This window comes from Colletotrichum siamense (assembly GCF_013390195.1).
Source record: "Colletotrichum siamense strain Cg363 chromosome Unknown KSG_Cg363_contig01, whole genome shotgun sequence".
NCBI lineage: Eukaryota > Fungi > Ascomycota > Sordariomycetes > Glomerellales > Glomerellaceae > Colletotrichum > Colletotrichum siamense.
The window spans coordinates 758704-1031203 of NW_023501014.1; the positions used below are offsets into that span (position 1 = coordinate 758704).

The 272500-nt window shown below is 52.8% G+C and overlaps 75 protein-coding genes across 75 annotated transcripts; 36 read left to right on the forward strand and 39 right to left on the reverse strand.

Annotated features, from left to right (window-relative positions):
• Nucleotides 1–393: 393 nt before the first annotated feature.
• On the forward strand, nucleotides 394–2434 carry vpl1-0 (Versatile peroxidase VPL1; the record flags this gene model as incomplete). Its single annotated transcript, XM_036632040.1, has 2 exons — nucleotides 394–1749; nucleotides 1802–2434. The coding sequence occupies 2 exons, from the start codon at nucleotides 394–396 to the stop codon at nucleotides 2432–2434; spliced, it is 1989 nt and encodes a 662-aa protein (XP_036502350.1).
• Nucleotides 2435–4305: 1871 nt separating this feature from the next.
• On the forward strand, nucleotides 4306–5745 carry CGCS363_v000192 (uncharacterized protein; the record flags this gene model as incomplete). The annotated part of the gene is made up of 1 exon (XM_036632041.1): nucleotides 4306–5745. The coding sequence occupies one exon, from the start codon at nucleotides 4306–4308 to the stop codon at nucleotides 5743–5745; it is 1440 nt and encodes a 479-aa protein (XP_036502351.1).
• A 2136-nt stretch (nucleotides 5746–7881) lies between these two features.
• Nucleotides 7882–9545, reverse strand: CGCS363_v000193 (Transcriptional regulatory protein moc3; the record flags this gene model as incomplete). Its single annotated transcript, XM_036632042.1, has 2 exons — nucleotides 7882–8799; nucleotides 8856–9545. The coding sequence occupies 2 exons, from the start codon at nucleotides 9543–9545 to the stop codon at nucleotides 7882–7884; spliced, it is 1608 nt and encodes a 535-aa protein (XP_036502352.1).
• A 4485-nt stretch (nucleotides 9546–14030) lies between these two features.
• Nucleotides 14031–14753, forward strand: P4H3 (putative prolyl 4-hydroxylase 3; the record flags this gene model as incomplete). Its single annotated transcript, XM_036632043.1, has 2 exons — nucleotides 14031–14161; nucleotides 14213–14753. The coding sequence occupies 2 exons, from the start codon at nucleotides 14031–14033 to the stop codon at nucleotides 14751–14753; spliced, it is 672 nt and encodes a 223-aa protein (XP_036502345.1).
• A 7809-nt stretch (nucleotides 14754–22562) lies between these two features.
• CGCS363_v000195 (uncharacterized protein) lies at nucleotides 22563–24597 on the forward strand (the record flags this gene model as incomplete). The annotated part of the gene is made up of 2 exons (XM_036632044.1): nucleotides 22563–22634; nucleotides 22696–24597. The coding sequence occupies 2 exons, from the start codon at nucleotides 22563–22565 to the stop codon at nucleotides 24595–24597; spliced, it is 1974 nt and encodes a 657-aa protein (XP_036502346.1).
• A 1505-nt stretch (nucleotides 24598–26102) lies between these two features.
• CGCS363_v000196 (uncharacterized protein) lies at nucleotides 26103–26730 on the forward strand (the record flags this gene model as incomplete). Its single annotated transcript, XM_036632045.1, has 3 exons — nucleotides 26103–26217; nucleotides 26434–26496; nucleotides 26564–26730. The coding sequence occupies 3 exons, from the start codon at nucleotides 26103–26105 to the stop codon at nucleotides 26728–26730; spliced, it is 345 nt and encodes a 114-aa protein (XP_036502347.1).
• A 2846-nt stretch (nucleotides 26731–29576) lies between these two features.
• Nucleotides 29577–30901, reverse strand: metE-0 (Methionine synthase; the record flags this gene model as incomplete). The annotated part of the gene is made up of 4 exons (XM_036632046.1): nucleotides 29577–29935; nucleotides 29996–30211; nucleotides 30264–30587; nucleotides 30652–30901. 4 exons carry the CDS (start codon nucleotides 30899–30901, stop codon nucleotides 29577–29579), a joined length of 1149 nt encoding a protein of 382 aa, XP_036502348.1.
• A 3281-nt stretch (nucleotides 30902–34182) lies between these two features.
• On the reverse strand, nucleotides 34183–35616 carry SRT1 (NAD-dependent protein deacetylase SRT1; the record flags this gene model as incomplete). Its single annotated transcript, XM_036632047.1, has 4 exons — nucleotides 34183–35003; nucleotides 35057–35129; nucleotides 35192–35394; nucleotides 35469–35616. The coding sequence occupies 4 exons, from the start codon at nucleotides 35614–35616 to the stop codon at nucleotides 34183–34185; spliced, it is 1245 nt and encodes a 414-aa protein (XP_036502353.1).
• A 533-nt stretch (nucleotides 35617–36149) lies between these two features.
• Nucleotides 36150–37202, reverse strand: PRR1-0 (Pinoresinol reductase 1; the record flags this gene model as incomplete). Its single annotated transcript, XM_036632048.1, has 3 exons — nucleotides 36150–36602; nucleotides 36676–37104; nucleotides 37173–37202. 3 exons carry the CDS (start codon nucleotides 37200–37202, stop codon nucleotides 36150–36152), a joined length of 912 nt encoding a protein of 303 aa, XP_036502354.1.
• Nucleotides 37203–38282: 1080 nt separating this feature from the next.
• Nucleotides 38283–39812, reverse strand: apdF-5 (Aspyridones efflux protein apdF; the record flags this gene model as incomplete). The annotated part of the gene is made up of 3 exons (XM_036632049.1): nucleotides 38283–39036; nucleotides 39090–39465; nucleotides 39566–39812. The coding sequence occupies 3 exons, from the start codon at nucleotides 39810–39812 to the stop codon at nucleotides 38283–38285; spliced, it is 1377 nt and encodes a 458-aa protein (XP_036502425.1).
• A 1448-nt stretch (nucleotides 39813–41260) lies between these two features.
• On the reverse strand, nucleotides 41261–43479 carry CGCS363_v000201 (uncharacterized protein; the record flags this gene model as incomplete). The annotated part of the gene is made up of 2 exons (XM_036632050.1): nucleotides 41261–42019; nucleotides 42067–43479. 2 exons carry the CDS (start codon nucleotides 43477–43479, stop codon nucleotides 41261–41263), a joined length of 2172 nt encoding a protein of 723 aa, XP_036502426.1.
• A 3855-nt stretch (nucleotides 43480–47334) lies between these two features.
• CGCS363_v000202 (WSC domain-containing protein) lies at nucleotides 47335–52344 on the forward strand (the record flags this gene model as incomplete). Its single annotated transcript, XM_036632051.1, has 5 exons — nucleotides 47335–47415; nucleotides 47507–48856; nucleotides 48906–51402; nucleotides 51453–51532; nucleotides 51580–52344. The coding sequence occupies 5 exons, from the start codon at nucleotides 47335–47337 to the stop codon at nucleotides 52342–52344; spliced, it is 4773 nt and encodes a 1590-aa protein (XP_036502427.1).
• Nucleotides 52345–53233: 889 nt separating this feature from the next.
• On the forward strand, nucleotides 53234–55029 carry CGCS363_v000203 (putative carboxypeptidase; the record flags this gene model as incomplete). The annotated part of the gene is made up of 2 exons (XM_036632052.1): nucleotides 53234–54770; nucleotides 54875–55029. The coding sequence occupies 2 exons, from the start codon at nucleotides 53234–53236 to the stop codon at nucleotides 55027–55029; spliced, it is 1692 nt and encodes a 563-aa protein (XP_036502428.1).
• Nucleotides 55030–56881: 1852 nt separating this feature from the next.
• CGCS363_v000204 (uncharacterized protein) lies at nucleotides 56882–57739 on the forward strand (the record flags this gene model as incomplete). Its single annotated transcript, XM_036632053.1, has 2 exons — nucleotides 56882–56972; nucleotides 57027–57739. 2 exons carry the CDS (start codon nucleotides 56882–56884, stop codon nucleotides 57737–57739), a joined length of 804 nt encoding a protein of 267 aa, XP_036502421.1.
• Nucleotides 57740–60107: 2368 nt separating this feature from the next.
• GIT2 (Glycerophosphodiester transporter GIT2) lies at nucleotides 60108–61966 on the forward strand (the record flags this gene model as incomplete). Its single annotated transcript, XM_036632054.1, has 6 exons — nucleotides 60108–60263; nucleotides 60349–60618; nucleotides 60690–61073; nucleotides 61130–61490; nucleotides 61554–61613; nucleotides 61671–61966. 6 exons carry the CDS (start codon nucleotides 60108–60110, stop codon nucleotides 61964–61966), a joined length of 1527 nt encoding a protein of 508 aa, XP_036502422.1.
• Nucleotides 61967–62228: 262 nt separating this feature from the next.
• CGCS363_v000206 (putative amino-acid permease) lies at nucleotides 62229–64043 on the reverse strand (the record flags this gene model as incomplete). The annotated part of the gene is made up of 4 exons (XM_036632055.1): nucleotides 62229–62458; nucleotides 62515–63412; nucleotides 63465–63615; nucleotides 63679–64043. 4 exons carry the CDS (start codon nucleotides 64041–64043, stop codon nucleotides 62229–62231), a joined length of 1644 nt encoding a protein of 547 aa, XP_036502423.1.
• Nucleotides 64044–64874: 831 nt separating this feature from the next.
• On the forward strand, nucleotides 64875–66140 carry CGCS363_v000207 (putative aminotransferase; the record flags this gene model as incomplete). Its single annotated transcript, XM_036632056.1, has 1 exon — nucleotides 64875–66140. One exon carries the CDS (start codon nucleotides 64875–64877, stop codon nucleotides 66138–66140), a length of 1266 nt encoding a protein of 421 aa, XP_036502424.1.
• A 99-nt stretch (nucleotides 66141–66239) lies between these two features.
• On the reverse strand, nucleotides 66240–68239 carry CGCS363_v000208 (putative transcriptional regulatory protein; the record flags this gene model as incomplete). Its single annotated transcript, XM_036632057.1, has 6 exons — nucleotides 66240–66558; nucleotides 66622–66930; nucleotides 66981–67197; nucleotides 67252–68077; nucleotides 68133–68157; nucleotides 68211–68239. The coding sequence occupies 6 exons, from the start codon at nucleotides 68237–68239 to the stop codon at nucleotides 66240–66242; spliced, it is 1725 nt and encodes a 574-aa protein (XP_036502429.1).
• Nucleotides 68240–70202: 1963 nt separating this feature from the next.
• Nucleotides 70203–71204, reverse strand: CGCS363_v000209 (putative 4-hydroxy-2-oxoglutarate aldolase; the record flags this gene model as incomplete). The annotated part of the gene is made up of 1 exon (XM_036632058.1): nucleotides 70203–71204. One exon carries the CDS (start codon nucleotides 71202–71204, stop codon nucleotides 70203–70205), a length of 1002 nt encoding a protein of 333 aa, XP_036502430.1.
• A 1890-nt stretch (nucleotides 71205–73094) lies between these two features.
• On the reverse strand, nucleotides 73095–73503 carry CGCS363_v000210 (uncharacterized protein; the record flags this gene model as incomplete). Its single annotated transcript, XM_036632059.1, has 3 exons — nucleotides 73095–73217; nucleotides 73274–73409; nucleotides 73469–73503. 3 exons carry the CDS (start codon nucleotides 73501–73503, stop codon nucleotides 73095–73097), a joined length of 294 nt encoding a protein of 97 aa, XP_036501410.1.
• A 1264-nt stretch (nucleotides 73504–74767) lies between these two features.
• On the forward strand, nucleotides 74768–75463 carry CGCS363_v000211 (uncharacterized protein; the record flags this gene model as incomplete). Its single annotated transcript, XM_036632060.1, has 4 exons — nucleotides 74768–74885; nucleotides 74939–75004; nucleotides 75057–75257; nucleotides 75312–75463. The coding sequence occupies 4 exons, from the start codon at nucleotides 74768–74770 to the stop codon at nucleotides 75461–75463; spliced, it is 537 nt and encodes a 178-aa protein (XP_036501409.1).
• A 2519-nt stretch (nucleotides 75464–77982) lies between these two features.
• CGCS363_v000212 (Protein CAP22) lies at nucleotides 77983–78661 on the forward strand (the record flags this gene model as incomplete). The annotated part of the gene is made up of 2 exons (XM_036632061.1): nucleotides 77983–78271; nucleotides 78330–78661. The coding sequence occupies 2 exons, from the start codon at nucleotides 77983–77985 to the stop codon at nucleotides 78659–78661; spliced, it is 621 nt and encodes a 206-aa protein (XP_036501408.1).
• Nucleotides 78662–79597: 936 nt separating this feature from the next.
• Nucleotides 79598–82012, reverse strand: CGCS363_v000213 (uncharacterized protein; the record flags this gene model as incomplete). Its single annotated transcript, XM_036632062.1, has 1 exon — nucleotides 79598–82012. The coding sequence occupies one exon, from the start codon at nucleotides 82010–82012 to the stop codon at nucleotides 79598–79600; it is 2415 nt and encodes an 804-aa protein (XP_036501407.1).
• Nucleotides 82013–85305: 3293 nt separating this feature from the next.
• CGCS363_v000214 (uncharacterized protein) lies at nucleotides 85306–86298 on the forward strand (the record flags this gene model as incomplete). The annotated part of the gene is made up of 2 exons (XM_036632063.1): nucleotides 85306–85772; nucleotides 85824–86298. 2 exons carry the CDS (start codon nucleotides 85306–85308, stop codon nucleotides 86296–86298), a joined length of 942 nt encoding a protein of 313 aa, XP_036501406.1.
• Nucleotides 86299–86557: 259 nt separating this feature from the next.
• Nucleotides 86558–87133, reverse strand: CGCS363_v000215 (uncharacterized protein; the record flags this gene model as incomplete). The annotated part of the gene is made up of 1 exon (XM_036632064.1): nucleotides 86558–87133. The coding sequence occupies one exon, from the start codon at nucleotides 87131–87133 to the stop codon at nucleotides 86558–86560; it is 576 nt and encodes a 191-aa protein (XP_036501405.1).
• Nucleotides 87134–88360: 1227 nt separating this feature from the next.
• CGCS363_v000216 (uncharacterized protein) lies at nucleotides 88361–89708 on the reverse strand (the record flags this gene model as incomplete). Its single annotated transcript, XM_036632065.1, has 2 exons — nucleotides 88361–89461; nucleotides 89520–89708. The coding sequence occupies 2 exons, from the start codon at nucleotides 89706–89708 to the stop codon at nucleotides 88361–88363; spliced, it is 1290 nt and encodes a 429-aa protein (XP_036501404.1).
• A 916-nt stretch (nucleotides 89709–90624) lies between these two features.
• Nucleotides 90625–91601, forward strand: tcpN-2 (N-methyltransferase tcpN; the record flags this gene model as incomplete). The annotated part of the gene is made up of 2 exons (XM_036632066.1): nucleotides 90625–91238; nucleotides 91313–91601. 2 exons carry the CDS (start codon nucleotides 90625–90627, stop codon nucleotides 91599–91601), a joined length of 903 nt encoding a protein of 300 aa, XP_036501403.1.
• Nucleotides 91602–100530: 8929 nt separating this feature from the next.
• Nucleotides 100531–101445, reverse strand: CGCS363_v000218 (uncharacterized protein; the record flags this gene model as incomplete). Its single annotated transcript, XM_036632067.1, has 2 exons — nucleotides 100531–100584; nucleotides 100708–101445. The coding sequence occupies 2 exons, from the start codon at nucleotides 101443–101445 to the stop codon at nucleotides 100531–100533; spliced, it is 792 nt and encodes a 263-aa protein (XP_036501412.1).
• A 6966-nt stretch (nucleotides 101446–108411) lies between these two features.
• Nucleotides 108412–109793, forward strand: apdF-11 (Aspyridones efflux protein apdF; the record flags this gene model as incomplete). Its single annotated transcript, XM_036632068.1, has 2 exons — nucleotides 108412–109227; nucleotides 109278–109793. The coding sequence occupies 2 exons, from the start codon at nucleotides 108412–108414 to the stop codon at nucleotides 109791–109793; spliced, it is 1332 nt and encodes a 443-aa protein (XP_036501411.1).
• Nucleotides 109794–110739: 946 nt separating this feature from the next.
• On the forward strand, nucleotides 110740–111234 carry CGCS363_v000220 (uncharacterized protein; the record flags this gene model as incomplete). Its single annotated transcript, XM_036632069.1, has 4 exons — nucleotides 110740–110943; nucleotides 110968–111014; nucleotides 111092–111158; nucleotides 111205–111234. 4 exons carry the CDS (start codon nucleotides 110740–110742, stop codon nucleotides 111232–111234), a joined length of 348 nt encoding a protein of 115 aa, XP_036502510.1.
• Nucleotides 111235–112988: 1754 nt separating this feature from the next.
• Nucleotides 112989–113680, forward strand: gloE-1 (2-oxoglutarate-dependent dioxygenase gloE; the record flags this gene model as incomplete). The annotated part of the gene is made up of 3 exons (XM_036632070.1): nucleotides 112989–113176; nucleotides 113310–113376; nucleotides 113429–113680. The coding sequence occupies 3 exons, from the start codon at nucleotides 112989–112991 to the stop codon at nucleotides 113678–113680; spliced, it is 507 nt and encodes a 168-aa protein (XP_036502511.1).
• A 7258-nt stretch (nucleotides 113681–120938) lies between these two features.
• CGCS363_v000222 (uncharacterized protein) lies at nucleotides 120939–121208 on the forward strand (the record flags this gene model as incomplete). The annotated part of the gene is made up of 1 exon (XM_036632071.1): nucleotides 120939–121208. One exon carries the CDS (start codon nucleotides 120939–120941, stop codon nucleotides 121206–121208), a length of 270 nt encoding a protein of 89 aa, XP_036502508.1.
• A 460-nt stretch (nucleotides 121209–121668) lies between these two features.
• On the reverse strand, nucleotides 121669–123648 carry freB-3 (Ferric/cupric reductase transmembrane component B; the record flags this gene model as incomplete). Its single annotated transcript, XM_036632072.1, has 2 exons — nucleotides 121669–123235; nucleotides 123287–123648. 2 exons carry the CDS (start codon nucleotides 123646–123648, stop codon nucleotides 121669–121671), a joined length of 1929 nt encoding a protein of 642 aa, XP_036502509.1.
• A 1690-nt stretch (nucleotides 123649–125338) lies between these two features.
• yxjH (Uncharacterized protein) lies at nucleotides 125339–126669 on the reverse strand (the record flags this gene model as incomplete). Its single annotated transcript, XM_036632073.1, has 3 exons — nucleotides 125339–125765; nucleotides 125818–125959; nucleotides 126009–126669. The coding sequence occupies 3 exons, from the start codon at nucleotides 126667–126669 to the stop codon at nucleotides 125339–125341; spliced, it is 1230 nt and encodes a 409-aa protein (XP_036502506.1).
• A 1399-nt stretch (nucleotides 126670–128068) lies between these two features.
• Nucleotides 128069–129325, reverse strand: CGCS363_v000225 (uncharacterized protein; the record flags this gene model as incomplete). Its single annotated transcript, XM_036632074.1, has 4 exons — nucleotides 128069–128193; nucleotides 128260–128715; nucleotides 128783–128976; nucleotides 129039–129325. The coding sequence occupies 4 exons, from the start codon at nucleotides 129323–129325 to the stop codon at nucleotides 128069–128071; spliced, it is 1062 nt and encodes a 353-aa protein (XP_036502507.1).
• Nucleotides 129326–132317: 2992 nt separating this feature from the next.
• On the reverse strand, nucleotides 132318–132571 carry CGCS363_v000226 (uncharacterized protein; the record flags this gene model as incomplete). The annotated part of the gene is made up of 2 exons (XM_036632075.1): nucleotides 132318–132495; nucleotides 132549–132571. 2 exons carry the CDS (start codon nucleotides 132569–132571, stop codon nucleotides 132318–132320), a joined length of 201 nt encoding a protein of 66 aa, XP_036502504.1.
• Nucleotides 132572–133874: 1303 nt separating this feature from the next.
• CGCS363_v000227 (putative oligopeptide transporter) lies at nucleotides 133875–136372 on the forward strand (the record flags this gene model as incomplete). Its single annotated transcript, XM_036632076.1, has 5 exons — nucleotides 133875–134208; nucleotides 134268–134579; nucleotides 134634–135818; nucleotides 135871–136191; nucleotides 136260–136372. 5 exons carry the CDS (start codon nucleotides 133875–133877, stop codon nucleotides 136370–136372), a joined length of 2265 nt encoding a protein of 754 aa, XP_036502505.1.
• Nucleotides 136373–137706: 1334 nt separating this feature from the next.
• CGCS363_v000228 (uncharacterized protein) lies at nucleotides 137707–137931 on the forward strand (the record flags this gene model as incomplete). The annotated part of the gene is made up of 1 exon (XM_036632077.1): nucleotides 137707–137931. One exon carries the CDS (start codon nucleotides 137707–137709, stop codon nucleotides 137929–137931), a length of 225 nt encoding a protein of 74 aa, XP_036502502.1.
• Nucleotides 137932–139412: 1481 nt separating this feature from the next.
• Nucleotides 139413–141163, forward strand: CGCS363_v000229 (putative transporter; the record flags this gene model as incomplete). Its single annotated transcript, XM_036632078.1, has 5 exons — nucleotides 139413–139693; nucleotides 139746–139832; nucleotides 139883–140066; nucleotides 140122–140511; nucleotides 140567–141163. 5 exons carry the CDS (start codon nucleotides 139413–139415, stop codon nucleotides 141161–141163), a joined length of 1539 nt encoding a protein of 512 aa, XP_036502503.1.
• Nucleotides 141164–141763: 600 nt separating this feature from the next.
• Nucleotides 141764–143710, forward strand: CGCS363_v000230 (1-phosphatidylinositol 4,5-bisphosphate phosphodiesterase 1; the record flags this gene model as incomplete). Its single annotated transcript, XM_036632079.1, has 1 exon — nucleotides 141764–143710. One exon carries the CDS (start codon nucleotides 141764–141766, stop codon nucleotides 143708–143710), a length of 1947 nt encoding a protein of 648 aa, XP_036501471.1.
• Nucleotides 143711–145377: 1667 nt separating this feature from the next.
• CGCS363_v000231 (Isocitrate dehydrogenase [NAD] subunit 1) lies at nucleotides 145378–146884 on the forward strand (the record flags this gene model as incomplete). Its single annotated transcript, XM_036632080.1, has 3 exons — nucleotides 145378–145410; nucleotides 145738–146747; nucleotides 146800–146884. 3 exons carry the CDS (start codon nucleotides 145378–145380, stop codon nucleotides 146882–146884), a joined length of 1128 nt encoding a protein of 375 aa, XP_036501470.1.
• A 3885-nt stretch (nucleotides 146885–150769) lies between these two features.
• On the reverse strand, nucleotides 150770–152457 carry CGCS363_v000232 (Bifunctional solanapyrone synthase; the record flags this gene model as incomplete). The annotated part of the gene is made up of 3 exons (XM_036632081.1): nucleotides 150770–151944; nucleotides 151995–152259; nucleotides 152362–152457. 3 exons carry the CDS (start codon nucleotides 152455–152457, stop codon nucleotides 150770–150772), a joined length of 1536 nt encoding a protein of 511 aa, XP_036501473.1.
• A 1903-nt stretch (nucleotides 152458–154360) lies between these two features.
• Nucleotides 154361–156016, forward strand: CGCS363_v000233 (Satratoxin biosynthesis SC1 cluster protein 4; the record flags this gene model as incomplete). The annotated part of the gene is made up of 8 exons (XM_036632082.1): nucleotides 154361–154462; nucleotides 154508–154556; nucleotides 154648–154667; nucleotides 154782–154815; nucleotides 154871–154944; nucleotides 155001–155377; nucleotides 155447–155542; nucleotides 155614–156016. The coding sequence occupies 8 exons, from the start codon at nucleotides 154361–154363 to the stop codon at nucleotides 156014–156016; spliced, it is 1155 nt and encodes a 384-aa protein (XP_036501472.1).
• A 273-nt stretch (nucleotides 156017–156289) lies between these two features.
• On the reverse strand, nucleotides 156290–158566 carry CGCS363_v000234 (WSC domain-containing protein; the record flags this gene model as incomplete). Its single annotated transcript, XM_036632083.1, has 1 exon — nucleotides 156290–158566. One exon carries the CDS (start codon nucleotides 158564–158566, stop codon nucleotides 156290–156292), a length of 2277 nt encoding a protein of 758 aa, XP_036501475.1.
• Nucleotides 158567–161329: 2763 nt separating this feature from the next.
• atnG-8 (ABC transporter atnG) lies at nucleotides 161330–166167 on the reverse strand (the record flags this gene model as incomplete). Its single annotated transcript, XM_036632084.1, has 11 exons — nucleotides 161330–162606; nucleotides 162655–162719; nucleotides 162770–162820; nucleotides 162873–162944; nucleotides 162996–163119; nucleotides 163169–163513; nucleotides 163569–163731; nucleotides 163786–164522; nucleotides 164575–164808; nucleotides 164859–165141; nucleotides 165199–166167. The coding sequence occupies 11 exons, from the start codon at nucleotides 166165–166167 to the stop codon at nucleotides 161330–161332; spliced, it is 4320 nt and encodes a 1439-aa protein (XP_036501474.1).
• A 2504-nt stretch (nucleotides 166168–168671) lies between these two features.
• Nucleotides 168672–169278, forward strand: CGCS363_v000236 (uncharacterized protein; the record flags this gene model as incomplete). The annotated part of the gene is made up of 2 exons (XM_036632085.1): nucleotides 168672–168954; nucleotides 169013–169278. 2 exons carry the CDS (start codon nucleotides 168672–168674, stop codon nucleotides 169276–169278), a joined length of 549 nt encoding a protein of 182 aa, XP_036501477.1.
• A 225-nt stretch (nucleotides 169279–169503) lies between these two features.
• Nucleotides 169504–171447, reverse strand: ausC-4 (FAD-binding monooxygenase ausC; the record flags this gene model as incomplete). The annotated part of the gene is made up of 1 exon (XM_036632086.1): nucleotides 169504–171447. The coding sequence occupies one exon, from the start codon at nucleotides 171445–171447 to the stop codon at nucleotides 169504–169506; it is 1944 nt and encodes a 647-aa protein (XP_036501476.1).
• Nucleotides 171448–173391: 1944 nt separating this feature from the next.
• Nucleotides 173392–174526, forward strand: CGCS363_v000238 (uncharacterized protein; the record flags this gene model as incomplete). Its single annotated transcript, XM_036632087.1, has 3 exons — nucleotides 173392–173582; nucleotides 173637–174295; nucleotides 174351–174526. 3 exons carry the CDS (start codon nucleotides 173392–173394, stop codon nucleotides 174524–174526), a joined length of 1026 nt encoding a protein of 341 aa, XP_036501479.1.
• Nucleotides 174527–178194: 3668 nt separating this feature from the next.
• Nucleotides 178195–179859, reverse strand: pvaA (Polyvinylalcohol dehydrogenase; the record flags this gene model as incomplete). Its single annotated transcript, XM_036632088.1, has 1 exon — nucleotides 178195–179859. One exon carries the CDS (start codon nucleotides 179857–179859, stop codon nucleotides 178195–178197), a length of 1665 nt encoding a protein of 554 aa, XP_036501478.1.
• Nucleotides 179860–180639: 780 nt separating this feature from the next.
• CGCS363_v000240 (uncharacterized protein) lies at nucleotides 180640–181668 on the forward strand (the record flags this gene model as incomplete). The annotated part of the gene is made up of 2 exons (XM_036632089.1): nucleotides 180640–181016; nucleotides 181122–181668. 2 exons carry the CDS (start codon nucleotides 180640–180642, stop codon nucleotides 181666–181668), a joined length of 924 nt encoding a protein of 307 aa, XP_036502593.1.
• A 321-nt stretch (nucleotides 181669–181989) lies between these two features.
• Nucleotides 181990–186409, reverse strand: CGCS363_v000241 (ABC transporter 1; the record flags this gene model as incomplete). The annotated part of the gene is made up of 3 exons (XM_036632090.1): nucleotides 181990–185036; nucleotides 185133–186060; nucleotides 186302–186409. The coding sequence occupies 3 exons, from the start codon at nucleotides 186407–186409 to the stop codon at nucleotides 181990–181992; spliced, it is 4083 nt and encodes a 1360-aa protein (XP_036502594.1).
• A 3547-nt stretch (nucleotides 186410–189956) lies between these two features.
• On the reverse strand, nucleotides 189957–191156 carry ERG6-1 (Sterol 24-C-methyltransferase; the record flags this gene model as incomplete). The annotated part of the gene is made up of 1 exon (XM_036632091.1): nucleotides 189957–191156. One exon carries the CDS (start codon nucleotides 191154–191156, stop codon nucleotides 189957–189959), a length of 1200 nt encoding a protein of 399 aa, XP_036502595.1.
• A 2363-nt stretch (nucleotides 191157–193519) lies between these two features.
• Nucleotides 193520–195019, reverse strand: CGCS363_v000243 (uncharacterized protein; the record flags this gene model as incomplete). Its single annotated transcript, XM_036632092.1, has 1 exon — nucleotides 193520–195019. One exon carries the CDS (start codon nucleotides 195017–195019, stop codon nucleotides 193520–193522), a length of 1500 nt encoding a protein of 499 aa, XP_036502596.1.
• Nucleotides 195020–200931: 5912 nt separating this feature from the next.
• Nucleotides 200932–201981, reverse strand: RED1-0 (NADP-dependent oxidoreductase RED1; the record flags this gene model as incomplete). The annotated part of the gene is made up of 1 exon (XM_036632093.1): nucleotides 200932–201981. The coding sequence occupies one exon, from the start codon at nucleotides 201979–201981 to the stop codon at nucleotides 200932–200934; it is 1050 nt and encodes a 349-aa protein (XP_036502597.1).
• Nucleotides 201982–203398: 1417 nt separating this feature from the next.
• CGCS363_v000245 (uncharacterized protein) lies at nucleotides 203399–204165 on the reverse strand (the record flags this gene model as incomplete). The annotated part of the gene is made up of 2 exons (XM_036632094.1): nucleotides 203399–203625; nucleotides 203682–204165. The coding sequence occupies 2 exons, from the start codon at nucleotides 204163–204165 to the stop codon at nucleotides 203399–203401; spliced, it is 711 nt and encodes a 236-aa protein (XP_036502598.1).
• Nucleotides 204166–204732: 567 nt separating this feature from the next.
• Nucleotides 204733–206494, reverse strand: CGCS363_v000246 (alcohol dehydrogenase; the record flags this gene model as incomplete). The annotated part of the gene is made up of 3 exons (XM_036632095.1): nucleotides 204733–204919; nucleotides 204984–206157; nucleotides 206227–206494. The coding sequence occupies 3 exons, from the start codon at nucleotides 206492–206494 to the stop codon at nucleotides 204733–204735; spliced, it is 1629 nt and encodes a 542-aa protein (XP_036502599.1).
• Nucleotides 206495–207592: 1098 nt separating this feature from the next.
• On the reverse strand, nucleotides 207593–209055 carry CGCS363_v000247 (uncharacterized protein; the record flags this gene model as incomplete). Its single annotated transcript, XM_036632096.1, has 3 exons — nucleotides 207593–208345; nucleotides 208413–208541; nucleotides 208642–209055. 3 exons carry the CDS (start codon nucleotides 209053–209055, stop codon nucleotides 207593–207595), a joined length of 1296 nt encoding a protein of 431 aa, XP_036502600.1.
• Nucleotides 209056–210759: 1704 nt separating this feature from the next.
• CGCS363_v000248 (Cytochrome P450 monooxygenase FUM15) lies at nucleotides 210760–212731 on the reverse strand (the record flags this gene model as incomplete). Its single annotated transcript, XM_036632097.1, has 6 exons — nucleotides 210760–211160; nucleotides 211221–211421; nucleotides 211484–211909; nucleotides 211967–212083; nucleotides 212140–212437; nucleotides 212537–212731. The coding sequence occupies 6 exons, from the start codon at nucleotides 212729–212731 to the stop codon at nucleotides 210760–210762; spliced, it is 1638 nt and encodes a 545-aa protein (XP_036502591.1).
• Nucleotides 212732–215956: 3225 nt separating this feature from the next.
• Nucleotides 215957–217301, forward strand: xlnD-2 (3-hydroxybenzoate 6-hydroxylase 1; the record flags this gene model as incomplete). Its single annotated transcript, XM_036632098.1, has 3 exons — nucleotides 215957–216446; nucleotides 216499–216874; nucleotides 216929–217301. 3 exons carry the CDS (start codon nucleotides 215957–215959, stop codon nucleotides 217299–217301), a joined length of 1239 nt encoding a protein of 412 aa, XP_036502592.1.
• A 386-nt stretch (nucleotides 217302–217687) lies between these two features.
• Nucleotides 217688–222191, reverse strand: CGCS363_v000250 (ABC transporter FUM19; the record flags this gene model as incomplete). Its single annotated transcript, XM_036632099.1, has 3 exons — nucleotides 217688–218333; nucleotides 218384–218911; nucleotides 218974–222191. 3 exons carry the CDS (start codon nucleotides 222189–222191, stop codon nucleotides 217688–217690), a joined length of 4392 nt encoding a protein of 1463 aa, XP_036501569.1.
• Nucleotides 222192–223861: 1670 nt separating this feature from the next.
• On the forward strand, nucleotides 223862–225043 carry CGCS363_v000251 (Sterol uptake control protein 2; the record flags this gene model as incomplete). Its single annotated transcript, XM_036632100.1, has 1 exon — nucleotides 223862–225043. The coding sequence occupies one exon, from the start codon at nucleotides 223862–223864 to the stop codon at nucleotides 225041–225043; it is 1182 nt and encodes a 393-aa protein (XP_036501568.1).
• A 2486-nt stretch (nucleotides 225044–227529) lies between these two features.
• CGCS363_v000252 (uncharacterized protein) lies at nucleotides 227530–229065 on the forward strand (the record flags this gene model as incomplete). The annotated part of the gene is made up of 3 exons (XM_036632101.1): nucleotides 227530–227894; nucleotides 227952–228232; nucleotides 228287–229065. 3 exons carry the CDS (start codon nucleotides 227530–227532, stop codon nucleotides 229063–229065), a joined length of 1425 nt encoding a protein of 474 aa, XP_036501567.1.
• Nucleotides 229066–229295: 230 nt separating this feature from the next.
• On the reverse strand, nucleotides 229296–230817 carry DCW1-6 (Mannan endo-1,6-alpha-mannosidase DCW1; the record flags this gene model as incomplete). Its single annotated transcript, XM_036632102.1, has 3 exons — nucleotides 229296–229892; nucleotides 229942–230186; nucleotides 230241–230817. 3 exons carry the CDS (start codon nucleotides 230815–230817, stop codon nucleotides 229296–229298), a joined length of 1419 nt encoding a protein of 472 aa, XP_036501566.1.
• Nucleotides 230818–231480: 663 nt separating this feature from the next.
• On the reverse strand, nucleotides 231481–233334 carry bcs1l (Mitochondrial chaperone BCS1; the record flags this gene model as incomplete). The annotated part of the gene is made up of 1 exon (XM_036632103.1): nucleotides 231481–233334. One exon carries the CDS (start codon nucleotides 233332–233334, stop codon nucleotides 231481–231483), a length of 1854 nt encoding a protein of 617 aa, XP_036501573.1.
• Nucleotides 233335–239682: 6348 nt separating this feature from the next.
• On the reverse strand, nucleotides 239683–240513 carry CGCS363_v000255 (uncharacterized protein; the record flags this gene model as incomplete). Its single annotated transcript, XM_036632104.1, has 1 exon — nucleotides 239683–240513. One exon carries the CDS (start codon nucleotides 240511–240513, stop codon nucleotides 239683–239685), a length of 831 nt encoding a protein of 276 aa, XP_036501572.1.
• A 903-nt stretch (nucleotides 240514–241416) lies between these two features.
• CGCS363_v000256 (uncharacterized protein) lies at nucleotides 241417–242227 on the forward strand (the record flags this gene model as incomplete). Its single annotated transcript, XM_036632105.1, has 2 exons — nucleotides 241417–241830; nucleotides 241883–242227. The coding sequence occupies 2 exons, from the start codon at nucleotides 241417–241419 to the stop codon at nucleotides 242225–242227; spliced, it is 759 nt and encodes a 252-aa protein (XP_036501571.1).
• A 776-nt stretch (nucleotides 242228–243003) lies between these two features.
• CGCS363_v000257 (uncharacterized protein) lies at nucleotides 243004–244010 on the reverse strand (the record flags this gene model as incomplete). Its single annotated transcript, XM_036632106.1, has 3 exons — nucleotides 243004–243007; nucleotides 243094–243580; nucleotides 243650–244010. 3 exons carry the CDS (start codon nucleotides 244008–244010, stop codon nucleotides 243004–243006), a joined length of 852 nt encoding a protein of 283 aa, XP_036501570.1.
• Nucleotides 244011–253791: 9781 nt separating this feature from the next.
• BUD23 (18S rRNA (guanine(1575)-N(7))-methyltransferase) lies at nucleotides 253792–254689 on the reverse strand (the record flags this gene model as incomplete). Its single annotated transcript, XM_036632107.1, has 2 exons — nucleotides 253792–254617; nucleotides 254667–254689. 2 exons carry the CDS (start codon nucleotides 254687–254689, stop codon nucleotides 253792–253794), a joined length of 849 nt encoding a protein of 282 aa, XP_036501565.1.
• Nucleotides 254690–255206: 517 nt separating this feature from the next.
• Nucleotides 255207–255982, forward strand: SVP26 (the record flags this gene model as incomplete). Its single annotated transcript, XM_036632108.1, has 3 exons — nucleotides 255207–255276; nucleotides 255356–255589; nucleotides 255648–255982. 3 exons carry the CDS (start codon nucleotides 255207–255209, stop codon nucleotides 255980–255982), a joined length of 639 nt encoding a protein of 212 aa, XP_036501564.1.
• A 5752-nt stretch (nucleotides 255983–261734) lies between these two features.
• On the reverse strand, nucleotides 261735–262547 carry CGCS363_v000260 (uncharacterized protein; the record flags this gene model as incomplete). Its single annotated transcript, XM_036632109.1, has 2 exons — nucleotides 261735–262297; nucleotides 262508–262547. 2 exons carry the CDS (start codon nucleotides 262545–262547, stop codon nucleotides 261735–261737), a joined length of 603 nt encoding a protein of 200 aa, XP_036502681.1.
• A 1651-nt stretch (nucleotides 262548–264198) lies between these two features.
• On the forward strand, nucleotides 264199–264624 carry CGCS363_v000261 (uncharacterized protein; the record flags this gene model as incomplete). The annotated part of the gene is made up of 1 exon (XM_036632110.1): nucleotides 264199–264624. The coding sequence occupies one exon, from the start codon at nucleotides 264199–264201 to the stop codon at nucleotides 264622–264624; it is 426 nt and encodes a 141-aa protein (XP_036502682.1).
• A 639-nt stretch (nucleotides 264625–265263) lies between these two features.
• tpcG (Monoogygenase tpcG) lies at nucleotides 265264–266070 on the reverse strand (the record flags this gene model as incomplete). The annotated part of the gene is made up of 1 exon (XM_036632111.1): nucleotides 265264–266070. The coding sequence occupies one exon, from the start codon at nucleotides 266068–266070 to the stop codon at nucleotides 265264–265266; it is 807 nt and encodes a 268-aa protein (XP_036502679.1).
• Nucleotides 266071–266717: 647 nt separating this feature from the next.
• On the forward strand, nucleotides 266718–268376 carry CGCS363_v000263 (putative FAD-linked oxidoreductase; the record flags this gene model as incomplete). The annotated part of the gene is made up of 2 exons (XM_036632112.1): nucleotides 266718–267392; nucleotides 267447–268376. 2 exons carry the CDS (start codon nucleotides 266718–266720, stop codon nucleotides 268374–268376), a joined length of 1605 nt encoding a protein of 534 aa, XP_036502680.1.
• A 1003-nt stretch (nucleotides 268377–269379) lies between these two features.
• On the forward strand, nucleotides 269380–269652 carry CGCS363_v000264 (uncharacterized protein; the record flags this gene model as incomplete). The annotated part of the gene is made up of 1 exon (XM_036632113.1): nucleotides 269380–269652. The coding sequence occupies one exon, from the start codon at nucleotides 269380–269382 to the stop codon at nucleotides 269650–269652; it is 273 nt and encodes a 90-aa protein (XP_036502685.1).
• A 664-nt stretch (nucleotides 269653–270316) lies between these two features.
• Nucleotides 270317–271324, forward strand: CGCS363_v000265 (Short-chain dehydrogenase TIC 32; the record flags this gene model as incomplete). The annotated part of the gene is made up of 1 exon (XM_036632114.1): nucleotides 270317–271324. One exon carries the CDS (start codon nucleotides 270317–270319, stop codon nucleotides 271322–271324), a length of 1008 nt encoding a protein of 335 aa, XP_036502686.1.
• Nucleotides 271325–272500: the final 1176 nt, after the last annotated feature.

Consider the following 272500-nt stretch of genomic DNA (forward strand, 5'->3'; position numbering starts at 1 on the left):
CGTCCGGCTCAATGTAGCCGTAGTGCAACTAGTCGACCACCACACCGGCGCCATGGTTAAGGCCGGCGTCAACGTGCTTCAGGACCTTTTGAAGTAATCCGATGTTAGCACCAGTTCACGGCTCTCCTCCGCCTGACTTTGGAAAGACGGAGTGGTTTCGCATGGTGCGATCGGGGTACAGAAGGTGAAGTCCTTCAAGCTGCAATTCAGCATATAAGGGACCAGAAACTCCCGCAATCATGAGTCTTCGTTCTCTTCAGATCACATCGGCTTCGAGCTCGCGTCTCTCTACATTCGTTCATAATACCCTAGAGAAGTTCTCTCTCTTACACTTTCGCTTTTAATCACACGTTCGTTTCTTAATAATCCGCCAGCTGGTCTCGCTGTCTCATCATGCGCGTTTCCATCCTCACCGCTGCCCTCGTGGCGGCCCCCGTCTTGGGCTACCCCGGCATGAAGAATACCTTCGCCGAGATCGCGGCCCGCCAGGGCAGTTCCAACGGCGGCAAGTCGACCGAGATCATTGGCGATCTCGCGACGCTTGACGACTCGAAGCTCACTCCCGTTGGCAAGAATATCAAGCAGCTCCTTTCTGGTGCCGGCAATGCCGAGAGCGACGAGGCTTACCCTTCCGGCAAGAAGAGATCCGCCCCTATCCATCCCAGAGACTACGGTTACGGGGGTGGCGGCGGCGGCGGAGGTGGTGCGCCTTCTGGAGGAGGTGGTGGAGGCGGCGCTCCTCCTTCTGGTGGCGGCGGTTCCCCTCCAGCTTCCGGAGGTCGCGCTCCTCCAGCTCCTGGCGGTGGCAAGCCTCCAGCTCCCGGTGGTGCCCCACCTTCGGTCCCGGGAGGTGGGTCATATGGCGGCGCTCCTCCGGCCCCTGTAGGAAGCAAGCCGCCTGCTCCAGGCGGTGGCCCTTCTGCTCCCGGTGGCTCTTCTCCTCCGGCCCCAGCGGGAGGCAAGCCGTCAGCTCCAGGAGCCGGTAGTCCTCCTGCTCCCAACAATGGCGCGCTCCCAGCCAAAGACACACCGGCTTGCGCTGCCGACACCTGTTGCATCTGGAAGTACATCGCTGACGACCTCGCAACCACGTTCAGAGGTGAATCTGGCCGTTGCACCGACTTCGCTCGCGCTGCCATTCGCCTCGGTTTCCACGATGCTGCTGGTTGGTCTAAGGGAACCGGCAACCTCGGTGGCGCTGACGGCTCGATTGTGCTGTCCTCTTCTGAAGCCTCCCGTGTCGAGAACAAGGGTTTGGAAGAAATCATCGAGCAAACTAAGACATGGTACAACAAGTACAAGCAATACGGAATCAGCATGGCGGACCTCATCCAGTTCTCCGCAAACGCTGCTACCGTTGTGTGCCCCCTGGGTCCCCGCGTCAGGACCTTCATTGGAAGAAAGGATTCATCAGTTGCTGCTCCTCCCAACCTCCTTCCCGACGTCAACAGCCCAGCTGATGCCCTGATCGATCTTTTCAACAACAAAACCATCAGTTCGTACGGCCTCATTTCGCTCATCGGTGCGCACACCACCAGTCAACAACGCTTTGTCGACCCTTCGCGTTCTGGAGACCCTCAGGACAGCACCCCTGGTGTGTGGGATGTCAAGTTCTACTCCGAAACCATCGGCAACGCTCCCCCGCGCGTGTTCAAGTTCAACAGCGACGTTGCACTATCCAAGTACCCTAGCACAAGCGCCCAGTTTGCTGCTTTCGCCGGTCCTGGTGGCCAAGCTGCGTGGAACGCGGTAAGTTCAGCTGCTGATACTTCTCTCATGAACAATCCTAACTCTGCATCAGGCCTACGCTCACGAATACGTCCGTCTTTCTCTTCTGGGCGTTTACAACATCAACGACTTGACGGAATGCACAAAGTCACTTCCCGCACGCTGGGCTCCGTCTGGTTTCACCGCCTCCGACCAGGGCAACGTCGATACTTGGGTCGCCAGCAAGGGTCCCGTTCCCAATATTCCCGATGAGATTAGAGGAGGCAAGCCCATCGGGCCTCCCCCGCGTCCTTCAGGCCCCGGAGCATCAGGCAACAGTCCTGCTCCTCCTACGCCGAAGGGTGGTGCTCCTGGCGGGCAGTACGGAAACGGTCCGTCTTCCCCGCCTAAAGGCAATGCTCCTACTGCGCCGAACAGCAACGGTCCGGCCGTCCCGCCCAAGGGCAATGCACCCGGTGGACAGTACGGTGGGGGAGGTGCGCCTCCTAAGGACAACTCTCCCCCGGCAGGCAACGGCCCATCTGCTCCTCCGAAGGGCAACTCTCCCCCGGCCGGCAACGGTCCATCTGCTCCTCCCAAGGGTAACTCACCCGGTGGACAGTATGGCGGCGGCGGCGGCGGTGGTGGCGCACCTCCCAAAGGCAACTCTTCTCCCCCGTCCACCGGTGGTGGTGGCGGTGGTGGCGGTGGTGGCTACGGTTACTAGATAAAATGCTCCAGGAAGAAGGAGAGACGTGGGAAAGGGACGAAATGCAGCGCATTTATGCCTACAATCAAAACCTGGGAGGAAAGTCCATTCATGAGAACAGAAAACAATGTCGCGAAGTTGTCAGGATTAGTGGTGCTGCTTGTAGAAAAGGTGACTTGACCGCGATGGGCGCTAATCAATATAATACCTCCATAATAGAAGATGACGTAACTGGGGTCTCTATTTCTACTATGAGGTTGACATGACTGCATTCAAACATGAGAATCTGGGTCAAATTTCGGTGGTAAAGTACAGTGAAGCATAGGCCCCAGATGTGTAGACACTTCGCTGGTGCTTACTGTCTTGAGCATGGTGCCTTCAAAAAAACGTGATAATGTGAATGACCCTTGCATAGCATCGGTTCAGTTGGTGGGCTATGCTAGGGCGCTACACAACGTAAGCGGAACCACCAACCATCTGGATGCCTAATTCTCAGTTGCTCGAAATGCTGGAGCCTGAAGCTCGTACTGCAAGAAAAACCATGAAGTGGTGCTGCTTTCCACATCGGGATTGTAACCAGTCCATTCAAATGTGTCCGAAACAGCGCAAAGGGTTTACATCATCATCATGGATATCTTACCCATTATTGAAAAGTCGCATATGCGACTCTTCTGCGAAAGGCCTTTGAAACAGCTCGACGACATCCCCAACGGGATGACGAACCCAGTCTATCAACTCACAAATGGCCTCGAGGATCGCCTCGTTCAAGATCTGTTGCGACACGACGACGCCTGCTGTGACAATCCAACGTGTCCCGCCGCAGACACCGAGGACGACAGAATTTCTGGATCTAGATACTCTTGCCTGGACTGTGTCCCGGAACAAATCGACTTCTGCTCAAAATGTGTCCTGCTCCCGGGTCAGGGAATCGAACACAGCCAAAGCCATCGATTGGTTCAACTCTTGCCGACAATCTGTGCGGTCTGTGAAGGGGTGGTATCACTAAACATCCATCCGGGCGACAACTTCCGGGGTCCATACAGAGAGTATTCGGCACCGGGCGCGACTCTCAAGCGGGTGGCGGAAGCTAGGGCCTGCGGGTTCTGCTCGTTTGTGTGGACTGCCCTGCTACAACATCCCCTGGACGACATTCAGTGGCCTCCGGATGAAGATAAAAGAGTGACCATTCGGGTGAGACAGCCGTGGTCAAGTTGGCTGGAAATCGCGGTCGTTGCGGACGTTGGTGCAGAGGAAAGCGACTTTGAGCTTCAAGGTGAACAGTTTACCAGAAAAAGCCAGAATGTTGGCAGCATGGAACGAGAGCTGCAAGTCGGACCACCGATGGGTAAGTCTCCTTGCTTGACATTAGAAGCGCTTGCTACCGAGTTGGCTGACAACCCCGTCAAGAATGGTCTCATGAGATGAGCATCAACCCCCTCACTTCAGATGAGCAGAGATTCAAACCCGCCAGCCTGGCAAAGGTCCAGTCTAGTTCAGGTTCAGATGAGGCGCTGCTCCTAGCAAACAAGTGGCTAGACAACTGCCGCGAACGGCATACGACCTGCAATATGCCCCAGCCAGCTCTCTTACCCACGCGAGTACTCGAGCTTGACGGGGATGATCGGAACCGAGTTTGTCTTCGAGAATCTCATGGTGGGAGCGGTGACTACGCGGCTCTCAGCTATTGCTGGGGTTCCGGGGCGCCTGGACTCATTACCACGACAAAGAATTACCACTCCCATCTTGATGGCATCGAAATCCAAAGCCTGCCGAAAACCATTAGAGATGCCATCCATGCGGCCAAAAAGCTCGATCTGCAATATCTTTGGGTAGACCGCCTATGCATCATACAGGACTCTGCGGAAGACTGGACCCATGAAGCGGCGCTCATGTGTGAGGTCTACTCTGGTGCCACCCTCACTCTTAGTGCCGACGGGAGCAACTCTGCAACCCAGGGTCTCTTCCAAACCGACCAAACCCTCTCGAAGCTTGAGTATCGTACCTACACCAACCCCGACGGAGATGTCACTCCGATGGTGCTCATCAAGCCGCAACCTCACCCAACGGTGTCGGGTCGCGCGTTGGATTTGAGCCAGCCCATTGATTCAAGAGGGTGGACGATGCAGGAAAGACTGATGAGCCGACGCGTGCTGCATTTCACGAGTGACGAGATGGCATGGGAGTGCGATACCCTCACGGAGTGTGAGTGCCGTCAGGAATCTGGCCCATCCAACCGGGAACTGTCCTTGGGCCGTAAACACGACATGCAAAGCATTTACGATACTTGGCGTCTGATTGTCCGGGCATACGCAAAGCGATCGTTGGCGCACGAGTCGGATAAAATGCCAGCTCTTCGAGGTCTCGTGGATAGATTCCACCGTTTGATGGCTCAAGCTTCAGACGCTGATCCGGACGAGTACCTCGCCGGACTCTGGAGAGGAGACTTGGTGGCTCAGCTGGCGTGGAAGCCCCCATCACCATCAGATCTGGAAGCTTTCATGAAATCTACTAATCGAAGAAACGTTGACAACATAGGAGATACAAGCACGGAAGACATGGAGGCCTGGATGGCCGTGCTGAAGGAGCGCAACAGGCAAGGAGACTGGCATGAGTCCGGGGGATATGTCGCTCCGACTTGGAGTTGGGCACACTTGAGAGGACCGATTTCCTACCTCACCTGTCTTCCGAGCACACCATTCGTATCTTATGCCAACGTCATCGAAGCTCAAACGGTGCCTGCCATCCCAGACGAACCGACTGGTCAACTGTTGTCTGGATCTATCACCTTACATGGTCACATGGTGGGCGGACTAGACTTCGACTCTGCGCAAGGCATATACGAAGATGGAACGGTCCAGGATATCTGCTTTTTATCTTTAGAGAAGCATGGCTATCGCTGGTCTATCGAGTTTGAGCCTGACGACGTTGCCGGACTGACTAGGAGGCGCGGATGCAATTTGACTGACGTCGTGGTGTTTCTTCTTGGAACAAAGGACTTCAAACTGGATGATGGAGAGGAAGGTGTTGTCATTGGCGTGAGCAAGCCCACGGAAATATCCAGACGCAAGCAAGAAGCCGAGGTAGACATGTTGGAAGCCGGGGTTCAAGCTTTGAATATCGCGAGGTCAATTCCTAATGAGCTCTCCGATGTGTTCTGCCAAGATCTAGACTTTGCAAGGTGGTCCTCGTATCTAGTCTTGGTTGAGTCGCTGGAGGGAAAGGGCAAATATGAGCGGGTTGCGTGTTTTGATGTATGGGGCCGGAAAGACAAAGAAGTTCTTGAGTCACTCTTCGCTGATTCAACGATGGGTCAAATAACAATCGTCTGACTTTACTTGAACTCAAGAAATGTCTCGAATGCACAGGATATCTCATAGAAGATGACATAGGGAAGCATTGCCTCGAGTAAGCGTAGATAATCGCATCTTGGGTGCAAGCCGTCGAGAATGTCGCAGTGAACTTCGTCTGCTACTTCCTCAGTGCGACTTCTCGAATTTCCCTGAAATCCACAGCGAATGGTCAGTATTATAATATACCATCATGAAGGTAAAGGCGAATGATAGAGGCTAAAGCTGAAAAATGCACAACAAGCGCTGGCAGCTAGATGTAATTCCAAGACTGCGTCAAACTCGATCTCAACAACCAGGGCTTGATAAATAAAAAGCATTCGACTTCTGCATATGATTCCTCCAGAATCATGGTACGAAGCATGTTAAAATCTTATAATATCATCTCCAAACGAACACGACAAATGTTACCATGGCAAAGCCCTGTGTACCGTAATGAAAGCACTCGTGTATGACTCTGAGGGATATAATGTGATTCAATTTTCGGAGAATATTTCAAATAAACTGTTTGTGAGAATCTCGGGATTCTTCTTCGAACGCGAACGACATCCGAGCATGTTTCGGTGGATCGGAGCAAGCAATGCTCATCGCAACTCTTTGGCGCAAACGAAGGCCCTTGGCAAAATGCTAGAAACCATCTGTGCATATCCCGCCGGCTGCGCCTTGAGCGCGGGTTCCAAGACGTCGGGTAAAATACTTCTTCGTGCATCTCAATGACGATGTCACCGAGTTGAAAGCATCGAGAATGTTGATATTCGCTCCTGGGGTGCTCCTCGCTATCGCGTTCGCTCCACGTCCTGACCGACGTTCGGACCAGATCACGTCACAATTTCAAGCCAGGCTGCCATTTGTGGGTGATATACATCAGATCGCATATAGGTTGAATTAGCATTATCTCGCTTAGTATCCCTGGCAAACCATGCGACTTCCCAAGAGCCTCTTCCCTACCGAGCAGGCCCGATCTCGTCATCTTCGAATAGCTGAAGACCGGAGACGAGACCACGGATGAATTTTCCGATTTCCCAGGTCACATAGATCTTGCTGCCGCACGGATTTTGCGGGATGAATAGACCCGCCGACGAGCTCGAACGGCGATGTGCCGCCCTTCCAACGGCCCGTGCTGGGAGAGTGGTCTGACGATGAGGTGTGCTTTGGTTCGTCTGGAATGGAAGTGCAGACACAACTGTAGAAGCAGCTCACTTAAGCATTCTATCGGCGCCCACTGGAAGCATCTTTGAACGATAATGCAGCTTCACTGTCCGAAGCTATTGCTTCGCAAAACCGAGACCGGAGGTGGCTCGTATCCGTTTACCTTTTGGCACATTGTAAAATCCAGAATTTCTAAAGCAGCAACGCTACACATGCATCCAAATAGCTGTTCGAAACCGATTGAATATCACCATTTGTCCGTGGTAAGAAAATGAACACGTTAATCGCATCCGGAAAACCAAGTTACCCTCTTCCCGCCGCCGTAATGCTGCCAGCAGCATCGTTGCACAGCCACAACTCACGAGCTGCCGACCCCTTTCAGTCAGATTCTAATCACAGTTTGGACAGCCTCGGAGCCCTGCAGCTAATGAACGGCCGAAACGCAAGCTGGTTCGGTGGGTGATGGGATGAAACTATCGACCAAGCCGGCTAGCCCAACGTGGACTAGGTATTGCAGGACGTCCTATCGCCGACGGCGAAAGCCTGAACATTGCAGAATGCAGACTTCGTCGTTCTGGGTGAAGATGCTAAATTTATGTCTTGATGCAGCTGTCAGAAACTGCATGGTGTATTAAAAGCCCAGCCAATGCGAGTGCGAATGTCGGAATATGTGGACGTCACATTTGGAATCGCCTGCGTGGTGATTGCGCTGAAACCACTGTCGATTTGGCGATGTCTTCACGGATGAGTAGGCACGTTTGATGGTTTGCGCTCGTCAATCGTATCAATTATCCTAACCGCAAAGTGGTACATTAAATCATGTAACAATCGTGACTGTCGAACTCGAGATCGTAAGCTCACATTAGCCGTCACCCCAGCGCCGTTTGCTGAGTGGTATCTCGTCTAGCGCCCGTGAATATCAACCCAAATGCCAGCCCAAATGATGCACCCCGGCCAAAAGAAAACTGATTAAACTTCGTTGACAAAGAACCGCGCCTGGTTGATGCCGGATACGTCTGCGATGTACCGGAGCCTTCCTCTGAGGTATCGTCTCTGCCGTGCTGTTGCCCATTCGCTCTTCATGGCCATGGCCACCGGCCACATAACGATGAGCCCAGCCTCTCCCTTGAGAGGATCGTCAGGCTTGGTGGTACCACAAGGAAACTGTGAAACGATCACTCCGTACCCGTTCCAACTGCAGAAGTACGGAACTGCCCCGACAATATCCTCAACACGGGTGGTGGCTATCCGGTTTAGCTCATCATACTCGTCATCATCCTCGAACATTTCCTTCCCAGCCGAGGCGAGCCATGAAGAAGCTCGCATCATGGTCGTGATCAAGTTGAGATGAGTACACCAAGTGACCAAGTGCAATACGGCCATCGGAAGGTTGAAGAACTTGTACACCTGCCCCTCGAAAGTCGGCTCCGTATCGAGCTCTTCGTCGGTTCGATCGAAAACGTATTCCGCCGTCTCGACCTTCCACGTAGGACTCGGGTTGTTGTCGTTGATTTTGCGAAACTCTGCCTCCAATCGTCGTGCCTTTACAACCAGCTCCATCATTTTCTCAATCGCTTCGGGACTCGGTGAGCTGGCCTTGGCAATGATGCCGTCGACAGCCTGCTGAATCTGACTGGCCATGAGACTGATGTCAACAGTCGGCTTGTTGCTCTGCTGAATGGCTTCGTTGTAAAGAAGCCACGAGTAACTGGACATCTCGGCTTCTTTGAATATGTTCGACACGGAGAGGCATTGATTCCTCGTCATTGCAAAGAGTTCTTTCCCTTCAACTGTTTCCAGGCACTGCTGCCCGCGCATCTGCACAATACGTGCGGCGCCCTTGAGATGACTGATGTACTCTTTCATAGAGTCTTGGGACATCAATGTCTATTAAGATTGAGAAGTTAGTGACGTTCAACTTAGAGACACGGACAGTCGGTTACCTCATAGAATGCCAGCATAATTACGGCGCCCAACGTCTGGTCGCTTCTCATCTCCTTGGGATCTGCGATGGCCTGACCGACCGCCCTCAATGCCTTGATGTGATGCTCCTGAGCGCGCAGCAGTGCTGTACCTCTCATACCCTTCGACTGCCTCATAGCTAATGCCGCCATGGATGTGGCCTTGAAAGCCTGCGAAAGGCATACCGATACCGTTCCGCTCCCTAAGAATCGTGGTAAGAAGGCGTAGTACCCGCGTGCAGTCGGTGTTAAGGGCACATTGACGAATTCAGACAAGAAAAGACATGAAGCTTGTTCATCCAACGAGTCCATCAACCCTCCTGGTACCTTCTCAAACACACTCATCAGGTCGCCTTGCTTGTCGCCCAATCTGAAGTTTGGTGTAGAACCTCTCCTTGTGGTAATGGCCGTCGTATCCAAGTACCAGTCATCCACTTCAACGCTCTTGATCGGTATTGATGGGTCGATAGTACTGTTGCTGTCGGAGCTTCCGGATCTCATCTTCTTGAGCTTGTCGGCCGACTTGCTCTGGTCGCGGACAACGGCGCCGTAGCCGGGACAGTGGCGTTTCGACTTGGTGCATCTTTGGCAAAATGGCTTCGCCTCGTCGCATTTCACCTTCCTTATCCTGCACAGCTTACACCCTCCGGAAGGCTTCCCTGTATAAACCATTATTGTCAAGATGCCGTCGTAGTATTGTGAGCCGTGGTCTGGTAATAAGCAGAAGAAGTGTTGTTGTGTTTGGCAGAAACGAAACGAGAACGACGGGTTCCAGCGGGATGGTTAGTACTGGAATATGGGCTGAACACTCAAGATATTTGAAGGGCAGTCCCTGCCATTCAGTAGCTGACTCGAGCAAGCTTTCGAGCTTGTCGACCTCGAGGGGAGGGGTTATTAAGAGCCGGTGAAGGTCGAGAGGGCCTTGGCGAAAATCTAACATGACATGTAATGACACGGACCAAATCTGGGATCGAGTGCCCGTCATGCCATGCATGCCATACGTACGGGGGCTAAATTAGCAGGTAGGCAGTTTGTCTCCCTAATAGCTGTGCTCTTCTGTCGCAGGTAGGCCAGTACGTGACGGGTAGTGTCCGTCCCGTCGGCTCGAGCACACGCGTCCGAGGACGACTAGATGCGCATGAGAATGTCGGTGCGGTCGATCTTCCTCCGCAAGGACGGAGTAGTCTTGACGTGATTCATGATTTTATTGCTTCCCTTTGTAGTCTCTTTCTAAATTTGGTCGAAACAGGAAAGAAATAATCGCGCAAAACTCTCATGTACGATTGATGGCAGGCCTGCAGCGGAGATGTTGGGGTTCGGATCCGGGCGGACAGGCCAGCCAGGCACGACATCCAAGACATCAGTTCTTCAGACTGGAAATATCATGACACACGCTGCAGATTGCTGATCCATCCGTGCACCCTGTCATCGTGTGACAGGACTAAGTCTATCTTGGGCCGCATGTGTTCTCGGACCTGTCCATTTGGTCGGTTTTCTCGCTAGAATAATGTTTCAAGGATTGAAAGACGCGGCTGGACCTCAGGCCGTCTTGGTGTCGACCTCCTCACCCCCGCTCGGCCGAGCGCCCACCGGGAAGTGGTCTGGTAGGTGTTTCGTTTCACCAAGGCAAGATGCGGATCCGAAAAATGCCCAAAGCTCAAGCGAACTGTCATCCGTTTGAGGCAAACCTCATTTTCTTCTGCCTTTCTCGCTTATTGGAAAAGACGAACGTTGCTTGACCACAGAAGAGAAATCCGGTGCAGTCAAGCGAAAGGTTGATGAGCCTTCTTGATGCATTTGCTGATGCATGTGAAAGAGATGGGAAGCCCGTGCAGACTACTGCACCCGTGGCGCTGTGGCGTCTTCGTTGGAAACGGTTCCATGTCGTCTGATCTGGCTCGGAGAAGGGGGGTTTAATTCAACCTGAGCGGATAAACCAGTCGGAATTCATCTGGCGGACTCTGAGCTGTGAGTACGACCTCCGAACGCGCCTTGCGGCAACACTCTAGAGTTCAACCCAATGGAGATCAACGTGAACACCGGGGTATGAAGTACATCAAACATTTTTTTAAATAGGCTCTAGTGATAGAGCGCCGTCGTCTTCTAAAATGTGCTTTTGAAGGTGTACTTTCTCACTGGTTTCCAAGCAAATTTTGACACTTCTGGCTGAAGGTGTAAAATAGGATCCGAGGTGACGGGTTTATCTAGACTGCCGAGCGTTATATGCAATCATCGCAGCTAATAAAAATGGAGATAGTTTCCATTTACTTTTTAGTGCACTTTTATCGTCTGACTGTGTCGGGAGAAGGGCTCCCTCGCACGCAGATTAAGCAGTCAACTTTGAGCCCAAAAGAATGATGTGAAGCCCAAGCTCATTTTTTCGAGAACGACAGTGATAAAATCAAGTCTCATCAGCAGTATCCACCTCCTTAGGTGGAGGAAGTTTACGCTGATGAGACAGACACTGCCGCAGCTCTCTTCCAACCCCATCCCCATCGACAAAAGTCCGAGAACTCTTCTTCATTGTTCCGCCTTTTGTTTTGGCCAACGAGAAACAAGGCCAAAGTATGGAGGTCCGGTAATGTCTGAGGTTCGGAGTTGGAGAAAGAAGGTGACGGCTTTGTTTGGCGATTCTCTGTCGATAAATGTTGATTCCGGTGCTCAAATGAATGTTCAGTAGCATTAGAGTCCTTGGTGGCAGGTCTCCCGCTACGTTGAATAAGAAACCTAGCCGAAGCCTGCTACTAAGGAACCTCAGTAAATATCGAGAGACCGGTCGTTATAATATTCACTTACCTCAATTGCCCTTCCTACTAGGGCCGGATGGAGGTATCTTCTGACCTTTAGGTCGAGCAACCCATTCAGGGGCTGAGCCACCCGTACCAGCGGCAATTTCGTTCTTTAGCTGGAGTTTATGACAAGAATTATTATGCTCTCACAAATACGTGTAATAAGAAGGACATGATCGATCTTACCTCAAGGTCCCGTAAATAGGTGTTGCCCTCACTAACCACCATCGCCCGAGGGACCGCTTGGGCGATGGTACCTAGGAACAAGACGACGGCAACTTCAAATTTCATTTTGATATATTGTTAATAGTAAGTATCATATAAAACGTGATCGAAACTGGAAAAATGGGGATGGGATCTCTGAGGGACTACCGGGGAGATCACGGAGACTTAAATGACACTAGCTGAATATTCTTATCATCAGGTGTACTTCGGACCGATCCAGCCTCGCATATGAACGCCTCCGACGACATCAGATCCATCAGGCGGGACTATTTGAGTATGCAGGCAAGGATAAGCTTAAAAGCTGTGCGTAAAGGTGCCTATGAGCGTTCTAGGCCGCACACCAAAGGAACTACCGTCCACGAGTATCGCATCCTACACTCCTATCGGTAGCCGGCAACTGGTCATAGTTTAGAGCCAACCTGTCAGACGAAGCCAAGTCGGATTGCCCCGAGACCCAAGCTTCTTGGAGGAGCTCGAAAGTTGATAAAACGCGCAATCCGCAGACCCAGACCGTCCTCAATTCGTCCAGGCGATGGGATGCTTGAATCTTGAGTCATCTTTTGCTGGAAATACCGAGACCTAGCTTGTCAACCAAATAAGCCGTCATGAAAATTGGCAAGGCCTGCCGATGATGTTTCACGTTGTTGTTCACCGCTTGGAACACCTGGACAACATGCAATCGGTTATCACGATCACGATATCCTCATTTGAATTTGGACTCTTTCGCCGAGAATGTGGTCGTCAACAGTCTTACACTTGAAGAATAAGAATTATACCGACTATCTAGTCTGGCAGTCCATGCGTAGTATAAACATCGGATATGATGCAGAAAAACTCCCACCTCGTGCAACATCCCGCGGAGGTGCCAAGGATTCACCCAGGGGTCACGACACCAAGATCTAGCTGCCGGCAATAATTTCCATCACAGGTCCTATGGGGAGTTGTCTCCAAGGCTATCCTTTCGTGAGAGGAGCCCGGCCCGTCACCCAACAAAGTTCAGAGATGAATCGCCAGGGGTATCTCCAGACAGCCGTCGCCAACTTTAACCTGATAATGGCATGGATCCAACCTAGGCAATCAGTAATCTCGAAGCATAACTTCTTGTTGATTTTCAGGGTCTCGACGAAGATCCCTCACCCGAGTATGTTTCTGGGAGACGCTCCCGTTGAAGCTTTCCAACAAGTTTGGGACGGTCCGGGTCGTGTTGGGGCGATCCTCATAGCCGTGGCAGCCTCCACATTCATCTAGCCCCAACTCCATCGCAATATCATGCCGACACATCGAATGTGGCAATTAACGCGCCAGTGTCCACGGCTTCCGCGCGTGTGGCATCAAGCCTCGTTTTTCTCAAAATCCTGATATCCCACCGGAAGTAAATGCAGGTCCGAACATGTCCTGTATGAACCCCAGACGCACAGACGCCAGGTCAGAAGTTTGCAGCTTCTAGTCGGCGCATAAGGTTTCCCGGGACCTGGGCTGGCCAAGGGGGAGTGGCGCGATGAGGCCAAACGAGATGGATATCCGCACTGACATAATACGTATCGGAAAGATCAGCCGTGCAACGCTGTTCGCCTGAGATGAGTGCTGCTCAGCCATCTGGAGATGATCTTCATGGTTGTTTCGTCGATCAGCCGTGATATAGCAGGAGATCTGCTTTGCTCTTGCCCCGGGTGCGACTTCTAATGAGTTGGGGCAATAGCATTGCCGCACCGTGACGGCATGGGTATTTATCAAGATTCGTCTGATCCTGGGGGCCAAGAAGGCAGCGCTAACGTAACTGAATGGAGAAAGCCGACACTGTTAATCAGCAGATCCCGCCGACCAATATCTTTTGTTTTCCCCCTCAAACTTTGACTTTCGGTGTTTACCCACCCCAACGGTCGGTCTCCGCTGTTAAAATGGGCTACCGGACCGAAAGTCAGCACCATCAGCCTGTGATATCCTTGAAGAACCCCCGCAAAGTACCTGCATTGTCAGTGTCCCTCGGGCTTTCATTCCTTTGTCAGGACGTGGTGTCGCTGGTTAAGCCTTTTTGGCCCATAAGACGTACAACATGGTGAATCTCTTTTTTTGGAACCGTCTGCTATTCTTTGGGACACTGATCCCAGCGATTGTCCTTTTATGGCCGCGGGTGTCTCCTCATATGTCGTCGGTACTGGCTATCCAGCCGCTGCCGAAGACGTACTCCATCCGGATCCTGAGTTATGACCCTCTGATCATATACGTCGTGGGGTTCCTCTCGTGGGCCGAGAGGAACCATTTGCTGCAACTGGGGTAGGTGGCGTCCGTATCAGTCGCCGGGCAAATATCTGATCACGTATACAGACAGCCTCTATTTGAACGGTCGGCGGTTTACGTAGACGCGGAGAACTCGAACCTATACGACTCGGACCGAACCAGCAGCACCGCATTCCTCCCGGACGAGGACCCCATCGTCCGGCGGATAATCAAGCGCGCGTCGGAAATCCAGGGGTACACGCCTGAGAACATGCATGAGTCTCTTCAGCTGACTCGATACAGCGCTGGTCAGCGCTTCAACCCTCACCTGGATCCCCTTGATGACTACCACAATGGCTCAACGACACATCGTTTGACGACCATCTTTGCTATCGTAGAGGCGACCTGCGAGAAGTGCGGCACACAGTTCCCGAACCTCAACATCAACTGGACTCTGGAGGATAAAAGCTGGTGTAATTACGTCGAGTGCGACAATACCGAAGCCTTGACTGTGAAGGCTGTGGCGGGGAACGCACTGTTTTGGAAGAGCTGGGACAACTCTGGGAAGCTTGATGATAGAACTACTCATGCGGGACTGCCTCCAGAAGGAGGCATCAAGACGGGATTGAACATCTGGACCAATGGCTAAGGCTAATGCTTGGTTCATCCCAGCTAAGAAACATCATGAAGGAACATGAAGCCGCCAATTTTACATATCAGTTGTAGTTATGATAGTTGGTCTGTTCACGAGAAATCGGGTTCAAAAACTGACGCCGCAAGTCAAGCTTCAGCACAAGCAGACTAAACCAGTTATTGTCAATGAGATATGGGGTCTTACTACCGCCGTCAACTAGGGAATGTAGGATCGCGTATAGTGAACAACTTTGTTGACATAGCACCTTCCGATGAGAATACATTGCCTGCGGTGAGATGATCCCAAGTGAAGCTTGCCGCGGGTGAAAGAGAGACAGAATAGCTAACCAGACTCAGATGCTGTGCCATTAAAGAAAGGAATATATGACCCAGCATACACCTCTTAAATCACCCTGCACTCAGGACAATGGATTTCATTTAGAAGAGCCTGCAGTCCGTAATTGGCATTGTATATGGAAATGATGTTACACGCTGAAGCTCTAGAGGTTGACCCTCAACAACGGAACATGTCTCTCGAATGCTTCCAGTCATATTGGAGTTTCGGTTCCATAAGTAATACGCTGAAGATGATCAAACGATTGCAGTGAAGACCTTGGGAGTGAGTCACGCCCTGCTCCTTTCGCGATACCGGCTTCTTGAATGACAGTCATGATTTTCATAGGTATTCTACCCATCCTACGTCGATTAAAGAGCAAGCTTACCATAGACGGCTTATTGGTTCTTTACAATTTTGTCCTTTCTGATGTTGCTAATGTTATACCTGTAGCTTACGCTCCGTGACGTTGAAGACGGGACCTCTCAAGCTGCGAGAACCACGACCAGATATGTCATGGAAATTGAACATGTTGATAAGGTCTTGATAAGGTCTGAAACACGCAGCTATTGATACAAATTAGCAGTTCGTAGGTGACCTTTGACGGGGGGCCAATCTTGTTTGCAGGTGAATCGAGAAACAATGATCGCTCACCTTCCTTTGTACACGGTCGCAGAGAAAGGGTGGCATAAAGCCTCGACGACGAGGCAATACGCACATCAATTACAGCCATGAGAGCTTTATCTTCGTCGCCGTCAGAGTATTTGGTAGCTCCATGGGCAGGACGAAGGCTACCGGCGTCATGGTGTGCAGCATTCAATTCAAGGAGGTACAAGCTGGAGGGTGCAGCTGCAGGTGGAAGCAAGTCGAAGTTCAGAGCAGACTGCACAGCTTAAGGTAAGAGAATGTTCTACGCAACGATGCATTGCTGTTGGACTTTGCAAGCACACACAAGCACACCACGCCAATATATAAGAAATGGACTCAGCTCAATCTTTGATGATGGATAGCGGGAAACGGTGCAACCTCATGAGATGCTTTGGCCTACCCAGTATATAATATGCCGGCGTGATCGTGTTTCTTTTGCCTTCCATGAGAATGAAAGCCTGAAAGGTCTGAAATATTAAGTTCTTTGGGGTTCTGTATCAACTTTGCCATCCCAGCCGAGTGCTGGTCAGCTCAGACATAGACTCAACCTGGTATGTCCAGTAAGTCTCGATGCCTCCCGGTTCGCCCTCCGTTGTCCGGGGAGAATCATGCGTATTGCCCTATGCAATAAGTTAGAGAATACGGGGAGCACTGTCACTCTGGGCCCAGCGAGCCTTCATATTCTCGATTCGCACTTTGAGGTCCTTGACCACATTGTCGCAGCAGTGCCTGGATCGTTTCAAAAGACGCCATCACTTTCACATACAATTGTAGACCCTTGCACATTTTCATTCATCCAATAGCGTTATATTCACAGGTTGGTGCACGCTGAACTCTTCAAGATGTGTCCATGGTGCTTCCAGTAGGATTGCATAGAATGTGGGCGGCCAAGGAACATGAAAGATGTGATGGAGAATTGTGCTTTTGATCAAACGAATCACCTGGGGTTCTTTGCCTGCGTACAACAACAAGACGGGATTGAGTCAAGTTCATAACGAACCAGGCGATTCCGCGCTGGCCTCATCTAGAAAACATACGCTGTCGGCCCTGCGAAGAATCTTTTCCATTCGGTGCGTATTCGCTCAGGATTATCCGGGGATCCTGGTGACAGACAACAGCCAAAGACCCTCAGTTGAATGTGCCTGGCTTTATAGAAACCTGTTATTCGAATCCGTGCCAAATTTCACAGATCAACCCTTCATAGTCTTCACTTTTGAACCAATGAATCTAGACCCTCTATTTTGCGCTGGTTTCTTTTCTACTATTGAACGGATCTCTGTCTGCTTAAATAGACGGTCTTCCTGTACTGCTGAGATGACGTTAGAAGAGACTTGGTGACTTGAATGACGGCGATTGAGATAGAACGGACCACCATATGTCGAATTCGATGACGCACATAATCGCTAGTATAAAGAAGTGAGATGCCGATATGACCTTGTGGCAAACAGCAATGTGAGATGGGCATATCGTTTCTTCAATCGGATGATGCTTCTAGCAAGTTTATGCGTAGAGGAGGAGCGCACAGCAACAACAGGAGATACTACTTAAACGCACAAAATAGAAACGTAGCCATTATCTACCCCCCGTGGGTATCACAGGCGTAAAGGTTAGGGATGACGACGGACTGGGGCGATGGGAAGGTTCTGTGTCACCATGCCGTGTGGCCCACCTGCATCGTGATCCATACTAACGCAATCTTTGGGTCTAATATGCAAGTGATCACCGACCATCATCCAACTGAAATACTGTTCTCGACCCCAGCATTCGTTGTCTCGTAGCAAAGCGAAGGCAGCGCAGCTGTCTAAATACTATCTACATAACATAGCAGTCGTCAGGTTTAAGTTTCCGAACCACTGCATCGCACCAAATATCCTCCGCTCGCAACGTGGTCCCTGTAAAAGCATTCGGGAACTGTTGAAGCCGACTGGAAAGTATATAAACTCCTTTAAGCACTGAACATCATCGACCTCATCAAATAAATCCATTTCTGGTATTGACGTCGCTTCACAGAGGATTCAAACCGGCCTCAACCGAAAGAACAGACTGACCTAATTTGTTTCAGGCGTTTTGAAGGGTATGTGAACGCGGTCCAGGGCTCCAGATCCATTAATGTGAATACACTCGAGGTGGTGGCCCTGACGGACACCGCCACCAGATATGTCGACTCACAGCTGTATCTCAGTCACGGCTTCCAGGAATCATTGGTTCCCTCGCCGTGTCTCCTTTGGATATTTGGTTCAAAGAAAACACCCGTTGTGAAGAGAACAAACTGGAGTCGCTGTTTGAAGTTCCAGAACAGGCAGAGCATGCCATATATAGTAGAACCACTCAAAAGACCAAGGACCTTACTAAAGGGGGGAAGCAAAAGCAATTAAGCTCGGGCACGAAGAATTTTGTGTAAATACAACCCAGGTGGCGCATGGTTTCAAGTGCAGGGGCGGCGCCGACATGATGAGACTTGTCATCTTCAGTACCAATTCAAAAGCCTTCAGATCATTAGCTGGTTGTCAACGAGACTATCGAGATATCTTTAACATTCATGGGCCTTCAGCTGATAAGTATTGCCAATGGCAGCTTTAGGGTATTCAGAAAGATCAGGAAGGAGAAGACAAGGGCCACGAATGAAGGCTTGTGAACATGGCGGCAAGACCTTTCGAAGCCACCAGCATCCGGCAGTGTGATGCTGCGTGACTGGGCATCGGTACCAACCGCTACAACTTCTTCGGCAGATTCATTCGTCGGCTTCTTATCGTTCTCGGTATATTTTGATAGCAAAGATATGAATCACGAAAGCTTCGGCGTTGCAAAGTGTGGGCGATGGAACAATTCATCCGAAACCACAACCCAAGACCCTTCTCCTGGGGCCCAGGCTTGGAGTATCGTATTGCACAACGCCTAGACAACGAGCAAAATTTGACTAGCTCAACACGAATCAGATAAGAAAATCGCCGATGAAGGCGAACAAAGAAAGGCGGTTGACTAGCCATGTGGAGCCCAAACAGTCGGGTCGTGCTAAGAAACGCACCGGCTGTTTGTTTTTTTTCCCTCACCAGCGTGCCTTGGAAAGATTCCACGCTGGAAAGGTTCTGTGATCCTTGGCCGGCTTGGCTCAGGCACAACAGGTCCCGGAACCCGAGCCGACCTAGCGAAAAGACCGCAGTGAAGCGGGGACGGGGAAGCGGATAAGTGGTTTTGACGTCATGTGCTAATCCCAAGCGCGTGGTCTGATTTGGACGGCGCTGTCCTGGTCGCCAATTGAAAAGTCAATCCCAAGGAAGAAGATCCTCGGCGCGAGTTAGCCGTGATGGCCGGTTTGTCGACCAATGGCTGTCGTGAAGGAGTCGCTTCCCAGCTGCGCCTCGTATTTGCCGGCGGGCCCGGGTTGGTGGTGTAGAGGAAGGAAGCCAAGACCTCCAGAAGAGACGGCGGGATGAACTGGATGGGGGACTAAGAAGATCAGAGCTTGAATATGCTTGATGTCGTAGTAGAAGCTTGCGGGAAGCCAGCTTCTGGCAGAAGCTTCTTGCGATGAGATGGTGGTTGACAGCGATGGTTGTTGTCTTGGACTGAGGATGCCCCCATCGCATCACTGTGATCGGGCGCGAGAAGCAACGTTACGAGGGGTGGCGGCGCGTGGGAGTGGCTTGTTCGCCCAGCTGCCACTGAAGCTGACCACTCGGGTAATCAGGTCAGACTCTGCAGGCGATAGCTAGCAAGGGTTGTGTTGACGGATAAAATGAGGGTTTCTCACGTGCATCTTTGAGCTCGTAAAGCATTTGATGAAAATCCTCGATGCTAGATACGCTCAGATCAGAGTGTTATTGCTGAAAACACCAGACGCGAGCCGTTTCTCTCCAAACTGGATGGATACCCGTGGCATGGGTAAGATCGGACAACGATCTGACGTAAAAGGTCAAAATCACCCAGTGCTGTGCAGAATTCTGTAGTCAGAGTCGGTGACGATTGTCTCGGTTGATCTGCGTGGGACAGTGTGTCTAAGGTCAAGAAGCTTGTTTTCGCGCCCACAATAATAAGGTCAGCGCCAATGCGACGTGAGGCCCTGCGATGGAGCGGAAACCCCGCGGCCGCAGCCCCCGGCGGGGGGCGTAGCGGTGCTCGTATCCATCGTGAGATTTAGATCAAGCGACGATGTGACGATGCGGCCATGTCGCGTTGTGCGTTGGCCTCATGAGTCAGCGTGGCAGACTAGCAGCAAAAGTGGCCGACGATGTGTGTCTGATGGAATCCGGGCGTAGGAAGCCAGCGAAAGCCAACTGTGTGGTGAAGTACTCTGGTGGTTGGTGAGGAATCGAGAGGGTGTGCGGAAATCCGCAGGCATTACCTCATTGGTGTAAGTCATCATTTCCCTGTACAAAGGGATCTTTTTCTCGCGCAAGCTTGCTGGCTTGCTGGGATGAGGCGGGCAGCAACAGCATCATGCATCGTGAGGGGAAGAGAAGCTAAGCGGCGGCGAGCTGCAGGTTGGAGTAGAACAGGAAAAGCAGGCGACGGGAAGATGGGTTGACAGGGGTGCCAAAAAGCCTCAAGCTTTGTTTCTTTTCTTAGGCAGGCGAGTGTGTCTTTGTCGTGTCCAGTTTGGTGTTAGCGGCGGAGGTGAAGGCCGTCTGCCACCTGATGTCTTGATGGGACGCTGAAGGATGGATTGACTGCAAACACTTGCTGACCGGGCGAGCCGTTGGTGCTGGCAGTGGTCATTGACCGTTCGTCAGCACCGTTCTGCGAAACGGGAAGGATGACTTGGCATTGAAGCAGGCGTTCCTTGGAGACGGGACGTTAATTTTGTCAGTCTTGGTGGTCGTGCAAAGTCAGATTGCAGGAAAGTCGTCAGCAGAGAAAAGTCGGACTCGCAGGTGGAAGCTCGACAGAAGACGTACGAAGGCTGGGGAGGAACCTTCAAAGGAGCGCCTGCCTCTCGCCTAGTCCAATGAGCGGCAATTCCTGCGCCTTCCATTGGAGGAAGACGAAAATTTGACGATACGTATCTACCTTATGTCTGCATGTACTGGAACGGGGTTTAGTGGGCCCACTGGATTTTTCGGCGTTTTCGGCGTTTAGAGGCCAGATTACCAGCCCCCCTCAAGGGGCGAGAAGTTAGCTCAGACATCATCATCCTCACAGAGAGGAGAGGCTTAATTCACTCGTTTTTTAGCGGATTTTCGAGCTTTTTATCTCGTTCTTTTTATTTTAGATCTGTAAAGAACGTAAAGAGTCTTTTCCTTTTTCTTTTAAGATCGTAGGCCTTAAAACCGTAGAGTTACGTAGTTAAGGCGGCTCTACGTGCCTTCGGGCGCGTACGCGCTGCTGTGCTGCATAGCTCTCGGCCGCCTGGCCTACGACCATTTCAGTACGTACCCTTTCATACACGGCAAGAGACAGCCAGCTGGCAATAGAATGAAAGGCAGAGGGAAGGCAAGAGGTTCCTTCCTCAAGTGCGGAGAGATAGAGGATAGCGATGGCTGTCAGGAAGGACCGTCACCCCGTCACCCCGTCACCTCGTTCGTCCCTTCCGCCTTAGCCGAATGTTCCAACTCTCCACCGCGGAAGAAGGTGCAGGGCAGTTGCAGTTGCAGTTGCAGTAGCAGTTGCCCAGCGAGGCAGCAACTGCCCGCCCACATCCACCTGCCTAAATCTGGTTCTGGCTGCCGCTGATTGGCTCTGCTGGACCGTCACTGTCATTCGACGGCTGGGCAACCCCTGGCTAAACCACGCTAAGGGACGCCTAAAGGCAGGGGGAAGGAGGCATCTGGTCTTCTAGGCTCTTTCTGATTTTTTTCTCAACGTGCAAACCCATTTATTCATGCAGAGGGAAGAAGCCCGGCGAAAAGAAAGAAACGGCCGGACACATTGAAAGAAACTTAGACTCATCCTTACGGGCCCGCATCGGTGGGACTTCTACGGATCCAGCAACACCCCGGCGCCACCATCCGTCAAGAAACGTCCAGACATCATCAGTCCAATCATCGCAGCAACACGAGAAAAACCACCTGGGCCACCTTCAATAGACTTGGGAAAAGAGGACCCTAACTCCTCACTTGAAGATCCTCCGCACTTCTAGCGTCAACCCGTCGTTACAATCCAAGGTACGGCCTCTCTCCCCCTTCATGTCTGTTTCCACCGGTGAGATCACTGACAGCAACCAGCCCATCCCAACCCGTCTTCCGCCGTCTGTCCCGTCTCCATGGAGGCCATGACAGCCCATCACGCTAGCACTCGGTACGAGCTGACGGAGGGCGCCATCGCCGACTCACCATGTACTCCAAGGGCCGACTGCTGCCCGTCGACTGGCCGATGAGGTGCCGCCGTTGTGGTGTGAGTGGTCCGAAGCTAAGCAACATCACCACACCCACCATCGCCTACCTCCACCACCAATGCCATGATGCAGCGGCCCAGCCTGCAACCCAAGGTGCCCTACCCTAATTCTGCATGCATGTACATCAATGGATGGCTGGGTTAGGCTGCACAGCTGGCTGGGTCCATGGGCAACGGGACATCAACCACGAGGCGACTGCGGCTCCAGCACCAAGCTCGTATTCTTAGCCTCTCCGTCACCGTGGATGGAGCGGATGAAGGGGCCATGGGTGCATCAAGCATGGGATCGCTTCCGCCCGCCGCAACCCCGACTTGGCCCATCCCATCCACCTCACCCCGGAGTCATGGCTTCTCATAAAGGTCGCATCGCTGCTCCGGCACTCTGGTTCTTGCCCCCTTTCCTCCTCACCCACGGTCGCTTCAAGCCTTTTGGCAATACTACTTTCGCTTTCAACTGGTAGACTTTCAAAGTCACCGTCATTCGCTTTCAACAACACACGAAACCAACTCAAGATGCGCGGCCTCTACATGGGACTGGGCGCCATGGCCCTGGCGTCCGTCAACGCTTGGGAGTACCCCTTCTGCGTATGTCTCCCCCGTCACGTGAGGGCCTCCATGTCCAGTGACACTCACTAACACAAACCAGGAGCACGATGGCTGCTACCGCAATCTGATCGACCAGCGCTTCGAGGAGGAGGCCAAGACCTTCTGCGTCGAGTTCCTCCACGGCACCACCACTGCCCCGTCAGCCATCCCAACTGACTTCAACAACTGTGGCGGTGACATCAAGGCTGTCTCCTCGGCGTGCTCTTGCATTACCTACAGCATCACCAACACCGTCCCAGCCACTACCTCTTCCGCTCCCGCGACCTCCAGCACTCCCGTCATCACCACCTCAACCAGCGTCTATGTCACCCCCACGCCTACTCCTACTCCTACTCCGAGCAGCACCAAGGAGCACTCCACCAGCACTTCCTCTGAGGACTGCACCACCTCCACGACGCCGGTCAGCAGCACCTACGTCCACAGCTCGTCCTCCACCTCGGACTGTGATACCACTTCTTCGACCGCTGTTAGCAGCAGCAAGCCCGTTCACACTCCCACCACTTCTTCCGAGGTGAGCAGCTCGAAGCCCGTCCACACCCCGACCACTTCCAGCGAGGACTGCACGACTTCGACGACCGCCGTCAGCAGCACCAAGCCTGTTCACACTCCTACCACCACTTCGACTGAGGACTGCACTACCTCCACTGAGGTCAGCTCCACAAAGCCCGTCCATACTCCCACGACTTCTTCCGAGGATTGTGACACCACTTCCACCTTCGTGAGCAGCACCAAGCCGGTCCACACCCCGACGACAACCTCAACTGAGGACTGCACCACCTCCACCGAGGTGAGCAGCACCAAGGGTCACAGCACTTGGACTACCAAGACCTGGAGCACCAGCAAGTCTTACAACTCCACGACCGTCTCCACGGAGGACTGCACGACCACGACCACCTCCACTGAGAGTTGCACCACCACAACCTTCATCACCAGCACGAAGCCCGTCCATACTCCAACCACCACCTCCACTGAGGACTGCGACACTACTTCGACTGCCGTAAGCAGCTCGAAGCCCGTCTACACCCCCTCTACCTCTACCGATTGCGAGTCCTCCACCGAGGTCAGCAGCACCAAGGGACACACCACCAAGAGCCACCACTCTCACACCGTCCCTACCTACACTCCTCCCACGACCACCCCTTGGGCCAACACCACGAGCAAGCCCCACCACACAAAAACTACCGACAAGTTGACCACCTCGACCATCTACACCACCCACGTCGAGACCATCACCAAGTGCCCGCCTCACGTTCCCCACTGCCCCGGCACTATCACGACGGTCACCGTTCCCGTCTCGACCACCATCTGCCCCGTGACTGAGACTTCCACTCCTGCTCCCCCTCCCCCTCCCCCGGCAACTTGGACCACATCCACCGTCTACACTACCCAGGTCCACACCATCACCAAGTGCCCTCCTGGAACTCCCAACTGCCCTGGCGAGACTCACGTCACCACCGAGACGATCCCTGTATCAACCACCATCTGCCCGGTCACGGAGAGCGTTCCTCCTCACACCTTCAGCACCGTCAAGCCCGCTCCGAGCAGCCAGCCTCCTGCTCCTCCTGCTCCGCCTGCCAGCTCTCCTGCGCCCCCTCCCGCGGGTACTCCTCCTGCCGGCACTCCTCCCCCTCCTCCTGCTGGTACTCCTCCTCCCGCCGGAACTCCCCCTCCTCCTCCTCCTGCCGGCACTCCCCCTCCTCCCGCTGGTACGCCTGCTCCCCCCGCCAGCAGCCCCGCACCCCCTGCTAGCAACCCCGCTCCTCCTGCTAGCAACCCTCCCGCCCCTCCTCCGGCCGTCACCACTCCCCCGGCTCAGACCACACCCGCTCCTAGCCCTAGCAAGACCACCACCCCTCCGGTCCAGGTCACCAACGCCGCCGGCCGTCTCGGCTCCGGTGTGGTCGCCGCCGCCGCCGGTGTCGTCATTGCTGCCCTTCTTTGATGCGAGTAATGTTTATGGATGTATGGATGGAAAAAGGACACCCGGGCCACCTCGCCCATATCATGACCGATATTCAGCGTTGTATTTAATGTATAATTCTATGAAAATAATGTTCAGACGACAAGATGTGGATATGGGATATGGAGCAAATGTTCATATCATGTCGCATCATATTATTCAATAAAACGAAGTAGCTTAGACAACACCCATTGCTCCTGACCCAGAGCTCATGTGATGTAGTCAAATGATGATAAACTATCCAACCTTTGATGATGTAAGAGCGTCTGTACTCCAAAGGTATCATGCTCAACAGCAGTATTCGATTCGGAAGTCTGAAACTCTACTATATCATATCGTTGTGGCGTAGAAGCTTATTAAGGAGGCATACCCAAGGCCGATTACCTTCCTTTGTCGAAATTACGCTGTAGCGTTGTACTTGAATGGGTAGCTCCCAGCCCGGAGGTCCGGGTCAGGGACCGGCATCGGCACCGGAGTGGGGCCAAGGCCGACTCCACGGCTCCGAGACTTGCCTGTTCCAGCACCACCAACTCAGGGCAAGAAATTCAAAGATCCTGGTGAGTACTAAATCGCCATGCCAACTTTTCAGTGATCATTCTTTCAACTGCTTTGTTTACATTTGGCCAGCTCCTTCCAGCAGATGCTACTGCTTCCTTCTACGGCCCCCTTTGACTGCGAGCTCAAATATATCAAGTGGCCAGCAACGAAACGAAACAACCAGCATTACACACTTTTCCATCACCCTCCAAGTTCTCGCAAAAGCATCTCCCCCAGCTGCTCCTCCATCACATGGTCCTCGACAACCTGCCCTCCACGTGACCAGCTGGATCGCAACCCGTCGCACCTTGTCAATGTCCCTCCTCGACGTCTTCCTCCCCACTCCCCAGGCCTCCCCCAGGTCTCTAACCTCCCACCTCTCCCTCGCCAACGCAGGCCTGTTCAAGCACCTCCCCACAGATACAACACGCCCGGAAAGCGGTCTCGCCCTGCTCGACTGCTTTTTCCCTCCCACCGTTCGTCTGGCTCCACAGCGCCGCTCAGAAAGTGGCCCGTTCTACGCAGAAAGCGCGTCGTGGGTTTTGCCAGTTGTCGTTCTTTTTCACTGCCTGGGTGTGGAGGATAGCTTTTTGGCATCTCGACCGCACGAATCGCAGCTTCACCAAACCACATCGACGTCTTGGCTTTCCCGATCTTGACTGTTGCCCGTCACGCGCGTTTTGAGATTATTCCCGTTCAGGTACGTCTGGCTACATTTTCCATTCGTCTCCGTCGCCATGCGGACGCATTGAGTCGATTGCGTTGCTCGTGGGGCTTTACTTGCACAGCAAGACTGCTCGTCCCTGAGTGAAAGAGACGAACCTAAAATTCTGAAGACTTTTCTTTCTTTTACTCTCCCCGTCATTTATATCCCCTTGATAGCTAAGCCGTTGACCATTTCATCTTCGCAGTCCACCCACCCTCTCCAAGTCACCGCATCAAGCTCCAAAATGGCCGACATCTTCCCGTTCATCGACGAGACTCTCGACTGGTGCACTCACTACGTCAACCGCATCGAGACGCTCCGGCTGATGGAGGCTGCCGCTCCTCCTGGCGACCAGCAGCGTGAGTGCAGCCTCATTTTCGAGAACCTCCGTGCTTTCTTCCCTGGTCGAATGGTACATGATGAGATACACAAGAGATAGAAGAGATCTGATAAGTTGTTGCCTCGGCTCCACTCACATGATCTACAAAGTTACTCTGATACCTTACCCCTATACACTGCATTTTGAGAATGAACGTTTAAGTTGGAAGCACGGCTAATACTTTTGGATATTACAGTGATTGAGAAGATAGCTACCACCAAGAAGCAGTACATGGATCACCTCGCTGCTCTGGTCGCTGGTACGTCGTCGCCGTTCTGAACTTAGATGGCATTGAGGTGATGATGCTGACAAGTGTATGGATGTAGCGACCCAGATGGTCCTCAAGACTTACACCGCCCACCAGCGCACCGTGCCCGCCCCCCGCAGCGTTTTCACTGATACGGCCTTCTACACCGACACCAACGATGACGACAACGGCAGCACCAGTGCTCCGAGTGAGTCGGAGTACTTCTCCGCCACGGAGGAGGTTTGAGTTTCGGCGCGGGCCAAGGGCTGGGGGTCTCTTGTTCGTGAGTTGATTTCTGTTTGCACTTTTGGACGGAGGGGCATTTTGCGTCATGACTTGGTGCGTTTTAGGTGTGATCTCATGCTAACGACCTACGTTCACAGATAAACCTCCATTGATGAAGAGGACTCCCTCTTCTTTGCTTGACTACACGGCAATGCCGCTATTCCGCTCCGTCGTTGGGAAGTGATGAGGCATAGGGTATACAGATGAATACATTGCTGCGTTGGAAGCATCTTTGACTTTTAGGCTTTGCTAATGGTGACCTATCGCCGCCTGGCCTTCGTGAAAAGTTGTCCATTGAACTCATTGGTGATGACACGAGGAATCATGGAGTAACATTGTGCGCTTGCAATTGGACTACCTTCCCAGGCTCTTATGTACTTGCCGAGGCCCAAATTACTCAGGCTGGTATGCTCACTCATGTGGCAGTCCAACGGTGTTCAGCAACTGGATTTCTTGTCGCCATACAACGTAAGCCAAGGAGATTTCACAGTTTATACTCCGCTATTGTCCCTGCTCTCTTGCGCAGAATACGGGGGAGTTGGAGAGAGACACAGAACTTACGCAATCGTGAGGCTTGCCCAGGAGCGTTGAACTAGCATTTAGCCGACATGGAAGTAGTCCAAAATTCTCTGTGTAAGTACGTCGGACCCTTACTAGATAGCATTTCCGTCAAATGAGACACCATTGCGGCGTTGAAAAGATTGTCTTACAGCCCAACCCTTATAAAAAGCAACATCGGCTTTCATGTCGCGAGCGCAGATGCGCCGCTTAGTAGTCCTTTCCACCCCGTTCTTGATGTGTGACCGGAAAATCACGCTTTTGAGACGCACTGAAAATTTGGTGATTTACTAAGGTACTGCTACTTAAAAAGCCCCCCATGAATCTGAGACCTTCAGACCTGTATGCCCAATGTGATTTCTGGGGTGGTTGTTGGCAAGGGCAGGGCCCGGGAAGCAAATACCTCCCTCCGAATGACCGGATGTAACTTTCTCGCGTTTTATGATGTGAGCCCCTACAGAAGGCCTATGCTGTCTTTTACCTCTGTTCTGCCTTGACCTTTGGAGTGTATTCGTTCCAACGCATTCAGGGCAAGGGATGCCGGCCCAAGGTCACACAGCTGCGTTTTAAGCTGCAGACACGTCACTGACTTGGCTTCTAGCTGTCGTTGTAAATCTAAGCTGAAATGCGCCTCGTGGGTGGCCATTCCGTTTGTGTTAAGATACGAGCATGCTCATGGGAGGTCATTTATGCGGATGAATGAGTGAATTACTTTCTTAGAAAGCCTTTTGGCCTGATCGCAACCATCCACCTAAATGTTGGCTTCATGAAACAGCGCACAACCTCTATAAAACTTCGTCGTTTCCAGTATCAGACAGGTTAATACAACACAATTCATGCACCACATCTCGGATGGTAATGCGCAACCTACCTTTAGTGTTTCTCTTGAAGTCTCCGGATTCCTCGCCTCTGGGTTGGGCCAGAAAAACCTCCCAATGTAATCATACCAAAAATCTGGTGTTTAGTAACCATGTCGTTTCAACAGTATTCCTCCTCATCTCAAGTTACCTCGGTGTCCCTTCACAGCAGGGTTTGCCTTCAAAGATTTAGCGGCATGCAGGATTTCCAGATGTTGTCACATCAGGTAATTGAGGTAGCAGATTACACGGAATGCAAAACGCCGAACGATTCGTGACGAGCAAAAGTATACTCAACACGTCGGCTATAATTAAGGTAGTTATAGACCAGCAATGCCAACTTGGATCATTCAAATAGATAGAAGAGCTGATCTATGGTAGGATCTCAAATCTAAATATAAGTATAGGCCATGGAAACCCCGCTCTGGTGGAGCATCAGTGCGACTCAAGTTCTCAACCATTATTCATCGTCAGAGGTTCTGGTTTACCAAACCATCTTGATTTAGACACCAACATGCTCGCATCTCTGCTCCTGAAGTCTTCCACGGTATTGACTTATAATACTACGAGGATCGTGAGAAAGAGGTCTAAGATTATGTGATCTGAGTTTGTCGGGAGGGCTGCGACGCACACATGTAATCGAAGGTTGCAGTTTCCCTCTCCTCCTTGCTTCGTTATGCGGATCTCACACAACTTTGATCTTGGGCTTGGTTTCTAGTGAATTACTTCCGATTGACTAAATATGCATGAGTTTTGTTTGGTGCTCTGGGATGTCGGTTCTCGGAGCTGCACTTCCCCTGGGCTCTGTAGGAGATTCCTGCTTGAAGAATTTTGTGCTCTATTCAACCTGCTTTGCTTGCCATTCTGCATGGAGTGTTCATTGAAGGCCACATATAAGCTTGGATTATTTGAAGCTTCTCATACATCTCGCAATTGCAATCCAACGCTTTTCGTGACACCATGGGTGTCCAAATGGTATTCATGCCTAGAGTATCTCCGCGGCTACACAGCTTTGTACGTACGGATATTCAAGACACATTTGTCGGAGATGTCGTCTTAAATATCTAGCATCCGACATTGTTGTGGTCTAAAGGCTATTTGGGTGTTTCCTGCGCCATCAGAACCCCCCGTATATTACTCAGGTATATTACGACAGTGACGAGCAACGTTTAGTTTCTTGTCGGGGTCAGGACTTGAGGAACAGGCGTCTGAGTGAGAGGGTTGTGATCCAATTGATGCAGGATTCATAGTTTTATGTGCTAAAGCTTACCATGCCACTCGATTGGCATGTTCCTACGTTGTTGACAACAGGTACGTTATATAAAGACCCCTTCAGCGACAAGAGGTATTCTCGTTAGTGTACAGACAACACGTTCCTTGTACAATACTTATCTATACACCAAGTCTCTCAGAGGCAATCTTCGCCCCCTTGACCCGATTCGCAATCTTCTCGAAGGCAATATCCCTCGCAAAGTCCGGGCCCTTGACGTACTTTGGCTTAAGGTCGATACTGAACGGACTGAAGCCACAATCATCAGTGGCACCAAGCTGGTCAACCGGGATGTACTTCGCTGCTTCGCACAAGTCATCCGCAATTTCCTCCGCAGTCTCAACTCGAGGGTCTAGCGGGTTTGTGACGCCGATGAAGGCAACCTGTTTCACGCCGTCGGCATCCTTGCGAATATTCTGCCCAATTTCCTTCCAAACTGTTGGCTTGTCCTTCTCAGTGGATAGTTGTATCAGGAAGTATCCTTTGTTTGTCAGTATGAAGTATGATGATGCTCGAGTACTCGAGGCATGAAGTCACAAACCTGCGTTGATCTTGAAAAGTGAGGGAAGAAGTGAATGATACGGCACGTCAGCAGAGTGGACAGAGTCGCAGTCACCACCGGGGCAAGTGTGAAGCCCGATGTTTGCCCGCTCTTTGGCAGTAAAATTGGCGAGGACTTGATTGATAAGGTCCACGAACGTTTGAAGCAGATCCTCATTCGTCCAGGGGTTTCTAGGGTCTTTCTTCGCCGCCAATCCTGAGCCGTTGTTAGCGCCTGCTTCCAAAAAACCAGTATTCAATTCACTTACGGCCCTCGGTAAAGTCGATTGAGACTCTCTTCGCCCCAGCTGCAAAACATCCCCGGATGTCCTTCTCACACTCCTTGACCAGATCATGAGTGAACTGCTCCCTGTTGTACCCCTCAATGTCGCCTTTTAGAGGATACAAGAGGTAAAGCATGCTCGGGGCAATGACAGCGGTCTTCATCTCATGACCACCAGAAAATGCCTGTGACTTTCTGAAGTTTTCGTACGCATAAGTCTTGTACCTAAACGGGCCCTGTGTGAGGCGGGGAAGCTGGCGGTGGTGGCCGTCGTCAAAGTAGGCGAACAATTGGCCATCTCCAGCAAGTCCTAACGGGCTTCAGCTATAAAGTATTTTCGTGATGGTTGTGAGAGAAGTGAGTGAGTTTCTGACCTTCGGCAAGACCTGTTCCGTTCAACGTATCCGTGATCGGATACGTCGCGAAAGAGCTTGCTCGCTGTTCACCATCGCTGACGAAGGTCTCGCCGGTTTGTTTCAACCGATCGATCGAGTCTTTCACCGCTGCATCTTGAGCCTTCTCAAGTTGACCTTTGAAGATTTTGCCAGCGTCGTAGTCTGCGTATGTCTTTTGCAACGCCTCCGGTCGGGGGAGACTGCCAACTAGTTCCGTAGGGATACCCATGACCTCGACTCAACGACAATGCTTTCGATAGCGCTTTTCCAAAACGATTCTCATTCGATGTTGAGAGTTCACCGGCGTGCAGCTTTATGTTACTGAAAATCTGGCGTCGTCGGAGATGGCCTCCGTGGCTTACTCGTCCGACGCCCCGCTCTAGCCACGTATCTTCAGCGGCAGTGGTGCCGGGATGAGGGGCCGAAAGCTAAAATGTAACGGCTCTGGCGACTTGAATTTGACTGATAATTACCCTCATTGGTCATGATCGTCGTCTGATGATCGCTGTCAGTTTGGGGTATCCGCAAAGGACCGGGCCTTTTTCGGAATTGATTGCGACGAAGCTATCAGACTTGATAGCATGATCAACTTTGCTCACGCACAAATTGGTCTCATTACTTGGTGATTGAGCTGCTATGCATGACCTTCACTCGAGGGGTGAGTTTTTTGTCCAAGCCAGGCATGCCCCCAATGATTTTGACCATTACGTCAATATGATGGATTTGATAGGCAGGCGGTGAGATGTATTTTTGTATGTTCCCAGTCTCCGATCCAGCCGGCAAAAATCATGAGTCTTCCCCTCATCAACTTGAAGCGACGACTTGGCAATCAGAGACGACGGGAAACCAGGCGCTGATTGACCAGCTCATTAGAAGCTTCTGAAAGTTGCTTCGATGCACAATCTATGCGTTTGTTGTGGAGATATACCCTTGGACCCCGCAATTCTTGGGCAGGATGCTCTCCACAACACATGGTTCGACTTGGGCGATCTTGACAGAGTCATCAACAGCAAATGCCCCTTCTGTCAGCTGGTGGCGCAGGCAATTCATCAAGATCATGTTGTTACGGCGGATGATGGAGTGGCCACCAGCAGGCGGAACCCTGTGAATGTGGTTTGGTCCAAGAACATCGGGCCAGAGGGCGGAGGGGCTTTCTACATCTATGGCATTCGAAGATGCGTTATTTGCTTCACGGGGGACTCAAGAGAATTGGGAGTTATCGGCAAGCCACGCTTCCTTCGATCTACAGTTGACCCATGCATCGACTACGAGAGAATTAGACGATGGATCTACACCTGCGAGACAAAACACACGGAGGGGTGTGGCATGGAGAACGTCCCATTTTCGAAAGCATACCCTGGATTGGCGGTTCTACGTCTTATTGACATCACGGAATGCCGCCTTGTGGAAGTCACAGAGGTCCCTCCTTACATCGGTTTGAGCTATGTGTGGGGTGGGGCTAGGAGCATCCGATTAACGAAGTCCATCTTTGAACAAATGCGACTGCCAAATGGACTCCGCGCCGCCTGGTCGAGCCTCCCGAAGACAGTCACCGACACCTTTGAGCTTGCTAAAAAGCTCGGAGTGAATCATGTCTGGGTGGATGCTCTTTGTCTCGTCCAAGATGATCCTGGTGATCTTCGTCGCGGAATTGACACGATGGATAACATCTTTGAGCGATCTTGGTTGACAGTAGTTGCTGCCTGCGGGCGCAACGCTAATTCCGGTCTTCCCGGAGTGCAGAAGAACAGTCGAACCCTAAACGAGTCTGTCGAGGTCAAGCCTGGCGTTCAGATGATGATCAAGGTGGACTTGGACAGAATGCTTCAGTTCACGATCTATCATACTAGAGGATGGACGTGAGTAGATATGAGCTTTTGTGCAGCTCGAACTTCATGAACGAGAAACGTACGTTCTTATGTGTAGATTTCAGGAGCACGCTTTGAGTCGTCGAGCGCTGTACTTTTTCGAAGACGAAACGTTTTTCCGCTGTCGGCATCTTGACATCTCTGAGAGGTGCATTGGTGATGAGCACCATCCAGTTGTCAATATCGAGAATGAGGAGTGGTATCAACCCCGAGAATTGAAGCAAGTACTCAAGCTAGCGAATCCACTTCGAGATTATTCCCGACTTTTGGAAATTTACACGGCTCGCGTGTTTACAAATCCGCAAGACGCAGTTTGGGCTCTGGCAGGTACAATTCGACGAGTCGGAGAGACTTTGAGACAGGACATGGTGCAAGGGATTCCAGCAGGTGCGCTAGGTCACTTCATACTCTTCAGGAGCGCTTCCGGGGGCGGTTTCTTGAGACGCCGTAGGGGATTTCCTAGCTGGTCTCGGGCAGGGTGGGACGAGCAAATCACGTTTGAGTACGACAATCTATTCAACAATTGGAACGATACACGACACTGGATCGTGTGGTTCAAGAGGACTGTATTGGATGGGGTCCATCTACTGCCCAATCATTACGACGCGGGCGGTCGGTACGCGCTAACAACGGCTCAATCAGACTCTTCCTACCAAGGCAGATTCTGCTCTCGCTATAATCTAGATGTCAGTAAAACCAACCCAACGCACGATCTGTTCCAGTCAGCTGGACCAATTTCATATCCAATTCTGCAGTTCTGGACTGTTGCGGTGTATTTCCGAATATCCATTGGGGATGCAATTGGTGGGATTGGCTCGTTCTTTGGAAAGGATGGGCGCAGTTACGGTAGTGTTAGGGTTGATGGTTTGGAGTCAGTAGCCTTCAATGATTCCAACGATCCCGTTGAGGTCATTCTACTATCGGAGCATACGGAAGAGGATTCTTCAGATGGCCTGTCCATATTTTACAATGTTATGCTTTTGGACCAGAGCAAAAAAGTAGCGGAACGGAAGGGATTGGGTCATCTCTCGCTTTCACACATCGACCACAGCTATTCGCCAGGTCCAATATGGAAAGAGGTTTTGCTGGGATAAGGTAAATTTGATTGTCAATGAGTAACATACGTTGGTGCTCGAGGGAGACAAACGTGCTTCTCAATACACTCGCTGCGAATTTAAGCAAATCCAAGGACCCTGAAACAAATTGCAACGATGCGTCCCCCGCTGACCCTCCATGTTCCAAGGCCAAGCAACTTGCCGTTCGTGACATGATGGGTTCCGACTGCAGTGACGGGGCCAGACGTTCAGCTCTCTGTGGCATTCACGACGTTAAGTTCTGGACTTTAAGCGACGGGCCGTGATGGCTCACCTTTGCCTTAATATATTGAAGCGGCAAGAAGTTTTGGACAAGATAGAACACTCCAACGAATTTTATTTGGAATTCAGGGTGCTTGGTTGTCAGTCAGATAGCAACAAAGATGCCGTCACCAACCGCCCAAGGGACTATTCTTCTCGTGCACACTGGCAACGAGAGGTAGTTTTAAATCAGTTTCGAGTGGGATATTTGTTGCCCAAGAGGCCAAGATACACATGAGTTTACTTTTAAATGCAGCCCACCTTTTCTTACTCACTACAAAACATGCTCAATCTGACGTAAGATCAATAATTGAGTGATCTTCATGCGCTTCGACATCACCAGCACCCTCTTGCTGAACATCAGCTGCCGCGTCCTCAACCAGCCTACTCGTCTTCCACTCTCCGGTAGCCGGATTGTACTCAAGTAAATGCAGGACCTTTTCATCCATCTTGCCCGTGTAGTGGTACGTAACCATCAAGTTCGGCTCTGCATAGTGGCCCATGAACTCAAGCTCGAGCTCAAACTGCGCCCCTACTTCGATATCGCCGCGGAAGTTGATGACGAAGGGCTCAGATCGCGCAACGCGCCTGTTGTACGCAAGCTTGACCGACTGAACAAATGTCACCGGTGTCCCGTCAACATCAACACCGCAGGCGGTAATTTGGTGCCTTCCGTCCCCGGTCGTCTGAAACTCTATCAACAGCCGGCGACGGAGTATGAACACCGGGATCGGTATGTCGAGATTCTTCATGACTTGTATCATGAGGTCGTCCGTGGTGGACCATACCCGTAGCTGCGCCAGCTCGTCTATCGGCGTGCTCTGGAGGTTGCAGATTGCAAGCTGCCCACCGGCAGCAGTCCGGCCGCGCTTCTTCCTCCCGACCGTTTCTGGGATCTCATTTGCAGGGCTGACGGTCAGTGAGGAACCCAAAGCAAGACATAGGTCTGCCTTGCTTGCATTCTCGCGCGCGCGTGAGAGAGGCTCCTCCCAGAGATTTTCACCAAAGTTGATGATGGTGTCGAGGAGGACGCCGCCGCACCTCGCGCACTTGCGTCCGGTGCGGTGGTCATGAATGGACTTTTCAAATGTCGACACAGCTCGGAAATCTGAGAGTATTCAGTTATGCAACCAACACAACATGGAAGGAGAATATAAATACCGCGAAGGTATTCCTTATCGCAATCTTTGCAGTACTCCCTGTTGCTGTTTCCATGCAGCTCTGAAATTCGCTCCTGCCATGATTATAGCTTAGCTGCCCACAAATGTTTTCATCGACGCTACCAATTCAACTTACCGGCAACATGCCACTTCTTCTATGCAGCCCATCGCAATTCTGGCTGACTAGGTATTTCAACAGCCCGCGGTTCTGCAGCTCAACCAGGGCCATATGAGTGGGCGTCGGGATAGCTTGTAGTGTGCTCGTCGTCTTCCCGACCCGCTGTCTCCCTTGAGCTCTGAGCGTCCATGCACCCTCTGGGCCTCTGAAGTCCGGTATTCCTAGATCGCTCTCTCGTTAGAAGACGTTTGTAGGATTTCGTCCCACCATAGAATCATCTCAGCCGTGGACTGACCAGCAGACGTGGAGATGCCGGCTCCTGTAAACGCAATGAAGTGCTTGCTCATCCTGATTCTCTCCGCCAGCAGTCTCGCCTTTGTTTCGACGGACTCCGGCGCCTCACGGCGTTCCTTTTCGGCAACTTTGGGAGCGGTGTCCGCCATGACAGGATCGAGCTCAACAGAGAGCGCGATGAACAAGTTGCTGAACGATGGAAGATGTAGAGAGGCCCTCCAAAGAAGGTATGAGATAACGTGAGAGTGTGAGCGAATGAGATGCTAGATCTGTGTCAGCCACTGATGCGCGACGGCACTACTTATGTCGTTGGAGAACATACACATTTGGTAGATGACAAGACCAATACCCCACGTGATTTGTTTCTAAAGAGGAAACTAAATCGCGGTTAGGCAGCAGCCGCAGCCTGCTCACGCCAATTCACACCATGGACTCAAACTGCTCGATGGATTGGGCTTGGTGCGATAAATCGTTGTGAATAGCGCCCCACTCGACGATAACGGTCTGTTAGTGCTCAACAATCATACATGTACTGCCCATACCCACACCTTGAAGCCCGTTTTGAATCGTGAAGTAGATTTTAACTTGCACTCAATTATCACCAATGTATTCGATGCTTGACTAACTTTTAACTTATTGATATTTTGCTAAACCACTCTTTCTTCATTTTAACTAGTTATTTTTACTTGCTGTTCTCCTTGATGTACCCCTTCACGAATTCCCTGAGATCGCTCTGCGGCAGCTCCAGCACCTTATTCGCCTTGCCCTCTTCCGGAATAGAGTGACCAGGGACGTCGGCGAAGTGGTACTTGATCAAGAACTCCTCAAACGGGAACCGTCCGCCGGCCGCCAGCTTCTTCTTGCCCTCCTCATTGACCTCGTCGGCGGTCTTGTGGTTCACCGTCCACTTGGCGCCGGTCTCCTCCTCAAACAGCTTGAGCAGCTGGTTCTGCGTCACGTCGAACTCGATGATGTTGATGTACTGGTTGGCCGTCTCGTCGGGGTGCTTCAGCACGGCCGCGATGCCCTCGGCCAGGAAGACCAGCGACGTCGTCGACACCTTCTGGTTGCCCGAGTCGAAGATGTCAATGCTCTTGCTCGCGAGGTCGATGCCGTAGATGCCGCGCGTGATGCTCTGCCCGTCGATCGTCAGTAAATCCCATCCCGCCCAGCTCGTCCCTCAAAGACAGCAAAAGAGGATAACTCACCCAGTCAAAGAACAGACTCGTGCCAATCCCAGTCCACGTGAACCCCTCATGCGCCTTCGCCTTCTCAATCAGGTAGTCCACCGCCTCGGTCTTGGCAATCAGCCAGTCGCCGAGGATCTCGCCCTTGAGGTTGCGCGTGTTGAGGCCGTACTCGGAGGGGATGAAGCGCTTCACGCCGGCCGCGACAGCGGCGTCGACGAGCGGGTCCTGCGCGCCCTTGACGACGGCTGCGACGGTCGAGATGGCCGAGACGACGGCGTCCTGGCCTGCGAGGGCGGCGGTCAGCGACTCGACCGAGGAGAGGTCGGCTTTGCGGACGGCGACGCCTGCGGGGAACGTCGCTGTTGAGGAGGTGCGCGAGATGGCTGTGACGGTGAAGCCGTGGTCCTGGAGGGACTTTACGACGCGTAGGCCGACGAGGCCTGAAGCCTGTGGGAGGCGGGTGTGAGCGCGTTGAAGCGGAGGGGGAGAGGGGGGAGGGGGAGGGTTTAGCTTACACCAACGACGGCGACTGTCTTGATCGACATCTTTCACAAGAATGATAGTACTGGCTTAAATTTCACCTTAAAGATTCCAAGTTCACCACAATCAAAAGACCTCTTCAATAGATATTCAGATCTTGTAAGTCGCAGCAAGCTTCCCGAGAACGCGACCTCCTTGCACTTTGCGTTCCTCGACTGGTCGCCTTATATACTCCCTTCCCGGCAGTCGACGACGACAAGGAAAGGGGAGGGGCAGGAACATACCTACACAGCACATCCCTCCCACCATCCCCCGCCATATTCTAGAAACTTTGCGCCATCACCCATCAAGCTTGACGGGCAGCCCTGCCAGTGCAACCTTACACGGCCGTTACAAGCTTCATTCTGCGTACCCAGGCAAAAACCTGGCTCCATGCAGCGCGGGTACGGATGCCTCCCCCGGCAAAAGATCAGCCAGAACTCAGAGCGGGATATCGAAGCTGCTGAAGAAACAACGGCCGGGTTGCACCTTGCGGAGCCTTGGGACGAGTCAGTGTAGCGGCGGCTCCCACCGAACGACGTACCCGCCCCCTTCAATGCCCTCTGATAAGATGCTATGCATGGCCCGCGCCCCCACAGGCACCATCAGAGGCAGGTCTGTCGTCACATCCCAAATCGAATCGAACGGTGTTGTTCCGAGCCTGTTCCGGGCTGTGTTGTTGGCGTGCCTTGCTTGGTAAAAACTGCCGGGCTGCGGCAGGGGCCCTGGTCACGGCCCGAAAGCAGATCGATCTCCGGGTAGTCACGGATATGACCAGGTAGCCTTCGGTAGGTAGCTTCGGTGTTTGGTATTGGTACAGCCTCCTTCCTACATTGTGGCCTTATGCGTCTCTATCTCTGGGCGTGGGCGAGGCTGGTGATGGATGGATCTCGGGCAACTCGACTTTTTGGAAGGTGTGCTCGGTTTCGTTTGCGGCAGTTTGTTCATCCACGAAGGCAGAGACAAACATGGCTGAAGGATTTGGACTGTTCATCTTTGTAGGTTTAGTTGAATCCATTCTCGAACCGTCATAAGTTACGCATAGAATTAAATCAATATCCGCCAAGAATTTGATGTTATACTACAATAAACGGACAGAAGCTACCTCAAACCACCTTATTCACCTTCCACCCACCCGAAACCCCCCTCGCAACAAATATCGTGACCCCGCTCGCCGCCAGACAGCACCCGCTCCAGATCCACCCGCTCAGATACCCATGCGACCTCGACAGCGCGCCCGCAATGGGCGACCCGAACAAGATGGCCACCGACATGACCGTGAAGGCCATACCGAACCGCGTGCCCATGTAGCTCTTGTCGGCCGTGAGCCGCACAAACGTGGTCGGCTGCAGCGCGAAGAACGTGCCCGCGAAGAAGCCGTACACGACCGTGACCGCGATCAAGCTGCCCTGGCTGTCTGTCGCGGCGAAGCAGAACGCGGCGATGGACATGACGAAGACGGCGGCGCAGATCATGTTGAGGATGCCGGTGTAGGGCACGATGAAATTCGGCACGATGCGGCCGACGATGGAGGCGCCGTTGAGGATGGAGAGGAGGTAGAGGGCGACGTCCGGGGAGGAGAGGGCGTTGTCGAGGGCGTAGGACTGCACGTAGACGTAGGGGGTGTACATGCCGAGGAAGAGGAGGCAGCAGGCGCCGAGGAAGAGGAGGAAGGGCGCGTCGCGGAAGACGGAGCGGTCGATCCAGGGGCGGCGGGCGGGCGGCGTCTTGAGGGAGGAGGTCTTGATGACGAGGAGGGAGACGCCGAGGGTCACGAGGGAGATGAGGGCGAAGACGAGGACGGTCCAGCGGAAGCCTATCTTGGGCTGCATCGCGCGGAAGAGGGCGGGCAGGACGAGGCTGGGAGGTTTGTTAGCTGAGGTGACGGATAGGAAGTCGGGGATGATGCTTACCCTCCAACGCCGCTACCGTTGGCCGCGATGCCGTTGGCGAGGGGCAGTCTTGTCGAGAACCATTGCGAGGGGAGGGCGACGCCGAGGGTGGAAAGGCAGCCTGTCCCGATGCCGATGATGAGGCCCTGGCAGAGGAGGAACTGCCACAGGTTCTGGCAGAAGGCTTGCAGAATGAGTCCGACGAGAACGAGCAGCGAGCCGATGATGAGCAGGTAGCGCGAGTAGCCGAGGTCGAAGATGGGTCCGATGATGAAGCCCAGAAACACCATGAGGAAGTTCTGCAGAGAGCCAATGGTCGAGATCTGGAACGCGGTGTTGTCGCGCAAGATATCAGACGCGTAGTACGCCTGAAAGGCGCCGAAGCTGGATATCAGACCTGGGAAGTTGTGTTAGCCAGGGCTCATTCGTTGTGAAGGCGGACATGCGCCCGCCGGCTCACGATGGTGTTGCATCGCGGCCGTCCATCCCAGACTTACCCCATGTGTTGAAGTACAACAGAAACGACCCGAGAATGTGGAGCCATGCCTGCAGACCACCGTTTGGCGGCCCAGCAGGGGCCGCGGGCTTTTCTGCCGGTGGTGATGTTTGTGAAGACGACGTTGGCGGGCTGTCGTTGGTGCTGCCGTTGTCAGCGACGACAACGGAGGCATCTTGTGCGGCGGCGGCGGCGGCGGCGTCTTTCTCATTCTGCCCCTTTGGGCTCTCATTCGGCGCCGAAGACATTGCCGGGCCAGGTCATCCGAGCCGGGTCTGACTTAGAGCAACAAGCGCCGAAACCTTGTTTATGTGTGCTGCTGCTGGTTCCGACGAGTCGCAGTCGCAATAGCCGCGATAAAAGCGCCAAAAAGAGGGTGCTGAGACACAAGGGACGCGCGAAGGATCAGAGTGAAAGGTGAAAAAAGTTTAAGTGATTGAAAGGGGAGCCAGTGTTGAGGATTAGGTAGGATTGGCATGCATGGAGTGGAACAGAGAGACACAAGAGAGATCGGAAAACGCGTTCGGCATTGGCAAAATACTTCCGAGAGCGATCGCTGTTGCTTCGGTTTCTGCGCTCACTTAAGCAGAAATGGCGTTGTCGAAAGATTTCCAGTGGTCCCTGGCCTGGCCCCCTTTCACACCAACAAAACATCAACGGGTTGTGGGGAAACGGAATTGGGCCCCAGCCAAGTTCTGGCTTTGCTGTGAATTTTTTTCAGTCGATGGGCAATGGGCTGATGAGATGGGGATTGGGTGAGCCGATTCTCTTATGGGCGATTCCCTGTCGACGGGAGGGTCGTCGCAACCTTCCATGTTGATTGCTCAGATCGGAACCCCCGATGGAATCCGCAAGCCGCGGCAGATCTGATCTGGGTTGGCTCGATGTTGGAAGCGATGAAAAGAGTCCAAAGGGTCCATTATACTTCGTTGAGAGAGGTCGAAGTCATCCTAAAAATTAAGAATCCAAAGTTCAGCACGTCAACGTTCTCAGCACAGCCCAAAGATGTTCAGAGACTCATCTTAATCGCCTACTCTCATCAGCAAATGCGTTCCGGCATCATTCCGCACTGCATCTCCATCTCAGGACAGCCGCGGGAAGGATCATCAAAAGCAATGGGACCCCCGTCGCCGGGGACCGCGCCTGTTTAGGCAGTCCACATCCATGCTGATCTGCCGCGCGCGCGCCGGTCGCCACTGAGATGGAGCCCCAGGATGCCATGGCCACAGCTGCTTGACAACCTGCCAAAAATGGGCTGACACGACATCATGGCCCCAGCTGGATATTTTATCCCAAATTGGGTTAGAACGATTGAGGTGATGGGACGAAGTTCGATTGACAAGACGTGCATGTAAGTTCAGCTCATCCATCAGTAGTGATGTTGTTGAATTCGCATCTTGCTCCCAGCAAGTCAAGCACTGCCTAGCAGCCATAGATAACCTTGGATTGAGACGTGCAGATCCTCACGGATGCGCAAGTACGTAAATTGAGTGACGACGGTTGAAGTAAATGGGAATGCAGACGCCTGATTAATATGTTTATCGGCTGGATTTTAAATATGTACTGAATTTCATCTGGAGCTATTCTGCTCTGTTGCGCCCCTTCCGATGCATTGTCCCAGGATATTAGGAAACTGACGTCACGTCAACCGTCTGTGTAAACAACGATTCTCGTGTGCCGCCTCATATGATTAACATCATCTCGTCTCTCCATCGCTCGAGCTTGAGCCACTGCTGAGGTTGCTTGGCCTGTTAGGTCTGACAACAACAAAGCCCTGCTCAGGTCGAGGTGGTCTCACGACCTGAAATCCGTGCTCTATACTTGGCTGGCCAGTGAACTTGGCCCAAATACCAGAAGTAGATCGAAGTGATGGCTTGGGAGCAGGAGGGCGGGGAATTTCTTCAGATGCTCGTGTGGCGGGCGCCGGTCTAGGGGCGCCGTAGTATAGGTCGGCTTCGCGGAATGAGTAGTCGCTCCATCGTGGACCAAGTGGCCTTCCATCGGCCTTGGTCGATGATGTTTGAGGCTCATGGGCTGAATCCTCTTCCTCTATTGATTCCTCTGATAGCCTACCCGGCGACATGATGGACTCGGAACGCTGGATGGATCGCTTCTCTGCCAGGGTGGTGGATGCGGATGTGCTTCTCGATGGTGGGTAAGCAGACGAAGCTGGCGACGCAATGCTTTCGGATCTTCGATAGTAATCGGAAGAAGAGATGGACGTCCCACGCGATGGTGAGCGAGGAGGGCGATAGTATCGACTTGATGTAGTTGATGAATTCAGACGCAATGTGCTGGGACTATCAGGGCGGTACGTTGGGTGAAGGTAGCCAGCAGCAGGTTCCCCGAATGCGTCGTGCTCAGAGGGCAACCCGTAGGAGCTGTCGGCGTCGTACATTGTAGAAAGGTTTGTTCTCGATACCTGACGACGTCTAAGCTGTCGGAGTCCATATACCTATATATTGTCAGATGATAGATTGCAAAAGTAGACAGGCAACGTACGTCAGGCCTTGGAGCTTTCCACCACGTCTGGCACAGCGCAACAAGGTCGCAGACCGCCGGGACAAAGAAGCCCAATAGAAGCATGCCGGTGTGCAGTGCCAGAAGCAAGTAGCCGATGGCGCTTTTCGTCTCGTGTCCCGCAAGGTCCGGCAGGAACGACACCATGAATATTAAGCTGCAGAGGCGCATGGTCGCCGCAATCGCGCCAATGGAAAAAGTAGAATAGGCCTGGAACCCGGCAATACTCGCTAAGAGCAGAAGTTCGCATGATCCAAGGACGGCCAGCTGCGCCGGGCCCGAGATCTGCAACCCGCCGATGGCCGCGCCACGAACGAAAACCAAAACGAATAGGATGAGAATGAAGGTCTGGTCATGTCGTCGGAAGTCCTCAGTAGGCGCGATCCGTCTATACCGCTTCGTGCTGTCGAAAATCAAGACGCCAAGACTGTGCGTAGGAATTTGACGGAGAAGCCAAATGAACGCGCCCATCATGGCAACAATGAGCGCCACTGCGAGGGACGTATGGTATGCTGGCAAGAACGAGGCGTGGTCCAGCTGATAAAAGGAGAGGGCCGCCAAGGGCAACATGAAGTAGGACAGTATGATTCGAAGGACACGGCTGAAAGTGTGTCGCAAGCCGACAGTTGATTCAGAAACCTCGCCATCGGAATTTCGGTGACGGTTCACGAGCCACACGACCTCGATCACCACGGCGCAGCCGAGAGCAACAATCACCATGAGAACAACCATATTGACCCAGGTATCCATCGTCATGGGAGCACCTGCAATTTGGGTCATCAACTCCAGACCAAATGTACCGCCATACGTGCCATTCATGACGTAGATTCCATCCTGGGCTTTGTCATAAGTCACCCCGTGTGTAACAGGCCCAACCACGAAAAGCGAGAACCAATTCAAGTTGCTGACCATAGGCTGGTAGAAGCCGGGATACCTGAGGCTGAGCCCACCAGTCAAAAAGACAAATTGGATGTACTGCAAGCAATCGCCGACGTTCGGAAGGACCGTCCGTATGGAACGCTGTTCCTCGTCGAGCGTCACTGGGGCACTGTAGACGGAGCGCAAGACGCCGACAAGAAACACGAAGAAGAAGACGCCCCATGTCGTGTAGCCAATTGCAGATATCGTGGTCGGATCGAGCGTAGGAGTTATGTTTGCTTGTCGGCAGCTGATCTCTTCGGAGTCGTTGCTCTGCAGATGCAGCGTCGCATGGAATGTCGACAATGGAGGCAGGCGGCCAATATCGGTATCGAAGTTGACGTACAGACTCGCCGGGTTTCGCATGGTCGACTTCCAGCCTTTGGCAAAGTTGAGCTTCGCGCATGTCGTATTAGTCTTTGCGCTGAAGGCCGATGATCGTCCCAGCATCTGGATTTCTAGAGCCGCTGCGGGCATCATTCGGGCGATTTCCTCGCATTCTTCTTCTTCGATCCATCGCCCTACCCGAAATGATAGTCGCTCATCTCCGTCATCTAGTTGTCTTAACTTCGCATCGAGGCTCGTAGGGGCGAAAGGATCGTTTCTGGATGAGACTTCGTCGCACGTTTGCCATTGGACATAGGCACCAGAGGCGCAGCTGGCCAGCAGCCCTACGAGGCCAAGGCGTGCCAGCATCACCGCACCTTCCTGACCTCGTTTGCGATTCCCGAGACAGGCAACAAAGGTGAGCGACAGCGCTTCTTCTTCAGCGCATCAGTGACAGTCGCTGCAAGCCCCTCAATGATGTGGTCGTTGAAGATGATGGGGGCAAGACTGATCGTAACCAACGCAGCAGACGAAGAACTTCCATCTTTTTTCTGAACATGACCAGTGGATCCAAGGCATTGACTGCATTGCCGAGGACGCTAGTCCTCAGCCTGCTCGTATTCTACTGCAAAAAGGGGTCTTTTCTATGCGGATCCCCCTGACTCGCGGGTCCGCCGAACGTCTTTTTGCGGGGATAGGCTGGCGTTGCAGATGCTCACGAGGCTCTATTGACTGGCGCTGTGAGAGCACACAGGTGGTTTGATCCACTGACAGTCTCCTAGAGAAATCTGCAACGCCTGAAGAGTGTAGACGGCGACGAACCAGGGTCCTGATAATTCCCGATGGCCCCCGCGTCTCACACGGAGCTGGTTCTCGGTGATGGACGTGTCGGCGGTTCGACAGGTGGATGTGGTGCGAAGCTGATCCTGTGTTAGCCATCGAAGAACCAAATCGGAACTGGCAAAATCGCAGCCATAGGGGACAAGGGCTAACGTTGTATGTCATGGAACCATAGCCGACAAAACAATGATGAAAAGGGCAGAGACGCCGCTGAATCGATGGCAACCGGCGCATTGCGCTAGACTGGTAGACCTGAAGACCGACGGGAAGAGTTTTTTTTAGGGTACCGGCAGATGGAACGTTTCCCGTCATCTCCTATTTTTAGGCGCTTAGCTAGCGTTTCCGAGTAGAAAATTTTCCCTTCTTTCGCAAACCAACAGCAGCTTACTGACGGATGTTTGTCGATGCAAAAAGCCTCCAATGGACAGGAACGTTGGTCAGGTCAATCCCCACCAAAACGGACTTCGAGACCGGCAAGGGCGGAGCTGTGGATCTTGGGGGCTGAAGCAAAGCATGCCACTCAACGTCTTCCTCGTTGAGTGCACGTGGGGTGCAATCAAGGGAAACAGAGAATTCGGCCAGGTTTAATCATGACGCAGTCCATCTCTCGATGATGAGGCAAGCTCAGGTTTTGTCTATGGTGCTCAGACTCCAGAGAGAGATGGTCTAGAATCGGCATCGCGACCGCCGTCAAGTGTGATAGTGGCGGCTACCCAGGCGAGCCGTGCCCAACATGCCGCATCGTTGGTCCGTGGCCTGAGTTTGATTGCCGATCTGTTTTTTCATCGTGGGGGCCAACCAACAGTTGGTAGTTCTCGAGGCTCTTGAAGATGAATACGGGCAAGACGAACAAAGAAGACGTGTGAGGAAACCGCGGGCGGTGATGGTGGTGGACGATTGCCAAGGGAAGACTGAAGAGATGGGATGACAGGAGACCCGACGAGCTGGTTTGGACGAAGCGATGGGATGACCGGTGTCTGGTGCAGGATGTCCTTGCACTGCAGCAGCTCAGGCACCAGACGCAGGGAGAGAATCGGCCGTGCCGTGCCTTGGGCTCAAATGCCCAAATCGACTTTGGAGACAGGGAAGTGTGGTGCGTTGAGGCGGAGGACGCGAGAGCCAAGTAAGCAGTCGTACGAGAGCAGGTTATCGCAATTCGGCCATGCGGCGTGGTGAGTCCAATGTTTGGGATCTATCGCGATCCTTGTGTCGTGGTGGAGCATGTTCAAAAGCAAGCGTCCCTCAGCTTGGCGTCGAGCAGAGGGAGCATCGGTAATATCGGCATCGAATATAAGTAGGGGTGGTGAGGATGATCATCATCTGGAGACGGAAGGATGCGGTTTGTTCTCGTCGACTGCGGCGAGATGCATGTTGGAGGAGAGGCATGCCAAAGGAGAAGGAGACGGAGGGAGGCTGTCATCACCCAATTCAGCAAGAGGGAGGGGAAAGAGGAAATCGACAGACACTTGCCTCTGCAGTCGCGACGCAGGTACGGCCGCCACCCCGCCCCTTCTGCATATGGAAGGGCTACCTACAGAACGACGAAAGGGACGCCCCAGACTCAGCGAGGATGGAAAGAGCACACTTCGAACATGGCAGTGGCGAGCTGAAGGTGCTTGCCCTCCTGCCTTCTTGCTTAGCCAGATCACGATGGCACCTGACCTCAGTCGCAGAATGCAATAGTCGGGTTTGCAAGCATCGATGGCATCGACAGTCCACAGCTTACACCCCTGTCTTTTCAACGTCATCATTCTCTGATTTGGATTAATGCTAGGAGGACCCGGTGCAGCGAACGACCACTAACACAACCATATTTTCAACCGTATTTCTTGCGTGCTTTAGCGGCGAGCTGCCTCCGGTCGAGCCCACCTTCCGTGTGCCTTCCGCCCTTGCATCGTGCTGCAGGAAGGTGCAGGTGCACCCGAGTGCTGGAGCGCTCCTTCCGTGCAGAGTGCAGACGGGCTTGCCTGCAGGTGATGCTGCTCGCTTAAGTAAACACCTTACTCCATCAAGACTAGCGCCCGACGCCCCCAATCTCTTCCCCAAGCTGCATTCCCTGCGCATCGGAGCTTGTTCCACCCTCCCGTCCGTACCTTAGTGTTGGCTTCGTTTTTCGGAGCCCCTTCAATCGACTTTGTTTCTTCTGCATGTCTTCGACGTGCCCACCCCACGGCAGATCTCGTCCTGGCCAGATCCAACATGCCTTGCAAACAATGTCAACCCAATCTACTCGTGGCGACTAGTCGCCGGGCGTCGGAAAGATACCTGACCAGCAAAGACAACAAAGCAATTGAATCACATCCATCGTGGCCTCCGGCCCCGGCTCCGTGCAGCCACGCATTCCAGGCATTCCATCCATGAGATGCGTCTTGTGATGGACCACTGGGCTAATTATTGGGCAGCCTGCCAGCTTCGCCTTGCTTGTTGAAGCACACCACCATCGCATCATCCCTGGCTCGTCGCATGGCTTCCATCCGCCAGCCTGGATGCCCCATGTCTCGCCAACTCCCAAGGGCACAGTCCCTCCCTTGCTACGGATGCACAACACTCGGCTCCCGGTTCTTGACTTCGCTCCACTGGGCTCTGGGCTTGCGCCTGTGCTCGTTGCTGTTTTGGACGATTCTCTCCGACCCTGACCTGTGGTCTACATGCTGTGCCAGAGCTGAGAGAAGCAGCTCTCCCCTGCTTCCACGCTCGGCATGCCTTTCCCGCCTTCCCTGGATTGTCTCGGGCGTCTTCAATATCTCGCCCTAATCAAACAAGCCTAGGCGTGCGCACCATCCCTTCACAACCTTCCTCCACACGCACGACTGCCAGCTCGCCAAACCATGCGAGCAAACACTTTGGTCGTGCATGAAGCGCATGTTCTGCGCCTACGCCTAGCTTCGATGGAGAAGCTCTAGTTCGACCCATGGGCTAGGTCGATGTCGGCCGCGACGGAAGGGCCGCGGCTGTGCCCCATCTGGCGTGTTGAGGGGTGCCATGCTCTTGGCTCACAATCTTGGCCATCATGGGTTTTGTTTATTATCTCGCGCAACCCCAGATCCTCATCATGTCCTTCTCAAGTGCCACGCTCTCTTTACTTCCTCAAGGCACCTCTTGGGTTTTCTTCTGTGTCCAGGCAGACATTTCGTCCCTCTTTCTTTCCCTTCTCAGTCTGCCAGGATGAGGTTGTCCATCGGAGTGCTGGCTTCATTGCCAGCACTGGTTGCTTCGCTGGCTTCCACCGATTCATACCGTGATGCTGTAAGTCCTGGTCCCTCCTCCAAAGTCACTGGTTCTATGTTTGAATTGTACCGACTACGATGGGATGTGGACTGACGACGTACTGTTGTAGGATTTGCCTCAATCGGGCTATCTCCCTAACCACAACCTTGACCCAAACATTGCCGGTTCTTCAAGCTTCAGAAACTTATGGACTTTCACTTCCCCCGACAGCAAGGAGTTCTGGTTGGCCAAGCCCTTGGTCTACACACCTGAGGGGGGCACCGAGCTTGTCATCACCGCCTCTGAGATGAACATCATTCGTATCTTCGACAGTAAGACCGGAAACATCCTGAAGCAGAGAACCCTCCAGGCCCCCTTCTCCGCTGCCGACAGCAACTGCGGCGACATCCCGAACTGGGTTGGCATCACCGGTACCCCCATCATCGATCCCGCGACAAGCATCATGTACGTTTTCTCCAAGGGCTACCGAGACGGGACCACTTCCGGCACAGCCAACGGTGTCTACAAGATGTACGCGATTCGTATTCCCTCGCTCGAAGATGTCGACAAATTCCCCGTCCTGATTGACGGCATCAATGCCGATAACGACCCAGCCAAGTACTTCGTCGGTGGTGTGGCCCTGCAGCGACCCTCTCTGGCCGAGCTCAACGGCCACATCGTCGCCGCGTTCGGCTCTCACTGCGGTCGCTGGAACTACACTGGTTACCTCGTGTCCGTCAGTAAGACACCCGGCGTGGGCCCAGTGAGCATGTGGGCCACGGAAGCCGCTCCTGGAGCTCCCAAGCCGCAGCCACTTGATCTCGAAGCCGAAACGGGAGGCAAGGCAGGAATTTGGCAGAGTGGCATGGGTTTGCCCGTCATCGGCAACAACGTCTACTTCGTGGCAGGCAACGGTCAGGGACACGCCAACGGAAATGTCCCCGCCAGTGGCAGAATCTACATGTCCACCCTCGACGAGTGCACGGTAAAGATGGAGGTAGCGTCGACTGGAAAGTTGAGCCTGATCGATTACTTTCAGCCATATGACTACATTGGACTGGATGCTGGTGACCGCGATGTCGGTTCTTCGGGACTCGCCGTCCTGGACCCAACCGTTTTCAAGGGCACTGGCGTCAACCGAATGTGCGTCACGGCTGGAAAGAAGGGCAGAGCCTACGTCATGAACGCTGACAACCTCGGCGGTTTTCGACAGGCGGCTGACGGCGGCGATGGCATCATCCAGACAATTGAGCTTGGATTCTCACTGTACGGCGGATTCGGCAGCTACCCCGGCGAGGGCGGTTACATCTACGCGACCACTGTCGGTGGCCCGCTTGTTGCGTACAAGCTTGGCTTCGACGCGAAAGGTGCGCCCCAATTCACCCTTGCCGGCAAATCAGCCTCCTTCGTCGGAGCTGGTCGCGTTGGTGTTGGCCAAATGACTATCACATCTGACAACGGCAAGCCTGGTACTGGCATTGTAATGTTCCCCTCACCCTTTGAGATATCCATTGACTAACACCCGACAGGTCTGGGTTGCGGATGTCAACGTCGGTCTCCAAGCTTTCCGTGCCGTTCCTCAGGACGGCGTTATGATTCCCATCACCTTGCCCTCCACCCAAGGTAGCAACAAGTTCCAGCGTCCGGTCTTTGGGGATGGTCGTGTCTTCATGAACGTCAACAACAACAGGCTTGTGGCTCTGGGATCTCCCGTCAACCCTGCTGTCAACTGCACCAGCCCAGTGGACTTTGGCTCTCTTGAAGCTGGTTCCACCGCCAGCGTGACTGTCAACTGCAAGGCCAACGTCGCCCTTACCAAGGTCAATGGCTGCACTTCTGCGGATCCTACTTTCACTTGCTCCAACTCAACTCTGCCCCAGGGCGCTGTCGCTGCAGGGGCTTCTTTCTCCTTGAACGTCACTTTCGACCTCTCCAACCCAGCCGTATCGATTGTGCCTGGAGTCCTTTCTAGCGCTGTCACGCTCTCCATCAGCCCTCCTGCAGAGTACGCAACTAGCGTGCTGGTGTCCGTCCAAGGCACTGTCGTCAGGCAGGGCGCCTTTTTGAGTGCTACCCCGTCGGACATTGCTTTTGGTAGATTAGTCCTACGTGATGCCCCTGACGGTCTCACGGGGTCTGCTCTCATTCAAAATGTTGGCAACGGCACCTTGACATTCACCGGTTTTGCCTGGCAGACGAACACTAGCGCCTACGCCAACTTTACCGGTGATGGCGGGCTTGGCTCTGGTTTCTCATCGACAAACTTCCCGACCGTTGGCTCCACTCTTGAAGCCGGAAAGAGTCTGACAGTCGCCCTCCGCTTCTTGAGGGAGACACCTGGATCATACTTGTCAAAGATCACCATCTGGTCTAACGGAGGAACTGCTGTGCTCACTTTGAGTGCTTCCGTCAACGACCCGCCTGCTGTTTCGTTCGAAGTCTCCAATGGCTCCGGTGGCTGGACTGTGCTCTCAAACTACACCGTCTCGTATGGCAATGTGGTTGCAGGAGGCCTTGTTGACAAGCAAATCAGGGTCTGCAACAAGGGCGATGCCCCTCTGACGATCACCATTTCCAAGCCCCCCGCCACCTCGCAGCTCTTCGCTTTGAACCCTAACAACGAGCTCACCGAGGGAACGCAAGTTGTCGGCGGTAGCTGCTCCATCGGAAGCGTTGGGATTCATGCCGCACCGGTTCAACCGAACCATCCTGCCCAGGCCTTGCGGGCCACGTGGACTCTCAGCACCGACGGTCTTAACTCAACCACCGGCGAAGTTTCGGGTCGTCACGACATTGTCTTCGAAGGGACCGTCGTCAGCAAGCAAGTCGGGCCTCTTCTTACCAACGGTACCGCCAAATACCAGTATGTTGGATGCTTCAAGGATACTACCAATCTGGGCCGCAATCTTCAGAGCTCTGTCAACACTGCTGCTCAACAGAAGACGAACACGCTGCAGCAGTGCCAGGGCATTTGCAACGACAGAGGTTTTGCCCTATCTGGTGTCCAGTACCACCAAGAATGCTGGTGCGGTTCGAGCATCAAGAATCCGTCTACGTACGAGGACGAGTCCCTCAATCTCTGCACTTTCGATTGCACGGGAGATGACACTCAGGCATGTGGTGGTGATAACGGTCACATGAGCTTGTACGCCGATATTACATCATTCGACATTGCTGGGTTTTACGAGTCTCTCAAGAACCCCAGCTCTAGCTCATCTCTGCCAGCATCAACGAGGTCCTCCACCAGAGCATCGTCCGCTAGCAGCGTCCCTCCAGCCTCCTCTGTAGCATCTTCCTCGGCTATTACCAGCTCTGCGACATCCTCGGGCAGCGGTGTCTCAAGTGCATCTGTGACTTCGTCGTCATTAGCGTCCAGTGCTTCGTCTGGTCCCCCAAGCTCAAGCCTCAGCACCGCTTTCGTCTCGACAATTACCCCCACTTCCACGACTTCCAGCAGCGCGACTCCATCTGCAACATTTGTCGTGTCGCCCCTCAATCCTCAGATGCCAGCTATCATCGGCGGGCAGTGGCAGTACGCTGGGTGCTTCAAGGACCTTGTGGACGGTGAGAGACTCTTCCAGGGGGCGTCGTCCGCCTCGGACGACATGAGCTTGGCCAAGTGCGCTGCATTTTGCAGTACTGGCGCGCCAGGTGGTGGAGCTTTCAACTACTTCGGTGTCGAGTATGGCCGCGAATGTTACTGCGGTTGGGATGCGCAAGCCGCCAAGATGTCAACCTCAGAAGCCGAATGTTCTTCGCCTTGTGCGGGTTCCTCCGTCGGTCTGTGTGGTGCCGGCTTCCGCCTTTCGGTTTATAACAACACAATCCCCAACCAAGCACCGTCTCAGCCCCAGCACGCTGCACGAGCAGGCGACTACGAGTTCCTGGGATGCCAGACCGAAGGCGTCAACGGACGCGCTTTGTCGGGGGCTTCCTTCGGCTCGGCAGATATGACAACCAAGGCTTGCGCGGCCTTCTGCGCCAAGGGCAACTTCCAGTACATGGGTGTTGAGTACGCCCAAGAGTGTAGGTTTCGTGTCTCGTGCTTACTAGACGTTTTCTAACAATGATATCAGGCTGGTGCGGAAGTGCAACCAACGCGGGATCTGTCCCGGCTCCGCTGAAGGAGTGCGATATGCTCTGTCGCGGCAACCAGGTTAGCCTACTTTCCTCCGTTGCAAGATGTTTTCTAACGGTGAATAGTCCGAGTACTGCGGAGGAACCAGCCGCCTTGATCTTTTCAAGCTTTCTGCTGCTAGTGGACAGTCATCGTCGGCGTCCAGTACCCCGACAATTCAATCATCATCAGTCGGTTCCAGCTCTGCCTCTGTTGGCGCCAGCTCAAGTGTCGCCTCTTCAAGCTCCGCAGTTCTCAGCTCCCGATCGTCCACCGCGAATCCCAGCCCGTCATCAAGCAGCTCGGTGATCTCATCATCATCTGTAGCGCCATCTAGCTCCCTCGTGCCATCTGTGCCGGCATCAACAACCACAAGTAGTTCCCCTTCGTCAAGTGACAGCTCGTCGTCCTCGGCCTCAGCCACGGCAACCGACGGGTACTACTATGTTGGCTGCTACAGGGACCGGCCTACCGGACACGCACTTCCTCTGCTGTTTGCCAATCAGAGCGTCACGCCTGAGCTTTGCATTGCTCACGCCAACTCGGTGTACAGCAAGGCCCCAACACCGACAACCAAGCTGCCGTACTTGTTCTTGGAGTACCACCACGAGTGCTACGGCGGCTCGAGTCTCGACTTCCAGGGCGGCGTTGTCACCTCCCTTGTCGGGACCAAGGCCTGCAAGAACTACTGCTATGGCAGTGTTAGTACCTTCACCACCGACGGCACCGTCACGACCACAACAAACACTGCCAATTACTGCGGCGGGGCTAAGATGTTTGACCTGTACGCTCTTTCAACGCCGGTTGCACTCCCGACAACCGGCGGCCCCGTGGTTACCCAGACTGCCTAAACGTTGGCATAATCTCATTCAATCTTAATGGAGTAATAGTGGCATGGAAACGCCTTGGATAATCTCAGAAAATCTCACTTAGCACATACCCAGAGCATACCGATAAGCGGGTGCCATGTAGTCATTGCATATTTACATCTTCATTTCTTATTTAATCTGTCTTTCAAATGCTGCGTGAACCATACCCCGGTCCCGTGTCATGGCTTGACTCCGATGCCTGCTGCACGTGCCGCATCCGGTCCACGGAACGGCCCCGGGTTCAATTAACTTTGTCCAGACCTCTAAGCGAGTCAATGAACAAGAGCCAAACACCGTCGACATCTTCTCATGTGTTAGCACAGCAATTCACCGACTGACCTGCGTGTAGCATTCGATCCTACAGAATTCATGATGACAGAATTGCCGATAGATTCGTGAACCCCCACCTCAAATACCCGACACCCAATGGCAGCCTCCGCTCTCTGATTAGGCAGGTCGCAAGTTGCCCGCGGCGTTGACTCGCCCACATGTCCGTATCGGCACCGGTCGGGTGGACTCCGACTCCGAAACATGGATATCGGCAAATACTGGGGTTCTATGCCGTTATCTGTTGAAACCCCACAATGATTGCACGTTGGTGAAAGAGCTCCTATCTCGGCGAGCGGGGGATGGGGAAGCTCTCGAGACATTGACTGGTCAATGGTGAAGGATGCATGGAGGTGGCTATCACGCAACACAGGGATCTGTGTGTGTGACTGCTTACAAAATGACGTCTCTACACTTCTTCCCGCGAGCCTTTGCGTTCTCTTTCTTCAATTCTGTGATTTGGGCCGAAGAAAGGTGACAATTTCAAAGCCGGAGTTGAGTGCATTGGGTTGGAGCACCTTCGGTCGACAACAACAGCTTCACGATGCGTTCCAACACCCTCATCAGCATCTTATCTGCGGCAGCGGCCGTCGTCGCCTCCTCTGACCAACATCCTCTCACCAACCCCTCAGCTTCCTCCTTCACTTGCGATCTTCCGCCCCCAATCTCCCCCTCCGACGGTCTTCCTTCCGCAAAGGAGCTCTTCACCTCCGAAGCCGCCATCCTCAAGCAAGTCTCCCGCCATGCAGCCCTCGTGCGCGTCCCGTCAATCTGCTACGACGATCTCGGCGACTTTGACACCGACCCGCGCTGGAAAGTGTTCTACGAACTCCACGATGTCATGCGCAAGACCTACCCCGCGGTCCACGCGCGATCCGAACTCGTCAAAGTAAACACCTTCGGCCTCGTCTACACCATCCCGGGCTCCTCTCCTGGCCTCAAGCCTCTCCTGCTCGCCGCCCACCAGGACGTCGTCCCCGTCGCCGACGCCTCGACGTGGACCTATCCCCCGTTCGCCGCACACTTTGACGGTGAGTGGATGTGGGGCCGCGGCGTCTCAGACGACAAGAACTCCTTCACGGCCCTCCTCTCGGCGCTCGAAACCCTCCTTGCGAACCCGAACTGGATCCCCAAGCGCACCATCATCCTCGCCTCGGGCTTCGACGAGGAGTGCTCCGGCCGGCGCGGCGCAGGTCACATCGCCAAGCACCTCGAGCAAAAATGGGGCAACAACAGCATGGCGCTGATCCTCGACGAGGGCGGCATGGGCCTGCAGCAGCTCGACTCCAAGACGCTCTACGCCCTCCCCGCCGTGATGGAGAAGGGCCACGTCGACATCTGGCTCGAGCTGCACGTCACCGGCGGCCACTCCTCGGTCCCCTTCCCGCACACGGGCATCGGCATCGTCTCGGAGATGGTCGTCGCGCTCGAGGCGCACCCGTACTCGCCGCAGCTGACGACGAAGTCGCCGCTGTACGAGCACATGGTCTGCCAGGCGCGGTACTCCCCCGACGCGCAGCCCGAGATCACGAAGCTTCTGCTAGACGGCGATCTGCAGGCGCTCGCGGAGACGTTGGTCGAGATTGACCGCCCGACGCACTACCGCCTGCAGACCTCGCAGAGCGTGGACTACTTCCAGGCCGGGCAGAAGATCAACGCCATGCCCGAGGTCGTCAAGGTCGGCGTGAACTACCGCGTCGCGCCGCAGAACAGCATCCCCGAGATCCAGCACAACGTCGTCTCGTACATTTCTGGCATTGCGGAGAAGTACGGGGTCAAGATCGTGGCGTTCGAGGGTGATGAGGGGTATGAAAAGTACGCTGCTGCACAGAAAAGAGATCTCGCGGGCTCTGTCGGTCTGGAGAATGGTGGTGTGGAGGTTAAGTACGAGGTTGACTACAACGGCACCTTGATCCTGAGCTCGTCGCAGAAGACGCTCGTGGCGCCGGTGTCGCCGGCCAAGGGCCCGATTTGGGATTTGTTCTCGGGCACGCTGCAGAGCTCGTTTGCGTTTGATGGCGGCAAGGTTGTGCCTGTTGGGGAGCTGATGACTGGTAATACTGATACGAGACATTATCTGAGTAAGTACTCTCCCTATTCTTTTGGCAGAGTTGTAAATCTTGTCTTGTGATGTGCAGTGTTTTCGATCAAAAGGGCGAAATTTGCTGACGACTTCGGTCTCTAGACCTCACCCCTAATGTGTACCGCTTCGTGCCCATCCGCAACGGGGCCACGGTGAACGCGCATACGATTGATGAGAGGATCCAGATTTCTGCGCACATGGAGATTCTGAGGTTCTACTATGATTTGATTCGCAACTTTGATGCTGCGGATATCTAAATCTACTACCGTGGTAAACGTTTTAGGTAAATCTGATTCAGACAACCAGGGGAGTTTCTGAGGTTTTAGCCAATCGAGGATGTATGAGATGTGTTGGTGGCAGGTGCTTGTGATTGAGCTCCAGCTGGGGTAGAGTAAATGACGATGGTGGGTTAAAGATTATGATAATGAAGTAACTTGGTGTTCAGGTCTAGTAACAATGATAACGTGCATGGAGGTGAATATCTGAATTCCAAATCAGAAAAGTGCATACTCCTCATAGTGTTGGTTTAGGAAAGACTCTTAGACTCATAATGATATAGGTGAACTATTAGCCTCGCTTGGGTCTTCAGTCATCATACTTCCATGAAGTCGGTTTTATGCATCAAAAGCATCACTTAGATAGATACCCTAAGTGTATCTATTGAAATGTGGATCATACTATCAGACATGGTTGCCGATGCAGGCATTCGGAATGTTAGACAAGCGTCAGGAGGCTTTCACACCCGCGGCACAACTCTTGTCTTGGCGGTGGTGATAATGACCACAGGTATTGATCCCCTTAGTGGGGGTTGAGATTGCTGTGAAGGTCTCCACGACGTAACAACAGGTGGATGCTATCAGGTCGTTGAAGCCAATAGGATACCATCGCTTTACTAACAATACATATCTTGGCGCACTACTGCATGGGGTCAAAGAGATGTGTATTGAATCCCTTTGGAGTGGTTAAAATTGCAGTGAAGTATGTGATGTGTGTGAGCCCCCGGTTTTCGTCGACGCTAACAGGATGCTGTTCCTGGCAGTGCATATCTTGGCGTACACGCGACTCTCAATAGATGGGAAACAGCCCGACACAAGATCATACTGCATGGCTGGGACTAGGCGCCTCGCCAAGTGCTGGGAGGCCTACTTTGATTAGAGTCCAGCAAGCAATTGTTAGTGTGTTTTGAATCAGTCTTGATTCTCTCATGGAATAGCTAAAGAGAAATCTTGACTGAAAACGAATTTAGCATGGTCATCTCAATACGTAGTAGTTGTATGTCACTATCTTTCAGTGTGCATGCTGAGCAATCGTCCTCAAGGGTTTGGTTGTCACCGTGGTCCTAGAAAACTGCCTAGATGGAGTCTCCGGACGCCTCCGATCCATTACATCTTCCACATATCATTAAGATGTCATCTTTATGCTTAAAGTGCGTCTCTTGACATCCCAGTGTGCGATGCCACGTGGCCAGGCGTATGTACTCATTGCCTCTGGGGTGGTTAAAATCGCAGTGAAACCTTTTTCAACTCGAAATGACAGGCGCTAATGCAGCCCCTTCGGGACTTCCTTCAACACCCATCTAGTCAAAAGCGCATATTTAAATCCAAGTCGTCACGATGCAGGGTGCTCCATCTCGGACCAAGGATCGGCTGAATTTTCCCTCAGAAAAAGATGTCGGCATCAAATTATCAGTGTTGACGGTGAAGTTGTGAGTTGCCACACACGATTATGCCGTTCAGAGGAACCTGACATGTCTGCCTGCGGTAAGTGGAGTCACTAGGAACTAGAACAGACACCACCAACCTGATCGTTTGAACACGAACAACGACCAACAGGACATTTGCAGTCTATTGGTTTGCTCCTTATGTTTTAATCACGATAACCGTTTTATGCAAGAAACAGGAAAGGAGACCATTTTGTACCTAGGGTGATTCATTGTCGCTAATCTCGACTCATTGCGCTCCCCTCATCAGACCAACCCGTGTCTTACTTCGCCTGAACCAATCTTACTTTGCCTGAACCCGCTGCGTCAACATCGGCCAATTCTAGTTCTTTGGAAATTTTCGTGCCCCTTTACTAGTGTATACTGCTTTCAACCACGTTGTCGCGAAAATGTACTCAACGCGCGACGAGATTAAGGCTGCTGTTGAAGTGTATCGTGCCCACATAGGTGAACGCAATCGCCGTGCCCTTGAAGTCTACGGTGAGTAGGCATCAAGGATAGTCTTCGTGAAGTCAGACTGACCCAAATATCTAGTGCAAGTTGTCACGCAAGCTGAGCTGGACCCGGAAGATTGGGGAGATGTAGTTGAAGACATGAGGATAGACTGTTTTGGCAGCGTCCTTGCTCGGAACGATGCCCGGACCTTGATATCAAGTCCAGAAGATATACTCACGAAGTTCGATGAGCTCGCACCGCTTTGCGATCTCGATGGTTGCGGGTGGTCTCTTCCGACCAGCGATGAGCGAGAGTTGTATTTCTCCTGTTTAGAGCGCGCTCTGAGGGCAAAATGTCTCGACGAAGTTCGCGATAGTATCACAGCTCCTGCTGACCTTCGAATTCTTGCGGAGTACGTGGGTGCATTGACTGGACCCGGAATGGGAGAGACCAAGTGGACGTATCAGGCCATGTTCTGGACCGGGGCGGGCGCTGAGACGGATCTTACGATCGATGCTATGGTCAAGAAACCTCACGAGCTGACAGTCGACGGCTGTTGGGAAGTTGCTGCTGGATGGGAATCTGGGCACGGCGTTGAGAGCTTCTTCTACATAGTTTACTGCCGAAGAAACCGGCCCGACGGGGATGTTGAGCCATGGGTCTGGCGGTACATGGCTTATGGCCCGGACGACTGCAAAACTTTTGATACGATCCCGGAGTTGCTAGAGTGGTATTGTCGATATCGGGAAAGAGAGGTGCCTAACATTGAGGACTTGGACGTGGACGAGGTATTGGAAGGGAACATGTATTAGGTGGAGTAGCACTCTATCGAATATTGCTGTGTAAATAGAAGCTCATCGCTAAGCATTCAAATTGAAGAATGATTTTGCCTTCACAAATAAACAAACGTCATGTCCAGCAGCACGTTCAAGCGAGATCGTATGTATTAGAGCCGCCCTCTGAGAGGTATCCAATTCATACCTCGCGTTGCCAGTACTTCTCTGACGTCTGTTCTTCACCGGTACGTCAACTTCAACATCAGATAAGCTAGTTCAGTGGGCATTTGTATGATGTATCCAATGTTTGAAATAAACCCGTACTACACTCACATGCCGCTCATACCACCGGCCTGCTCCAATTTAAACACATCAACAATTCTTACAAAGCCAAGGCATCGAGAATGGTATCAAAGAAAGTAGTTCGCTCATCCACGCTCAATCTCATAGCTCCAAGCCCATCGCTCGGGTTCACTCTGGGCGTCTATCACCGAAGATGTTCGGCAAAAGACGACGTAGAATGGATTATGAACCCCCGCTCCTTGTGGCTGCAGCAGTACGGCACGCTGTATGTGTTCTCATGAATATATATTCCAGTCGTAAGTCAATCTTCTACCTTTGAGCCCAACCAACTCCAATTTGTGGAGGTTCACGCCACAGCATGAAATCTTGCCATGGCATCTGCTAGCAAGCTGCGAGCCGGAAGCGAAGGCCGAATTTCTCGGGCCAACGAGTCCACTCCGGCGCCCACGTGGGCTGCGGACGGCCGCTCATTGGCCCCGACAACCCCGGCCCGGTGATGCAAACTCATGGAAGAACACGCAGCTCACGCAATCCATTCTACTCAATATGGCACATCTCAATTCATTCCCACGTGCTCCCATGCAGGATTTTGAGCCGCAAGACCTGATGAAACCCGCCCGGGTGCGCCTCCCCGGCGATCTAGCTCGTTCGGCTGCTCCACAGGTCGACGTGGGTGAACCAGGTCATCGGACGACATGAACATGGATGATCGGATTGTCTAGCATTGTGAAGTTTTCAAAAACTTTCATTGGTCCTATAATCTCACAGAGACTGTGAGTTGAAAAACTCAGAATGCCGTCCCTGCCGATCCTGCAGGGTAGGTTACACTTGAGCCGCTGCCTTGCGTCTGTCGCGGTCGCTGGGTTAGGCAAGGGAATGCGTGACTTGCGCATGATGGTTCATCCAGGTACTTGTGGTTGTTTGTGGCTCCCGGTTCAAAACATTGTTTCTCTCCCTCAACATTACGACCAAACAGAACTCGACACAATCCTTCTGTCCACATCGCCGAGGTCAGATAACACTTGAGCAATCGCCGAGAAAGTTCGATGTGACGGGAATCTTCCATGAGCTTCAGGCCCCCGCACTCGACTTATCCTGGGTTGAGTGGTGTTTGTACCTTGTACACCAGCCCTGCACGACTCGAAGCCCGTGCCGAGCAAAGGCTCCCGGCGCGGCGCGCCCTGCCCAGAAATGCACTAAAAAGCTTAGCCTGGTTCTCAGGGATGCTTCGAACGTCATTTGTTTTCAGAAGAGCTGTGTCTATTGGAGAAACATTCTCCATTGGACACCACTCAGAGCAAGTATCTAAAGTCAGCTCCAAATGAGAGAGACCATTGAACTACTGCACAATCAGGTCGCATGACAGAGAAGGACTAACGTTCTACACGTGTACCCGCACCAAACTTGATCCTATCGCATCCTGCCCCCGTCTTTCTGTCTGCCCAGGAATCGACCAAGACCGGAACACCACCCCCCTCATGCCGCATTTCCGGGCTTATCACCAACCGGCGCAGAAGCACCAACACGACTCGAACAGAACCCAGCTGTGGAGTCCCCATTTCGCAAAGCGAACCACTCGCAAGGCCCCGTGGTATCGGTGTAAGCCACCCGTTCGGTGACCCCATCGATAATGTTGCAGCGGGGGAACAAGGGCCACGCGCGGCTTTCCCGCTTCTCATAGGGCCGCCGGCCGCGAGCGGCCCCGTCTCGTCGGGGGAAACACCCTTCGCCTTTCGGGATGGAGCTCTTTTGGATGGTGAAGGATACCTCGTTGGTGGGGGGAGGGAGGCAGCATGCACGTTGGCTCTAGCGTCGCACCCGACAGCTGCGCAGATCGAACTTTTTGGCTGTGTTTCTTCCAATGGGCTTGTGATCGTCCGATATATAAGGTATTTGGGAGTCCCGCTTCGTATCTGGCGCCTCTCCCTCTCCCTCTCCCTTTCTGCCTCGCCCCAGGCGACTTCGTCATCCTGTCTCTGCCCCAAACTGCTGCTTGTCTTGCCTTGATCGCCGGTGATCTCGCCAGCGACGAACAGAGACCTGCTTCACTGCCGACCTTTCTCGAAACGCCAATCGCGACGAGATTCGTCCAGTCGACACAATGCTGGGTTTCCTCAAGAAGGAGCCCTCCGAGTCCGAGCTCAGGGCGCAAGAGGTTGTCGACCAGGACACCACCCCGCGCAAGCCATTCCGCGAGGCGATCGTCCCCGTCATCGCATGCGGCGCCGGTCTGTTTTCCGACGGCTACATTAACAACGTGAGCACTCACCCCGTCGCATATGTGTCGCGCGCACTTATTGAGCGATTGGGACAATGAAATTGACGCTGTTCGGATGCGATAGGTCATTGGCTCCGTGACGACGATTCTCGCGCTCCAGTATGGCGACCTGTACAAGAACTCGAACGCGAAGAAGTACGTCGGTGACATTGCTTTCGCCGGTACAGTCGTCGGGCAGCTTGCATTCGGCTGGCTAGCTGACCACTGGTCACGCACGAACTCGCTGCTCGTGTCTACCATCATCCTCGTCGTCTTCACTGCTCTCGCTGCCGGCTCCTATTACAGGGGCGACGACATAGGCATGTTCAACATCCTGGCAGCGTGGCGATTCTTCGTAAGTACTTTCGCATTGCCATTACGATCCTCGTCGACTTTCGCAAACCCCGTCTAACATGCGCCCGGCAGGTCGGAATCGGAATTGGAGGCGAGTACCCGGCTGGCAGTGTCGGCGCCGCTGAGTCGACCGGAGAGCTCAAGTCCGGCAAGCGCAACATGTTCTTCATCCTCTTCACGAACTCGATGATTGACTGGGGCTTCGTCATTGGCGCATTCGTCCCGTACGTCGTCGCGGCTGCGTGCCACAACGGCCACTACAGCACCATCTGGCGCACCAGCTTGGGCATCGGTGTGGTTTTCCCCATCTTCCTTTTCGTTCTCCGTATTTTTGTCAAGGAGAACGAGGAGTTCCAGAAAAACTCGATGCGCCACGCCAAGACGCCGTACCTCCTCTCCCTCCGCTTCTACGGCTGGCGCCTGTTTGTTGTTAGCTTGATCTGGTTCATCTACGATGTGAGTGCACAAATGAGCATGAGGAGATAGGCTGAAGCTGACGTGACGCAATGTAGTTCTCCGCCTACTCTTTCGGCATCTACTCTTCCACCATCCTGAGCAACATCTACGGCGACACGGCCCCGCTCACGACCGTCTTCGGCTGGAACACTGTAATCAACCTGTTCTATATCCCCGGCACGATGCTCGGTGCCCCTGCCTCAGACTGGCTCGGCCCCCGATACGCCCTCGCTTTGGGCGTCTTCCTCCAGGCTATCGTCGGTTTCATCATGGCTGGTGACTACTTCAACCTGTCCCAGCCCGGCATGGTCGGTGGATTCGTCGTCGTCTACGGTGTTTTCCTGGCTCTTGGAGAGTTCGGCCCTGGTAACAACATTGGTCTCCTGGCGGCCAAGACCTGTGCAACTGGCATTCGCGGTAAGAGATCCCGAAGCAAAGGCGGCGCAAATACTTGATCAAGACATACTGACAGCTAAACAGGCAAGTACTACGGTATCGCCGCTGCTATTGGCAAGATCGGAGCCTTCGTGGGCACCTGGGGTGAGTGATATCTTTCGCCAGCATCGTCTCAGATATGTGTACTGACTCAAACGACAGTCTTCCCCTACATCCAAGCCGCCGCCGGCGACAACGCGGTCGCGACTGCGCAGTACCCCTTCTGGGTCTCTTCGTCTCTTTGTGTCCTGTCCGCTGCCCTTGCCCTCTTTTGCTTGCCTCACATCGGCCAAGACACCATTGCCCTCGAGGACGCCCGCTTCCGCGCCTACCTGGAGGCGAACGGCTACGACACGCGCCAGCTCGGTCTCAAGAAGGGCGAGAGTGTTGAAAACGCCCACGACAGCGATATCCCGTCGGAGGGTGTTGCCGTGAAGGGCGAGAAGACGGTTGCCTAGACATGAACCTATGAAAAGTTTGGAGACTGGGGATGGATGCAAGCAAAAGAGCCGGACATCAACTCGATTATTGAGCCGAGGCACATGTCCGCGTTATGGATACCCGAGAGCCTCGGTCTCAGGCTTGAATCGTCATTTTTAAGTAAGGGAAGCGTGCATTCAGAAGCGCATAATGATACCACTCGATGCGATGATTCCCGATGTAATTGACAGAAAAGTCCTTTAATATCACAATATTTACATATAGTTCCTTCATATTGCGTTACCGCTTTGTGACTTGCATCACCCACGAAGCAGCCTTTTCTAATGTGCTCGGATACTTGGCCCCGTCATCCTCAAGCCTGTTGCTGTGCAGGTCCATTGTGCCGAGACCGACCCTTTGGGTTTTCGCATACAGCTTGTAGCTGATGATGTTCACAACGTATATGGCGATTCCGATGTAAGACGTCATGAAGGTGGACACAGTAAACTTCGGAATGAAGGCATTGTATCCTGGCAGGTTCGCGTCAGCTTGATACACATTTCGCGGGTCGAGAGAGCTCACTTACCATTGAAGAAGACAACGAGGACCGTTATGAGGAGAGCAGCATAAGAACCATAGGGCTGCAGCGGTCCTCGGTAAGGCATGATGCTTCGAGGAATGCCCTGGGCCTGCATGCCCCTCGTAAACTGGATGTAGCTGATAAGAACGCTGACCCAGTTCAAAGTGCCGAAGACAGTCACCAAGCTGACGAGATATCCGAATACCTGGGACGAGCTCTTGGCCGCGTTCATGTACGCAAGCGCGGCAAAGACGCTCGTGGCCGCCACACCGATGATGGGAACTCCCGCTCCCGTCGTCTTGGTGAAGATTCTAGGCGCCTGGCCGTCGCGAGCAAGTCCGTACAGGGTGCGGGATCCGATGTAGATATCCGAATTGGCCGCACTGATGACGAAGATGAGCAGACACCCATTGACGACGTGAGGAAAGACGGGAATGTTGGCGAGCTGCACCGCGATTACGAAAGGACTCGCAGCCGCACCGGTGCTCTTCTTCGTGCCGCCGATGAGCAGGTCGTTGGTATACGGGACAGACATGCCCAGCACGAGGGCGCCGATGATGTAGAAGAAGACGATGCGCCAGAGGGTCTGGCGGACGGCCTTGCGGATGGTCTTTCGCGGGTTAGGAGCCTCGCCGAAAGCGACGCCGACTACTTCGGTGCCAGTGTACGCGAAGCAGGCCTGGACTATGGCCGCCCAGAAGCCGAGGAAGCGACCCGTGGGACCGTCGACGAGGTAAGATCCGAAGGCGCCCGGGTTGTGCCAGTATTTGAAGCCGATTACTTCGCCGGAAGGCTGGCCGCCCATTGAGATGATGAAGCAGGTGAGGACGAGCATGATTATGACGAGTAGTTTGACTGTTGACATCCAGAATTCCGCTTCGCCGAAGAAGGACACATGTAGGACCTAAAGCTCATGTCAGATTGGCCGTGAAGAGTTGAGAACAGGAAGCACCTACATTGACCGCAATGATCGCGACTGTGAAAGTCGTGACGAAAATTGCAACGTTGAGATCAGGTCGCCAGTATTGGATGATGATGCCAGCCGCTGTGAGGTTGTTCGGTAGGACGATGGCGTATTTCAGAAAGTAGTTCCATCCCGTTGCGTACCTAAGGTATCACACGTCAAAATCAGTTCATAATGCATGTAGATATTACAACGAGATGACTTACCCTAGAGCCGGGTCAACAAACCGGGTAGCGTACCCAGCAAATCCCTTGTCAGATGGCAGCATCGTCGCCATCTCGCCAACGGCCGTCATGATGAAGAAGACCACGGCCCCGATGATGGTGTACGCAATCAGCAGACTTGCGGGCCCGCCCCTGACGAGACCGGTTCCAGAGCCAATGATGAGGCCGGTGCCGATGGCGCCAGCGACCGCAATCATGGAGACATGCCGCTCTTTGAATTCCCTTTTCAGTTGGCCGGTCTCCGCCGAGGAGCCTTCCGCATTGGACATTGTCGTCTCCAGGTTCGATGGGTCTCGCTCAGCATCATTGACGCTTTTACCGAACTTGGCGACGTTGTCTGAGCTCATGATGAAGATGCCAAAAAGAAGATAGAAAAAGAACGTGACATGGAAAAGACAGTGTCTGAAGACTTGGACGCTGTCATGCCCTGGCCGTGGTTCTTATACACAATCCATGCAGAGTCGAGTCGATGCGAACTTTCATACTATCTGGCTTATCTCGTTCTGAGGTCCAAAGACGTCGATAGCTAGGAAATGATCAATGGCCCAACGCGTCGGAGACAAAATCCGGGGAAGTCTCGGTCTCCACCGTGAAGATAGGCCACGAGACTAAGACTCAGCCATGATGGGACAGGTTGCGCGCCAACATGCGGGGCAGCGAGTTCTTATCAACCCCGGACCCGCAAATGGAGGTCGAACTCCGTCTCTAGTATCGCAGTTGATCTGGATATCCTTGTCACAATATCAGATGAATTTAGTTGAATGCAGTGACAGCCGGGAAATATCCAAAGCTAGTCTGATCATCCTGCACGTATCAAGTCATTTCTCTTAGATAAAAGTGCCTAAAACAGCGTCTATCAACCCAGATACTTTGCCGGTCCGACCCACATCTGACTTGAGAGCGCCCTGGATGATACGACATCACCAACAACGGACTTGAGCCTCCATTGCCTGCGTAAGCCAGAACGGCGAAACATCACGCGCGGGGTATCTGCATGATGATGCTTCGTGATTTCCGAAGTAGTGCGTGTAGTTTCGCCGATATAGGAGGACACGAAATTGATAAAGGAGAGATGAAGCCGACTTTGAAGCCCAGGGTAGGAGACCAACTGAGCAGAAGACACCAGATCCCGAAACATCGCAGAGAACCCCCTTCATCTCTCTTCTATTTTCCTCAACATGTCTCCAAGTGCAGTTGACAACCACACGGATGATGTTCCGGTGTTGGCCAAGTCACTCCAAGCCCCCTCAACGGAGGCCGACTTCTCCACCTTTCGGTCCCTCGTGCCGTTGGTAGCAGACGACAAGATCACATACCTCAACGCTTCCTACCAACCCCCCTCAAACCTCATCATCCACGGCGCCATCACCAAATTCTCTTCTGAGGGCCTCTACTCCGCCCACCCCAAGCCCCAATGGCAATCTGCCGTCGAGGAGACCCGCGAATTGGTCGGCCGCTACATCAATGCCGACCCCTCCTCCATCGCCTTCACCCGCGACACCACCGAGGGCCTGAACTCCTTCGCCCGCAGTCTCAAGTTCACACCCGGCGACAACGTCGTCGTGCTCGACTCGGAACATCCGAACCATGTGTACGGCTGGATGGCCCTGCGCACCGCCGGCCTTGAAGTCAGACAGGTGCCCACGATACCCGAGGCAGAGAAGAGTGGCAAAGTCACTGCAGCCAACACGGCGACATTCGCGCCGTACGTGGACGAGCGCACTCGCGCTATTGGAATCAGCTCCATCATGTTCCACAGCGGCCAGTGGAACGACGTCGCTGACATCTGCAAGGCCTACAGGCCCCGCGGCATCCACGTCCTCGCCGATCTGACGCAGCAGGTTGGCTTCGCTGAAGTCGACGTTAAAGCTTTGGGCGTTTCCGCAGCGGCGTTTAGTCTGCACAAGGGCCTTAACAACCCCACTGGCTTTGCGGCGTTCTACGTGGATCCAGCGGTGATCACAGAGATGGATCCGACGCCGCCGATTGTCGGATACGGGGCCGTCAGCAACGTTCGCGCTGACTTGCTGGTTCCCAGCGAGTCTTTGGTGTATCACCCCACGGCCCGTCGGTATGAGCACTTGAACTTGAGCTTGGTTGCCGCGGCATCTGCCAAGGCGTTCCTGACGTTTTACCTCGACTCCATGGGCCCGAGGCGCGTTCAAGAACATCTCTACAGCCTCGGGGATGTTTTGCGTGAAGGATGCAAGGATATTGGCATCAAGATTGTCGGGCCTACCAGCCGGAAGGAGCACGCGCCTCACCTCTACATTCTCGATCTGCATGACCCGCGGTGGATGGAGCTGCTGAAGGATCATGGAGTACTTGTTACACCGTACCGTCTGGGTATTAGAGTGTCATTTGGCTTCTACAATAACTCATCAGATGTTAAGAAGCTTATTAGCATACTAAAGACCGGCGTAGAGTCAGGCCTTCCTATTTAAGAAACGTCTAGATAGATTGGGATTGGTTTAGATAGCAATATCTTTCTTTGACGATAACAAAGTTCTCTGTGTCGGTGAGCCAATAGCAACCTATCAGTCTTACATCTGTGTCAACTTATTCCTAGCCTGCTCGGCCAAGTCCCAAGCAGCACAGCATTCATCCAAGGAATGAACCAGGTACTGTGCCTCCTCAGTCGTACCAAACAATGTCAGAGTCCTAGCCGCTTGCATGACCGCATAGATCATGATCAGCGGGCTGTGTAGCAGTCCGTATTGGCTCCGATATTTCCGTGAAATATGTGTGATATCCTGCGCGGAAGAGACGCAGTCTTTGCGTGCGTTGTCGATCATGGCTCCGCTGTGACCCGACGCCGCGTGATCAAAGTTGAGAGCAATCCGTACACTGTGAAACAGCAAACTGAAGCGGATTGCGTGAGTGATCGATACAATTGGATAGCTATTGGAAAGCAGGGGAACTCACTGGAGGGCAGCTACACTGGGAATCAAAGGAGTGCTTGGAGGTTCCCACTTGTTCCATTTCGCGCACTCTGGCAAGGCTTCATACCAGCTGCACAGCTCAAAGTTGAGGCTGTCGAGACATGCCTGCCTCCCAAGACCTTCTAAGTTTGATTTCGTTGAGAACAGCTTCGACAACATCTTCTCAATGATCTTGGAAAGGCGGATTTGTTCCTTGAAGCAGGGCACAAGCGGTAGTGGGTTAATATCAGCGAAGCGGCCGTCGTAGGCGGCAACGCCGGCGGGAAGCCACGGCGCCATTTCTGGAAAGTCTCTAAACGATGTCAGTATTTCAGTATTCACCCCTCTATTGTTATGTTTTACGGAAGTCTCTCGGTCGTTTCGACCTCAGCATCGTCGTAGAAGAGGTACACCGGCCTCCCGAGAATCAAGCTGATGAGTTTGTCGGACGTGTAACATCCCCAGAATATGCGTCGGCGAATCTCCATGTCTTCCTCCGTAACTAGTGAAGAATCATGAGAGATCCAGTGCTTTGGGTCTCTCTGGAAGCCGAGGTCTTGCGCCATCCGGAAAGCAATTCCTACATGACGTCAACTCACCAGTGGTCGGGCTGATGCGGCATACCTGGGCTCACCTGAGAAACCCCACCCCTTGGAGAGGTTCCCTCTTCCTATCTCATAAAACGCTAGACATAGAAAGCCTTGTACCGTGACGATTGATGGTTTCGTGAAGCCGGAAACGATAAGGATGCTCTCGGCCGCTGAAAAGAATTGCTCGCTTGCTTGACGGTGTCGTTTATCTGGTGACATCAACGTTCCCAGCGCACATATAGACAAAAGCAGTGCCGAGGACCAGTATTTGCAGTTGGATCTCTCGCCGAAATGATCCCTGAGGAATGCCTCGCGGTAGATGAACATGAAATGAGGGTACTGCCACTTGAAGAACTGGAGCAATGCGTCTGAAACTAGTTCGTCTTGAAGACTGATGCCGAAGTGCTCTGCGACATGTTCGAAAGTCGATTCGGATACAAGGTTCGGTGACGACTGTGATGAAAAAGCACCAAGTGTATTGCTGGTCGTTGGGCGATACGCGTTGGCTCGATAGATGCTTGTCGCCCCGTGATAGATCAGCGAGCCCTCAAGGTCGACCTGGAGGTGTGCGGTGCTGCGCCGGCCTTCATCTTCTGGTGTACGTTGAGCTGGCTGTCTATTTTCGAATGTGCGAGAGCCGCCAGCCTGCAAGTGATCCCCAAACGAGACTGTCCGCAACATCTCGTCGCGCTCCTTGTCCGGCGCTGTCTGGAGGCTGCGGATGAATGATTCCAGTGAAGCGACTCGATTCTCCAAACTAACAACGTACTCATGCGTAGCGGGCCGTCTTTTACGGTCGACCTCGCGGTATTCGCATGTTTGCTTTGCCGTGGCGCAATTCTGGCACGGCTCAGTGCGGGAGCATTTTAACTAGCAGAAGTCAGCGAGATCGGCCCCTGGAAGCAATCCCAGGATCTTCGGGCACCTTTCGGTACTGGCATCTCTTGCAACTGAAGTTGTGTCAGCGATTCATTCCAATGATATTAGCAGGAGTTCAACCCACGATATTCTCTTTGCGGGCTCGGATGGCATCTCAACACAGCTGGCATCGTGTGCATGGAAACTAGTCTGTAGGTGAGGAATTTGTCGGCATGAATTTGTTAGGGACTCATTGACAGCGCTTAGTCACCCTTGTTAGGCGCTGGAAGTTTTCATAGCAGAAATCGCAAAAGAGCGCTACTAATAGGCGAACGCTCGTGTATGCTCTACCCTTCAACATCTGCTTTACCCGGGCAAGATAACAACAGACTGGTCTTAGCTTTTATTTGGGTAAGAATTGGTTACATTCGGTGAATCCGACTTTTTAATGCTCTAATGTCCGAGTTTCGTGCAGCATGGCTTTGAGTCCGTAACAAAACTATCTGAACTGTAGACAGCTCGGTGAACAGCGCACAATGCTGTTCGCTAGACTGCGCAAATTGTTCGACTACTATGAAGGCTTCACATTCTCCTGATTGGCCGCTGGCAAGAACATGAATCCAATAGTCATTTCAATGACTTTTCTTGCAGGACTTTCACATGCTGTCGCTTCCGACCAAGAACCACATTATTCTAGGGCCCTGTTGGAAAACGGCAAAATCCTCCGGGCAGTGAATGCGGGGTGCATTTGGGGGATCACAATCCCCCACAGCCGTTGATCTTTACGTCTTGATCCCCAAGCTGCAGGGCTCATAGGTGCGCCTACCGCAAAGCCCATACCACGTCAACGGATCAGCTTGTAGTGGTGTGGTCTCCATCACGTAAAGCAAAGCCTGAGATTGGTACGAATAGTCTCCTACACTTTCCTCACTGCATGAGCGAGCCCTGCATCCAGTATGCCATATTTCAGGCCTCCGGCCGCCGGGGTTTGACTTTAGTGATCGTCATCTGGGGTCCGGGGTTTGGCAGTGTGCCACGACGCCCATTGCTGCTGATCTTCTGTGGATAAACGTGCCCTGTTGAGCCTATCTATGTCTGTCATCTTCTAGAAAGATCCCACTGGTGATCATCCCTCCTCGGATCCTGACGTGGTACTTCATCTAGACAAAGTGGCAATTCAACCCCAATGCCAGGGGGCAGGCATCTCCCTCTTCACGCATGTAGAGATGTATTCACAGTGGCCAGATCTGTCCAGCTTTTCTCTTTTGGCCATCCGAGCTGCTGATCGGCCCAGGCAGGCAACATTCAACAGGTCTGCGCGGGATGTACTTTGACCTCGGAGCCAGCACACTACAACTGGCGATTATGGTATTACAGACTACCTAATGATCACATATGTGAGTACAAGGCAACACTGATGCCGCATCAGTTCGTCGGCGAGACCGGCGACGTGGGGGGCTTGGTGGCTGTTTCTCAAGAACTTCCATTCGCACTCAAGAGCTTCAACAAGGCTACCGAGCCATCCACGAGTGCTTGGGTGGGCATGGCCGACGGATGGCGGTCATCCATTCACAGGTTTGAAGGTATGCTTGGCGTTGGTCCAATGTAATGAGAAGATAGATGCGTTTTCCGCACTACTTTCACAACCTTCAGCCAGCCTGAATATGAAGCTGATGGTCGGACTCAGCTCTCTACCCATCATGAAAGCTCATACCTAAGCCAATCGTAGGAATCGCCAGCCAGCCCAGCTGGTCTTGGGTTTTTTTCCCGTGAAGATGCATAGAATCCGCGCCGTCCATTCAACGGCCCCTCCATTTTGCCTTGCCGTCACGTCCGGTATGACGACCTTGGCCACATCGTTGCCCGATGCCCAAGCACCCCTCCTTCATGTCGCAATCAAGCAGTTCTCCCTTCAATCCGGATTCCCCCTCCTCTCCAATGGCCCATCAAATCCATCAACCCATCTCCACACCATGCAACCATTCCCATGAAAGACAACCTTTCATCTACCACATCTCAGCTGTCACTTTTCGCCTCCCTTCCTCTCACAGCCCTCGCTCGTCATGCCATCCCGCGCGCGGCAATCCCTAAACCTGACGCTATGAGATACGTCAGCCGTGGAAACTCAACCCATCAATCACCGCGCAGCATCCGCTCTCGCCGCCTCCTCCTCCAGTTCCGCCTCAACCCTTCGCAGCTCGCTCAGCCCCTCCGCAATCCCCTTCACCTCCTCAGCCGAGGGCCTGACGCAGGGCTTCCGCGGCGCGCCCCCGTACTGCTCAAAGTGCCCGATCGCCGCCTTGACACCCACAAACCCCGTCTGGATGGCCACCCAGTCCCCCTTCGCCATGACTGCCTGCAGCCGCCGCGCCTCGGCGAGCCGGCCGTCCGCCGCGAGCTCCATGACGCGCGCGCACGCTCGCGGCGCGATGTTGGCCAGCCCCGCGATCGTCCCGTTGGCGCCCACGACCTGGCCCTGCAGGATGAAGTCCGCGCTGCCGCCCGCGACGAAGAACCCCTCCGGCGCGTCGTCCGCCACGCGCGCGAGCTTGCCCGTGTTGCCGCAGGTGAGCTTGACGCCGACCACGTTGGGGTGCTGCGCGATGCGAACGATGGCGTCTGAGGACAGGTCGCGGCCGGAGGCGGCGGCGGGGAAGTTGTAGATGAGCAGCGGGATCGGCGACGCATCTGCGACCTCGTAAAAGTGCTGGACGATCTTGTCGTCGTCGAGGAGGGTGCCGTAGTAGCTGGGCGGCAGCGCGAGCGCGTGGGTGGCGCCGCTTTTGTGGGCGTCTTTGCAGAGCTGGAGGGTCTCGCGGGTAGATTGGGCGCCGCAGCCGGCGATGAGCGGGATCTTGACGTCGTGGCCTTCTTGGTGGATGGTGTCGGCGGCGCAGCGGATCATGGAGCTGCGCTCCTCGCGTGTGAGGTGGACGGCTTCGCCGTTGGAGCCGTGGACCACGATGCCTGCCACACCGGCGTTGATGAGCCGGACGAGGTGGCGCTCGAGGGTGTTGGTGTCGACCTCCTCGGTGTCAGTAAAGAATGCCAGGGTTGGCACGTAGACGCCGTCGGGAAGCCTGGCGCTCAACGCCTTGGGCGCCCCGTAGGATGATTTTGTTGTTGGGGGCGTGGTCATTGTTTCTGTTGACATTCTCGTGATAAGTATGATGTGAGCTTGATGATGAGACAGTATCTCTCTATGTGGACGAGCTTCGTGGGCGGACAAGACTTTGAGGTTGCTGACCACAGTTCAACCAGGCAGACACAACAAGCCTGGGGGATTCGGCCTTTATGGTCGAGAAATCTGTCTAAGATGAGTCTTCAAGGGGGAAGCAAGCGGACATAGGGTGATGTGCGGCAAGTGAAGCGTGTCGTTAGTTGAGGTACGTCTTCAACCAGCACCTAGGGACAGCCAGCGACGAATCAAGACTCAGAGCCGGGGTCACAAGAATCGTGTTTAAGGAATAAACACAATGGTGCAAGCCATGGCCAGGGATCCCATGATGTTCGACATGCGGCTTTGCCAAACTTGGCGCAACGCACGGCTGGGCGGCAGCGCCGCGGCGTGGGGGTGGCTACTCATCCACGCCTTGTCCTGCCGCATTCGACCAAGTGGTTGGATGCGTGGATCATGGATGCACAAGCGGGATGGTGTGGAAGGGTACCAGGCGTGCAGTGAGCTGATTGCATGGCGATTTGCGCATGGTACGACATCACGAGGGGGAGAGATCGTCTTTGAGAGAACTGGTTTGTGGTACTCTCGGGGATACTTGTCCCAGGCGTCAATTAAACTAGTCCGATGTAAGTGGTGCTTGTCGAGCGCCAATCTTACCAAATGGCTTCTCCAAGAGACATAGGACAACTTGTTTCCAGCTGGGCTTTCCATGTCAGCGCCCGAGACGCTCAATCCTCTCCAAACTCTGGTAGCTGAGAACACGAATAGATGACCGGGTTGACCGCCGGCCGGGAAAGACATTTCGGAGCCGCGGGATTCATCCAACGCTCAGGCTCGTCAGCAAGACAAGACAAGCCACCAAACGGAGCTTGTTTGGATCAAATGATTGGCACAAACAATGCCACTCCGACGTTATTTGGTAAATTTTAGTTTCAGTAGTCTTGAGCCTAGCACGACTGTGCTTTGTTCAATACGGTGAGCGGCCAACAATAGCCTAACTTCCCCGGACTGCGACCCCCACGCTTTTTCCAGCGCCCGGGCTCCAAGGGAGATTTTGATTTACCACTCCACAAGATCAGCCAGCGAATCATTGAATTTGGGTTGTCATCTGTTCCTCTGTGCGTCTTTGTTCTCTCCAAATCCGAGAAGCATCATACACGCTCAAGGAGCAGGTTCTCGCGACCTGCCGTAGTACAGGCACCGAACAGGGGTACACATGGGCTGTTGAAGGTGCCGAAACCCGCAAATCATGGCCCAGAAGGCCGGGCTCGGCGTCCCACCCCCGGCCACTGCATCCCGCGCCATCCTGTACGTGTCCGTCGCCACCGGCCGACGCAAACACCCCTCCTCCCACCACATGACCTTTGCCCGTCTGCTGATTGACCTATAGAATATGTAGGCGACCCTCCTAGTCAGACAAGCCATCTTCCTTGCTGCTGCCTGGGAAGTCAGGAACAAGGCACTGCGCAGCGGTTCTCGGGGTTCATCGGTGGCCGAGACGGTCCTCGGCCGCAGGAAACTTTGCTCACGTGAACATGCGTGGGGGTTTCCCTTCATAGACATAGTCGTCGAGGTCACGCCCAATCTTTGGCATACATGAGGCGGTGTAGCATCAAACGTCTATTCTTTGTCTATACTCGTGGAAGACTACTTCATCTCATTCACGGTGATCCGCGATCATAATGGCTGTCACATTTCTACAGACTGAAGTCCGCAGTCGACGAAGAAGTATCAATCTTTATTTGCCAATGTTCAAACAGGTAATGAGCACAGTCCCTAGCAACTCAATCTCTACCTTCTCACCTCCTATGATGCTTATTCAGAGATGTTGAAAGTCATCAATGAGGCATCTCACATCTGGGTCATGCCCTTAGGGCAGCCACCAGTCCAGTGCTGGCAACTGGCAATCCAATCTCCTTTGGGAGAGTAATGGGCGTCGCAGTCCGCCTGGGTGATGGGCTTGTTCAAGATACACTACTCAAGACGTCAGAGTTTGGCCATTTCAAGGTGCCTGCATGGTTGTCACTTACCGCCTGGCTATTGGTAGCCTTGTCCCAGCAGCGAGTCGTGCCAGAGCCCGGCTCGCAGAATTGCAGAGCGACCTGAATGTTGGGTCTCTCTCTGTTGAAGCAGTTGCACATGTAAGCCGAGACAGCGCTGGGAGCCCTTTGAGAACATAAACGGTTAGCGATTGTTTAGACTTTATTGCGACGATGTGGTCTTACAAAATGGCGAGAGTGATTGATGTAATGAGCTTCATGGTTGAGATTGTAAATGATGAACGATGGTTATTCAGTGGCGAGAAGAATATGAAGTGCTCTGTATTCAGTGGTTCATAACAAGAAGGCTCAATGGTCGTCTTGGCTTTATAGAAAAACCAGGTGTGTTCATCATGTTTGATAAAAACTGATGACTTTCCTATTTCATCACCGCTAGCCTTCATCTCGGACCAACATCTTCGGACAAGTCCTTCTTTCAAATCCGTCTTGATATTGCTGTTGAGCAGCAAATAGTTGATGCTTTCCCACTAGTAACGAGGCCGAGATGAGATACCCGCGATGATTGAGGCTGATTCTACGTCGTCAAAATAGGAAGTTTCCTAGTCTGGACGAACTTCACACAGACGTTCCAGAAAGATTGGCGGAATTCAGGAAAGCTTAAAATCGGGTTGCCTAAAGCAAGATAAATAACGACAGAAAGCTTGACTTTGCGACTAGCGACTCAGGTGTTCGCCGGCCGATCGAGCCGGTGGTCAAGGTGCCCATGTGCTACTTTTCGTCGGGCTGATTGCCTCCACCAGTTGCGGAACTCATATTCCGCCCAATCGACTCACTTACATGCCTCAGAAATATGGGATTTCTGACTCTTGTGGGCAGAATGATGAAATACGATTGAGTTTGGTATCAGATTGTGAGCGCCCGCCTTGCGGCATAACATTGGGATGAACTAAGTGGACTCTCCAGCACTGACGGTCCCTTTGCCAAAGGATATTTCTTCACCGATATTGCGAAAATCTCATTAGTTCAAAATCTCCCTGAGTTCAAATCTCGAACTACTGCAAAGCTTGAAGTATTATCCCATCCTTGAACTAGTTAGCCGCAAAACTCACCGGCCACCTTCTGGCACTGCACAAGACTACGTCCGCCACTTCCGCAGAGTCTCGAACGACATCTCCGTATCACGCGGAGAATGGCCGTTCTGAATAGCATCGCAAACTCAAACCTAACGGCCCGAGTTGGAAACTGTCGCCTGGAGAAATGAGGCAGAATGCCAACACGAGATTTTGGGGATATTGCCTTCATCTTCATGAAGCCCAAAGGCAGAATTTCGAATCTAGCTGTTGGAGATGCGGAAGAACTTCGCTCAATATTGCGAAAAGTATGGTTAGAATGGTTGAAGATTTGGAACTATAAAGCTGCGATGAACCTACGACACTGAGCATTTCTTTCTTCATCCATAGCATACCAACAGACCAACAGCTTGAGTCAATCTTTTCCTACTCAAAGTCACTCTTTCCGACCACCATGAAGCCTACTTCAGCCCTCGTCACTATCGTGGCTCTCCTCGGAGGCCACGCCGCTGCCCTCCCAACGGAGCCCGGCAGCCAGAACAACGCCAGAGAGATCACCGATGTCCAGTCCCGTAAGTTGGATCTGCAATATCCTGTAGAGATGAACAGAGCTGAGAATCAGTAGTTCCTGCCCGCGAGTACGCCGTCGAGGAGTCTGTTGGCACTACCATTCACTTCGATGACAACGCCGGTAAGCTCAACCCTGTCCTTCTACACAGCAACGTCGCTAACACATCTGAAAGCCGTTGACAAGCGCGACTCTGAGCTTGAGACCCGTGGCCTCACCCCCAACGCGCGCTTCAGCGCCAACTTCTACCCCAAGTTCCACACCGCCGCGCGCCCCTTTGCGCAGGCCATCACCATCGCTGGGCACGCCTACATTATGCAGGCCTGGGTAGACCTCCAGAATCGCATCAACATCATGGTCGATGCCGCTTTCCCCGGTATGTCCACGTTCTAATGGCTCGATTATAACTACTTGACTAACAATATGTTAGGTGTTCCTGCGCCGACTGCTGGAGTTTCCAACAAGCACGCGGCCTTTGCGGTCCTCCCCCACTTGTGGACGCTTGGAACGACCTACTTTGCCCAGGATACCGGCGGCGAGTTCGAGCCCGGTGATGCCTGGGCTTTCTTCTGGTACCCTTAAACTGGTCGTACCTGCTGGGTTCGTGGGTGCCTGGAGACAGTAGCTCAACATCTTTTTGTATCCATAGCAACTCACACGCTCGGTCCGACGTACCTCAGCATAAGATACACTGCTTTGAAGTCACTCATTTGAGTTGGTACATGTAAACGAGGGCTCTTGGTAGTTCAAGTTGATTCAAGGAAGTCGTTTGCGCCAATAATAGTTATTGGATGGTACTTCACATATGGGAGCAATACAGGTGACCTCCACAAGTGCATGAGTCAAATGTCAAAGCAGATTCCTAGTTCTGGCTTTCTCTGTGTCATAGCCAATAAATCTTCCATCAGTAAAAGCTCCAAAGATCCATTTATCGAGGGGAAAGATATCACAGCCACGTTCGCGAGGCTGAAAGTAATGTCAAACAGCCAAATAGCGGTCAATTTGCTAAGAATAGTTCACTCAAAATCTGAACCAACGATCTAGATCATAGACCGCAGGTCACATTGCGCGTACAACGAAAAGGCTTCTGGCGAGGCGATGATTAGCATCTTGGCGCGTTGCGTGGACTGGCGGGGAAGATCAGCAGACCTGCAGCACCACGATCGACGAATCTCACGAGGTTCTTTGGAACTTGGAGAAGTTTCCACGCGCCTCTCACTCTCCACTAGATGACAAGACAAAACAAATAAAAAACATAAAGAAATGTCGCAGCTTCTTCATTGCCTGCCGAAAGTCAATTCATTGACTGTTATTTGCAGTGGAATCCACATGTTGGTGCAAATTTCAGCGTGCCAAGACATGAAGTGCATGTTGAAAGTCCTAAATTTAGCATCCGCACCTCCTGTCAAGCTTCACATACCCGGTCCAGCTGAGGAGAGAGGCACAACAAAAAGGTCCGCCTGCCCGCCCCGCTGCGACGCTGTTCTCCAGCCTCCATAGGCTGTGGGTGATTTGGGGAGGGGCAACAGGAGAATCCAGTCAATTGCAACGCCTGGAAAGAACATTCTCTATCCGCTGCAACAAGCCGCTGCGTTGATTTGCCAAAAGCCCCCGGGGACAGGACGCGGTGTCGATCATCCGTAGGCCGGCGTCATCCGGTGGCACACGGTACAACCCCCTCGCGCAGGGAAGCACCCTACCCAAGCTTTCCGCAGCACAGCGAACGAGAGTTGAGAGAATGCTGGGGCTTGCTCCATCTCCGCGGCCATGCGCCAAGAGGACAGTGTGAAACATGGACAGCTCACAATCAGATCTTTTTTTCCGGGCGGTGCGTGGCGGACACTGAGGCCGCTGTGAGATTGGGCCACGGCGAGAGAGATGCGTGTCCGCCGTGGCTCTGCTGGTCTTGGCGGGGATATGCCGGCGGCGAGTGGTTGTCGTCTCAAGTGATGGGCCGAACCTAAGTTTTTTGGGTTGGATGACAAGCGCAAAACATGTTTCTTCATGAAGGGTTGCTGGAGCTGCTCTGCTGTCTTCCGTTCGTTTACGGCGATGCGATTGTCGCGGACGCGTGTTCCTGCATCTGGGCAATTGCCGTCTACCAAGTGACAGCGAGGAACGATTCTATTTTTCGACCATCTTGTATCGTTGTAATAGAGAGTATGTAAAATGTCTTGGCGCCTCCTGTCAGCCCTCCGGGGTCCTGTCCGGCACCCAGCCGGCATTACCCAGCCATGAGCGCTCAGGTTCCGGTCATCTCCGCGAAAACAATGCTGCCGACTGTGGCACGCGACACATTCCCTCTTTGGGCCTCCGCAGAGTGCTGCACTGTAAACACGGGTGCTACACTGTAGAGACAGTATCCGTAGTCTTCTACCGATCACTCTGTATCAGTAATGTCTATCGCTGCCGCAAGGGGACAACAGGGGGTCCAGTGTATCGCATTAAGCTTTCCTGGGGATTCGGGGCTCTCGGGTGGGCAGCAACAAGCTTGAAAAGAAACGCGAAATTCGGGGCATCCGCAACATGGCCCAACAAGGTTGACGGGAACACATAGGCAGTGTTTATCTTAGGTAATTGTACTCTCTACTGAATAACAATACTCTCTACAGTGGGTTTCACTTTCACGCAGCGAGAACTACCGGTACAACAGAATCATTGCCTAGTATACCACAGCCGGGATGCTGAGTCGTCGATTGAGGCTGGGGCATCTGTGAGCGTTTCTTGGCTTTGCTCATCGGAACTCCACTTTTGAATAGCTGCAATTTTGAGTGGGAGGGCGCTGGATGGGCCAAGATGGAGACCGTCGACGCCAAGAAACCAACCAAGACCCAAGCCTCCAAGTGACGATGAGCGGCGGTCGCTGCCCGAGACATTGCTCTGCCGCCTGTGTTGTTTGATTTTCTTCTTTCCCCCCTGTGTTTGTGTTTCGAGAAGGCTTCCTAGGAGAATTTGGATAAGGTTATATATCAAGCATCATCCCGCCCCTTGCTGGTCGGTTTTCCCTCATCATCATCAGTCTCATAGTCTCAAGCAAGCCTCACTTACACACATCCACACACCAAAGGTCTCACCCAGCACCACCAACAAACACCGCCAAGATGCATTTCTCCCACGTCGCCCTCTCGCTCGTCGCCGCCGCCTTCGTCCAGGCCGACCTCCAGCTCGACAGCGATGACATCCCCAGCCAGTGCCGCGCCGTCTGCAACCCTATCTACGAGCTCGGCCGCACCTGCGAGGTCGATGACGACCAGGTCACCGACGACCTGACCGAGGACCGCCTCGAGGCGCAGTGCGTGTGCACCAACTCCAGCATCAACGTCTCGTCGTACGCCGCCCTCTGCGCAAGCTGCATGGACCAGAACGTCACCGACCGCGACGACCTCGATGGTAAGTTTCTTCACTGTCTTTGAACCTTAGAGGGTCGCTGCTCACACGAACAACGTAGACATCAACGACATCCTGAGGACCTGCGGCTTCGCCAGCACGACGTACACCTCCACCGCGTCCTACGCCTCAACCACCCCCTCCGTCACGGCCACTCGGCCCACTGCTTCTTCGCAGCTGACGACCACTATCACGCCCGGCGCCGCCGGCGGCAGTGGATCCTCGCCGACGTCGTCCGGCAGCGGCAGCGGCAGCGGCAACAGCAACAGCAGCCCCACCACCACCAACGGCGGTTCCAGCAGCGCCACGCAGACCCCGAACGCCGCGGGCGTTGTCTCGCCCAAGGGCCTTGGTCTGATTGGTGCCGCTGCCGTTGGTGCCCTGCTTTTGTAAATGGGGGGTTTTGGTATGAGTTACTTGTTCTTCACGATGATATCTATTTGAAAGATTCTTTCTTTTTCTGGGGGCTTTTAGGGTTGTGGCGCTATGATGATACCTTAGCACTTACTGTCGCTTCTGATGATTTTACATGGTTTCGGTGATTCACTGGGGTTTGTTCCCCGGTTCACTGAGGAATAATAACGAATTTTTGAATCCATTTTTGAGTGTGTCTCGGGTGAATCGGTGTCTCTTCTCGTCCGTGTCCAACGTCCGAAGGTCTCGGTGCTGTCTTTCGGGCTGAGTCAATGCCGACATTTGATCCATCATTCACTCACCGAGCGGAAACCTCATGATTGATGTCTCGGTCCACTTGCGGTGAATCGCGAGATGATGTTCAAAATCATATAAAATAACTCATCCAACTGTCGAGCGAGTCTTGATTGTCAACAACGCCCAGCCACAAATCATCACCCACAAAGCTCGTCAGTTTTCTCTCATGCGCCCCAACCCCAGCGCCAACTTACCACGCTCGCGAACGCTCTCAGGCCGCGAACTCAACGACATGAAATCTCAAGTAGGCACCACATCCAAGCTTTGCGGCTGCTTCTGCGGGTGCACAGCAAAGGTCTTCTTTGGCGAGGACAGATGCAATGGGTGCGCCAGGGGGTTCCACGACGATGGGAAGACGCCGCCTGGTGTACCGAAGGTTGAAAAATGAGGTTCACGACGGCATCGAGGATAGTCGGTAGTTGCCAAAAACACACTTCTGCAGCGTACACGCATTGATCATAACCCACATTCCTCACAATCCTGAATTATGATATCGCAAGATGAGACAAGCCAAATGCTAAGTGAAGTTTTGTTCTATTTAAAAGTATAATGTTCGGAAAGTGGTATCTCTGCAAACACAAGCTACAAATGAAAAACAGTAACAGTCCTACCAACGCCTCATTCAACCTCTCTCCATCTCTTCTTCAGCTTTTCAATCACAAGCGCCTTCGACCCAGAAACCAACCCAGCCGCAATCGACGCAGGCTGCTGACTCGCACCTGAAAACGCACCCTTGATCGAGATATCATGCACACTACCCGTCGGCGAGCCAGCAACATTCGACAACCGCCGTCTCCCCAGCGCCATCTGCGCCTCGTCGATCGCCTCCCGAATCACAGGCACCGTCTCAACATACACCTCCCTCCTCTTCCTGGACGCCTTCAACAACTCCGCCGTGTCCCCCTTGGCACACGCCTCCACGTACAGCGCGCGCATGCGCGGGGAGTACATCTCGCACATCAAACTCACGGGCGCGGTCTCGCCCTTCAGCTGCATGCGCGGCGCAAGTGCGGTCCCGCGCGCGAACTCGTGGTAGCACGCCGGGCAGATGGTGCACTCCTTCCAGCCGTACCAGCGCCGGTTCTGGGCGTCCTCGTCGCGCGGGCAGAGCGGCAGGCTCGCGAACTCGAGGGCGTACGTCTCGAGCGGGCGTGTGTCGGCGATGAAGAAGCCCTCGAGGAGCTTGGCGAGGTAGGCGGCGAAGCGCGGGGAGGCGGCCGGGTTGAGGGCGCAGAGGTGCGTGGTGCCCGGGGCGACGCCGCACGTGGGCACGAGGGAGGCGGCGAGGCCGAGGGGCTCGGCGACGGTGGCCACGCAGGCGGCGCAGATGGAGAAGGACGGCGGGTGCGAGGGGAAGGTGTACCAGGTCCCGTCGCGGATGCCGGCCGGGGAGCAGAAGTCGGCGTGGACGGCGGTGTCGAGGGCTTTCCAGAAGATGGCGAAGTCGCGGGTCTCCTGGGCGCGGGACATGGCGATGCCGATGTTGAAGTGGCCGAGGGTGCAGTGGACCATGCTGCCGAAGCGGGAGGCGAGGTTGTCGCCGGCGGGCCGCCAGCGGTGTTCTTCGCCGGAGAGCAGGACGTGGTCGTGGTAGCAGGCGGAGCAGATGAGGACGCCCTTCATGCTGCCGGTGGAGGGGGTGAACCACTCGCGGGAGCCGACGGCGACCTTCTGGCGCTTGGCGCAGGGGATGATGGCCATGCGGGACGCGGCGGCGGCGGTGAAGCCCTTCCAGTCGTGGGCGTCTGCGGCTTTGGTCTTGTAGATGTTGCGGATGTAGGGGATGGCGAGGTCGCACGCCCAAACGTCGGAGGCGGGCTGGGACGAGGCGGGTTCGAAGTTGGCGGCGCAGCGGAAGGGCTGGATGTGGTCCTCGTAGCAGGCGCGGCAGACGACCATGTTGGGGACGGCGTTATTCTTGGGGCGGAGCCACTTGGTGCCCTCGGAGCCGGGGACGCCGGCGGTGCCGCGGCAGTCGGGGACGGCGCTGCGGAGGCGGAGGTAGGCTGTAAGGTCGTCGATGCGGCCGGTGATGAGGGACTGCTGGAGGAGGTGGTCCTTGACGCGGGGCTTGCTGAAGCGGCACGCGCGGGGCTTCTTGTCCTCGCAGAGCTTGCCGCGGAAGTCGTTCTCGAAGCGGGTGCCGAGGAGATGGTCCTCGTAGCAGCGGGAGCAGATGGGGAAGTCGGGGGCGGTCGGGTGGGTGTACCAGGTGGAGGGGAAGGTGACGGGGGTGTCGATGCAGGCGACGACGCCGCGGCCGCGCTTCCGGCTGGGAGGAGTGGCTCTGCGAGAGTTTGCGCGCGGACGGGTTGGCGAGGTGAGCGGTTCCTGTGGAGGGAGTGCGCGGGGAGTGAGGACGACTGGTTCCGGGGTTGGGTTGGTTGAGGGAGGGGTGAAGCAGGACGTGGTGCTGGCGGTGAAGTCGGGGGTGGAGATCTCCTCTCGGGGGGTGGACGGGACGGAGTAGATGGTGGAGAGCATGGGCGAGGGTGCGAAGCGGAGGTTTTGGAGGGTTTCTTCGAGGTTGTCGATGTCGAAGTGGCCTGGACGCAGCTCTGTCTGGGACACGGTGGCCTGGCTCTTGGTCTTTGATGTAGTCGAGGTAGCAGAGGCGGAAGTAGACTTCTTCAGCTGGCTGGATGGGGCCGGTGCAACGGCGCCCTTAGGAAAGTAGCTCGGTTCATCGGTCTGCGGCGGTGTCGGGGGCGGCGGAGGGAAGCTCGTCAACGCGTTCGGCCCCGGGCTGCGGAGGTTTGAGCGGGTGCCGTTGTTTCCTGCAGAAGACCCTGTGGCTGATCCCCGCGGCGCTGGTGAGCCTCCCTTAGCGGAGGCCGGTGCCGGGCTCGGTGGTGGCGGAAAGCTGGTGTAGCCGGGCGGGCTCGGCCGGTCGGTCCACTGTGGTGTCGGCGCCTGCAGCAGGCTCTTTGCAGGGCGGACGGGCTTCGGCGCGGCGAAGGTCGGCTCCGAGGGCGGGGCCTTTTTGTCGGCGCCCTTCGGCGGGTGGGGCCGTGAGCTCCGGGTGGAGGACATGTTGCAGTGCAGCGCGGCTCAGAGTCGCAGCAGTCGCAGATTCAGGTCGAGTAACACTTTGATTCCCTTCGCAACCCCACAACGGACTTCTTCTTTGGGAGCTGCAAAGTGACGATGGCTTCAAACACTTCTTCTTTTTCTGGATGGGTGGGTGGGTGGTGCAGTGTGGGACGAGGTGAATGAAGACGGTAAGGACAGGCCATTTAATCAATCAATCAATCAACAATAAAAGAAAACCGCCGAAAAATGCAATCCAATGCCAAACCACAACAACAAAGCAAGGAAAGGTCTTGCGGGAGTGCATGCCACCTCCATCCGCATCCGGGACGTCGGTCATGTTTAAAGGCAAGACGTCAATCCCCAAGGGATGCGCAGAAAGGCGAGCAGACTGGCCTCGAGCTGGCTTAATTGGTGCCCGATGGGCGGAATGCCGGGTCATCCGTGGAGACGATCCACACCACTTTACGCCCGACTTGCAGCGATCAGCCTGGAACCGGTGGCGGGCCGCGGGAAGGGAAGAGGGCAAGCATGGGCAGCACGAACTTGATGGCCTTTTGCAGAGATGTTCCCTGGATGCGACGACACGAGTAAACGATGCACCCCCGTCCGTCCAGCTTCTTTCATTTCCCGTGGGAAAAAAGACCTGCTTGTTTCTCTTGTTTATGCCCGGCAGATGATGTTTTCCTTCTGGAAGGTTGTACCGTGTTTTGCGCGCCGCCCGCGTTGGCATGTTTCTTCCTTTCCTGCAGCCTGCCGTGGCCTGCGTCGGGGAATTCTTTTCTGCCCTCCGCTGGCCTGGGCTTTTTTCTTCTCTCCCAATTGACAAGGGCTCTAGCCTTGGAATGCAATGCCAAATGAGAGAGAATGGCTGCTTTGGGCTTTGACAGTTTGATTATCGGGCGCCAATACGGAAGGTGATGTTGTTGTTTTTCCTTGTTTTTCCCTTCCCGTGTTCTAGCCTTGAGCAGGGCCAGAATTTTCAAATTTCTCTGCCTCTCTTAGCTCGAACGCACACAGACAGACAGCCTCGAGGACGCGGGAATCCCGCCAGGCCTCAGGACAGCTCCAGGAACGTGTGGCAGGTTGGGCTGCTCATCTCTTTCGCGCACTTCGTTCGCAGGGACACCGTTGGGACGAAAAGTTGAGATGAACGTTCCCACTCACTGAGTCGTAAACTCGCGGCGCTGGCCTGGTTTGACCATCTTTTCTTAGCCACAAACATAAACACCCACGCCGCAGCGTAATTCCCTACGTCCCTCACTTAAAAAGTACTCGCTCCCCCAAAACCCTGCTCCTCCCATACTGACTCAATTGTTTGGTTCCTTGGTCGCTGCTCCTTTCTCACCTTACCCTGCCGCAGCCTGGATCAAGTGACTCGGCCAACCAATATCTGTGAGGCTCTTGCTTGCAACGCCACCCTTTCCAGCGCCCAGTGTGCGTTGCATTTCGTTGCGTTGCGCGGCGGGCGCGGGATCTGTGTGCGACGTGTAGCGCTGCAGCCGTTGGTGGGAAGGCGGAAGCGATCGAAGCGCATCATTCACACTCACACTTCCACTCGCTCATTCACATGCACACAGACACAGCAATCGCACAGTTGCAAGGCCAAGGAGAGCAGATGTTCGAGCTACTGGGGTCTGGACCGGATGCACAGCAAGGCCCATCCCGTGCGACGACGGGAAAGGGAAATGGACTCGCCAATTCTTCGGGGGTCTGCATCCGTAAGAAGATTCTCCGTAAAGAAGGCCAGGATGAAGGGGGAGCAGATGGCAAAACCTCCGGCGCCAACAGAACCCCAAACCCTCGCCTGCGCGAAAGGGCGATTCCTTCGCGTCGCGCTCCAGCGTCACCTTTCTCAATCTCGGAGGCGTCCCCCCCAAATCCAATGGCTGGGTGGCTTGCCGCACATGCGCCGTCGTTGTGTTGACTGCAACGGGCTGCTGCTCTAGTTTCTCAACCCTTGCGCTAAGACCCTTTTTTCCGTCAGCGGGAGATGGGACCTTTCTTATCGTGGAAAACATCCCGCCGAGCGTATCGTTCCAGGGGGAGTTCTTCCTCTTCGGTAGCGAATTGGTCGGTTGGGTGGTTTTCGTTTGGTCGAGTGACATCGCATTTCTTCAGGTGAGCCGCGCTTGTTTAAGCCCAGATCTGTCTTGTCAGTTGAGGAGGGCGGGAAGAAATATGGCAAACAGACAATCAGATCTTCAATGTCTTGGGTCATCAGTGTCGATCCCCGTTGAACATCAATTGGAGAAAGAAACATCCAACCAACTGTCTTTTTCTGCTCCAACCGCTCCATCCTGAACGCCAGCACAGCAAAACCAACCGAAGGATGCTGCACCCAGAGTTTTCCCTTCAGGCTTCGAAAAGTCGCATTGCTGATATGATCCCTGCAGAACCCCCCAACGCCGTTCCATGGTGCCGATTGCTTGGACGTGCCAAAGCGGCTTAGTCCGTCACATCATCCCCCAGGCGCGGGAAATTATCACAACAGGGGCACCACCACTTTCAGCACTCTACGAGTCTTAAAACCCTCTGTTATGACACAAGAAGGGCCCCAGGGGACGAGGGGGGGAGACGGCCACGCCAGGAAGAGAGTTCCGAACGGAGAAGGGATCATGGGTTGCGATTGAAACTCTCTCTCTCAGTGCTCCCTCTCTGTCCGAGTCGCTGTCCACTCTTTTCGTTTGCTTTACTGCCTCCCACACCCCGCAATCCCATCCATTCATTCATTCCCCTTCCATTCGTTCACTCATTCAGTCGTTCGTTTCCCATCACCGGCGTCACTCGTTTCGCTCCGGGGACAGGTTTTCTGAACGTTGAACGGGACAGCACACTGTTGGTTTGTGAAGGTATCGCGGCAGAGTCCCAGCGAACGCGCGCAATCGCATTGCTGCGCCTGGCCCCAAACACCATCTGTCCATCTGTCTCCCGCCCCCAAATTACGATTTCGCAACAACGATCGGCACTCGCTTGGTAGCAACGCGAACAACCACGTCGCACTCACACAACACACGCTCGCTTATTTTTCACAAAATCAACTGTCTTACACGCTTTGGTTAGGCATCAACGAAGAGACAGAGGCTTAACGAAGAAAGGAAGGAGGGATTGCTTTCCGTGTTATCCCGGGAGGACCGAGATGATGGTGGCGCTGGAACGTTTGGCATAGCGAAAGAAGAAACCCAAGATTTCCCAGCCAGCTGGGACGCCAGCAAACACACGCCCCAAAAAAGAGTTTGAAGGATTTTTCGATTGCTGCCCAAGTGCTGGAACAGAATCAACCAACAAAAGAAAAGATGAACGGGTTCAATTTCCCTCCGCCGCCCGACGAGCCCGTCCCCGTCGTCCCCCGCGACATCAAGGCCAAGCGCATCGTCCCGTCGCCCCGCAAGGCGCCCACCGTCCGGAGCGGCAAGGGCTCCATCTTCGGCAAGGCCTCGATCCCCTCCGTGTACTGGGCCGGCGACGACCCGACGCCGGGAGGCAACGAGGAGTACACCTTCTACCGCGAGGGCACCCCGCCGCCGAGCGAGAAAGGCGGCGGCCGCCAGCGCGGGCTGAGCCTGTACGACCAGGAGAGGCGGGCGGCGCGCGGGCAGGACAGGAGGAACCGCAAATGCTGCGGGCTGAGGATGTGGGTGTTCTGGCTGCTTGTGTGCCTGATTATCCTCGTGGTGCTCGGTGTGGGTGTTGGAGTCGGTGTTGGCGTGGGGTTGGGTGCGTCGAAGGCGAATCAGTCGGATGAGAGCGCGGCGCGGACGAGGTATGACCTTTTTGATGGATGATGAAGATGAATGTACTGACTGCGTATTAGTTCCGCGACACCTACACCAACGACTGGCGTCGCCGCCGCTTCCCCGACGACACCCCTGTCCAGCCCAACAGCATCATACCCCTCCGCGGCGTCAAGCGTATCAACGACGCCCGCCACTTCCACCAAGACGTCCTCTACTTCATCGTCATCACCGACCGCAACCTCCGGCCCCAACGCCCTGTGCCCCGATGCCGCCAACACGTTCTACAGCCCCGTCGGCTCGGACAAGCGGTTCCTGCGCGTCTGCGGCGTGGACTACTCGGGCGACAACGAGGCCATCGACATGTCTAACATGTTGGCCAGCAGCATGGGCGAGTGCATGGATATTTGCTCCAAGACGGCGCAGTGCACCGGCGCCGGCTGGGGGAATGTGACGACGGGCGAGGGCACGATGGAGCTGAGGTGTTGGTTGAAGCGGAATTTGCAGAGTTCGCATAGCGCGAAGGAGGGGTGGAATTTTGCCATCTTACAGTGAGGGTGGAGGAGGTGTTTTTGTAGATATTTGGGAATAATGATAATGTGTTGGCCATGTCAGGCTAACTTTGATGCCATCTCTAAACATAACATGGGACCATGACCGTACAACTTTCATTGAGGCAGTGTAAATGAGACAACATGTATTCAGAAACGAGTAGCCGTATTAGTCCATAATAATTATTCATAACGCCTGTGCTGGTATAATGTCGTCCATGCGATGTCCATCATGTATCCATACCTAACCCTACATCTCTCCTTTAGTTGATAGCAGCAACAACAAAGCCAGCCACAGCCGCGGCAGCCATAACAGCACCAGTCTCCCTCGGCCCGGCCGCATTACCAGACCGTCCGCCTCCATTTCCATTACCATTACCAAGTCCACCTCCACTGCCGCCGCCAGGGTTCACCGGGCCGGCGCTGGTAATCTCGGCAACCAGCGAGCTGCACTGACCCGTACCCAGCGGCAGCACGGTCGCGACGCCCTGAACGTCGCTGCAGGCCTGCCAGACGGCGCGGAAGTCGCTCATGTGCGCGTCCTTCCACGAGGTGAAAGACTTGGCGTAAGTCGAGTAGGCGGAGCCGATGGAGCCCGTGATGGTCGGGTCGGAGCAGGGATCCGTCACGGAGGCCGACAAGGCGAGGTAGTTGGCAACGTCGACGGGGAGGGTGGGGGCCGCGTCGGTAATGCGCGGGAGGACGGCCGTGGCGACGGAGTTGCAGGAGGCGAGGTCGCGGCGGACCGGCGAGCCGATGTGCTCGGCGTTGGGGGCCGTCATAATCTCCAGCGATGCGGCTGAGGCGCCGGCGGCAGCGAACAGGATTGAGTAGCGCATTATGGGTGGTTGAAGAGGGGGTAGGTTGAGTGTGATGTGGTGTGGTTTGGCTTGTGTGAGATGAGTATCTCTTGTGTTGATGGAGAGCGGAGATGATGACAGGGGCAGTGGGATAGGTTGAGCCTGGCTTATTATGTTCCGGGCGGGTGTCCTGTGCAAGCACGGGTGAAGGCGTTGATGACGACGGGTCGCTCGATGATGGAGGAATGCGTCCTCAGTGCGGCGAGGTCTGAGAGTGCAGAATGCAGCATGCACCCGTGTTGTTGGGACCTCGGGAGTTTTCTCACCATCCTATGTCGAGGGGAGAAACATGGGTGCCAAACAAGCTCGTGGGCTTACATCGTGGGGCGAGCTCCATGTTTCTCGTTTGTCTTTCCCCGGCTTGCCGCCCCCTGGCTTCGCTTAATGTGGCTGCCTAACAAGCCCGCATGATGTTGTTCCAGATGGTGAAGAGAATCATCCTGCTATTCCACTTGAATTGTTCATGGCGGTGGCTCACCACCCGTTGGCATCGTTTCAAAATCACCTCACTCAAATCACCCGCAGAGCTATTCGATATCTCACGGGAGAGCGCCCCCTCGCTCAGCCACCGCTATGCCGAGAGCGTGATGACGGGGGTACTAGCGGCAAAGGCTAAGAGAGTTAACTGACTGACTGAGCCTGTTCATTGGGCTCCCGCAAATGTCTTGCGTTAGGGGGGAAGGGGTTCAGACACTCCCGCATGTCAACGGGCCAAGGAGGGCTCAAATGGCAGCAATCCGAGCCCTGTAGGAGCGGCTTGACAGGCCTTCTCTTGGCGTTGGGCTACCGATCATTGGCAGATCCAGGTCATCGTTGGGGAATGTCTGTGGCCGCGGGTCTTTCCTTTTGACGATGCATGCATGAGGGTCTTTGATGGCGGTCGATGTGTCAAATGTTTCGACAGGCCCATCAGCTCGGGAAGAGGCAACCCATTATTCTTCGTTTGCGTCTTTCGTCATCATCCCTGCACTACAAGGGGACTCGCGATGAACCGAATCGCGCCTTGCGCCGCACTCGCATTGTTGAGCGAAGCACATGCTTCCATGTCGCCCAACTCAAAACTGTCTTTCTCATCCGATGTTCGGCTTAAATGTGTAATGCCCTTTCCATTTCTTTGCCGGTATCTTGAGAGTTTCTGCACCCGAAATTGCTTTTGTTCATACGTCATTCTTGCTGCCCCCCATCCAAACAACCCGTGCCCCCATGTCAAAGTCCGTCCGACGCACCAAGCTCGTCCAGCTCTTTCGACCGCCGTTCCCTGTCCGCCACCGAGTGTCGCGCGTACGACTCAAACAGCCCCATGAAGGGGATGATTAGCAGGAAGATGGGCACCAGCTGGCTGAACATCAGGCTGTTCTCCTCGTCCTTCTCGTCCTGCTCCATCTCCGAGTGCCCGATGCGCCGGTCGTCGACCACGGCCTGGATCCCGAAGCTGAAGTACGCCATCAGCCCGACGATCGTCTCGACCTCGGACGCGAAGAAGTACCACACCCCGCGGAACGCCGCCTTGCACCACCGCCACGCCGTGTTCTCTGTCCACCGCGCGACGAAGACCGCCTCGGGCTGCAGCACGTTGAACTGCTGGGTCTGATTGTCGATGAACCGGCTCCGCACGTGGTCCATCCAGAATATCCGCCCCGTGCGCGAGCTCATGAAGATCCTGACGCCGTAAAAGTACCCCATCATCACCATGTTGACGATCATGAGGTTCGCCGGGTCGCCGCCCTTGGGTAGCCCCAGCGAGCACTTCATGGGACAGCGGAACTGGCCGGGCTCGTATATCTCGGCGTACCCGCCAACATACAGCGCGTAGAGCAGCAGCACGACTGTGGTGGCCATGAAGAAAATCCGTAACGCCCTCGCCATCCGCCGCGGCAGGACCATGTTCTGCTCGTTGTAGCGCTCCGGGTGCGTGCGCTTGACGCTGTCGCGCATGCTCGTGATGACCAGCAATGAGAAGAGGTGCGTATTCGAGCAGAACCACGCGAGGTCGGTGACGATCATGAAGTGGTACGTGGATATCGTCCCCTCGAAGAGCTGCTTCATCCCCGCCACGAGGATGGCCATGCCGGTGACGAGCTGCAGGTCGCTCAACGTGTTGACGAGGTCGTACGCGACGAGGGCTTGCAGGTCTGGGTTCATGTGCAGCCGGTGCATGAGGTTGCGCGCGGGGGCGGAGACGTGTTTTCGGAAGAAGCGGTCGAGCGGGTTCATGGTCTGGCGCTCCTCGTTCGTTCGGCCGATTACGAGGCAGAATATTGTTGTTAAGAGGGTCACGAAGGCTGTGAAGACGAAGGCGAAGATGACCTGGTGCGCGATTGGGGTCAGTGGAGAATAGATGCGTGTAAGAGATCTGAGGACTTACACCCCGACCGGCAATGTCTGGCTCAGCAGTCATCCGTGGACAGCTGCAGAAGCCAAAGTAGCTGCAGTCGAAGTCATTGGCGTCGATGTTGTAGGTCACATTGTCTCCCTGGTTGATGCAGTCGATCAAGGCCTCGGGGTAGGCGTAGTTCTTGGCCCGTGAAAATGCATGTTCTCCGACGATGGGCATGGTCAATCTCTGATGAAGACCTCAACGCCGAATGATTCGCTTCGTGCCAATAGTCGACGGGAAGCTGATCGTGCTGATGTCGACAAGGCTACGTTGGATGAGACAAGGGGCTCTGTATTTATTTGGTCACCATCGCCCGATAAGCTGGTCTGGAACCAGAGACATATCTCAAAGAACTTGGGAACCGAATCTGGCATGGAGCCGGCTTCGGAATGATTTGCCCAAGCCACCGCCAACCTGATTACGAGCTTGACGACACAAAGAAACAGCTTCCCAAATATCAGGCCCAATGATTCGCCCACTTTAAATTATCATCTGGCTTAGGTCCTTGGCAGACGATGACAGTCCCGCCGTTTTCACGAGAACCCAGACACCATCCACGTGAAAGACTCCGAGGCACATCAAGCTCCGGCTGACTTCCGGGACCATCAAGCTCCGGTCGTCTTCCGGACCCCACCGGGCCGCATTAGACCGCGCCGACCGGGCGCCCACGCCCCGGAACCCCACCTTAGGTAGCTCCGGACGTTTCCCGCGTCGCAAAACTCAATCAAAATCAGAGTTCCAGCCCGCCAGACTGTCGGATCCGTCGGGCTCACGAGCCATATGAAGCGGGTTTGAGCTGAACTCTCCTAAATCTAGATCCCATCTTGGCGGACAGCTCCCGCCAATGGTGAGCTTGGGGAGAGAATGCCGAAAGGCAAAGGAGCTGTTGAAGCTCGGAATTGATAAGTGATCCTGGGTGAGATTGGGCGAGACTTCATCAGCTTTCAACTCAATCTCGCCGAGAGGTGACAGGTTCGGGGCGAGCCCGGCAGAGTGAGCGATTATAAGTTCAGTCTAGAGGCAAGCTTACTCCCCAGGCGAAGGTGCGCAGACGTGACATTAGCCATTACATAGAAACAAAACCAAAGCAAACATGGCCGCTGTTTCCCGCCCACACTTCGACTCCGGCCTCAAGCGCTGGAACCCCGACGACGACAGCATCTACGTCCTCAACCGCGGCGACGTCGCCAAGGAACGCGCGCGCCTCGAGTACAACCACCACAAGATCTGGCTGCCCCTCTGCGGCGGCCTTTGCCCGCCCCAGATCCTCGCACACCTGCGCCAGCTCCCGGCGCCGCGGGTCGCCGAGCTCGCGACCGGCACGGGTATCTGGCTGCGCGACATGGCGGCGCAGCTGCCCTCGACGGCGGAGCTGCGCGGCATCGACATGGACACGACTAAGTTCCCCCCCGCGTCGGAGCTGCCGAGGAACATGTCTATGATGCAGCACAACGCGCTGAAGCCGTTTCCGCAGGAGATGCACGGGACGTTTGATATGGTGCACGTGAGGCTGATATCGCTGGGGATGAAGAAGGATGATTGGGCGGTTGTGGCGAAGCATTTGTATGCGCTGCTGCGGCCGGGTGGCTTTTTGCACTGGGAGGAGGTGGGGGATTCTGTGTGGAGGGTTATTCCGCCCAGCAAGGCTTTTGACGAGTGGATGAGGATTGGGACGTTGTGGTCCATGAAGGTCGGACGAGATCCTTTGTAAGTTGTCCTCTGAACATCTCCCTCGGTTCTGGGATGCCATAATTCTGTCGGTTTGACTAACTATCATGCAGCATGCCCGCCCGTCTGCCGCTCGTCGTCCAAGACGCGGGGTTTGTGGACGTGGACGAGAAGATTTTCAACTCCTTCGGCACCAGGGACATGCTGCGCGAGCCGATGCTCAAGATCTCCAAAGAGCTGGTCCGGCCGGTGATGCTCTGCGTGCTCGAGGACGGCGGGCTGGAGACGATGCAGTCTGAGAAGGACATTGACAGGCTGCAAGAGGAGATCCGTCGTGATGTTGAGGAGAATGGGGTCAAGTTTGGGTTTTACTACAGTTGGGTCTGGGCGCGGCATCCCTGAACTAGACGATGGACAGAGATGCTGGTGCATGTCGAGCCTTGCTCGAGACGAGTCGGAGAGGAGACGCTGACAAGTAGGACGTAGCTTGTAAACACAGGTCTAGAACATTTGATCACGGCGTGCTTGCCAGGATATTGTCCATCTGTGTTGGCTGTGCATTGCGGAGCCATCTAACAGCACTGTGTTCATGACTGGATCATGACAAGAACGGCTCCTGGGCACCAGATACTGCTGCGTCACGCAGACCTGTCGAGAACGGAGAGACTATCCACAGCTCACGCGGGCGTTTCGGTCTCGACTGCGTCGCTCGCGATCGCCTACCCCGCGGGGGATGGTTCAGCGGAGGTGGGGACCGTGGGGTTGATGACGGCAAGAATGTGGTCCCATGTGGATGCTGACGAACAAGACTCGACCCCGCGCCGTCACCGCAGGTCTCGACTTGGCGATGTATCAGTGCACGCCGTCATCTGATGTTGAAGGTAAGATGGCCCAGTCGCGGATGGCGCGGTGCTCCGTTCGGGGAAATGGATCGCGGGGTAGTCCCTGGCGGAGAGATGGGGTGGACAGAGGACCTGTTCGAAGATGTTGTTAGCTTCGATTGTGATACAGGGGAGGCGGGGACGTAGAACAGCAGATGATGAAGTCGAAGAATCCAGCGAACGGCTATCAAGGCGAAACCAAGGGTCCATCGCTCAAGTCGAGAGACCACAGGGCTCATGCCAGAAGCCAAAGCTCGAGACGCACCGTGGGTCCCTCAACAGCCTCTGCAGGGACACCTCGACAAAGGATCGTCCTCTTCATGTGGAACTTCGACTCCTACAGGATCCAGACTTTCTCGACGTTGCAGTGAAGTGGCAAGCATTTCCAAGATGCGTGTGCTTCGGTCATTGACGGCGTGATTCACATCTGTGCAACGTGGACGTAGATGAGATTGGCATTAGTTAATGGACCATCTCGTGCATAACACTCATTTCGCAACACCATGGAGCACAAGCGAAGAAAATCGGGTTGATAATTGAAGTCAATTGATCTGTTCTGCTTCGAAGTATCCTCCGCACCCGCAGTCCGGCTGCCCACTGCCTGATCGAGCCCATGAGAATGGCGGTCCTGTGACTGGTCATGTCAGTTTGGATTCGACATGAGTACGACAATTCATTCAAATGAGAGTTGAGGCCAGGTGTCAGGCTCTAGGTTTTGATCTCAAAGATCCAGATGTAGGCTGGATCTCGACGTCTAATTAAATTTGAGAAAACATCACGCGAGGCAGGAAGGTGAAGTGAGACATGGAGAGGGGAGTTGGCTTACCTGTTCCGCGATGCTATCGCGTCAAACCGCCGAGACTGGATGGCGACGCGTTCTGTTCCTTCCACTTGGTTGATGCCAGAGATGCTGCAGTTAGTATGACGGCGCATCTCAAACGAGAAGACGCATCGCTCCGGGGTGAACACCAAGCTTGCCGGCCGCTCCTCAGGTATTTCGCTGAGAGAGCCTCATGACAGCTCTCGACCAAATTTTGGTGGTGATGCAGGTTGCCGAAAATTTTCGAGGCTCAATCCGGCTAGGCGCGTCTTATATACCGCGCACGTGCTGAGGGCACGATTGGCCAAGCCCGCAAGCCACCCATGATATCCTTCTATCCATGGCCCCACATCGCGACTTTCCAAGTGTCTAAGCGGTAGAGTGTTGTAAAGGTATTACTCAACCCCGAAGGTGGTGCAGACGAACTTGAAATCGAGACCTGCAAGAGTGGACGTTAGTTCAATATTCTTGGGAGTTGGAAGTGAAAATCTGGCGTGGAGATGTAGAATTTTCAGAACAATTTTAACAAGAAATCATGGTCGCTTCGCACCAGCGATCAGCATCGCGAGAAGTTTGTCATCATAACAGAGGCGTGGCAGGAATGGAAACGATGAGAAACGGGTACTTGCCTGTTGCAAACTCGGCAACTTGTGCTTTGTTGAGTGCAACATTGCGCTTCTGGAGTTCGCTTCACCATGGCAGCTGGGTCACGGCGCGACGCGTGATGGGATGGAGCCCTCGAATTCGCCTGAGACGTCGCGGTATCAAGGGCTCATCGGCGAAACGGCAGCCTTCGACGATGAGGATCAGCCCCGATGGCATCCAGAAGACTTGCTCTGTGACAATGGTCAGACGCTGCAGAGATCCAGACGGTGGGACTGTTGTTCGGGGCAAGCGTGACTGCTCAGACACCGAAAAATGCAATCATTCTGTCCACCAAGCAGGTTTCAGGGCACCACTGCCGGGTTGTCATCATGGCAGAATCATCGTGGCAGAATCTCAAGAAGAACAAGCGTGCTTACGGTGCAAATAGCTATCGGGAGGTAGCATTTCTCGCATCTGAGCCGGGGTGGTACTAGTTGGCAGGAGCGACCAGAGGACCTGCCACAGGCGGTAGGTGATGGTAAGAATCTGTGGCACGACACATCGTGGTTAGCCGGAGTTCGAGAGAATTATTCATGTGAGCTGTGTGGAAGGGGAAAACGCTGTTCAGACACGTGAGGGATCAATCATCCTGCCCTCCCAAGCATGGATCAGACCACCAGCACTCGACGATGTCATCACCACAGCAATCGGCGACCAACGTATTGAACATGAGAAAGAACATACCATAGCAATCGTACCGGCAATTTACGCCGAGCTGCTTTGCGATGCTGCGATAGGCGGCGGTGAACAGGTCAGGAGTTCGGAGCGCGGTTGCCGAAAGGTTTGTCGAAGAGGCAGGAACGTTCGATCGACGCGGGTGAGGACGAGATCGATCCTAAAAATCTCAAGGTCGTCAGTGGAAAGACCTCTTTTGGGATGAAAATCAGATCGTGGGGGAGAAAGCGCAAGGTCAGTTGTATGATGGAAGGTCCGCACCGACCGCTGACGCAGCCTCGGATTTGGAATGAGAAAATATCATCATCGCGCGAGGGAAGATTCGGGAAGGAAATTGCCGGGCTACTTACGCAGTTGACGACAGCGTGGTTCCGTTGGTGACGCTGCATGTGAGCTCTGATGAGTTGAAGGCTGGTGATGCAAAGTTGAGTGGAAGATGGAATACGGAGGTGAGGGGGAAAGGGAGATTTGTAGTTGCAAGAGAGTGGAAGTGGAAGAAAAGGATGTAGTCGGGCCTTGGTATAAATGCTCAGGGACACAAAAGATGAACCTTCAAGCGTGGTATAAAGAATTAGGGCGAGGGCTCAGTTTTCTCAGAAGGCAAGAGAGACTCCCAGAGCACTGACACGACAGCTCCATGCCACCGTGAAGACTATCATGGGAGTATGGGGTAAAGAATATAACGTTGGCGATGTTCACAACAACATTTGGGCATTGCAAGCGCGTAGAGATGGTTGAGCGCACCTGCATCTCATGCAAGTCTGACAGAACAATGTATCAAGTGTATTCAGTAGGGACTAAATGAAGTCTAGCTTGAAAAATCGCAAAGACATGGTCAAAAAGATTCAGAAGGGCTCTTTTACCTAAGAACTTGCATTCTCCCATTCTATTTTCAATCACAGACAGGAAAGAAGGGAAGCTAAATAACTTCACAAAGTAAACGTACAAAGCCCATACAATTTATTCTTTCGAAGATATCAGATAGGAGCAAGTGTCAGCCTTTTTTCTTTCGGCGCTTTTCTTTAGAATTCCGTCCCATGTCGGACTTTTTGGCCTCCTGTTCTACATATCTCTGTGTATTTTACATTTGTTTTGTGAGACTCATTCATCAAGGGAGCAACTTGAATCCAGTGACACAGTAGCATACGTTATACGTGGTTTCCAAACAACAGAGAACGAGGATTAATAAACGTTATTACAGCCCTGTTGTAGTTATCTGACTGGCTTTGGATGATAGCTACTCAAAGGGCCAACGTCTCTCTCCGTGAATCACCCTTCATTATGCAACATCGTGTCTAGCCTTACCAGCTTTTCCAGCCAATGTATCTGGCGCGGAGATGAACAGTCAGCTGCCCATGGACGCCCCGATCCTTCGGTGGTCACTGTTGTATCCCGAAAGCCTCCCCTGCCCGGAAATCAAGTACAATCAACGCCAGAATATGGCGCTAGTGTAAACTCAACTTGCGTGGCGGTGAAGACTCGGCTAGCGATGGCCATTCGAATCGTACCATTGGCATCCGTTGTGATATAGAAGAACCTGGTGTATATTGCGGCATTCTGCCCATCATTGCCGGTTGCTGAGCAGGCAAGCGTTGCACCAGAAACAAGGCCGGAAGAGCTCGTTTGGCAAGTTAGAGGAGCCAACGTAAGTGCAGCGACCTGAGCTGGCGAAAACCCATTCAGGGGCCTTGTATCCATGGCGAAAGGCGCAGCTAGAGCAACTGTTTGGCCGGTACTCTCGAAGACCTGGCCGGTGGTGAGGTTTATGTCGAACAATGCAGCTGGTGTGGCGTCATTCCCGGCTTTCAGAACAAAGCGATTCGTGCCAAGAGTCACTTCGTAACCCTGTAGAGACGCTGGGCTCGTCACTTTGAGGCATACGTTTTGGGCGGGTATTATAGTGGAAGTAGGAGCTGTGCGTGTTAGCTTGTCTTCAACCTGAAAGGCGTGCTTTGGAGAAGGACATACCCGTGGTCGAACTAGAGGTTGTAGTACTTGACTGTGTCGATGTGGTACTGGTTCCAGAGCTGCTTGATATGCTGCTGGTGCTCGTTGACATGCCGCTAGTGCTGGAGGATGGTGTACTCTGGGTGCTTGATGTGGACGAGACAACGCTGGTAGCCGTAGTGGGCGAGGCAGTACTGGTACTGGTTGAGGACAGACCACTGTTGGTTCTGGTGGAAGTTGAAGAAGAGCCGCTCGCACTACTGCTAGTGACCGTACTAGGCTCACTTGTGGAGCTATCAGCTGGCGAAGCGGCCAGGGAGGATCCTACCGTGGAAGATGTTGATGGATTTGCTGTGGGAAGTGATGTTGAACTAGTCATGGATGTCTGTGTTGACGATGTTCTCGTAGCGATATTCAAACTGGTGGACTCTGTAGTAATGCCTGTGTTACTTCCTGTTTCACTGCCTGTATTTGTGCTTTGTGAAGTTCTTGTAGTAAATGAAGTACCGGAAGATTCAGAAGGAAATGCCGTCGAGCTGGTGATCGGTGTTTTAGCAGACGATGGCGCAGTAGAACTGGTGATTGTGAATGTATTCACCGAGTTCTGCGTAGTCGGGGTTGTGCTCAAGCTCAGGGATCCAATGCCCAACGTGGAGGTTGATGTGAAGCTTTGAGGCTGAGCACTTGTTTGTGAGTCTACAATCCTTGTAGAAGCAGCTGTCGAGGTGTTCGAAAACAACGGACATGATTATCTGGAGCTCGTTACGACCGGGAATGGTGTGCTTGGATTAGATGAGGGCTGCGTCGAAGATATCGATGCCACAGGGGTCTGTGAGTTGGCGTTGGATGTCTGAAATGATGGCTGTCCTGGGTTGCTCGTTGTAGAACTGGGGGTTTGAGGAGATGCAGTGGCTACACCGGTTTCCGGAATCAGCTGAGATGAACGAATAGTAGCCGCTGAAGATATTGATGAAGTGACAGCATTGCTGCTCGAAACCATCGGTGAAGGTATTCCTGAACCGGTGGTTGGAGAAGCCACTGATGAGGAGTTTGGCGAAGAGATAATCGTGTTGCGCGAAGACACCGATGGAAATGTTTCCGAAATAGTGGCTGGAGGAACGGAGCTAGTGAAGTCCATGATGGTCAAGACGAATTGCAAGACGGGCACAGGAGATTCGACACCGGCCGTAGCTTGACGCTTGAACATAGGCACATGGCTTGAGCGGAGGCCATTACCGTGCTGCTTGAGCCCATTGTCTTTGTGGAAACAGGATCAATAATTCAAGTTTACTAGTACACACTCCCTCAAAACCCGGACTGAACGTACCTTGATATACACCGTCGTTGGTGGCTTGCGCGAATTGAAGACTAAGAATGCATGCTGCAAAAGCCACGGCTGATATCATCGCGTGTAATGCAACGAGCTGAAGCATGCGCTAAGGAAACTTTGATCTTCAACAACACAGATTCGCGAACCAAGCTAGTGGGGATACTACGGGCTTAAATCTTAGTCTGTCCGTATTTGAGAGACATTGTGTTGGCAAGTTGCCGTGTTGTGGCAGGCTCAGGAATTTACAATCACCCTTCTGACTTGAAGACAAGCCATGTCTCAGTCAATTAAACTAACAACCAGTAAATGCCATCAGAAGTACAGCCTCTCCGTAAAACATATCCCACCGAAGGAATGAATATTCGGTAAGTTAACTGGCCAATTCTTCCAAAGTCACGACGAAATGCGGGCTTACAGCGAAGGTGCCGGCCGTCACTGAAGAATTCCTTCCTTAGAGGAACTCAGATTTTCATACATAGAGACAGGCACCTACGTTCGGCTTTTCAATCCGTCTAGAATCTTGAAACTTGAGGGACGATTGGGGTGCAAAAAATCATTACAAAAAGTATCCTTGCCACAAATTCAGTTGCTCTTCGACGAAGCTGCAAAAATAATTCGACGTTGGCCTGATTCGAACAGACGCTCCCGAAGGAACAAGATTTCTAGTCTTGCGCATTAGACCACTCTGCCACAACGCCGGAAGATCCCTGATGTTTAATGCTTCCAGGGGTGGAGATGGTGAACAACTGGCCAGATTGCCTTGAAGATCCATAGAGCGGGGGCCCTCCGACTCGCCGCTACCAGTTTTCGCCATTCTGCCCGACGGAAACCGGCGAACGATGAGGCAAACCTGTGAGACACACAGCCGGAATTCGTTTTCCTGTTGATGATTGGTAACCCGGGCCGGTCAAACGATCTCGAAATGTCAAGAGAATAGTAGGAAGGGAATTGAACATGTTCCTTATCCTGGCTTCACCAAGTTACCTTTCGCAGAGATGGGCTTGAAAGTAAGACGTAGCAAATCAATCTTGGTATAGCACGTCAACGGCCCTCATCAATGCTCTCGTATGCTGTAACAACTTCTGCGGCAGACGAAGGATAAACGCAATTCGTAGCGTCGAGGGCCCACGTACCCGCATGAACTCCTTTCCTGCTGGTAACAAACGAGCGGCCAGGGCGCGTCTGCATGTTTTTCAAGATGACTTGACCGCATAGGTCACAGAATGTCATCGTTAACACGGGAGTACAAGCAGTAATGCCGGTTGATCCATGTCGTGATTGATCGACGTCCGGGTTTCTTGTCCAGACTCTCGGGTTTTTGATCCGATCCATGGTTCAGACTCGCGACACACCTTTTTCAGGTACCGTGAATACAGCTTGTTCAAGATCGTCACAATGAAGAGGGCAGACTTTGCCGACAACCGCGTATTCGTTCTTCCAGGCTGGGAAGTTTGCCCCTGTCGCTAGAGATTTGGTGCCAATTATTAGGCGGGCGAGTTGCTCGGCGTTGAGTTCAGAAGGGGCAACGATGGCGCTCACAGCGTCAAGCTGGTGTTTCTTGTGGCAAACTTTGTCATCGCTGTTCGGTGATATTGACTCATGCTCTATCCCGCCGGCGATATGAGCAAGGGCGTCTTAAAGGCATGTTTCTGTTTCGTTTCTTGAGAAAGGCGCCGACTTCTGGTTCAAATGGAGTTGCCAGGTCTCAACAGCCTCCCGGCTGAAACGGATGGCGAATAATTGCGATCTTAATCCGTCGTCCGCAGCTTCCGATCTACCGTCCGATGTTATCGCGGCGTTGCCTCCAGACGAAGTAAGCTCGCCCGTGTGCGCCGCCCAGGCGGGTGTCGGCTGATCCGGTTGCAAAAAAAACGTCCGTCAGCCCAAAGTCCATGTTGTAGGGCTGGACCAGCTGACTCGGCGCGACGGGCAGATGAAGGGACGACGACCGGACGCCGATGGGCGAGTCCATTCAGATCCCGCGGCGTTTGCGAAGGACGCCGCTGTTGGCTGTCCTGATTATCCTGCGGCATCGGCGGCCGCTGCTGTGCCTGGATGTGGAGCGAGGGGATGCCTGCCGTCCGGTCTTTGGAGGGTTGCGTCGCCGCAGTCTCCGATGTTGTTTCGTTTCGGACGACGCAGTGACGGGCTCAAGGTGCGCGCACCGGAGACAGCAATTGCTTCCGTTCCCGCCGTGTCCGCCGCCACCGCTATGAGCCGCCATCAATCGCCATGAACTTTTGGTGGACTCGGATTGACGAATGCGACGCAGTTGGTGAACGTAGCACTGGGCGCTGGCGGATCGCTACAGGGGTGGAGGGGTCTGCTTGGGCTCTGAGGTTGCAACTGGCGAAGACATTTGCAGCCCTTGTGGATAAGTGATCGTTCGCTTCACGGGTGGATGAGCCGATCCTAGGATCTTAGCCGAACATCATAAGAGATAGACTCTTCTGGCTTAGCTGCCGTTGACGACGTCGTTCAGAAAAAGAGACGACGACTAGAGCAGTTCGTACTTGGTGTCGTGCATTGGACAATCTGATGAGTTGCTAAGGTTCAGTTCCTACACGTGCAGTGAACGAGTGGTGGTGGGATGGAAGATGGGATGTTGATTCTCGACCAGGCACATTGCGTGATGATTATCTTCAGCTGACAAATTGCGCAATAGACCGCCTACTAAGGCTCGCCTTCAGACGAAGGATACGAGCATTTACGAGGCTGTTGGACTGCTCGCATAGTGCCTTTCGTCCAAAATTCCCCGCATAAGCCAAGATTTTCATGTATCGGAACATCACGTTTCACGTCACGACGCAGACCGTTACAGTGCGTAGACAACAGGTGGCAGTCAAGTGTTGGGCGAAGAATAAGTATTGAACATTGAATGGTATGAACTTTGTACAAGAACATTGCAAATCCCAGATTGCGGGGGTCAAGCCCTTTTTGAAACTTTCAGGTCTGGTTTCCAAGTCATCTCGTCTCAAGGCTGACCGGGTATCAGATGCGACTCCGACGTCTCTCTAAACTCTATTTTCCTGTTTAGAAGCGCTTGCGAAGAGCCCGCTTCGAGCTGCGGCGCTTGTTGCAGGAGGACTGTTTGTCAAGGTTTCGTGGTCAGCAAAATGAACTCTTTCGAACTTTTCGCAACGGTTTCAATCCGAACTCTAAGAGCGGAGCCTCGGACATATGGGACGTTTAAGGAGTGAAATGACTTACGGCAGGGGCGGAAGGAGTGGCGCTGGGGGTGGCAGCAGACTCGTCAGAGGCACCAGAGTTGCCAGAGGCCGGAGTGGAGGGGGTGGCGCTGGGAGTAGCAACGGTGGCGAGGGTGGTGGGAGCCGCGGAAGCAGCGGGGGTGGTAGAGCCAGAGCCAGAGCCGGAGCCGGAACCGGAGCCGGAGGTGAAGTCGACGCAAGACATGTAGGTCTGGCCGGCCTCAGCAGAGTCCCACCACCACTGGAGAACGCAGTTGCCGGCGGTGCCGCAGTTGGAGGGGAGGGAGTCGGGGAGAGTGACGGAGAAGGCGGTGTTGTTGGCGGCGACACCGGTCTTGGTGGAGGCGTAGTTGGTGAAGGAGATCAGGGGCTCGCCAATGACGGAGTTGGAGGTGGTGTCGACGACGGAGACGTTGGCAACACCGGTGTGGGGAGCGCGGATCTCAACCTTGAAGTCGACGGTCTCACCAGGGGAGTAGCTCTGGACGTTGGTGTTGTCGGCGAACTTGTAACCCTTGCAGAGGGCGAGCTCGCACTTGGAGGCGTCGAGGCTGCTGCCGGCCTGCTGGGCGAGGCCCTGGATGTTGCCGTACGGGTCGGACTGCTCGGTGTTCCACATGGTGGTGCCGCAAGCCTCCTTGAAGGCATCACCGGCGACACGGGGAGTGGGCGAGGTGACCTTGCCGTGGGCCGAGACAGCGGCGACGAAAGAGAGAACGGTGACGATCTTGGACTGCATCTTGAAAGATTCCGGTGTTGATAAACTCGACGAAAGCGAAGGTTGTTGTTTTAAAAAGGGAGTGAGAGACTGGGATTTGTCTTGCGATGTTGTAAAAAGCTCAAAAAGAGTGGCTTGTGGCTAGCACAGCTGTAAAGAGAGTGTGAAAGAATGAACGTGAATGAAATTTGACCGGATGGAATGAGACGCAGAGTTCAGATAGAAAGACGAGCAGAAAACTGGTGTGGCATGAGTAGGATCTTATACGGATGGATGGTGAGCAAACCCATCGCACCCCTATGCGAGCGGTCGTCGTCACTGCGCTGGTGTCATGGGCGGCCCAGTCCGGACCCAGCCAGGGATCGGGATCCAATCTATTCGTGACGGCCTGTAGCGATAAAAGCTTTCAGGGGATAGGAACTCATAGAGAGGAGCGGACGAGGGACGGAAAGCCCAGGCCAGCGCTTGACCAGGCACGAAAGAAGAAAGACAGGCACGCACCCTCGAGGGGCTGCTCACCGCGTGGTCCAACAGCCTTCCAAGAAGTTCTGGAGACTCAGACGCCCCAATTGCTCCCAGACTCGCGCAGATGCGATCCATCCGTGGTCCTGGAACATTGGACATGGCAGACCAACAACCCCGGACACAATCCGACCGAGGGAATACCAGCGATTGGCCCAGGCGCGGACAGGGCTCCCGTCTTTGGCTGTAGTCGCCCAGTTGTTTAATTTGAGTGAGGCTAGGTGGGCTCCTGTTGGACCGAGTCTTGCCCTTCTTTGGTCGGTGTCCCTGCGCAGACGCCCACGAGGCGTCCGTCATGATATGATCCCTGTCCGTCCTGCTCCTGACTGGGGTCGCTGAAACGGTACCATCACGCATCTTTCAGGCGGCTCCGCCGAGTGACCCCCACCAACACATCCTTTTCGCGCTGCCTCGTCCGTCTCCAAGTCCCCATCGTGCCGGCTGAGCCTACTTCTTACTCCATCCCATCGTCGGTCCTCGGCTTTCTCATCTTCGATGACCTTGCGATGGAGATTTGACGCCTGGGAACTCCTTGACGGAAGTAAATGGTCGGTCGGACGTTGAAGGGAAGATGCTGCCAGTGCGGGTGACAGATCATGTTTGTTGCATCCACGTTCATCATCTGGAAATTTGGGTTGCCGTAATCGTCTGTTTCAAGAAGTTTCTCCCTTGGGACGCACATTCAGGAGTGACGTGAGTCGCTTATTCGTACCCGCTGGCTTGCCCAGGCACCGTTTGCTGTGACCAGTCGACTGCAACGGGCGACCACATCGTATGCGGCTTCCAGACCGGGCGCCGTCCTGGTTACCGGCGATACAAATTCACCCGTACTGCCGAATGAGTAATCTACCCGGTTCCAAAGACGCGCATGTACAAGCCGGACGGCATCTCAGATAGAACGAGATCCTTCCGTGCTGCAACCTCGTTCCATCTGTGATCGACTCCCACAATTGCGCCTCTTCAGCCTCTCGACGAATCTGCCGACGCTCAGCGCACCATCAATCATCAATTTCAGACCGGACTTCGCCTGGGGCATACTCCGCTGGCTTCCGTTTCGTTGGCTGTTGACCAGGAATACCGCGCGTCATAAAAACGCACATCTCCAGCGGTTCTCGACTTTTTCGTCCCAGTTATGGCATGCAGGTTGGGAACATGGCCTTCCAGGTCCAGGCCCGATCGTGTCGGTGAGCTCCTCGCTGGCTGCTGGTTGGACAAGGTGAGTGAGTGAGTGCGCAAGCAGCCTCTCAAATTCTCGTTTGTTCATTCTTCCAAGTTCCCCTTTTCGTCCGATCATCAACTGAACACATTGAAACTCACCCCCGTGCCCACAACGTGGATCCTCGGCAGGGTCAAGGGCGCTAAACCCTGCGACCGTAGCGCGGCCCCCCAGTGGTCCTAGTCAGCCTCCCTCCTGAGCCGTAAGATTGGGCCTCTTTAATCTTTTACCTTCAGGTGAGAAGGGGGAAGCGAGGAAAATCGGGAAGGAGGGGGAGGGATGAATCATGGGGAGGAGGGCAGGCTCCAGCGGTTTATGCGACGGAGAGTGTGGGAGATGAAAGGCTTTTAAAATTCATGGGATGAAGATGGATCCTTCTTGAACAAATAGATGGAAATGCTCGCCGCCCCCGGTAAAAGATTTTCTGATCCGCGCAAATCGGCTGCCGGCCGATCATATCGGCCGAGTACTAAGGGGTGAATGACGCCATGGGGATTTCCATTATTTTTCGGCGGTCGGCAATGAGTAGCCGGAATATACAACCAGCAGACATTCGGCGATATGGCAAGTTTGGTCTTCGGGCAGGCCGAGAGAACGGAAGACGTGGAAAAAAGAGAATATTAAGAAAATAACAAATTCGAATTCGATATGTTGTCCCAACTGGAGATGGATTAGTTGATAGTGGGCGTGTGCAGATGAACCAGTGCGTAGCGTTCACTTAGGCCAATCATGACCAATGTCTGAGAAAGACAGTACCTTTCTTTTTTCCTTCAGATCGGCACCTTTTCTTATCATCAATACATGTTTTTATGAGACTCACTGACGGGATCAGAGTTATTGGGTGAAGTTGTCGTTGTTGAGATCCTCTCGCCAAGACGGCCAAGGCCAAGCCATCTTTATTAACTGTCAAGGAAGAGCACTGACTGCCAAAAGCTTAGCTCCAAAGAAGCTTTTTCTGCCCATCGCGTCGCTCATTGCACATCTTCATGTTTTTAAGAGATATTCAACCCGCAAACTGATAATAAGATTTCTGAGATCTCAGTTTTCGTGTCCGGCATTGAGCAGGTGTCACGACATGTTGCTGGACACCAGCCACACAACGCCTCAGCGGATCCGTACTCACCCTGCCGCAGACCATCGTCTCATCTGCAGCCCCTACTATATCCAAACCGCTCAACGCCGCAGACACCGAATGACATGCGGGGTTCGGGACCGTGTCTCTCTCACTAGCTGCAAGTTCGGCCCCGTCTTGTAGCCGCCGCGTCACCCGAACCAAACACCATCTCTCTGACATCGCTTCTGCAGCTGCCACCCCACCAAGGGGAAGGCTGAGTGGCTTCGGCCGTAAGCCAATCCTTTCGGCGGCAACTGCTGTGCGTGTTACGGGCTTTCACATCGATGTTCTGACCAGGAATATGGAGACCTTAATTGCCGGGCGACTTATCCAGAGAGCCAAGGAAGGGAGTATTTAACTGAAGCTATCTCAACCTTCTCAAAGGGTAAGGTACTTTGCTAGATGATTTTAAGGGTGCAAATCGACCATTTTTGTTAGTCTCAGGTACATCTCTCAATATGAATCTCCATAGTCACCTCCCTGCCTAGTTGCGAACTCCGCGGTGTGAAGTTGGAATTGAGGTGGAGTACCTTATGTGTTTAATGACCGTGTTAGGCTTATATCCTTACACAAACGTACAGCGCATTCTTTGCGTGTACATGGAGTCATTTTTGGTGAGATCAACCCCGTTCCTGGAGAGTTTTGCTATTCGGGCGGGTAAAAGGCATGAATGACAAATGGGATGATGATGGGGTTACGGGGTCAATATGAGGGGTGACTAAACTAACGGGGACGACGAAGACGGCGATGATGACAGTACAAATTATCTCCACCATAGATATTGGGGAAGAAATCATAATATCAACAGAAGATTGTATTAACCGTTAGGCCAGGAGTTCTCTTCCCGGTTAGCTAGAAGAATCATCAAAGGATTCCCTTTCTGGTCTTATCGCAACGTCTGGATTCATGAATATAACATGAATAATGAGCGAAGCTAACTAGAATCAAAGCATCATACCTCTGATTCATCGTATATTCCTACGAATAGATATTGCACTGCATCCGTCGGCCGTGCTTCGTTGTTGATAGCTCCAATCCCAGGTAAAAGTACTCCTCCAAGAGAAAAGCTATCGCTCATACTGCATAGTAGACTAGCCTCTTGGTAATAATATCGGAGGAAGTCGATAACCTTAACTTGACTACTACTTCCTACCTATGTTCAATTAGAAAGGCTCTTCGATTTAACTTTCGGAGTCATCCGTGGTTTCTGCGGGTGACTCCATCATGGCGGAACTGCCCACTCAAGCCGTCTTGGCAGATGCCCCCATCATCACGGCCCGCGTGGGATGTTTTACAAGCCCTACCCAAACTCTAAGATATTGCCTAGACTTAAGAACAGATCGGAGAATATGTCGATCTGTTTGCACAATCTATTTTACTTTTCGGCCGCCCAGACGCTACTTTGAGGTCCAACACACAAGTTGACGATACCCAACCTCAATAGGGCTCGCAGGTTTTCATCTCAAGCGTGGCGCTATTCACCAAGGGGAGAATTTGCCAAGTAAGAGAATTGCTCGAATGATGAACAGGTTAAATTAACATGTATTCTGAATAGGTCGGTCAGCCATTAAAGCAGCGGTCTTGGCGCTTTTGCCAATTTATTTCCCCGAAACTTTGAGTTTCAACGGGCAGAATTTAGGCCCCTACTAGGATGAGACTATAGAACAGACTAATAAAACTTGGAAGCTCAGAATTGCAAGCATTTAAATCATTGCACGATGTTCTAATTTGCTATCCTGTCATCTCTAAGTGAATGCAAGTCTTTGATCTATCTAGACTCATTTTCCGGATTCTTCCGATCTAGGAGCAAGATGGTCGATGGACCCAAACGGATCATCCAGAGTCTGATCAGAAAGTGCGCGGAAGATTCTGTTATACACCTCAACCTTCCCATCCAGCCCCCCAAACAAAGCGTCCAGGCCACCCTGCATACCACCTCCGACATGAATACCGATCTTCTTGCGCCAAGCAGCAGTCTTTGGTATGAACTGTTCCATCGCAGCTCTGAAGAACGCCTTCTCACGACCACCATGAACCTTGCAAGACGGGTGAATATCCAAGGCTGTTTGAACAACATCTGGATGCCAGTACACGTGAGAGAGCTTCTTTCCCCACGTTCCGGCGACAAAGTCCTGGAAATCGCCGCTGTGACGCGCAAGGTCAACCTCGGTGATGATGTCTCGGATCAACACGTCGGCGTCGGTAGAGTCGGGTGGCAAACCAATCAGCATGAGATCGTTGCCGTAGCCTGTGAGGATATGCTTCTCCTTGATGAGACCGCTGCGCATCAAGGCCGTCAGAGTGATCTGGATGTCCACTCGCTCTCTCTCTCTGCGGTACCCAAGGCTCGCATGGTGTCGGGAACCGCGTCAAGGAGATCCTTTGCTGAAAGCTCAAGACGGACGAGGGCAATACCCAGATAGTCCGCGAGCTCTTGAGCCTCTTCATGCTCATTTCCCCATGGCGAGCCGGCACTATAGGCCGTCACCTTCAGGCCGGCACGAACAACAAAGGTAGTGACAGCACCTGAGTCAATACCTCCCGAGAGGAGAGAGGCAATCTCCTTGTCGGACTTGGTGATCTCAGAGACTGCCTTCTGCACGGCGGAGACAAAAGCGGAACCTGCTTCGTCGTAGTCCGTGATTCTGGGGCTCAAGGCAGAGAACAGAGGGTCTCTGCGCTCTTGCGTGCTCAAAAGCCAGCCACTTTCATCTTTCTTGAGTTCGAAATAGGTATGCGGAGGCAGTTGAGATACTCCTTGAAAACTCGTAGTGCTGTCGCGGTTGATCACAGTGGGATCGACGAAGCCAATGGGCATCCCCCACTGCGAACGCGCAACATTCAAGATGAAAGGGTTGCTGCCAACAGCCCATGCCCGGGTGGTTGTGTTTTGTACGGCGTTCAGAGGTGGGTTGTTCATGGCTGCCGTTTGAAACCGAACGAGATCGCCTTTGACTTCTATGGAAGTGGCCCACTCGTGAAAGGGTCTGGGGGAAGCATCGCCATCCAGCCAGGTGTATGCGCCGGAACCCAGAGCTGTGCCCTGCCCGTAGACTCGTACTCCTGAATGAGTGGTATGCTGATGTGACTTTTCGAGAGATGCAACCGCCAGGTTGCTCAGCAAGATCCAAGATGGAACGGGCTGTGCATCTGAGCTTGAGGCACCATTGGAAGATGCGACAGCCATCTTCAATCTGGGGAGTTGGTATGAAGGCTTGACAAGTAGGAAAAAATAATAAGACTTAGAATGCGTGTGACAACTACGTTCTGCTTTGTGGTGTTGAACTTCAACTGATGATTGAGTCAAATACATATACTCGATTTCAAGTAGAATGTCATAGAGAAGCAGACTTCATGGACCCAAACATTTCGGACAGGAGCAGTTGCATCATTCAGCAGCGTCGACGGAGTGAATATGCCAAGCAACAGAGTGTATTTCGGCGCTTCTTGTCACAGTAGAGATCCAGTAGGGTTACAGCGCAGCCAAGACTTAGTCTTGTGCAGTAAGCACAACTCGCAACATGCCCCTTGTAAGAGTGTGACAACTCTTGCTTGCATCAATGCACTACATGCTCGGCACGCCGGAACTCTCTACTACATTCCCAACTCAGAAGCAAGACTCAATTGAGTTACAATGCCTAATTAAAACATGTGCATCCATGGATAGTACTAGGTCCGATGTCCGTTCAGGGGTTGGTAGATGGTGGTTGTGATCAACAAAAGGAGAGTTCCATTGCATTGCGTATTGACATGACTCGCTCCAATTGTCGCGGACCCGAATTCCTTCTGCCGGCCGATCTGTCTAGGATTCAGCTATGGCGCAATCACATTTTTTGTTGTCGCAATCGAAGCGAGACCAGCTTACAAATGGTGCTTTGTTTGTTGGCAGTGCGTTGTATGTCTTGAGTTGCATCCGGTGGGGAAATTGGGTATACGCGGTCTTGGAAGTGCCCGTGGCAACATGTCAATATCGCGCCCTTTGAGTTCCTAATGCAGTTTCCTCGATCGGAGCCGCCCGCCAGGGGAACCTCTGTATTTCACGACTTTGGATCTCTGGATGTTTGGCTCAGACAATGTGTCTAGCAATAGTTATCGATTCTTTCTGTAGTATCTGAATATTTGGACAACCGTAACGATGACCGTCGCTACCGCAAACGAAAAGCCTCTCCAACAAGTGGACAACAGCCTGTCAAGCTCGATTCCCGACAGCAACAGCACCGAAAGCCACGATGATGCGGCACAGCACGACGCGTCCGACCCGAGGCCTCCTCCAGACGGAGGCTTCCAGGCGTGGTCTCAAACTGTTGTCGCTCATCTGGTCATGTTCAACTCCTGGGGATACATCAATTCCTTCGGATTCTTCCAATCTTACTACGTCTCTGCGCTAGGGGTTTCTCCGTCCGCAATCTCCTGGGTCGGCTCTGTTCAAATCTTCCTCATTTTTTTCGTCGGCACCTTCTCTGGACGCGCGACTGACGCTGGGCACTACCGAAAGGTTTTAGTGGCCGGACTCTTCCTTCAGCTTCTCGGAGTGTTCATGACGTCGTTGTCGACAAAGTACTGGCAGTTATTTCTCGCCCAAGGAATCTGCACAGGGCTTGGCGATGGACTGACGTTTTGCCCAACGATTGCGCTTCTAGCGACGTACTTCGTCAAGAGACGATCGATGGCTATTGCCATAAACGCTTCAGGTGCTGGCAGTGGTGGAATATTCTTTCCTCTGATTGCCCAACAATTGCTGCCCAAGATTGGGTTTGGCTGGACGGTCAGGGTCATGGGATTCGTGATGCTGTTCAATACAGTCATCATTCTTGCTTTGGCTAGAACGAGATTGCCCCCGAGGAAATTGGGGCCAATTGTTGAATGGTCAAGTTTCAAAGAACTTCCTTACGCATTATTTTGCGTTGGTATGTTTCTGAGCTTCTGGGCAATCTTCTTCGCTTTCTACTACGTAAGTACACTTCGCTCCCCACATCTAATCAGAAATCTAACATCTTGCAGGTCCCCACGTACGGCCGAACGGTGATTGGTGTCTCCTCCACGACCTCGTTAACACTTCTGCTTGTTATGAATGCAGTCGGCATACCAGCACGCATACTTCTAGCTGTGCTGTCGGACAAGTTTATTGGGCCAGTGAGAACGTTGATTTTGACCACGTTCTTCTCGGGGCTCTTACTCTATTGCTGGGTTTCAGTCAACTCAGAGGGCCGACTATTTGCGTTCTGCATCATCTATGGATCTTTCGCTGGAGGGGTTCAGAGCGTTTTTCCGGCGGCCTGCTCTGGGTTGACAACGGACTTGAAGAAGATGGGTATGAGGACAGGAATGGTGTTCACTGTTGTTTCCGTTGCTTGTCTGACAGGTCCTCCACTGGCTGGTGCACTCATTGAGAGGGGCCATGGCGACTTCCTGTACGCGCAAGTCTTTGGGGGATCTGCTCTCATGGGAGGGACTTTGGTTCTGCTCGCGGTTGCAATCTCAAATGGCGCCATCTCTTTGCCTCACTTGCGCAAATAGAAGCACACACGTATCAAACCTAGTCGAATCTACGTAATCTAACCATTGCATTGCGAAAGGTCGTCCTTACTCGTGATCTGTCTTTCCATGTCGTCTCTCTCTCTCCCAGCGGCGGCTAATGCGCCCAGGACATACTCCTATGCCGAGCTCAGTCCAAAGATGGGCACCTCACTGCAGATCAGCGCATAAGCGGTTATGAGTATGAGGCCATTGACACAACCAGCAGTACCTGCCACTCATTGGCAAGGGTCATATCTCCGAACGCAAGGTTTTACCCATAGGAGACGGAGAACGAAGATTGAGCCATATGTTGCTCGGGTTGCGACGAGATTGGCGCCGAGCTTCCGGACAGATCCCCATTGGAACCTTCGATTTGCATTGCCCTTGGCAAATTTCGGGTGCTGAAGAGCAGGGCTGAGGAGGTGGTGGGCGGACAAAACCCCCGAAATTATGGTTGCATTCGGCGGCCCGGCCCATATGCACCTGTGGCGGTATGAGCAGGGGTTATTACGACTCTAAAAATCGTGAGAGTTACGCGTACAAGATTCGACCCCTCAGATTCTGTTCTCGCCGCCATAGAATGCCGGTGGGCAATGTCGCCAGAAATGATGTTGTATTGCATGTAGACATCGAGTCATTCAAAGGCTGTTCCCAGGGCCAATGCAACTAGGATCGGTCGAGTTGCCTCGGTAGACTTTGTGCGCTCTCAGAACACGGCAACTCAAGTTCACAAGTTCTGAAGTCCTGAGGAAGAATTTTTGGTTGACTGCCGGAGTTGACAGGAGTCGTCGATGCCCCTTGATGTTTCCAAGAAATCTTGGCCAAGTTACGCGCCTCAGACACTGGCACATATATGAAGGGATTCCTCCGGAGGAAGAGATATCCGTCGCAGAAACCCAACTCCATTCAAAATCTTTTTCAAATCAATTACCCAATTTGCGTCAAAATGAGCTCTTCCTCAATCTCAGAGTTGTACAGGGATGTCCCCAAGGCCGACTTGCGCACTATCAAGTTCGAAAGCCTCTTCGACAAGGACCATGACTCCCTAGAAGCTTTGATCAAGGCTTGTGAAACAGACGGTTTCTTCTACCAAGACCTTCAAGCGACCGGATCTGAGAAGTTCTGGAAAGACTTAAAGGAGATAGACGAAGTCACCCAGAACTAGTTCTCACAGTCTACTGAGGTCAAGCTCAAGACTCCCACAGTGTCTCTTGCCCATGGGTGAGTTGTCCACACTCCTGAATAAGCCTCTTTCAGAGTGGAAGAAAACAAGAGCAGTATTGACTAACTGAAACTAGATTCAAGGCCTTGGGTAACCAGTCAGGTTCCGTTGAGGGACATCATGATGGGTTTGAGGCCCTTAAGGTACGTATCCGCAGAAGAAAAGGGGAACGTGTGACTGACTTGTTAGATCGGACGACACAAGCTGACGGGCCGCTAGGCCCTTGCTTCAGTTGTTTAAGACAACCTCAGGCTTTTCGATCAATTCACTACTTCTTGCTATTTCATCCTCAAACTCCTGCTTAACTATCTCTCTGATAGCTTAGAGTTAAAGGGTGAGGCTCATTTGGACACCAGTCATCATGATAACAGTTGATCTAAGAGCACTCTCTATTTCCTTTACTACCCCCCTAGAAGTTAAGATATTAAGAACGTAGGACAGAATCTACACATAGATATTGGTACTCTCACTCTCTTATTCGCTCTATAGTAGGGCCTGCAGGTGTTTTCTCCATCTGATGAGGCCTAGACGTATGTCGAGCTGCGACCCAGACACGCTATTGTCAACGTCGGTAACACACTCCGCTTTCTTTCCAGAAAGACTCCGCTTTCTTTCCAGAAAGCGGTTTCGTTCAGCCCTACACCGCGTGCTGCCGTTAGGAGGGGTACAGAACGAGGATCGCTACTCTATTTCCTACTTCCTGTGGGCCACAGACTCAACTGAGTTCAAGGACAGCAATGAAGAAGAGTCAGATGCAAAGCAGTAGTATTTGAAGAAGTATGAGATGTACGAGTTGCCCCACGCTATTCAGAAAGAGCAAACTGTTCTGTCTGGCGGAATGGCACAGGAGCTTAGGGCATCGTTCTAAACTGCATCACTGCTGGGTTATTTGGGCTTTAGTATTACAACGCAAATTTGATTTGATAGTCAGTCGTTACCTATCAGCGCAGAAATAAACACACTCCTTCCTTCATTTTGTAACTGCCCCGTAGCAATGAAAATCATAAGCTAAGGTCCTGTCATAATTCTAATCATCAAGTAATGGTTTACCCGGACTTTCGAGTTCCAATTTGAATAATTGAGTCTGAAAATGTATTATGCAAGTCCTTTCTCCTGCATAAGATTTCTTTGCCGCTGGCCAGTTTCAATGTCTTACGAGACTACTTTGGGTTGCCATAATACGCGGCAATAGCGGCATGAGGGAAATATGGAAGTCACCGAAGGAGAACATACCGTAGTCAAGGGGGTGAGATGGCAACACCGATACAACCTTATGATGAGTTGTCATGGCATCTGCCTAATCTCGATCGAGTTGATGCAAGTTGACTCCGGGGATCGATACAACCCCCGAAAGGACAGGCCAAGCATTAATTACGTAATGATCAGACGAGGTTGCGCATAGTTACATTGTACCTTGAGATATTGAGTTGCATAGCCGCTGATACAACCTTCTGCTTGGCGGCTGAAGATCTTGTTTTGTTGCGGGATCATGATTGCACGCCTGGTTGGGCTCGATCAACTTCACGGCAGGAGCGACCCCATATTGCCAAGTATATGGACGTACGTAACCACAGATCACAAAAGAAACAAAGATACTCCCAGAAGATTATGGATTTGTCATCGTACGCCGAGAAACTGAAGTGTTACATTGCTTGAGCAACTCATGGTTAGAGTTATTTTGCGCTACGTTGAAGTCGGCGGTTACATCCCACCTTTGCATGAAGGATGATCATGACTCGCGAAATTCTTGACATCTCCAGACTCATACACACTGACCGAATCGCCAACCAGATAGTGCAGCTTTGTCAACAATTCTTAATTATCTATCCTAAGTTGACGTTTGTTGAGACCTGATATTTAGACTCTTGAAGGGTAAATAGACTCACGCATACACAACGCCATCTTCACACAATCCTCTGATCGCACGCTGAACTACTTCAATTTAAATTACCCGTATCTTACAAATAAACATCATGCCTGCTGTAACTCTCGAGAACAACTCTGGCCTAGAGCAAGCCAATCTCCACAAGCTGAACTTTCGTTCTCTTGTGAACAAGGATGAGAAGTCACTTTCGACCTTGATGTCTGCGTGCGAAAATCATGGCTTCTTTTACCTTGATCTTCGAGACTGGGAATCTAGCTCCATGCTCAAGAACTACGAGTCTGCTAGCCAGATCATAAAGCAATAGTTCAACCAGCCGCTAGAGGAAAAATTGAGAACCAAGACCATCTCTAACGCTCATAGGTATGGTCGCTTCCGTTGCGAGTTGTCTCATCCATGCTGACGATTCAAGTTACAAACCACCTGGCGTGCAGTCTGGTGTCAACGAGAATACACGCGATGGTTTTGAAGCTTTGAGGGTACGTTTCGAATGAGAGCTGTGTCCAGTAGAAGGCACTAATTATGAACCAGATCAGTCGTGTTCACCTGCTTAACCACAGCCATCTCCCTGGCGTAGTGGCAGAGAACTTTGACTTATTCAAAACGTTCCAACTCTCAGCCCACTTCGTGTTAAAGACGTTACTTACGCGCCTCTCCAATGCAGTAGGCTTAGAGGGAAAAGAGCGTTTCGAGGAGTATCACCCAGACGATATACCTTCCAAGAGCACGCTCTTCTTCTTACATCATCCCATCAGTAATACGCTCCAGGATAAGACTGCCTAAGGCTACAATACCCATACTGACGTCAGGTCTTTCACCCTTCTCTTCAACAAACAGCCTAGCCTACAGGTTGTTTCGCCCACGACTAACAAGTAGGAGTACGTAGCCCTAAAGCCAGGACATGCTATCATCAACGTGGCCGACACGCTTCGTTTCATATTCACAAGACAATTCCAATCAGCGATACATCATGTGCTGCCCCACAGGAACAAGATATCCTAGGATAGGTACTCTACAGCCTATTTCTTACAGGCTAGTAACAGTATCGTCTTTCAAGGCATAAACGGGCAGTCAGTCACGGCAGAGGAATAGTTTCTCAGCAAGTATCAGAGCTTCAACAAGACGCTACAGGAGCAGCGCTTAGACTCTGTTGCTACCGGAGGAATAGAAAGGGATCTTAGGGTGGCTATTTGATGTCTCCTTGCAGAAGCCGAATCTTCCCTTGTCACTAGCTTAGTTGGAAGTCTCATCATTGACTGAATATGCCCTTTGCGTATCTTCACGAATTTGAGCGAGAGTAATCAATTCACATCATTCGGGAAATTCTTCGGAGTCATTTCCAAATAACGGGCAAAACATTGATCCTGTTGAAGAAAAGGTGGGGCTGTGTGTAGAGTCTCATAAGAGTTTTCAATTGTGCCAGCATAGTAGTAGCGTCTTGGCTGACCTTAACTGCGTGGAATTTTCCCACTCTGACTCCATTTGAATCGCCAAGAGGAGCAAGAGGGGGTTGTACAGGAAGTCCTTACGTTCTAGTTTCAACGGCCCGAACCGTTACGCAGTTCGGCTAGCAAAGGCATCATGTGGAAATAAGCTCCTACTACGGTTACCACATCAGTTCCGGGGTCATTGGGGTCCGCGGGTAGGACAGATGAGGAGCCTCAGCGTCCCACGATCAAATGTGATATCTGCACGTTGGTGCATGGACCGGCCTAGAGTCTGAAGAAAGATTAAGGTTTGCGCTCGCATGGAGCTAGTGTCTTGAGCTCCTTGCTAATTATGCCAGATTCGTGCGATACCCATCGAAACTATTACTCTTTCAGGGCAGAACCCGTGAGTGGCAGACAACGCAGTGTCATGAATCGCAGACAAGCGACTCCGGGGGTGTTAAGCCGGATCTCCCGCACCACACTTTGCCCTACCTATGATGCATGTTGAATCTGACACGAACCCTTGGCGACTTCAGCCCGTCGGAGCCGGGACGAAAGCCGAAGTTCTCCTTGATCGACTGCGGACACGCCTGATGCAAGTCATGTGGGATAAGACTCAATGGCCGAGCAGTACCAAGACGGCGAAAGAAGTCGGCAGATGCTTCACAAGGCCGAATGTAACCGGCCTGAGCCTAGGTCAGAAAAGATCGCTCACAAACCTGAATCATATCATCCGCAGCGCCATAGGTTGACGCAATCTCGTCATCTGCATGCTACGATGCAGTTGACATGGAGCATATGACAAAAGAAGGGCGTCGAAGAAACGTCGACGAAAGAGTACGTCTTACACTACAATTTGTAACCCGAGAGTGATTTGATGGGACAACGAAGGAATATCTTGGACTTCCATTTCTCGTTTTCTGGATTCAGGTTTCTCCTCACATGTCTCTTGACTATTAGCCAATTCCTCAGAATTCGTTCCAAGTTTTCTTCATTGCAATCTTCAACATGGTCCATTTGCCTAAGCCATTAGCGTCTTTCGAGCGCGTTCCTCTTCTCTTTGATCACCCATCTCCTCTCCATCTTTTGCCGCGCCTATCCAAGCATATTGAAAAAAGCAGCCCCACTCCGATTTAAGTCTGGATTAAGCGGGAAGACTGCTCATCTAGGATTAGATTAGGAGGTAACAAGGTCCGAAAGCTGGAGTACGTGTTTCTTTCTGCTTTAAATAATAGATGCAACACTATCGTCACTACTAGCGGGGTGTAGAGCAATCACATGCGATAAGTAGTTGCCGTTACAAACCGCCTAGGTCTCAAAACAGTATTAGTGCCCTAGAACCTACTGAAGTCCAACCCTAAGGTATACAATATGAGCAGCAACGTGCAGGTAAACAAGATTCTTGGAGCGGAGTACACTACGCCAGGCATCACTCTCGAGGATACTGCTACTAGCCTTTGTTTTAATAGTCAAAAGCCGTATATCATCTCTTCTAGTGCCTCATCTCATCTATATAGTGGCTTAGGCTTTATACGTTAGGCTTTTGAAGTGGTGGAGCAAGAGCAGAACCTTAGCGTCTTCTTTGACTTTGTGGTCGTTCCTATCGCTTCGGGTGGGACGCTCGGTGGAATGCTCGCCGGTTTCAAGTTCGCGGATCGCCTGCAGTCTTCCTCCTCCAACGATCCCGCCAAGAAGACTCGCGAGCGCAAGGTCATTAGTATCGACACGTACAACAAGCCAGCCGGCGTTCTCGAAGCTTCAATCCTCGAAATTGCTCAGAGAACTGCTTGGCTCATTGGACTTGCGGATGGAGTTGTGAAACCTGGAGATGTTGTGCTGGACACCAGATATAACGCCGGTACTTATTCGGGCTGGAGTGAGTCAACAGCTGAAGCTGTTAGACTGTTGGGTCGGACGGAGGGAATTGTCGCGGATCCAATCTACTCTGGGCGCGCTTTGGGTGCGATTCTTGACAAGGCCAAATTGGGGGAGTTTGCTGGAGGAGAGAATGTGCTGTTGGTACATACGGGTGGGCAAGCTGCTTTGGGAGCCTTTCCTAACATAATTTAGGGGAACAAGATGGTAAATCTCATAGCATATGGAGACTCAGGCCAAAGTTCCGAACTGTTCGTCAGACCAATATTCATGCTTTGGAACTCGTTCTGCGACAAAAGGCTGTTAATTTGATTGCTGCCTGTAGAACATCAATTTCACAACCTTTCCAATGTCGATTTCGCGGGGTGTCAAAATTGCTAATGAAAGAGGTCTAAGTGAAGACTGCACAGTCAACCCCTTGCTCGGCGACGTCGCCGAAGCCTACACCCTTACCCGGGACCCTATCCGGACCCGACGGACCGCCGTCCAATCCTTCCCTCATTAGGCAAGCCCACAATCGAAACATGCTTTTCTGTACTTCCACGAGATGCAAGGCGTCATTACAGGGTTCGAATGACGGTTCTGCTGGTGGGATGCCGCTATTCCCCGCCGAAAACGAGAACTTGCTCCAGGACGGTGAAGCTTATGTCTTTGAACAAAGACCTCGGCACTAATACTACTTTCGAACAAGAGAGGTGTTTACGCCTCAATCGGCGTCGGCCACGTTGTTGATGGGGCGACTCAGACCCTCGTTCTCGGTAAAGTTTAGTTCGCTTGCGCCCGCAGCTTCAGCGAAGGACTTTTGCATCATTCTTGGAGCATTTATGCAGGTCTCGTCACTGAAGTACCGATCTACATCAACTTGGAAGACTCGTGGAACCAGTCGTGTTGATTCTTTAAAAGTGAGAACCAGAATCAAGGTATGCACGGGCCACAAGGGTTGAAAGAGCCGTTGTGGCCCGTGCTTGAGTTGCCGACTCGGTTCCCTGCCCGATCCATGGATGGAGGTTGAGAGGCGAGGAAGTTGAGAATCATAACTCCAAGTACTCTCATGCTATTTGGCTTCCCTTAGACCTATCTTACCTAGTTCTCGAAGCATTCAAAATTCTTATGATCACGCAAATGATATGCACGCAGAACCTTGCTCCTTGAGTTACTCAAGGCTCCATTCTCTAGAAGTGCAACAAAGGTTCGAAGTTCACGAGTCAGTCGTAACTGTAGTGTTCGCAACTGAGATTCAAACAGCCAGGTAAGAAGACACCGAGAGAATTAAAGTTGCGAAACTAAAACTCGAATAAGCACATAATGCTTTTCAGCCCCTTTGACGCTCTTGGGCTTGACCCAGATCAGTGTCCGTTTGAGAGCCGAGACATCCAACTGGCTTATAGAAGGTCCGCGCTGGCAGTTCACCCTGATAAAAGACAGCAGAATGGAGTCGCACATAATCGTTGGCCTCAAATTTACCACCTGGAGCAGGCCAAAGAATGTCTGATGGATGGCGAGTCTCAGCTCATAGCGCAGAGTCACTTCAGCAAGTTCCCGCGAACATTCTTCCCTAGCAAACCTCCCTTCTTTGCGGTCGTCCGTCCCCTTCCAGTGGACTTTGAGCAATGCGACATCTGCAACATGGTCATGCTTTTCAGAGGTTTGAATGATCATCCCGAAGAGCATGGGGAGACAATGTGCGACGTATGTGGTAGCAGACTTGCACTGGATAGTTTTGAAAACCATTGCGTCCAAGTCCACGGCTTCCGACCTTGTCAGCTTTGTAAGAAGATCCTCAACCCACAGAAAGATGGGGATCACCTGAGCAAGTACCACAACTGCCCTTTTTGTCATGGCTTACAGGTGGATGCCATCACAGGCCATACGGAGGCCAAGCATCATCTGTACTGGTGTGATGACTGTCACAGCGATAATCCTGTCTTTCATATCATCACGACTCATCCACACTCGGTATGCCATGCCTGTGATGAGATAATCTTTCACTGTGGTCTGTTAGACCACCTTCGGTCTTCACATGGTCTGTCGTGGTGCCTCGAATGCGAAGCATGGGGTTCGGAAACGCCCGTCGAGGAATTATGGTTGCACATTACCTCGTCTCCTTACCACGCCTGGGATCAATGCGTCTTCTGTGAAGCAACTTACTTGGAGAAAGGGCTACTTCACAATCATCTTACCAGTATTCACGAGATACGTACTTGCTCATTTTGCCCGTCCGAAACATCCTTCGACATGAGACACGTCTTCGACAAACACAAAATGAGTCGATGTCCAGAATGTGGACTCCATCTACCAGAGGAACGAATGCAACCACATTTGCGATTCACGCACGACTGGGTCGTTTGCACTGTTTGTGGCGCCTCAGAACCTGACGAAGACGCTCTTGAAGACCATGAAGAAGACCATCCTGCATGCGACATATGCCGCCAACAACAGATGAAATTGGAGGACTTGCGCAATCACTTGGAGAACGAGCACGGGCTTTTATTCTGTCCATTCTGCTCGTTAAGGACGACAGACCTTCTGCGACATGTGCAAGGCGAACATTCCCTTCCGACTAAATCGACTGACCCAAGAGGCTTTCAGATAATTGCACAAGACGTTCTATCGACACTGAGAACGGAGCTCGAGAGTTTGGAAAGTCTTCATCCGAGGTCCAGAGAGCTTCTAGACAGGGCCATGATCTGCATCACACAAGCAGTCGAATTCGAAAGTCAATTGTCAGTAGAGCCGGACTCCATGGATGGGGAAGATAGGAGACACTTTACGCTCCATGGGCCATTCGAGAAATCGACTCAAGTTTCCAACTCACAGCAATATGGTTCTAGCTCGTCAAACATATTTAATCAGTCCACAAAAAGCCGAAAGACCGCCGAGACTGATGGAATGAATTCAGTAACGTGCAGCCAACGTCAATCAAAGGCAGTAGCCAATTGCGACCGTCGAGGCGACCGTCCGCAAACATTCAAAAGTGCCGCGGAGTCTTTGCTACAGAAGATAACGAGCAAGGAGACGTTACGCAAATTGGTGGAAGTTGCTGCTTCACGAGGCCGATTGGACAGTCTACAGACAGGGCTCTGCGATCTTAGCTCTGACGGCGACAATGTCTACCGGTCTGTCTCTACAATTAGCACCTTTGTTGACAACTGCGAGCATGGTGTCGGGCACATAAGAATATGCAAATTCTACGGACTTCTCAAGATAGCAGAGATGCTTGAGCGTCGGAGAATAGAAACAGCAAGGCAGAGAGTCGACAGCGCCGACTACGACCGAATTTTGCAGTGCAAAGGCCTGCCAACCAACCAACGCACCCGCGCTGAGTTGAGACAACAAGTTAAACTGGGACGTCAGTTGCAAAAGATCTGCGGACCTAATGTTGGACTTATTTGTTCATTGGCTGTCGGCGTTAGCAACATCAAATCTATCGCAAACGTCGAAGCAACAGATATGGAGTGGTTTCATCAAGCAGTGAAGAGACACCACGCCATTTGCGAGTTTGGCAGGAAGTGTCTTCAAAGCCTAGTGTCAGGCGTGGATTTGGACCCTGGGGATATTTTTGAACTTGATACGCTCGCTCAATAAAAGTAACAATTGGCTTTTTTCTGCCTCTGAGACACTCTCGTAATCGTATGTCAAGTGTAGCATACCGGGAGCTACGGTGAAAAGCCATCATCAAACCTTGCAGATAGAACCCAACTTCAGGCTCTAATCCTGTTGCAGCTTATAATAATTTTTGCTTGGACGACGGTGCTCAGCTGCGGTAGATTTGTCGTCTCGGCGTCAATCTTTGGAAAATGGCGGACACCGCACGTTCACACTTACTATGTATATGGTGATTCTCGTCTGGGTTATGGTCCGGATGGGGGTGGGGGAGCGAGGCATTCTTATGTTCAGCCCGCTTCGGATCGGCCCCGCAATGATGGGTCCATGTCCTCGAAACATTCATTCAGTGAACACAAGTCGCGCAAACGACTTATGTTGGTGTTTGGAGGTCCTGAAGGGTGGCCTGGATTACTAACTTGAAACGTTAAGAGGTCCTCTGATATATTTTGGGTCCCTGTCTTCCCATCTACCCAATCGTTTGAGAAGACAGGCCACCCATTGGACAAACTGGTCAGCACAGCAAGTCCTCAGAGCTTCGAAAACTCCAATTTCTGTGATGTGTAGGGTCCTACTTTGGCCCTTTTTCTTTTGTTTGGGGTTCCGTTGAAAGGCTTTCTCTGATTGCAAACCCAAAGTTGAACGACAGCGGGTCCCGTGTGCTTCTTCGTATTCTAGTGTTAACCTCCTGTCTGCCACCGCCTGATATTATTATTAGTCGGACCACGTTATTTTTGCTTTCGATATCGGTATGCGGGAGAGCCAAGCTGATTTTATATCGTGCTCGACGGGGCAATTGGCTCCATTCGCCATGTAGTTCCACTCGGGATATTATTAACGACTCGTGTGATCCCTGTCTCGTCCCTATCAGCACGAGGCTTCGCGACAAAATGCCAGCATCTTTGTCATTGAATCCCGTTTTACTTTATTTGAGTTTGATCGACGGGTCGAGGCGCGCTGATCAACGTTCGTGGTCTATTACCAGCGGTGAACTCCCACAATACTGCGTACCAGCCAGGTCGATCTGAGACGCCGCTGAATGCTATATAAAGTCGACTTTTATTTCCCGACTTCTTCGTCGATGGAAATATTCGCCTATCATCGGACTACAACTCCTTCAACCAGCAATCGCCATGAAGTTCACCACTATCATTTTCGCCGCTGGCATCGCTGCCGTCCAAGGCTTGGAGCTGATCAGCGAGAACCCGCTTTGCAAGTACGAGAAGCTCAGTGTCGCCGCATGGCACAACTGCAACGACTTCAACGGCGGCAAGGACCCGTACAAGGACTCAGACTGCGATCTGCCTTGCGCTAGAGCCGGAAGAAACGAGGGCGGCAAGTTTGTTCACGTCGCCAACTACTGGGGTAGCGACAGATGTGCCCTGCAGTGCTATCTTAAGTAAATCAAAGGTATGAGCCACGAACTCCAAACATTTACCTCTAGTGACTTTGACTGACCAGAAACAGTGGCGCAGGACCGATTAAACAGCGAGAGCAATGAGGGAATGAGGATTAGATGATAACAACTAAACAGTACCTTGACTATAATAAATCCAACAACCTAGATCATATGCATGGCGCGAGAGCCTTTATTCATTGACGAGTGACTATCCTGATCTCTACCTGGCTATCAACACTTCCTCTGCAACGAAGTACTTGGTATTCGAGCACACATCGTCGACATTCAATACCGAATGCCGACCAACCAAATACGAGGAATGCACAGCTGGCGTCACTCTCCAGATGGGAACAGCTGGACTACGGCGGTGTTTGGATACACGTAAACCTTTGGAGTATCAATCTGAAGGCAAGATGGCTTTAGGACCTTTAATCGCAAAAGTTTGAAATGATGCCTCTGCAATATTACCAACTAAAAGACTCCACGATGAGCCTTGCTTTGACTCCATTCCCCTTGCGCACAATCCTCGAAAAGACAGTTCTAACTTCGTCGCTCAATCCTTCCGGCCCGCAAACCATCACGCAAACTTCGCTCGTGGCATTTAGCTCGCTCTCAAGCACGTCTCTCACATTCATCCTCTTCCCGATGAAGACCTCCTTCTCAACCCTCCACAGCGAGCCTGAGACTTCTACATCATCCACCAATGCCTGAGATCGACATCCCCAAAACAGCTTGGAGCGGCCAGGGTGACCGGCTAAACTAGGCAGAAGAGCAGTTACTCCCACCCCACCAGCGATTGCAACCAGCGTTGGGGCTTTGTGCGGTGATTCAAACAGAGGCGTGTGAGATGGGTATCCAGACTCGACAAGCACAGGGATTGTGCTGCGAGTGCTTAAACGTGAGGATAACCCTGTTTGAGTCCGAATGTAGAATGTGATTCCCATCTCGGGTGGCTTGTCTGATGTCTGCGACGAGCTGACGGGACGGTGACTGACCGTAGACCTCTTATCAGCGGCCTGGATGCTGCTGCCGGAGATCTTTTCGATGTCGCCGTCAATCTGCTGGGAGACTTCAATTCGAGAGCGAGTTGAGGACAAGATGCCGGAGGCAATCGAGAAAGGGTGGTTCTCCCATACGCGCCAAGTGAGAGTTGGGAAGTATAGGTATGCAACGCCAGATGCGGAGACACCCGGGACAATTATGCGAACATACTCTGAGTCGATGGCCGTGATATCAGCTTTCTTGATGCCGTGGCGCAGAAGTCTCAGGACTCGAAATACGCGGTCGAAAGCCCAGATCGCCATGCACACGATAATCCATACCTCGTAACCCCATTGGTGTTTGAACTCGAAGACAATGTGCCAGTAACATCCCGCGATGATCAGAATAGCCACGGCAATATGCCATGCGAGGAACGCCTCATAGATCTTCCTGCGGATGGGTATAACAGAAGACGGAAACATGATGACCAGACCCAACGTCGCAATGATACCCCAGTACCAGTATGGTTCTCGGGACTCGGTGGCGTGTGTGCCGTTCTTGATATAAACATCCAGGTAGATGATACTATGCAGGATAGCCTGCAGGGTTGCTATGGCTGCTATCCATCGGTGCACCAACAGAAACGTTGAGTGGGACCAGTCTGTAACCCAAAGAAGGAGGTTGTTTCGGCCGGCGTATAGGAATACCAGCGGTAGATTGGCGAAACTTAGCAGTCCAAGACGGTTAGATATCAACATGCACATCCAACGCCAGCCGTCACCAGGATACCAGGTGTTGGGGTCGGCGTACTGATAGTTGACTGCTAAGAGTACGGTGTTGACGGCTATGAAGTACAATATAAAGAGAGCCTGTCCACGCTTTGGCATTAGGGCAAGCCCAAAGAAGACTGGCGTGTCATGACGGTGGCCGAACAGAGGAGGGTCGATGATCAACGCGTTGAACTTGGTGCACCAAGCTGCCGGGAAGGGAAAAAAGCGTAGGAACGAGACGGCGATGGGGATCACAACGCCTGAGAGGAATATAATCAGACTGCATATTGTTAGACTCAATTCATGTCTGAGGGAGTCTTGTATTGCTTACCCAAATCCTTCCTGCTGGCTTTCTTGATTTTCAAAGATCGTATCGGTATTGTAAGCCGCAAACCAAAGGTCTTCGGATACCAGGCTCGTTTGATTCAGAGACCCAGTGGCGTTGTATAAAGCAGTTGGAGTACCGCTGATCTTCTCCAGCGCCTGTTGGTATGTCTCCTTCGGGTCCGGCTGAACGGCTTCTGTGCCGGCCACGTTCTCTTGCCAGAACTTCTCGAGCTTCCAGGTGGGCATGTTCTTGCAACGAGTCAAGACACACCAAGCAAGTGTCTGCAGGAATGCGTCGTCGGTAGCGTAGCAGCCCGGGTCTGTCATCACCTTGCCGCTCATCGACATTCCAGACATGCCATCCATATCGTCTGAACCGGTAGTCGAGCAGTTCAAAGTTGCGCCAGAGATTGCATCGCGACACGCAAAGGCGCAAGGAGGTTTGTACATAGTGATACCGTAACCGACCAGTCCTTGCCCGGCGCCCATCGCATGGCCGGCCGCCGCAGCAAGGACGACGAAGGAATGGAGCTTCATCGAAGATGTTGAAGAAAATAGATGATGATGATGATGTAGCTAGTCGCCAAGGCTGCAGATGTCCCATTTGATACAAAATCGACAGGTATCCGCTTCCTAGTTATACGAATATGAACCACACGAGGAGGTTGCATTTGATGCGGAGTTTGCGATTAGGATTTGGGTGATTGAGGTCTAGTGGGTTTTAGATCGGGAAAACTGCTCAAACTCTCTCACACTGCGTTCGTTTTCGCCGCCACCTGAGCAGTAATACGTCCAACCTGATTGGATCATACCTCGAAACAAAGGTCTCAATCAATTTCGCTTTTGACTATCATTCCATAAACAGCGGCTAGAACCCGGGGCCATGGTGACGGCTCGCAGGGTTTAGGGACTTTCGTACCATATTCCGCGATCCGCCCCGCAGACCACACGTCGCTCTAGGCGGGTTATTGTAATTACTCACGATAAACAGCTCATTCGTGGCGTTTGAAAATGTAGAATGACCGCGTTTAGATTGAAACCGGTGAAGACGAAATGAACTCACCCATGTGATAAGTGCCAAGGCCATGCTTTATCCACACGCAGTCAGAGCTACGGCCAATTGTGTCGCTTTGCGGCCTCATTTCCTGACGGCTAGGCTTGAAATTTTGTGTCGCTCCAAGTCTTTCAAAGCCTGCTGTCAGCTCTTGATGAGCGTCTCGACTAGTTTAGGTGATAGGAAGTGACTTAGGCAGACGCAAACGTGCCCTCAACACGCGCCATCAGCCGCCCGTCCACAGCCACGCAACCAACATCCACCATCAGATAAATGTCTAGCTCATGTGTCAAATTATTGAAGTTAAAACAGACTTGTAGAAAATTGCCAGACATTTCACAGTCTCCCCAGCCGTCAAGCATGGGTACTTGGCTTTCTTCGCCTGCCGTTTCCGAGTCAGACAAGCACGCCGCGCCGTATATCTTAAGGTAGTCAGCATATCGACCTCTTCTAGCAAGCTTGACAGCCGGGATTCCGCTCATGATCGATGTTAGGGTCACTTTGCACCATGGGCCGGATCAACATGGAAGCTTAAATTACTTTTTCGGATGATGTTGGGGACCCCCAACGAGAATGATTTCCTGTAATGGCGTCAACAGTGCAATCATGTTTCTCTTATTCCTGGTACAATGTTAATCAATGGTGCCTCCACTGAACTCACTCGTAAAAGACGGCACATAGTTAATGGTATTGATTGATCACTGATGCAAGAGCTCAAGATCTCTGCATCTAAATATAGCTGATGACGTTCAATGAAACCACTCGAAAGGCAACATACATAATTGTTAGATCAACTACTTAAGGTAGGGTTTAGACTCTTTATCGACGTAATAGCCTCAAATAGCGTTGAGGCTTTTAAATATCATATCCTGAAGTAAGGCTAAATCGACTTTTTAAACACGCTCGCAATATTCTACAGCTCATCAGTTCATGTTGAATGCCACAGCACCTCCGGCTCCACGACCCCAAAACGCTTGCACACAATCGTCAAGCCTTACCAAATCAAGGCTCACCCCAAATCTCATCAGCGATCTGCCTCACCAGAGACAGCTTCTTCTTCTCGTCCTCCAGGCTTAGAGGGTATCCGCTCTCGTGGGTGCTGAAACCGCACTGAGGGGAGACGCAGATGCGCTTGAGCGCCTCCTCCTTGGTCTCGCCGCTGCCCTTGGCGACGAACTCAGCCGCCTTGTACACGCGAGCCTTCATCTCCTCCTTGTCTTCGAGGGCAGGCACCTTGGTGCTGATAATGCCAACGACCACGTTCTTGTTCTTAGGAAGGAACTGCAGGGGCTCGAAGCCACCCGCGCGCTCGGTGTCGTACTCAAGGTAGAAGGTGTTGACGTTGAGGTTCTCGAAAAGCTTCTTCGCGATGATGTCGTAGGCACCCTCGGCAAAATGGCGTCCGCCAATGAAGTTTCCACGGCACAAACTTCACCTTGTTAGCATTGGTCTTGTCTTTTCACTGCTTTAAATGCACTTACTGGATGCCTGTGTGCATGTCTTCGGGGAGCTTGCTGATGCTGTCGTTGTAGAGCTTGATGTAGGCGTCAAGCAGGTCCTCAACGGTACCATCGTTGTCCTTGTCCTCCTCCCACCCTTGGCGGAACTTTTGCGAACAGAAGTCTGGACGATGTCAGTAAAAATCGCCTTTTCTGAAATCGCGGTCACTTACAGGCCATTCCAGGATCGTCGAACTGAACGTTACGCAGACCAGCCTTGTAAAGCACCGCAAGCTCGTCCTGGTAGACCTTGGCCACGTCCTGGAAGTACTCGGCATCGTTGGCGTACGCCTCCTTGGTGTAGGCGCGGCCTTGCTTGTAGCGCATATGGAACCACGCAGGCGTGATCATGGTCAGCTTAATGTTACCCCATTCCTCCTTGGGCAGCGCGGCCTGAACGAGTTGCAACTCGTGAAGGTTGGACTTGGACTTCGCGGCGGAGTGCGCCAGCTTGGCGCCGGCAATGACGGAGTCGCCAGGCATGACCTTGCGGTCCTTCTCGATGAGGCTCACGACGTCGGGGTGGTAGAGGCGGAACATGCTGGCCTCAGCGTCTTGCAGCCGGGTTGTGCCCTCGAACTCGTCCCACATAAGGCCCCAGAAACGCGTGCGGTTGTACTCGCCCGAGGTGACACCCTTGATGCCCAGGTCGCGCTGGAGCTTGACAACCTCGGCGACAGACTCCTTCTCGACGGCGGGAAGGCCAGCCTCTTCTTCGGACATGCCCTGATCGCGGATCTTGCCCTCGCGGATGTCGAGGAGCTTCTGGGGTCGGAGGAGGGAGCCCATGTGCTCAGCCCTGAAGGGTGGTGCCTGGTGAAGCTTGGAAGACATGTTGGCGAGCTTCAAAATGAGACCGTTATTTTCTGAACGATGTTGTCTCTTCTCTCTTCTCTCGTCGCGAATTGGCTCAAGGTGAAGAATTTGAAAGTCGTGATGTCTCGGTAGGTGGCCGACCTAATGCTCGAGGCGGGGCAGGGGATTTTAACGGCGGGGCAAATGAGGGGTCAACTCCTGACCGATAGCTGACGAAGGGTGCGAAGGTCCGATTGAGGAGGGCTCAGCTATGAGCTAGCCGGCCTTAGTCGAAAAGATAGCTCATGTCAGCCGGGAATGAACCCAATTCGAGAGGGCCGAGGGGACATGGAGCTTCGCCGCAAAGACGGTGGTCCCAACTCCTGTCGGCAGGGCGCCACGCGCGTGGCTGGAAGAGCCGACATACTTCTGGGGTGCATTTGCCCCTCCTTGTTTTGTCCGAAGAATGCTCTTTTGCCCCTCATCCCCCACTCGCCCGGCACCAGCGCCGTTGCGTTGACGTCAACGGGATTGGCCGAGTCGGCAGTGGGATAGGAGAGTTGGGGAACGGCGGGCGCGGTCAAAGAAGAAGCGCGAGAAGCCGGTGTTGTTAATGTTTCACATCGAACTTCCACCGGCAAAGCCGGCCGCGGGGTACGGTCTCCGGCCAGGCCCGGCATTGATCTGCAGTTGCCGTTTCCAACCGGTGGGAGGCTCGGGAGACCATGAGGCATTGCAAGGTTATAATACGCCGGAGAACTGAAATCAAATTGGTCCGTTGCTTTATTGTCCAATATCGTGACTTGGCCGTGACCATTGTCGATCACTGCCTGTGGTAATACGCAGAATTGGTAATTACGGCTCAAACGATTGGGTTTGGCAACGTCCAAAATTTGGAGCCCGTGGCAGAAAGCTTCCAGAAACACTGTGGGTTCGCCGGGCGGGGCGAACACTTATCGGAGACGAAATTCATGCTGTCAAGTCTTATTTTCTCCATCGCCTATTCGCCGTGCATATCTGTCCCGGATTTTCGGATTTGCGGAGCGGACTTACAATTGAGAATCCACGCCGTGGCATCCACCATTTTGCAAACTTCTTGACTTTGGGATTGAATGAAAGCAGCAGTATCCCCCATTCACGGTTCTGGGTAAGCTTTTCGCAATTTTGAAATGGCGTCAACCACTTGAGATGAGTCTGAGAAACAAACATTTTACTGTGAGTCCTAAGATTGAACCTTGCGGGAAGTGATGATATCAGTCGCCAAAGAGGTTGCGAAATCAGACAAGCGCATTTCATGTCGAAAGGACGAGTAGTAAAAGCCTAGGGCTGAAAAGTAATACAAGATACGACCTCCCACAACAGGAACAATCTGGCCTGGAATCCTACGCATATCACCTTCTTAACTACGTTTATTACCAGGAACCGCCTCGTACTCGCGTCAAGCGTCCAAGAGCGATCTAGCATCTATCTTCTTCATTGCATCATATCCCGAAGCCTTCATTCCCCACTCAAAGCAATCCGCCCAGTATCGCCCGCCATAAGAGACGCCAGGTGGCGCTCCGCCTAATTCATCAGATGTCAGCAATTTCAACTCCAGTCATGATGAAGTTTCTTGAGATGGTCACTCACAAGCTTGATTTTCCGCCCAATCCATGTGAGAGACACACTGGTCAACCGTCATATTTGCGACCTCGTCGTCCACTTTCCTGTTCTCCGGGCATGTAGATCCTTGATCAATGTTGCTCTTAATCCAGAAATGCACAAACCCGACATCATACAGCTTGGCTTTGCTATCAGGAGCCCAAATATCTCGGTTGTAATCGGTCCAGTAGTAGCCGACTTTCGTCTGGTCTTTGCCAAAATGGTTGTCTTTATCCACGACGTATCTGACAGCCTCCTCACAAAAGCGTCGGGTGACGTCCTTGTCAGGCTTGTATGATGGTGGAACTGGCTCGTTCCAGCAAAGTGATTTGCCATGTTCGAGTGTTGGAGCCCCGTTATCGAACTCGATATTGTAAGTTGCTACGCCGCAGCCGTCAATAACAAGGCGACCCTTCTCGTTCATCCAGAAGCCCTCCTCGTGGCCTGGAATCGTGTCAGCTCGACTTGCCCATGTTTTGATAGTTTGCGGGTGATGATCTGATGCACTCACATGAAGGTTCCGTGACAAATCTGTTGAAAGCTGCAGTACAGGTCTCCTGGCAGCCTGAGCCATCACCCTTCGGTTGCCATTCCAGAGTCACGTTTCTGGACTCCCCCACCATGGCCTCACCGCGCTGCCACTGTCCAATGAAGCCGCCCTTGTCGAGCGTATTGTTCGTAAACGCGCACATCTCATTGACGGTACTCCGCAATCGTCAGCATGGCCTTTCTCAAGATGGGCAAGGCAGGTTTGGTAGAAGACTCACGGCCACCAGTTATAGTAGTATGACCAGTACGGAGCGGTACACTTGACCTTGAATTTGGGAGGGGCTTTTGCGCTTGACGATGCGGTCAAGTCCAGATCCTCGTTCAGATTCTCATCCCTGGGGGTGATGTTGTTGAGGAAACGGAAGTGACGGGCGACTTCGTCCTTTGCTGGAGTGACTTGGAGGGTCTCGGAGGATCTTGTAGGGTCTTTCTCGGTTGGCAAGGCGATTCCGAGAGTGAAGAAGATCGTTGTGACAAGGCAGATGAAGTCCGTTGAGAGACGCATGGTTATTTGGTCTGTTGGTAATAGCTACGTTCGGAAGGATGAAGAGAAATCTGGACCTTCTCGATATTGTAATTTGATTGATGTGCGTCTTGTCGTTGGCTTAGAACATCAATGAGATATTGGGCCCTCTACCCCTCAAGTATTTATATACACTCGTATGATATGATACATACCATTGCCTGCCTCACGATGTGGCATGATGTTCAGAATATTTTCGCGAGAATGATATCAGTGTAACTCCACAGGCGCGTTGCAGTCAACAGAACATCACTTCAGAAGCAACAGAGAGCCTCATCGAGCCCTTGATCATCGTGAGTTTTGACGGTGAAGGTCCAATCGGAACACTTCTGAAGTAGCCGGACCGCGGTGAAACCCGTTGTCCAACGTCACGACTTTCGGCTATTTTGCGAGACAATTTCACTTCTGCGTTCCATCAGCGATCGTACACAATCTTCTGATGCTATTCTTGAACAGTTTTGGTTACCTCTCAGCAGGCAAACAGAAACCAGGTGATGGAAATTTGCCAGCTCAGCTCAATGACGCCATTTGGAACCATTTCCCTTCCAAGACTGATTGGCATTGGTGTTTCAATAGAGTTAGTCGAACCATTTCGTCTCAAATCGTTTGCCCCATTGGTCAAACATACGGACCCAAGTTCTGACGGGCCGTGGCTGCGAACATAGCCGAAGCCGGGGGTGGATATCTGCGCCATCGGTATCCCGAGTGAAGGGTCACATTCCGAGCTTTTGACTAGACTGTTGGAATCGGTAAACAATGTGTCTTGACCTAACAAGAGACCTTCTTTTCGTAGATGGACTGTCTCCTCTTTGATGTGGCACTGTAGTCCGACTGCTGTCCCAATGGCTTTGCATTCGTTAGCAAGAATTGCATGTTAGCTTCATGCCAATGTCGTGTCCGCCTGTTGTCCAACCAGCCCTGGGCTGCACCAGGTCGTGCGCATCGCCACGTTTCTGATATCCCCGATTAAAATCGTTACAATGGCGGTGATCAAGATGCACTGTCTCGGTGCAAAGTGACCGTGGATACTTGTTTCTTCCTGATATGGTCGGTGTCTCAAGCATCTCGGGATTTGATCTGTATCTTATCGATCACCATCTCTCCCGATCACATCTCTCCGTGCGGGTCTTGTGATCTAGATGTAGGATCTGATGCGATTTACGCAAGTGAGAACCCTTGTAGCGGTGCAATGAGCAACACCATGAGCAGCACTATCGACTCGGCTTCTATTCCGCCTGGCTCGAGAGTCACCATGCATCTTTGTGTGGTACGAACCATTCACAGGTATCGTCAAGAATGTTCAAAGCATAGCCTTTGTCGTCGCACGATCTCGGTCCGATTTTGACTGCTGATAAAGTATATATGTAAGGTTTCGTGTTTCGAACAATGTCCTGGCTGTCAGGGGCAAAACTCGAGTCCTGGTACAAACTCAGCTGGAGAGACGGGTGGTGGCATCCAGTCGTCGCCTGACCAAACATATTTCACCGGCTGTTTCTCCGCTTTTCATCGATAGGGTTTCGGGCGCCAGAATGTCATGTCATACAACAGATGAGGCCCTGAAGAGATCTATTTCCAAGTGAATTGGCTATGACCGGGTCTCTGTACACATTGGCTTTGGAGGCAAGGCCTACGCTGAGTCCCGTCTACGTGAAAGGCATGAGCGATGTACCAACAATGCAAGCACGGGAAGATAACCAAGATAATGAAGCGGGTAGTCAATCAGCGAGCCTCTTTCTGATATGAGAGCGCTTATGGTTTTAGTAGGAAGTTTAAGGCGTAAATGAGAAAATGCTAATGACATCAATTTGTGGACAAGGGTAAGAATGATAATCCATCTGGCAAGACACTCCCGCCCCGGGTGGCGTGCAGCCTGTTTCATTTTCCAAGACAAGCAACAGCAACTGATGATGCCATTTTTGGACATGCCAGATCACTACTGAAACCACCAAATGGTAGGAATATCAGGGACAATGTTGGAAGTGATCAGAAAGATGGGAAGTCAGCACTTTTGCCACGGGTGGCGTGACGGCGATGATAAGATGTGAACCAGCCCAATGGCAAGCTTCCGAGATGCAGCCTATCGCTTCCCACCGGCTGGAACCGACCAACACTCCACTCAACATCCAGGACGGGCACCTGCAATATGTAATGGCCTATTGCTGGATGGTTCATCTCATCCTTACGAGCCAGCTCAAAGTTCGGGCAGGGCGTCTGACGGGCGAAGATGGTGGCCACCACTTCGCAAAGTTGCCTGCCCTGGCAGTAGACACTCAGATCGTTTACTTGGACCAACCAATTCGGATACGAATCACCGAGGCAGTCATGCATATCTCATTGCTCAAGCAGGCAGCCATTCGAGTGTCCGCAAATCGCCAAGACGCTGGAACTTTTGCAGATCTTGGATAACCATAAAGGGCAAGGCTATCATCGCGACCAATCACCCCAGAGCAGAAGGCGAATCCAGATACCGCTTGCTGACTCCCATCATGCCCAAAGGGACCTGCACAAAAGCGAGCGGCTGAAGTGCAGGGCGCGCGCATCACCTACCCTTGCTGGTATGGAAGTCCGCATGTCACGAGCTCACCTGCACAGATGGCGGGCGCGTGTGGTGGTGTGGGTTTGTGTTGCACTTTTTGACATGATCCCACCTGCCGAGGGAATTCGAAAAAAGCAAAGGCATCCCCTCGTCCAGAGCAAATCCCCGGCCTTCCAGCGCGGGCCATATGGGCCGTCTTGGCGGGAATGTCGTCCAACCCGCGCTGTGACCCAACCAACACCCCTTGATCGGGGCAAACCGCGGGCCAACAACAAGCTTGTGGGCCTACCTCCAGATAAGGACGGAATGGCGCATTGGCTGCTGGTCTCGTTTGCCTGCCGTCAGATGGGGGCGGGATTCTGGAGGAAGCCAGGCCTGGTTGTGTTCAGGTTGCGCACAAGCAGGCATTTCCAGCGAAACGGAAATAAGTGGGAATTGTCAGGCAGTGATCACTGTGTAGAACTCAGGTTTGAGATAGAAGCGCCCGTCGACCGTCGTCTGGAATCGAGATTTGCAGGGAGCCATCAGGCAGAACACAATGCGGTAGTAGCGCCGTTTGTGGAAATGTTTGTCGGTCTCTGCATTCAAAACGTCCAACAGATGGGTTCCAACACGGCTGCTGAGATCAGCTGGTGCTCGCAAAAGTGCCGCCGGGGGTGCGACCTGTACCTTGAGTAACGTTCGTTACTCATCTTATCCGCAATCGGCGCGCGTAGTATTGCTGTGGGGAAAAACTCGGAACTCTCCCACTTGTCGGCCGTTCTCCGATTCCCGCGAAGGAAAACACAATGGCCAGCCGCAGACACTGAGCAGCAGCCGCAAACCGCGACAAGCCTTTGCCAACCGCTTCAAGAGATCCGGCCGAGAGGTTGCCCAGACGGGCGCGCTGCAAAAGAACCTCTGGTCGAACTTTTGATTCTCTTGGTAGGCAAGGGGGAAATGGAATGCCAACATGGCGTTGCAACGGCCGCCCTTCCAAGAGTGCTTGACATGTCTTGCCTCTCTGCGCCGAGCCGTGGCACAGTCGAATGGCGAACAGGCACCTCGCCGACAACCACCGCTCACACTTCACGAGTTGGAGGGGGAGAACCACAATATATAGGCGGCTTGGCGGAGCCCTTGGCGGCATGGCCAAGACGTCCGAATCGGGGGTTGTCGCCGGGATATTGCAGCAGAAGCGGAGTCCTCCCCCGGGGCCACAGGTCCATCGACCTCTCCTGATGAGGAAGCTGGTTGACGCTGGTCGACGGCACCGACCAACCGCGACGGCGGACGGGAGGTCGACCTCGCGCCGCCCAGCCCTCCATTCTCGAGCCGATTCTGTGATCCGGAAGGGTGGCCCCAGGACCTTTTGATCTGCGACGTTCGCGCCGCAGGGATGGGGATGAGCTGCTCGACAGAGACATGTCCCATCCCAATTCCGTGCCTCCTGACTGGTCGCGGGCAGAGAGTCATGACACATCAGGTTATTGTTCTGCCAATCGATGAGGCGGTTCTTGGGAATTGAATCGACTCACAGATTACCCAGCAAATAAACTATTCGACAACTGGGGAACACATTCACTCCCCCTCTGCTGATCGATAACGGCCTTGGCACGCCAGGGCCCTTTTGCTCCTGGGATTTCGGCTGGCCGTCCAGACTCGGTGATTCCCCAAACCACCTGCGGAATCTGGTAATCGCCATTACGATCGTTGGTTGTCGTCGACGCCCGCCATGGGTACCAGCCGCCACTCCCATGAGAGGCAAAAGTTCCATGGCCCTGGTACCCTAGAAGGGTTGGATGGTCAGTTGCTGCATGGCGGCGGTCCCCGGTATGCGTTCGGAGCTCCAACCGTCAATTCTTAAAAGAAACCCGCAGACCACCGCCTCCATCGAGGGTCTCGCTTCTCTTTTGACATCAAGCCAGGTCTCTCTTTGCCTAGAGCCAGCCAGCACAGCCAGCCGGTGTGCCGACTTGAATCCGACAAGCACCAACCTCGACAACCGTCGTCAACATGGTGGCCACGAACCCCATCCCCGGGCCCATCCAGGCCGAGACGCAGATTCCCTCTGTGGATCCTGCTCACGACCCCAACATCGTCACCGAGAAGATTCGTCACTCCGAGCAGATTGACGATCTCAAGAGCGAGCTCAGCGATGGCGACCAGATCACGGATCTCTTCAGCCCGTTTCCCGAGGTCAAGGGCATCGAGCCTGAGGAGAACCCGTTCACCATCCGCGCCGTTCTGACGGGTATCATCCTCGGCTCTCTCGTCAATGCCTCGAACGTGTACCTCGGTCTGAAGACCGGTTTCTCGTTCACCGCCACCATGTTCGGTGCCATCTTCGGTATGTCTTGCCGTGCAGGTGACGCAAGGAGACTTGCTCGACTGACACACAAACTCTAGGTTATGCCATCGTTCAAGTCCTGGCCAAGACGGTCCCTCACATGCCCATCCTCGGAGGCCGTTTCGGCCCCCAGGAGAACTCCATCATTCAGGCCTCTGCCACCGGTGCCGGTGGCATGTCCGGTCTCTTCGTCGCGGCTCTCCCGGCCATGTACCAGCTGAACCTCATGTCCGACAACCCCCGTGAAGACTTTGGCCGCATCTTGACCATCACTGTCGTCTGCGCCTTCTTTGGCCTTTTCGCTGCGGTGCCTCTTCGCAAGTTTTTCGTCATCAACGTTGCTCGCGAGTTGAACCTTGTTTTCCCCACGCGTAAGTCTGAGTAACTGTGCTGAACTCCCAAGCATGTGCTGACGAGAGCAACAGCAACTGCGACTGCCCTGACTATTCGTTCCATGCACGCCGTCGGCAGCGGTGCTGCGGACGCTGTCAAGAAGATCAAGACCCTCGGATACACCTTCGTGGGTGCTCTGGTTCACATTGTCGTGTCCCAGTACGCGGATGGCATCCTCCACAACTGGCACATCTTCACCTGGTTCTACATCTGGAGCGGCTACAAGAACTGGGCCATGAACATTGAGAACTGGGGCTGGTACATCCAGATCACCCCCGCCTTCTTCGGCTCCGGCATGCTCGTCGGTCTGAACGCCGCCTGGTCCTGGTGGGGAGGAACTTTCTTCGCCTGGGGCTTCGTCGGTCCTCTCTTGGTCAAGTACGGCGAGGCCGTCGGTGTTGCCCGAGCTCCGGACGATCCCAAGTGGCACGACAGAGTTGCCTTCAACGGCATGACTATCAGCGACGAGCCGGGCTGGGTTCCTTCTCCCCGTTACTGGTTCTTGTGGCCCGGAGTCATGGTTTTGGTGTGCTACTCCATGGCCGAGTTCGTCCTCCATATTGGTGTCATCCTCGACGGTGCCAAGTTTGCCTTCCGATCCGGCGCGAGAAGCATCAACAACCGCCTCCAGGCCAAGGGCAAGTCCAACGAGTTCCTTGCGAAGCATGCTGCTAAGGCTGATGCTGCCGATGGTCTTGTTGAGGACTTTGCTCCTCCCAGCCAGCAAGTCCCGGCCTGGGTTTGGGCTACTGGTACTCTTGTCTTCGTCGTTGTCGCCTGCATTGTCTGCCACATTCAGTTCCACATGAACGCTGGCCTCGCCATCCTTGCCTGTATCCTGGGTCTTCTCTTTGCCTTCCTCAGCATTCACGGAGGTGCCGTCACCGACTGCACTCCTTTGACTGCTTCTGCCAAGGCCTCTCAGCTGGTTTTCGGTGGTGTCACAAAGGGACAAGGCCTTGAAATGCACAATGCGCAGCGCATCAACCTCATTGCTGGTGGTATTGCCTCTGGCACTGCGGACGTGGCTACTGCCCTCGTCAGCGACTTCCGTGTTGGTTTCCTTCTTCGCACACCGCCCCACTTGCAATTTTACGCACAGGCCATCGGTGCACTCGTTAGCGTGTTCTTAGCGCCGGGAGTGTTCGTACTGTTCATGGCTGCGTACCCATGCATCTGGCATCAACTTGACGAGACACAAGAATGCGCTTTTCTCGGTATGTTTTCACCCTCATTTTTTCTGCATTTTTCTGACCGCTTGGAACGCAGCGCCGTCGGTCTCAGCTTGGCGCGTCGTGGCGGAAGCTGTAACCCTTCCTGAACTTCCTATTACTCGTTCTTGTGGCATTTTCACGATCGTGATGGGTGTGGTGTGTGTTCTGCAAGCCGCCCTCAAGAACTTCTACCTTGTGGGCAACCGCACCAAGTACAGGGACTACCTTCCTAACTGGATGTCCATCGGTGTTGCCTGGGTTCTTGGACCTGATTCTGGCTATGCAAATGCCATTATGTTCGGAGCTATCACTGCTTGGTGGTGGCGCAAGTATTTCCCCAAGAACTTCGAAACTCACTGCTTCGCGGCTGCGGCAGGTAAGATAACCCCAAGAAAATATGAACTTCCATGAAAAGAATAAAATGAAGTTGACACTCAAAATCAGGTCTGATTGCCGGAGAAGGCTTCGGTGGTGTGATCAACGCCGCGTTGGAGCTTGGTGGCGCCTCAGGATCATTTTACGGCACTGAGATCGCGATCCCCGGTGGAACATGGTAAACTTTGGCTTCGTAGACCACTCCATAATACCCTTCATATGCCACTTCAATAATATCTACGCTCTCTGATTCATTATGCTTTCCAAACATGAACCTCGTGAAGTTGGCCGATGATCCGCTCGTAAGAGTGGGGCTCCGCAGACCGTTCCGGACCCCACTCTAGCCAGTGTCTCCAGCAAAACTTCCGGAGCGGAGTTGGAAAGACCCGCCGCTGCCGGCACCCTCCTTCCTACCGGCACACTCCTTTCTACCTGCGTCCTCCTTCCTGCCCGCGCCCTTCGTACCTGCAACTGAAGGGAAGCACGTCTCATACCTTTTGCCCTTCCAGCGCTGCGTCGATTAGTTGCGGAAGGGTACTACATTCGAGAGCGTGGACGAGCAAGAATTCGTGCGCTGGGGTTTCTTCCTGTAGAGAAAACGGATTTCCAGAGTTGAGAGTTTGAACAATCGCCGGCCGGCGCTTGCATAAGTGCCCAGGGGGGAATATCATAAGCACAGAGGGCGAACTGCTGTGCTGTATGCCCCTTTGACCCGAAAGCCGGAAAAGATGACAAGCTGTACCCCGATCGTTTCGACTGGGTCGTTACAAACAACTGCAACGAGAAGCACAGACATTGACATCGTGGTTTTTGTCCCCGGTTCTGAACTTTGCATCTGCGCTGGCCGGTAGTGCAACTGGTGGGTCCGCCATATCTATGGAAAGCTCTCCGCGGAGACCGAATGTGGGACGCTCCCGTACTGCCTGGGACCGGAGTCGATTCAAGCGGCGCTTCAGCTTCCGTACTCGTCCTGTATTGATAAAATACATGATGCGGTTAATATCAGAACTGAAATTAATTTGAAATCTGATGATGCAATCCTCATCACGAGGACAACAAATGTTGGTCCAGCTGATTATTCAAGGGTTCACTTCTTTGCAAGTCCCGAGCATGAGAAGAGAAACTGCAGCCCGATCGAACTAGAGTAAAATAGGATATCGACAGCAATTGACACTGCGCTCGCGTCTGGGATATCTTCAAAACTCAATTATATTGACGGACTTGTTCATTGAAACTCCGCGACCCGCAACGTTGTGTATTTGGGGATATCATCGACCCGAGAGGCTCGCATTCAGCTTGCGAAATGAGCCGCGTGGATTCGATGGGCTTTGAAGCACAAGTGAATACGAGTGCATAGATGGGATTCCTCCGACGAGGCCGAACTTGCAGACATAAAAGACGACGAGTTGGGCGTTTGAATTTATTTATTGCAAGAACAACACTTCACACTACAAGCACAACATTCCATTTCCACACAAGAAACATATTTCATAAACACTTTGTGTCAACACTAAACATGCGCGCCAAGATCGTTCTTACTGCCCTCTTCGCCGCCATAGCGATGGCCAGCCCCGCTGTTCTGCAGTCTGATTCCTCGGAGCACCCCAAGCTCGTTGGCCGTCCCAAGGGTAACAACCCCGGCTCTGGAGCTAGCTGCTGCTCGTCTACCCCTGGTGTCTGCCAGCCTTCATACGTAAGTCATAGCTCCCTTACCCGGAAAGTTTTGTTACACAAACGTTAATGGCCTCATAGTGCCCGGTGGGATGCCCCTAAAGGATGCGTCGATGATGCATCGACTTGTCCGACGATGTCCAGTTGCGCCAACGGGAGGGCTACTTGAGGTCTGGTCGTACCCGCCGAAATCTAGTAAAGCATTCTGTTCACGCAGTTGCACATCGGGCACTAGTCAGGGTAGTTGTAACCAATATAAGGGGGGTTTTTTAGAGTGACTGGACGGGCCGTGACCAATATCGCAACTAACATGAATGGGACTTCAAGAACGTAGCTACATATCTCTGTTCACGACTCCGAAGAAGGGCCACACCTAATCGCGCGACATATGCTCCGATGTGCCTTATCCAACGCTTAAGCTGACAAGTTATGAGAGGAATTCATGATCTCATTAGAGAGACACGATATCCACGATATCTATTTCCTCGCTAAAGTCCCCTGTCTGCGTGTTGGACAAGAGACGACCGATATCTTTTTGATCTTATCGAAACGTTCTCCAGGGCCACGAGGAAAGATATTAACACCTAAGGCGCCAGGCCCCAACGGAAAGCGGCCCCAAAAACATTTAACAATTGCCCACAAGAAACCTCAGCTAGGCACGCTACTGCTCTTTCTTCCCTTCTAAGTTTTCTTTGCAGTTTGCCGCCTGTAGGCGCACCTATTTGACTGCCGTGTCTCTCACGGGGAAATTTCGAAGGCCAGGATGGCCTGGGTCACAGAGAAACCTCTATAGCCACCTATGGGATATGTGAAGAGGACGCGAGTTGCCAGGGGACAGGGGCATCTCCCTCTTATGCAGTAGGTGCAACGCGAATGTTGAGCTTCTTCCGATAAGTTGTATTTCGTTGAACCGCTTGCCGTTTTCCCCAGATAACGCTCCTATTCGTTGCTTTTGACAGCGTGTGTGCCTTATTCGGTGTAATGCGATTCTTGCGGAGATGCTTTTCACTGCACCTTACACGTCAGCGGCTGACATGAGGCTCCTTGCCCCCTTGGCATCATCCCTGGTTGGGACTTCAGAGTCTTGGTCTCTTGGCTGACCAAACAACACCATGTAAACACCCCGCACCCCAGACTCGCTCGTGTCCACAAACCCCTTTGCCAACTCTTGTCCACTCCTGGGCGAGAATGCAACGGAGGTTCTCACAATACCGTGATGTCATCCCAATTTTCGTGCTCATAAAAATTTGGTGTTGGTACCAAGAACACCCAAGGAAAACCCCGCAAAGTCCCAAGCCGAACCAAGCAATCCTGCAAAGGCGCCAATGTTTTGAAAGCGAATAATATTCTCATATCTAAGATGGAAATCTTCCAACGCAGATGGACTACGCGGAGACGAGTGCGGAGGCGATCTGGGGTTGTGTGGGGAAGATTTGAGAGGTTAAAAGGGTAGCAAAGATGGGCTGCTCAACTTTTATGGCTTTCGGTCGTCCATTTCCTCCCTCTCCCTCTCCGTCTTGTACTTGTTTGTGTTATTCGCAGCGCTTTCCAATGGCTAACAATAACTCACCAACTCCGCCTGCGGGCCAAGATCCCCGAGACGTCATGGGAGGTTCAGAGAAAGTCACTGGCGAAGCTGTCAACCTCCACAGCGTACCAACTCAGCAATCCGAGAACGGAAAAGGAGCTTGTGTGCGGAACGCTGTTGAAGCGCTGGGCATCCCCGACTGGGAAGCGAAACAAAGCAAGATCGTCCGGACGCTGGACATGACCTTGCTCCCTCAGTTGTGGATCCTCTACATGTTCAACTACCTGAACCGGACCAACATCGCGTATGGGCCAAATTCCAGTATAGATCTTCGAAAAACTAACTATGAGAAATAGCCAGGCTCGTCTTGATGATGACTTTGAGGCTACCCTTAACTTAGGAAACACGGACTACAGCACCGCGGTAGCCCTGCTCACTGTTGGGTAAGTAAACACCATGGCTGCAGCACGCCAACTTAGCTGACCCTTCTCAGATACATGCTCGCGCAGCTGCCTTCAAACATGCTCATCACCAGAGTTCGCCCAGCTGTCTACCTTCCAGTTTGCGCAATTCTCTGGTCTGGCGTCTCAGCCGCCACTGCAGGCGTGTCGAGCCCCGGCGAGCTGTTCGCCGTTCAGTTCGTTCTCGGAATCATAGAGGCACCGCTATTTCCTGGTGTACGTCATGAGAAGTCACTACTTGTCTGGTCTTTTAGTACTGACTCTGGTGCAGGCTGTCTATCTGATGTCATGTTGGTACACTCGCAGAGAACTCGCCCTTCGTACCGCACTCCTCTACTCTGGCCTTGTTCTCGCACAAGCTTTCTCGGGCTTGATCGCTGCTGGCGTCTTCTCAGGCATGTCAGGTGCAGCAGGTATTGCCGGCTGGAAGTGGCTTTTCATACTGGAAGCAGCACTTAGCGCCTTCTTTGCACTGACTGCCTTCTTCATCTTGCCCAACTATCCTCACTCGAAGACCGGAGGTGCGATGTGGTCGATGACCGAGGAGATGCGGAGAATCGCAGTGGCTCGCATCGAGGATGACCGGGTGGAAGAACCCACCGACTCGACCGTATGGCATGGGCTACGCCTGGCGTTGACGGATGTCAAGACATACATCTTTGTAAGTCGATCACCGAGCCATGCTCTCGGTCCTCACTAATTATTCCATTGTTCAGATCTTCATGAACATCTTCATGACATCCTCCTACGGATTCAACAACTTCTTCCCCACAATGGTCCGTGGTTTCGGCCTCGGCAGCAGCACCATGGCTCTCGTACTCACTGCTCCGCCTTACATCGTCGGTACTATCGTCTCATTCTGCGTAGCATGGTCTTCGGATAGAAAAAAGGAAAGAGGCTACCACATCATGATCAACAACTGCCTCTCCATCACCGGCTTCGTCATCTCGGTCGCTACCCTCAACACGCCTGCTCGATACACCGCAGCATTTCTCTACACCACCGGCAGCTTCTCAGCAAACGCACTGGTCTACACATGGGCAGTTTCAACGCTCAGCCAGACACCCGAGAAGCGCGCTGCCGGCGGCGCCATTGTCAATATCATGGGCCATCTGGGCAACGTCATCTCGCCGTACTTCTTCCCAGACAGCGACTCGCCTAGATACACCATGGCGATGATTCTTCAAATCGTGTTCGCGGGTCTGACTTTCTGCATGGCGTTCACTTCCAAGACGTACTTGAGGAGGCAGAACAAGAAGTTGAGGGCCGTGGCGGATGATACTGGGGCTATGTACAACCCTTTCACCACGTGAAAGCCAAGACTCTGCCTAGATTTGCCGTCTTTAGCGGTCAGGGCTTAGCGACTTAGCATCGTCCCTAGAGTCCGCAAAATAAGTCCAGATGCGTACCCATTTTGTGGGTTTTATTAGCAATTGTCGTAGAGTACCCGCTACAGCTCGTTCCACTCGGTGCGGCTGAACAAAGCCAGCCCTAGCAATAGCATTTGTTGATTAGTTGTAGCTCCGAACTTTACCTGTGCTGGCCAGGTTCCTGCTTCCCGCGGGTCGCGAAAGCTAGTTTTCCTACGAGCCAGCCCTATGTCTGAACTACAAATTGGGAGATGCTCCCGACAACGTTACTCGAAGGCTAAGCCTTGCTAACGGCGAGGCCGATTGGCCTGTGGAGCGTCCAAGTCGGCATCTTTACCGGTGTGCCAAGGATGGTAACGCCCTCCCACCGGCACGATGGGGTCCAAACTGTGGCTTAACACCCCTGGACTATATCAAGATCCAGTACAGCGAATCATCGCGGACTCTATTTAAATGGCATCTGTCTTGTTGCTCCAGGTGTACTTGCGATAATGCTCAGAGACTCTTTTCTGTACGTATTCATCCTTCAGCACGCCGTCAGCCATGTCGGACCACTCTTCACTGCAGCAACGCAGAGCTGGCGGAGGCCATTCCAGTGACCAATCCAGCGGCGTACAAGAGACCCTGGACGAGAGCATACTCGGTCACATCTCCCAGTTATTCAACAAGTATGCCGGATCAAGCGACAAGTGGACCCGGGATCAGCTCAGTGTCTTTATGCAGCATGTGCAAGCGGAGGACCCCAACGGCGCCGCGAGCTACCTCGTCGACAAGGACGAGCTGGACATATTTGACCTGATAAAGTACATGTCCTCACCATGCGGGAACATGTTGGAGGTGGCGCCGCCTCAGGATCTGTCGTGGCCGCTGAGTAGCTACTTCATCAGCTCGAGCCACAACACCTACCTCACCGGAAACCAGCTCTCGAGCGACTCCAGCACCGATGCGTACAAGGATGTCCTCCTCCGTGGGTGTAGATGCATCGAGATTGATGTATGGGATGAAAAGGAACAGTACAAACCCGGCTTCGATTCGGAAGGGACCGAAACGTCTGAGAAATCAGAAGCTCCTGCCACAGACGCCGCACCTCAAAGTATCGGTTTCAGAGATCGAATGGTTATGAAGGTCGGCCGGTGGATGATGAACAAATTCGAGCCTGTCGATCCAGATGGGAGGACTGTCGACGAAAGGCTGTCGGATTTCATCCAAGCAGAGCCCCGCGTTCTCCACGGCTTCACGATGACGAAGGAGGTCCTCTTCCGCGACGTCTGTCGAGTCGTCAGGGACTACGCCTTCGCCACCTCAGACCTGCCACTCATCGTCAGCTTGGAGGTACACTGCACGCTTCTCCAACAAAGCGCCATGGTCGACATCATGGAAGAGCTGTGGGGAGAATACCTCCTCCCCGCACCCACAGACACGCCGGAGGCCCTTCCCTCGCCAGACCAGCTGCGGAAAAAGATCCTGGTCAAGGTCAAGTATGTGCCCGAAGACGACAAGGACGACGCCGAAAGCACCACCGCCGCCGAAAGCCTGGACGACGACAGCAGCATGTTCGAGGTCGTCACGGAGGGCAACGAGCGCAAGACGAAGAAGGTCAAGCCGCCCAAGGTCACGTCGCGGCTGAGCCGTCTGGGCATCCACACGCGCGGCATCACGTTCAAGTCGTTCGAGCAGCTCGAGGCCTCGATGCCGAACCACATCTTCTCGCTGTCTGAGAAGGCGGCCTTTGCGATCCAGAGGCGGATGCCGCGGGCGCTGTTCATGCACAACCGCGCGTTCCTGATGCGCACGTATCCGCATGGTATGCGCGTGGACTCTTCCAACTTCGACCCTGTCGCGTTTTGGAGGGCGGGTGTGCAGGTTGTTGCGCTGAATTGGCAGTCGTGGGATGTGGGCATGATCTTGAATGAGGGCATGTTTGCGGGGTCTGATGGCTACGTGCTGAAGCCGGAGGGCTATCGCCAGCATGATGGTGCGAATGGCAATGAGGGGGAAGAGGAAGAGTTTGGATCAAAGATTGTCGGCAAGACGCTCGATCGGATCGCTGTTACGGTCCTCGCGGCGCAGAATCTTCCTCTGTTGAACAGAGACGACGATCCTGCCAAGTTCATCCCGTACGTCAAGGTCGGCCTGCACACAGAGCCAGATGCTCTGGCGGCGATGGTGAGCGAAGGTACTAGCGGGGAGCAGGTGAAGCAGGTCGGATACAGCGGCCAGACGAGCAAGAGCAGAGGCACCAGCCCAGACTTTGGCGGCGAGGTGATTGAGTTCCTCAATGTGGAAGGCGTCGTGCCCGAATTGGCGTTCTTGTCGTTCGTGGTCATGAATGATGTGATTGGGCCGGATGTCATGACCGCGTGGGCATGTGTCCGGCTGGATAGGCTGAGGCTTGGATACCGCTTCATCAGGGTGTTGGACAAGAGCGGTATGCCCACTAACGGTATTCTGTTGATCAAGACGGAGCTCAAGGAAGCCGCTACGTCATAGTATTTGTTTTGTTAATACATGATCAATTTTAGTTACGGCTCGATGGCCGGTTGTCTCACGTGTTGATACCCTTCGATCTGAAAAGTCTCGACTAACAAATCTTCAAGCTCCGGTTTCGCGGACTTATCTAGGAACGGTTCTTCATGAATGAACTGTAGAATATCAGCATAAAGCCAAGAACAATATCGACGCATAGCTGGATTCACTAATCATTCAATTGAGTGTTTGGTGAAGGTAAAGCTTAGATGCGTCTAAAACAGTTGTGATGTAATACTGCTATATCAACATAACACAAGCAACCTGCCGTGGACATATGTTTAAGGATATTTCACTATTATCGTCGTTGTGGATATTTTCGTTGTTATCACTTTTGTCGTCATCGTTGCTATTACCTATTACTGACATCATCATCGTCGTTTCTTTTGGATTGTTATCATCTCGTGCATGCCTAAGTGGATAGAAAATGTAGCCGCGAGACACAGGGAATCCCGGCGGTCTCTTATTGAATGGGATGTTCAGCAGTCGAGAGGTGCTATATGTCTGCTTTCAGAAGGCGACGGGTTGCGATACACCTATAGCACTGTAGGAAGCGTTTTTCACAGTTTCTCAGTATTTTTCTTTTCTCTGTTAAACCCTAGTGGACTTCCCTGTTGTTTTCCCTTTGGCATTGTCATTCACGTTGAACAGAAAAAAGTCACTGTATTGAGTTTCAATGTACCTATAGCTATTTGTTCAATTTGCAACGATAGGTGGCTTGTTGGTGTTGATGAACTCAAAGCAAGCTCGGCCGAAATGGTGTCGCAATTATCGCAATTACGTGCTGGGGTTACTAAGGCCGACTTGGCGGTCTCAGAACAGAGTGGGGAAGCGGGATGGCGGGGAAGCCAGTGTCCGGCGAGAGTGGCGGATGCTGAAGATGGAGATGTCGACCCCAAGGAAGCCATCGCGATGCAATGCAATCAGATTAGATGTCGAGACCCAATGAGCACAGCAGCGCAAAATTGTTTCCCACGTGTTTCAAACGAGCCAATTGAGTTCAGAAGCAGCGACTAAGAAAGAAAGAACAGACGACGGGAGGACACGTGATAGCGACAATCGCTCTTCCCCTCCACATCCGGAGCTCAGCCGAGAAGGAAGTGTCGACACCGGCTAGTCCCAAAGCGGGATGGTGCCCCACGTCTGGTTCCTTCCCTTCCCGAGAATTCAGTGAAGGCTCTTTCCTCTGGCGCAGCGCAGTCGCTCTTTCCCGCGGATGTCATCCTCCATTGTTCCGACCGTCCGGAAAAAAGAAGCGGGGCTTTTTCATGTTTTCAGCCACTCAGAGAGCTGAAAGCGGCCGCCACTGACGGAAGGCAGTCGCAGCCAGGCAGGTGCAGGTCCTCAAGGCACTGAAGGAAAGCCCGTCCAGGTCGGGTGGCACCTGCAGCGCAGTTTTTGTGGCATTGCAGTGCGGCATTTGACCCAGGCAAGCAGACCAAACTCTGGACAAGCAGGAGCCAACCTCGAGAAATCCCACTCTTTTTTTCCTACTCCTTCCCTTTCGCAGATAGGACCAGACCAGACCTAAACACCACCTCTCCTTCCTCCGACCTCCGAACCATTTTTTTTTTGACGTTCGACCCTCTCCCCTCCGAATACCCTCACCAAGCACCACACGACCGCCCACGATGCTTTCCCGAGGATCCGCCCGCACTGCGCAGGTACGTGAAGAGACCCAATTGGCGCCCCATTGAGCCGAGGCCTGGTGTGTCCGTGTGTGGTGTAGTGTTTTTTTCGGCCGGATGTGTGTAGCGCGGGCCGATGTTGGAGGGGAAGAAAGGACAACAACACGGCACCATCGCCATGTCACGATAACGCCATGCGCAAGAGAATCAGCTGGGAACACGCACGGGAGAAGGCAGACAGACCAAGACGCCAACATGCACACACACACACACACATCACAGCCTCCAACAGCTCGGCTCCCCACTGCCACATAACCAAGATATCAACACACAGACAGACATGGCTAACCCGCTGCCCTCCAGATTCTGCGCACCGCGCAGCCCGCGCGCGCCTACGCCACGGTCGGCTCTGACATCTTCAAGCCCACCAAGTTCGGCGGAAAGTACACAGTCACCCTGATCCCCGGTGACGGTATCGGTGCCGAGGTCGCCGAGAGCGTCAAGACCATCTTCAAGGCCGACAACGTCCCCATCGAGTGGGAGCAGGTCGAGGTTTCCGGCCTCAACACCACCTCCCCCGAGAAGACTGAGGACCTCTTCCGCGAGTCCGTCGCCTCCCTCCGCCGCAACAAGCTCGGCCTCAAGGGTATCCTCCACACCCCCATCGAGCGTTCCGGCCACCAGTCCTTCAACGTCGCCATGCGCCAGGAGCTCGACATCTACGCCTCCATCTCCCTCATTAAGAACATCCCCGGCTACCAGACCCGCCACGAGAACGTCGACCTCGCCATCATCCGTGAGAACACCGAGGGTGAGTACTCTGGCCTCGAGCACCAGTCCGTCCCCGGTGTCGTCGAGTCCCTCAAGATCATCACCCGCGCCAAGTCTGAGCGCATCGCCAAGTTCGCCTTCAACTTCGCCCTTGCCAACAACCGCAAGAAGGTTACCTGCATCCACAAGGCCAACATCATGAAGCTGGCCGACGGTCTCTTCCGCTCCACCTTCCACCGCGTCGCCAACGACTACCCCACCCTCGAGGTCAACGACATGATTGTCGACAACGCCTCCATGCAGGCCGTCTCCCGCCCCCAGCAGTTCGACGTCATGGTCATGCCTAACCTGTACGGTGGCATTCTGTCCAACATTGGCGCCGCCCTCGTCGGTGGTGCCGGTATCGTTCCCGGCTGCAACATGGGCCGCGACGTCGCCGTCTTCGAGCCCGGTTGCCGTCACGTCGGTCTCGACATCAAGGGCAAAGACCAGGCCAACCCCACCGCCCTGATCCTGTCCGGCTCCATGCTCCTCCGTCACCTCGGTCTCGACGACCACGCCAACCGCATCTCCCAGGCCATCTACGGCGTCATTGCCGACGGGTAAGTCTCAAGCTCCCTCGTCTGCCTCAACCCCCCGCTAACAACCCTGCAGCAAGGTCCGCACCCGCGACATGGGCGGTGATGCCACCACCCACCAGTTCACCAAGGCCATCCTCGACAAGATGGACACCTTGTAAATTGCCCCACCATAATGTGTAGCTATAGACACAATAACACACAACAACCTACACCTCGGCGCCGACCTTTTTTTCCTCGAACTCAAAGACCTTTCCCTGCGACATTAGACGTTGGTCCGTTTCCGTAAACAAGAGGCGCGACTTGGGGGCGACGGGAGATAGATACCAACCCACGCGGTCGAATTGCATAAAAGCGGAGGATGGTAAACAACTGTTAGAATTTTCTCTGTTTTTTTGGACACTGGGGAGCCCGGTGGGAAGGGGGGAGGTCTCGGCGGGAAGATTGTAGTTGTACCAAGTTGTACGTAGCATAGGAGTCACGCAAAGCATATGAATTCCCTTTTTCCGTCTTCAACTCTGGGCACCCAAGATTTCTTATATGCGCATTGTGAGCGAACTGAGGCAAGCGTTCCTGGTCACGGCATAGCCTTTCCGCCCCATGACGAATTCCTCCGATGCGTTTCGCCAGCCATGGCCCGTGGGTTAAATCGATAGCCTCGTGCCGAGAAGCCCGTTCCAAAAATGCCCCGAACCACTTCAGCCTCGTCTGTTCCAGCGAACCACCGTCCCCGGATTGGACACGCTTGTGGGAGGTCGTTTCGGCTCGGAGGGGTGGTTCGCGTGCGGGTTGTGTGCTCGGGTAACGTCGGCAATCCGAGGGGTTGGCTCGGCTGGCCGAGTTTTTGTCTCGGGGTAAGTCGGAACGGCCGAGTTGAAGAATCGGAGAAGGAAGGAATTGTGGGGTGGTTTGTTGGTTGAAGAGTTGCGGTTGCTGAAGACGGGTTGTGAGTTGAGTATAAAGAAGAAGACTTTCCGTCTGTTTTACTTTCGGAGGCCAATTTGCGCTCCAGAACATGCAACTTCATGCTTCCAAAATTTGCGATTTTCTTTTGTGTCTGGGCAGATCATATGGTTTCTGAGAATAGTGTTCGGCAACAGCCATCTACTACATGAATGATGCTGTCGTCAAAGAGAATAACTTGGAGATGAAGACGTCGAAGAATGACTCCTTAATTAAGATGAATATTCGTGGAAACTAGATGTCAAGAGCTTCGCGCGCACGTTGTCACGAAGCATTCGGTCGGCGTTGGCACAACTCCTAGAAATCGCACGACGCCGCCATCTTCGGTTAGCATACATTCATTACGACGCAGTGTGCTATTGTGACATGGTATATATACTGCGGTGCGCTATCACATAATTGGCAGGTCGCGTCGGTGCGTGTATCTTAGTGTGTTGCTCGTTCACGCCTGAGTATATATTTGAGGGGGTGGCTGCAACATGCCCCGTGCTGAACTCAGCCAATTTGTGAGTTTCTTAACCGCTATTGTCATTTCCATTGGAACAGTGAGTTCGTCTAGCTAGTCTAGTGGCAGCGGCACTTGCATCACTTTACCTCGGTCATGGCACATTTATGACAGGAGATTGTGAGGCGAGGTACGGTTGACGATACATGCCGGACGACCGGGATGCGCAACAGAGATATCATAGCGTGGATGTCGAATGACGCTTCAATGTCGCGTGCAAAGATAAGTGCAAGGTCAGGGAGAGAAGATCTTCCCGTGTGAAACTTAGGAAAGGAACGATTATTACCTATCATTTATTTTGTTACTTCTTTCATTTTGGAGGAGAAGGATAGAGAGCCTGAGAAAACGTCAAACGTGCTGAAGTAGTAATGAATCTGCGAAATACTTCATTTTGTTCTGGTACTGATAATGCTTCCGCTTTTGACACCCTCAAGGCAGCCCGGTCTTTTCATTTGCTGCACGTGCGCTATCCATGACTAGAGTCTGAATACTTTCAACCTAACTAGCTGAAAGATTAGGTAATTACCAATAGAGGCACCATGTATTGGCAGAAATGGGAGATGTGGCGGAGTTATTCACATATGGGGAGCGTTGCCTCCAGCTGCCACATGTGTTCCCACCTCTGAAAGATTGCCAAGGCTGCTGCTGGACTATAAATTCAGCGTACTAAGGAACTGTTGAAGCGTTACAACGCGAATTGCGGAGTTCTGGTGATGCTTCCCGACTCGGTTCCATGTGGGATTGGAATTCTGATGATCAGCTTGGTCTTCTCGTGAGCCCATATAAGGGTTCAACTCCAACTCATGCATATCTCATTTCTGAGAAATGATTACGCAAATACTTATATGACAGAGGAAATGGAGAACAGAGGTTTAAAGGTAGGTATTGGGCCAGATGCCGAAAGGCACCCTAGGTGAGACAGTGTCTTACGCTGGGGCCATGACTACGATATATTCTTGTCTGTTGATTGTCAGTTGTACGAAGAAGCAATGGCGAGGATTGACCGATTCCTGTGCCGTTTGCCATTTGCAGACGACTTCTAGTGCTTTTATAATCAATCCACCGGCGTCTTTTCTCATACCGTGGTCAGCCGCCATAAGTGATGAATTTCAAACCCAGGCACGTGCCATTCAAGCTGGCAAGCATAAAGCCCAGCAGATGGGTACCTGATTCTGTTTACGAATGGAGTAAAATGAGAAATTGAATGAATCTCCCGGAATCCTTTGTCAATATACTCATTTCTCATAATGATATAACTTCGTTGCGCGACTGACGGATCGATATTCGCAAATGCTGCGCACATTTCGCTGGCTACCGAGAGATGGGTACTGCGAAGCAAGCATTCGAGTATTCCAAGGATTGAGACGCTGAAGGTTGGTGTACGACGGCAAACCATCATTGGTGACATGGGAAGGTTTCAGCAGAGTCATTCACCAGGCACTGGACGTTCTTAGCTCTCCTCTCCTGTTACGCCCAGGCGATGTCTGGGTTACTTACTGGTTGACTATATATTTGATGGTGGTATTTGGTCGCTGAAATCTGGCCAGGCAATGTCTCTACAATTTGCCACTTTTTAAACCCCATTGATGGTCCAGTCACCGCTTGGTGGTTCTTGCTGGTCTTGCTGTTAATGGCAAGTCGGAGTTTGATCCGTCCTGCCGCTTGCAGGAGAATTACATGCGAGATAATACCTGCAGGACAGCCGTGATAGAGAATGACGGCTTTGTTAAGACGAATCAGTCACAGAATTTTTTAGACCTGCAATCGAGGTGAAGCCCAAAGCTGGGAAGAGCCTCAGCAAGCACCTAGATTGACGTATACATTTGATGAATGCTGTATGATTTGGCACGGCGTTATGTTCTTTTATTTACTAATACTCTTTCTAGTGTTCAAGGGTCGGCTGACTGTTATAAAAGGGTACGGAATGGCAATTGAAAGACGGAAAAGACGACAATCGTCTTTTCTCGACTGGCGTTTGGGCTGGATTGAGATGAAGCCAGTCCGTCTGGCCATGGCAATGGAGAGAGTCCAACCCTCTATGAAAAACAAAAGTTTGTGTCCCAATGCAATTGATATCTCTTTGCTTGAAATACACAAATACAAACACTGAAACACTCAATGGGTGAAGATGACAGACAGGCCAAGCCCAAAGAGATCCCGATGCTATTTGACGAGATGACAAGCTAGTGTTGCATCAGAAGTGCTGAAATTCTAACTACACGGAGCCAGTAAGTTGCCTTGTAGCTGGGCAGTACCGTTGCGATTTATCACTGATTCTTGGTCGTAGGTAGCTGGTTGTTTTCGAAGCCCTCATCTAAGAATACCGGCGAGACGAGCAAGAAAAAACCGCGACTGATCACGGCGCTCAAGTATTCAGCTCACTCCTAGATTGCCTGGAAAGGAGCTTAAAAGTTGTTGAAGCCATGAGTAACTTCCGTGGCAATTCAATTGTATTGCCCGTTGCAGCACAAATTATATGCGTGAATTCTCGTGTTTCATTAGTTTATGTGGCTTTAACATTACGAGTCATGTGAATTGTCATGAATATCGTTGGTTAGATCTTGATAGCCCACACTCTTCAGACAGGTATCTTGAACCCTGAACGACGGAGGTTCTGGAAAACACCACTCGGGTCGTACTTGGCAGAAGCAGCTTTGAGCTTAGAAACAGCAGCCTCTCCGAAGGTTGAAATGACATCTTGCACCTTGTGGGCATAGTTGAGGTACTTCCACTCCCATGCGACACCCAGAGAGACCGCGTGGGCCTCCACGTCGTCAATGTAAGCCTTGATCAGAGGGAATGCAATCGCCTCCTTGTCAGCACCGTTGATGGCGAACGTGAGCAGGAACATGATGCCATTGCCCCTCTGGATGTAATGGTCCAGACCCATGATGTTGCCTCCGTTCTGGACGCCCTTCTCAACGATAGACTTGGTGATCGGCTGGAACATGCAGAGGGTGTTGAAGCCGGACTCGACACCAACGGCCGCCTCCAGATCCGCAACTAGGGTGTAGTGCTTATCCGCTGCGTAGTTGATGATGCGGGCGTCATTGTCAAAGGCCAATGTGAACCAGGCGTTACGGAAGCCAGGGGGCTGACCTTGGCCAAGCTCGGTGGCGACGTTAGACATGAGGTCAAGCTTAGTGGTGTCCTGTGTAATATTACCGGCGGCGAAGTAACCATCAAACGCCGGGGGTCTGACCTTCCCCAAGGCGTTCTCGATCGCAGCGTTGAGGAACATACCGCCGGCTGAGGGCAGGTACACCCAGTACATGATGGACGAGCTGTTCTCGTCCTTGTAGACGTTCTCCGTGAAGTCGACCAGTGCATCGACGACCTTCGGGCCGGAGCTGAGGTCGTAGAAGATGTTGCCGCCCCAGATGACGGGGTTCGTGGGGTCGGGGAACTCGATGGCGTACATGTCGAAGCGGGTGACGAGGCCGAGGTTGGCGCCGCTGCCCTTCAGACCCTGCCAGAGGTCGGGGTTGGACGTCGCGTTGGCGTTGACGATGGAGCCGTCGGCGAGAACCACCTCGAAGTTTGCCACGTTGTCGGCGGCCATGCCGTGAGATGCTGAGTGGAACGAGTTGCCGCCGCCGGTGATGAAGCCACCGGTGCCTACCGTTCCGGCTCGGCCGCCGGTGACGACGACGCCATGGGGCGCGAGGGTGTCGTAGACGGTTTGCCAATGGCCACCTGGCTGGATGGAGGCAAGCTTGGTGTCCGTGTTGTAGGTGGTGCCGTTCATGTACCCTGTGAACTGTCAGTGTGACGTTTGATAATGCTGTCAAGAGACGACGTACCGAAGTCTATAGTCACACCATCCTCAACGCTGTTCGACCCGGCAAAGGATCCGTGACCCCCACCACGAACGCCAAATGTGCAGTCGTTGGCGACCAAAGTCTTGATGATGGCGGACACATCCTCGGCAGTCGATGGCTGAGCGATGCACCACGGGTTGAGAGCTGCACTGACGGACCAGTACGTACTCATACGATCCGTATAGTCGGTCGAGTCAGGGAAGAACACCTTGTCAGCCAGACCGGTCGTCTTGCTCAGTTTCAAGCACTGACCACAGTATGATTAGTCTATATACACTTGAAGCATCCCACATCACCAAAGTAGGGAAAAATGGAAACCGCCAAGACCTGGAGAAAAGGGACGACTCACGCATGCCGTCGAATCAAGGTAGGTCTGCTGTGCCAAGACAGTCGAGGCACACGAAGCTGCAGCGCCCAACGCGAGACTCGCGCTGGTTGACTTCATGGTTTCGGCTTTGGCCCGGCGGGATGGCTTTGGTGGAATTGACTGCCCGGGCAAGATACTTTAGGTGTGCGATCACTAATTGCACCTCGCAAAACCAAGCCAGAAGAGGCGCGCAGAATGAGAGAATATGGTTACACACCAACGAAGAGGAATGCCACAGCAGCCGATTCCACGCGATTGCCGTGGTCTCGTTCTTATATTCGCCTCGTCTCACCGACCCGCGGAAGACATTATCCTATGCAGCTGGTGTGCCGTGGACCCCTGTGAGACCTAGCACCGGAGGACTAGCCCGTCAAGATGCATTGCAGGAGGGGTTCAAAAGACCTGCGCAGTAGGGTGGTATCGGGAGCGTCAATAGAGCAATCTTCTCGGGTTGCGTAGCTTTATTGATACGACATCGATGAACGCCTGGACGTGGGAGTGGTCGAGCTGCGTTGGCAGACTCACTTGCATCGAAGTAGACCTAGGGTCCTGGACACGCGGAAGTGGCCGGCCTGGTCCCGAGTCCGGCCAACAAGTCCAATTAACGGTCTTCACAAGAAGCCCTAGGTGTTGAATAAGTGGTGATCAATGTCGTTTATGTACGTCTGGCCTCATCGTTGAAAGACCCAGTCTGCGCCCTGCATCGCCACATCGGCCAGGTGGGGGGTTAGAGAGCATGGGGAAGGAAGTCCGAAGCAGCGAATGGTGAAATCGTGTTTCTACTGCCCATATGGAGCCGTGCCGCACGCTGTATCATGTTGGTGCTCTAGGTGGCCGGGGTACGCCCCTGCAATGGCCGATGCAGGCCAAAGTCAGAGTAACAACGCGCCAACATTCCCCAGCTTGGGGCCGCAAAAGAGAGTTCCGCCGAAGCTAAAATGGACGCATGCTTCCGTGGTCAAGGTTCAACGACAAGGGGCTGCCGAAGCCCTACGCAAGCGACCTGCTTGAGGAGGGGAGTGATGGACAAAAATCTTCAGCAGGCCCAGAGGATAAGCCGCAGATTTATGTTGGGGCCTATTTTCTGTGTTCCTGTCCCATTTCTGATGACTCTGGCAGTCAGCCCTGGCACTGTAGAGTTTTGTTCTGCATCTCGTCTGAAGATGCACGTGTAATGCTGCTGCACAGCTGGAAACTGATGGCCCGGGGACATTAGCTCTCTACGCCCTACAAGAAGGCCACATCACCGTACAGAGCCTGTCGTTTTTCGCTTTCATCCATTCGGTCTTTTGGAAAGGCCGCATAGTCAGCTGGCCATCCCGAGATACTGGATCCAATGAGCGACCAATATGGATGTTGCGCAAGGTTGCCACTGTAGTATGGGCAGATAAGTACACAATAAGACACAAAGCCAACTTTCTCGCATGAGAAAAGTAGCGTCTCCATAGTCTGATGGGCTGGCCTCGCAAAAGACGGCCATGCCCAGATTTTGATAACGTGCTAGGTAGGCGGTGTTCCAATTGCTCCAGTCAGGCAATCTCTCATGTGGGAAGCTTCTCTCTATCGGCAAGGTAGAGATTCACGGCGAAGAGACCTCCATTCTGGCTTCAAAACCACGGCAAGTCGCGTTTTAGGGTTCTACCAGGAACCTACAATGCAGGGACACCCATTGAGGCCAGTCAGGAAACGCGTCGTATGAATCAGGCTATCAGCACAGGACATGCATCGTCGAAATGGAACTCAAACTGTCAGAAGCAAGGACGAAGGTTTCTTAGCCCGACTGCTGTTTAAGTTCTTCCATACATAACCGGCACTCTTCCAAGCACCCTTCTCTCGCGTTTACCGCTCGGGGACCATTTTTCTGGAAAGCGACGGTCCACTCCTTTTCCGTCGACTCGGGTCGGTGTGATCTCCTCAACTTCATGATAAGTCGTCCATATCCCATCGAAATCGAAGGACGCAACACCACTCCGTGTCCACGATGCCCGTGGTCAATGGCGTAGTCACGCTGCTTCCAGCGCCGGAAGGCTACGTGGTCAACTTCGACCATCCACAGCGGCAGGCTGTTCCGGCGGCTTTTTGGGTATGCGGGGTGGGATCTTTTCTGAGTGCCTTGCTCATGGCGCAGCGTCTGTATACGAAAGCATTCCTTGTCGGCCGCCTGCAACTTGATGATTGTAAGTTGAGAACCACCTCGCTCTGACACCCTTCTCTCGAGTATGCCACAGGACAATCGCGCGTTATTCATGCTGACTTAATGCTCGGTAGTATTTCTCCTTTTGGCTTGGGTAAGTCCCAACAGTCTGGAATTCCAGATCACATCGCACTGCAGGCATAAGCGAGCTGTGCCTCGCCAAGTACCGGCATCTTGTGATGGTTGCATCATGCTGACGTGACTTCAGCTCACGTCAATAACGACTATCGCATTGTGTACACGTAGGTCTGCTCAATATTGATGAAGTCTCTCTGATACTGACGATGATTTAAACAGACATGTTCGCAGTGGGTGCTGGCGGAGTCCACGCCTGGGAGATTCCAATAGAGAAGTTCCACATCTTCATGATGGTAAATGGCCAAGGGTCAGCAGAAGACGACAACTGCTGACATGTCATCAAATTTAGGACGTCTTCCTCGCCGCCCCTATCTACACTATCTGCGGAAGCTTCGCCAAAGTATCCCTTCTAATCTTCTACATGCGACTATCGCCTCAAAGATGGTTCAAGTGGGCGGTGTGGATCACGCTGGGTGTCATCATAAGCTACAGCGCTTCTCTTTTCTTTGCTCTCATCTTTGCGTGTGATCCAATAGCGATGAGTTGGGACGTGACCATTACCGAAGGAACATGCATCGACCGCCCGGCAATCTACATTGCGACAGCCGTCGCCAATATTGTGTCCGACGTCATGATTTTCTTGTTGCCGATTCCGATCGTGGTGAAGCTGCAAATACCACGCCGGCAGAAGATCGGATTATTCTTTATATTCGCAGTCGGGTCTCTGTAAGCACAACAAGAATCTCTCCCTGTGACGGGAAACGGAAAAATGACTGACTCTCTGGACTTCTCAAGAACTGTTGTTACTTCTCTCATCCGGGTTTCGCTGCTTCCCGCCATGCTAACCAGTCTGGATCAAACCTGGGCCATCTCCTATGCTAGTCTCTGGATGTAAGTAGACGATAGCGTCCCAGTTCGGACTTCTATGGTTTTTTTTACCGCTAACGTGCTCTTTCTCGCAGCATTGTCGAAGCAAATCTTCTCATCATCTGCGCTGCTCTCCCGACTCTTCGAAAGTTCTTCCGGCACGTCGCCCCAAAGATAATCGGCGAAAGCACATACGCAAAGGGAAGCAAGAAAAGTGTCACAGGCAGCACAACCATCAGCCGCATGACCATTGGTGGCTCGAATGGCAGACGGAATCGCAACGGGCACCCACAGCCCAACGAGGACGACGGTGAAGCGTTCGATATGGAAAGGGGAGGAGGTGATCATTCGGCCTCACGAACTACCCCTGCTTACAAAGATACTCCATCTTATCATGACGATGTTTTCGCTGAACAGGCCATCAATCTGAGCAACGCGATCATCCAGACGAGGACTGTCACCGTGGAGGTCAGCTTTAAAAAGAAAAGGCCGCCGTGAGCATTCTCATTGATCGCCTGAAGACGTATCAATTGGCGGAGTTCCGGCGGTTTTCGATCGATCATATTTCCCGTATAGAGATTTTAGCATATAGAAGCAGGAAATACGAAGAACTTCCGCTCGCATAGGCACAAAATGGGTTAGCATTCTATTACTAGAGAGGAGTGGATTTGAGGACGTATCAGTCAGAAGAGAAATTGTCGTATTACAACATAATATTATCCTAATGCCACTAATACTACCGCCATCCGCAGACTCGCGCAAGAGATTCAATTATGAAGATGGGCGAAGTTCGACACTATCCACCCAGGCCGACGCATCGTGGCCCTGATTGTAGCATTCGATAGACATTTGCCACCAACGATCCTCAGCAGGATAGAATGGAACCGACTCGAATGTCTGCCACTGACCGGGGCAGCCATCAAGCATCATGATGCCAATAAGTTGACCGAGACTCAGCATCTGCATGAAACAGTTGTTGCTGTTAGTTGACCTGAAATGAGTCCGCATCACGGACTTCGCTGTCGGGTTCCCGCTCAAGAGACCTGCCAAACGCCAAGCTGGTCCGGTCGCAGGTGCATCATTGGAGCTTCCCATGTAAACGTGGCGCGATCCAGCGGCGTTGTTGTACCCGGAGGTGGCCATCTCCTTGATCGTAGGCTTTGTTGCCGCGGGTGCAACTATGTCGTCAGTTCCCGGGCTGACCCAGGAAGCATACTGTACTACCCCCGATCGGTAGTCGACGAACATCTGTCCGTTGGTAGAGGCAGCGCTGTATGTCGAAGCGGATATTTGCTTGAATGTGACGCTGTCCCATACGACATATGACGAGCTGCCCGCACCGGAAGCCATGGAAGCCTTGAGATACACTTTCGCAACATTGAAACGAGGCGTGAACGTCACCTTCATGGTCTGCCAAACACCGTCGTTTGAGCTGGCAGTATTGGCGAGGACGATCTGTGTATCGCTTGCCACGTCGCTGAGGCCGACACCTGGATTCCCAACCTGCAGAGAAGCCGAAATGCTGCCGAGGGAGCCGCCAACCTTGAATCTGACAGAGACCTCGTATACGGCCCCTTGTATGACATTGAAGGCTTGCCAAAGGTTATCGGAGCTGCTCATCGAAGCCCCAAATGCGGCCTGATACGAGAGCGCGTTCTGGTCCCCGGTGACGTAGGAGATGGCAGCACCACCCGTCTCGTGGACCCAGGGCTTCAAGTCGTTGTCGGTCCCGATCGACACAGAGAATGAAGTCAAATCTCCGTGGAAGTTTGCGTTGCAGGTTCCGGCGGGCGGGTTGATGCTGTACAAACTGAGTCTGTTGCCGTTCCCGCAGAACTGCGTACCATCTCCCTTGCAATGTTGACTGCAGTCTGCCTCTGGAGCCTTCGTGCCTCCGAGAGTATTGCCGCAATAGCACTCGCCGCCATACTCGAGACCAAAGTAATGATAACTCTTGCAGAAATTTGAGCATTTCTCGACCGTCATGTCGTCGGCAAACAAGATGTTCTCCTTCAAAGAACGGCCGTTAATGTTGTCGTTCCAGCATGACTGATACCAGAAACCGTTTGTGCTGCCAGTTGGGTTGGAGGTAGCTGTGATGGATCCGGAGGGAAGAGCAAAGACATTGAGACGATTTCCGTCGCCGCATAGCTCGGCGTTGTTACCCATGCACTTCATAGTGCACTCAGTCTCGGCCACCTTCTTGCTGGCGGCGTCCAAGGAGTTTCCGCAGTAGCACTCCCCAGAGTACTCGACGCCGAAGACTCCGTAGTTCGAGGAGCTGCAGAAAGAGGCACACATCTCGAGGGTCATGGCGCCATCAAACTTGACTGCCCCTGATAGTACACGTTGGGGTACATTGTCGGTGTAGCAACCCTGGTAGGCGAAGTTGGACACGGTAGCAGGAGATGTGGTAGTGCCCGTGTTGGAAGTGCTTCCAGGATTGTATACGGCTTTGGTATTAGGTCCGTAGACGCTCAGCCTCAAGCTGCCTCCACAGGTCTCGGAGCTGGATCCAGTGCAAGTCATTGAACAGTCCGCATCCGGAGCGCTGACAGTCGGCAGGGTATTGCCGCACCAGCATTCCCGCGACCATTGTGTGCCGAAGTAGGTGTATCCGGCGCAGTTGGCAGCGCATGCTGCTGCTGTCATGGAGTCGGAGGTGAATTGCTTGCTGGGAAGCACGCGGGTGTTGCCATCGGCGAAACAGCCAACATAAGGTGTGTCGGAAAGGGTCGCGTGGGTGGCAGGGAAGTACAACCAACGCTCGTAGAGGCTGATGCGGCTGGCAGCACCGCAGGTCTGAGAGGATGAGCCGCTGCAAGGCCAACTGCATTCTGTTGAAACTGCGACAACTTGGTTTTCCTGAATGGTGTTGCCGCACCAGCATTCCTTTGCGTACTCGACTCCGAAGTATTTGTAGTTGGAGCAGAAGCTGCTGCACTTTTCGATGGTCATGTCATTGGCGACCAAGGTAGCGGCTCCCAGCGTGCGCTGTCCATGGATCAAGTCCGTATAGCATGATTGATAGCTATAACTTTGGCCCATGATCGATCCTCTGAGTGCGGAAGAGATTGGGATGGCAGAAACAGAGTTGAATAATTGTAAAAGAGGGAGAGAACGATGGAACCTCAAACTAGATCGGGCTGGAAGCTTGCAATGCAATGATCTGGGACAAGTAAAGGGAAGCGACAGCGCTTGATAGAGCTCATATACCGGCAGATGGATTGCATTTTGAATTGTAACAATTGCTTGGAGAAGTGACAGTGAGATTCAGGGTACCCGAGTAGTTTATTAGAATAAGCTTGTTTTGACTCTAGCTCCAATAGTCACGATGACGGCTTTTGCCTTTCTGACCCAACCATCTGGTAGCTCTTTGCGCTAACAGCCAGCCGAACGGCTCCCAGGAGCAAAAGCGACGCCTCTTTTCCGGTGCGGAGGGGTTTGGGCCTAATCCAGGCTAGAATAGGGGCAGCACACATTAGGTTCTGAAGCCACACTTTATTCAGCTGATCAAGCTAGGAGTTGAATTGGAGTGAACCATTTCTCATGGTTATCTCCACGGTCCTCTTCTGTTGAAAGGCCTCCGGTAGTTTACCTTTCAGCTCTCATCAGTTGCCACAACATCTTGGCGTCGAAGCCAGCGTCATTGTTTTGACCCCCGGCAATTGATCGTCAAACCGGGGACTATTACTTCCTGAACCGTGACCAGTGCAATCCAAGCCAGTGAATCTCCCAGAGCAACCTGATTCTATATGACCAGACCAACACGATGAATTGGTCGCTTTCTCGTTTGCATAGTTGCGCATGCAATCATTATTCGCCTGCCAAGCGCCTGATAAAATCGCAATAGTCTTCACAACACCATGGGTCACCAACGGTCCAGTTTGGAAGTAAGATATATGTATTTGCTTGTGTACTATCTTCCGTCCAACGCCCCCAAAATCATACGCACAGCGCTACTTATGCGACGAATCGCTTGCCGTTGCAGATGGGAGCGCAAAGAGTGTCTACAGAAACGCACTGATCAGTTATTATTCATCTGACAATCGCGGATGTTGGCTTACTGCACTCATCCTCACTAGGCTTGGGGCAAGTCCTCTGGCAGTCCTCGCAGGCACCAGCCATGACAGAGGCAGCGTAGGTGGCCAGAAGAGCGAAAACGAATTGGAAACGCATGTTGATGGTATTTGATAAACGTTCAACGTTTGTGTTGTGGTGTAGATTATGGAATAAAGTTGTGTGATAGACCCGGTGGGATGTTGCAATGATGGGATGAGATGTTGTGATGACAGGACAGAAGAGTTGCGACGAACGCAGTTCTTGTCATGCCATTTATACTCACATTTTTACATCAAGGCGTTGTTGACATTGACGGGTATTGAGTCCGACAGTATCAATACAACTGGGGTAGCGTCTTACGCCCGTTTCAAAATATCACCGTTGTACACGGCATATTTCGTAAGTTTCGCTTTACGAAGATGTCGCTACGGCGCCTGGAGAAGTGTTGAGTGTGAAATCGGTGCTGACTCGCCTCCTTGAAATCCGTCCGCCGGGTTGGAAGCTGCGCCACGGAGCTCACCGACAGTGGCCAATATGCCAAGCACCACGGCAGCCTTATGCATAGCACTCGTGTTTGAAGGGCGATCAAACGATTTCTTACCAAGGTGTTGGTGCTTACAGCTGAACTATTTCTGTACACCTTCTAGAATGTTTGATCATGGGATGAAAGATTGTATGTATCTCACGTCGATTTGGGAGGACCTGTTCACTGCTATTGACAGGAGCTTTCCAAATCAAATTCCTCCTAACGGCACAGCACGGCACGGCAACACGTTCAACGCCAACATGTCAATCTGACACCAACAGCACGCTCCATACTACGGGCGCTTGTGAACTACACTAATGAAAAGGCCCCGTCTGAGTCTGTGAATTTAGAGTTTAAAGGCCAACTTAGACGCGTAACGTCCTGGGCGGTACCCACCAGCCTCTGGCAATGGTAAATACCAGTTTCGGTGTCGGATCTGCATCGTGTCTGGGATGTTGAGTTCCAGTTTGCTGGACCTCTTCAGCTCGTACGTCGAATCCGGTTCGTCTGTAAAACTTGAGACAAGTCGCAAGCCGTCACCAACGATAAGCTTTGAGTTAGTTGTGTCGGTATTCCCGGTGTGTCACACCCCCCTGCCAACCCCGGATCACTCCAGATCACCCGGGACCGCTCCGGATCACAGCGCCTGAGTTCCGCGGAGTACGTGAAGCGGATAGCAATATGCTACGCAAACAAACTAGTACTCTTCAAACTTGCCGTTCGAGAAGTAGTCAATCTGACGCATTTGCATTGATATGGCATCGAGAAGGACTATTGTTTACAAACCTGGACAGGATTTATTACGGGAAGAACTTAGAAGATGCGCTCGACTCAGTTTCTTGACCGTTCCACTGATGACAGCAGCTCATGTGTAGTACAAGGCCTCCTGCGCTCTCCACACTTGCTGGGACTGACGCCCACATCCGGAAGTCCCGTGAGAATAGAGACTGAGTTATTTTGCTCGTGTCACATCACTCTCGGAACATGATCTTATGGGAAAAGGAAACACGAACTATGGAAATGCAGATGCAACTCAAAGACTCCTGGTTCCACTTGACTGTCCGGTTCTGGCTGAAGATCAGCATGCCGAATTCATTAATCGTGCACACGGAAGTTTCGGAACTAGCCCCGTAAGCAAACAAACTATCCATTAATATATTTAGGTGCAGTACGTCCGAAAGTCTATGAAAGGTTGTGGATAAATGAAAAAGCCAAGTGCTCTGTCACAGCTCAGGAGGGCCGATCTTCAGGATTTTGCCATCTTGGAGGGTCACCACCATATGCAATCCCCGCAGCGCCTGTGGCCTATGAACTATAGATACCACAGTGTGAGATGCAAACTCGGTCTCAATTATCTTAGCCATCATCTCCTCTGTCTCCTGGTCAACGGCGCTCGTCGCTTCATCGAGAACGAGAATCTTGCTTGAATGCTTGCGAACGATGGCACGTGCGAGACAGAGCAGCTGCTTCTGGCCCTTCGACAAGGTCAAGTTGGAGACGTCGGTGTCTAGGCCGCCGCTGAGGGAGATGGCTGACCACAAAGACACCTTTGTGAGGGCAGAGATAAGGGCTTCATCTGAGGGGATCTCATCGGCGCCGAGACCCTCGGTGCGGGGGAAGAGATTGGTGCGCAGCGTTCCGGGGAAGAGCAAAGGTTCCTGGGGAATGGCGATGAGACGACGCCGAAGGACGTTGTTCGGCACCTGGGAGATGTCGATGCCGTCGATTACGATTGAGCCTGAGTCCAAACCCAAGAGTCTGAATATGGTGAGGGTCAGTGTTGACTTGCCGCTCCCAGTGCGACCACAGATTGCGGCCTTGTCGCCTGGCTGTAGAGTGAGTGAAACGTCCTGCAGCACTGGCCTCGTGTCCGGGGAATAAGATGCTGTGATGTTGTTGATCTCAAGTCGACCCTCGGAAGGCCAATTAGGCGGGAGAGGTGCTTGCTCCTCTGGTGAAGGGGATGGCTCAACAGGGGTTTTGGATTCAAAGGTTCTCAGTCTTGAGATGGCACCCAGAGACGTCTCAAGCTCCGTCCAAGAGGTGATGAGAGTGGCGAGTGACGAATTGAAATTAAGCACATTGTAAAGCGCAATAGCGATTGCACCAGTGCTGGTTGATTCCGGGATGGTCATTGCTAGCGAGACGAGAAGAACCGCGATGGCGCCAACAAGGATATCGAGAACCAGAGTAAGCCATCGCTGGATGCAGAACAGAAGGTAGTAAGGCCGCTGAGACTGATCCAGGAGGTGGAGTGATGAGTCGCGGAATGCACCCTGCCAGCCGAATGCCCGGATAGTAGAGATACCATCAATCGTCTCGACCAGTTTGGTCAGTAGTGGTGCCTGAGCCTGAAGGTCGAGGAATCTCATCTGTCGAGAGGTTCTCAGGTAGAAGGCCTGCAAGCAGTAAAGAGCGACCAGTAGGACAGGGATCACGGCCGCGAGGTACTTGGCACCGATCATGATGAGAACCAATCCGGCAAGACAGTCCAGAACCGCTTCGCCTTGTTAAAATGCTGTGATTCCTGATGAGGCTTGACACTTACCGATGGAAGTCATGAATAATGCGGTTGGGAGGTCTCGGTCAATATGGGAGAGGTCTTGACTGAATCTTCTACATGTCAGTGTTGGAGGGCATCGAGGATGCGAAGGAGACCCTACCGATTCAGTAGATCGCCTGTGTCTTTAACCAGGAAGAAAGACAAAGGTGCTCTACAAATTGTCAGCGGAAACTCTGCACCTCCTTTGGCTTGTTTCGATCCACCTCATGACGGTCTGGAGCAATTTCCAGTGCAGGTTCTGAGATGACTTGGGAACAATCATGACAAACATCATCCTGTACGCTCGTTAGTTCTTGTAAAGCTTGGGCTCTTCAAGTGCATCGTACCAAATATTCAGTCCAATGATAAACAAGCCGCCGACAGACATGCCAGCGTAAACGCCAAAGTACATGCCGGTGTCTGCTCCCCCGGTCTTTGCATCATTCTCGGTCCAGGACTTCAACCAAACCTCTGTTATTCCGTCAATACCGGTCCCAATGAAGGATGAGGGGCTACTTACGGGGAAATACCCGGACAAAACAGTCGCCAAACATGCCCAGCACCCCAAGAGAGCCGTACAGCCAACCAATTGACTTCAGGTAGTACCAGTAAAGGGTCGTATCTCCAGCCTTTCTCAGGAGATCCAGTTCCTTGTCGTTCCCCTCCGGTGCTTTTGGTTTCTTGCTCTTCTCTGAAGTTTCGGGGGTGGATGTGCCGCTTTCATCGTTCTTGCTGTGCTTGTTGTCCTCAATGGACAAGGTTTCGAGGTAGGCGCTATGTCGAACAGCAGTGAAAGTCCCCTGATTGGCAATCTTGCCATCGTCGCCGAGAATGACAATATGATCACCATACTTCAGGTAGCTCACTACGGGGTTTGTCAGCTCAAACGACGATACATACCGCACCAAGTTATTACTTACGTGAATGAGTAGCAAGAATGATGGTAGTTCCAAACCGACGAACCAAACCAGTCTGGCCAAACACATTGTCCCAGATATGGTTTTGGGTAGAGGAATCCAATCCACTAAGCGCATCATCGACAACAAGAACAGGCTTCCTCGCATAGACCGCCCGGGCCAGAGCCTAAAAGCGCGTCAGATTACCCGATGCCTTCCAAATGCGCCAAGAGAAACTCACAACACGCTGCTTCTGACCACCGCTGAGAGACTGGCCCTTGCTTCCAACAACAGTTTCGTCGCCATTTGACAGATTCGCGAAGTCTGGCAGTAAGGCGCACGCATGAACAACCTTGTCATACCAGTCCTGGTTCAGTGGCGATTGGGCGATGATGTTTTCTTTGACAGTTGAGGTCGTGAGCCATGTGGTCTGCGCACAGTATGCCACGCCTCCATCCAACGTCTTGATGAAGCCGGTCATGGGAAGTTCGCCCAAAAGACCTCGCAGCAAGACTGTTTTGCCAGAGCCAACGCGACCAATGAGAATTGTCAGTGTTGAAGGCGGGACGCGAAGGTTGACGTTCTGTAAAATGGGCGTTTCTCCAGCCTTGATTGAGATAGAACCATCTTCGACCATAACGATATGGTCTCGATCCGAAGACACCTTAGTTGAAAAGGTCTGCATCTCAACTCCAGCATCGCTCTCAGAAGGAGTAGGTCTTGAATGCTCCATAGTAGTGGGGCTCTGTGAGAGGTTGTCGTTACCGACGAAATCCTCAATTCTCTCGAAACTTCCCAGAGAGGCAAGCAGACTTGGCACTGAAGAGATCAGCAGGGCCAAAGGCCCAGCAATCATATCGATGATGGAGAGTGATGTGAAGACAGTTGCAATAGAAAGCGACCCTCCCGCATTGATTCTCTGCGCGAGAAGCGCGATTCCGAAGGTCACGACGGGGCCAACCAAGCTCGGACAATTTCCTGTTCCAGTCAGTTACGTGCTTCACAGTGTAGAGATACTGCGAGATCTCACCTAGAACATTCATGTAGGTAATCATGGCACGGTACTTCTTGGCCATGACGAGCTCAGTGATTCTGAGATCCTGGATTACCTTCTGGAGGAATTCCGTCATTCCTAGCATTTTGGTCTCCTTGATAGAGCCGAGGACCTCTGAAGTCACAGTGATGCGGGTCTGGATGTTCTCGCTCCATAGCTTCATCGCCGGCGGCATCAGTTGTCCAAGTTTACTCATACCAACTGTGCACACTGTCCACAATCAGGATTTCCTAGACTTTGTAGTTGCCTTAGCTCCTTACCTATGATAGTGATGGCCGGGCCTACGCTTCCAAGTCCAAGTTGTCTCTGCAACAGCCAAATAGCAATACCGATCTCTACAGGGTTCGCCCAGACCTCATGGAGTGTCTCAAAGGACCTGCAGATATTCCTCACGTCGGCGCTGACCAACGTCAAAGCAGCCGATGAGTCCTCGGCTGCAGCCGCGTTGGCATCGAGATTCTTCGAAAGGACAAAGGATGCGAGAGACCCTCGAACCATGGTGATGAATCGGTATAGTTTATGTTGATAGAATCCATTCACAATCTAGTTGCAAATCATTAGCACATTGGTTTCCCACCTTAGAGCCAGCATTGCACGTACAGCTGTGCCAAGATAAATCATTGCGGTGGCTGTGATGAGTCCATAAGCTACAGACTTGGGGTCAGATCCCTTATCACCATCGACATAGGTGATGATTCTGTTGATCAGGAACGGCTGCGCAAATTTGAACCCAATGAGAAGCAGTCTCGGGAACGCCGTGGCGATACAGGCTTTCTTGGTCGAGCTGAAGAGCGCCTTGATAAGTGCATACTTGCCCTTTCCCTTGCGCTGGTCCCACTGCTGGAGCAGGCGCTGGAGAAGCACCTCGGATTTCAGACCCTCATCAATATCGTAGAGCGCAGCGGGTGAGAGGGTCGCCTTGAACCCCCGCGTCATCAACCCGTTGAGCCACCAAAAGAAACCGCGACCGATGATGCCGCTCGTCGTCTCGGGGCTAAGGTTGCGCAGCGCAGCAATGAGGAACCTACGCTTCCCTTGGACCTCTAGCATGAACATCGCCAGCTTCACCGTCAGTGAGGCTGTGAAGACTGCCGCCAGTTTCTGCAATCCGGGAAGAAGCCATAGCGTGCGGCATTGCACGGCATCGAATGCCAGGGAGAAGAAAAGGTAAACGCAGATGATTGTCGATGGGCGGATCGATCGAACGTGTTCGGTATGGCTAAGCACGCCGAGCGCGAGTGCATCCAGCACCCCGAGGACTGCCGCAGCGACCGAGACGCGGTTGGCGAACGGCGCTTGAGCCCACAGCGACACCAGCGCAATCTGAATCACACCAAAAGTGACGCACGTCACGATCTTAGCGGCGTTGAGGGGATGGCGGAGCACCTTTCGGCGCTGGCGGAGCAGCTGTTGCAGCCGGAGCGGGAGCGCCAAGAGCAGGGCGGCGGACGGGCCGATGTTGAGGAGCGACTGTTCAAAGAGCAGCGTGAAGTCGAAGCGGTCGCTGCACACCGATGCAGCGGGGCCGAAGGACCCTTCACAGTCGGCGATGGCGGTGAAGTTGTCCATCGCTGCTGCCGGTGGGATTGATGATGGTAACGTCAAACTGCAGCAGGATGCCGTCAGACCAGACGAACTTGGCCGAACATTTAACGATTCACATGAGATGGCAGCAGGGGACACCTTGGTGCAGGTTAGCGGCGCATGTTCCAACTTCCAAGAGACTGGCGTAATCTTACGCGCGGAGATAGGCAGTGATGCCCGTACGGCAACGCAAAACGCAAAGATAGTTACGAGGCCAAATGACTCAGTGTGTGCTGGAATTGTCCAGTATGGATATCTCACAACTATGGACTATTCCGCATGTCTCAAGCGATTGTTGCCGTTTGAGTTCTGTCGGAGAAAGAGGCCGCTCACTATCGACAACTAATCCCAGGACACAATAGATAACAATGGGAATGAGATGGAAGAATACATAGTAAGCTCAGATAGGAAGGTCAATAACGGCTTACGTTGGCGCTGAGACGGCTAGCATCCGCTGTGTGACCTGAGGCTATGCGGTCAAACTACCTGCTGGAAAGGAGATCAGCAGTGGTTCGTGCCGAGACCCGAACGTGAGGAAAGCGGTTCATCCTGCCGCAAACCAAGCACTTGGGACACGCATGGTTACGTGTTGGCTGCGTGTCAGACGAGTGAGAACCGGCAGGGACCAACCGCCTGAGAGTGCCAGCGATATCCCTGTTCAGCGGTCTCTTGGGGGAACTTTTGACGCAGTAAACGGGAATCTAACGCTGAGCAGACAATGTTCCCGCCTATTCTCGTTTAGAGTTAGATTGAGACCCTCGTGTCGCGGCGGAGCAAGAAGCTTGTTTTGTCGAAGCAGTGGAGCAATACCGCACTAATACAGTGGCCGAAAGCGCCTGTGTAGAGCGGGTATCCGCTAAAATTCCTCCGTCTTACTTCTGGAAGATTGAGAATGTACTCCGGAGTCTTTTCGGCGGCAATGACAATACCCGGCCGAGGGTTAACTGTGAAGTTGCCGTTCGTTAAGGAAAGTTATGCGTTCCGTAGATCTGATCATTCGATCAACTACTGCTCGCCCTCCTTGTAAACCAGAGTATGTTCCAACCTAGTGATCGGCGGTGCGTTGGATATCGACGACCAACTGCAGCAGTACCAGCGCAATCATTCGACGGCTGCGTTCTAATAGGGGATGAAATCATCCCCATCCGCTATATTTGATGACCAGGAGAGATGATGGCACGAATCTTGTGTCTACTAGGATCAGGACCTGACTACAATGGTTGAGATGAAGGAAACCATCAAATCACAACATCGATCAGCGGCCTTCTCTTCAAGAATGGCCTACTGTGTGACGAAGGTGAGCTGTCTTAAAGCACTACCTTAAGATAAGTATGACACTGAAAATGTAAAAAACCTAATTGCAGGGCCAATGACAACATTTAAAAACAGCTCATCTCATAGGTGATGCCAAGAAAAGGCCTGCAACGGCTCGTTACACTCGGGTACGATCTGGGGGATCACCGGGGTAAGACATAGCGGGGGTGGCACGCTTGATGCCGCAAGGTAGATTGTCGAAAATGCTTAAACTTTTATGATAAAAGTAACTAAGCAACTTTCTGCTTATAAGACACTTCACTGCAGCTGTTGGCTTTAAATTGAGTAAGGTATGCGAAAGGAACAAAATTTCCCTTGCACAATGTCAAAAAATGACACCAAGAGAAGACCAATTGAACGGCAAAAATGCAAAAGATGAAAGGGACGAGACTCGAACTCGCGCGGGTTGCCCCACCAGGAAACAGATGTTAAGCTGACCTTAACCTGGCGCCATAACCAACTCGGCCACCCTTCCAATGGTTGATGATTTTAATCGCAAAAGCGGGGACTATGGACTGCGCAGGGTCTGAGCTGTCCCACGCACCAACAGAATCATCGTGCGACCCCGCGGTGTGTACCTCTGTCGCGCGCAACGTTGTGAGTTTAGGCTCGAAGGGCAAGTCTTTCTCTCAAGAGCCATATCTTGCACAGTTGTTCCTCATGTTGGCGAGTAGTCTCAGATGAGCTCGCGTGAGCATGAGAGTTGGAAGAAGTCCATCTTTTGGCGGTGGCGCTGGCGCTCGCGTGCACAGAGGGACGCTACAGCGCAGAGGCCCAGTAAAGAACTGGTGAGCGGGCAGCTGCAGCCGGAGGGTGTCGACGCCTAACTAAGGTACAGCAGTTTGGGTGCCAGAGACAACAGCTTGAATTCTATCAGAAGAGATGAAGGAAGAATCTTGTAGTGGATGTTCGAAGAAGCTATTCCGGTATCCAGAACTTTCTCCGCACATTCCGGTGTACGTTCAATCACGTATGCAGGACGTCATCACACGCTAAGACGAACCAAACCTAAAGCTTGGCTGCCCCTGTCGATGCCATTCCAGACGCCATCTGAACTGTCGATATTTGACTCTCTGAACATCTTAGTAACTCTTACCATTTATCTCACTGCTGAATTTCGAATCATCTTCTTCTAACCCGAACACCCGAATCCCCCAAAAGAGCGATTTGCAACCATGTCTCGCGATTCCCTCGCTGCATTCCGCAAGTCGCCTTCCTCAGACGATCTTGCCGCCCTGGCCGAGAAGCATCTCGAACACGACCTCAAAGACTCAGACCGGGACCTCCTCAAGAGTGCAGCTGCCAGAGTCAGCACCCATGCGACGATCGGGTCCGTGGTTGGCTTGGGGCTGGGATTCTTCCTCGCCTTCCGGTTGAGACGGGCGCGGGCGGACATGTTTGCGGTGTTCCGGGCCACTGAGAAGCCCACCCATGTGCAGTTTGCAAGTGGAAGAACAGGTTTGTCAAAGCATGCACGTATGTAAAAGTTGTGAATGTCATGCTAACGAGTGCGCAGAGCCTATCCCGGATGTCACAGACAAGATGGCCCCGACTAAAGCGGGCGACATCGCGGCTTATTCGCTGCTAGGGCTTGGGAGTCTGTTCCTGGGCGGCGAGCTCGGGTTCGTCTCGGGAACCGCCTCGGCTGCTCGAAGTATCAGCAAGGACCCTGAGGCTCGAGCGAGGATCGAGACTGCGTTCCGAAGGTTCAGGGCAGATGCTCTCAGGAAAGAGGCCGATCGCTTGGATGGGGGTGAGAAGATCCTGGACAAGATCTTTTGATGGGGGGAGCTTTGGTCGATTTCACTTTAGTAGAGTTCTAAATTCATTAGAATGTGGATATGTGAGATTTTCAACGTCGTCAAGCTTTTGTTAGAAAGGCGAGATCACAGTTCGGCTCATCTGCTGCGGTCGTTAGCCAAGGGCCTCACACCATGAAGAGTGTCCAAAATATCGCTTGTTTCTTACTACGAATTCACTCAACTAATCTCTCGAAATGCTCCAACGCTATGCAGTGATATCAACTCCCTTCAGCGACCCTTCGGCACGCCACTCCTCCAGGAACTTGGTATAGTTGTTCATGCCCGTGGGGAACGGCGCGCCCCTCATCTTCTTCATCTGGTCCTCCGGCTTGGTCTGTTCACCCTCGTTGGTGATGTACGACGGCGTGCAGGTCGCGATTCCAGCGAACCACGCCGCGTGCATCATGATCTTCGCAGCGTAGCCTTCCTCGCCCTCCACCGTGCTCTCAATCACCACCTTGTCCGTGCTCTTGCCGGCCCGCCTCATCGCCTCGCCCAAGATGTACGCCGAGTGCTGCGCCGCGATGTCCGTCACGTAGGCAAAGTTGGACGACGCGCCCATCTGCATCGGGCCCGTGAGGAAGAGGTTCGGGAAACCGTTGGTGAGGACGCCGTGCAGCGTGCTCGGGCCCTTAGTGAGCCACTTCTCCGAGATGAGCTGGCCGCCGCGGCCCTTGATGGTCATGTTGGACTGCGACGACGGCTCGGCCATGTTCTCGCCGGGCGGTCTATATCCTGTGCTGAGGACGATGACGTCCAAGGGGTACTCTGTTCCTCCAACTACGAGGCCGTCTTTGGTCGCGTGGTCCACACCCTTGCCTTCGGTATCAACCAGATGAACATGGGGAAGGTTGAAAGCCGGGAGATAGTCATCGTGGAATGTCGGGCGCTTGCACCAGCCCGGGTACCACGCCTTCAGACCCTCGGCGGTCTTCTTGTCCTTGACGGTCGACTCCACACGCTGTCTAAGTCTTTCGGATCTGGGCGTGTCCAGAGCCATCAGATTGCCGAGGTGCCCAGGAATGTCCTCCATCTTCAGCGGAGCGTCGTGAGGTCCGCCAATGATGGCCTTGTACGCCTTCAGCGTCGTCCAGCCGTCGTTCACAAGGTTCTCTCCCGGCTCGCCTCCAGTAATCCACTCATTGAAGTTCTCGGTGCGCTTGCGTTGCCAGCCCCTCCCCGTCGCGATCTTCGTCTTGAACTCCTCCGGATCGGTGGGCCTCTGACCTCTCTCATCAACAGCCGAGGGCGTCCTCTGGAAAACGTAAAGCTCCTTCGCCCACTTGGCGAGCTGCGGCACAACCTGAACAGCCGTCGCACCCGTGCCAATGATTCCAACTCGCTTGCCTTCCAGACCGGTGAGTTGCGGGTTCTCGGGCGCTGTGCCCAGCCCGCCAGTGACACCGTAGTTCCATCTCGCCGTGTGGAACATGTCACCCTCGAACGCCTCCAGGTTCTTCGCCAACTTGGGGTGGTTCAGCACACCATTAGCCAACACCACAAATTGCGAGCGGACCTTCATCGCGACAGGCTCCTCGCCGGGCCCGCGGCCCTGCTCAACCACCACATCCCACCTCTTCGCCTCGTCGTCCCACTCGTAACTCCTAATCTGCGACCGGAACACACCCTTGTCCGTGAGGTTCCACATCTCGGCCATCCGCTCGGCGTGCGCCATCAGCTCCGGGCCGTACGAGTACCTGTGCTTCGGGACATACCCAGTCTCCTCGAGCAGCGGCATGTACGTGTAGCTCTCAATGTCGCACATGAGGCCCGGGTAGCGGTTCCAGTACCACGTGCCACCGAACCCGCCGGCCACGTCGACAAGGCGGATATCCTCCGCCCGCAAACCGGCCTGGATGAAGCGGATCGCGTACAGCAGGCCGCCGAAGCCTGCGCCGAGGATGACGACCTTGACCTCGTCGCCGTCCTTGAGGTTGGGCGGTTGCGCGTTGAGCTTGGCGTGGTCGACCCATGGGTCCTCGGCGAGCTTGCGGAAGCGCTCGTCCTTCTCGAGCTCGACGTACTGGCCGTTGCCGTCGGCGCGGAGGCGCTTCTCCTTCTCCTCGGTGTACTTCTTGTTGAGGGCCATGAAGTCGACGGCGGCGGCCCCGGCAGGGGTTGCGCCGGCGGGGACTGGAGGTGCGGACATGGCGATGGAGCTGCTCGGTGAAGTATTCCTACGACCCGAGAGAGTTGTGGGGTTTCAGGAGATTCAACGGTTGTGGTTTTCGGATGAGATGAGGGAGGAGCATTTCTGTCAACGATCGGGTGTGAGATCTACATATATGCGATCATGATGAAAGCGCGTCCAAGCGGCATCCCACCTCAAACGGTCTTCATGGCGGTTCATGCATGGGCGGGTCTCGTCTGGTGTCTCTCAGGGTCTCGAGCTCGGAGGAGCCACGGCCATCGACATGGCAGAGACTCGGCCGGCCGCTCATTGTCACTCAACAGTGGGCATGACTGTGGAGCAACTCGGAATGAATCATGAGCCCGGCAGAGCGTTGGCTTGGTGGACAGGACAGAAAAAACAATGAAGAACCCCTTGGGATCGACAGTGGAAACGTATTCGTATTCGTTCGTCGCATTCGAGCTGCAGCATCACAAGCGATGTGGAGGCCACGATGTTTGACCAGTCTAGCGGTAAAGGGCGAGAGAGAAGAGAGTCGCCAGGTCTTCGATGAGCCGGTGGGCGTTAGGCGCTAGCCACCTCGGCCGGCCTTTTCCCCGCTGCACTGGATCGCATTGCAGGTGTTTTGGAGAAATTGTCGTGTCGTCCAAAGTTTGCCCAGCCTGTGGGATAACCTCCGCGTGGTTGAGCCCATGCAGAACCCTGCAACTACCGACTCCGCGCGACGAATTAGCGTGGGGAGCCGTCTTGGAGTAGTGAGGGGGACGTTGCTTTTGCCCCTCCGTGATTGCCAACCGGTTCGTCTAGAATGGCCAAAAGAATACGCCTACACGGCTCCTGCATCGCGGATCCTTGCCGTTTGTCCTGGGCGACGGCTGGTCGCAGCTTTTGTTACGCGTGTTGAAGCTCGCATTGAAAGCGACAATGCGAGTGGTTCATTCGATTCTACGAAAGCGAAACCGAGGGACAAGGAGCCAATGCCTAGAGTCTCTGGAGGGGGGCCGGCTCCATGCGTTGAAGGCGGGATCGACCGACAGACCGCTGCACAGCATCTCCGCCGGACTCAAACTCCGCTGATACAATGTGTCCGGATGACATGAAGTCAATGCCGATGGGAGCATCCTACATGTTCGCACACATACGAGCTGTCATCTCTACGTGCGGTCGAGCTAGGCAAAGGTTAATTGAAAAGGTTCCGGGGGGATGGGCTGAGCCAAGATTAAGCTTGATTCAGTCCCTGAAGCCGTTACCGCGCGGAGATGGGCAGCGGGCGCGTCAACACCGCACTCGGGTGGCTGAAAGCGTTCCATTTCATCGAGTTCCGCAGCAATATTCTAATGGAATGCGAATGGCGAATGACATGTTTGGATAATAGCTGAAGACGAGGTGCAATGGAAATAGGAGCTTGAGAAACTTGGCACCTTATCGATAACACAGCCACGAACAACCCCTGAGCAAGCTGAAGTCAATCCCAAATGCTTCCCCAAGCCTGCTGAATCAGTGTCCACTCTTCGCTGTACCACAGGTAAAACCAGTCGGGTCGCTTCAAGGCAATTTCTGAAGGCAAATCCTTATCAACACGCTACAAATGACCACCGGGAGATTCTTGATGCGGCACGGAAGAACAAATGCGCCCTCGGACAAATAGCTACGTCAAAATCACCGTGTTTCTGCAGGTATCAACAGATGAACCCCCGGTCCAGCGCTTTGATCCCTGCAGACCGCAGCGACGCTACCCCTCAAGGACCAACAGGCCAGTGAGGCGGGCCCATATCATGGACTTGCATCAACCAAAGAAGTCGTTGGAATTTCTAAGTTTGGGTCGTCACTTGGCGTGGGAATACAAAAGCATTCCAGCGGGCTGCTTGAACAAGTTATGCTCGCTTCCCCTGTCAGCCTACTGCAGCCTCCTCCAACTGCCTCTCACCTCATCTCCTATAAACACCGCTCACGTGAATCGTCATGGGCTCTACACTCAACCTTCCCGACTATGACGATCTGCCACCAGTCGGGGGCATGCCAAAGGGCTGCGCGTGGGGAATATTTGACAAAAACGGAGAAAAGGATATCTACGGCACGCTGAACCTGCTCACACCAGAGGTTATCAAAGCAGCCGGGGCGGAGGTCCGAGACGGAGTGTCCATCTCTCTGAAGTAAGCATCCGCCTCATTTATCGACGACTCGCGGTCATTCTAACAACATTCTAGCTGGTCCCTGGATGGCTTGTCAAAGTCCGAGATTCCAGGGCGCAAGAAGCTCGTCCACAAAGTCCACACCCTCCGGTCCTCCAAGCTATGCGACGCCATCGGCTGGGACGATGAGCTGGAGTTCAACACGCAAAACAGCAGCCAGTGGGATAGTCTCGTCCACTGGCACCACCAGCCGACCGGCCTTGCCTACAATGGTTTCAATCCAACTCAAGAAGACATGTCCGTGAAGTCCACGGCGCAGAACAAGATGCCCACCATTGACCACTGGCATACCCGAGGCGGCGTGGTTGGCCGCGGCGTCTTGATCGACTACGTCTCGTACGCAGAGGAAAAGGGGATTCCGTATCACCCTTTTGGCGGCAACCGCATCACCGTCCAGGACATCGAGGCGGTCGCTGCGCATTACGGCGTCGAATTCAAGCATGGGGACATCTTCCTCATCAGGCTCGGCTCCACGGAATTCATTGACAGCATCAGACCGGAGGACATGGGCGGCGCATCGAAGATTGCAGCCATGTCCGGTGTCCACGGGTGTGAGGAAACGGCCAGGTGGTTCTGGAACAAGCATTTCTCTGCTGCCGTTGCAGACTCGAATTCTTTCGAGGCGTTCCCGCCCGTGCATCCTGATGGCAGCGTCGCTGGTATTTCAGGTCTGGGTAAGTTCCGCTTTTTCATGCTGTGCAAGTGGAAGTTACTGATACTGTGGACAAGTTTTGCACTACTACTTTTTGAGTTTCTTCGGTATGCCCATCGGCGAGTTGTGGGATCTGAGCCGCCTCGCGGCGCACTGCAAGAAGACTGGAAGGTATTCCTTCATGCTCACATCTGCCCCGCTGAACGCTCCATGCTTAGTTGGCTCTCCGCCAAATGCCATCGCCATTTTTTGAGGTCTTAGGGAGTTCAGCAGCTGTTCAAGTAGCATTGCATGCATACCACCCAGTACAAATAATCATTTTTACCATACATAACTTCATTTTCAGTAAGCATCCATGTTTATGCACAGAAATAACTAGCATTGAGTATTGATTCAACACTCATTATCTTGACATTGATTCGATATTGCGGGCTCTGGCTGTACATGCTACCAGTCAGTTGGTTTGTATTGTGGTGAGTTCTTGGTTGATAAGCGCTCTGGGTACCATAGGCAGAGTGTTGCAAAAGTGGAACCACAATTGCTAAGCAGCAATTACGCCTTATCTTCGCAACACAGAGAAAAGAGGGTCTGAAAACTTTCTATGCAACTAACATTCACAGACGGTGTTTCTTCAAAGGTCTTAGTCGGGACTTTCATGGAGGATAGGCTGAATTTGAGGATGAAATTTCATAAATCTTCCGTAAGTTGCGTTCATAACCCAATGGTTCCACGACGGATCCATGTGAGATGAACTCGGTTCTATAAGCTTTACAGTGTCGAGGCTCTGTTCCGGGAGGTCTTTCTCGTCAGATAGCCTCGTCGTAACACTTAGTTGCTATCAGGAGAGTGATTAAACTAAATGGCTCACTGTAGTAGATTGAGATATCGTCTGCCAATGCCATAGACTTGCAGTAGGCCATTGGGCAGGTGGGCATGGGGTTCAAGCCTACTGCATATTACTCAAGAAAATCGACATTTTTCTTTTAGCAAAGATCGAATTTAATAGTTGAGCAAACGACGAAGGAAACTGGGGTTACTTTTTATCATATGTTTATGTACTGTAGTCCACCGGCAATTGATATACTATAGGCAAATCAGGTCGTTTCATGATAGCTTTCTCTCATCCAAATATTGAGCCCAATTTTACTGCCTGCCTGGACGGGTAGTCCAGCGTGAAGAGTGTCCTCGTGGAGCGAGCCGTCATCATGCAGGTTCTTCCAGAACACGGCACTTCCTGCTCGTGGTCGGAACGTAAGTGTCCTCGCCTGACAGTCAACTATCTCGCACCACCTCTTGTCCTCTGAGTCCCAGTCAATGGCAATGCGAGGGAATTGCGTGCCGCAGTGAGTCCCACAGCTGTCATCGAGAAAGGAGAATATGGTTGTCAGCCTCTCGAAACGACCTGTGGTATTCTTCGCGGTCACCTCTGCTCCTTCTTGTTCTGAATGACGGCGAGTGGATAGGACGTCGTAGTGCGGCACGTATTCGCCACCTTCAAGATATCGGGTAGCTTGAATCTGCTCAAAATGGTCTTCCGAAACGAATCCTTGGAAACGTGCCGAGCGCGATATCACGGACTGCACGACGGTATCTCCTCGTGGTAACATGGCTGTCGAGCTCCGACGACCAGATGCTAGTCTATCATGCCGTCCGGTCTCGGCGTCAATCACAGTGGAAGGTTGGTAGCATTCTTGCCTGGGTTGAGAGTCCGAGTTAGCAACAGCTAGAGGGTGTGCGTGGTGGTAGAGGACAGTATAGAGTCCTTGATAGTGATAGACGGGCAGTGGATAGAGTTACTCACGCAAGACCTAGAAGGTGTTGAACCTCACTCGGCGTCAAGAAGTTCTCTATATGGATAATCAGGGGGTCATAAGACACGATGGTAGTGATCAGAGGCGTTGATTGTAAGCTGGGCTTCGTTTGTTGAAACAGAATTGAGATAGCGATAGATGTAATCATAATGATAGATGAGGTGACTGTCAACCAGCTACCTTTTGACGAAACCCCTTCAACTGTGTTCGCCGACTTGGGTCTGGCTGTTGCAGAAGCCATGGTTACTCTTCAGTAGGTACTGCCGCCGACAAGCCGGGGACATTGCTGTTTGATGTTCTTTATCAGCCTCTGGGACCAGTAGGTAAGACAATAGTTCAATGTAGATAGACTACACACTTATGTTATCTACTTTGCCGACTGTCGACTTGATTTAGTTCTGGTTGGAATAATTACGGATGGACGTCGCGCACGATTCAGTCAATTGACCCGTCGCTCGGTCTCGGACTTCAATTGAGTGCGAGAGCCACGTACCCACCAGGCCACGAATTGAGCCATGGGCTTGTTGAAAACCTGAAAATAACAAAGCATAAACGGCTACATTTGAGTTTGGTATTTCGGCAACTTCTGAGAGCATCGACTACCATTCGAGAAACTATCCCATCGGCTGTTGCGCAACGCTGCAGAGGCTTACCCACAGAAGCCCAGTTTTCTCCAATTTCAGAGTTGAACATATCTGTACGTTCAACGTTATTGTCTAAAGCGCGTAGCCTTTCTGAATGCATTTCCTTTTCTCTGCACATTGTTTTCCGGTGTCTTGTTGCAGCCGATGGGATACTCTTCGGTTTCTATCCAATAAAGCTTGAACCGTTCCTTTTCTTCCCCCCTAATACTGTATCCCAAAACCATGGGTGGAAACTGATCAGCGGCTGCGGCCAAATCGGATGTCACATATCAGCAGACATGACGTCAAGACGTTGTGGGTATTACTATGTCTACACGCAGGGCCGCATGGAACCTACATGTAGACAGACGGTCTGTCCCCTACACCAAGGACCACCCATGTTATATGCGATCTGTACCGCGGAATTGCGAACGCGAGAGACAAAGGAGGCGCAATCATACGAAGCGCGTCTTCGGAGGCCGTTGTTTCTGTATCTCGGCATGCCCGGAGAGTTCCGGACTTTGGCGGACTATAGTTCTTCGATTTGGACCGGTAAATCGACAACCCCTTGCTCCACTCTCTTCAAACTCAACTAGGTGATCGGCAACTGTGACAGAAAGCTTGCTCGTCTTAGGCTGAACAGAGAGGTTCGGTTGAAAGCGAGACACGGTTGAGGTAGAAAAGTATTTAAACTGAGATAAGTTGCCCCCTTGGCGTCAGGATTCTTATCCTATCAATCTATTCAACTCGATCAACACAGAAACCATGCAAATCAAGACAATCGCCATCTTTTTCTTCGCTACGCTCGCCGCTGCGGTGCCTAACAAGGCCGTAAGTGAACTTCGTCGACCAAGCATACCTCGAAAGTACTAACCATGAATCAGGCCGCGGACGGAGTCGAAGCTAGAGAGGCTTCTTCTGGTCCTTCTCCTGGAGGAAGCTGCCCTGGAGTAAGTACCAGCCAGTCACAGGCTGTCGACGCCTTTTCAGCCCTAACTCTTGATGTAGGACCCGAACTGCGGCCCTTAAGCGGCTCCTAATGCCCGACGGAACGCAACCCGGCGGCGAGAAACATCCCCTTCTTTGTACTTCCTCCCCACGGGGTAACCGCGGGTGGGGAGAACTGGGTCAAAGGATTACACAAGGGGGGTGCCTGGTAGTTTTTGTGGTTCTTCATGTACACAGAAAGATGCCGATAAGACACAATGCCGGGAAGTACTGGTTCTGCATAACAGTGTTTCTGTGAAGCTTCCAGTGTTCAGAGAGCCTCGCCAGTCTGCCAGTAATGATTTGTCGCCAGCTCGATACACTGGCTTAGGATATAAAACGATTGCTGAGGAGAATTAATTTCGACCAGCTTGACAGACTTCATGGCAACAACAAATTGTAGCGCTACTAGTGCGTATCCAGGAGGCCTGTCACGAAACTGAGTCTTCCAAACGGAGTTTTCCAAGAAAGGTTCGCAAACTAATCAATCCAGTTCTTACCTATTCAGCCCTCCACACTTCGAACCCGCCGGCAAAGGGTGGCTGCAGTCCACTCCAGTACCCCGTACCGAACATAAGATAGCTCTGCACAACAGCGATGCCGCCCTTGAAGAAGTCAGCCAACTTCTCCTCCCTCAGAACCTTCCCCGTCAATTTGTCCAAAAGCACTAATGACCCGGACCCTTGAGGAAACCCGTTTTCTCCCGTCCTGCCCGTTGAGCCTGTTACCAACACATCATTGACAACCGTCGGGGTGATCATGCTGGCCGTGTCATCAGGCGACGCTGTTTGCCATAGGATCTTGCCGTCCGCAAGAGCTGCTGCGCCAAAAGCGGCATTCTGAATAATCTGGCCGTTGGCGAGGGCGTTTGGCGTGCGAGCATTGTTGATGGCGGTGAAATAAACCGCAACATCGTCCGCAGCAATGCCCCAGCTCAAACCGCCCTCGAGACCCGCGGGACTTGCCTTGGTCAACCATAGCACCTCTCCAGACTCGGCGTTTATGCCATAAAGGTTGCCATTCTTTTGTCCAATGACGATCAAGTCTTTGCCATTGGGCGTCTTGGCACCAGCTCCGGGGACCAGAGTCGGTCCCATGCCAAAATCCGAGTCGAGGCCCACCGCCGGCGGACACTCGGCGCCGCGCGGATTGAGCACACATGCCAAGTTCCACGCATCCAGGACGTCGAGTTGCCGTGCCCATTTGATGCTGCCGGTTACCAGGTCTAGAGCGAGGACGGACTCTTGGTAGATGTCAGGGGGTAAACATGGGTCGGGTAAAACGGTGCCGTTTTGATTGGAGGCGAGCTGGCATGCGGCAACTTCGTCAGGAACGGAATGCGTGTTGCCGGTGGCGATGTAGACACAGTTGCGAGTTGTGTCAACGACGGGGCTGGATCCCCAGACAGAGGCGCCGGAGAACGGGTCACCTGTGAAATTCTCAGGTTGCGTCATCATCATGGTTTTCCATTGTTGTTTTAGAATACCGTCCTCGAGAGCAACTGAGTTCATGCTGCCCACGTGGTCGCAACATTTGTAGTTGGCCAGTGAAGCACTGATCACTTCGAACGATGAAGCTCCGACAAGTAATTGGCCTGCATACCAAGTCGGAGACTGTGTGATCATGGCGACTGGATGGTTATCAACCTGTAGATGGCCCACGAAAGAACCTTTCTCCCTGTCGATGGCAAGCACAAGAGCATGCGCGAGGGTTCCGATAAAGAGCTGATCGCCATCGGTCACAGGCGAGCTGCGGGAGACGGGGTTGACGCCCGATGCTCGTTGGAAATCAGTCAGAGGCGCGAAGTCGAGAATCAGTTGGGTAATGTTGGCCGTCCACTGCACATGACATGATTTGTAGTCCAAGGCGACAAGAAGACCGGTCCAGGTCGGATAGTAAGCGATCCCATCCACAACGAGCGGTGAGGCGCTGACTCCGGCGGGTTCGTATCTTTGCTCGCATGTCTTGACAAGCGAGCCGATGTTCTTCTGAGCAATGACGGCGTCCGGCCCCGCCATCCGCCGATTGTGGATGCTCCCGCCCCAGCCGGCCCAGACACCGGGGAGCATCGGCGTCGCGGCGTGAGCTGTGGCCAAAAGCGTGGCGATGCGGAAGAGTACGGCAAGCATCCCGGATAACCTTACGCGGTATGGAGATAAGGTCATCTCGGGAACAGCGAGAGATTATTGTGGCGCGTGGTGTAGAGAATGATTCGGTTTTCGGTTGAATGACAGTTGCGTCAAATTGACATGACAATCATGAAAGAAGTAAAATGTTTATCATGAGTTGCGCAGCCTGCGAGAAGCTAGCCGATGACAATGTAACCATGGAGGCTGCATCATGTCGACGATATCCGACAATTCTCCCAACTGCCCGCCAAGCTCTCGGCACGGCAGGTTACACGACATGTAGGCGCCGGGATGCTCATCGCCAGTCACAAGTTTGCCCGAATAGGATCCTCCGAGAGAGTGGTAAGCTGAAGAAGAAAGCACCCTTTTCCCCTCTTTTTGTACATGGAATATGTTTGCAATGGAGAACTGTTGGTTGTACGGAGAATCAGCCTGTTCGTGGAGGCTTATTATCTTGTGTTCGTTTCCAACGGCGTCCCCAGCTAGCCTTGGAAGCGCTACCATAAGAAGCAAAAAAGCAAACGGCTGGGGTCCAAACCCCCAAATAAGGCTACGCTTGCCCAGGCGTGGCTGAGATTACATGCGTGGCAAACAATATCGAAAGACAATCAAAGCTGCTGAACGGACAAAGCCTAAAAACCGCACGCGATCTAATCAATTTAGTTGACGCGTCGTCGCGCGTTACCCCTACCCCCTGAAATTGGCACCCACTCGTTGCGCACCCAGCGCAGAAAGACTTTAATTCTGAGGATCTCCCATCATTCCTTCTTGTGCCTCTATATCGTACAATAATTCGTAAAACAAGATCTTGCAACCATGCCGCCAGTCCGCACAAAGAAATCCACACCATCGAAGCTCGGGGGACCCCTGTCGGCCTTCGGCTTCGTCAAGATCGACAAGGAAGAGGCCCTGGCCCGCGCGGCGAAGGTTGTACCGAAGAACCCAGACCCAGCGCCGCCTTCGTCGTCGCCATCATCAGAAGACGAGGATGTGGACGATCCAGCTCTGCGGACGAAGCCGCGGGGTGGCTCGTTCCAGCGACCGCCAAAAGGCTTCACTCAAAAGGGCGAGAAGGTTGCCATGTTCCACGGCGATAGCGGAGGAAGCTCGTACATCTTTCAATGCGACCTCGAAGCTCAGGTCGGTACAGCTACGAGGGAGTTAGTGTTTGGGTTTGGATATGAATTCACAAAGTACGTTTCTCCCCCCTCTGACACCAACCTTGCACATCATGACCTTTGCCTCCACTCTAAACTCCAAACATACACCCAAGCGAATCCTCGCTAACTCGAAGCCAGAGGACACATCGACACCCTCGTTACCATGTTCCCCAACCTCTGCCAGAAACTCTGGAGCATCGAGCTCGTCTTCATGGATCCTTACAGGGAGCCGTATGACGGCTACACGGACGTCGACGACGCCGACCTCATCAGGCTCGCAAAGGCCTGCCCGGCGCTGCGCGCCTTCAAGCTCCCCTACGCCACGAAAACCGGGGACGCTGCGTTTGCCGCCTTTTGTCGGCACTGCCCGAGCCTCACGCGTCTCGAGATCTTCACGACCAACTGTCTCAGGGCGACGGGCGCCTGGTTCGACGAGGTGCGCGAGAACCCTTCGTGGGCGCCGAAGCTCAAGAGGGTGACGATCACCAAGGGGGAGGACGAGAGGATCGACATGGATGCCTTGCTGGCGATGAGCAAAGTCAGAAGCAATCTGTTAATCACGTTTGTGAGGGGCGATGAAGACAGAGGATTCCGAGGTCGCTATGAGTTGATGGCTTTTATGGATGAGAAGTACAGAGGGGGGAAGAAGGTCAAGTGCCAACCTTGCCATCAAGAGGTACTTTAGACGCTTAATGTGGTTGGTTTAGATCCTTAATGTCGTTGCTGGTAGACGCGAGTAATACTTCAATCACTCAAGACAAGCCCTTCAAAATTCATTTCAAATCAGATTTCTATATGCCGCTGAAACTATCGAAACAAGAACAATGCTGTTGAGGTATTATGAGTTATACAAAAAATGCAATTTTGATCAGAACAACCCCCTTTCCTTCCGGGTGTCCCATGCAGATGTCCATGCAATGTGTGATGTTGCTTTTCCTTTTCTCCCACGTCTCCAAATTAATGAATCGAAACTCTCAACAAACATTTCTGTCAACCCACGCTTTCTCTACTGCAGCATCTGCTGCATCGCGTTGATTCTGTAGCTCTCCCTCCTGTCCATCAGCTCCTGGTGCTTTCCGCTGTCCACAATCTGGCCGCCCTCCACGAGGAAGATCACATCGGCCTTCTGCACGGTGTGCAGACGGTGAGTAATAGCCAACACCGTCGTGCCCCGCGACGCGCGCTCGAGACCCTCCTGGAGGGCCGCCTCGGATGCGGCGTCGAGCGCACTGGTGGACTCGTCGAGCAGGAGAAGACGCGGCTTGCGGACGAGAGCGCGCGCGATAGCGAGGCGCTGCCTCTGACCGCCGGACAGACGGGACGCGGAGGGTCCGCACTCGGTGTCGTAGCCGTCGGGCAGGGCCATGATGACGTCGTGGATGTTGGCGAGCTTACAGGCCTCCTCGATCTCCTCCTGCGTGGCGTCGGTGTCGGGCGCGGAGCCGAGGTTGACGTTGAAGCGGACGCTGCCGTCGAAAAGGGTCGGGTCCTGGGGGACAATGGCGACGGTGTCACGGAAGGAGGTGGGCAGGTTGGCGATGTCGTGGCCGTCAATGAGGACGCTGCCGGCGGTCGGGAAGTAGAGGCGCTGGACGAGGTTCATAATGGTGGACTTGCCGGCGCCGGAGGGGCCGACAAGGCCGCAGAAGGTGCCGGGCTGGAGGGTGAGGGAGACGTTGTCGAGGATGTTGACGTCCGGGCGCGAGGGGTAGGAGAAGGAGACGTTCTTGAAGGTGACCTTGACGCCGCCGGCGTTGGGACGCGGAAGCTTGGCCTTGGACTCGCCGGTGGCTTCGGGGTCGGCCTGGGTGTTGGGGTCGCCGAGGACCTGCTTGGGCTGGGATCCGGTCTTGGAGAGGTCGTCGTTCTTGCCGAGGTTGATGACGTTCATGATGCGGGAGATGGCGCTGCGGGCGCGGGAGAACTCAGGGGCGAGGGCGAACATGGTGCCCCAGAGCTGGGCGCTGATGAGCATGGCAACGAGGATGATGAGGAACTGGGTCTGGGTGTATTCGCCCTTCATGATGAGCTGGGATCCCCACCAGTTGGCGAGGGCGTTGACGAAGGTGCCGGTGACGTTGGAGATGGCTAGGAAGATGTTGGTGGTGGCGGAGGCGCGGACCATTTGCTTCTGGGGCGGGAGGAGCAGGCGGTTGTAGGAGCTCATGACCTCCTTCTCGAGGGAGAGGGCGGCGACGGTCTTGATGGACTGGACGGCCTCGGTGGCAACGGAGGTGGCGGTCGAGAAGGCGGCGGAGTGGCGCTCCTCGTAGCGGGCCAGCATGCGCAGTTGCATGAAGCCAGATCCGAGAAGGATGGGGATCGTGACCAGACAGACGATGGCGATCTTCCAGGCGATGATGTGGGAGAGAATGACAGCAACGAGGACGTTCACGCAGATAGCGAAGACGGTACCGATTGTCGAGCCGGAGAAGCCACCGATGGCGGCGCTGTCCTTGGTGATGATGGTGAGGAGACCAGAGGGGCTGCGGCCTTCAGACTGGTGCCACTGGACGTCCTGGTCCATGAGAGAGCGGAAGGACAGGACGCGGACGGAGTAGAGGAGCTTCTCGGCAACAACACCGAAGCAGGACCAGGCGAAGAAGTTGGCGAAGAACTCGATGCAGGCAAGACCGAAGAGGAGACCGGAGAAGAAGCGGCCCATGGAGAGGATGCGCTCGTAGGTGCTGGCACAGGGGTTGAGGGCACCGACGGTGAAACCAAAGATGAGACCAGATCCGGTGAAGGTGCATCCGACGATAGTGGCGGCAATCATAGCGACGATCAACCAAGCGTACGAGGGCTTGACGAGGTGGGCAAGACCCTTGATGACGGCGCTGTAGGGCTTGGGCTCGCCGACGCCGGCATCGTCCTCCTTCTTCTCCTCTTCGCCCTCGCTGCTGCTCTTCTCCTTCTTGAGGGCGGCCTTCTCGGTGGGCTCGTCGGCGTCAACCTCGGCCTTCTCGTTGATAACATGGTCGGTCTTGAGGGTGGAAGCGTCCAGGGAGTCGCCAGAAACAGAACCGGCGCTGGGGGCGCGGTCAGTCGTACCAAGAGTCTGAAGTCTAGCCATGCGCGCGAAGGCGCCGTCCTCGCGGGCCATGAGCTCAGTGTAGCTGCCCTGCTCGACGACCTCGCCGGCTTCCATGACGACGATGTTGTCCGCGTTGCGGATGGTGGAAAGACGATGGGCGATGGAGACGATGGTGCGGTTCTCGGTGGCGGCCTGCTCAACGGCGCGCTGGATGCGCTTCTCACTGGCAGAGTCAAGGGCGGAGGTGGCCTCGTCGAGGACGAGGATCTTGGGGTCGCGGATCAGAGCACGGGCGAGGGCGATGCGCTGGCGCTGGCCACCAGAGACGAGCGAACCGCTGGGGCCGGCCATGGTGCCGTAGCCGTCGTCGAGACGGTTGATGAAGGTAGCGGCATCAGCCTGCTCTGCGGCCTGGCGGACCAGTTGCACAATCTCGCGGACCTCGGGTCCGTAGCCGTCGATGGAAGTGAGCGCATCCTTGCCCTTGGAGGCGATCTCGGCGAGCTGGTGGCTGTTCAGGAAGGGCTTGAGGTGCTGATGCGCCTCCTGGGGTGAGTTGATGAGACCGAGGGCGATGTTCTCCAGGATAGAACGGTCGAGAAGCGAAGGCTCCTGCTGGACGAAGCTGATGAAGCTGCGGAGACTGCGGACGTTGAGCTCGCGGATATCGGTGCCGTTGAGGAGGATCGCGCCCTCGTTGGGGTCCTGGAGACGGGCGATGAGCGCCGCGATGGTGGACTTTCCGCTGCCGGAGAGGCCGACGACGGCCGTGTACTTGCCGGCGGGGAAGTCGAGATGGACGTTGCGGAGGACGGGCTGGCCGGGGCGCGAGGGGTACTCGAAGGTGACGTTCTGCAGGGTGATGCCCTTGGGGTCGTTCAGGGGGAGGATCTTGCCTTCGTCCGAGGTGCCGTCGATCTCCGAGGGAGCCTCAATGTCCTCCATGAGACGCCTGTACGCGGCTGCGGCTCCGCCGAGGACGGGGAGGATGGGGGCGATGGAGCCAAGCATGATGCAGGCTGGAAACGAGATGAGCAATTAGCACGATGCCCACACACACAGAGAGGAGTATTGCCGCCATTCATACGGCATGTTCGGGGGAAATAGTAACTTACCGTCAACGAGAAGATAGACAACGGCGTAGATCTCACCAACGGTGGCACCGTTGCCGCGACCAGCCACGGAGTCGGCGATTTTGATCGAACCCTGCCAGAAAGCAAGGGCGTTGCCAGCGTAGGCGATGAAGTAGAGAAGACCGGCCTGCACGGCGGCGACGGAGGCCTTCTTGATACCGGCCTTGCGAGCGTCAATCATGTGGTCGGCGAACTTGGCCTCGAGACGGGGGCCGGCGCCGAAAGCCTGGACAACGGACACGTGCGAGAGCGCCTCGGACGCGATCGATGACGCAGAGGCCGCGGCCTGGGTCATGATGCCGGAGTACTTTGTGATGTAGCTGCCCCCAAGGAAGGACGACAGCAAAAAGGCTGGGAACATGGACACCAACATGCCGGCGAGCTTGGGCTGCTTCGTGAAGGCGATGACAAAGACGGTGACGAAGAAGCTCAGCGACGCCAGAATGATGCCGACCTTCTCGGAGGTGCCGGACTGGATGGCGGTGATGTCGCCGTGCAGCCTGCTCGAGACCTCACCGGCGGCGGCGCGCTTGTCGAAGAAGGATGGCGGCTGCTTGAGCAGCGAAGACACGTACTTTGTGCGCATGCGCTGGGCGAGGCGCTGGCTGATGATGCTCCAGGCGAGGATGTAGCTGTAGATGAGGATGAGGGCGGCGCAGCCGACGGCGACGGTCTTAACGACCTTGTCGTTGATGGCGGACTCGTAGGCGAAGGCGTCGACGCCGTCCTCGGCGGCACAGGTGGCAGAGTTCATGTTGTCAACGAGCTGGCCGAAGAGGACGCCCATGAGGGGGAACGGCACGCCCGCCGCGATGGCGGTGAGGGAGGCGAAGATGATGAGGAAGACGTCGAGCCATGTCGGGTCGGCGGCGAAGAGCAGGCGGAAGTAGACGAATATTTGCTTGTGCCACTGCGCATTGATTTGTTAGTCACGTATGAGTTGATGAGAATGAGGGCTGTTGTGTTTGAGTTTTGGAGTTGGAGCTGCGTCATGAGACATGATGCTGCGGCGATGATGCCGCCCGATAAGACCTTTTTTTGGTGTTGAGAGATTGCGGGACGGGCCGACCACAGCACGCAGTCAAAAGCTCAATTGCATGCAGCTCAACTCAAAACAGCGACAACAACCGCAGCGGTTGGGAAAGACTAACCGGCATCTCTGCCTCCGTCAGCTTCTTGGGCTCCTCGACCGTCTTGGGCTCCTCGACCGAGGGAGCGGTCTGCTCGGGGGGCGGCTCCTGCTTCTCAGCTACCGCCATGTTGGGTCGGTCTGTCTGTAGGATTCCTTATCAGATCAGATCTTATCCTCTCTTGCTGGGGGGTCCGTCGGACGATTCCAGCACCAGGGCAGCGGCAAAGAGGGAGGGGGAGGGGAGGGGAAGAAGAGAGAGGAAAAGAGTGAAAAGAGGTTGGAAAGAGTGAAGAAGGCAACCTTGAAAAGGTTCGGAATGGCAAGATGAGCCGGCGTCTCTCTTTTTCCCTCTTGGCACTTTTTGCGCCTTCGTTCCCTTTCCTCGCGTGGAGAAAAAAATCAACCGGCTTGACAAGGGCACATGCGAACCAAAGAGGGACTGCAGCTCAGGGAAGAAGCGATGTGGTGGCCGATTCCGGTGCTTGGCCTGCTGCGGATATGGGTGCCCAAAAGAGAAGCGTACATATGGGCACGCCGGTGCTTTTTGCTGTGCGCCTCTCTCCTCTTCTACTATGTTTTTTTCTTTCTGGGAGGTGGCATTGGGGCACCACTACCAGGAGCACGACGATCAGGGTGTCTTTTTGGTGTCCCTTTTTTTCCTTACTGCGTACCCTTCTCCGCTGCAGAGGTGGAAGAATTTTGCAATGGAGCACTTGGGAATGGGCCGGACAAGGGGGGCTTTGGCCAGTCATGAGCGAGCATGTGGTGAAGGGTGTGATCAGATAAGATGATCTGATTGATTAGATATGACGCTAGCAAATGTCGCTAGCCCGTTTAATTTGGCGTTGGTGGGCTTTCTATGCGGAACCCATGCCTCGGCGTTGCGCAGCCATGTTCCCTTGACAATGCGTAAACCCTGGGCCGCATGCTGCTCCATGAACGCGAGGATGTGGATGTGGGATGCCGAGGACGAGAAGAACTGTTGGCTTGCTTGTCGAGTTGTCTTTGGTCAGGAGGAGGCTCGGATCGGAGCGGCCCCCCTCCCCCTCTGTTGATGTTCTTCCCTCGGTTGGGATCTGATAGCAAAGATAGCAAACTAAAAAGTGACGGTCGCGCGGAGCTAGGAAAACACGCTCACAGGGATCGGCTTGTGGCTGGCCTACCCCGTTGTTTACGTACGGACAACGCAAGCCCTCTTCTGTCATGACTACAAGAATCGATCTGCCCCCCTCCACAACTGGTTCTTCCCCCCCGTTGCCCCCTCGCTAATTCCAACTTCCTAAACCGGGCTCGGTAGGGGAGGGATTGAATGGTTGCACAAGAGAGAGCTAAGGCCCGTATGGACTGGAGCTTATGTTGCATTGCCGGCTCCTTCACCAGTCTCGTCCAGATGCCGCGAAGATGCACAATTTCTTCTCACAGTGAACGGGAGAGTGGCGAGCGATGCATACGGGCCCCCATTGTTCATGATTTGAATTTCTATTCCTCGGGTCGCCACACTGTTGCATCCGATGGGGGGTAGCTAGCGCCCGGGGGACCACAAACCGAAAAGCGATTCCCGCACAAAATTCAACGGCCGCGGCGGATTGATCCGCGCTTTTGAGAGAAAAAAAAGCCAAGCCACGACTCACTGCAAACAGGGAGCGGGAAATGACAGGGATCGTGCTTTTCCCAGCTGGCATTGCATCCCGTCCGGTCTCCGGAGCCGGGGGCCAGCTTAGCTTGCAAGCTTCCAAGCTTCGCATCATTCTCGAAGCAATTTCGCACTTCCTTCTGCAGCACTTCTTAAAACCCACACGGCTTCGGCTCTTGATGACCGACCGGCTCGATCGCCGAACAAGAGGGCTGAAGGCCACGTTCGCAGTCCGAGTTCACGGTGGACCCAGGTCTTACTAAATATGGCGTCAATCCTGGCGGAGCGTGACCTGTCAAACGGTACAGCCGAAATGAATCGACCCTTTCTCCGAACTCCTTTTTTTCATAGAAAAGGAGAGAAGGGATTAAGGAGGCTGAGTTATGAGCTCCGGGCTTATTGATCTTATCAATCTTATCATATCATGTACCTTCTCGACGAGGCGTCGGCGACGACACATGACCCCCGACGCGTTCGCCCCGACACCGTGGTTCTAGATCGATGCAACATGCTCCTGGGGAGCTGGACCCTGTCAGGCGGGCTGAATTAGAGTGATCGCTTCTATCGTTGCGGCCACATGCCGTGTGGTCTTGGCTGCAGTGACTGCGAACCCACTATGGTTCGATAAGGAACATAGGCCATAGGCAACCTCAAGACTAGCTATGGGTAAGTGTTGGTGTTAGGTTGTCGCGAGTAAGCCGCATATATGTAGCGTCGAAACGGTCTTCTAAGAGTACCTAACATGAGTTGTCTTTGGAAATGAACATGCACAAAACTACATGAGGCCGGAGCTGTGGCATTACCTTAACCCTGGCATCTATTCACAGTCCCTGTCATCGAACGACAGCTCCCAGGGCAAAGCCTCCGCCTGTGATAAAATTCTGCCAAGGGTTTAACGTAGGGGAGCATTTATTTGTAGACTGAGCGCCTATTTAGAGCAGTACACGATGAGACTAAAGAATCCGAATTTTGTGTCGGTACAGCTGGCATCCCCACAAGGCAGCTTGACAACAGAGATCGACCTTTTCTTAAGGTAGCTGTTGAGCTCTTTACACTTCTACAAACACAGCTCACGGCTAAGTAACTATGCCCAGCGACAATGACTATTGAGCACTGCGACACCCCGGAAATGAAGCTCGCCCTTTCATCTGTTGTTAACTTTCTAAAATACGCAGAGCTGAGTTTAATACCATTATACACACCGTCGCACTTAAAGACGAGCTCTAAAGGAATCCTAGGTGCCGATAGCGTTCATAGCTATAGCCTATACTGACTCTTATAGCAACACGAATTGAAAGTGCTTAGGAGAACAAAGTTCCTCGCCTTTCCTAATAACACATCTATAACAATTTTGTGATGAACAGCCAGCGCAGCTCCTCACCAGGAGAAAGAAGAGAAGAACTAAGAATTGCTTGCTGCCAACTGAATTTGTTCCAAGGAAGATAATTCTTATCGGGTTTGGTGTTGAAATAAGTATTATGAGTCATGAAAGGGTCGTGGTCCTCACTAAAATTCCCACAAATGTAGGTCATAGTTCAAGAAGCTTTGTGTGTCATATTGTAGAGGAGTGAGCTTCTCATGTTACTCGTGATACTGATTGGACCGAGTTAACTGTCAATTGTCTACTGACTCGCATGGACCTAGGGCATCGTAAAGATGAATCCAAATGAGAACATCAGCAAGCTTTCTTTCCTAAGTCGCTGCTTGAGCATGCCTGCGGTACGTGTCGACTTTACCGAATGCTAATTGACTTTTCAGCTGAGGAGAACCGGCGAAATATTCCCCAGCCGTGAAACAGCAGCTACAGGAGTCCTGAATCCGTAGCACAGTTATTTGCAAATATGCCTTCATGAAATTATTCATTATGATATTTCCGGTGATGCCTATTTACATCGTGCTCTACAACTGGAATAACGTAGTAAAACCGAGGTATCCTACCAAAAGCGCCCAAAGATGCTCTCGCCGTGCAACAGCGGATGCATTTCTCCAACGAAGTCGAAAGTCTCATGACAACTACCATGCTCCATCATGAAAACGCCATCTAATTCTTCTGCGCAATAATGCGATAGCTCGTCGACACAAGCCTCATAGTATCCATCTTCACAAACGCCTGCCCATCCAGACACAGCCGGTTGATGAGCGTCTTGAAATGCGGCGGCAGCAGCCTCACCTTGACCAGCCCCAGGATGACCTGCCGCAGACTCCGGAAGTACACGTCCGCCTTGTCAATCAGCGGCGCCTGCACGCCGTCAATACTCGCGTTGTCCGAGCGGAGCACCGTGAAGCCGGCGTCCGCCAACGCCTTCTCGAAAGTCTGCGGGGTCGGCGTCCCCACCGCGCCGATGAGGGGCTTTGTCCGCCGCATCAGCTCCGCGTGCTCGGCGTTGGTGGAGTCGTACGCCGGCAGGCTAACCCAGTCCAGCAGCGAGATCTTGGCGCCGGGCTTCAGCACGCGGCGCAGCTCGGCGAACAGCCGCGGCAGGTCTTTACACAAGCTCAGCGCCTGGATCTGGTAGAACGCGTCGAAAGTGTTATCCTCGAACGGGAGGGGCAGCTCGTTCATGTCCTGGATCGTGAAGCTGTTCTCCAGGCCCACCTGCTCATTGAACTCCTTCGCCTGCGCGACCTGATTGGGGTCGATGTTGAGACCGGTTACCTTGGCGCCGCTGACGACGGCCATGTGCGCTGCGACGCGGCCCCTACCGCAGCCGAGGTCGAGAACCTTGTCACCGGGCTTGAGGCCGATGTCTCGGGCAATTGACTCCTCGTACAGCATCTGGTTGTCCAGCACGGAGGCCTTCTTGTCCATCAGCGGCGGGATGTACATCTTCTCCACGTCGCCGAGCGCGCACAGATGGTTCAGCACGCCGTAGTACGACTGTAAGCAATCGCCGACCTTCTGGCGGTAGTCCGGGCCCAGGGTCTCGATCATCTGGCGCTCGTCGGCCCAGTCGAGGCTGTAGATGACGTAGGACGCCATGAAGTCGTCCACCTGCTTCGGCGTGAGGTCGAGCAGGTACTTGAATGACTTCCAGAACGTTTTTGAGCGCTTCGGCGACGCGGTGCGGTTGATTGCCGCGTGTTGCAGGCCGTTCTTGTTCTTTTTCCACGATGTCTGGGCGGCGGGCTTCAGGGTCGAGACGTCATCGGACGATGTCGAGCTGCTCCGGGGCGTGTCGGTGACATCAGCGGTGGGCGGTTGCGCTGGCGCTGGCGCGATCGTTTCTGCTGCTGCTGACATTGCGGGCGGTCTGTCTAGTGGTGTGATTTGATTTGTAAGGGAGTCAAGGGGAGGGGAAGGGAGGTTATGAGAGAGCGGTGTCAATCGGGAGAGGTGGGATGGGTAGAAGAAGTGCGAGTATCAATGAAGGCCGAACTGGGTATCACGGTGTGCATCCTGGGAAACAGAAGAGCAAGACGGTAAACAGGTGATGGGGATCTTGGATTATTTTAAATCAGCATGTGTTTACAATGATCAGCGTAAAAAAAGCAAGATCTGACGGAGCCGCAAACCGGATTGCTTTCTAATCTCTCGTGACGTTCGGTACCTACGGAGTGACGTCCGGTAGTTCCGAGCGGACCTTACAAGCAAATCACCAGACCATTGGAAAGGACCGTCCGGCGCTGGAGCTAATGCCAGCCCATCATCAGCTAAGGGGTTGGGCAATCTCTTTGGCACATGGACTCACTGCAATCCCTCCCCCGACCTCTTCGTCAGAAATCGGCCAGGACGGACTCCGGGAAGAGAAGAGGGGAGGGGGGCTGGCTATGTGGCGTGTGAGTCACTTTGGGGGTGCAGCAGCCAGCTTTCGCTCGTGTCTGTCAGTTTGCGGCCACAGCCAAAAGGGAGGCGAACCGATGGCCGGCGGTGGGGGTTACATTTCATCGGTCGCGTTTGCACTTTCGCCGGTCGGGGGCCTTGGTGCCGCCTTCGCTGTTTCGACGGGTTTGCCCTCCTTTGGCAACGCGTGTGTTCCGTGGACTTTGCGTCATTGTGGCGCTCTGGCGGTGGTTTTTTGATCCCCGTCTTACTGCCGGGCCTGGCCCTTTTCCCACCTTTTCAGCATCCCAGTCCTCGTCCTCCCCCCAGTTTTATTGGCAGCTTTTGACATGTCAGATGCAAGCACTCATGTAATGTTGAGCAAACCGGGCAGGTAGGGCTGAAATGGAGGGTGGGCAAATCAGTAACAAACCACGGGCTGGGTGTGGTCAAGGCGGCCGCTTGTGTTTCGCGATGGGTGGCTCAGCGGATGTGGTTACGTCGTCTCGTGGCTGGCTGGCTTCACAGATGGGCGGATGTTGCGAATACGGGCACGATGAATGGCTCGATGGGGGTTTGTGAAATAAGCTTTTATTTCTATCTTGAATGATCCGCACTTCGCCTCATTTCTTAAATTCTTTTGGGTGGTGTGGTAGTGGTCTCGATCGATTTGATTGCTTGGCTCCATAGATGCCAACCAACCCTCTCGGGGCGGGCCTGGGCCGGTCCGCGTGTGACTACCGGTCGGTCCCTCGTGTGTCTCAGCTTGTGTTGGGATTTGGAGACATGGCAATCTCAGCGATGATTCATTGTGCCTTGCTTTTGCCGTGGTTCTGCCGTGTTGTGTACGGCTGGTGGCTGTGCCCGTGACGGAGTGTGTTCCGATGAGATGAACGTGTTTTTTGAGGGTCCCTTGCCGGATGTCTCGGTGTCGTGCATCACTAGCTCAACACTACAAGGTGATGCTAGTACAGATTGATGAAGTAAGCAATCACTAAGTGAAGCTTGTGATTCAATTGTCTGCGAAAAAGAAATCTCAAATGAGATTCTCATGTCGGTGTGGCATGTTTGCTGCCTGTGCAACGGCTTGGTGTGTCGGTCAGAACAATCTAGCTCTTCAACCTGCGGAGTATTACAGTTGAGGGTGCGCAACCTTGATCACGCCACAAACCAGTTGGGAAGTTGTGCGCCCAATCGCGTGGTTTGCTGTATTGCCGTCATTCAACAGCACAACCTTCTCAGCTATGCTCCAAACACCCATCATCCATTATGAGAACATCTCAATGGGCGATCTAGGAAGTACAAGTTCCCTCGACTATTATCAAGTTCATTCTCCGCAGTCCCTATGACGTCAGAAGACATGTGTACAACAAGCATTGCGTGCTGGATTTGATGGCTATCATAACGATGCTAATTTTCAATTAATTATTGTAGTAACCATGAAATACTATTCAGACGCGTTGGTGAGCCCGCATTAGATCAATAGTGTAAAGAACACTTATGTAAGTTCCAACTTCAATTGCTACATTCTTTTCTCCTTGTTTACCAGGTTTGTTAAACTAGCCTCTTCAAAAGTATTATTAAAGTCCGCGTCATCAAGGAGTATAACAAAAGCTCACAACAGGCAGGTATTCCATGTTTCAAGAACAAGGCACGGGCATGAAGCAATAACGAGATCTGCAACGTCGAAACTGCTATTCACGACTACCAAGAAAAGCCCCGAGGTAATCTTATCTTCAGGTCGTTCCAGCCTTTTGAGTCGCAGCGTTGCCTCGCGGCAATTGGGTTCAATCCAGCGTCATGGAGAACACGTCTTGATACATTTTCTTTGCCGCTGAGTATTATTACAAGTACCCACCATGGAAGCACTTCACTCCAGCCCTTCTAAATGATCCCCTCAAAGCCATACGTTGGTCCTCGTTAAAGCCCCAGAACCTGACCTTCTTCAAGTTGGGAAATTTCTCGGGCGTCTCCGTTGCAAGTTTGATCAAATCCGGGAAGAGCTTCCCGTGCCGATCGTACAGCTTGAAGGACCGAATCGACGGCGGCAAAAAGTCAACAATCAAGTCCTTTTTCCTCCTTCTGTCGTCGGGGTCCATCAGAGCTTGCAGCATCTCGTCAATCTCATTGTCTACTTCCCCGCCCTCGACCATGTTCCCAATCCCATCGTCGTCAATCTGAACCCACAACGCCTCGGGCATCATGTCTCTCGTCACAAAGATGGCCTCCCGGTCAACCGCGAGCTCCTCCAGCACCTCCATCTCATTCAGGCTGGGCATCGCGTCTTCGGGTGATAGTCGTGAGTTGTGCCTGTACATCGACGAGCGGGCCAGGTCGAGATCCACGTCCTTGAGAGTATCTTTGCGGATGAGTAGGGCTTCGCCAATCTCTCTCGGAATGGCGTCGCGCGCGTCAGGGCTTCCGACGTCAATGTGCGTGTCGACTTCGTACCCGAACACCTGTAGCTTAGGGAACCCGTTCATAATGGCTTGAAGGTGCGTTGCGCCAAGCGCGCTGTTGTTGAGATCGAGGCTTCTCAGGTTCGGATGCGTCACCGCCGTGGACATGCCGTTGATACCCAGACCCCGGATCCGCTCCAACGCCGGGGCGGCATCAAGAATGCCCTTTACACAGTCGATGCTGCTACCTTCTCCCTGGTTTGACACCTGAAACGTGAGGTCTGTCAACCGCGGCAGAGAGCCCGGAGCGCAGAACGGGAAGCTGGGAACGGAAAGCGGGAGCAGGTGGATGTGCTCAACGTTAGATACGAGGGTGACCATTAGTGCGTCGACAACGCGCACACGGTTGTTGAAGAACTCGCTAGCATCGCTACCTTTGGTGATGTCTGGGATGAAGCCCACGTAGGGATTCTTGTTCTCGGCGCCATTCAGGAACCAATCTTTGGGCCATTCCTTGCTTGTTTCTCCCAAAAGACTTGGAGGAACGCCTACTTCAACGATGATCCCGTTGAAAAGGTCCTGTAGCTCTGGCGTCACGTCTTTTTCGTCGACGCTCCATCTCCCGAGGTGGAGCTCCTTGACGTGGAAGGCGAGGTCACGTCGTTTGGCGAGGGTGCGCGCGAGTAGAAGCTCATAGCCGACAACAGGCTTCGGGCTGTGATAGAGCACTGGTTGTGCAATGTCTCGAAGAGCGCGGCAGGTTCGCGATAGTCTCGCCAAGTCCAGACGGAGGAGGTCAGATGCGGTGAACCGCTTGCCGTCTTTAGGCCGCTCTTCCTGGCAGGTGCATTGTCCCAAGTTTCGGCTTATGACAATACAGTGGGGGCAGAGCAGACTGACGATCTGGATCAGGATCTCGGCTGGGAGGTCAAGGAGTGCAGTCATCTTGACGTAGTGGTTGACAAGGTCCGTGTTGAGAATGACCTGATCTTGAGAAGCGAAGGCGGGGGCATGTGTGGATTCTGGAGACGTGTTCCCAAGTCGATTTCCAGATACTTGGGGCACTAGAGTCCGAAGCTTGAGAAATGCGTTAAAAACAACCAGGAGTCTTAAGTATATGATATTTTGGCAAGTTTCGGTGAAGGATCAAAGAGACAACAAACATACATGGGATGACAAAGTCACGTGGCTTATCAACTGACGCTGCTGCCTGCCGCGAATATTGAACTCAATTTCGCCACACGCTGAGCGGTTGGTTTCAAAGTTGGGATTGCGTTCTTTGAATGGCTTCTGGTTGAAATAAGACGTCGAGTAAAGATAGACAAAAACCGATCTAGGGTTCTCGGTCAATGGGTGTGCTTCAGATGACTGCAGTTGGGCGTGTTGCCGGTTCATGCGGGCTTCCTTCCTAAATCATGGTCGGCTGCCGATTAGATAAGCGATCCGACATCCGCCGAGATCCGGTGGCCACCGAGACCCGCAACGGTCTCCGGAGACCCACCTTTCGGCGCGGAGCCCGGGAAAGTCCAAAATCTTACATTCAAGTTCCGGAGGTATTGGAAATTGTATAGGGAATTGGCGCAGGATTACTTGTTCATGGATCAGTATACGTCTTGGGAGATTCCGTGCGTTGACACAAAGCGATCTTTTAAGCGTCCTGAGATAGAAGTGTGGATTGATTGGAAACCCGTCGGTGTAACCTTTGACGGGCTTGATTCAAATGAGTTCGGAATCACACGTTTCCCGCCCACTTCCTGCACAGAAACTCTTTGATCTAAGGAGGTTATGGTCTTCGGAAAGCTAGCTGTGACATGACGGGCCCCGCAGGCTCCATGAAGGTGGCCGAAACGCCTTTTTGGGAACGTCGATTGTGCTGTGAATAAATGAAAAAGATTCCGTCGTTTCGTGTCTGACCCAAAAATACAAGACTCCAGCGAGGAAGGAGACATAGTATAGAATCGTTCCAATAAGATTGTAAGTTCCTCCCATAACCAGCCCAAGTTCCGGATATGGCATGACAGCCCTTCTCCAGAGACGGGGACAGAAGCTTGGCAGACAACAAATATGACAAATTGGGAGCTCTATGAGCTCATGGAGTCAAGATATCTCCTTTGCCATGTTTTTAAATGGGAAGAGCGCTGTACGGTGGACAAATTGAACCTCCGTCGTGGCTTACGATAGGTGGACGGTATGTTGTGGTCAAGTCTCCGACGAACTCCGATATTTCCTGCAAGTTCTCCTCACTCCGAAAATTGGCAGTCAACATGCTTAGCTCTGTCCGCTCTCCGATTACGCAATATGAATTCCGATTTGGATCAGCGACTGAACGCCGAGCGGGCCATTTTTCTTAATCAGATATGACCATCTTCTAATATAATAAAGCTTGCTTATGATGAGGCCAAACGATATAGCGGTAAATAGTTCCGGGTGTGCCTGACAGTTAATGAGCCTACTTGATGTGATGAGAATGGAAATCCGTCCTATGACTCAGATGCAATCTCTGAAGGTTCACACTGTCGACTGGTTTTCAAGCAGCCAGACGCCTGGGACGAACGCCGGCGGAAGAGAACATAGCCACCGGGTCGATGCGTGCGCAGCTACCTCGCAGGACTCAATGATGAATAACCGTTGCGTTTTACATCAAATCTCGCCTTCGAACAATGCAAATTGCCCATGGAACACTGCCGAACACGTCCTGAGTGAGCAGCCGGGACCGAATCGATCAAACATAGGAACACGCAAGCAAACATAGTTGCTGCACACTCATAAGGATACACCGTGTACAAAGACTGGTCTCGAACAATCATCTGCGACTATGGGATCCAAGGAATGCCTTGACGAGATGCTTTCTGTTAGTAACCTCGGCCGGAACGTTGAACAGCTGACTTCAAGTCATGACTGGAGAGGATACGTGCCATTTTACTGTCCACAACCTGACGGAAGTGACTTTCTCAATGGTAAACTACAAGACGCGCTCAATGGTTCGTTTTGGGGGCAGTCCAGTCAGAGAACTACGTTGCTCGGTCCGCGACACATGGTTAGAAGTACTGGAAAAGAAGCAAAAGTCTTTGGGGTGAGTCCTGCATGGCTCAACTGTCTGGCCTCATCGTTGAAGCGATCACTGACTGCGGGAAGGTTCTTGACTAGCACCCGCATGCCACTATCAGAAGCAGCGGCTGAGTATGAGTTATTTGACGAAGCTCGAGTCTCCAAGGTCATATTTAAGCCAAGCTTATGACTGGTAACGTAAATCACGATGGTGATGACGCCATTGAGATATTAAATGACTGTGAAGAATGATTTGCAAGCAACTCATGCCGGTGTAGGGCATTGAAGACGTCGCTAGTACCGTATCAGACGCGTTGGACGCGACGAGTTTCAGCAATCCAATGACCCATAGCAATGTAGAAAGCACCATTCAATTCCGTAACACAGAGAACTTTGCCATTTGGCCGGCCGTTTTTGGCTGTCTGGGCGGAAAGTGATGTGCAACGACGGCGGCGAGAGGCGACGATGGCAGCAGAGGCGGCCATAATATCAGCGAAAATATTAGTGATAATTACATGTGCTTCTATGTTCTATTTGCTCTCAAAGTTCGGGGATAGTCACTAGCCCACACGGGCCGTTCTTTGCCCAGCCAGCTGAGATTGTTTCTTAGGGTAGGAAAAGACTCAACACACACGTGTCGAAGACTGAGTGGTATGAGATCAACTGTGGCTGCTCGAGCTCCGCGTAATAATGCGCACATGCCGACATGTTTGATTATAAAATATCAAATAGCCACGCCGTCAACAATAAATGCACTTGATACGTTGTCCCGGCTCCGGTTCGCTGCGAAGGTACCAACTGGATTAGGTAAAGGAGGTGGCTGGTCCAATAAAAGCCAGTCACCACTCAGCAATATGCAGGCAGACTGATAGGGCATCAATGATCAGTTGCGAGTGTTTGAGTAAGCGCCCGCATCTCTCTTCCAATGGCGGCGCCGTGTTTACCTGGTGTGATATCCTGCCGCTCTACACAGCCTGACGTGGCTGTGCAGGGCAGACTGGGACATTTCGTATCGAATAACGCATGATGGTCCTCCCTGTTTTTCTCTCATAGTCAGGAGCCTTTCTATCATTGCAGCCATTTCGTTTGCCTCCTCGATCCCATTCGTCATGGAGTTTACTCTTGCCTTTGGTGCCGTCGGCGATTTTATCGCTGTGATAGCACTGATCAAAGACATCATCAAGGCACTTGACGATTCTCGTGGCTCCGCGAAGGATTACCGTGACGTTGTGCATAGCCTCGAAATTCTTCAGAGGACAGTAGAGCAGGTGAGCAAGATCTACGACGACCACGGGGTTGCCAAAGATCTGCGCGATCTAAGGATACTTGCGATGAACAGCACCAGTCAGATTCGGAAGGGTCTTGAGGCATTTCGTGATCGCAATCGCAAGTATGATCGCAGTCTTGGGGCTGGGGCGACGAAAAATATTTTCCGACATGCCTTTCGGAAGATCCAATGGAGCTTTGAGGAGAAGGATGCCATGAAGTTTAGGGATGAAATGAGAGGCTACACAGTAACGCTGAGTATGCTGCTAGACATAACGATTATGTGGGTACTAGCCTTAAAGCTGATGTGCAGTCGTAATTCTTGGTGCTAACTTCCAGCGATTGACAGCCGCCTGTTGCAACGAAACCATGAAGCTCGAGTTACCCGGGTGGCCGAGAACGAGGACCGCACGGCCATTGCCATTCGCAAGTCGAGCCAAATGCTGAAACAGTATTTTGGAGCCATTGGTCAAAGAATGCTTTCCAAATTGAGCTTCATAGCTGGACTCGGTATAGAACTTCGAAAATCCACTTCAGATCTCATGACGATGATGGTATCATTGTCGGGTGATCTGAGTGGAATCAAGGCCGTCTTGACGCGGCTCGAGCGGCCCCTTAATGATGAACACTTTATCCTCGAAGACATTACAGGCCGAGTTTTCCCTATCCATCTCAAGACAATCACCTCATGGGATGCTTTCGACTTTATCCTTGCAGCCCGATTCCGAGGCAAGAAAGGCGCCCACCGGGTGAAAGGCAAACAATATTCTTTGCAGGAAAGGGCGTCTCATCGACAGGTAGACCGCTCGATTGACTGGGAGAGCGCATTCCTGCCATATCAGAAGATTGATATGAGTCTTATCTGCAGAGAAAGTCAAACAGGGTCCCAGACAATGTCAAGCATGAGCTGTCCGTGGTGTCGGACTGTATCCCCGGGCTCGGTTGATAGGGAGACTCAATGGTAAGTAGCGATGGTCTGATATCAAACTTCGGATTTTGCCCTGACGTTCTCCAGTCGAAATTGCAATATGTTCTTCAAGAGAGTGTATGAGAAAGATGATGCAGAAGCGCGGACCAACATCACGCCTGTTGCTGCTGCTACGTCGCAGGCAATACCTTCCGCGTCCAGCAACCTTATCATCCGCTTTGGAGAGCCATCTTTCAAACCGCAAAAGCGAAAACGCGGGATTGGAAGGCCAGAAATTTGTGCAGCTGGTGATCCACGGGCGACGAAGCGAAGACAACGGCCAGGCGACGGTGGCAATAAGGTGTTGGGCGAGGACGAATATTCAGACTCCGATGATGAAGACTTTCGTGGTTTTATACGGATCACTCTTGTCTCAAAGAGACCACGGACTAAATGGTTCACATCAGACCAAACGGAAACGTTCGCCACTGCAGCCCAGAGACTTAATGGAAATGACGCAACTACAAGTGCCGCGAATAATACGATCCGCAAGCAAGTATCATATTCTGCGGGAGGTAAGAAGGCTGCCGAAATAACGGTAGATCCCAGAGCAGCATTGCCCGCAATCGCGCCGCAGTCTTTTCGCGACAATGTCGCAGATGACATGGAACTGAAGAGCGACTCTGGTGATGATGCAGAGAGCGGATCCGAAGTATTCCAGCGTGACACAAGCCCTGAAAACGAAGTTACTATGGAACCGCAGCTTCCGATCTATGGAAAAGGTACTCTCATATGCATCACTGGGAATCATACCAAAGAGGCGCTAACTGTAACACTCAGATCGACAGGCTGGTTGTCTCGAACGCGAAAGAAACAACATCCCTAAGCACCTTGCCGCAACCACTTGGGGAAAACGGCAGAAACCTATCGTCTTTCTCGATCACGTGTTTGATTGCACTTCTTTGGCGAGATGGATTAAAGAATGCGTCATGAGAGATGGCTATTGGCACAACACCCGTGAAGTGCACCATATGCTGGTTGATATAGCGACAGACCTAGAGTTTCTGGAAGAGTGTCGAGAGTCGGCTGACTCAATTGAAGAGGAAAATATGGACGTTATCAACGGCCTGCTGTCTGAGACCACACAGCAAGTCACAGTGCTTCAACGGGCAATCCAAATATCCGAGAGCAGTGTAGGACATGACACGGTCATGGGACGCTCACCGTCGCCTCATGTTTGGGGCGGTCTTTACTCAGGCACAGCGCTTGCGTTGACGTTGAAAAGAATCGAGTATGTGCCCAAGATCCATAAAATGAGGTGGTCGTGGCTCTACGAGGACCACTGCCTCTTGGCGAGGAGAGTTGACTATCTCAGGTGGGCGCGAGATCTGCGTACGTCTAGTTCGCCCACGAGGCCAACCGTCAACGATCTAGCTATCTTTGACGATTAGAAATCCCAATATTCTATGGAGTCAATACTTTTGGCAGATCAAGTCAATCGCGTCCTTCTATCAAGGCTCGCTGCCGCATGACGAGTTTTTCCACAATCACGTTGGCCACTCGATGTTTCTTCATATCAGTCATGAATTGTCATTATACTATACACATGTTTCTATTTTGATACAGTTGTTCCCAGTTACTCCTGCGCAATCTTCAAGACAGCCTTGCCGAAGTTCTGTCCCGTAAGCATACCGACGAAACCCTCCGCAGCCTGATCAATGCTCTCCGTGACGTGAACCTTGACCTTCAAGTCACCCTTGGCAATAAGAGGCTGCACCTTCTCCTGGAAGGGCTTGTACTTGGCGGGGGACAGGTCGACAAGGAAGCCCTGGAAAGAGAGCTTCTTGGCGACGAGGTGGAAGAGTCCACGGACACCCTTCTGCTGCTCGAGAGGGGTGTTGTAGTCGGAGATCATACCGCAGCCGATGATGCGGCCCTTGGGGTTGAAGGACTCGAGGGCAGCCTCGAGGTGGTCACCACCGACGTTCTCAAAGTACATGTCAATACCTTGGGGCGCGAGACGCTTCAGGGCGTCGCGGGGAGACTCCTTCTTGTAGTTGAAGCCGCCATCGAAGCCCAACTCGTTGATGATGAAGTCGAGCTTCTCGTCAGAACCGACGGAGCCAATGACCTTGACACCCTCAGCCTTGGCCAGCTGTCCGACAATCTGGCCGACGGCGCCAGCGGCGGAAGACACGAAGATGGTCTCGCCCTTCTGGGGCTTGCCGATGTCGTAGAGACCCTCGTAGGCGGTCATGCCAGGCATGCCGAGGGCGCCGACGAAGAGCGGGAGGTCGACGTTGTGGGTGTTGGGAACCTTGAAGAAGCCCTGGGTGAACTTGGCGGGGATGACGGCGTACTCGGCGTTGGGGCCCATGAAGGAGGTGACGAGGTCGCCGGCGGCGAACTGCGGGGTGTCGGAGCGCTCGACCTTTGCGACGATGGAGGAGACGATGGTGGCGCCCTGCTCAAAGGGGGGAATGTAGGACTTGCCGGCCTCGGCGGGGCGCATGCGGCCGCGCATGTAGGGGTCGAAGGAGGAGTAGAGGACCTTGATCAGGATGCCGCCGTTGAGGGGCTGGTCGAGGTCGATGGGGCGGTCCTCGACGGTGAGGTCCTGGCCCGGGACGGGCAGGCCCTTGGGGACCTGCTTGAAGACGAAGCACTTGTTGGAAACGGGGGCCATTGTGATGAGTTGTTGACGATCTGAGGAAAGGGGTATCAAAGGGTTGGGTATCGTGAGATTTTTTAAGACGAATGACAAAAATGTGAAATGGGATGAAGTTGTACTGCTGTTTCAAAAGTCAACTCAATTTTGGGACGGGATAGCTGCTTTCTTAAATGGGATTTGAGCACTTGCTCCAGATCATGACGAAGCTCCATCGGGCCCGCGCCGGGTCCGACGAGGTGGTCCCTTGATGCTGGCCTTCATGGCAAACACGGGGTTGCCAGCGGCCGGACCATGCTCTTCAGAAGACGGTAGAAGCCATAACGTCATGATGGAAGAATGGCATTGCACACGTCGAACAATCCACTCGTATGGTTGTCCTCTCGGTGGGGTATGGGTTTCGCCTTCTGATCTAGGCTTGGCTGTCAGTTCGTGAAATGGTTCCCCGATCTAGGATAGCCTGGGAATCCTGCCAGCTTGTTTGGGAACGAGTGCTGCTCTCAAGGATTGCTTGGCTGATCGCTTGACCGCTTGCCGTGTGGATAATTAGTAAGTCAGCTCTCTGTGCGAACTTTTTTTTTCTTCCAATTTTTTGCCCCTCATTTCTGTCACTGACATCAAGATGCCGCGGCTCGTGGCGGGGCTACCCGCTGCACGAAACGGTAAGCGGTCTGTCGCTAGGCCAATGAAGCTAATTGATCCCTCCATGGACCGGGGACTTGGTTCCTGTTCTTTCTTAGGGTTGTTTTGTTGATAACGTTATGGTCGGCGTTAAGGTCCTAATGCTACGCTCTGTAGTATGTACCGCCACGTCGCTCTTCTCTGGTCTGCAAAACTGACGGAGTCGGGATTGCCGCTTTGTCCAGGAAGCCCCGAGTCAGGAGTCCGTCCCATCACTGACTAGCTCTTGACAGCATTTCGTCGTGTCGCCTCAGAACACTGAGAGGGCCACAGAAATCTCTGCCATGAAGCAATGATGACAAAGCGAACACCAGACACCTCCGGAGCTGGCTGCCCGTTTCGGTGCTCTGGCTCCGAACGAAGCTCCCAGAGCCGCCGGCCGTGCTCCCGGTTACCAGGTCCGCGGCCGAGGCATGGAGAGTCTGGCCAGGCGGTCGGGACGGAGCCGAGGTTGACTTTGGACCCCTTTGATGAGCCTTTCAAGCGTTGCAAACGGGGTCCGGGGCAATTGACGGTGTCGGGCAAATGATTGCTCCAGAAGTCGAGCACTGAGAGAGGGGCCAGATCCAGTTGTGAACTTGTGTGATGGTATTCTTGATTTCAAAGCCACAATTTCCGCCCTCCACATCGTCCCAATTCCGCTATCCACTTGGGGCGATCATCCACTGATTCTTCTCGAATTCTCGAAATCTCCGATCGACCGCGGCCCATGCTGTTCTTCAATGATGTGCCGAGTGACATGCTGGCAAGGGTCCTAAGCAGCATCTACCGACAGCAGATGTTTTGTTGTCGCCATCATCCTCGCGTGTCCCTTGATGGTTTCTTTCTCTGGGATCTTTGTTTCGGACGCGGTATCCGCGGACACAGTCACGAGTTGAACACCTGATGATGACCCGGATTCAACCCAGTATTCTTCATAGCCCGTTGGCACGAACCCGATCTTTTCGAAAAACCGGTTTCCATCCTCTGTGGCCGTGAGTGCTGCCAACAAACATCAGTCACCATCTTCTCCATCGCATGCTCTCGACAGAACTCACCCGACTGCCCGATGATCTTCCACCCTTTCTCCGCCGCAGCCTCGACGACAGAGTTCATCGCGAACCTTCCGAACCCAGGCATTCTCATCTCAGTCTGGGGATCATTGGTCCTCTCGATATGGAATACATGCAGCCCAACCTCGGCGCCTTCGTCGCTAACACAGGGAAACATAGTCGCAGGATCAATGTTCGTCTCCTTGAGCTTGCCCACGAGCAAATCGCGCCAGAATGAAGAGAGGACAGGGAGAGCGATGATTGTGCCGGCTAACGGCCACGACATCCACTCGCTTCTGACGGCGGTGAACCAGAAGCATGAGGCAAGCTCTGGTGCTGCGTCCGTCCAGCTCCGGAGGCGGTCCAAGGTGAGCGGCGCGGGGTACATTCCCTGGTCCGACCCGAAGATGTCTTGCAACATTTCGTCGTCGAGGCCTTCCGCCATCAATGGCGCCTGCGGGGGTTCCTGCGGCTGTTTCTTCGGAGGCATTATTGATGTTCGACTCTGTCCACAGTTCGATGATTGATGACGTTGAAAGAAGGTGAAGATACAGCAAGATGACGCGCCTTACCTCGCGCCCTAATCGTTATTGTTGGGGACGCGCAGCTGAATGCTGGCATGACGCGCGCTGTGGAAGTTCTGCCACGGGGGTCGAACCCCACCAGATCTCCCCTGATGCGACCCAAGCCACGGCAAGCAAGGTGCCCGCCCGCGAGAGTATGCAAGGTCAGATAACGTGGGTTGGATGGCAGATGCCTGAACTCGGAGTAATGAAACAATGTTCGACATGGCATCGAAAGATTTCTCTAATAAGCACGGTTCAGTGAGAAGCGTCTTTGGAAGTTTGCATTTGTAAAGGCTTCAGACGCTGGCTCTGTTTAAAGTTTGGCTGTGAAGATTCCGCATTGTTCATCCTCCGCAGTCATTGAAAGTACATGATTTGACGAAAATGTTTTCAATTACCGCCAAGCACGCAGGTCCCTCCGAGAATATAAACTCGCCAGAAAGATCCAAATCTCAGCTAGGTGATATTGTGAAGAGCTTCCTGGTATTTTCCTAGGCCTGAGAGATGATGGTTGCAGCTTGCTCGGCGAGGGCGTAAGTCGCAACCTGCAAGTGGGCAGCGATCGGCACAGGGAACACAGAAGTGTCCACCACGAACAGGTTGTCGACTCCCTTCACTTTCAAGTCATTGTCCACAACCTTGCCCATAGACGCTGTACCAGACGGGTGAAATGCAGATCTTTCACGACATGGACTATTAGCATCAAGATACCAGAAACACTTTGCGACGTTGTGCAACTTACCGGACTGACGCGCGAAGACGATTATTCAGGGCATCGTCCGTGATCCCTTCTGCAAGAGCATCCTGCCCCTCAGAAATGACCTCACCACCAAGGATCTCTCTTCCCAGAACAGTGGTGTTACTCCCAGCGAATCGGTATTTCAGGCGCTGAGCCTCTCGATGCACATATTGGTCGACGTTGGTACCAAAGTAGTTGGGATCGACGACCGGGAAGTCGCTCGCGTTGGTGGAGGCAAGAGTAACGGTTCCCCGAGAAGTCGGGAGAAAGAGGATAGACATGAAGCTGACGGTGCTGCCACTAGCACCGCCTCCGTAGCTGAAGTACTGGAACACATGCTCCAAGAGCGTACGATTTTGTTGAAGCAGACGATGCGTGCTCGGATCCGGCGCCACGCCCTCATCGGCTTCGATCGCTGCAGCCAAGCCCGATGCATCGACGGATGTGGACACCATGAAATCCTGCGGGTTACCCCATCCATACTGCTCCTGGTCGAAGAGTGGGTTCCCGGAGCCTGGAATCCAGCCTTCCTCTGGGTTCCTGATAGCCCACGATGTCGTTGAAGAGGAGTGCTCCATGAAGTTCTTGCCCACTTCAGGCGATTCGACCTTGACCTCGATACCATGGCGCTCTAACTCATCACGAGGACCAATGCCAGAGAGCATGAGGATCTGAGGAGTTCGAAGAGCGCCGGCTGATAGGATGACTCTTTGGCTGAAAATTTGTGTGCCGTTTGCGAGCTGAACTCCGGAGGCTTGTATAGTTCCATCTGTAGAGACGAGCACTTTCTCGACCAGAGTATCAACAAGCACAGTAATGCCATCGAGCGGATAGACCACTGAAGCGATCTCTCTTCGACCGTTGTGCTTGTTCTCGGAAAAGTCACCAACGCCAAGAGGATTGCCTGCGTTGCCATCAAGCCCCGGCAGGGTAGGTACTCCGATCTCATTCCACGACTGGAGCACGTATTCGCGAAGAGGGAAGGGTCTGTTAGTCGAAGTGACCGTTTGAGCGAAGACGTTGCCAGTGTAGCCGTGTTGTTCCGGGTTCCGGTCGGGGTGTTGGAAGGCTTCGGACTGCCTCATGAAGGGAAGCTGACCGGCATATGACCAGCGGTCATCGCCAACGGTAGCTCCCCATTCGTCGTAGTCGGCTTTGTCGCCTCGAACCCAGTTTCCTACACAACAGGGGTCGTTTCAGCAAAGATGAAGGCTCTTCGCTAATAGGAGACAGCTCAGAAACTTACCAGCATTGATCAAAGTGCCGCCTCCCAATCCGGTGCCTAGAAAGATGTCGAGGGTCCGGTTGTTGAGGTTGACTTGCGGCGCCGTAGGAACGCTCCATCGGAGGTCTGCACCACCAGTGCCGTTTGGCCAGACAATGTCCTGCCGATCGTTGGCATTGGGCCCGGCGTCAATGACCAAAATATTGAGGCTGGTGTTCAGGCCCAGCAGGCGGTTCGAGACCACTGAACCGGCCAGGCCACCACCTACAACGATGTAGTCCCAAAGCATGATCTAGAATTGTTGCCGGTCTTAAGGAAAGCAGGGTAAGGATTGACAAACACTCGGTGATGTGACATCCAATCTTAACATCGCTCGCAGGAAAAGAGCAGCGATTAAATACGTTACCACAATGGCCGCAGTGCCCCTTTCTCTGTCAGGGCTCGCGTCTGGGCCCGAACATGAGGCGGATCGATGATTCCAGTTCACTGAGACTTAAAATGACGATCAGGGTTAAATCGGTCCTTTGAGCGTCGTCATCACCCGCACGCATCGTAACCTTCCTATGGCGGCGACCTCTCCTTGCTTTCATCGAGGCTTGGCTGAGCTATCAATCTTTTGAATTGCTGCCATTGGCACATTCTCTTGCGCAATATTTCTAGGGGGATGTCTTGGGTGCCCACCAAGGAGCTCCCGGGGTAGCTCAAGCACCTCGGTGGCTGTTGCGATGGGTCTAGATATCAGCCGGTGGGATGTCAGCAAGTTGCATGTCAGCAGGTAGCACGAAGCGTCATTTCGGATCACATTAGGTGAAGCTCCTCATTCCTGCATTGGATGATATCAGTTTGACAATCCAAGAATACTGAATGCTCGGAGTGATTCAACTAGTACTGCTGTGCTTATTGCTTTCCTCAACTCCTGGGGAAGGATTTATGAGGCTACTTGCCTACGCGAGGATCTATCGAAGTCTTAAATCAATACAACCCTGCATCAACGGGTCTTCATGTAGGACATGTCAGTAAGGCTGTTGAATGCCAAGCACCCGACGGGATGCTGAATCGATGCTACCAACTGACATTGCCAATCCCCGTGGCACATCTCCTTTGTCTGCAGAATTGAGAGCAGCAACCCCGCAACAGAGTGATGGTGTTTCCTCCTAAGAAATACATACGGGGAAGCTTGAATTCGCGCTTTTGTATCTGTCATAATGGGGGGGTCTTCTTTATACCTTCCAAGTCTTTCTGCGGGAAACTTCATTTGCTCCTGGTTGTTTCAAGGCAGGAACGATGACAAGTAAAATACTTTCGGCACGCTCGAAATGAATGATTATCAGATCTATTTGTGCCCACACGAGGTAACCATAACATGCCAGAGTCCCGTTTCTTATTCTCACTCAGGCAATTGAAAGTAGATCAACTCCCCTCTAGCCGCCTCGTGCTGGTCTGGATTGTTCACGGTGGAAAGCAGGAGGTGGTCAAGCCCCGGAGTTCCCCGTATGTAATTATAAATAATACCAATCACCGATACAGCAAGCATAATACCGCTATCGCTGGCAAATATCATCGACGGGGCCAGACGCATGATCCTCAACGCTTCGACCATCGGCTGCCAATGGTGCTTGATCTCTTCTGGCATATACAGCGGCCCGCTCGTTGTCTTCTCGAAACCCCTCTCTGGCGGGAAGGGTTGAGGTTGTCGATTGCCAGTACGCAGAAAATGTAAGACCTGCATGACATAAACTAGAGTTGAGTTGTAAATCAGAAGATCCGTCGCCTGGTTAGCTGATTTAACGTCTATAGCCCTCGTCAAGATTTCTTTAACCCAAGGGATCGTGATGCCATCTGCGTCTTGTGGCAGATGCAGCCACACTTCTGTGGCTGCCTTGGGATTGACGACTTCCCAGTCTTTCCTCCACTTGTACAGGCGTGACAGATGATCCCACGCCCTCAACTCGACATCAAACTTTTGGCGTTTTGTCAAAGAGGTTGATGAGGGGCCTAGCATAGCGCCGAGGCCAGGCAGGTCGACGTACATGTCTATGAGTCGGTCGTGCAGGGTCTTTGGGTTGTGCTTCCATGGTATGGTCTTCCAAGCTACTTGTTCGAAGAAAGAGGCTTCTTTGTGAAAGAAAGAGCTGCATGACTAAATTTCAGATATTCGCATCAGCCTCAAGCCTGGACCTATGTGTAGTTCTGGTAGGGATACTTACGTGTTGTGCTCGTATTTGTCTAAATATCGTCAACATGGGCTCGTGCTGGAAGTGCTCTGGTCCGCAAAATTCAATGACTTGAATCACCCCAACATAGTGGGGAAGGTTTGGATTGGCCTCGATGGTGTACTGTTGAGTTGTCAGCTCGGCTTATGGTGTGCCTCAAGCCACATCTTCAAGCCTTCAGAGCGCGAAGACTGCTTCGAGGAGAGATACACCGTACACTTACCTGGTACATGCATAACACCATAATAGTGAGAGCCCAACGCGCCATGTCATCTTTTGACTTTTCTTGGAGCGCCCAGTGAAGTGCTCTGATCACGCCGCCGTTCATCTCGTAGCCATCCGACACCATTTTGGGCTTTTCTGTCAGGGTTCCCATGTACGCCAAGGCAGTCGCCAGGCCTGCGGTGTAATGCGCCTTTTCTGCCTTTGTGGAGTTCGCCGATATCGACGTCCTCAGCAACGGTTTCCAAAACGGTGCCCAACGGTAGTTAGCCAACAGATGCGAGAACGCCATAGTGTTACGGAAGGCGGTCAACGGCAACTCCGGTGTAATCTTGGCCCGCAGGACTGGCGCGGAAGTCACGGGAACTAGAGCTGGGCAGCCGCTGCTCTCCCCACTGACCGTGTAGTTCTGCATGCGGAGCGGCAGGTCATAACCCAGGCATCTATGACCTGACTTGACACACCGGCCGCATTCTGGGCGTTCCCTGCCTGATGGTTGGACGATCCGTCAGCTCGGAAGTGCCCGCGATGAGATGTGAGATCCTCCCGGCCGGAGGTACTTACCGCATTTCACCCGCCTTCGCCGGCAGGTGTGACAATAGCCGCTCGTAGGCGCGCGTCCCATCTCGGCGGCCTGACTCGTGATGGCCACAGAAGAAGCAATGCTGTGTCTTGGTCTGCAGCTTGCCAACCTGAGTTCTGAGAAGGGTGCTTGATGATGTGTCAAAGGCGCGGAAAGGCGTTTGGTTGTCTCCAAAGAGAATGACAAGACAGTGATTGTGTTCTCAATCAGGAAACTTTCGTCGGCCTCAATTGACAGCAAACACAAACACCGTCTCTGTGATATTTAAACTGCGCTTCAAAGCAGGCGCGGGGTGCAAAAGTGGACTTGGCCGACATGAAACGGTCTGCCACTGACAAATTCGGAGCGTTACCCGGATGTGCGGGTCTACTGACGACGTTCGTCAGCAAAGATGCTGCGCAAAGGTTCGAGGCCCTTGTCAGCGCTAGACCCTTCTTGAGAGAGATGCTGCATAAGCGATGTGTACCCTGGGCATTCGTAAGTGCGGGCCTATCACGACTCTTCCTGCAGAAGGATTCATCACGACTATTGGATGATCTACCGCGCCGGAGATGTCTCGATATGGTAAGTTTGCTCGAGATGCAGAGAACCGCGCATAAGGCTGATATTATGTGTTAGCAGGCATCATCGTTGAAGTCTGACTGAATGAGGTGCTAGAGTCCCCGTGATTCTGAGGGAAGGTAAGGGAGTGATTTGGGGGAAGCAAAAACGAGAAAAAAGACACAGTGATACAAAAAGCAGAAGGTCCACGGTCGGATAGTATGACTTTGTTTTCAGCTATCATTGAAATCATTCTCGCCAGCTTGATTATGGGCTGGGGAAATGTGTATCAAATGCTGTCAGCTGTGAGACGGCCTGCCTCTTCCACAAAAGAGTACCGATGGTCAATATACCCATTCAAATAGAATCTATGGATTGAGCAAGAATCTATTTCCCTTCCTCTTATTCCTAGAAGCAGACATCCACACGAGTGGCAAAGCACCACGCAGCTGTGGGGCTCTGGACCAATGTCCTCCCCGAAGGGTTAGCAATTTTGTCCTGCTATAGCAGGTGATTACTGAACTTTGGTTAGACACAGGGACCGACTGAGTGAATACATGTAGGTTAGCCTGATGGGCTGAGATTTCATAATGGTAATGTTGGCACGATACACTACTCAAGGTTCCTGTGAAAACATTGCAATAGGACGCAAGTACTGCAACGAGCCTCTCGTGATAGATCCATGAAAGGAGGGCGGACAAAGCGAAACTCTGGAGAAGATAGATTCCCACACGCACCGAGTGGCTAGCATATCACCGTACATACTAATGGCGACACAGTAGCGGCAAAGCCAGTGTGTGATCAAATCTGTCAACTAGTGGGTCCGGTGGCCTTATCGAACATGGACTCCATTGTCATTAACGTCTATATACGACACTCTCCGTCTGCACGTCAACTGTATGTTCTAGGGGCTAGCGGTTGCCCTGCTGCAACCCCACCATTTTTGTACTCTCTCCGACAGGCAGCCCATATATCAACGAACACGAAGCCGTACCCTTATGTAATCATAGTCTCGTCCCTTTCAATTACGACTCTAAGAGTATCTTTAGGACGCAGCGTGAAATTCGGGTTCGCCAACTCGATTGTACCGTCGTATCCAGGCCGTGGCGAGAACTTAAAGTTGCGGATGAGGCCAATGATGACGGACTTGATGTTGAGTAGCGCCATATTCTTCGCGATGCATCCAGAAGGGCCCTGGAGGAATGCCTCCATGGCGTAGGAGTCCTTGGCGGCACGACCGTCGGACCAGCGGTCGGGGTCATAGATGTGCGCGTCTGGGCCCCAGAAGGTGGTGTTGAAGTGCGCGACGGCTGGGCAAAGGGTGACCTGAGTGCCCTTTGGGACAAAGACGCCACAGACTGTGACATCTTCTGCGGCCTCGCGGGGGAGGAAGATGCCTGGAAGATCATAGATGTCAGCAAAACCTGCGAGAAGCTAACGAAGGGGTTGGAGCACACCTGGTGAGTAGTATCGTAGAGTCTCGCGGAGGAAGTTGTTGAGGTATGAGAGATGCTCGACCTCCTCATAGGTAGGATCCCAGTCCCGCGGCTTGCCAGAGCAGAGCTCGTGGACTTCCGATTTGAGGCGCGCCTGGACGCCGGGGTTCGTAGCAAGGACGTATGCAACCCACATGAGGGTTGAGCCAGTTGTCTCATGGCCTGTTACTAACGTCAGAAGTTTTCTTGGGTAAAAACAGGTAGTTCAATCCATAATGGCTTACCTCCAGCGATGAAGTTGAGCATGTACTCCAAAAGCTCTTCATCAGTCCACAGCCTCTCCCCCTCCTCAAATTGACAATCTTCCATAATGAATGTCAGGATATCCCTTCGCTCCGATCTCTTCTCGCCATCCAATCCGCGCTTCTCCCGCATCATCTCCATAGTGCGGTTGCCGACGCAGTTCAGGAGCATGGTCCTGATGAGAGCCACGTCGTTGAGCCACATCTTGTTGCTCTTCAGTGGCAACCACGAGCGGACCGGAATGTGGCCGTCGATAAAGGTGATGATATGTCCAAAGGCGGGCTGACGGATGATGCGCTCGTACACGTCGTAGAAGTGCGCCTCTGGGAGCGAGATGCTCTCGAGGTCGCAGCCGATGGAGCCGATGACGAAGACGTCGAGAGTGGCCTTGCGAAGGAAGCGCTCGACTTTGGCTCGGTCAGCTTGCATATCTGAATAAGAGAGAAGGCAGTGGGTTTAGCTACCGTCAACCAACTTGCGGTCTTTACCTCCCCACTCGTGGCTGATAGCCTCGCAGAGCAGACGGGCCTTGTTCTGGAATACGGGGAGCATTCTCCGGGTATTTTGGTTCGAGAATGCCTCTGTGATGATGTCTCTTAGCAAACACGTATGCCCTACACTGGTTTTGAAGACTGACTGGAAAGCTGTGTCCGCTGCCTCTTCCTGTCATCGCCCTCAGAGAACATGAGTCCGTGACCGGTGATGGGCGAGAACATCCTGCCTGCGAGCTGTGACTTTCGAAACGAGTAGGCCTTCGTCTGTTGCACCTCCTTGAAAGCCGCAAGACTGTTGACCATGAGCGTCTCCGTGTTGCCAATGGTCAGATACCGCACGAATGGGGCATCGGGCCACCTGCGCATCCAGGAAATAAAGATATCGGCGGGACCAGGAGTTTTGATCTGGTTGAGCATTTGTCCGATGAAGAAGTGTCCCCCCTGGCAGTTAAATTCGTCAGCGACAATTCTCATGTAGTTCCAGCGGATTTCAACTTCAGAAGATTGGAGTCCTGTGGTAAAACCTTCATCATGACGTACCTGAGGAGTTGGAAGATGGCGCATGGGCGACACCCAGTAAGGATAGATGAAAACCCGGTAGCCTACGAACACAAGGCCCTGAATCGCGAGACATGCAAAAAGTAGTAGCCCAGCTGTGAAGAGATTGACATGGTGAAATCTCCAGGTAAGAGCGGTGATGAGGAGCGATGCTCCCACACAGAGCCTTGCAGCCATGCTACAACAGCGATCTTGTCTGCAATGATAAACAAATGTCCAAAGCGCCCATGCAAGACGACGAAAGGCAACCAAATATTAGGGCAGGAAGAGTATTACGCAGGGTATCAAATCGCAAGACAGAGCGTTAGAGGGGAATAATGGTGAGAGTGAATGTAAGTGAGTCGAGGAGACTTGTTTGCTAAGTCGGATGGAAACTTCAAAGGTTTCCTCGTCCTCTCTTGCCACTGCACAAGTCAACGGGCACCGTCAGGCTTTTGTAGAAAAACTCCCAGAGCCCTTTCACAATAGTTTTTCAAATTCCTTTGTGTTCTCTTTGGCCATCAAGCCCAACCATGTGCCGTCCTCCCACCTCCCACCCCCCAAAAGGAGGGGTGCCTGGCGGCAGAGCGGAGATTTCATAAACATCGAGTATGCAAAGCCTCCTCCAAACTGCATTATCACCGATCCCACCAAGGATCTTGAACCATGTGTCGACCAACAAATTCTTCCAGACAAGCAAACATTTCGTCACACACTGAGCGCCACCAACATAAAAGCTCAGGATGGGGAAGAAATACATCCCGGCATGGACTCACCGCAAGATCAACTTGCAATCTATTCTCGTCGTCACACAAGGATCTCCTCGTCAACTTCCCTGGCAAAAGTCTCTCGCATGGCCACTGGATCTGGCTTCATGGGAACACAAACTGCTGAATTACCCCTGACGGCAGCGTGACACCCACGAGGGGGGTGGAGTTGGGATCGGAAGCAACAACAAACGTGGTGCTGGTCCCTGTTCAATCCCCGTCACCAGCGATCAACGACTATCTGCAGAATGGGGTGTGCGTCCATGCGCGAAAAGACGAATACGCGCGGAGACGATGGCGGTCTTGTTGTCCTCGGTGCCCCGGGTCTTTGAAAGCGTCCGGCTGACAATCATCTCCCTCACCGTTGGGCAGCTGCAGAATCGCAGGCAGTATAATCATGAAAAGAACGCCACCGGTAACCTTTCCGAGTATTAACCAGCAAAGCGGATGCTGCCGCGACGTTACACAGGCCCAGTCCTTTGGAACAACCCTTCCACCGACTCCAACTCGCCTTCTCGTCCGCCTCTCTCGACTGAGACACGAGAAATTACCGTCTGATGCGTCCTGCAGGCCAGACAAGAGGCAGGGCTGATAGGTCCGGAGTCCCAGATTGCGTGAAAAGAGACAAGAGAAGACTATTGACGCTGGCGTAACAAGTCCGGAAGGACTTGCGAAAGGCTCTCTGTGGTTCACCGTCGCTGCGGCCGCCGATGCGACCAGAGACGGGTACACGCTGCATCGACGACAATTCCTATGCAATTCGCTGCACATGCGCACGCGCGAGATCATCGTCGCCATCAATCACTCCGCATCAGCATGTCGCGGAGCATCCGGAACCACCCTCATACAAGCTTATTGGTGGATGTTTTTCCCCTTGTACGACCGCAAAGTTGCAGGTTGGCCTAGTTGACTGGCCATTCGGCGGTTGCACCTGCTTTTCACCCCTCGCACGGTACTTGACAATCTTCTGCGAGATCTGAGCGAGGATTTCCGATGTATCGTGATCCCCCGGGGGCCGCGGCCAATGTCTCTGATCCAGTCGGCGGGCGGAGATAGGGGAGAAAGGGGTGTGAGGCCGCGATCGATCGTACAAGATCTTTTCCCAAGAGCTGGGAGCGACGTCGATTCCCGAGAATCGCCTACGGATATTAAGTGGCTGAAACCTCTGCTGTGATTGGGTCGAATCTCTGCAGTCCTTGCAGCCGCCAAGTCTAATAAGGACATGCTGAGCAGAGTTTACAGCAGCTGAAGACTTCTCAAAGACGAGGCACTTTTCTTTTCTGTTAACACGAAGCAAAGATGTGGTGGCTTAGGTGAGTAATGACGCAGTTTCAAGGGTTTGATGAGAAGAGTTCCAGAATCAGGGCGAGCAATTCAGACCCGGCGGAGGGTTTCTTCTATCTGCAGGCTGTCGGGGATCACGGCTCATTATGACTTGCGAAGGCGTTACACGACAAAGGATGCCATGGCCTTGTCAATTTGAAATGTTGTATGCTTGTATCCAGGCGCCCGGCAATGTCTCACACACCCCCTACGCTATGGGTAAATAGCCTTAGGGAGCTTGCAGATGGGGCTAGCTGTGATTACTGATATGAGCCGTCATCTGAACTTGCGCGTGACACGAGACATGACCAGCATGATCGTGGGAAACCCAAGTACCTGGCTTTGGACTTGAGGTGACAGCCACGATATCGAGGGTAGCCTCGCAGTCACACTTCATGACTATTTTGGGAGCAAGTCAATCTCAGGATCGTTCAACATGAGAATTAGAGTATTGTGCCGGTGCCTGCTTTTGCGTTACGCCACACTTTGTCAGACCTCGGCCAGCTCAATGGAACAGACTGCCAACAAGTACATGTGTAGGTATACATGTAGCGACGCATGTCACGCAAGACAGTAAATATTTATGCAACTTTTGACTCTCCTCGACGTCGAGGAGGCAGCGTAGTCGTGATACAACCTTGTCTTTTCTGAAGTTGAATCAATGATGCGCCGGCCGTCTGGCTTTATGTCAATTGATGTCTTGAGGCTCAAACCAAACGATGACCAGGGTCTGTCGCTTTTCTGTGGGACATTCAATAGCCGTGAGCTCCTTTTCGGTAAGCATTCGAGTGATGGAGACTGGTGCATCTCACCCCTTGTGTTTCATCGCCTGGATCCCTCTCCAGAGTCTTGATCCAGTACGATCAACCACTGCGAAGTCGGCCGCTGACCCATCAGTAAACTAATCCCACCGGCTGTTCTAGTAACATGGTGACCAATCATGCCATACTCCTGAAAGTGTTCGTCTGAAGGGGCAGAGCACTCCCGGTCGCTGAGTCTTCTGGGTCGGCGTATGTGCGTTGCTGCATCCCACCGGTAAATGAGGAAATAATCAGGGAATCAATGTAAGACTCAAAGCGTCATTGAGCAGTAGTCACGATGGAGCTCTACGTGTGGGTTCACCCTCGGCGTTCTTTTATGCACCGAAGCCGAAGACTCGGACTCAAAGACTCAACAGCAAGTCGCAGATATAAACTGCGGAATCCAATACTTCAAAGCCTTCGATGAAATCACACAATAAGAGTTTTATCTTGCTCGACTCTCCCGAAACTTTCTAAGTCGTCCTCTAGAGCTTCCAAAAGCTCCCTCTCTTCTGCATCAGGTCTCGATTGACATGGCGGAACCAAAATTAAACATCATCATTGTCGGCTCCGGCTTAGCAGGCTTAGCGGCCGCCAGTACTCTTCGAGAACACCACAATGTCACCGTCTACGAGCGTGGCAGCCAAGATGTCGCGACCGGTGGACAAGGCCTGTCCATCTATCCCAATGCCGAGAAAATACTCAAGACCGTAGGATTCAGTGCTGATCGCGCTGGTGCCGTCGGTTGCCAAGGGTACCGCTCATTTGATAAGAGCGGCAAGATGTTTGATGATTTCCCAATCGACTTCCACGCTCGATATGGAGGCGATCTGTTGCTCATGAAGCGGTCTGATTTCAGAGCCGAACTTTTACGTCTCGCGACAGCCCCTGCCCAGGAGACAGATGGTGTCCGTGGCGAGCCTGTGAAGATCTTTTTCAACACTCCTGTGGTTGATTTGGACCCAGAGACGGCAACTATCACCTTGAAAGACGGCTCTACTGTCCAAGGAGATGTGGTGGTCGGTGAGTTATTCAATCTGCGAAGATTTCAAAAGGCTCAACCGTGCAATCGTAGTTGCCGACGGCGTCCACTCGGCTTTACGCCATCGGATTACGGGCGACAAGGCTCACGCCCCAAAGAAGACTGGACTTACCCTTTTCCGTCTTGCTACTTCGATTGAGGATATGAAGCGAGTCCTGGGTGACTCCTCAGGTTGGCTGCCTCCGCCAGAGGATGACAACCGCCTCAACTTTGTGCTAGCTGGGGACAACACCAACCGCGTCGTCGTTCATTATCCAATGCAACATCACAACTATAGGAACTTCTCATGCCTCTTTCTCATGCCTGATAGTAGAGCAAATGTTGCGGAGTCATGGTATGCAGACGGAGAGAAGGAAGAGATGTTAGAGGTTTACAAGGACTTCCCCGAAGAGATCCTTAAGATCATGAGGTACGTCGCCGAACATCGGCTGCTACTAGGCCTTTGCTAATGCGGTGTTATCAGTGTGGCCACGGAACTCAAAATCTGGGATCTCCAGGATATGGACCCGCTCCCAAACTGGAACCGTGGGCGGTCCATCCTCATTGGCGATGCAGCTCACGCCATGACCCCTCTTCAAGGTCAAGGTGCGAACTTGGCCGTGGAAGATGCAGAGGGTCTTCAACTTCTTCGCCCCGGAATGTCCCATGAGGCAATCGCATCAGTGCTGCAGACAATCGACAAAGTTCGGCGACCACGCGCAACAAGAATTCTCCTTGACACCCGTAAACAAGCCAGGAATGCTACGATGGAGGAGAGGTTGTCAAAGCTGGACTTCAATTGCAGTTACAAATCCATCCATGAGGTCCTCAAGACCGACATTTCGGGAGGAAACTGATGCATTGATTGCTTCTATGAGCTGTTTCTCGTGTACAAATGGGAAAGACATTAGATTTAGAATTGAAAGGCTCATGAGGTGTGTGACTGAAACACGGGCTTCCTGGCACCGATATCTGCGGTAAATGTTGTTAGAGCAGAAGAAATGATCTTTGTCGAATTGGGCCAGGAGAATCACAGTACTGCTTGGGTGAAAAAGCAATTCAAGTCACTTATTTAGGATACTCTCCGCCTCTGGCAACCAATTCAACCAGACTTTATTGTATGTGAAGACACTCAGAGTAATCAAAACTCAGCTGCCAATACCCGTGGTGTCGTTGGCAGCATATTCGAAGCAGACGATTCCACAGAACTTATTTCCGGGCGATTACCAACCAAATAAGATGTTCATAATTCCCACAATGCTTTGAACCGGCCGTTCTCCTTCTCAAGTAACACCCGAGGCGCACCATCCTCGACCACCTCCCCTGCATCCAGCATGATCGCCCGATCACAGGACATAGCCATCTCCTCCCGATGTGTCACCATGATGACCGTATATCCCCCAAACTCAGAGTCTAGTATCCCACGAACTCTCTTCTCCGTCTCGGTATCCGCTCCCGATGTGATCTCGTCAAGGAGCAGAAGACCGCCGTCAACACCGGTTTCTCGACGTCTCACCCTGCGGCGTAGTACCGCGCGAGCAACACTGAACAATTGTTTCTGGCCCGCACTAAGCTCGGCTCCGCTGATCACGGCATTAAGTCCGCCCTTTTCTTCGACAGCAGTGTCGAGACCGACATCGCAAAGAACGGTAGCACACTCTTCGTTAGTTGCAACGGAGGCAGGGTCGAGATTAGCGCGGAATGTTGTGCCTTCAGGGAGGAAAACAGGGTCTTGCGAAGCTGAAATGACGCGCTCGCGGAGGGTGATACGGTTGACGGTGTTGAGGGGAACGCCATCAATCATGATGGCAGGCTGCGGATTTGTAAAAGTGCTAGCTTGCAAGGGGTCGATGAGGCGTAGTAGTAGTGCAAGGATAGAGGATTTACCGCTGTTCGAGGTCAATAAACATGGCTCGGCAAAGGGCTTTTGCCGGCTTACCTTCCCGTCCTTCCGCATATAGCAACTTTCTGTCCGGGTTCAAAACTCATGTTCAAACCTTTCAGGACCTTATCACCGCCATTGTAGCTTACGTCCACGTTGCGTATATCCACGTGCCCGTTCAGTGGCCATGCTTCATCAGGTGTAGCATCATCGCCCACGGAATCTTCTCTCTCAGTCTCCTCTCCGAATGCTTTAAGGCGACCGATTGCGCCAAGAGACGTTTCAAGACCGGTGTACGCGACCACAATTGTTGTCAGCGTGCCGCCGAGTGTGATGAGAGTAACCAGACCTGCACCGACATTACCCGTGTCAGATCTTAATTGCGTCGCGAGAGCCACTAGGAGGACAGCTACAACAGCCACTATGATGTTCATTGTTAACATCAGCCACTGTTGTGCCATTGCTAACAAATACGAAGGACGCTGAGAATCATCGAGCAGGGCGTCGTTGCGAGCAATTTGATTAGGAAACCAATCGAAAGCCCGGATGGTGGGCAGGCCATTCATGGTGTCCAGAAAGTTGGTACTGGAGAAAGATTGGTTAGAATGCGGGCTGTTTAAGTTGAGTTCAAGGCTTAGAAGTCTTACTAGAGAGGAGTCTTTGCCTCGAGATCAAGAATTCGAAGCCGCTTGGAGGTGGGAAGATAAATCCTCTGAACCACCCAAAGCAACAACATGAAGAACGGATAGCTAATTGCCAGCCAGGCTGAAGACACCGCAATCACGGCAGCCTGCCCAATGGCGGTGACAAGACAGAAGCAGAGGTTGTTAATCATGCGAGGCAGTTGCGTATCCATAATGTTCATATCCTGACTGAAAAGGTTCAGGATCTTGCCAACGTCCGTGGTGCTTAGAAATCGGAGACTGCTATTCATGACTGTGTCCACTGTGGCATGATGAAGGTCTGTCCCAGCAAGACGTACGGTAGTGCGAAGCATGATAAGACCAGCAGGGAAAACGCAGATAACGCCACCTGCTCCAATGAGGGCATAAAGTCCCATCCAGTAGGCGAAGCTATGCTGAGGCGAGGACGATGTCGAGTCTGCCGACCAAAACTTGAGCCAGATTGTTGGGAAGTTGGCACAGAAGCCTACACCAATCACTAAAACAGCGAAAATGATGAGAGGAAGAGGCTTCATGGTAGAGAGCCAGTGGCGGTAGACGGCCAGGTCGACGGTCGGAATGGTTGCTGATGTAGACTGGGCCTTCGGTACAGTGGCCGCCTTGAGAGGCTGCGATGCTTCTCTCGCCTCCTTTGACGGGGATATTTCCATCTCATCGGCTATCGTGTCTTTCTTGCTTTTTCTTGTGATAGCTCCTGTGATACTCGTGAGACCGAAGCGTCGAGCTCTCTCCTCATCTTCTGTAATGTCTATGAATGTGCCGTGATCGAGAATAGTACCCTCTTGTGTAAGCGCAATGATGTTATCGGCAACCGGCAACAACTGTGTCGAGTGCGTACAAACAATGACAGTCGTTCCTCGCCTCCTCAGAAGTCCATTGGTCCCGAAGATGGCCTGGCAAACTTGATGCTGCGTAGATGAATCTAGTCCACGAAACACGTCGTCGAGGACGAGTATATCGGCTTCATGATAGAGCGCTCTCGCTAGAGATATACGCTGCCGCTGGCCACCACTCAGTGAGACACCCTTCGTGCCCACAACGGTCCTGTCTCCAGCTGGCATGGTCGCCAGGTCGTCCAACAGCATTGCTGCGTGTATGACGTCAGCGTAGCGGGCTGTGTTGAGTGGAGAGAACCCGATGATGTTCTCCATGATTGAGGAGTTGAAGAGGAACGGCGTCTGGTCGCAGTATGCCAATTTCTTCGATCCTAAGGTGACGGTACCCTTCGCGTGGGGCACCTCGCCAAGCAGAGCTCGACAGAATGTGGATTTACCAGAGGCCACAGGACCGACTACAAATGTGATGGACGACTGGGGAACGTAGATGCTGATGTCTTTGAGGACAGGCTTGTCGTCTGTCCAGCCGAAACTTCCACCTTGAATGCTAATGAAAGCCTCTTTGCTCTTGACTTCAATAGTCGACTTCCCAGCCTTCTCGTCGGTGTCGGTTGACGCAACGATGTGTCGCCCATCGACTATTGTCTCCTGAGCCAGGAACAACTTGATCCTCCGAAGACATGCAAAAGAAGCAGCTATGATGGGCAAGCTTTGCAGTACGACCAGTAACGGTGAAGTCAGCAACGCCAAGAAAGATAGAGCTGTGAATGCTCGCGTTTCATCCAAGACCTTCGGGCCGAAAGCAAAAGCCAAAGCTGGCGCAATAGCTTGCGGAAGCTGGCTCGAACTGGCACTGATGGCAATAAGGATGCGCGAGCGCTCTCCCACACGAATCTCGTCTTCCCTCTCCCGTTGTACAAGAGCCGCAGCAGGACGAATCATTCCGGACACACGAAGATCCTTGATGTTAGAGAGAACGGCTGAGGTAGCAGCGATACGTTTCTGCACGCGAGCCATCCACGCGCTTTGGTACGGCACAGCACGTTTTGATATCGCAAACGAGATGAAGAAGCAGATGAGAACGATGACCAAGGGAGCAAGGAAGGCGAGGCCAAGCTGCCGTTGTAGAAGCCAAGAAGCGAGTCCGATCTGGATGGCATTGGCCCAGACCTCGTGCATGAGGCGGAGACCAGTGTAGATTCTCTCGACATCGGCGCCCATCAGTGTGACGGCAGCTGAGTCGCCTTCGCCCACATACTGAATTTCGGCCGTTTTCCGGTATATTGCAGATATCAGGTACGCGCGGAGGAGGGACTGAAAACGTTCTTGGTAGTACCAGTACAGGGCAGTTGAAATGGCGATGCCCGAGTAGGTCAGGACTGCGACTGCGACAAGTCCGGAGGCGGTTGATGAGTTATCTTCATTAGATGACAAGAAGCCCAGGAGGCGTTGGAGGAAGAAAGGTTGGCAGAAAGTGAAACCAAGAAGACACAGTCTTGGAACAATGGGCAACAGAACTGACCAGCCCAGCGTTCTCGCGAGCCATAGAATGAGGTCCGGGATAGATGTTCCGCTTGACTCCGGGCTTCTTCGAGTGTCTAGCTTCGCGACAGAGATGGAAGTATCAAGTGGGAAAAGGTCATCCATTACCAAGGGCTTGTGGTACCCCTTCCACAACAAGGGATTGAGCCATGAATAGAGGCCGAGACTTAAGATGCTGCTCGTCTCTTCCGGACTGTGCTCGTCCGAGTCCCACTTAAGCCACCGCCTCCGCTTCAGGCTCTCTAGTGCCAAGAACAAGACCTCAACGACGATTGCAGTCGTGAACAGGACCTTGAAAGACAGTGACAGGTGTTGATTATTTTGTTGGTCCGATGCAGACCAGAGGGAAGGACATCGGTAGATGTCGTAGATGAGAGCGAGAAAGAGGAAAGAGCAAGCCAAGATGGAGGGCCGAGACCGTTTGAAATGCTCGAGAGGCGAGAGCGCAAGTAGTAGACAAGACGCGGTAAAATTGAGGGCTGTGGATGCTACGAGCTCCGCATTAGGACGGCCATTCTGCTGGCGAAGCACCACGACGAGAAGACCGAGTCTTAGCCCGGTGAATACGGCGCCGGCAACGAGCTTGGCAATCCACATCATTCCGGCGCCACGCACAACGGACGGGTCCCGGGATCGGGCAAGGCGGAGTACGCGGAGGGCTGCGACCGCTACGAAGGCCGCCGCAGTTGCGACCGAGAGCCAGAAGATCCATCGGTACTCGACGACGGGGAATTCGTGCGCATCGCAGTCGGCGCGCAGGCCGAATGCCACATCTTCGATGCAATCATTGTCTTGGTCGTTCATGGTCAACATGAACTGGGCCAAGACCAGAGCAATCACACTGCAGCACCTTCAGCTGGAGGGACACCCAGTATTTTATGTCGCAATCAAAAACCCTCAAAAGTTCCTCGTTGAAACGAAGGATTGCTGACCAACACCGGAGAGGAATAGCACATTGGGGAAGATTTTGGGGGACACTGGTTGCCGATGTATTCTCTAACAATTTCACGCTCAAAACCGAGAGAAGAGACTACCTCATTGGTCGAAGCATCGGCCAGTGGGAGAGGTACAATGAAGCAGTCAAAAGCAAGGCATGGGCAACGCCAGCAGAGGCCTGCAGACAGTTAGTTGTTCGGAAATAAGGCCTGGGGGTGATTTGGTACGTGCAATTTTATTGCTGCACCGCCTCAAAGAACTTTCGTCTAGAGCCGAATTACCGCTCATGTCTACTACGGGGAGATAAGAGGTTGTGACTCACAGACGGATTGATGCAACTGGGAGATAGCGGAAGGGTGTGATTGAACCGAACGTCAGAACGCATGAGCCAACGCAGGTTGGCAGAAAAAGTCAAATCATTCTCATAGCGAAAGTGGCCGTGTTTGTGGGGACGAAATGAGCTAGAGAGAAGAGAAAGCTAAGATAAATCACCTTCTCGGACGCGCCGCCATGGTGGTGGTTGACTAAGAGAGACATAAGCCGCATATTGTACGAAGCTTTCGCAATCTGTAGAGCCTGATTCGACAAATTTGTGATCTCGAGCGTTGTCTTGGCTGAGTTTAGGCAATCGAGCAAGATCTGGGGCGAAGCGAAGCTCTCGGGAGTCGAGATAGCGCACTTGAGAAGCAAACGGCAGCTCCGTAGATCGAGCTCGCGCAGACAAGAAGCAACAACAGAGCAATCGACCGAAGCGAGGGGTTTCAGCCTGAGTCGAGCCATAGGAAGACGGCAACCAAACATGGCATTTTATATCCCCATGATCAATGATTGGCTTCTTCAAGAACTGTTCGACTTTACGATGCTCTCGGACACCCACCTGGCGTGAACCGGAATGTGGGGAGCGTTTGGAACCCTGTTCCTCCAATCAAAGCCGTCCCGTATTTCTCGTACAAAATACGAAATCTTCCGAGGTCCACGGGCGGGGGGCAGAAGTCCGGCCAAGTCAAAGAGACCCTGTGTTCCCGTACTCTTCAAAGCGCTCCAAGATGCATCAGCGAAGCCAATTGCCAGTGTCTGGCCCTCATCGGAAGATTCTAGACGACGTCACATGTTCGGTACAGGCGGGATGGAATATTCGGTCCCACTCAGCCAATTCTATTCGACGTCTGTAGCCTGATCGATACGTACGCTCCAGAACTCCGGCCGGCGTGGACGCGATCGCGAACGATGGATAAGGACGAGAGAGACGACGAAGGCCAGGCTTCAGCTCCAGACTCTACGACATGTAGGGCGCAAAACCACAAGGCCGCGGCTGGCGCTGGCTGTTGCTGTGGTACATGTCGCAAGAACAAGAGAAGATCCCATAAGAAATCTCGAAATGGGTGCATGAATTGCAAGAGGAGAAAGGTCAAGGCAAGCATACCACCCGTCGAGAGCATGTCGACCTCACGCTCAACCCACATCGTGACTGACTCTGTTTCCCTGGTATTTAGTGCGATGAAATCAAGCCCGAGTGCGGCAACTGCGTCCGGTTCTCGATGCATTGCGACTTTGCCCCTCCGTTGACGAACCCGCCCGCCCACTCCCCGACCGCATCATCACCCCCGACGCCGACGCCGAAGAAACGGGGCCGTCCGCGCAAGAACTGGGACGATATCCAGAAACTCCCGACGCCGACAGCCTCCGAGCCCGAGTCCGCCCGAACACCAATCACCCCAGCCGCCGTGCCCGCGACCGTCGAGCCCTCCTTTCCCCAAGTCCTGAACCCGGACGATCTCGAACTCCTACACCACTACATGTGTCACACGGCCATTACACTGGGCGACGCGCGCGTCTGGAGAGAACACGTTCCGCGGCTGGGTTTTCAGCACCATTATGTCCTGCACATGGTCCTGGCCATCTCGGCGCAGCACCTCGCGAGGTTGCGCCCAAGCCACGCCGGCCACTACGAGGCGCTGGCGGAGCGCCATTCGACGAGCGCGCTGCCCGATGTGACCAACATCATCCCGAAGTTGAACAAGGACAACTGCCAGGCACTCTACCACACGACAGTCCTGGTCTGTCTGTCGACATTCGCAAAGCGGCCGAGCCCGGGACATCTCCTGATTGTGGCGGAAGAGGGCGAGGTCCCCTGGTGGGCGTTACTCCGTGGCGTCAAGTTCGTCGTCAAGACGATGGGCATCCAGACGATAATAGCAGGGTGGAAAGACGATGGCGTGACGTTCGAACAGACGTGGACGCATTGCCCGCCAATGCCCACCCCTGTACACAAGATGGTGCACTGGGAGAAGCGTTTCGAAGAGCTCGCCGATCTCGTCGCCACCGCCCCGGAGCAGGACCGGCAGATGTACACGACGTTACTAGGATCCCTGGAAGAGTGCTTCAAGATGACTTTCGGCACACTAGCCGAGCCTGTAGACCAGGTCCAGGGGAAGTTCGAGTGCATCATGCGCTGGCTGTACAGCATGGAGGATGATTTCGTTGTTCGTCTCCAGCAGAAGCACATCCTGCCCATCATATTGCTGGCCCATTTCAACGTCCTCGTGCAGACGTTGGAGCACTTTTGGTTCATGCAAGGTTGGTCGGAACATCTTATGGGCGGTCTGTTTCAGGCCCTGGAACCTCAGTACAGCCACTGGCTCCGATGGCCCGCGGACCAGATCAAGCGTCCTGCCCCCTCGGATAGCGGTGTGTTGTCGGTACGCAACATCATCGACTGAGTGGTACGACGGTACAGCACGCTATGTTTCCATTCTTCGGTTCAACCCCTGTTGATGGCAGAAGCTGCAGTAACAAGTGGCTTGATATAAGCATGATACTGGAATCAACTCGACCATCGGCTGGGCAGCTATGGCACTGTTGGACGCACTATCCATGGATGCAATATCGGGATGTCGCGAGCCAACCAATGGTCGCTGAGTTGTTTCAAATGGGCCATAGAGCTGTCTTATTGCATGGCCAGGTCTTCTTGATGCACTGCAACTAGCGCGTCATGCATCGCACGAGATGATGATGTCGGCGCGCTGATAGAACAAGAGGAAAGGCGAAGCTTTCTCGAACCAGTCTTGGAAGGTAAGTTCGCATGCCAGTGCTACATGGGCCAAGTTTATCCGACAACTAACTTCTCGTACAAAGCTGGGATAGGCCAAGTTGCCATGCTGGTTCCCGTCGATGACTCGGCATGCAGAATTTGAAGTCCAATGAGGGCACTCCAGCCAACGTGCCGGAAGAAGCCGCATTCTAGACTTCGCACAGGTTGGGGGGAAGAGCGAATTACGGCGCAGACGAGGGTTAGGAGCTCACGTGCCGCTTGACGCATGCGGGTGGTCGCAGGCCTCCACACCACACATGCCGGAAGGAAGGGAAACGTTTATCCTATACCGACGACCTGAGAAGGACGACTGATGGGTTACATTGCGGCCTAGCATCTCAAGGTTGAGAAGGAGTCGGGACTAGTCATGGGTGTGGCCTGGAGGCGGGGGATGCCGGATCTTCCGATGTTTCTCATCTAAGAATCTGGAAATTCCATAGATCACCCAACGAACCCTTCGTCCCTGTTGGGCAGCAAGAAGGGGAACAGACTTTGTGAGGCACATTGCCGATACTATCTCTCCTTCTCCAGAATGAATGCGACTGTAACTTTGCACTGCCCAGCGTTGTGTAGACCGCCATTCGTGATGAAGCCTCGGTCGTGCCAGTCCCTTGTCCCCAAACGGAAGAAGACCCTGAAAAGATGAGCCTAGACTTCGCGCCGCCGTTGCATGTAGAGGGCGACGATCTATTGCAGGACCCTCCCCCATCCGAACCTAAAATCACGCGTTTGAAAAACTTCCATCGTCGTTCTTGGGATCTCTATGAAACAGCGTGTTTCCACGTGGGGGATGAACCAGACCCGATTTCCAGGCACCTGGTCCCTGGATTGCCCTTAGCGATATTAAGCTAATTCTCCGAGAGCACGTCCATAGTGTTTCCCACTTAACGACCCTGCAGCCGTTCCAACAGGCGATGCGTCAATAAGTAATCGTGGCATCAGTTTCATTTTTTCCCTCCTGCCCCCCGCGAAGCACGATCCAGCCTCTTGGTAACGGCTTGGGAGGGGCCATGCGAGGTCCCGAGTAGCCGGCATCGAGGCCTCGCTTCCCAGCCAAGCATTGTGCAACTTGCCGGAGCAAATCAATCCTCGTCCTTGTAAGACCAATCATTGATGGATGACTCTGGAATGGCTTTTAAGCATGTAGTTTGTCGACTTGAAATGTTGAAAATTGCCCATAAACTGCGCATAAGCGAACGTCTTTGTCCACTCCAGACTCGTGAACAGTAAGACACTGCGCCAAGCAATTGTCCAAAACCCCTTCACACAGCCATGTCGTACAACCACACATTGAAGAAAATGCGTCAAATCGTGTTCTGCCTCCCCGGGCATCTCAGGATCCCATTGACCCCATTTTTGGCCCTTTTGTACGTTCTCAATTGCGACTAACGCGACTTGTTGGGAGTGGCGGACGGCTCCGCTGGCCCCGATCGCAATTGCGATCGAGGGATTGCTTCTTAGTCGTAAGCCGCCCCGTTGAGCAATCCACCGCGATCTCTCTCTCTTTCCCATCCCAATTCACCTCTCTGAATGCCTTGAACCGGTTTCGACTCTCCTCTGCTCTCTTTGACCGACTTTTTTCGAGGTTGTGTTGCGTGTGTGTGTCCTGTGTCGTGTTCAGGGTTGATGGCCGCTCTCCATGTCTATCTGACTTGAACCGAATGGTGCTCAACAACACGCCAAAGAGGTGAGTTAGCCCCAATCGGGTGTAAGCCTGGCCATAACCCTTGGCCAGCAGGATACTCGTCCGATTACATGAATTGGACATAGGGCTAACTTTTTGTTGGTTTGGATCAAAATCTAGATCTACGAGATCGTCAGGTCTATTTACGCGGCAGCAACCGCCTTCATTTTCACTTGACTCCGTCATCCGCAAGGACTCCAAATTCGTGGGACCTAGCAACCGTTTTACCGAAGCCTGGGTTCGAGAGCAACAAGACGCCGTTCCCGCTACCATTGTCAAGCTTGCTGAAGCAACTGAGTGGTCCGAGTCCAAGACCAGACAACACCACGCTCAACGCATCGATCAACTAAAGAATCTCACCAAGAACGTCGACTCCTTCGGCGATTCAGCTACTCCGCAACAGAACCGACATTTCTGGACCACTAACAACCATGGGCGAGAGCACCAAGCGAGCTCGGCAGCGAAGCCGTGAGTCTGCGGGTGGCCATGGCCACAGCAAGTCCAGCCAGACCCTCGAGGTCAAGAGACCAAAGCTTGCTACCAACGTCCCCATCGAGGTCATCCAGCAGCAAATGACCCCTGAGTCGCCTGTCGGCTGGTCTGGCATGAAGAGCTTCCTCATGACTGAGCTCAGGAGGGAGATGGGTCTGCCGTTCCACCGCCACGACAACTCCAACGTTGACGAGAAGAGCGTCAACCTGGCTTGCCCTCTTTTCATCAGGAATCCGGCTGCTTTTACGCATGTTCGCAACTCGTGCACCGATGGAAACATCAAGGGCGGCATCGGAAAGCTCATGTAAGTGCCATATTGTCTCAATCGGGTAATGCGGAGACCCCGGCTAACCAACTGCAGCGAGCACATCAAAAGAGTGCATCTGAGAAGTGACAAGCAGTGCCACAACTGTGGCGCAAGATATGGCTCCAAGCCGGCTGAGTCAAAGTCGTCGCATGCACGCAATTGCACCAAGATCTGGTCTCCCTATGAGCCGCCCCTGCTCACCGAGGACCAACATCGCGTTCTGGAGAATCTGTCCGTCAGAGCCACCGGCCAATCGCTGGACTACAAGTACCGACACAAGCTTCTTATGAAGCTCTTCCCCGGTCAGGAAGAGTGGGCCAAGAGAGTTGAGATTTGTGGGTGTTCCCAAAACTGTGGCTTGTATTCACCCTTGCTAATGAGTTACACAGACCACGACTCTTACATGCCTTGTCTTCTTCCCGCGCAGCTCATGTTTGAGGCAATGGAAAAGGCCGTCGACCGATGGGAGAGAGGTTACGCTACGTCCACCGTCATGTATGACTCGGATGGAAGCGACGCCGATTCGGACAGGTCTCGGGAATACCGCCGAATTTCGGACTCAAGCGCCGGTGCATCACCCGACACAGACGCATCAAGCGCGTACCCTTCAGCCAGCTCGGGCGGCTACAGTCGCACATTAGGCAACGGCGCCGGCTACGGCGCTTCACAATCATACCAACTCGCGGACTACCAGGACGCCAGCTGGGAAGGCATGGACGAGATGCCCCTGGCAATGCCCTCCGCACACCAAGTACAAACCTCGAGCACATCGCGCAGCTCCAAGTCGCGGCAGAAGACGGCTGAGACGGACTACGTAATGCAGATGCAGCAGGACTACCAGACATATTCACACTCCGGCACGGTGGACGACTTTGACGAGCTGGGCAGCGCGTCCTACGTGGACTTTGAGCCTGTCTTCGACGTTGTTTCGACCGTGCCTTCGGATTACCACTCTTACACGATGGACGTTGAGCAAGTTTTGCCGAGCGACTATCTGGGGCAGGGTCACTATCAGAAGGACACCATCAACCCCAAGGATATGCATAACACTTTGATCGGATTGGGATCGGCGACTGTGCCGCGGTATCTCATTGAGAACGAGGAGGACTCGGGTATTGTGCTGCAAGATACGCAGGAATATCTGGGTGGCCGGATCACACATAGGTGAACGGTAATGGACGAGGGGAATTAGCATCTATACTACGTTCGTGGCGGGATCACGCATGTAATGACGGTTTACGAAGATATGTGGCAGATGACAGCATTTGGCGAAGATTAGGACCAGACAAATCCGAGTCGGTCAGATTATTTCATTGAATCATTCAAAGCATTTCTCAGGCTTGCATGACCGATCATCCCGTTTAAACCAGTGTGAGTGGACTATCATCAGTCCATGAATCAAATAACCCACGCAAAGACTCCCAAGGCACCAATAATCCAGGTTGTCTTTGCATCGACACCAAAACGAGTACCAGCAGAAGGCGACTCTGTTGGCGATGGCGAGCCTGTTGTACCGGTGGCAGAACCCCCTGAGCCTGAGCCTGAACCTGAACCGCCACTGCTGCCTCCAGTCTTGTCAATAATAGGGGCCTTGGCCGAATCGATGAGCAGGCCTGAGATAGCACTCAAGGCGCTTGTCCCTTCACCGACCCCAGTCGTGTTGTCGGCAGTCATGGGATCGACGAACTCGGCCTCGCTCCAGTAGAAGCCACATGTGACGTTTCCGTTGGAGTTATCCATGCAGTGCTTGGCGGCGGCCTCGGCGGAAGACTGCAGCATTGGGAGAACCGATTCCGAGAGGAAAGGGGCGACCTGAGTGGCGACAGCAAGCCAACGGTGGACATAGCCCTTCATGAAGAGTGCATCGGTAGGGCAGGTGCCCTTCTCCAGTCTCTCGCACGCAGGTTCGTAGGCAATCTTCTTGGGAAAGAAGGTTTCCAGAGTTGATTTCACTAGTTTCGCGGTGCGATCTTTCCAAACCTCGGATCCGTCGGTCTAATGTCAAGTCAGCGCCGAGAAAGCGGACATCTCTCGAAAAACTTACGAAATTGTACATGAATGCCGCGCCTTCAATGAGAATCGCAGCGTTCTGAGACCACTGGGCCTTGTTGATGTCGCTACAGTTGTAGGGTACATGGGCTCCATCGTACACAGCTGACGTCTTGTTGTCAATGAAGCCCACGGTGCTCAGCCAGTCCCACGTCTTCTCGGCTTGTTTCGCGTACGTGTCGTTACCAGTGTATCTCGCAAGTCGGGCGCTCATGCTCAGAAAGCATCCGTTGGACATCGCTGTGGATCATCTCAGCATTGGGTTTCCTCCGCACAGCCGAGTCAAATACTTACAGTTCTTGTAGTCATATCCGTTGTTAATAGGCGAAATCTGCCAGCGCAGTCCTCCGCCACAAGTTCCATCGTCTCGATCCGGATTTGCTTGGGTTTCCCACACATTCTTCGCCAAATCGATCCATGACGGTTTTCCATCGACGTTTGGCAGTTGGTATTCCGCGGCCTGCAGCGCGGCCGAGCCCCAGAAGCATTGGTCGTCATTACCGGCGGTTGCAGTCCAGTTCGGGGGCATGTAGTCGTTGTTCGGGCCGATCTGGAACGCCATGCCCTTGAGAACACTGGCCTGGAACGAATCATCTCCGGTCAAGTGCTGGTAGTCGAGGTACGTCTGCCAGAAGGCGGCGCCTTGATACCAATAATAGTCCCCGGTTGTATACTGGGGAGGCCCAGGAAGAACGCCGGGAGTCTCGCCATACTTGTCTCCTTCGTAAAAAGTGAACAAGCTTTTAGCAAGCTTGCTGGAGGACTCGACGATCTCATCGCGAGAGCTGATTTTGAGTTCCGCGGCGGCGCCGGGGAGAGAGCTCAAAACGAGCAAGGCGCCCGACAAGGCAGATGGAAGAAGCGCAACCATATCGAAGAAAGCTCACAGATTTGGACGGTTGAGCTGATCTGGTAAATTGTTATGGTGGAAGAAACTGGCGCCAAGAGTCAGATTTTAGTCTGCCAGAGAGTGAACAGCGAGCAGCTGTCGGAAATGAGTGTGATGGAGTCGTACAAATAGACCCAAAGAATGCGATCCCACCAGAACGAGACACCTCACGAAGATGCGATTACGCCCGAATACTGGATGGAAGAGGAATAAGGACGGTGTCAAGAGGAGAAAACACCGCCATTTCGTGGAAACGCGTTGGTGCTTACTGAAGTCAGACAAACGCGACCCCTGCTGTGCCGCACGAATTGGCCCCCTCCAAACGGCTGCCTGCTCGGCAAGGTGACACTAACCAATTAAGCTAGTATTTTAGGTCCTCAGATCGTATTGATCGGCGGACTTGCGCCCCAGACAGAGCTCAGGTGTTCGGGTACGGATTCCTTCCAGGAAATTTCGGCTATGCTGCTAAATGCTGTTTGAAAGGGGTAAAATGCTACGTTCTCAACTCCTAGCGCAGCTAGAATAACTGCAATTTATCGCAGTAAACAATGCCAAAAATCGCTGTTTGCTCCTGTCATAAGGATACCCAAACTTCATTGGAGAACATTCCCGTTGCGCCAAAAACAATGATCCATGCCAGTACTTCTATGATGCTTCCGACTCCTGAACGCCGTTAACCACCGTCGTACCCGCAACTTCTCCTGAACTCTTGACTCCAGATTCTGTCTCCTTTTCTCCATTCACAGCCGTTGACTCTGATGTTGGATCGGGTTTCGACTCGTCCGCATTTGGAACTTGCGCTGCCTTCAGAGTCTCTGTGGTCTTCTTTGCGACCTCGGCTTCCTGGCTGGCAGCGAGTGCCTTCAGAGCCTTCTTCTTCAACGCTTTCTTCTTCCTGGCCTTCTTCGTGGACTCCGCCTTCTTACGGCGTTGTTCCTCGTCCATAACGGCCTTTTCTTCCATGACCCACTCCTCGATCCGTTCAAATGCTGTTTTCGGGTCGCTTCGGTACTTGAGCAGAAAGCCCTGGAGTTGTGCCGGTGTAAACATATTCTCCGGGATGTGACTGCTGAAGCTCGCCACTAAATCGTCAAAATCCTGCGTCCCCTGTTGCGAAGCCTCGGGCCCCTTCTCTAGTAGAGCTGGCTTGTTCGTCAAATGCGGTCTGTACATTCGCTCAAACATGCCCTTGGCACTCTCCTGCGAGATATTGCCGAGATAAATCATCCGATCGATACGTCCAGGTCGGACGAGCGCCTTGTCGAGTTTGTGGGCCACGTTCGATGTCATAAGAACAATGCGGCCCTCCTGGGATGCAACTCCATCTAGCACATTAAGCAGGCCGGATAATGTGCACCGACAACGGGCATACTCTTTCTCACTGCTCGCATCGCTGGCAGCATCATCTTCGTCCGAGTCAACGTCCACGTCGAGCTTCTTCCGCCGTTCAATTCCGACTGCGTCAATGTCTTCCAGCAACACGATGCATTTTGGCGGCAATGCCGTGAATAGATTTTCCAGATCGCTGTCTCCGCGGATGCTTGGGATGTGAACGAGGTATAATTCGAGGTTGAAGCGACTTGCAAGAGCCAAAGACAGAGACGTCTTGCCGGTTCCGGGTGGCCCGTAGAAAAGATAGCCCCTCCGGTAGGGGATGCCTCGTTCGGTATAGAACTTTCGAGTTGAAGGATCAAGGTATGTCTCAATGTCGTCAACCAATTCCGACTTGGTCTTTTCGTCAAAATGCACGGTCTCCAGCAATCTGATCGGCCGAAGAATCGTCGTATCCCAAGACTCCTGTCCGTACTGATTCTTCGTAGCCCGAACAGTGATGAAAGACTCCCGCTGCTTGTCCGCAAAGTCTCTGCAGTTGTCGAGAAATTTCTTGATAGGCTCTATCGACCGGCCGAGTCGCATGACCACAAGTGGCTCCTCTCCCTGCGGAGCTGCGGAGTACTCGTCCGGGATCCCGAACGTAGCGCCGGGACTCCGCTGCGGCACCCGACGGACCATGAAGAAGCCTCCTTCGAATATGAACCACGTCGTGCCGAAGGTGGGCAGATATTGAACCGGAACTCTCTTCTCGTGGTGCAGATCGTCGCGCTCAACGGGCTTGCGGTCGTACCACGCATCATTCTGTATGACCTCCGTGCGGGCCGTCAGGATCCGGGTGCCTTGGCGAGTGAGCACGTGGGCGCCGAGCCAGTTCAACACTTCCCGGTTGAGCTTGTCGTTGCTTGCGATTGATATTGACGCCGTGAAGAACCGTGTAACCCACCAGTAGACCTGCGTCCATAGCTTTTGCAGACCTGTCAACGCGTTTGGGATCTCGGCTCCGAATGTGACGAGCAGGAAAATCGTCGTCAACTCCACCCTCAGCCATCGCGAAAAGAACTTTTGTAAAGCGCCAAAGCCAGGCGCACTTCGCTCCAGGAAGTCGCTTATTCCTTGGTCGCCTGCGCCAGTCAGCAAGGAGGCCTTCGTAAGAAAGTTGCTCATCGTTGGTTCGTGCGCATGAGAAGGAAATGACAGCCGCTCGCCGAATGCATGTGGACGAAATGAAGTCGTTAAATATCGTGTGATCAGGGAAAGAAATTCCGGGGCTTGCTGTCAGTCTTATGAAAGTTTTCAAGACACGCATGAGGCCGCCCGCTGGCCGCAGCTGCAGGCAGAAAGAAGGCTGCGGCGTTGCGTGGTGCTGCCTAAGCCCTATCACGCGCGCCTTTGCTCCAGGCGGTAGCGTTTAAGCCTCAAATGGATCTTAGAACCGGGACGCTAACCCGCATAAGTTGCAGCTACATGACGCTTGCTGCATGTGATTGGAATGTGGCGGCTATCCATTTGCTGCTTCTGGACAGAAAGCTGACGTTGGTTCTGGGCCAATCGTGGGGTAAGAAAGCGCCCTGCTGTACAACTGAGACATTCGCGGCCGCCTTGTTTTTAGGAATGCGGGATTCTCCATTTCAGGGACTTTGTTTGTGCTACATTGCTTTTCATTCTGGTTCACCTGAAACAGCTGATGTGCGCGAACATGCTGTTATGTGACTTCGATTTGAGATGGGTATCATGTGGGTTGGCATCGAATGAGTTAAGCGCTTGCTGACAATCGAATCACCTGTATTGGGTCTTTCCACAATCATAATCGCCAATTGGGGACTTCGGTTAAAGATCAGATAGTACGATAACCAGCCAAGCACTTCTCACAATGACGTAAGTTGAGAGCGGTCCCACGTTCAGCCTCAAACTTAGAGCTGGTAAAGTGGCAAAGGCAACCCATTTGCTGCCAAGTTCCAGAAGTATCTTTAATATGTGGGACTTGTTCCAATTGCTGCCTCTACACATCGCGGAGCCGTAAAGGTCTCACGTTCATTCCAGAGTCTGGCTGCCTTGCGGTTTTGCATTTTGTTTTCTACCTAGCGAGATGATTTTCGGAGCAGACAGTATCATTTTCAGAAAGGTCACTGCTCATGCATCATCTTTCTGTTTCAGATCATGAAGACTCTGAGTAACTTCAAGAACGGACTTTCTATTTTTCAGTATTCTATCGACGAGACGCGCATCGTAAGTTGTCTTTTGTCGGGGGATTATATAATGCTCATCAGGTAAGTAAATGTTGATGTAAGTTCTTCTTTCTTTCCGGACCACCGAGCCACGAGTTCTAAGGTCTTGTCGAAAGATCTTTTGATCCTCAATTCCTGACTCATAGGGCTGGCTGTGCATGGAGAAACTTGCCACGACCTTGGTTTCTGGACTCTTCAATTTCAAAATATTAGGCCGAAGTTGCGTCCTTTCAATGAGTTGTTCGATGTATAGCTGTCACTAGCAAAAGTACTCTGCAGCAGAGCTCGAAAAATTCATTCCTGTTTGGGAACACATTGCAGCTCGCTCAGCCCTATCGGTTCCCTCTTGCCAAACGCGGAGTCAGTGCATAAGGGTCTTCCTTTGGCCCCCACAGCATTTCAGCACCGTTCATGGCTGGTGCCTATTCATAGTGCGTGGCTATGCTTGAGAGATGCTGATGTAACGAACCACCTCGTCAACTTGTGAAGTCTCCGCAACCGACCGACTTCGAAAGTCGGCATGATATCTACCAACGGGAAGTTCGCAGACGGCGCGGAAGCTTAAGTTCGACGCTATCCACAGTGGGTTACGGCGTCTTCGCAAAGACCCTGGTCGGCGTTCGGTTTCATTTGTAGATAGGATCGACATCAAATGCCGACCCTTCACCCTTGGTCTTCTACCTGGTATCCGAAGATTCCCAAACCAAGACGACATCGGAAATCTGGCGATCCAATGCGTCTGCCGTGGTCTGGATTCAGAGCGGTGAGTATCGCGTTGCTGTGTCGTTGCAGTGCCCACCTGTCAGACTAGGGCCAAATGGGTCACCTTATCCGGGAACTTGCTGCTTACGGCATGCTTACCGCTAGACTTCGTGGGGATTGAAGCTTCGAACATGCGATACGGGGACCTTTGAATGATTTGAGGACCGCATGGCCGAAGACTTGTCTTGAACATTCGGCGTTATACGGATTCCGAGGCGCTGCCAAAAAGCCACCAATCCGGGGCGCCATAATTACCAACGATGAAACGATGATAAGACGCCCGAGGTGATGAATAATAGGGCGGCAATTATATAATTGCTCTCGAAGACGCCGGGAAAATCGTAAATCATCGACAACTCGTCATCCGCCTTATCAATCAAGTTGCCGAAGGATTCCTGTGCAGGAACTAGTCGCCTCGAGTTCTCCATTCCAGGTCGGCCTGCGGTGTTGCTTCGCTTCGGGTGGAGAATGGCCTCATCGTCGTCGTCGCCATCGCTGTGAATTTGCTCAGGACCCTCCAGAGTCGGGCTTCGTCGACAGCTCCCATGGAAAGTCGAAACAAGACCTTGGCGATAACTAAATATGAGGATGAAATAGCCATGGTCCCTCTTCCGATATCGTCTCATGTTCCAGTTTAAACTCCCCTCTTTGATCGACATGCAACCCCTCCCCATGAACCCTGCATCCGAAGAAGATGCATCTGACACGTGGACTTAGCCGCAAACAACACAAGCGACAGCCTCGCAAGAGCTCGAAGAGGGTGAAGGGCGCCACTTCGATGCGACTTTGGCTGAGAAATATCGGCAAGGGCAAGTAAGCGGTGCCGACCGTTTCTGCTTGAGATTGATGAGCATCCGAACCAGCGTCGCAGCAGAGACCGATGGCCCTCCAGACCCCTGAATTGTTCTGACGTTTGCGCACGGTTCCCTCGATATGGACCCCTATCGTCCCTATTCGGCCCATTACTGGACGATGTCACCCCGTTGGGGAGGTGCTGCGCTGAAGAATCTCCGCAATGGATGCGTCCTCGTGAGTCGCCGGACCCGCAAACAACGGTCAAACTGGCGAGAAACCGCTGCAATTGCCGTATGTTGGTGGGTAGCTCAAGGGTTTTCCGACTTCCGACTTGAGCCTTCCGCGGGCGCTCTAGCAGGGATCGCTCAACGGGGGGCCACAGGGTTACGAATACAGAGAGAGGGGGGTTGAGAGGAGGGGAACAAAACGGAACAATTCAACAAATTGCGATGAACCTGGTGCTGCAGCTGTCACATTTGGCTAGTGGTATTTAAAGATCTTGACCGCTTCGCCGCTTTCTTTGGTTCATATTGACAAGCCTTTCTGAAATTCTCCTACACTCCGTTGCGTTGACAGCGTCCGCCCCCCCTTTTTGCCGAAATTACGCACGCATAATCCCTGTATATACATGAAAATTTGCCCAACGCCACGTAGATATTCGTAGTACGGCAATTGACCTATTCTGATGGCTTCAATTGATCTATTTCTATTGAATCTCATTATCTGAGGGCATCGTGATGCCTCCTAAACGCCGCCGCGCGGCTCGGCAGGCGGATGATGACCCTTCTGGGCATCGTCCGTCACCCATCGCCAACGGTACGCGGAAACAACGACGTATACAACAACTGGCACAGGACGCCGCCAGAGATCCTCCTCAACGCTCTGCCTCGCCGTCGATCAGGATCGTTACGCCCGCCGAGAGGGCTCGCCGGGCTGCCGCCGCCGAAGAGGCCGCCGAGGAGGCCGCCGAGGAGGTTATCGTCGCCGAGGCTGGACCCGAGACTAATGATTTGGTGGCGGCTGAGTCTACATCGCGAAGAAAGCGTGTACTTATAGCCCCTCCGTCATCACGAAGAGCTCCAAAAGCGTCCTCTCGCCAAAAAGCAACGACAACGCAGAGGAAGCGAAAGAAGGATCCGCCGCATACGATCCGGCTCCGAAGTACTCTGCCTTCGTCGATGCCACCGTTTCGACCAGACTCGACCCCAGTTAACCCAACCCCTCGTCAAACCACTCGATTTGCGGACGATACGCCTACGGCCCCTCGCCATAGCGCTGATGATACGTTTATGTCGTTCCACGATGTATTTGAAGAGGAGGACGATATGGGTAACGAGGAACCAACTCTGCTACAAATCCAGGTTACCCGTGGCCCAGCGCTCAAGGGTAACGGTTTACCTGTTCTCGATCTAACCATCGAGAGCATCGCGTATAACAGATTCAGTATTGCTCCTGTATTAGATGCGAATAGTAGAGACTGGGAGGCAGACAGCGGCGCCCAACTTGAGGCAGAAGTGGCTCACTCGTATATTGTGAAGAAGGCCAATATCGCTGTTGTCGTTGCTTGGAGGAAGCCCACCAACGCATCTAAACCAACACCAATCTTCACTCGGGTCTATCCGTCTACTGGAGGGGTCACTTGGCCAAGTATTCCATGGGTTGATATTGTCCCCTCTCTTGAACAAGCTGAAGAGAGGGGTGAAGTCCACCTCACCGTCAAGTGGCAATACAGCGCCGTACCAATCTCTGGTGGTATAGTGACTGGCGTACGAACGCCTCGAAAAGGTGGCCGAGCAGGCGTTTCAGCCGGCATGCAAGAGGCGATCGATCGTGAGGCTAACGATCCTGCAAACGTCGAGCGTCGGAAGGAGGGTATGCACAGACAACTTCTCCGTACGCACATCTGCCCAGAGTACCAGAGATGTAAGAATAGTTCGGGCGACGAGAAGTTCAACTGGTGCTATATACTAGGCCAGAAGCACTACAAGATCAAATCTCACCATATAGAGAAGTGGGCGAAGGCTATTATGACTGGACAGGCTGGCGTTGACAATATGGAACCACCTAAAGAACTGCTTGGTGAGATTCTTCACGACCAGTTTATAGAGGATCAGAAACGCCAGGGCAAGAGAAGTAAGAATATCGTGGAGGTTGATGATAACCAGGAGACGACAGTGATGACGGAAGAGAAGGCTGAAAATGCCGCACTTCCATCATCAGGGTCAAGATCTGGCCTAACCAACGCCAACAGCAACGCCATCGTCAATATATACGGCAACGCGGGGGCGCCAGATCGTCATCTTCAATATCCTAACCCATACGTACAGCTGCCGCCGCCGGCGCCGCCGCCGCCGGCATATTGGCCATATGCGAACATCTCACAGTATTCGTTGCCAACTCTTCCGCCATTGAACCTTCCAAGCACTCGTCAACCAAGTATCGCACTCCCGATTCGTTCGTCCTCGCCAGTGGTACCGGATTCGCCTCGAAAAGCTCTAGATCAAGTGGCCAGCTTCATCAAGTGGTTTATATCCGTCCGCGGCAAGCGATATAACGTCGACGAAGGGTTCAGAAAGAAGCTACAGAAACTGCGATCAGTAGACAGTAGCTTGCGGGCAATTCGCAAGTTACCAGATATTTGGTTTACTGAACAGGGTTTTACTCAAGATCTTACCGAAGATGTCAGGAACTCGATCAAATCCTTCATAGACAACAGCGCCTACTACGGAGGGCAGTCTGACGCCCTCTCCGACGTGGTATCTCACTCTGAACTTCATTCAAACCATCGAGAGTCAGAAGGAGATGTTTATACAAGAATATACGCTGGATTGCCAGGAGGGACGGCGGCGGCGCCAGTTGAAAACTCTGCGGCGCTAGTTTCAGGCGAGTTGGGGTCATCCCGACATATCGACGCCCTAGTGCCACGTCAATCCATCGAGCAAGAGATCCGTGGTACGCCAGTTGAAGTTGGTCGACGTGGTGAGTGTATATAGAGCTGTTTACTGTCGAATATGGCTAACTTTGTAGGCGTTTCGGAACTCTTTGGTTTCGTTTCGTCACCACTGCTGTCAGCGTCGCAGATGCTGCCCACGCAGTTACAGATCGAACAAGACGAAATCGAGCAAGGCGATGAGGACAATCAGATTGAAATCTCGAGTGATACGTCGTCAACAGAGACGTATTACTCGGAGGAGGATAACGAAGAAGAGTGATACAGCAAGAGTGGTGTGAAGTTTGACTGTATGCGCGATTTTTTTGCATGACGTGTTCAACCACGGAAAAGTCTACCCATAGCCGTAGATTCAACACTGCCGCTCTATACGTATAAAAGCAATAGAATTACTGTTATTTTGGATCTGCAAACAATACACTTCGGTCCATCCCGATACTGGTTAGGGGCAGTTGAAGTCTCTGACTATGGTTGAAGTCTCTGATCGTGATGACGTGTCATCATCACAAATCATCGTCACAAGCATCAACAACGCGTTTCAGCCGTTATACAGGCAAAATTGATATGTATACGTAGCTACCGACGAAAACAATGGACGACGGTATATTTTTTGTGTTCTGGTGCGCTTGTGGCTAACCTTTTGGCAATCTTGTTGGCTACAATCATGGATTTGATGATTGACCATCATATGACGACACGATTAAGATCTATTGCGCGCGAACGCACGATGAAAATTTGGATTGCTTGCTGATGTTCAATATTGGCAGCAAATCCTCCCTTTTATAGTTCGATATCGTCAAATATATGCTCTGTCCCATCAAAGTTGACGAACGAATGGCGGAAATGGCCCTCGATCTGGGGTAGACGATACCCAATCTCCATAGCGCAGTCACGTAGATATTCCATGAAATCCCGAGTGTCATTCTCATCGTTGTTCCACTTCGAATACGTCTTCCTGATGTATCGCTTTAGATCGCCGAAGTACTCTTCGATGGGGTTGAAGTCTGGTGAATACGGAGGCAGAAACTCGAGATGGACACCTGATACCCGGCATAAACCCTCGATTTCAGGTATACGATGGCAGGAGAGGTTATCCATAACGATGACAGAGTTTGGCTCTGGAAAACGCCCACATTTCGGGATAAGGCACTCCTGTAGCCAACGAAAGAACCCATCGCCGTCAGTCGTACCATAATACGTAGTCAAGTGTAGGATACCGCTCAACGTGAGGGCTGGCAGGATCTGTACGCGAGAGTTCTGAAACCGATCAATCTCTGCAGTTCGAAACGCAGCAAGCCCTTTCGGCGCCCATCCAGTCCTCCGTATCCCAGTATCCTTATTGACGCCGGATTCGTCGACGAATACCAGCTGGTCGGGGCGATATCGTCGTATACGGTACAAGTACTCGTATCGTAGTTCGTCACTTCGCTGAGCAGCAATAATCTTGGACTTCTTGTTCGTCCAGCCAGCTGAGTTTAACTGTCGACTGATTGCAGAACGACTGATCTGGATCTCGAAGGCTTCAAATAGGAAATCTTGCATCTCTTCAAGAGATAGATCGCTGCGGTACTGCAGTAGTTCAAGAAGCTCTGTACGATGCCATATTTCCATCTTTTGTCGACTCTGGCGGCACCTCTTATATCTCTGCACTTCGCCAGTGATATTACGTCGTGATCTATGTCGTCGAATCGTTCGTTCGGTACAGCCAACGATACTTGCCAGCTCGTGGGTCTTTTGGTCTTCGAATGGCAGTATCATCGCGATCGTCGATAGCTGTAGATTCGATATTCTGGGCGCCATTGTATCGTCGTCGTCGCCCGGCGTCTTTCTCGATGTATCTGATATAATAAACCACGGACATGTACTGACCAGCGGCAAACTGTAAGTAACAGGGCACAATCTATACAGCAGTAGACTCTTGCTCAATATCGTGAACAAGCTGAGCTATCAGGAGAGTCATTAATCCTGTTGACTGCCAAAGCATTTGCTCTGAAGAACCGTATCAAGCCCCTTGGTATGCTTATATATTACTCAGAGCCATACAAACCGTATGCTGAGTAGATATATAAAGTCATACAGCAGGTCTCTTCTTCTGTTCCTCAGCAAATGTCATCTTGATCTCTCATGACGAAAATAGACCTTTTGTTGGTCGAATGGTATGGGGATGAGGTGACTAGCTGGGTTGGCAATGCCTCGATGGGTAGATTGACTGCTACGGAAGCATGAAATACACACCTTATGTCTCTATCGTGTAGTTATACGTTTGAATACTACTGGGACTATAGTGATTGACGGCAATTGAGGTGTTGGTGATGACTTTGACGCGTTTTGCGTGCGATGCAGAGAAATGCGCGTCACAGCGTAAAATTGGCTTTTTTTCATGTTTTTGCATAAGCGGGGAAAAAAAAGGGGGGCGGACGCTGTCAACGCAACGGAGTGTACCGAACCTGCAGACTCCTTTCGCTAATCTTTCTACACCACATCACATCACCCATCACCGACAACTCATACATCATGTCTGCTGCCAAGCCTACCTTCGTTCTCGCGCCTGGTGCGTGGCACAAGGAGATCTGCTACTCTCCCGTCGAGCAGATCCTCAACTCCAAGGGCTACGAGACCGTCGCCGTCGAGTACCCCTCCGTCGGCGCTGAGCCCCCCACCAAGGGCCTGAACGATGACGCTGCCGCTGTGAGATCCGTCCTCCAGAGACTCGCCGACGAGGAGAAGGAGATCGTCCTGGTCGTCCACTCCTACGGCGGTCTCGTCGGTGCCAACGCCGTCGAGGGTCTCGGCTACAAGCAGCGCGCTAAGGAGGGTAAGAAGGGCGGTGTCATCACCTTCGTTTACCTCAGCGCCTTCGTCGTCCCCGTTGGCAAGTCTATCAAGGTTATGCTTGGTGGCCAGTTCCTTCCTTGGATGAAGTTCGACGTAAGTTGAGATCAAAATGAGACGAACCAAGACTCATGACTAATGCTTGCAGGGTAACTACGTCCACGCCCTCACTCCCGAGGAGATCTTCTACCACGACGTCGAGCCCGAGCTCCAGGCGAAGGCCATCTCCCAGCTGAAGCACCAGTCGGCGCCCGTCTTCGACGATGTCGTCACCTACGAGCCCTGGCACGAGATTGACTCCATGTTCTTCTTCTGCACGGAGGACAAGGCCATTCCCCTCGCCATCCAGGAGGGCATGGCCCAGCAGCTCGGCCCCAACGGCTTCACCTACTCCGTCAAGGCCTCCCACTCTCCCTTCCTCTCCGTCCCCAAGGAGGTTGTTGAGGGTCTGGAGCACGCTGCTAAGGTTGGCCAGGAGAGAGTCAGAGCATAGATGTGGAGGTTTAAGCAAAAGCGTTTCAATAGTTTAAAATGAATGAAGTCACGATTGATGACCAAACCTGCTGTCTTTGGAATTGGTGACCTGGGTAAGGCGGGTAGGTGTGAGACCGACTTCTGATGGTGACACGTGCGAGTGGGGTTTCGTGGTATATTTGCAAACCACACCAGTCCAAAAATGAATCAGGTCGTTCAATCTAGCTCATGTGATATGAATACTAATCACTGAAGCTTTTCCTCAAAGGCACTACTTTAGTGTCGCTTCGGGCCGTTACGAGAATGTCTCCACCACCTCTTCACATCTTCACGTGAGCCGCGTCCTGGTGTGCGATCCCACGTTGCTAATGTCCGAGCGTGCCGATGCAGGTCATCGTAATGGGACGCTGCCGCGTGGGATATATCGGGGTCGTGGAGACTGGCCGGGAGTCTGAGTCACAAATCTCATCCCCTGCAACTCGGCAGCGCCCCTGGCAGGCAGGCCGGTCGCCATGTGTGAGCGTAGGATGCCCTACTTTGGGTCCTGCCGTTGTTACGCGTCATGTTTGATGTTCTTCGATGGCCATGTTCTAGAAAATGTCGGTCAGACGAGCAGCGGCGGTGAGTGCCCTTCTTACAAGGAGAAGGGAGTGTAATATCCTGGGTCTTGTCTCATGAAGCGAGCTGCAGTACCCTAGTCCGGTTTCCACAGCGCGCTCGTTCTCGGAAACTTGAATTCAGAGTCAAGAAAGATACGTTGCAGGCTATGACAGAATCTTATCTGGTGAGATAATGCTATCTGCGCATCGTTAGAATGGAATCTCCGATCCATTCATCGTGAAATCCTTTCACAAACCTCATATTCCTACATGCACCAACGCTCACAATACAGATTTCGGCGCGTCCCAATACTTGGGCACCGCAAAAGTGACATCCGAGTTCTCCATCTTGATGCCAACCTGCCACCTTCCCAGACCAGGCCAGAAATTCTCATGCTCGCCCACAATGTTTCCCTTCTCATCGGCCTGTCTAATGTCGAACCAGCCAAGGCTTGCTTTCTTCGAGTACTGCCCCGGCGCAACGCTACACCATCGATTTGTGCCGGGCAGTTCACCTTGGCTGCCGCTGCCTTCAGGTAGCGGAGGCTGAACAAGTGTGGCGTCCAGACCGACGTAAGAGAGAAGATTAAGCGACAGCGGGAATGATGGCACGTAAGGAACGGGCTTGAATGTGGCTTGGAAGAGTGGCGTAGTGCTGGCTGATGCTTCTTTGAGATCGCCTGTGGTGTCGTGCGGGAAGACCTTGACGTGGGTGCTGCCGTCCACATGATATTTCCAATTGAAAGCAGCAAGGTGCTTGGGAATGTTCCAGTCTGGAGTCTATTGTCAGTAACTGCTCACATGAGCTCTCAAATGAGATGAGAGATGAGACCGCGACTCACTTTTGCGACCATTCCAGCAAGTCTGCTTTTGCGACACGTAAATCCTCGTGATCCTAGCATTCTTCTTCTTCAATCGCTTGCCATTCTCTTCCACAGTGTACTCATGAAAGCCGGGGCTTAAAATCAGCTCGTCATAAGGTCCTACCGGGCTCTCGGTGTATCGTATGATCTGAACCATGCTGATGCCACCCAACGGTCGACTTCCTTCCGGATTGATGTAGGATGAGTTCGCCTCGAGAGGAGAGTATGTGATGGTTGGCGGGTGCTCTGCCTGCTTCCTGGGCGTCCAGAAGCTGAAGAGGTAGATGTCGCCCTTGAGCTTCCACGGGGGAGGGACGTGGGTGAAGTCGTCAGACGTCATGGTGAATCGAGCGATGTGTGAATAATTGGGCGCGTCTACCCGTCGAAGGCAAAAAGAAATTTGTATTAATTGGTGCAAATGAAAATTTCAGGCAGAAGTAGCGCACGCGGTCTATGAAAACAACGGTCTTCGTCGGATGTCAAGCCGATGATTGCTCGAATCCGGGGTATGCTGGAGGATCAACAACACCGGGGACGCGAAGCGGGGAAGGGACGAGCTGTCAGCACCTTATATTTCCTCCTCGGGCGTAGCGCTGGCCTGTGCAGCACCGGCGTGACACTGCTGTTTGCGGGGATAGGCGCCCGGCCTCTTCACTGGGCCTCGGTTTCAGGGGTCCTCCTACGAACTAATTGCCACATTGGGAACTGTCACCTTCCAGCAATCCGCACAAGCTTTTCATCGACGAGCTACAGTATTGCGAAGCTGCTGTGATGTAGTCAATTGACCGGTCATACTAGGTCTACCACACTCGGCTCGGGCAAGATACTCCAAAAGTCCTTGATCCCCTGTAGTTCCAGCAAGGGCCTGCTTCTGTAGTTGCCAACAAAACGCTCCTGTTCGATCCAAACGTGGCCCATGCGCTCGTACACATCTGCACCTCGTTTCCTTCGCTTCTGCAGGTGGAGTGCCATGCAGACCGCGGTTCTTTTGCCACAAAGCACAGCAACATAACCCGTTCGCCTTCGAGTTCTAGGCATGATGAAGTCTGGAGTGTATCCCCCGGCGACTATGCCTTTTGCTTCTGTGACCACCACCTGAGGCTTGCCCTCTGCGTCTGATGCATACACCACCTTGCACTTGAGAATGGGGGCCTTAATCGTGATTGAAGACATTGAAAATTCCGATGCCTTGCCCAAATTATCAGGCCCATCATAGACAACACTGATACCCTCGATGGTGGATAACGGCACATAACCCCTGTCGACATCGCTGTCCCAACTGACTTGGGTGTACAACGATGCCCACGACCAGCTCGGATATCGCGATTTCCTTCGAGAGTGCAGGGAAGAAATAAGACCTCTTGTCCAGCACAAGTCCAAAATCAGTGAGTTTTCCCAAAGTCCAATGAGATATTTACCCCTTTGGTGATGATTTTGTATCCGCTTGACGATACCAGCAAGGGCGGCCATTCGATCTTCATCAGTTTTCGTGAGTCGGAGATTGGAGTACTCAGATATCATACGATACCAAAGTAGATCTGGTCTTTCGGAAGGAATGTGATATGGCATATCACTGTAGTCGATATGTCCTTGGATGGGGGAGACATGACCTTCATTACTTTCTGACTCCTCTTGTCTCAGTGTCCTCGATCTGCAGTCCCAGATCACCTCTTGGGCGCAGAAGTGAAGTACCCGATGGGACAGTCGCATTTCCTGGTAGATCCAGCCACGGTTGAACAAAGGCAGTTCTTTCTGTCTGCCAAAATCTTCCCAGTGAGTAGGCAATCCGGGGAGTTTGAATCGTGAAAAGGCGTTCTTGTAGCCAGGAATAGGCCTCGCGATGTATTCATTAGGCGTCTCCGAGTAGCAGCCTCCCGACGACCCCGTGGACTTTGTGGCTGCGATGGTGATGTACGCGTTCTCGTATATATCAGCCATTCTCGATGCCTCGCTCACCCAATCTTCTGGACTGTCTTGGATAATGCAAAGTGAGTCGATCCAAATGAATTTGATATCCAATAAGCGGCAAATTTCGACTGCATCTTGGAAAGTCGCTGTCAGTGCATTCAAAGGCACCTTGTCCTTGCGATCTTTGATGTTCTCTAGGCGTGTCTGGCAAATCTCTTCAGGGTTACCCCAACAATGACTAAGACAGGCGTAGCGCATATTGGTGACGTTCTCTCGAAGGACTACTATGTCCTTGAAGATTTCGAGGATTCTAGTCGGCCCTCTGAAGTCTCTGCCAAGTTCTAACGGAGACTTACACTCTGTGTGCCATCTTTTGCAACTTGAAAGCCAGCCGTCTATGGCTTTTCCGGTTGCGCTTGAATTCGTGATTTTTGGAAGGTTTTGGCCGATCCTTTCGATGGTGAATGGAGGCTCCATACCGTCTGTAGACCGTCAGAACTTTATTCCTTTCAATTCCTCTTTACTATACTTGGTAGTATGCGCCGTATCCTACTTCAGATGAAGTGCAGTTTGACGGACTGAAACGAGTTCTGTAATGATGCAAGTACTCACCGGTCTCAGTGTCCATGTCGAAGAGATCTAGAATGACTACATCATCATCCGTGTAAATGTTACACTCGCTGCCAAATTCGAAAGCCAAAATGTTGGTGGACTCAAGGATGTTTAAACAGTCAACCCACACCTCAATCCAAGCTGAGACGAATATGCATCGCGGGCATCCATTCTCAGCGCTCTGTCGCAGTTCCTTGTACGTGCACTTGACAGTGATACTTTCTGTAGCCAGAGGACCTGTTTGCTCGCATGAAGTGCAACGCATGTTTAGATTGCTGTCGGTTCGGGATTTGTTGCTGAAATACACAAACCATCCCCACACGCGGCGCAGCTTCATGATATACGCGCCCAAGGACCCAGTTAATTGTGTCGGTCACATGACTCCTTGCTGCCTAAACCTGCATTTTCTGTTGGCACCAATGAAAGTTATGAAGAGAAAAGTTGGATATGATTGGGCTACTCTTCGTTGCTATGCAGTGTTTTGCGCAGCATACCGTCCTTAGCCATTGCGCCCTTGATATTTGCTTCCCCTGGGTAGAAACGAGCGCGTTCATCCTCTTCAAGTGAGCTGGCCATGTTGGCGATGGGCGTCATTGTCCGCTGGTAGATGTCAGCCGCGAGGAAAGAGTTGTTGAAGAGGCCGAAGAGCAAAGACGGGAGTACGGTGAACACTATCCCACGGAGGAAGACGCGTATGGTGCCCTCCGGATCCGCACTCCCCGTTTGAGAATCATGTCGACCATTTTCGGGATGCACTATCTTATTGTCTGGTGCGAACGATGAGGAACTGTGTCTGAACCCCTTTGCCCACGCGACTGTAGCGGCAATCAACGCAGAGGCACCAAGTATCGTCACGACGACAAGATAGGCGTCCGAAAGAAAAGTATTCCAAACCCTGTCGACATGTGGTCGTGAATCGCTTGGTGTAGTACCCTGGACGGACCTCGAGTTGACATTGGCTGGTAGTTTTTGATACGTGATATATGGAGCCCTAGTGTCGAAATTTCGAATACCACGTTCGGGGTCTAAGTTGCTGGTTGTGTGGGTGTCATTTTCTTGAAGAAATCTAACACCGTGAATGACCAGATTGCTGTTCGCCTTCTTCCAGTATCCTAGATGTAGTCGCAATCCTTCTTTCGGCCAGGATCTGACGGCATCGTTCAGCGCTCTGTAGGAATATTCGCAAACTCGTCAAGGATATTCGAACCTTGAATCAACGATATCTGAGCAGCCAGAGTACATGGACTCCACTTCAGTCCCGTTTGGTTTCTGCTGAAAAATATTGTGATGCTGAACGTAACCAGGAAGAGCCAGAAATAAGTAATCATGGCAATAGCACCGAAGCCGACGGAGATGCGCATAACCCAACCAGCACCGTCTTCGATAAGCTGTATTAGTCCTGATTTAACGGGTATTAGAAGCCACGTGACTAGGGGGCTTATGTTGACAGCACAGCTAAGGTAATCGCCGCTTTGGAACAGGGACAAGATAAGGCCGGGATTTATGTTGCCCCCAGGAATGCGGTTCAGTGGTTCGTTCAAGGAAGCCCCCAATGCTTCATCGACTAGCGGCTTAGCCATGTGGCTGTAGGGGATAATGCGATTGTATGACTGGAGAGTTCCCCTCTAGAGCATCGTAGTAAGGAATGCGATGATACCTGGGGCGTAGAGCCACAGCGCATAGCTGTACTGTAATCTCAGATGAACCACTGTGGATTTTGTTCGGCCAAAGAAGACAAGAACCCCTACGCCCGACAAGCATGCAATGAACCAGATTTGTATAAGAACCAGATACCAAAGTTTGAGGGCAGGCGGCTTGAAGTTCGACTCAGGCAGCGACGCTGCCTCTTGAGCACTGAGCGGCAAGAAGGTGCCGGGCCCGTCTAAATTATCTTAATGAAGAATTAGCAAAAGCCGTGAACCCACTGGCATCCAGGCGGTAGGCTCATACAATCATGTCGTCCGAGGGCCGATAATTCGATGTGAGGGGACCGCAGATCCTCACCCTCCCAGGGAATCTCCCTCGCATTGCTACCATTCTCCGGCGGAAACTGAAAACTGCGGAGGGGTACCGACTCCATAGGTTGATCACCCGCTGAACTTGGTAGTGAGACAAAGATGGTGGTAAAGGGAGGCGAACAGGAGTTTGCAGCCAGCCTGATCCTACCTTTAAATACGGGAGGGGCATCAGCAGGCTGGCAGCCTTCAATAGCCTCAGTAACCCTTTGAAAGCTAAAAACTGCGATGATCCTCGTCGCTGAGCACCGAAGGCCCGTTAAGATCAGGCTGACGAATAGTACGTCTCAAAATTCCCGTGGTGTATCCCGTACCCAGGTGAGACAAGGCAAGCTGCATGCTGCAGATAGCTATAATTAGGTGAGGCTGCCGATTCTAGTAATAATTGCATGGTATCCCTCACGCTCGGCACTTCGTCCCAAAGCGGCTGGGCTCAACTCATTGGGCAGCGACATCAGTCTGCCACACGCCTCACTCGGCGACCTTTGCGCAGGTAATTACAGAATGATGATAGCAGTGATACAAGGCTCTGCTTCAAAAAGCGCGCACGACCAAGATATAATGCTACGAACAGTGCCCATGTCTATCCTGATAACATAGAAAATAGCCTATTTATTCGCAAAGTTAGCGGTAAATGTTCATGTGATATTCTCAGCTACAACTCCGCATGTGTCGTACTGAAAGCCGCTGGCACAATATGAAATGGGCATGCTTGGCGTATCTCACGGATAGGCCTAACGTACAAATATTTAGGCCGCGTGTCTACCCTCTGTGGTCCTGCTATAGATCAATCATCTAGGTCATGGAGACTGCTGTCCATGAAAGTATATTGGACAGCTTTTTGCCACATAGATTTAGAAAGAGGCATGATTTCATCGATTGCTTGACGTCTTCGTGTTGTTGCCTTATGTCTTTACACGGCCACTCAAGGCGAGCCATCGTCCATTCTCTCTATTCCTCGTCATCTCGACACCCTGTTTCATCCTCCGCTTCCCAAAGATACTAATATGCACATGAATTTGCTAACGAAATCTTCATCCCATTCCATGAGGGTGAAAGAGCCTATGAGAGCTGATCTGTGTGCAAGTTAGATGGGTCTCACTGAAGCGGAGAAGAAGCGTACACTCCGTGACTACCCACTAGCCTCAATGTAGAAGAGTCTAGGTACTTGCATCTTCAGCCTCCAGTGGACAGACAGTAGCTTGACACTTTTCAAATGCTAAGTTGCATGCAAGAGTGGCCCCCAACATCGGGCCCAGAGTATTGTAGCAGGTCGTCATGACTACCAAGCATCCAGCCTTGCAGATACTGAATTTATTGAGAGGATTCGATCCGGTCAGGAGTGTTGTAAGAACAGGAAGGAGCTTCATATTGCTTGAGTCTCTGTGCTTTGATCGGCAGGCCGAAACGTGAGTTATCTGACTGCGCAGAATCTGACTGCCTACGTTGGCTTGATTGAAAGAAATGTTAGCTACGGTCGTTGAACAATTCGTAAGAACGGGCTCGAACAGACCACGTCAAATACCCAATCGTACACTGTCAAACTCTTTCAAGCGATCTTTGAAGTAAATTCTCAGCTACCGTCTTAGGCGGGTTGATTACGATGCCGGGTTCATGTCTGTTGGAGTGTTGGGCGGTCGGCCTCCAGCAGCTGTAGTCTTTTGTCTGTGATGACCGTCAACCTTTCGAAGTCTAATCGTTACATCATTGAATTTTCAATAAAGTGATTTCAACTTTGATTAAAGTTCCATAATGGATTATTTCGACGCAACATGCTACCTTTAACATGTGGCGATACTCGCCACAAACTTACGCCAGCTTCTTCAGTATGACGAAAGATGTAGAAGCATAGAGTTCTTTCTTTTTCGCGTGATGCGTCGCGTGAGTGGTCGTCATAGGCCCTAGGTGAACGGGGTATGAAATAAACTTGGCTGCGGTTGGCCTCCTGTACACCTTTTCGGTTTTTGATAACATAGTACGTGGGAAAGGTTCCAAAACAGGATGCCATCCTCAAACGTTTTCCAATTCCTCTGGTCAGAAACTTCCCAATTGTAAGGTGCATATGCTCCTCCGATACCCGTTGCCAAATCATCTATCACACCTTTGAATTCCCGGTCATCCTGTAGCCACCCATCCAACACGAATCGAAGTTTCCCACTGACATAAGGTTGGATAACAAGCTCCCAAGGGCAAGTAGTTAATTAAAATCGGGGAGCAGATCTCGCCTGCGAGCAGGAAGCTTGAAATTTTCCAAAAGCTGCATCGCATGTCTTTACAGCAGGTGTAGCAGCTACACCAAATGTGACTTCGAAGATGCCAGCGGCTACAGTGTAGCATGTGACCACAAGAGCCGCGCATCCAGTCTGACAGGTGCCATATACACATGTCTCAGCTAAGACAGCAGCGGGCACCAATATGGAGAGCGTGGAAAGTTTTGCTGTCGAGAGTAGCATATCGATAGCTCGGTCTAGGTTGCCGAAAAGATCTGCTTGTGACTCGATGCTGTGGTTCTCGGGTTTGTAGGCAATAGTCAAAGAGGACTGTGATGAACATCAAAAGGGTCGGAGCTAGAGGTTTGCGATTTCGGGAAGTATGAATCCTTAAATAGTTTGGCTACCGGTCCAAGTCTCACTGCAATCTTGTTTTGCTCTCGCATGTTCCCTCTGACCTAAACTCCTACATCGAACTTTTGCTACTGACAAAGCCCATCATCTCCAGCCCTTAGCTTGAACTTCGTCTTCAAGAACTACCAACATAGACGTGCTGCCAGGGACCCCGGTTGTGCCACTCTTCTTACTGACTGGAGATGTGATCAGCGATGTTGGCGAGTTCATACTCATCTCCCAGTGCTGAGAAGCAGCTGAGATTTGACGACGACCCACTTCATATGTAAAGGAGTCTAAGGAGTTGGAGCCAAAGCCACCACAGCACAAGCAGCCTGACACTTTCCGAATGCTACGTTGCATGCAACAACAGCGGGAGCAGCTGCAGCACCCGCTGTTGCACCCCAAACTGCTCCGGCAGCGGCGTAGCAGGCTGTGACGACGCCTGCGCATCCAGCTTGGCATATGCCGTAGCCCAAGGGGCCAGCTTCGACAGCAGCTGGTGCTCCCAGGAAGACGGGAAGCACGAGAAGAATTGAGAGATCCATGTGCCTGAATTGTGGACTAAAGTTCTGAAACAGGGGAGCGAGTAATAATCTGCGATAATTCCGTTCGGGATAGTGTTATAGGGAGAAGCGTGATGTTGGTGACTTGTCTGCGAGTTTATGGGTTGATTTGACCGCGTTAAATATCCTAGTCTGTGTGGATTACCTTTCGAAATTAAGTAGAGGGCTGGCAGACACCACCAAGCTGGGGATGGCTAGATCATGTCTCCTGGAATGTTTGGTGGTCGGCCTCCGGCATCTACGATCTCTTCTGGCGTCATAGTCAGCCCACGAACTCAAACCATCACGTCTGATACTTAATTCCCGACAAGATTATTTCAGATCGGGAGTATCGATTGAGGCTACATCAGCTTGCATCTCTTTAGAGACAGCTTCTACGCAACGTGGGTGGCAATCATCGGACGATAACAGTCGAAGGCAGATGGCCGATTCCCAACCATAGACGATGAGGTCATGTGTCATCGTCGACGTCTTGCAAATCAATGCGTTTTGCGTTCTTAATTCAACTATACTGTCAATTTCTTAAAGTACCTATATTCTCTGCGGGAGCTGGGATCGAACGAAGAGGGGCATACAATCTATTTGCATAGACATGACATGAGGTGATAAAGTCTTCAACAATATCATTTAACGAAACTTTGGAGTAATTGATCTTTACATTACTCTAGCCATTCCACATTCTGTATTGCCAATCTTGCATATCCTCCTAGAGTCACCTCGCTAGTCCGGCCTCGGGCTTCTTGACGACAAGATAGTCATTCCTTCATCATAGAACCATAGCTCTGATTCAAATGGTATTGTTGGAGGCCGCGGTAAATGATTCAAGGCATTCAATGTCACAGTCTATGTATGCCTTGATGCCTTTGATCATGACGTGGCTTGCAACAAATGGGCTCATAAATGCAACCTGATCGGCGACGGAGGAGCATGCGCCCAGTGCAGCCATACAATCTTTCCAGCAGTCTTCGTATGCAAATTGAGCAGCACCTCGAGAAGAAACAGCCAAGACGGCAACCGGTGCCAGAATGAGGAACGAGGGATTGGTGACTGCGGGGAATTTCATACTGATAGATGAGTCTGGCTCGCAGAAGAGGGCTTGCTGAAAGCACCACTGATTGGTGGTTGTTATGGGTTTGCTTGTGACGGCGGACGGTGTCTGGTGTGTGATATGTGTTTTGTGGTGTTTAGGGTGTAATGAGTAGTGAGCGGCTTATAGTGAGCAAAACGGCGAATGATTTGGGTTCTTAAGTATGTACATCCTCAAAGTATTTGAATTTGTTTACTTGATGACTTTCGCAGACCTCTATCATCCATACAACTTGCGGTAGCTGGAAAGAAGGACTGACATGCGGATGACAAAGAACCAGACGTTACGAAATCGGGACGAAACGTCAGTGGACCGCTCTAAAGCTCTATCCATCCAACCAGTCTGGGGAAAACAAACACTTGATCATTTCTCACTTCTCTCGTTCCTACAAAATGACCTGCGGTCAACTTCCAGACGTTTCGATGTGCCTTGGACACCAAAGTACGGCGACAACGCAATCTCATAGCTCATCGGTAACCCCACCCTCACACCAGTTATGGAGGCGGCTACAGACCGCGCGAGCATCTATGGAAATTGAAATCAATATTGCTGGTCTCGGACGTTTCCGAAGTTGGCTATACCGTACATTCCCTTGTCCAATATTTGGATTCAAAACGAATCGGAGCAGTATACACAGACTGACACTCTTTGAACGACTGGTCGCATGCCTTGATCTTTGGTGGCGCGCCGTAGCATTTCGTGACCCATCCCTTTTCTGCGGCACCGTAGCAAATAAAGACGGCCGTCACGCAGTTAATCTGACAGTTGGCGTATTTGGTGATGATGGGCTTCTTGTCGTGGAGTGCCGCATTTTGTGAAAACGTATTAGCCAAGGCCGGCATCGCTGCCGCTCAAGCTGTGGCAATCATGCTCAACTTCATTGCAGAATCGGGAGTCGACGTAGGGGGAACAAGGCAGCTGATCTTTGGGTGGGGATCGCTGGCAATAATAAGCACGATGTCTGGTAGCATATGACCACGGCCAAAGCGAGCCAAACTTTATCTGCTGAGTGTCAAGGCCTAGATGCCTCCTCCCTTCGCTAGCTAATGTTGAGAGCCGCAGGGGTTGGGATGCATATCTTGTCGGCCTCCGGCAGATGAAAGTCTTGAGTGGCACTAATTTTGGCGGGGGCTGTACTCAAAAAACGTACTTCAAAAAGCATCCATTCTTTCGTGGTCGTCCCACCGAAAGAAGACAATGAGGAGAAGCATCCATAGGCTTGACCGAGGGTATCTGATTCGCATTCGATCTCTAAAAAGCAACTTTTCCTATAACCCAAAACGCCATGCCATGCGTCATCCGCAGTAAACCATCCGCCCCTGAGCTCCCCTCAGAACCGGATATTGCGCTTGCGACCAGTGTACTTTGACGTAGCCTTGACGATCTTTCCCTTCCTCTCCATTTGTTCCTTCTTCTTGACGATCCATGCCTTGCTGCCCTTCTTGATCTCTCCCTTGCCACTCTGGTCGCTCGCCTTCCGCCTCGCGTCCTCGACGTCAACACCCTCCATGCCGTTGACGACGTTGGTGATGTCGCCTCCCTTGCCGCCCTCGGCCGTACCTCCGACTGTCAATACCAGGTAGAGCTTGACATTCTTCGTCTCCGGGTCGTCCTCGAGCAGACCGGCGCCGAAGCCAGCCTTCACCGCCGCCTGGGTAATCATGTTGCGCTGGGTGTCGTTCTTGGGGTAGAACTGGCACACGGCTCTTCCTCCACGACGTAATGACGCATACAAGCCGTTAAAGAAGCGGGTGAGGCGGCCCTCGGGGGATGTGTCGCTGCTCTCGGCGTTGCAAAGCCACTGAATCGCGGAAATGCTGATGGCAGCATCGAAGGAACCAGCGCGGAAGGGGACGCCCTGCCCGATATCTGCCAGAAGCAGGTCACCCTCAACATCCCTCTGCAGCGCAATATCGAGCATGGAGGGTGAGATGTCCATGCCAATCCATGTGTGAGGGCCGCCATCCTCCTCGCCCTCGGCGGAGAGGATCTCGCCGGAAAGACCGCTGCCACAGCCGACGTCGAGGATCAGGGAGGGCCCCTTGAGGTCGAGAAGTTCGAGAGCGCGTCGGGTCATCGAGGCTTGGATGTTTTGGATACGTGAGCTCGTGGTGTATTTGCGCGCTTCGGTGTCATCGTAGTGGATGTCGGCCGCGCTGGAGGAGGTTAGTTGGATGGCGGGGTTCGGATGGGAGATTGACCAACAGGGTGTCCTCAGGGCGCGACATGATGGGCTGATTGTTTCGGTGGATTGAAGGTCTGGAGTATCGACAGGAGACAAGCAGCGGTCCGGAGGTCAGGGGAGCGGTTCGTGACGTCGGCGCATCGAGGTTTGGCGGTGAATTTTTGTGTCGTGGGAAACTTCAAAATTCGCAGGCTTCGGGGGTGCGGATAGCTATCGATAAGATAAGAAGGGGTGGTGGGGTCGATAAGACTCGACAAGTTCAAGTCCCGGCTGCTTACCTCATCCAGAGGTCCCATCATCCCGCCCCCCGGATCATGAGCTGCTCCGAGACTCCGGCGCAAAGGCCACGCTTGCGAAATGGAACCCACCAAAAAATGTCCCTGTCTCCCCGTCCCGACGCGCCTCCCGTGGCCGTGCAGCATGCGCCTGGGCTTTAATTACGCAATGTGAAGCTTCCCAGCTACAATTGCCCACCACCAAACACCACCTTCGCCTTCTCCACGTTCTTTTTCTTTCTGTACCATATTCTTCTTTGAACACAACACAACACAGCCGTCAAGATGTGGATTCTACCTCTTGTTGGCTACCTCGGCTCCATCGTGGGCTTCTGCTTCTTGACCCTGGCAATCGGTTCGTGAACCACTCCGGCCTCTGTTGTTCTCCGGGTCTCCCTTGGCAGCATCGTGTACTGACGTAGCTATTCCCACAGCCTCGGGTCTTTACTACCTCTCCGAACTCGTCGAGGAGCATACGGTTACCGCCAAGAAGCTGCTCACGAAGCTCATCTACTCGATCATGGCCTTGCAGCTCCTGCTATGCGTCGTCGACCGGTTCCCCTTCAAGCTGACCCTCATGGGCATCGTCTCCCACGTCGTGTACCTCGGAAACATGCGCCGTTTCCCCTTCGTGCAGCTGACTGACCCTCTGTTCCTGGCCTCGTGTGGTATGTCTTTCCCCCAAAGCTGCTTTTCCAGAAAGCCCAAGCTGACAGCAAGCTACAGTCCTCGTCCTTGTCAACCACTACTTGTGGTTTCGCCACTTCTCCGCCGCCCAGCAGCAATCCTACTCCAACATGCACTCCTACTACGATCAGCCCGACATCCCGAGCTTCACCGAGATCGCTTCCTACTTTGGCCTCTGCGTCTGGATGGTCCCCTTTGCGCTCTTCGTGAGCTTGTCCGCGAGCGACAATGTGTTGCCTACAATGGGAAGCGAGGATCCCCTGCGGGATTCATCTGGCAAGAACAAGCGCCAGGGATTCGTCAAGTCCATCGTCGATACGGTGCTCGGGGCCATTGGACAGGTGTTCAGCGGAGTGGGCTGGGACAGGAGTTGATCGTGTCTTGCATGTGAAGAGGGGCGGGGCATGGCCAGGGATGACTGCATCTGGAACATGTGGTTGGGCATGTCGGAGCTGCCCGCACGTCATTATGCTACGAAGATGTTGGTTTATATAAAATAGATACCCGGAGACTTTCTCCATCTGAACTTCTATTTCCGTGCCTTTCTGTTTGTATTCCTAAGATGTCCGGAATGCTATTGCTCGCGTGTTTTCAAAGCCGGGAATAAACAGGGCATAGTTATGATGCTTGCATCAATGAAGGCAAACTCAAGGCGCCCAACTCATGCGACAACTTGGACCATGTAGGATGCGCTATGTAGTCGTAGTCCAGCAAACACGGTGGATGGGGATGAACGTTTGTTATGCAGCCTTCGTAATCGTCATATCCTCGGCGCGCTGTTTCATTACAACAGCAGCCATTCATATATATAGAGAATAGATTGCACGGAAATCTATGTCACCCTAGAAAGGATAGCAGGTTGGGTTGGAGAAGTTACCAGTCCAGTTGCTCTGAGTTGCTACTCCACTTCACCATCTTCTTGAGCGGGGAGCAAAAGTTGCTGTCAGTAGCCATCCTCTTTGACTACACGTTTTACTTTTTTATTCTTGCGTTTGACCAATGATGTATTTGTGGGATCTTTCAAGTGGTCTGAATGTGACAGGTCAAAATTGACTAGCATTAAATTTTCCCAGTCCAAGCATGTTGCATGAGCTGAACGACAAAAAAGGAATAGTCCAAATGAAACCAACTCAGACCTTTCGGTTGAGACTTCTTCGAAAAGAACTGGATGCCCACTTGCAGGTTGTTTGTGGATTTCGCTAGTCTTCTCATCAAGCCCTTCCACCACTGTTGAACACTCCATTCATTATCGTCACCGCTATTGATCAAATTTGTCTGAATTACCTTACCCAACCCGGATTTGCCATGGAATCCGTACACGACAGGATGTCGCAAGCCATATCCCAAGCAGCCGATGTGGGCAAGAAGCGTGAAAGCTACCTTTCCTTTGGAGATGAGGGAATCACCGCCACCGTAGGCGCCTCCGGTCGCCTGTTGCGCATTAGCAAACACTTTGGAGGGAACGTAGGCTATTGCGTGGACGACCCAGAAATGCCAGAGCCCTACTACACTGTAGCACGTCTCGAAGAGCTACTTTCGAATGCGAAAGACACCCCGACTGGCCGGGGAATCGGCGCGTTCATTGCTTCACCAAATAAGCCAGACGCGTGTCGACCAGTAGACATGGTCAACCATCGTTGGCCTACTTTTTCCCGGATGTCAGAAGATGGGTTCAAGGTCAGAGTTCAATACGCAGCATCCGCTGGCATCATCTACCAAAAGTTTGTGCTCGAAAACTATTCAACGCCTATCAATGGCAACCAGACAGGAGACGAATCTATACCACTCTTGACGGTCAGATCCGACATGTTAATCAGAAACCTTGACTTCATCCGCTTGGAGAATGGATTCAACGAAGCCGGCGCGACCAGTTATTGGTATAAATCTCAGATCGAAGGCAACACTATTATTCGACAGCATGAGGGGCACCCGTCTAGTGTTGTCCTTCGGATTGACGCATTGGATGAGACAAACTCGCTTGAATTCGTCCGTCAATCTGATTCACAGGAATCCTTCTACTGTTTGAGACGAAAACGAAGAGCATCAAAGGGCTTTGGAACAGATCATCAAGAGCACACCTTGGTCCTTGCATACAGGCTAACTACCATGTCCGCTTTCAGCAATCCTTTGACTTGCATTCCGCAGGTCTCGTGGGAGACTGCCTCCACCACTACAGACAGACTCTTCAAGAACGTCAAGGACCACATATGTACGGAAAGTTCTGCCATCGACTTTTTCCTGAATAGAAACCTGGAGTATATTCTTTCCGTCTGTAGCATTCCCATTTCAATAGGGAGCGGAGATGAGCCTTCCATCGCCCTGACATGCGGTGACGTTGACAATCATCGAGTTATTTTAACGGCGAGCTTGTAAGTTCGATACCATAACCCCACAAAACCATTTTCTTGTGCTCACAACTGAGTTGCAGTTTTTCATTCCAAATCCTCCTACTGGGGCTGTCATGCTTAGACCGCTCCTGTAGCTGCGCTGAAGATGATACGAATCCTGAGGCAATTCCTACTAGCTGTGTAATGAAGACGCGGATCGAAAGAGTCTGCAGGGGGCACATGAGGTGGTTATTCACAACCCCCAAGAAGTTGCCACGCGAGAATTCCTTCTGCCCCAACATGTGGGTCAGTGGTAGAACATCAGGGAATGGGAAAATAATGAATACCTTCCGGGGAAGTCTCTCGTTGACACTGCGCTACAAGTCATCAAAGCTGGGGAATTCTACAAGACGTTCAAAGAGAACGATCATCTCACATCGATTGATAAGATTGTCAAGAACTGGATCGAGGATATTGACGAGACCACACGCTGGGGACACTACATGTTCCCTCACTACGACTCGGAGCCAACCAAAAGTTTCCATCTCACAGACCACGCATTGATCTGGCAAGCAATCAAATCGGCAGAGGATATGGGAATCAGGCCTAAGCCCGAATTTGCCGATAGAGACTATTCGTCCAACTTTCTTCGCCAAGCCATGATGAGGGGTTTCGCCGTTCAACCCCCCGGCCTGCCGAGCAAACAGCCAATGATAGCGGTCACACGGAGTTTGTCGTTGGACAGATTCTCTCTGAAGCCACAGGACACTGCGCTATTCAGTGCTATAGAGTCAGGATTCTTCAATGAATGTCAAACCGGGGACAAGCTTGGTCCGTGGGAAAACACTGTTTCCAATAAGTTTGATTTGAAAGATAGCTCTGGTGACACTCGATATGATCCACGGAGATTTCTTTTATTCATCTTTCAGCTCCAAACGCAACATAATATGGAATCGGCAGCTGATACGCTAATCGAAGACCTTTCCACGCTGCTTAGAAGTTCTTCGGCCAATGGTCTTTTCCCCGGCATTCTTGACAACCAGAACGAGCCAGTTTTGTACGAGAACGAGTTGCAACGGGATGAATATTGGTCAATTGTATTTGAGATACCATACATTCTCTGGAGGTGCTGTTCGAAGCCGGACTTTGGCCTTGCCGCCGATACAACAGCGTTCGCCAGATCGCCGACCACCAGTGCTGCTGCTGAAGTAACATTCCACAACACTAGAATACCGTCACATCTTGAAATGGAGACTCCCGCATTCAAAGAAAAATTATTCTCATTATCGCCTGCCTTTTTTGTGCCTCCTGTCATCAGCTCGCAGGAAATCCACAGAGAGGCCGAAACTGAAAAAAAGAAAGCCCATGCGAGCAAGGAGTGCGACGGCATTCTCCTTGATATGCCAAATACTCACTGGTCGAGAAAGGGGCTGGGACATGGAATTCCAATTCAGAGAATCAGAAGTTATAAGGCCATTGAAGAGGTGATCAATAGAGGAAGACCTCCTCAAAACTGCCAAAAGCGATTATGGGTCTTCTTCTCACCCGACCCACGGCGCAATGAAGCTTGCCCTGAGACGGTTTCTGCCAGGCAGAAGAAGAACGACGGGGGAATGGCAATATTCCTTCGCAGACACAAGTCCTACGACCAGTTCTATTCGGAGGATATCACAAGGACACTCAACAGATGGAAGACAGAGTTCCATTTGGTCATTTACGACCTAAAACCATCCAAATATGGAATGAATTGGATGCCGTGGTACTTACGCAAGTATGTGAGGAGTGTAGTAAGCTTCCAGTTTGACGGTGACTTTTCTGGTCAGTACTGGACGTGCCACTTCTTGAAATCAAATCAAAGTTGGGGCAAGGGTGACGAAATAGGGCTACTTTCCCAAGACTGGGATCTTCCTGATGTCTCTAGGGAAGAGAGAATTGAGCGATTCGCGCAAGCAGTGAGAAACCTTCTCCGGAGCGGAGATGCGAAGTCCAACGACATTCGCCTTGGCAAGGATGCTTGGCATCAGCGCAGAGTCCTAGAACTGATTCTTTTCGGCACTGCAGCAGAGAAGCTACACACGGGCGCCAATAACATTTTCGAGGCGGCGGAACAGACTTTCGCCAGCACACAGCGATTCGAGAATCGGAGCTTGGAGAAGGAGAGAAATCACGACGTCTTGTTCCGCAAGGCTAGGCACATACAGGGCGCCCTGTCAAATATCCAGACAGTGAAGATGGCTCTCGACCAAAACATCGAAGAAATCAATTTGTGGGTGAAACGGGAAGATATTCGCAACAAGGCAGGTCAGAAATTTGCAGATGATGAGAACCATTGTCGAGAGATTTTGCAAGACTTGGAGAGCTCGAACGATCACAAAATACTCCATATTCGCCGCGTTCGGTCCCGCATTGAGCATTTAGAGCAATCGATGTCAAGAAGGTTGGCGCTGATGTTCGGTGAGATGGAGAGACGACGCGCGGATAACATCCGTCAGTTCACTTACGTAACGATCGTGTTTCTCCCATTAGGTTTTGCAACTGGCGTATTCAGTACGAGCGGCGCACCGGCAAGCGGAACGCTTAAAGGCATGGTTTTCACGGCAATCGTGGCCTTAGCTATTACTGCGCTATTGCTGTTCTATGCAAAGTCAGCCAGGAAGTTTCATTTCTGGGGAAGTCACTGGTTGAACGATGAAACACGTCTAAGAAGAATGAAAATGTGGTGGATACTTTACGCCTGGGATGGGCGCTTTCGCAGGTGGATACAGCGTTTCATCCCCTCTGTCTCTGTGGAAAGAAGAATGAGAGAGCCGGCTTTGGAGGACTTCTATTGAAGAGCTTGACAGAGCGCTATGTTGGAGCATTCCATGCGGAGCGTCATAGATTATTGGAGATGGACAACTGCGGAGATATCATTTTGGACTGGTGCGGCTATCGTGTTGTTGAAGAAGTATTTCCGTTGAAAGCAAAGCTCTGCTGGTCAATTCTTTCATTCCTGTATCTCACCCTTCCAAAAGAAAAATGCAACGATGTTCATTTGCATAAGGTACTATACATCAAGTGACCCGAGTAGATGGGTGCATACATCCGGATACTAGACGCGGCCAATGGGCATCTAAAAAAAAAGATAACTTTCTACAAATTGGCCTTCAGACATAGATCCTACTGCTTGTGTACCATGCCACCTGTTTGGAAGGGATCCTGCCGGCTCACAATTGGCCAGTCTGCGTGTCTAATCCGGCGCAATGGGATTCGGCGGTCTGGCAGGAATCTTGTAACAGCTATACTATTCTTTGCTAGCAGACATCTGTAGCAAAGCTGCCAAACTTTAAGGTCAACAAACGAGGAGGATTCCCCCGGCTTGGATTGGTAGTCTCAGCCAAACACTTGCAGGTAGTCAATGTCCGCATAGAAATATTGCACGTAGATGTATAAAGTACCTAGAGATACGAAGACAGCGATTGATCCAAGAATCGAGTTTTGTCAGGCTGAATATCCGATACGATTAAATATTCAGGGTAATCTGTATTTGCCAGGCCAAAGCCGGCCGGCAGTCGGCGACTTAGCAAGGTGAAGGGGAGGCAATGATGGGCGCTATCCTCCCAGCGCATGCCTTTGTGATCTTAGGTAGTATGTGATGATGCTCCGAGGATACTCGATACCCCATATTTCCTTCCAAAACGAGTGTGCTGGTTGACATTAAGGAACGGCTTTGGTAGTGACAGTTTGAAATCGAGGGCAGAGAAAAAGAAAAAAGCACACTCCCCATCCAGTTCCAACGACATGATATTACAATAAATCTTTAACGACGCTTAGCAACGCCGTGCCGCTTGAGGAAATCAACACGTTCCTGGCGGTTGGTGAGAGCCTCGTATGCAGGAGCATGCTCGGAGTCGCGGGATAGCTTCCAGACATTGGTGGCATCACGGACGGCATAAGCCGTGTGCTGAGTCTGACGCCAACCCTCCGAGCGCTTGGCCTTCTTGTTCTTCTGGATCCAAGTCTCCTTCTTAGGAGAGACGTCGCGAGCGTGGCGGCGACCGTGGTCGCCACCACCATCATCCTCGCCGTCCTCATCACCATCAGTCGGCTCCTCGTCGGTGCTGGGATCCTCATCGCCGCCCTCTTCGCCGAGGGCGCCAGCAGCGGAGCCCTGCGGGATATCAGTTGTAGCGCAAGTGTCGTCCTTGGCCAGCTGAAGACCACAGCGATTCTCGGAGTCCGGGGCCTGGCCCTGGTCTAGTCCATACAGGACAACGCCGCCCTGGTCGTCGCTGGCCTGGGCGGAACTGTACAGGGTATTGACAGCGCCATTGCAGCAGTCCCCAACGACTTGCTCCTCACAGACGATGCTGATCTCCTCATCTGGGCAGTCAGAGTCTTCGTTCAAGTAGATATCGAAGGCGAAGGCGCGGTGGCCAAGCAGGAGAAGAGAGGCAAAGATGGCAAGAGTGTTAATACGCATGATGGCGGGTCAAGCTAAAATTTGATACTGGGTTGTATAAAGGGACAGGAAGAATTGTGTGCTAATGTAGAGGTGTTCGTGTCTGATGAGGAACGGAAAGATCGACTTACTGCCATGATTCTGGGTTTCCTTTATACTTTGCGATGCCATCCTGGAAGCGCTTGAATGTTGTTACTGTTGAGCTCCGGATGTGCTGGGCGACAAGAAACAGAACAGTGTCTGAGCTTGGGAAGTTCCTGACAATCAAGTGACGATTTGTGACGGGATAGTAAGCTGTAAATTCAGAGATCGTCACGAACAGCTGATTCTCCTGCTGACGACAGCCCGGTACAAAGGAATGCGGCCTTCGGACCCTCGGTGAAATTGTGATCGCAACTGTAAAGAACTTTTGATGATGCTACCGTGCGTAATAGTGCTTTTCAGAGGTTCTTGCTGCACCTGCAACTGCGGCTCTGAGGTCGTGCAAAAACACAGGCTGTAGATCCTTGCACCCTTACAGTCCGTTGAATAGTCAACGTGTAGACAAAGTCGGGCGTCGGGTGGAGATGGGTCGCCGGAGGCTGTGACAATAGTCTTGTGGTGAGAGGATTTGTGATAATGCAACTCTAAGACTCTCAAATTTTCCCGATTGCGAAGAGCTGTGATTGGGGGCGAGGCAGTGTTTCGAAGGCAGCCGCCAAGACACCAAGGAAGATCTCGATGACAAGATGTGCCGGCTTTTTGCAGGAGCCGCTTCATAATCTCCAATATTCTCCGAAAGACGTGTAGGTCGCGGGTTTGTGATTCGTCCGGAAGACGTAATCAAGCAGCTGATTGGTTACGACTCTGCAGAGTGTTCCCGGCGCCGCCGCATGGCACTTTATGGGACTTTGGTTTTATCAGCCCGAAGTAGACTAATCGAACGGCTCGCGCCCGGTGCAGTCCACCTGTCAGACCGGTACAGACACGATATGATGATTTATCAAAGTCCCGAGTTGGGCTGAAAGGTCTTGGCCTGCGTCCTGTCGATCAATATTGAATAAGGATTACTGATGATACGGAAAAGGTGATCAAACGTTCATCTACTTCCGTTTAGAGCTGAAGGCCTGGTCCGATAATTGGCTTTGACCCCTTTTGGGATTCATCTATACATAGAATGAGTAAGATTCTTTTGCGCTTCAACTTCGCATTGTGACAAATTCATTACATCCGGAATACTTCATAGCTTCGAGGATGCTACCCAAAAGGTACCAGAAGTCACGATAGAAAATCAAGAATGTGTTCTGGCCCTCTGTGTCTCTCAAATATCCTGTCATCGCAACATGAGTTACGCCAAAACCCTGCTGGCTGTACCATCATGGTCTCATCTCGATCTTCTTCTGGTGTCAGGAATTATCACGGAGACGTCGGATGACTGAAGTCAGCTCAGGGTTGAATTCCGGCTCACCGACGGCAATGATTTGCGAAGTGTCTAATCGAATAGAGACTCAACTTTCTACTCGGCTTTTGTGAATTGTACTTTGGTAAAATGATTGCGTATTCTTTCACTAAGTTTGGAGCCAGCGTGTTGCGATGCGGGAATTTAGGCTGCATTCCTCCTATAGGCTATTTGTGATGTTGTCATGATTATCTTTGACGACCGCTGCCAAATGGCCCGAAACAATCGCCAAAGTATATAATGCTTTGATATTCTCGTATAGCGTTCACTTTAATTCTTAAGTAAGCCTTCTCACCAGATTCTCAAGCAACGATTCATTAATCACCCGCACCAAAGGACCAGTTTTACTTTCAAGTCCTCAAACTACTTCACCAATTCAAAACGATGTTCTCCAACGCCAACCTTGTCATGGCCCTGGCCAGTACCCTCAGCCTCTTCCGTCCCGCCGCTGCCGGAAACCTCTGCCTGTCCTATACCTACCAAGTCCAGGGCGGCAACGGCGCACACGACTGGCGGACCTTCGCGGCCGGCAGCCCGTGCGATACCACCAATGTCTTCGACGAGGACATCTGCTCGTCGCTGCCGGCGAGTGACAACATTTGCGATGTTGACTACACTCTTGTCTCAGCTGAGGATGACACGATTGACGATGCCGACTGCAGCATTGCCATTGAGATCGACGGCACCGTCTACCACGGACGTCTGTCGGATGGCGGTCTGGACGGCAGCGAGTGTGGTGCCGATTGTGGATTCCCGCCGCGCGAGTTCAAGAGCAACTACATCTTTGAGAATGTGCCCATGTGCGATTAAGGCTTCATAAGGTCTTGAGATGGGCCGGAACGGACTTTGACAGCAGATGACACCTACGGCTAGTCAGGGGGAGCGCACAAGTGTCAGAGAATTCGAACAGCTTGGATTTATGTATACCAGAGCCAGTCATTACCACATATCTCCTAGTCACATACACTCGTTGATTGTCTCATTCCACCTTGAATTGAATTACAAAATGATCAAAGTGACGCCCCATCATGGCATGCGAACGCCTGCTAGCCAACTGTCTCTGCCTTCCCCATTTTCGCTACGTGACAGAATGTGAGTCAAAAGTGAACTTTGTATGTCTACCGCCCACGGACTTTAGCAGGCCTTCATACCGGCCGGTGCGGGTGGGATACCGATGATGCCTTATGTCCGAGGTCGGAGGGACTTTTCGGCCTTCACATATTTGATCTCAAAAGCAGCAAAATCAAGTCAGACATTTCACTCTTTATTACCTACATTCTCGGGCAATAGCAGCACCAGCTTACCAAGTGACAACAGCTGAAAATTGAAGATATCGGCTTCAGGACTGAGAAGCACGTCTGGGCTTCACAACAAAACAAGATTTCTAAATGTCTAAACCATTTTTCCTGTCAACCTCACCTTCATCACCGTCCATACTTAAGCACGAACTCAACTCCATCCTGGCAGGCTCCAGTACCCAGGAACGAAACGGCCCAAAATTCCATTGGTGAGTCTCCGTACCTGCTCCACTGACCTGGGGCCGAGGGCCATCGGCTTGTGACTCGCCACGGTAACGGCCTGAACGTCTGCCTCCGCAGGCAAGAAGGCCATTTCCGCCATCGCCGCGCCCAAGTCTCCATATGATGCTGATGCAGCCGGCTCATCGATGCTGATCGTATAGCCCGAATACTCCCCCTCGAAAAGAAAAGGGGCGTGGAACAAGGTGACCGTGACCAGCGACGACGAGATGAGCTTCTTCTCGGCCGTGGCTAGGTCAAAGTAGATGTGATTCAAGGAACTCATGATCAGCCAATGTACCCAAGCTGGTCGGTGTGATGATAGCTTCTCGCTTATAGATTCAGATGAAAGGAACGTCATGTGCGGCCGCCGCCACGTTCCTCCCGCTTCCGCCTTCTCGTGTAACTCGCTTAACGCTGCAAGAATTGCTTCAACAGCATCGCGGTGCATGCGCATCCCGGGTTGGTTGTCGTTGCTGCCGATGGTGCACATGATATGTGTTGCGTCCGACAGGCAGTGCACCATGAGGGCATGGTCGCTCAGTTGGCCCTCGGTGATCTCCACGTGGGAGTAGCTTTCAATGCCTGGGAAGAGTAGCTTGAGCTTGCGCGCTGACCGGACAAAGACATGGATCTTGGTCGATTTGTTTGTGTCGAATAGGAGTGATTTCAAGACTGCGCTGCCGGTGCTGCCGGTACAACCAAAGAAGGCGAGCTTTTGAACCTCTGATGCAGCCATCTTAATGTTTTGGTCTTGTTTAAGTGTTTGAGAAATTAGAAAGACTATAATGACTATGGGAGATGTGGCTTTGTGGAGTGAAAACTCACTCTAAACCGAGCATATATACATCATGAAGAGACGATCTCAGCGCTGAGCCGGTCACTGAAGGACGCCGAAGAACCGGAGGTTGAATTCCGTTAACAGTAGCTTCGGAGTGCCGATAGACGCGAAGCACAAGCGAACCTATGCTGGCCAACTGACAAATGCAAAGACGTGGAGTTGTATTTGTGTCCGCCGGCATTTGGCCCGTACCAAATTCCTTGGCGTCAGGTCCGCGGCTCTGGCCCTTGCTCAGTGGGAGCCGGCCGCATCGGATGAACATGGAGATTTGTTCGGTTAAGGCTCCGATCAGATTCTAAACTTCGGCCTCGGTCCTGAAGTTCTAATAAGCCCGCAATTGGCTCATGAAACTGTTCATGGATCCGCTGTAAAGATCAACATGTCAAAGATCCAGTCGTGGAAACGGTTGAAAGCCTGCTATATGAGTCTAAGGGCCACTGTCTGAGCCCGCCATGAAATATTTTGAGCCCGGTGTTATTACGTAGGCGGTTCTTTAATTATTGATCGTCAACTTCATATTCATAAAGATGCAAAAGACGTCAAAAATGAGAGCCGCAGGTATTGGCTTGCTTGTTTTCATACAGAAATCTTTGGCCATCTCCGTTGGGTGCAAAACACTCGCTCAGGTGTCCCCGGATATCACTTTTCAACCAGGATCTGCAGTTTCGGAGTATGAAAAGCGCAATTTCTGGTCCAATACCCGTAAGGCCTTGAAGGTCTCTCACACTTGCATGAAAGTTGGTAAACTGATCGGCTACGGTGTAGAGATACTCAACCCAGGCTGCATCTTTGTGCCTACCTCAGCTCATCAGGTCAGCACCGCCATGAGCGCAGTGAAGTCCGTCAACGGCTCCTTCGCCGTCAGAGGCGGTGGTCACACGGCCATTCCGGGGGCGAATAGCATCGACGGAGATGTGCTCATCGCCTTCTCCAACATGACACGACTGGAACTCTCCGCTGAACGCAGCCACGTTCAGCTCGGTCCAGGGCTGCGTTGGGGAGAGGTTTACAACGCCCTTGAGCCGTACGATCTTACCGTCGCCGGCGGCCGCGTAGCACCCGTTGGCGTTCCGGGGCTGTTGTTGGCTGGCGGAATAGGCTTTTACAGCAACAAGTATGGCTTCTCAGCCAACACGGTCAGCAGCTTTGAGGTTGTCCTCGCGGATGGGAGAATCGTGAACGCGACCGCTTCTAATGAGTACAATGACCTCTTTTGGGCGGTGAGCATTCTCCGAGAAATCTGCGGCAGAGGTCGAAGCTGATATTGCTCCCAGTTGAAAGGAGGCGGCCCGAACTTTGGACTCGTCACATCGTTCGAACTCCAGACCATACCCAGCCCAAGAGTATTTGCCGGCGTTCTGCAATTCGAGTCTTCCCAATTTGAAGCCTTCTTTGAGGCTGTCGCTGCCTATTCCGCGGACATCTTCGACGCAAAGTCACACATCATCCCCACAGTAGGATTTGCCAGAGACGATGGTACAGACGAGATCTCGGCCTACGCATACGTCGTGTTATTCTACGACGATCCGTATGAGACAGAGCCTGGGATCTTCCGCCGGTTTCTCGACATACCCAACGTCGGCAACACGCTGAGTCACCTGACTGTCGCAAATCTCGCTTTTGAGACTGGAAAGTCCGTCATGGATGGCCAGGGTGATATTCTCACCGGAGGAACGATCGCGTCAACGGACTTTGAAGGACTGCTTGCCGGCATCCAACTCATCGGCGAGATCTTCAAAGAGGCGGTAAGATCGATCCAGGCACAAGTTCCTGCCGGTACCTTCGCATCCACGGAGGTGTACTTCCAGCCCCTGGGCCGAGACTTCATCGCCGCCTCTCAGAAAGACGGTGCTGGTGGAGGGCCTCTGTCGCTGGACGAGTCCGTGGGTACATACATCGTCTATGCCATTGCGTTGACCTGGGTCGACTCTCAGTACGACGACGTTATCTCCGCTTGGATTGAGAAGACAGTCCAAACGATTGACAGTGCCACGGGTGAGGCAGGCCTTCATCACCCTTTCAGATATATGGGTGACTCTGGCGCTTTCCAAGTCGTTGATTTCTTCGGCGGCTACCCTGCCGACGCTGTCAAGCAGCTGAACGATGTCGCACGGAAATATGATCCTGATGGATTCTTTCAGAAGAGCATGCTGGGTGGCTTCAAGTTGTCCGCCTCGAAGGGATCCAGCAACAACGGTGTGTGAGGTGTTGACGGGAGTCAGTCCTACGACGCCGGTATCTTTGGACAGGGGGACGGCAGGGTCTCGGGACTTCATGGCTTTGATGTCCCCGTGTAAAGATAAAAACACGAATGCCAGTGTGTTGGATAATCTGGTCGTGAGGGAACATCCTTGAGGATACGTCTTCATGATATCAAGGCTTGTAGAAACTAGTCATCTCAAAAAGACCGCCCGCTCTGCGCGGATTAAATAAGTAGCAGACGTAAGATGCCAAGCCAACATCAACCAAAACTCCCCATCACCAACAGCAAAAAGACCCTGCATAAGCGAGACCCTTTTCAGATACCCGGCCAGTGAAAATTCACAGAAAATGAATGCCCCCTAAAATTGCAGTGCTGCTGGCTACACCCGCTCGCCGACGCGCCTGAAGCGTGGTCTTTTTAGCAATCATTACCCCTGTCGACCATGTGCCCCCCTCCCCAGAGACTTTGGTGCCTGCACTAGCTCACGGCTGCCAGAGGGGGGGGCTTTTTACACATGTCGGGTTCTTTTGGCCAATTCGAATTACTGCCTACCAAAAAGACCGCTTGGGGATGGGTAGTTTCTGGAGAGGGTGGACCATGGGTATTTTTGATGACGACGCATGCATTTTGGAATGTTTTGGGAATGTTTCGCTGTTCGATGTTCGATAGACTACATGATTTTGTATTTTTGTCCGCGTGAGGAAAGAACCGCAAAAAGACCCTTTTGAGGAGCCTGTGGTGGCGAAGGAGTTCGACTCCTCGTCACTGAGGATTGACGCTCCTCAGCACATGAGGATCGCGACCACCGCAGCGGTCTTTTCATGACCTTTCGAGAGCCTGTGAGGATTTGGAAACGGTGTATAAGAGATCGATGAAGGTTAACGAAAAAAGCTTCCATTTTCAATCTCTCCATCACTACTCTCATCAGAACCCAATTGCGAAGACTCTTGTCCACGTTTCCCTGTCACTTCCAGCCCGTCGCATCACCTGCATCCGTCGCGAAGATGTCTTCCCAACAGCCAAACCAATACACCACCCAATACGTCGCCGTCCCCCGTCAGCACCAAGACCAGACGCCGACACATTTCACATATCAACAGCAGGGTGGTTCCGCTACGCTCAACACCTGGCTCTCCCAGGGCGAGTCTGCGAGTCCGTACCACAACATCGGGGCATACCGGCCGGTCACCGGCTCCGAAAGTGGGGCCAGTACATGGGGTGCGGCACCGGGTAGCAATGGAGCTACGCGGGGCAGCGGCCAGGGCCATAGGAACTGATCCTGGCAAAGGAGCTTACGAAATTGACGAATGATGTATGAGAGGAATATTTTTTGATCGCTCAGAGGATCACATAGGGGCGTGGGGGCTAGCATGGAGCAGGGCGCGGGATGCGGGACATGCGGCATATGCGGCCGCCGTGGGTCCGCACGCTTGGGGGCGGTAACTGGAGACCAACAACTTTTGGCGTTATCGGGGGTCAATTAGAGATAACACAAGGATCATTTTCAATCTTACCCGAGTTCTTTGTGCTCACAGGCAGGCTTCCTGAGGTTCGTGAAGTGGTAACGCCGAAAGAGCAGCAAATTGGGTCTTGCCGCCGCTTACGGCCGCTAAATCCGCATGCTTCGACCATGAGCCATAGACACCAACCACTCAGGACTCAGCAGGACCGAAAGACCTATCCACCTGTTGCAGCGCCACAAGACTTTACGATGTGGATAGCGATACTTTCTGAGCGTTTTCCGAGATGTGGATGAGAGCCATGATACGACATGGCATGTGTAAGACCATCGCAGACGATGGACTGGGATGGGTATAAAGAGACGGCCATGATCGACTGATTGAAAGCAAAGAGGCATCACCAGGTTGTTCATCAGCATCTCAAGTCACTGCGCCAACTTACACTTCACAGACCTACCTTGGCCTCATCACCACTTACACCATGGCACCGACCTACGACAGCACCACACGCGCCAGCGAGCTGGTGCCCATTTACGCTCCTCACATCGCAGGCAAGACTATCCTCATCACCGGCGTTTCTCCCGGGAGTCTTGGTGAAGCCTTCGTGAAGCAGGTGGCAGTCGCCAAGCCGTCGACTTTCATCCTCGGAGGTCGCAATCTATCCAAGTCCCAACCACTCATCGACTTCCTCGCCTCATCACACCCAGACATCACCATAAAGCCACTTACCTTGGACCTCACCTCCCTCGCCCAGGTCCGCGAGGCCGCGTCCCTCGTCAACTCCTGGCAAGACGTCCCTCACATCGACCTCCTGGTCAACAACGCCGGCATCATGGCCGGCCCATACGTCCTCACCCAAGACGGCTTCGAGTCGCAGTTCCAAACAAACTACCTCTCGCACTTCCTCCTCACAAACCTCCTTATGCCCAAGATCCTCGCTTCCCCGGACCCGCGCGTCGTGAACATCGGCAGCGGCGCGCACCGCCTAGGGCACATCCGCTGGACGGACCATGCCTTCGACAACGGGGCCAACTACGACTGCTGGGCGGCGTACGGGCAGTCCAAGACGGCCACCAGCCTGTTCGCGGTCGCGCTGGCCGGCAAGCTCGGGGCGTCGCGGGGCCTGCATGCGTTCAGTCTGTGCCCGGGCTTCGTGAACACGAACCTCCTCAGCGCGGCGCACGGGGCGGACGACATCCCCGCGCTGCTGGAGAGTTTGAGGCGGGTGGACGCGGTGATGGGCACAAAGTATCTCTGGGGCATGGGCGGCATCGCGCCCAAGGATATGGACCAGGGAGTCGCGACGCATGTTTATGCGGCCTTTGACCAGGAGCTGAAGGGGCAGGAGAGGAACGGGGAGTACCTCAACCACTGTCGCGTCGCGGATCCGTATGAGGAGGAGGTGTACTGCTGGGCGACGAGTAAGGTTGACGCTGACATGCTGTGGAGGTTGAGTGAGAAGCTTGTTGGGCAGGAGTTTGCGTATTGAAGCGGGAGGTTGACACACGGGCCCTTTTGGAAACGTCAAGTTGGCATGCAGACGTATGTAGTTTCACGGCGGCTGCATCGTTGGTGAAGCACTTCTGAGATGGAAAATGAAGTCATTGTTGTCGCTGATGGACGTGCGCGGTTGAAGACGAGTGGACGAGTGATGTTGTGTTGAGAGAGAGACACAGACGCAGCGGGGAGCTTGAAAGTCGGAGACCGAAGCACTCGCCACAACTTTCTCCAACCAGCCACAGATTTGCACCAGCCACAGTATCCGCCCGATCTAGAACCTCATTAGTCATTCGTGGCTTACCCCGGTCTGCACCGCCACAGCCATCCCTCCATTTCCACTTAATTGTTCTAAAAGAATACTCCGCCCATCTTCCAACTTGCACAAGTGGCGAATTCCAAGTCCAAGTCCCAAATACCGGCACGGCACCGTTGTACCTTGGCGCTCGGTTTCTCGCTCCTCAACAGCACCTTCATTCGCTTAAAATGCCAGCCATCGGACGGGCTTGCCCGAGGGATGATTGGGCAACAAGTGGCCTCCGACGCGTACGCCTCGTCATGCGAACCGTTTCCTGCGCCGACTGCCTGGTACAGAGGAGAGGGACAGACACAGAGAGACACAGAAAGAGACGACTCAAGTGCTAGTCAAGCCAAGCGGGTGCTGCGGAGAACAGCGAAAATGAGGCTGTGCAACGCCGGACAGCCGACGTCATTCGTCCGACATGCCCAACATCAGCTCGTTTGGGTCTCACGTCCCCCCTCCATCCCCGAAAGTCTGTGGCTTTGCCCTTGCGCAGACATGGATGAGCTTCGGTCTCCCCACGTCTTCGTTGATGTTTCCCGGGATTAATCAGTGTCAATCTCGGATGTTTGCTGGGCCTCTGCCGAGTGGCAGGATTGACGGCACCTTATTGTACATAGTATTCACAAAGGGCCTGAACATACGCCTACAGGCTGCCTCAAGCCAAGCAATATCCATGGAGGAGAGGATTGCTAATCGCTGCATATTCCTGCCACCGCACCAGAGGTGGCAACCTGGTAGGCGAAGCTTTTGCTTTTCTCCACGTCGCCGGTTGGCCACTGGTATGTCATGGGAGCTTACGACGCCAGCCTTGCGACGACTTAGAGGCCAGATCCAGGCACCCGTTCATAGCCATTGGAGAGGTGC